Below are 288,358 nucleotides of genomic sequence, written 5' to 3' on the forward strand. Positions count from 1 at the left end.
CTTTGCAAGTATATTTTCATGACCTTATTTTTGCCACTTGGGCAAATGTAGCTATGTGTCAATCAACTGTATTCCAAATACTTTATATTATGTTAGGTTCATTTTCATTCTCAAGAAAATAATGTAAATGTATCAGTTATATTTTGTGCTGTTTCCTCAATGACTCAACAATCCAGTTTCATTTGTGTCTATATTTCTCAGTGGGCCTTCCAAAAATTCAAAAGATTCTCACGGTTGAGTTATCTAAATCCATGGCAATAGTGTTTATTTTGGCACTTAACATCAACATAGTGCCTTCAACTAGACTCACACAGGTGCTAACGTCTGTGTAGCAGATGGACCTGGACTAACAGAAGTTTCTGATCTTTGATAAAGATGGCTAGAAACCCATACTCAACTGGGTTTCTAGAAACCCATACCCTACTTGGTTTCACTGATTGTGGAGCTAGTGTTGAGTTAGAATATAGCATTCAATTCTCACTATAAAGTCAAAATTTGAAATGTGGGTTAGTCTCATAGCTATAAGTAAATAAATATAGTAATATAGTTTTTTTTTTTTTTTTGGCCAGTTCTGGGCCTTGGACTCAGGGCCTGAGCACCTTCCCTGGCTTCTTCCCGCTCAAGGCTAGCACTCTGCCACCTGAGCCACAGCTCCCTTTCTGGCTGTTTTCCATATATGTGGTGCTGGGGAATCGAACTGAGAGCTTCATGTGTAGGAGGCAAGCACTCTTGCCACTAGGCCATATTCCCAGCCCTAGTAATATAGTTTTACAGTATTGTTTATATGTGTAGTTTGCAAAGTGTAATAAAAATAGTAATGTATTGATTTAAATTACAGTTACATATGATGATTAAATAGGCAAAATAAATCCAATATTAATACAATTAATAGTGATATCTGTATCTGGACTCCAGCATATTGTAGATTATATCTTATATATTACATATTTATATTTACATGTATATTATATTATAGCACATATATTATATATTATATGTATTATAATATTTGTATTATATTTATTTTATACATATAATACATGAAATATAGGTATATTATATGTTTATATATGTACACACATATATATATAAAGTACTTATATATGTGTAAATATATTTAGTTAGTTTTTGGTCAGTGGTGTAGCCTGAACTCACGGCCTGGGTATATCTCTGAGCTTTTTTGCTCAAGGCTAGCACTCTGCCACATTGAGCCACAGTGCCATTTCTAGTTTTCTGATGGTTAGAGATAAAAGTTTCATTAACTTTCCTGAATGCGCTGGCTTTGAACCTCAGTCCTCAAGCCTCAAATTCGTGAGTAGCTAAAATTACAGGTGTGAGCCATTCATGCCCGGTTATATGCAGATTATTTTTAATAGGTTTCCCCCTTTTGGATAATTCCTTCTTCCTGTAAGGAAATATGCATTCAACATTTTGATTAATTAATGAAGTTGAAGTTGATCACCCATGTGCTCCAGGGCTTTGGGGAAGTTCTTTCAAGCTAAGCTGTCTCATGGGACTATGGTATATCTAATTGCTCAAAATCATTGCCTTGGACAATTTTCAGTGATATTCCCTTGTTTTCTGATCCCTCGAGGTCATGATGATATATATTTATGACAAGCTTTGATACCAGTATTTCCTTTTTATTTTTTTGTTATATAATCTTTTCACTAAATTCTTTGAATTGTCTCACTAGTTAGGAAAGGTATATCAAGTGAAATAGCTACTCAATTCTACTGCAGACTCCACTAGTTCAGATATATTTCTTTTAATTATACAATAAGCAGGGATAATTTTGGAGTTTATTAGTCTTAGCGAAGACTTCATCAATAGATGCCTCATTCAGCTGCCTATGTATTTCGGTGAGTTGACTCTGTTGTGGGTTTTTTTGTTATTTTCATTCTCATAGAAAAAAAAATTATTATGATCTAGTAATCTTTACCAGAAACAAACAGATTTGTATTGTATAGTATTTCCCAACAGCCTCCAAATACAGTTAGTTTCACCCAGAAATGTAGATTGCTAAGTGTTGATTCCATTACAGTTTTCTCATTTTATGTTCACCAAGTGTCATCAACAAAGTGGCAATTCCAGTTGAGGAGGAATTAAAAATTATCATTTTTAAATTTCCTATAATGTCTGAGTAAAGTAAGAAGAACAAGTATGATGGCAAATGACAGAACAAATTCTTCTAGCTGTGGTTAATATCTTTAATGTTTGCCTCTATGAAGCAAAGCAATGAGGAATGTTTAACACAGAGTTGGGTGAATGAATACTTATTGTTGTGTGATTATATGTGAAAGCAAATTTGTGCATATGGATGTGTGGGTTATACATAGAGAAATCCATCCTCACTAGAGAAGACTGTGTAAGGATACTCAATATCAAGAGTTAGAGTTGTCACAAATCAGATAGAAGAGAAAATTTCCTATTTTCAATAAGGAAATCCTTAAAGGTGCAATTATCACGTTAAAATTACAGAAAATTATTTTTACAATGATAGCTAAAAGAAATTACTTAAAATTCGTGTGTGTGTGTGTGTGTGTGTGTGTGTGTGTGTGTGTGTTTTAATGAATTTAGCCTTCCTGTATAACCAGGCTGGCCATGGACTTCATGTTTCCACTGCCAGAGGTGTGGCTTCCTTTATCACTTCCATGGCTGCTTTAGTCTTCCTTCTTTTTTGCCATCATTTCTATGTGTCCACGTGCTTAGGCTTCCCTACTACTGACCAAAATCAGGAGAAAAAAGGAGATGGTCTGTTCACCACCACTCTATACCAGAATCCAATACACACTGATTTCTTAAATTTCCCTTTCCTATGTGTAAGTCTGGATTATCCCACTATAGCAAGTGTTGTGTTTTGTCCATAGAGTCACACAAAATCAGACTGCTGGGGTGACCTTCATCCTCCTGGGCTTCTCAGAATATCCGGACCTCCAGGTGCCACTCTTCCTGGTTTTCCTCACCATCTACACTGTCAGCGTGCTGGGCAACCTGGGCATGATCGCCATCATCAAGCTCAGTCCCAAGCTCCACACTCCCATGTACTTCTTCCTCAGTCACTTGTCCTTTGTGGAATTCTGTTACTCTTCTGTCGTCACTCCCAAGCTCCTGGAGACCCTACTTGTGGAGGACAGAAGCATCTCCTTCGCAGCCTGTGTCAGTCAATTCTTCTTTGCATGTATCTGTGTGGTAACAGAAACCTTCATGTTGGCAGCCATGGCCTATGACCGATTTGTGGCCGTTTGTAACCCTCTACTCTACACAGTGGCCATGTCCCCAAAGCTGTGTGCTTTGTTGGTGGCTGCATCCTACTTTTGGGGTATCACTTGTTCTTCTGTGTTCATATACTTTTTGTTAACTTTGAATTTCTGTGGGACAAAGGTCATAAACAACTTTGTGTGTGAACATTCTGCCATTGTTGCTGTAGCCTGCTCTGACCCTTATGTAAGTCAGTTGTCTATTGTGATCTTTGCCATATTCGATGAAGTAAGCAGCCTGGGGATTGTTGTCACTTCCTATGTTTTCATCTTTGTCACTGTCATGAGAATGCCTTCCACTGCGGGGAGATACAAAGCCTTCTCAACCTGTGCTTCCCACCTCACTGCCATTGCTATTTTCCATGGCCCCATCCTTTTTCTCTACTGTGTTCCTACCACCAAAAGTTCTTGGCTACTGGTGAAGATTGCCTCTATCTTTTACACCGTGGTCATCCCCATGCTTAATCCACTGATTTACAGTCTTAGGAACAAAGATGTGAAGCAGGCAGCCAGGAGGCTAATCAACTCCCAACTATTATGCCATAAATGTTAACTCTGATTTTCTAATTTTCTAATTACAAATCAACCCAAAATTCTTGTCTATTCCTTCACTTTGCATACTCATGTATCTTCCTTCTACTATTAACAAAACTCAGCTCCAGTTTATAAATATCATTATAATTGACAACTCAGTCCATTTATGCTAAGTCTTTGATACAGCTATTTTTACAGAAAGGTCAACTCAGTCTTCTTACGTGCTGGATTTTAAAGAGGTTCTGAAATTTTGTATGCTGAAAATTCTGCTCATAATTTTAAATTTCTAGATTTTGATCTATTTAAATTTTTTCCCATGTCAAAAATAGTTACAGTTCATACTACATTGGAGAGTTTGTACACAAGATAATATAAAAATTATTTTAATCATGTAACTCTGTCTTAACGTGACAATATTTTCAGGAATAAAATGTGAGAGAACAGAATGTGCAAGTGTTTCTATATGTATTCATATGTATAAATATGTGAGTGTGTGTATACAGTTTATTCATGCAGCAGGTACAATAAAATATCATTTCCAAGGGTAGTAATACATCTATAAAACATATCATTAAGTGAAATAAGTCAGTCCAGAAGAGAAAGTGCAAATACTCTTATACATGAAAATTTCATGTATAAACATCCACCTATATATATATATACATATATATAGACTCAAATTCGTTCATAAGCAATTAAATTGAGTAAATATTGTTATTTTCCATGATGAATTTCCTTGGTCTAACTCCATAGACAAAGGAACTGACAATTCTACAAAGAGTATGAGTAATTTGAAACACATTTTTTATTCATTTATGTATGTGTATGTATGTATGTAAGTATGTTGGTGATGGGGCTTGAACACAATGACTGGATGCTGTCCCCAAGCTCTTCAACTCAAGGCTAGTGCTATACAACTTGAGCCATAGCATCACTTCTGGTTTTTTGGTGGTTAATTGGAATTTAAAGTCTATCAGACTTTCCTGCCTGGGCTGGCTTTGATCCATTACCCTCATAACCTTGCCTCTTGTGTAGCTATGATTACAGGTATGAGCCACCAGTGCCTAACTTTTGAAATATATTTTTATGAGGGAAGCTTTTTTGTTTGTTTGTTTGTTTGGGCACCAGTCCTGGGGTTTGAATTTAGCATTTGCAGGCTGTCCTTAAGCTTTTTCACTCAAAGCTAGTGCCCTATCACTTGAATCAAAGCTCTAGTTCTAGAATTTTAGTTTTTTCAACTGGGGATAAAAGTCTCCTCTCACTTTCCTTCTTAGTCTGACTTCTAACCACTATTCTTGGCTCTCAGCCTCCTGATTACTAGGATTACAAGTGTGAGACCCAGGCACCAACAAGTGTATCTTTTGAGAGAGAGAGAGAGAGAGAGAGAGAGAGAGTCAAGTGGAGAGAGAGGTGTTGGCCAAATATATTCATTTAACTCAACATAATCCTGTGATTTTTGAACCAGATATCTTGAGGCCATGGATTGTTTAGGTGGGGAGGGCAAGCACATAAAATGTTGAAAGAGGTGAGACACTGATCAAGATTCTTTGTACTAATTGACACAATGAATTGTGATCCAGAAGCTTTATTTCTTATATATTAACATCTTGAATTGCAATCCTCCTACCCAGCAACAGAGGTGGTACTTTAGGGCCTTGCTCTTGGTAGAGTGAAAGTTTACAACCCATGGCACACACCCAGCCCTTTTGTGCTCTACTCATTTTTTTTTTTTCAGATAGGGTCTCCACATTTTTCCTGGGCTTGGTCTCAGACTGCCATGCTCCTATCCTCCTACCTCTGGCCTTTCTCTGAGTCCAACTTGTTGAAATGCGAACTTTTTACCTTCTTTACATAAGATGGCCTCAAACTGTAATTTTTTCAATTACTACCTCCCGAGGAGGTAGGATTAAGGCATCTGAGCCATTATGTTGAGGAGGTTTGACTTTCTAAAGATGAAAAAAAAATTTCTTCTACATTTTTTCAAATATAAACATCATAAGATTGCCACTGTTGCCTTGGTCTGGTTGCTTGTGCCTGGCCCTTTACCAATTGAGCTTTGGCTACACTTCTAGTTTTTTGATAGATGATCTAAGACTAGTATTGAGGTTTTTGTCTGTCCAGGCTTACTCCAAATTGCAAGACTCAGACCTCAGCCACGTGAATAGGGAACATTATAGGAGTGAACAACTGGCATCCAGCTGTCTAAATTTGATTTTTCTTGCTTTTGTTGGAAATCTTTTCTATGTAACTGCACAGGTGTATTTTACATACATTGAAAGTGTACATTCAAAACCTTATATTTGTCATTTATGCCAATGTAGCTATGTATCATACAATTATATTTTATTTGAATATTTTGTCTATATACTTTAGGTTATTTTTATTCTCCAGAAAATACTGTATTCATATCAGTTATATTTTATGCCATTTCCTAAATAAAAGTACAAGATAGCTATTCCACATGGGACATCCCAGTTTTTCTCAGTGGGCCTTTGAAAAATTCAAAAGATACTCCCTGTTGAGTTGTCTAAACCCATGACAACAGTGACTAGTTTGACATCAATGGTCAAGCTAGTGTCTAGTTCTCAGGCAGTCACATGCAAGAGGGAATATCTGGGAAGCAGATGTACCTAAAAAAACAAAAGTGTTCCTGAACTCTGACAAAGATGGCTCTGTGATAAAGAACTTTTTTGCTCAAGGCCAGCACTCTACTACTTTGAGCAAAAGTACCCTTTCTGGTTTTTTTGTAGTTAATTAGAGATAAGAGATTTATGGTTTTCCTGCCTAGGCCAGCTTTGAACCTCAGTTTTCAGATCTCAGCCTCTTGAGTTGCTACAATTACAGGATTAAGCCAAAGGCAACCAGCTCTATGGAAATTATTTTAAGAGCTCATTTTTCCTTTTGGACACTTACATCACCTTGAAAAGAAATACATTCATCATTTTGATTAATGAATGAAGTTGATCACCCAAATACTCTAGGGCTATGGGGAAGTTCTGCAAAACAAAGCAGTCTCATGGGACATAAGACACCTGATGTCTCTGTCATGTCTCTCATGTCTCATGTGGTATATCTAATTGCTCAAGACCATTGCCTTGGACAATTTTCAGTGATATTCCCTGGTTGTTTGATCCCTGGAGGTCATGCTGATATATATTTATGACAAAGTTTGGTACAAGTATTTCCTTTTTCATATGTGTAACCATTTCCCTAGCTTTTCTGAATTGTTTTACTGGGTTAGAAACATATATCATATGAAATAGTCTCCCAAGTCTACCGCAGATTGCACTGGTTCTAAAATATTTCTTTTATTTATACAATAAGCGGGAGGAGCTTTGGAGTTTACTAAGCTTAACAAAAACTACTTCAGTAGATGCCTCACTCAGCTGCCTCTGTATTTCGGTGAGTTGAATGTGTTTTTCTATTATTTGTATTCTAATGAAAAAATATTATAAGATGTGCTCTTTACAAGAAACATGGAGATGTATATTTCCCAAACAACTTCTGAACATAGTTAGTTTACCAAGAAATTGGGGTGCTAAATCCTGAACCTATTACAGTTTTTTCATTTTAAATTCACTATGTAATTGTCAACAATTACAGAAGATAAGGAATTGAAAATTATCATCATTTAATTTCCTATTATCTGAACAGCTAATTGAAGGGAACAAGTATGTTGTTAAATAATAGAATGAGGTTTTCATTATGGTGGTTAAAACCTTTAATGTTTGCATCTACAGAAATATGCAATTTGGAATGGTTACCATAGAAGTTGGACGAATAGAGCATTATAATCCTGAGGTTAGTATGTGAGATCAAATTAGCCCATATGAATATTGAGTCAATGTAGAGAAATCAATCTTCTGTAGAGCAAATTATGTTAATCTAAGGATATTCAGTATCTAGATTTAGACATTTGTCCCAAATCAGACAGAAAAAAATATTTCATATTTGCATTGATTATACAAAGGAAACCCACAAAGCTGCAAGTATGAAGTTAAAAGGGCTAAAAAAGATTATTTTCACAATCATATCTGGAAAACTAACAAACATTTTTGTTTTTTTTAAGGTAGTGCTCTTGTGAAACCCAGAATGTCCAAGAATTTCCCATCTTTTAATACCTCTTCCAACGATTAAAGGCATATACCAACCAATCTCACTTTAGAGTTATTTACATAGTAGGGATATAGGAAACGACGAAACTGACATATGGATTTTCCTTGTGTTTGCTATGTTTTGTGGTTTCCTATTCCAGAGTATATAAGGGTTCTATTGTCCTTGCCTTTTCCTCAGCTCTGTTATTATTGCTTTTTTGATGCTTGTTGGGATGGTATTTAGATTGACATTTCCTTTGTGACTAATATTGCAGAATATTAATTCACATTTTTATAACCACAAAACCTGCTTAACTTTATATAATAATATTGTCACATACTTGTTTGTAAGAGGGTATGTTTTCTATCCTTTAAGTACATACTAATGAGTGTGTTCTAAGCTGTTCCCCTGAATACAATCAGAATCCTTATTTCAGAATTAAAGTAATGACTTAGAACATGTGATGGTATTATGATTTTCTGTTTTAAGACACTTGTCCTTGGCAAAGTTTTAAGCTTGTTTCAAAAATAGCAAACAAGACATAAACAAAGGTTTAAAATATGTTGCATTTTTAATATTTTGAGAGTTGCTATGGTTTTCAAGTTATATATCTTGGGAAAATATACCTATTGCTAATGTACAGATTTTACTTTATTATTCTTTATTCTTTTAGTTCTTTTTATTATTGCAGAGATAGTAATGTTGCATCTATATTTTAATATGTAATATGAGTTCCCACTGCTGTCTATGATTGTTTGAGAATGGCTACATCAAAAAAATTGCAGGATTCCATTTTAATCAGTAAACACCTCATTGTAATAGCATGTGTATATTTTTCCAGCTCCACAGAATACATATGTAGGAGGATTATAGTATAGATCAGCTCAAGTAAAAATGATCCATTTGAAAAAAGCAAAATATAACAATACTAAACAAAACAACAGAAAAGGTATGGGGTCTGGCTTACGTGTTAGAGACCCTATATACCAAGGGAATTTTCCTGAGTTTGAACCCCATTACCCTTAACAAACAACAACAGCAGAAATGAGTAACTCTATAAAATTTTGAAAATAAGTTAAACATAATTTAAAATGATCAATATATTACCCTTAAAACACCTCTAGAATGTGTCTCTCATTAACTTACAATGAGCATTAAAGACTTCCAAGACCACAATAAATAGAACCAGTGAAATACAATATTTAAAACAAGCTAGTATTTTATACTTTTTTGCAAGTCAAGAGGTTGGTATCATAATATCAGACAAAAAAACTAGGAAATTTAGTTATCTCTTTCCAGTGAATGCTTTTTTTAATATGTAAATTTTTACTAATTTACTTCATTGTTGGTTTAGACGTATATACAGTGGGGTTACATTTATATACATCAGGTTATAAGTACATTTCCTATTAGTAGCTATACTTTTTAATAGATATAGCTTGAAGGAAATAGTTACAGTTACTCTTATTATAAAGCTAAGTTTCCATAGCTGGAATCTTAGGATTAAAAATCAGAGGTGTACAATAATATCACTGTCCCTAGATAGGAATAATGAGTAAAAGAGCAGAGATTCTTCAAGAACATGCAATTCCAGTCCTTTGGGTTCCAAAGGCATTGGGGAAAATCTCAGAATCTCAAGCTCCAAGATTCTCTCTTCTTCAACTTTTGGTTCTAGTCACTTAGACTGGAGGCTTCCCATATGGGCTCTAGTCATCAATGACCCAGAACTTACCTGCTTTAATTCTTCAGTTCTCAGTTGCAGTGAATCCTGCAGTAAATAGACAACAGCAATGGGCAGGACTTGTAGAGCTATTGATCTCAGATAAACACTATGTGTTGCCAACTCCAATCTTACTGTGACAAATGTCACAGCTCTTACTCTGAGGGTGTCTGAGATCCAAACCCATTAACAGCTGTTAGCTCTCTGTAAATATTCTAGTAATCAGAGCCTGCAGTTTCTCATCTTCAGCTAATCACAGCCTTCCTTGTCTCCATCATTGTTGCTGCCATGGTTTCAGCTATGTCTTTTGTCTAGAGCTTTTCCACTGCCTTCTAATTAATACTGCTCTTGTTTCCACTTCCAAAATGATGGCTACTTTTACCTCTCCCAAGGTTGCCATAGCCTTCCTCCTTTTTTCTGCCAGTATTTCTCTGTGTTTACATACTCAGCATACTGCATTGCTAATAAAGACGAAAATCAGGAGAGAAAAGTCCACTTGCAAATAATTTTTGAGTGAACCAAATATTGCAACAACAGGGATAAGCAACCATTTTTTGGTCTAGATTTATATAGCCAGCAATGGAATGTAAGCAGAATGTCTGAATTCAGGTGAAATAAATTCATGCTTACTATATATTAAAGGCAGTATGGGAATTTCTCATGCACGTTCCTTCATGTACATGAAGGACCATATTTGTTTCAATCACAAATGTCTCCCATGCAAATGAAGGACTGGTTTTCCACCAATGGTAGGATTTCTAGTAGGCCACTAGGGCAAGGGCTGTTCCTGTAATCTGAAGATAAGTATTTTCTGCATCATTTAGAATTTATCAATGAAGTCCAGTTCTAATGTATTTTGTTTTAATACTAATGGCCTGGACAGAAGACAGCATTGTGCTCTGATTCACACACCTGTGATTACTATGTACCTTTCTTCAATTGTCCATAGAATGGTCAGTTTGGCCAGGCCTGCCTGTGGATATGCAGTTCACTACCTGTCTCATTAATTCTTTTCTGATTATAATCAGGCCATTTTAAAGGTTCTAAAAACCATTGAGTAAGGAATAAACTTACCAAGGCCTCAAATTGTTTCTAATCTACAGGAAAACAGTAATAGATTCTTACCAAAAATATCCTGATTAACTTCAGCAGTGATATTCCACTATGTAACAGTGCCTTAACCATAGATTTATATCCAATCACAGAGAAAGAGGTCAGTTATTATTTGAGATATAGTATATTACATTGTAGTATATTCTTTTTTTCTATTTTGCAAGTCCTAATTTTGCATTCAATAACTCAAACAAAATATGGCCTCTCATTTTGTAAAAGCTATCTAAGTCAGTATCAACAATTAACTATTGTAGCCACAAGGGGATGGTCTGTTCACCAGTACTCTATTCCAGGCCCAGGACTCTCTCACTTCTTCCTTATGCTTCTCTATGAATAAGGCTGGCTTTAATCTAATTATAGCAAGTGTTCTGTTTTGTCCATAGGACCACACAAAATCAGACTGCTGGGGTGACCTTCATCCTGCTAGGCTTCTCAGAATATCCCGACCTCCAGGTGCCACTCTTCCTGGTTTTCCTCACCATCTACACTGTCAGCGTGCTGGGCAACCTGGGCATGATCACCATCATCAGGCTCAGTCCCAAGCTCCACACCCCCATGTACTTTTTCCTCAGTCACTTGTCCTTTGTGGATTTCTGTTATTCTTCAGTCATCACGCCCAAGCTCTTGGAGAATCTGCTTGTGGAGGACAGAAGCTTCTCTGTTGCAGGCTGCATCACCCAATTCTTCTTTCTATGTACTTGTGCGGTAACAGAAACCTTTATGTTGGCCGCCATGGCCTATGACCGATTTGTGGCTGTTTGTAACCCCCTCCTCTATACAGTGGCCATGTCCCCAAAGCTGTGTGCTTTGTTGGTGGCTGCATGCTACTCTTGGGGTCTAGTGTGTGCCTTCACATTTATATATTTTGTGTTAACCTTGTACTTTTGTGGGACAAAGTTAATATACAATTTTGTGTGCGAGCATTCTGCCATTGCTTCTGTGTCCTGCTCAGATCCCCACATTAGTCACGTGATCCTTTCATCCTTTGCCACATTCAATGAAGTAGGCAGTCTGGTGATCGTTTTTACCTCCTATGTTTTCATTTTTGTCACAGTCATGAGAATGCCCTCCACTGCAGGTAGATACAAAGCCTTCTCAACATGTGCTTCTCATCTGACTGCTATTACTATTTTCCATGGGCCCATCCTTTTTCTCTACTGTGTTCCTTCTGACAAAAGCTCGTGGTTGTTGATAGAGATAGCTTCTGTCTTTTACACTGTGGTCATCCCTATGCTTAATCCAGTGATTTATAGTCTCAGGAACAAAGATGTGAAGCAGGCAGCCTGGAGGATAATCAATTCCCAACTCTCCTGTCATAAAAGTTGACTGTACCCACTGTCTTCCATAGGAAACTGTAACCCCTCTGTACATCACATTGACAATAAATAAATAATTATTCAGAAAAAAGTAAATAAAAAATTAAATGTAAAAGAAGTTAACTCTGATGTTGTGATTTAGTTAAAAATCGATACAAAATTATTTTTATTCCTATACTTCTCATTTTTCATTCTAATACTTCATGCATCTTTCTGAGATTAGCATTTGGAGGCTGTTGTCTGTCCAGCCTTACTACAAATTGCCATTCTCAGATCTCAGTCTCCTGAATAGCTAACATAATAAGAGGTAAAATAATAAGAGCTAACGTAAGAAGAGTCACTGGCATCCAGGGAAGTTTGATTTTTTCATGGTTTTTTGGAAAGCTTTCCTGTGTAATTGCGCAAGTACATGAAACATACTTTGCAAGTGTATATTCATCATCTTAGATTTGATATTTGTGCAGATGCAGCTGTGCTTCTATTAATTATATTTTATTTGAATATTTATCTATAAGATTTTATAATAATTTTCATCCTCCAGAAAACAGTGTATTCGTATCAATTATATTTTATGCTGTGTCTCAATGACACTACACTAAAGCAATTCAGTATGTGCAATTCAAGGTTTCTTTTGCTCACTGTGCCTTCAAAAAATTCAGTAGATTCTCACTGTTGAGTAGCCTAAACCCACGGCAACAGTTAATATTCTGGGACTAAGCTAGTATGTGGTAGTCAGCCAACCCTACACAGGTGCTAATAATATCTGGGAAGCAGCACACCTGAAAAAACAGAAATGTTTCTGAACTCTGTGATAAAGATGGCTAGAAACAGAATCTTAACTAGGGCTTATTTCTTGTGGATCTAGTGTTGTGCTAGATCATAATATCCAATTCTCAATAGAAAGTAAATATTTAAAATGTAAGTTATTTTCTAAGATATGAACAAATAAATATTGTAAGATAGTTTTACATTATTGTTTATATGTAGTTTATATATTGTGCTACACAGAGTAATGTATTGTTTTAAATTAAAGTTATATACTGTGATAAAATTGGCAAGACATACAATCTGAATACAATTATTCATTATATATTTATATATATTTATGTGTATAGTATATGTATAAAGCATATGTATAATATACGTATAATATATACTTATGTTATAGTTTATACCTACTGTATATGTTTATGTATGTATACACAAGCATAAATATGTATGTATGTACAAATACACACAAACATATATATATATATATACACACACATACATATATATGTACTTTTATTTTTCAGTCCTGGGGCCTGAACTAAGGGCTTGGGTGATGCTTTTGAGCTTTTTTGCTCAAGTCCAGCATTCTCCTAAGGTAAGCAACAGTGCCCTTGCTGGTTTTCTGATAGTTAATTAGAGATAAGAGATTTATGGTTTTCCTGCCTAGGCCAGCTTTAAACCTCAGTCCTCGGACCTCAGCCTCTTGAGTTGGTAGGATTACAGGCTTAAGCCAAAGGCAACAAGCTCTATGGAAACTATTTTAAGAGCTCATTTTCTATTTTGGACCATTACATCTCCCTGAAAAGAATTATATATTTACCATTTTGATTAATGAATGAAGTTGATCACCCAAATACTTCAGGGCTATGGGAAAGTTATGCAAAACAAAGCAGTCTCATGGGACATGGCACACCTGATGTCGGTCTCTCATGTCTCTCATGTCTTATGTGGTATATCTAATAGATCAAGGTCAATGCCTTGGACAATTTTCAGTAATATCCCCAGGATTTCTGGGTCCTGGAGGTCATGATGATATATATTTATGACAAAGTTTGATACCAATATTTCCTTTCTCATACATGTAATCTTTTCCCTAGCTTTTGTGAATTGTCCTACTAGGCTGGAAACATATATGAAATAGTTGAAATCTACTGTGGATTATACTGGTTCTGAATATTTCTTTTATTTATACAATAAGCAGGAGGAGTTTTCGAGTTTCCTACTTTTAACAAAGACTACTTCAGTAGATGCCTCACTCAGCTGCCTCTGTATTTCTGTAAGTTGACTCTGTTTTTCTGTTATTTGAATTCTAATGAAAAGAATTTTATTAGCTTTCAATCTTATATTTTCCAAACAGCTTCTGAATACAGTAAGTTTACCAAGAAATTTGGGGTGCAAATCCTTAATTCATGTAGTTTTTTTCATTTTACTTTCACTATGTATCACCAACAAAGTGGCAATTACAAAAGAAAGGGAAATAAAAATTAGCATGTTTAAATTTCCTGTAGTCTGAGTAGCTAAGAGAGGGGAACAAGTATGTTTTTTAAGTATAAAATGAAGTTTTCATTATTGTGGTTAAAATGTTTAATGATTGCCTCTACAAAGAGAAGCAACAAGGAATGTTTACCATAGAAATTTAGACAGTTAAGGCTCATAATCCTGAGCTTAGAGTGTGAGAGGAAATTAGTGTGTGAATATGAGCTCTATGTAGCGAAATCCATCCTCACTAGAGAACACTCTGTTAGGATACGGACACTCAATACCTAGAATATACACTTGTCACAAATCAGACAGAAAGCAGAAGATTTCATATTTTCATTGATGAAGCATAAGAAAATCCTTGAAGTTGTAACTAAAACATTAAAAATATTATGGAAGATTATTTTCATAATGATATCTGGGAAATTAACTTGAATAATTTTGGCGTTTTTTTAAGGTAGTGCTCCTGTATAACCTAGACTGTCTAGGAACTTCCCATCTTTAAATATCTATTCTTATTATTACAGGCATATACCAAGCAATCTCAGCTTAGAGTAATTTACATTAGTAGGGATATAGAAAGGAAACTGAGATACTGATTTCCATTGTGTTTACTATGATTTCTGGTTTCTTACCCCAGTGTATAAAGGGTTCTATTGTCCACGCCACTATTGCTTTTTTGATGCTTATTGGGCTGGTATTTAGATTGACATTTCCTTTGTGGCTAATAATGCAGAATTTTACTTCACACTTTTATAACCACAGAACTGCTCAACTTTGTATAATTATATTCTAACATATTTATTTTTATCAGGCCATGTTTTCTCTCCCTTAAGTGCACACTATGAAAAGTGTGTTCTTAGAAGTTCAATTTAATTCCATCAGCACTCTTACCTCCATATTAACATTATGACTTAGAAATTGTGAATGTGTTTTGACTTTCTATTTGAGATGATTTTCTTGGACTCCTATCTTTGGCAAAGCTTTACATGCAATCCAGAAAAGCAGAACATGTGTTAAACAATGGTTTAAAATATGTTGAAATTTTAGCTCCATCCATTTTCCAGTGAATGGTATTATTTTATCCTTTCTAAAATTACATGTAACACATTTTTTAATCCATTCACCTGTAGTGTGGCAACTGAGTTGTTTCCATATCTTGGCTATTGTGAATAGTGCAGCAGTGAACATGGACGGGCAGGTGTCCTTGTCATAACTTAGTCCCTGTTGCTAAGGATAGATGTTGAATGAGACAAGCCAAGAAGAGAGAGACAAATGGCGTATGGTCTCCCTGATTTGCAGGTGTTAGAATTAAAATGCAAAGAAATAGAACAAATTAAACAGGTCTCAAGATATCAAAAGACAGTAAAAACAAAGGAGGACACAGAATGAGTGGGAAGTGTGTAATAATAATAATAATAACAATAATAATATAGCAGAGGGGAGCATCAACTACATTGGACACTGATAAAAGTGAACTAAGCAACTCATGGGTGTTAATGGGAAGGAAGGAATGAGTGAAAGAGGGAACAGATGTTACTACACAAAAGGAAAATAATGTAGATATCACCTGAAATGGAGGAAATGATTTTATTGTTCAAGTTCATAGATTTTATAAGCTATATAGACTAGAATAATTTTCATCATTGTGAAAATTAAAATGTATACTATGAAATATATTTACTAACTTCAATCCAATAAAATATGTTCTATTTCTAATATTTTGAGAGTTGCTACTGTTACTGATTATAGATCTTCTGAATCTACACCTATTGCAAATGTAGAGATTTTACTTTATTATTCATTATTACCTTACTTTTTTATCATTGTGTGGACAGGAATTTTACAACGATGTATAATTGTTGTCTGTTGTCTATAATTCATGTTTACTATCCTCATTACTCTCAGGCTGATATATCATAAAGGTGATACCTTGAGAAAAGCTTCATCCAAAAAAAATTGCATGATTCCATTTTAATCAGTAAATACCTAATTGCAATAGTATATGTCTATATTTCCAGTTCCACAGAATACATAAAGAGGAGAATTATGATCCAGGCCAGCTGAACGAAAAGGAATCCATTCCAAGGAAAATAACAAAATGAAACAATACAAAACAACAGGAAAGGTATGGGGTCTGGCTTAAGTGTTAGACACCCTATATACCAAGGGATTTGTCTTGAGTTTGAACCCCACTACCACCAATAAACAACAGCAACAAAAGGGAATAACTTTAAATTTTTCAAAATGTGCTAAAAATGTTTGCTGTATTACCCACATAACACCTCTAGAATGTGCTCACCGTCAAATTACTAGAAGTTGCAAAGACTCTGAAGAGCAAAATAAATAGAATTCATTTTAAAAGACAGTATTTAAAACAAGTTGAAAATTTAAAGCTTTTTGAAATACTATCTAAATGGTATTATAATGTCAGTGAAGAAACAAGGAAATTTAGGTATCTGCTTCAGTGAGTAATTGTAACTAAATATAGCTTGACTCTAAATATAGCTTGACATTGACTCTTCTCATGAAGCTCGCTTTCCATAGCTGGAATCTTATGATTAAAAATCAGACGTATAGAATCATGTCACTCTCCATAGATAGGAATACTGAGTAAAAGAGCAGAGATTCTTCAAGAACCTGCTATCCCAGTCCCTTGAGTTCCAAAGGCATTGGGGATAAGCTCAGAATCTCAAGCTCCAAGGCATTAAATACTATGCTATTATTGCTCTCAGCTTCAACTTCTCATTCTAGTCACTTAGATTAGAGTTTTCCCATATGGCCTCACTCACTGATGACTCAGAACTTGTCTGCTTTGATTCTTCAGCTCTCAGTTGCAGTGAATCCTGGGATAAGCAGCCAACAGCAGTGGGCAGAACCTTGTATTGTGATTGCTCTCAGATAAGCCTCCTGTGTTACCATTGTCAACAGTGACAGTGACAATTATCACAGCTCTTACTCTGAGGGTGTTTGAGATTCAAGACCATTAACACTCTCTCTAAATCTTGTAGTAATCAGAGCCTGCATTTTCTGATCTTCAGCTATTCAAAGCCTTCATTTTCTCCATCATTGCTGCTCTCATGGTTTCAGCCATGGCCCTTCTCTGGAGCTTTTCAACTGCCTTCTCATTATTAGTGTTCTTGCTTTCACTTCAGAAATTGTGGCTACTTTTACCTCTTCCAAGCCTGCTCTACACTGCCTGCTTTTTGCTGCCATCATTTCACTGTGTTTACATACTCAACGATAAAAATCAAATGATGGAATGAAAAACCCAATAGAGAAACATTTTTAGGTGAACCTACTATCCCAACAACAGGCATCAGCAATTAAAGTTTTATCCAAATTTGCTTTCAATAAAAGGGGAATAAGCTTCTTACCTAGCCAGCAATGGATGTGGGTGGAGTATCTGAATTCAGCTGAAATAAGATCATGTTTCCTATATATGAAAGACTTTATTGACATCCATGGTTCCATGTTCCTTCATGTACATGAAGGACCATATTTGTTTCAATCACAAATGTCTATCATGAAAATGGAGGGCTGTTTTTTCACCAATGGTAGGATTTCTAGTAGGCCACTTAGGACAAGTGCTACTCTTACAATCTGAAAATAAGCACTCTCAAGGTCATTTAGAATTGATCAATGAGGTCAAATTCTAATGCATTGTGTTTTAGCAGGCAGCATTGTGCTCTGACATCAGACACCTGTGATTCATGTATAACTTCCTGCCATTGGCCATGGAGCAGTCTATGTGGCCAGGCCTGCTGTGTACAGACAGATCACTGCTTGCCTTAATAATGCTTTTCTTTTAACAGTCAGGCCACCTGAAAGTCTCTAGAAGAATGGAGTAAGAAATAAACTTACCTACTCCTCAAATTGTTGTGTATCTACAAGAAAAATAGTAAGAGGTCTTTCCATAATTATCCTGGTAAAACTTAAAAGTAATTTAAGCATATGCAAGAGTTTCTTAAAAATTGTTTTATATCCTATCACAGAGAAAGAGGTAAATTTATTCTTGAGATATAGCATAATGTATTCTATAGCGTATAATCTAGTATATTCTGTTCTTCTTTTTGGCAAGTTTTAGTTTTGATTTCAGTAAATAAAACAAAAAAATTACATTCATTTTGTAAAAGCTAAGTCAGTTTCAGTAATTAACTTGTAGCCACAAAGAGCTGGTCTGTTCACCAATACTCTTTCCCAGAGTCCAGGACTCTTTCACTTTTTCCTTTCCTTCTCTATGAAAAAGGCAGGCTTTAATCTCACTACAGCAATTGTTGTGTTTTGTCCATAGGATCACACAAAATCAGACTGCTGGGGTGACCTTCATCCTCCTGGGCTTCTCAGAATATCCCGACCTCCAGGTGCCACTCTTCCTGGTTTTCCTCACCATCTACACTGTCAGCGTGCTGGGAAACCTGGGCATGATCGCCATCATCAGGCTCAATCCCAAGCTCCACACCCCCATGTAATTTTTCCTCCGTCACTTGCCCTTTGTGGATTTCTTTTACTCTTCAATCATCATGCCCAAGCTCCTGAAGATCCTGCTTGTGGAGGACAGAAGAATCTCCTTTGCAGGCTGCATAACCCAATTCTTCTTTCTATGTACTTGTTGGCAGCCATGGTCTATGACCAATTAGTGGCCTTTTGATACCCTCTCCTCTATACAGTGGCCATGTCCCCAAAGCTGTGTGCTTTCTTGGTGGCTGCATCCTACTCTTGGGGTCTAGTGTGTTCCTTCATATTTGTATTTTTTTTGTGTTAACCTTGTACTTATGTGGGCAAAAGTTTACAAACAACTTTGTGTGTGAGCATTGTTGCTGTGTCCTGCTCAGATCCCCACATTAGTCACATGATCCTTTCATCCTTTGCCACATTCAATGAAATAAGCAGTCTAGTGATTGTTTTTACCTTCTATGTTTTTATCTTTGTCACTGTAATGTGAATGCCCCCCTCCGGGGGGCGCTACAAAGCCTTCTCAACATGTGCTTCCCACCTCACTGCCATTACTATTTTCCATGGCATGATTCTTTTCCTCTACTGTGTTCCAAAGCTCATGGCTGATGGTCAAAATAGCCTCTATCTTTTACACTGTAGTCATCCCCATGCTCAATCCTCTGATTTACAGCCTCAGGAACAAAGATGTGAAGCAGGCAGCCAGGAAGCTCATCAAGACCCAATTAAGAAGTCATAAAAGTTGATTCTAAAAACATTAAACATTATAGATTGTCGGTGCTCTGGTTCCAAAGTGAATCAATCTGAGTGTGTTTAATATCCTACCACTTTCATTCTAGAAACATATGCCCAACATCTTATTATCCTTTATGATAATATGATTGTGTGTCACTAATGCATTTTTAAACGTTTATATGGAGTTTCAAGCAATAATTTAGGAAGGTTTCTGCTATTTCTACCCAGTTTCCTTCATGACAGAACAATTGAACATCCAGAATGTTCATGTCATGTACACAAGTGTGATTTATTGATATCATTAAAGTACCATAATAGCCAGTGAAACAAGTCAAATCCAGGTGTTTAGGTTCGGCTAGTGCCATTTTCTTCCCATGGTGGATGATGGTAGGGTCTGGCTTCTTGTCTTCATGGTGGGAGAAGGAAAGTCCTGACCCAGGTGATTGGCCTGCTAGAATCCCTAGAGACAAGGACATGCACTTGGCTGATTAGTTACCACACCTGCTAATCCAGTGTCTGGGGTGGGAGTTTCTTGTGAGCAAGCCCCCTGACCTGACCCTATAAAGTTTGGAACCCCTTAGTATCCATTATGCCATGCCAGCTTTTTTTCTGTGTTCCTGCCCTGTTTCCTGGCTTTTCTCCAGACCGCATGACGTGTCAATTCAGCTCTCCATTGGAGCTGGATTGGTTTATTGGTATTGTTTTTGTTCCTTCTTTACTCTTTGTCCTTCATGCTTCAGTTTCTTAACATTATTAAGTGTATTTTCTGGCTGCTGGTCTTTGAGAAAGCAGTCCACCACGATGTCACCTGCCTTTTAATAAAGACTCCAAGATTCATCCTCTCAAAATTGACTTCTCTGTTTTCTTACCTTACAACAGAATCCATGAACATGATGAAGTTTCCATGTTGAAAACTACTTGATTATATTACTGGGTCAGCTTAGTCAATGAAACCTCAATTTCCAGACCTCATGTTTTCCATCTTCTCAAGAACATTAATTCTAGAGTTGTTTTATTGAAACCAATGTTAATTGCACAGATAATCATAATATCAAGCCTCACATTTCTTTTTGGTTACCCAGTGTTATGCTTGTGTCACTCAGAGCAAGTCAAATAAAATACAACCAAAAAAATAGGGTAAGAGGTCATGCCGAAGTGCAAATGAGAGGAAGAAGAGAGCCTGAAGCAAAATGATGAGCACATTTACCTCTTGCAACTCATTCTCCTTATAACCCTAGGTAATTTTAGCCCATATCATATAGTTTCCACTTGTCTCTGGTTTGATTGTGGTTTTCTATTTTGACTGCTGTCACCAGATTTTTAGCTGAGGTCAAAGAAAACAACTTGTGTTTTATCCTTGTATTTTTCTCATCTGGATTAAAGTTTATCTACAGATGGTGACGATAAATCCGTATGTCTGAGTTTTACTCAAGTTTATTAAATGACAACTATTTCCCTGAACATTTTCAAACAAATGTAACTGAATGTTACCATAAAACTTTTACAATTTTACAAATCATTGTTTAGGAACCTATAGGAACTTTCTTAATCTTTGTAAGATATAGTAAGTGTAAAAAGCTATTTTCCTAGAATGGTTTAAATATTCCAAATATTTTTTTAATTTGTAGGGTTTTTTCTTTTCAATTTAATTTAACTGTGAAGTGACATTCAGTGGAATTTCATTTACATACATAAGGTAGTGGATACATTTCTTGTTAAACTTGTTACCCTCTCCCTCATTTTTCTCTCACCTCCTTACTCCCCAATACCCCGTACTCAGTTATATCGTTAATTTCCAACATACTGTCTTGCAAGCATCTCTGTTGCATTGTTTGCCCTTTATCCTTTGTCTCACCATTTTAATGTTCCCTCTTTCTTCCCTAATTTGAGTAAATGTATGTACAATACCCGGGGTACCAAAATCAAATACAGTGATGACAGAGGCTAAATCATAGGGAAAAAAAAACAAGGAAAAAATAATTTCAAATGGTACATTAAAAATAGTAACAACCATGGTAAACCACTGTTTCTTTATCTCTGTATTTATTTTGCTTAGAATCATCTTATCTGAACATATATGTACATAGTCATTGAGCTATTGTGATCCTCTGCTAGGACTATCCTAAACATATACTAATGATTACCAGTGAGGAAAAACATAGAGTCTATGTTTCTTTGTGTCTGGCTCACATCTCTTAGTATGATTTTTTTCCCAGTAGCAGTAGGCACATCTTTTCTTTCTTTTAATTAAATTTACTTTCTATGAAACATTGAAAATTCTAAAATGATGTCTTTATGGAATACCAGATTATATTGGATATATGTGCGAATTATATTAATCTGATTAAACACATTCATGTTCCCAAACTTTTTTTTACTTTGTTTGTCCCTCTTTCCCCTGGTGATAATAGTTTTTGAATTCAGGGTTTTGTAGCTGCTAAGTAGGCACTCTATTAATTGTGACACTCTTCCAGATTCTTTTTTTTTTTTTTTTTTTTTATTGTTCTCAAATTTTTATTTTCAAACTGACGTACAGAGAGGTTACAGTATCATACGTTGGGCGTTGGATACATTTCTTGTACTGCTTGTGCTTAACCCACTGTTTCACATTTTGTTTCCTGTTTCTCCTTAGATGTCAGCCTCCTGAGAACCTAGAATTATAGGCTTAAGCCAAAGGCATGAAACTTTATGGAGACTATTTTAATACCTTATTTTTCCTTTGGAACAATTACATCTGACTGAAAGAAATATGCATTCATCATTTAGATTAATGAATAAAGTCTATCACCCAAATACTCCAGAGCTTTGGGGAAGTTCTGCAAAACAAAGCAGTGCCACGGGACACGAGACAGCTCATGTCTTTCTCTCATGTCTCTCATGTCTTGTGTGGCATATCTAATTGCTCAAGATCATTGCCTTTGACAATTATCAGTGATATTCCCTGGTTGTTTGATCCCTGGAGGTCATGATGATATATATTTATGACAAAGTTTGGTATCAGTATTTCCTTTTCCGTATGTGTAATCTTTTTCCTAGCTTTTCTGAATTGTCTGTCTAGGCTGGAAACATATATCCTATGAAATAGTCACTCAAGTTTACTGTGGATTGCACTGGGTTCGAAATATTTCTTTTATTTATACAATTAGCAGGAGGGAGTTTTGGAGTGTACTAATCTTAGCAAAGACTACTTCAGTAGATGCCTCACTCAGCTGCCTCTGTATTTCGGTGAGTTGACTCTGTTTTTCTGTTATTTATATTTTAATAAAATAATATTATTACCTGTGATCTTTACCCCATGAACAAGGAGATGTGTATTTGCTAAAAAAGCTTCTGAATACAGTAAACTTACCAAGAAATTTGGTGAACTAAATCCTGAATCCACTATAGTTTTTTCAGTTTTTTATTCATCATATATCCTCAACAAAATGACAATTACTGAGGATATTGAATTAAAAATGATCATCTTTAAATTTCCTATAATCCCTGACTAGGTAAATGAAAGGAACAATGATAGACTGAAGTTTTTTTAATTGTACTTAAAATCTTTCATAATTACCTCCACAAAGTGAGGAAATGTAGAATGTTTACCATAGAAGATGGAAGAATAAAGCCTCATAATCCTAAGGTTAGTGTGTGAGAGGAAATTTGTACATATGATATGGGATGTAGAGAAATCTACCCTCACTAGAGAAGACTGTGTTACTATAAGGAGACTCAATATCCAGATTTAAATAATTGTCACAAGTCAGACAAAAAAGAGAAGATTTCATATTTTTATTGATTAAACATATGAAAATTCCTAAATTTGCAACTATCATATAAAATATTATGGAAGACTATTTTCACATTGATACCTGGAAAATTAACTTAAATATTTTTAAGGTAGTCTTCCTTAGTAACCAGAATTTCCAATAACTTCCCACCTTTTAATATCTTTTTAAAATACCGGAAGTGTACACCAAGCTGTCTATGCTTGGAATAATTTACATTAGTAGGTATGTAGCTAGGAAACTGACTTACTGATTTCCCTTGTGTTGCTATGATTTTTGGTATTCAACAAATGTTTGTTCTACATGGAAAGAGGAGATTATAAGGGAGTTGTCTGAATCAGGTACTGCTCATCATATGCTGTAACTAATTTTGCTTAACCTCAAAATTTGGGTTTACCAGTTTTAATTCAACTTCAAGTTTAAATCCAAAAAAAACTGAATTAAAAAAAATAGGTTCACCAGAAGGCCAACAGTAACATGTAATAAAATGAAAAAAGAAAAAGAACAAAATCACTTCCCACTTTGTATTGTGGGCAACTAAATGAAGGAAAGAAATTTGAAAGTTAATAACTAATTAATATAATTTTCCACATTTATCCTTACAGCTTTTTTGTTCGCATATTTATATCCCTGTTAAATTTTGTAGCTAAAACATAACATATATGAATGTTTTTTCCCAGTTCCTTAGGGACATTAATGATGTTAGTAAAAAGCTGTTATAAATATAAGATTATGGTTTTATATCATGCCATGTTTCTGCACTTATTTTTTGCTAACATTTATTAATTTCATATTTAAATGATGCCATGTGGAATGAGCTAATCCTCCTACTTACTTAGAATGTTCAGTTTTGTAACAGCTTTGAAGCATGTTGCACACTTTTCATCTAGCACATGAATAAGTAACTATTATGCTGTTCAGAAAGGATATACTGACAAATTCTTAAGTTAGTGGCTTCAGCCCATCCTGTCTTAGTGGGTTACAGGACAATTGCAATGGCAAAAACATTAACAATGCAGTTCATGGTTCGGTTCTCCCATCTTACAGTACAGGTTACATCAGAAGTGGTATCCCAAAAACATGAGCTGGTTGTGTGAAAGCCATATGCGCTTTGCTGGACCACAGCACAAGTCATAATGTATTTGTATACTTTCCCCAACTTAACCAAATGAGTTAGTGATTGCTCGACTATGCTTGCAGTCCACTGGTTGATATTGTTGTAGTTGTAGTCCTCACCTCCTAAAACCCCATCTATACACTCTTTGACAATACTGTGAGCTTCATCGGCATTGAAGCCAACCTTGTCGCAGTGGCGGTGCTACTTCTCCATAGTGCCTCGGAGTCTCCCAAGGGCGGCCTTCTAAATTTTTTCAAATATACACATCATAAGATTGCCACTGTTGCCTTGGTTTGGTTGATTGTGCCTGGCCCGTTACCAATTGAGGCATAGCTACACTTCTAGTTTTCTTATATATGATCTAAGACTAGTATTTTGAGGTTTTTTGTCTGTCCAGGCTTATTCCAAATTGCAATTCTCAGATCTCAGCCACATGAATAGCTAATTGTAGTGAACACTGGCATCCAGTTGTCTAAATTTGATTTTTCTTGCCTTTGTTGGAAGTCTTTTCTATGTAACGGCACAAGTGTATTTTGCTTGTTTTGTTTTTTTGACAGTCCTGGGCTTGAACTCAGGGCCTAAGCACTATCACTGGCTTCCTTTTGCTCAAGGATAGCACTCTCCCACTTGAGCCACCATGCCACTTCTGGCTTTTTCTATAAATGTGGTGCTGAACAATCAAACCCAGGGCTTCATGTATACATGGCGAGCACTTTATGCTAGGCCATATTCCCAGACTGCACAAGTGTATTTTACATATTTTGAAAGTGTACATTCAAAACCTTATATTTGTCATTTATGCCAATGTAGCTATGTACCGTACAATTATATTTTATTTGCATATTTTGTCTATATACTTTAGGTCATTTTTATTCTCCAGAAAATACTGTGTTCATATCAGTTATATTTCATGCCATTTCCTAAATAAAAGTACAAGATAGCTATTCAGCGTGGGACATCCCAGTTTTTCTCAGTGGGCCTTTGAAAAATTCAAAAGATACTCCCTGTTGAGTTGTCTAAACCCATGGCAACAGTGACTACTCTGACATCAATGGTCAAGCTAGTGTCTGGTTCTCAGGCAGTCACATGCAAGAGCGAATATCTGGGAAGCAGATGTACCTAGAAGAACAAAAGTGTTCCTGAACTCTGACAAAGATGGCTCTGTGATAAAGAACTTTTTTGCTCAAGGCCAGCACTCTACTACTTTGAGCAACAGTACCCTTTCTGGGTTTTTTTGTAGTTAATTGGAGATAAGAGATTTATGGTTTTCCTTCCTTGGCCAGCTTTGAACTTCAATCCTCAGACCTCAGCCTCTTGAGTTGCTAGAATTACAGGATTAAGCCAGTGGCACCCAGTTCTATGAAAACTATTTCAGGAGCTCATTTTTCCTTTTGGACACTTACATCTCCTTGAAAAGAAATATATTCATCATTTTGATTAATGAATGAAGTTGATCACCCAAATACTCTAGGGCTATGGGGAAGTTCTGCAAAACAAAGCAGTCTCATGGGACATAAGACACCTGATGTCTCTGTCATGTCTCTCATGTCTCATGTGGTATATCTAATTGCTCAAGACCATTGCCTTGGACAATTTTCAGTGATATTCCCAGGCTTTCTGTTCCCTAGAGGTCATGTTGATATATATTTATGACAAAGTTTGGTACAAGTATTTCCTTTTTCATATGTGTAATCATTTCCCTAGCTTTTCTAAATTGTCTTACAGGGTTAGAAATATATATCATATGAAATAGTCTCCCAAGCCTACTGTGGATTGCACTGATTCTAAAATATTTCTTTTATTTATGCAATAAGCAGGAGGAGCTTTGGAGTGTACTAAGCTTAGCAAAAACTACTTCAGTAGATGCCTCACTCAGCTGCCTCTGTATTTCAGTGAGTTGAATCTCTTTTTCTATATTTCAGTGAGTTGAATCTCTTTTTCTATTATTTGTAATCTAATGAAAAAAATATTATAAGATGTGCTCTTTACAAGGAACAAGGAGATGTGTATTTCTCAAACAACTTCTGAATATAGTTACTTTACCAAGAAATTGGGGTGCTAAATCCTGAACCTATTACAGTTTTTTCATTTTAAATTCACTATGTATCATCAACAAAGTGAAAATTACAGAAGATAGGGAATTGAAAATTATCATCACTAAATTTCCTATTATCTGAACAGCTAATTGAGGGGAACAAGTATGTTGTTAAATAATAGAATGAAGTTTTCATTATGGTGGTTAAAACCTTTAATGTTTGCATCTACAGAAATATGCAATTTGGAATGGTTACCATAGAAGTTGGACGAATAGAGCATTATAATACTTAGGTTAGTATGTGAGATCAAATTAGTCCATATAAATATTGAATCTATGAAGAGAAATCAATCTTCTGTAGAGCAAATTATGTTAATCTAAGGACATTCAGTGTCTAGATTTAGACATTTGCCCCAAATCAGACAGAAAAAAATATTTCATATTTGCATTGATTAAATAAAGGAAACCCACAAACCTGCAAGTTAAAAAGGTTATGGAAGTTTATTTTCATAATGATATCTGGAAAACTAACAAACATTTTTTTTAAGGTAGTGTTCTTACGCAACCCAGAATGCCCAGAACTTCCCATCTTTTAATACCTCTTCCAACGATTAGAAGCATATACCAACCAATCTCACTTTAGAGTTATTTACATAGTAGGGATATAGGAAACGACGAAACTGACATATGGATTTTCCTTGTGTTTGCTATGATTTGTGGTTTCCAATTCCAAAGTATATAAGGGTTCTATTGTCCATGCCTTTTCCTCAGCTCTGTTACTATTGCTTTTTTGATGCTTGTTGGGATGGTATTTAGATTGACATTTTCTTTGTGACTAATAATGCTAAATATTACTTCACACTTTCATAACCACGGAACCTGCTAAACTTTATATAATAATATTGTCACATATTTGTTTGTAAGAGGGTATGTTTTCTATCCTTTAAGTACATACTAATGAGTGTGTTCTAAGCTGTTCCCCTGAATACAATCAGAATCCTTATTTCAGAATTAAAGTAATGACTTAGAACATGTGATGGTATTATGATTTTCTGTTTTAAGACACTTGTCCTTGGCAACATTTTAAGCTTGTTTCAAAAATAGCAAACAAGACATAAACAAAGGTTTAAAATATGTTGTATTTTTAATATTTTGAGAGTTGTTATTGTTTTTCAGTTATGTATCTTGTGAAAATATACCTATTGCTAATGTACAGATTTTACTTTATTATTCGTTATTCCTTTAGTTCTTTTTATTATTGCAGAGATAGTAATGTTGCAACCACATTTTAATATGTAATATGAGTTCCCACTGCTGTCTATGATTGTTTGAGAATGGCTACATCAAAAAAATTGCAGGATTCCATATTAATCAGTAAACACCTCGTTGCAATAGCATATGTATATTTTTCCAGCTCCATAGAATACATATGTAGGAGAATTATGGTCTAGATCAGCTCAAGTAAAAATAATCCATTTGAAAAAAGCAAAACATAACAATACTAAACAAAACGACAGAAAAGGTATGGGGTCTGGCTTACGTGTTAGAGACCCTATATACCAAGGGAATTTTCCTGAGTTTGAACCCTAGTACCCTCAACAAACAACAACAGCAGAAATGAGTAACGTTAAAATTTTGAAAATAAGTTAAACATAATTTAAAATGATCAATATATTACCCTTAAAACACCTCTAGAATGTGTCTCTCATTAACTTACAATGAGCATTACAGACTTCCAAGACCACAATAAATAGAACCAGTGAAATATAATATTTAAAACAAGTTAGTATTTTATACTTTTTTGCAAGTCAAGAGGTTGGTAATGTCAGTCAAGAAACTAGGCAATTTAGGTACCTCTTTCCATTGAATGCTTTTTTTAAATATGTGAATTTTTACTAATTTACTTCATTGTTGGTTTAGATGTATTATATACAGTGGAGTTACATTTATATACATCAGGTTATAAGTACATTTCCTATTAGTAGCTATACTTTTTAATAGATATAGCTTGAAGGAAATAGTTACAGTTACTCTTATTATAAAGCTAAGTTTCCATAGCTGGAATCTTAGGATTAAAAATCAGAGGTGTAGGGCTGCGGATATAGCCTAGTGGCAAGAGTGCCTGCCTCGGATACACGAGGCCCTAGGTTCGATTCCCCAGCACCACGTATACAGAAAACGGCCAGAAGCGGCGCTGTGGCTCAGTGGCAGAGTGCTAGCCTTGAGCGGGAAAGAAGCCAGGGACAGTGCTCAGGCCCTGAGTCCAAGGCCCAGTTCTGGCCAAAAAAAAAAAATCAGAGGTGTACAATAATATCACTGTCCCTAGATAGGAATAATGAGTAAAAGAGCAGAGATTCTTCAAGAACATGCAATTCCAGTCCTTTGGGTTCCAAAGGCATTGGGGATAATCTCAGACTCTCAAGCTCCAAGATGCTCTCTTCTTCAACTTCAACTTTTGGTTCTAGTCACTTAGACTGGAGGCTTCCCATATGGGCTCTAGTCACCAATGACCCAGAACTTACCTGCTTTAATTCTTCAGTTCTCAGTTGCAGTGAATCCTGCAGTAAGTAGACAACAGCAATGGGCAGGACTTGTAGAGCTATTGATCTCAGATAAACACTATGTGTTGCCAACTCCAATCTTACTGTGACAAGTATCACAGCTCTTACTCTGAGGGTGTCTGAGGTCCAAACCCATTAACACCTGTTAGCTCTCTGTAAATATTCTAGTAATCAGAGCCTGCAGTTTCTCATCTTCAGCTAATCACAGCCTTCCTTGTCTCCATCATTGTTGCTCCCATGGTTTCAGCTATGTCTTTTGTCTGGAGCTTTTCCACTGCCTTCTAATTAATACTGCTCTTGTTTCCACTTCCAAAATGGTGGCTACTTTTACCTCTTCCAAGGTTGCCATAGCCTTCCTCCTTTTTCTGCTAGTATTTCTCTGTGTTTACATACTCAGCATACTGCATTGCTGATAAAGACCAAAATCAGGAGAGAAAAGTCCACTTGAGAATAATTTTTGAGTGAATCTAATATTGCAACAACAGGGATAAGCAACAATTTTTTGGTCTGGATTTATGTAGCCAGCAATGGAATGTGAGCAGAATGTCTGAATTCAGGTGAAATAAATTCATGCTTACTATATATTAAAGGCAGTATTGGAATTCCTCATGCAAGTTCCTTCATGTACATGAAGTACCATATTTGTTTCAATCACAAATGTCTCCCAAGCAAATGAAGGACTGATTTTTCACCAGTGGTAGGATTTCTAGTAGGCCCCTAGGGCAAGTGCTACTCCTGCAATCTGAAGATAAGCACTTTCAGCATTACTTAGAATTTATCAATGAAGTCCAGTTCTAATGTGTTTTTATACTAATGGCCTGGGAAAAGCATGGTACAGACATTATTGTGCTCTGATAACACACACGTGATTACTATATTGCTTTCTTTTTTTAAATTTTTATTGCCAAACTGATATACAGAGTGGTTACCGTTTCATACGTTAGGCATTGGATACATTTTTTGTACTGTTTGTTACCTGTTCCCTCATTCCCCCTCCTCCTCTCCCTTTCCCTATCCCCCATGAGTTGTTCAGTAGATTTATACTAAACAGTTTTGCAAGTATTGCTTTTGTAATTGTTTGTCTTTTTTATCCTGTGTCTCTGGGATTTTGGTATTCCCTTTCAATTACCTAGTTCTAATACCTGCATATGCGGTTTCTAATGTACTCAGATAAGACAAAGAGATAGTGCAGGTACAACCACAGGAAGGGGATACAAGAGGATCATCAATAATAGAAGCTACGGTTTCACATCGCATGTTGAAAGTAATTACAACAATGATATAACAGTCGTTTCCATAACATGGAGTTCATTTCACTTAGCATCATCTTTTGTGTTCATAAGGGTATAGCTATTGGGCTCTTGTGATCCTCTGCTGTGACTAGCCTAAACCTGTGATAATTATTCCCTATGAGGAAGACCATAGCATTCAAGTTCCTAAAGAGGCAATGGCATTCATTCTGCTAGAGGCATAAAATTCCATTGTGTATATGTACCACATTTTCCTGATCCATTCGTCTACTGTGGGGCATCTGGGTTGGTTCCAAATTCTAGCTATGGGCTGGGGATATAGCCTAATGGCAAGAGTGCCTGCCTCGGATACACGAGGCCCTAGGTTCGATTCCCCAGCACCACATATACAGAAAACGGCCAGAAGCGGCGCTGTGGCTCAAGTGGCAGAGTGCTAGCCTTGAGCGGGAAGAAGCCAGGGACAGTGCTCAGGCCCTGAGTCCAAGGCCCAGGACTGGCCAAAAAAAAAAAAAAAAAAACAAATTCTAGCTATGACAAATTGTGTTGTGATGAACATTGTTTTGCTGGTGGCTTTAGTTTGTTCTTGTTTGTGGTCTTTTGGGTAGATGCCCAAAAGTGGGGCTGCTGGGTCATAGGAGAGCTCTATGTTTAGCTTTCTGAGTAATCTCCATACTGCTTGCCAGAGTGGTTGAACCAGTTTAAATTCCCACCAACAATGAAGCAGGGTTCCTTTTGGCCACATCTTCTCCAACATTTGTCATTGTTAGTTTTCTTGATATAGGACATTCTTACTGGGGTGAGATGGAATCTCAATGCTGTTTTGATTTGCATTTCTTTTATGGCCAGTGATGTTGAGCACTTTTCCATATGTCTCCTGGCCACTCTCATTTCCTCATCAGAGAAGTCTCTTTTTAAGTCTTTAGCCCACTTTTTGAGGGGACTATTGGTTCTTTGCCATTTTGTTTTGGAGGAATGTAATTTTTTTAGTTTTGCATATATTTGAGATATGAGGCCTTTGTCCATTGTATGGCTGGTAAAGATTTTTTCCCAATCTGTGGGTTTTCTGTTTATCTTGCGAGCTATGTTATTTGCCCTGCAGAAGCTCTGCAGTTTGATGCAGTCCCATTTGTCCAACCTTTCTTTGATTTGTCACATTTCTAGGTCTTTGTTAAGGAAGTTCCATCCTGTGCCAAGGAGCCCAAGTGTTTCTCCTACTCCTACCTTCAGTGTTTTCAGGGTATCTGTTTTAATTTCTAGGTCTTTGATCCATTTGGAATTGATTTTGGTGCAGGGTGATATATATGGATCTAGTTTTAGTTTGTTGCATGTGTTGAAACCAGTTTTGCCAGCACCATTTGTTAAAGGGGCTGTCTTTTTTCCATCCTATTTTTTTAGGTCCTTTATCAAAGATTAAGTAGGCATAGTTCTGTGGGTTCATTTCTGGGTTTTCAACTTTGTTCCATTGGTTTCCAGGCCTGTTCTGGTACCAATACCAAGCTGTTTTTATTACTATGGCTTTATAATACAGCTTGAAGTTGGGTATTGTAATTCCTCCAGGACTGTTTTTTCTGCTTAAGATTGTGTTTGCTATTCTAGGTCTTTTATTGTTCCATATAAGCTTCTGGATTTGCTTCCTCTATTTCATTAAAAAAAAATTTGGGATATTAATGGGTATTGCATTGAATTTGTAGATAGCCTTTGGCAATATTGCCATTTTGATTATATTAATCCTCCCAATCCAGGAGCATGGAAGGTTTTTCTGTTTCCTTAGTTCTGCTTTAATTTTGCTTTTCATGTTTTTCAAGTTCTCATCATAGAGGTCTTTCACTAAACCTCTAAGCTTAAGGTTAAGGTTATTCCTAGGTATTTTTTGTTTTTTTTTTTTGTGGCTATTGCAAAAGGAGTTGCTTTCCTGATTTCCGCCTCGACGTTTGGGTCATTAGTATATAGAAATGCCATTGATTTTTGAGAGTTTATTTTGTATCCTGCAACTTTGCCAAAGTTTTGGATCAGCTCTAGTAGTTTGGGAGTAGAGTCAATGGGGTTCTTTAGCTATAGGATCATTTCATCTGCGAAGAGAGAAAGTTTAACTTCATATTTTCCTATTTGGATCCCCTTTATATTTCTTCTTGCCTAATTGCTCTGGCTAGGAATTCTAGTACTATGTTGAAGAGAAGGGGAGAGAGTGGACATCCTTGTCTTGCTCCTGCTTTTAAAGGGAATGGCTCCTCAAAAGAGAACAACTAGCCACACCATAAGTCAATAGATGGAGAAATAATTAACATCAAATCAAAATTATATGAAGTAGAGACAAAAACAAATCGAAAGAATCAACAAAACAAAGAGTTTCTTCTTTGAAAAAATTAACAAGATAGACATACCCCTAGCAAACCTGACCAGAAAATGAAAGCAGCAAACCCAGATAAACAGGATCAGAGATGAAACAGGTAACTTCCCCACCGAAACAAACAAAATTTAGAGCACAATAAGGGACTATTTTACAAACCTTTATGCCAACAAATTCAAAAACCTGGAAGAAATGGATGATTAGTTAGTAAAAATTGATATCCCCAAACTCAACCATGAAGATTTGAACCTTCTAAACAGCCCCATATCCAGCATTGAAATAGAAACAGCAATAAGTAATCTCCCATCCATGAAAAGCCCAGGTCCAGATGGTTTCACAGCAGAATTCTACAAGGCCTTCAAAACAGAACTCACATCAATATTTCTCAAACTCTTCAATGAAATTGAAAGAGAACGTTCACTACCGGACACATTCTATGAAGCCAGTATAACCCTCATCCCAAAACCAGGCAAGCACTCATCATGGAAAGGGAACTATAGACCGATTTCCTGATGAATATAGATGCAAAAATTCTCAACAAAATTCTGGCCAATTGATTTCAACAGGTCATCAAAAAAATCATACACCATGATCAAACTGGATTCATCCCAGGGATTTAAAGTTGGTTCAATATATGCAATTCAATTAATGTAATTCACCACATCAACCGGAGCAAAGTGAAGAACCACATGGTTATATCTCTGGATGTGGAAAAGGCATTCGATAAAATCCAGCACCCATTTATGCTAAAAACCCTGGAAAAACTGGGATTGCAGGGAACACTCCTGAATATAATAAAGGCACTCTTTGAAAAATGAACAGCAAGCATAATTCTAAATGCTGAAATACTATATGCCAGAGTCATCTGGCAGTGAAAAGGGAATCCTGAATGAGGGGGGCAAGGATTAAAGAAAAGGAAAAATATAAGACAAGAGAAAAAAGACAAGAGGTGAGGATGGGGTATGGGAGGTCTGCAGCCTCAGATTGACACTCAAGACTGCAGCCATGTTTATGCTTAACTTCCAGTTTATATGCAGTTTGAAAACCAGGAAATAGCATAGGCTTAAAATTCCAGAACACAAAACGTCTTGGAGTTAGCAATACCCAACATAGCTAAGACAGGATGAGGTTGGTTAACATAAGAATGGCCTCCAGAGCAATATCTGATGGTAGCTAAGACAGGATGAGGTTGGTTAACATAAGAATGGACTCATGGCAGACATAGTAAAGCATTTCCCATTTTCCATATGTCCTTGCATGTCCTTGAAAACACAGCCAGAGGTCAGGAAGAATTTAGCTGCTGCCTCGGCTCCCAACATCTCCCCTGTCTTTGTTTAAAGAAGCGAACCCGTCTGTCTTAGGTTGGGTGGGTCGACTAGCCTGCATTACCCATCATCGGGAACATCTTCAGAGTAAAGCTGAAGGCCCTGTCATAGGTCGGTCAGGCCAGCAACCCCCTCTTACCCGTCTCTGGCTGCAGTTCCTCTCAGAGGAAATTCATTTACTTGGAGCTTGATCTTATGCAACTGGCTGGCTAAACTCATAAGAGAGTTTTCCAATAAACGTACAATACAAGGAAGGCATAGGAAAGCCATCAGCAAAAGTATCCCTGGGCCTAGCAATGTCATTAGCAGCCCTGAAGTTGTTCAAACAGTTCTTTTGCTGTTTTTGCCACTTCAGAGTCCAGAGGCTGAGCTTGTTCTAGTCCAGCTATTTGCCTATGGAGTTGAGAGAGATCTAAGGACAAATTATTATGGTGCAAAATACCATTAAGATGTGCTACAACTTGTTCCCAAGAATAGCTCGACCCATTATATTTATGAAGGGTCACACAAATAAAATCAAACCCAGCATGACAGCGCACCCGTTGCAAATTTTGTAAAGCATGAATTTGTTCTCCCAGAGACAACACAGATTCATACAGTGCTTCTAATTTTTGTTCTACCTTATCATCAATCCTGCCTTGAAAGTGCAGGGCTTGCATAGTATTATGAGCAAGCTGATTAACATAGTGAGCTGTTTGCACACTTTGTGTCAAAGCCACAGTAGCTGCTGCAGCAGAGGCAGCTAAGGAAATAAAGGCAACAATGCCTGCTATCAATAGCCCTATAAATCGTCTAGGGTGCATGAGCTCTTTTAAATGTTTTAACACTTGAATACATGTTTCTTCATACCAAGCTTCAGATATGTTCACAGGAAGCATGACAAATGGAGGATGCTTAATAACAATTACAGAATCAGTAAGACCACTATGCAATCAATTTGTAAAAGAACAGTTAGTACAAGTAACATTGAAATACATGAATCCTATAGAAATATTAAAAGGTCCATACATAATGGCATAAGGAGGTGTTACACAACTCATAATATTTTTTAAAGAAGAAGAAGTGGGCCAGGAGATATTATTTAGGGCAGCCACTAACATCCAGACATGATGTTGAGAGTGTCCATTCATCCACCACAAACCTGGGTTGTACTTGTTGGTGAAATTGGCTCCGGACCAGTCCATCAGTTGAGAATTAGTTCCTGAAATATTGATTATAAAAGGATGTTCATGTCTACACTTTATGGGGTGCAGTTCTCCCGTGGATTCTATAATTTGAGAAGAATTGATGCAGTGAAGTATCATGAAGGACGATGTAGAATTAGTATGTACAGGGAACCCAGTAGGCAATGAAGTCATTTGTATATTATATACTTGACTGTTATCAGGATTCCAAATTCTATGATTCATGGATTGCATTACAGTGCAGCCTGGAATATAACTGTTGGAGTCAGTTGTGAAACATAAAGGGGTTCCAATGCTAGAAGCTGCAAAGTCTCCCATTTTAATGTGTTGGACAAAAGGATTTGGAGCTGTACCTTATGCTGATCTATTGACATGGACGAACACTTCAACTCCTTCCCAAGTCGCAGGGGTACAATCGGTGTATCTGGCACGTAAGCCCAGTGGGTCAGCGCTTGTACCATTCTGATGAGTTTCCACAACCCAAACGCAATGCTCAGTTAGCCAGCAGGCATCGTTTTCATCCTGTGAAAAAACACAGACATGTCCTCGACCCCATGTCAATATTGGATCAGGCTCGTGCCAAGCACCTGTTAAAGGATCTTTCCACTTAACTTGGGCAAAATCTCTTTGCTCTCTCTTTTCCCAGAACCGCTGTGCTTCGCAAATACCATTACAGTCCAAATTTAAAAAATTAAGTACGAATAAAGCATGAGAAATAATATTAACAGGAGAGAGGTGTATAATTCCCCCCCTTTTAATTTAGAAATTTGTTGTTTTAGCAAACCGTTGGCCCGTTCAACAATTCCTTGACCTTGAGGATTATAGGGAATCCTGTAGAGTGAACAATTTGGTAAGATTTGCAAAAAGTTTGAAAAGCTCCTCCAACATATCCTGGACCATTATCAGTTTTAATATGTTTAGGAAGTCCCATGGTAGCAAAGCAGCATAAGGCATGGGAGATACAATGTTTGCTAGCATCCCTGATAAGAGGAGTAGCCATAATAAAATTAGAGTGTCTATGGTAACATGGACAAAGTGGAGCTGTCCAAAATAGGAAATGTGGGTAACATCCATTTGCCAAACATGGTTGGCCACTAAGCCTCGAGGGTTAATGCCATTGGAGGGCGCAAGTAGGAAGGTAGTACAGTTGGGACAAGTTTTTACAATTTGACGAGCCTCCTCAGGTGTGATATGAAAATGCTGACGTAAGTCATGACTGTTTTGATGGTAGGCAGCATGTGATTGCTTTGCTAAGTCAATTTGAGTGAGAAAAATTTGAGTAGCCTTATCTGTAATAGCATTGCCCTCACTTAATGGTCCAGGAAGCTTAGTATGAGCACGTATAAATCCAAAAAAGCACGGACAGGTGCAAGAGCAAAGAAGAAGTTGTATCTGGCGAAAAAGAGTTTCGATAGTGGAATTAGCTCTGCCAAGAAAAGGGACAGTTGCAATGATCTGAAGGGCTTGAATAACATAATGACTATCCGAATATAAATTAAAAGCTTTAATAGGTAAAAGCGTAAGGGCCTGTAAAACTGCTTGAAGTTCATCTTCCTGGGCAGAAGAAAGACCAGTGTCCCAAGATTTAGTTTCACCATCAATAGTAAGAGCTGCGGTTCGTTAGAGGATCCATCTGTAAATACCAAGGCAGCCATAGAAAGAGGTGATAGAGATACAACCTGAGGAAATATAAAAGTGTAAGAAGAGGCAAAGTGAAGTAATTTGTTGGAGGGATAATGATGTGAAATTGTGCCCATGAAATTGGCCCAAGAAATGGCCCAGGAATCACAATGAATATAAAGCCATTCTTGCTGTTGTAAAGTATAGGGGATATAAATAACCTGTGGATCACGTCTAAGATACTTACAAGATTCCACATGGCACATATGGACTAAGATGGCCACCAATTCATAATAGGGAGTTAACATTTTTGAGGGACTAGCAGGCAAAGAAAGTCATAGAAGGGGTCCCTTCTGCCAGAGGACTGCTGTTGGAGAATGTGGTGTAGTTAAAATATATGCTTCCCAAGGGGCTGAGTAATCAATATAATTTACATGTTGGGAAGAAATGGCAGAATTTACTATGCTTAAGGCTTCAGCTGCTTCATTTGTCATTTGTCTGGGAGATGTAGGGTCAGGGTCCCCCTCTAATAGATCAAATAAGGGTTTTAATCCAGCTGTGGATAATTTAAGATAAGGGCGAAGCTAATTAATATTTCCCAGAAATTTTTGAAAATCATGCAAAGTATGCAAATGAGAAGCCTTAATCTGTAATTTCTGACTAGTAAAATAATAAGGACCTAAAATATGACCAAGATAAGTATACGGAGGATGCTCTTGCACCTTTTCACTAGCTATTATTAACCCAAAAGAGGTGAGATCTTGTTTTAATTGTCCAAAAGCTTGGCATACTACTGCAGGATTTAGATGAGCTAACAAAATATCATCCATATAATGAATAATATAAACAGAAGGAAAATTTTTGCGAGTAGAAAAGAGAGCCTGCGCTACAAAGCTTTGGCACAAGGTGAGGCTATTTTCCATGCCTTGGGGCAACACTAGCCAATGGTATTGTTTCATGGGTTCTTTAAAATTAGTAGAAGGGACACTAAATGCAAAGCGTTTGCAATCTTGAGGAGCAAGGGGTATGGTATAAAAACAATCTTTTAAGTCAATTATAATTTTATATGTATTTTGAGGAATTGCCATAGGAGAGGGTAAAGCTGGTTGTAACACCCCCATAAGTTCCATTGTGGCATTTACTCATTGGAGATCCTGAGGAAGTCTCAATTTACCAGATTTCTTTTTAGTAACAAAAATAGGTGAATTCCATGGGGAAGTAGAAGGAGCAATGTGGCTCAAGTCCAGTTGTTCCTGCACCAGCTGTTGGGCGACAATAATCTTTTCCATTGATAGGGGCCACTGATCCACCCACACTGGAGTCTCTGATAACCATGTGATAGGATCTGCATGAGGGACAGGATGAGCAGCAGCCCCCATTAAAAATATCCCAGCCCTTGTCTATGGGATCGGGACTGGGGTTGACTGGGTTCTCGAATTCCTTGTTGATGAATTCCCAATCCTCCTGAAGGCAGTAGCCCTTGACTTAAGAGTTGATGAGTAATTGCGTCACTAGGGCTAAACAAATAAACTCCCATCTTTTCCATTATATCCCTCCCCGACAAATTTATGGGCAAATGATCCAATACATAAGGTTGAAAAGTCCCAGAGTGGTCCTCACCATCTCTCCAGTTAAGGATGGCACTGCTTTGTTGGGGAATCTGTGGCCTGGCCAATCTCCCGTAAGGATGTGAGAGATGCAGTAAGGGGCCAATGTCTCTTGGCTATCACGGGCACATTTGCTTCTGTTTCTAACAGGCCTTGAAAGGGCTTTTCTAGTATATAAATTGTAAGCTCAGGCCGCTCCAGTTTTATGTTTTGAGCCCAAAATATGTCTGAAGACCCAAAACTCCTTTCTCCCCTAGGGTTTGTAGTAGCTGAGGCACCGACTGAAATTAAAGGAACAAGGATGACCTGAGCAATTCTTTGTCCTGCAGGGATAGAGATAACACTAGCAGGTGCTGAAGCCATGATTTTTATTTCTCCAGTATAGTCCTGATCTATCACTCCTGGAATAATATGTAGGCCCCTCAGTGCAGAGCTACTGTGGCCTAACAGTAAGCCAACAGATTCCCTTGGAAGGGGGCCAATGACTCCTGTAGGGAGGGCCTGAACTCCCATTTCCAGAGTCAGTACTGTGCAGGTGGAGGAACAGAGGTACAGTCCTGCACTTTCTGGTGTTGCTTGGAGGAGATTGGAAACTGATTGTTGCTGTGGGTTGTTGGGGGATAGGCTTGAGGTTGGGAGAAGGAAGGAACCACCCCAGAATTTTTCCGTGGGGCCAGGGGATGGCCCCTCTGCCAGTTTCCAGAAATCAGGCGGCCAGAGTCATTCACAGTAGATATGCAATTCTTAGCCCAATGCTTCCCCTTTTTACAGTGGGGACAAATTCCAGGCATAGCTCTCCTTTTCTGATCAGGGCAGTGAGCCATTAAGTGGCCCATTTGTCCACACGAGAAACAGCAGCCAGAGACACAGCAGTATGTAGATGTCCCGTTCCCTTTCTGAGTATTCCTTAATATCTAGCCCAGTGGGTTCAGATCTTATTAATTTTCTCAGCTCCTCACGGGCAGCTGCATACGCTCCCAGGGCTGGGCAACTCTCATCAGGTCCCTGTTCAGTTTCTCTGATCGACTGATTGAATCTAGTCCATTCATGTCTAGTATCCAAACAATCTCGGACCAGATTCCAGAGAGTAATAGCGTCCACTGGAGTTTTCTCAGGGCTATTCGCATCATAATGCTCCTGAATCCTTTTTCTAACTTTCTGCCAAGTTTCTAAGTTATTGGTTCCTTCCTCCGGGAACCAGCGGCATGCTTCCTCAATAAAGTGAAAGAAACATTCTAACTGACTTTAACCAACTTTCACTCCCTGGGCATGAAGCATACCTTTAGGGGCCTGCATGTATAGCATGCAGCCTTTACTTTATCCCATAATTTCTTACTCCCGACGATACTCTTTCTCTCCTGCTCTCCTTCCCAAGTGTTCGGATGTCCTTACCTGAGAGGGGTCCTCTGCTGTCATCCCAGGTGTTCAGATCCCTGTTCAGGTGCCACTCTGCTGGAGCCAGCCGGCAGCGAAAAGAAAATCCTGAATGAGGGGGGTGAGGATTAAAGAAAAGGAAAAATACAAGACAAGAGAAAAAAGACAAGAGGCAAAGATGGGGTATGGGAGGTCTGCAGCCTCAGATTGAAACTCAAGACTGCAGCCATGTTTATTCTTAACTTCCAGCTTATATGCAGTTTGAAAACCAGGAAATAGCATAGGCTTAAAATTCCAGGACACAAAAAGGCTTGGAGTTAGCAATACCCGACATAGCTAAGACAGGATGAGGTTGGTTAACATAAGAATTGACTCATGTAAAGACACAGTAAAGCATTTCCGATTTTCCATTAAGCCATGTCCTTGCATGTCCTTGAAAACACAGCCAAAGGTCAGGAAGAATTTAGTTGCTGCCTTGGCTCCCAACAACTATATAGCTTCCTTACATTGTCCATTGAGTGGTCAATTTGGCCAGACATGCCTGTGGATATACAGGTCACTGCTTGGCTAAATTATTCTTTTATGATTATAATCAGGCCACCTGAAAGGTTCTAAAAACCATTGAGTAAGAAATAAACTTATCTAGTCCTCAAATTGTTGCTAATCTACAGGAAAACAGTAAGAGATTCTTACCCAAAATATCCTGATTAACTTCAGCAGTGGTTACACTATGCAACAGTGCCTTAACCATAGTTTTATATCCAATCACAGAGAAAGAGGTCAGTTATTATTTGACATATAGTATATTACACTGTAATATATTCTTTCTTCTATTTTGCAAGTCTTAATTTTGCCTTCAATAATTCAAAGAAATTGTGGCAATTCATCTTTTTTTTGTTTTTATTTTTTCATTTTTTCAAATTTTTATTATCAAACTGATGTACAGAGAAGTTACAGTTTCATACGTTAGGCAATGGATACATTTCTTGTACTGTTTGTGACCTTGTCCCTCATACCTCCCTCCCCCCCTTTTCCCCCCCTGAGGTGTTCAGTTCACTTACACCAAACAGTTTTGCAAGTATTGATTTTGTAGTTGTTTGTCTTTTTTTACCCTGTGTCTCTCAATTTTGGTATTCCCTTTCAATTTCCTACTTCTAATACAAGTATACACGGTTTCCAATATACTCAGATAAGATTACAGAGATAGTGTAGGTACAATGACTGGAAGGTGATACAAGAACATCATCAATAATAGAAGCTACAGATACAGATGGGACGTTGAAAGTAGTTACAACTGTGATATAACAATCATTTCCATAACATGGAGTTCATTTTACTTAGCATCATCTTATGTGTTCATAAGGGTATAGCTATTGGGCTCTTGTGATGCTCTGCTATAACTTGCCTAAAATGGCCATTCATCTTGTAAAAGCTATCTAAGTCAGTGTCAACATTTAACTATTGTAGCCACAGGGGATGGTCTTTTCACCAATACTCTATCCCAGGCCCAAGACTCTCTCTCTTCGTCCTTTTCCTTCTCTGTGAATAAGGCAGGCTTTAATCTAATTATGGCAAATGCTCTGTTTTGTCCATAGGATCACACAAAATCAGACTGCTCGGGTGACCTTCATCCTCCTGGGCTTCTCAGAATATCAGGACCTCCAGGTGCCACTCTTCCTGGTTTTCCTCACCATCTACACCATCACCGTGCTGGGCAACCTGGGCATGATCACCATCATCAGGCTCAGTCCCAAGCTCCACACCCCCATGTACTTTTTCCTCAGTCACTTGTCCTTTGTGGATTTCTGTTATTCTTCAGACATCACGCCCAAGCTCTTGGAGAATCTGCTTGTAGAGGACAGAAGCTTCTCTGTTGCAGGCTGCATCACCCAATTCTTCTTTCTATGTACTTGTGCGGTAACAGAAACCTTCATGTTGGCCGCCATGGCCTATGACCGATTTGTGGCTGTTTGTAACCCCCTCCTCTATACAGTGGCCATGTCCCCAAAGCTGTGTGTTTTGTTGGTAGCTGCATGCTACTCTTGGGGTCTAGCGTGTGCCTTCATATGTATATATTTTGTGTCAACCTTATACTTTTGTGGGACAAAGTTAATATACAACTTTGTGTGCGAGTATTCTGCCATTGCTTCTGTGTCCTGCTCAGATCCCCACATTAGTCAAGTGATCCTTTCATCCTTTGCCACATTCAATGAAGTAGGCAGTCTGGTGATCGTTTTTACCTCCTATGTTTTCATTTTTGTCACAGTCATGAGAATGCCCTCCACTGCAGGGAGATACAAAGCCTTCTCTACATGTGCTTCTCATCTGACTGCTATTACTATTTTCCATGGGCCCATCCTTTTTCTCTACTGTGTTCCTTCTGACAAAAGCTCGTGGTTGTTGATAGAGATAGCTTCTGTCTTTTACACTGTGGTCATCCCTATGCTTAATCCAGTGATTTATAGTCTCAGGAACAAAGATGTGAAGCAGGCAGCCAGGAGGCTAATCAATTCCCAACTCTCCTGTCATAAAAGTTGACTGTACCCACTGTCTTCCATAGGAAACTGTAACCCCTCTGTACATCACATTGACAATAAATAAGTAATTATTCAGAAAAAAAGTAAATAAAAATTAAATGTAAAAGAAGTTAACTCTGATGCTCTGATTTAGTTAAAAATCAATACAAAATTATTTTTATTCTTTTACTTATCATTCTTCCTTCTAATACTTCATGCATCCTTCTACTAATATTAACTAAATCCAGCTCCTAATTTATAAGTGACAACTCAGGCCATTTAATTTAAGTCTTTGATTCAGCTATTTTTATACAAAGACCAACTCAATCTTCCTAAGTGTTGGATTTTAAGGAGGCTCTGAAAATTTGTTCTCTGGAAATTTAGCTCATAATTTTAAATTTCTAAATGGTGAGGTATTCTAAAATTTTTCCTTGTCAAAACTATTTATAGTTCATTCAACTTTGGAAATTATATATATATGTCAATATAAAGATAATGTAAATCATATAAATCATCCCCTACATGACTGTAATCCAGCATGATTAATTTATTTTGGAAAAGAAAATATGTGAGAAAATGATGTGGAGGTATTTATATATGTATTCACATGCATGAATATATGGTAGGTTTATAAATTTTAATAATCTATCAAGAAGAATAAAATATCATTTTAAAGGAAATTGTTAACTGAAATAAGTCAAACCTAAAGAGACAAACTGCAATTACTTTTCTCATAAATAAAAATTTCATCTGAAATATAAACATACATACATAATATACATGTCCTGGGTCCAATTCATATGTAAACAGTGAAACTAAGTGAATCGTAGCATTTTAAGGGATGAATTCAGATGGTGTAACTCCATTTTTAAAAGAATTGACAGTTGAACAAAAGTGTGTGAAGAATTTAAAACATATTTTTATCATGGAATAATTTTTCTTTTGTTTATTTGGTTTATTTTGGCACCAGTACTGGGGCTTGACACTGTCCCTATGTTTTTTCACTCAAGCTTAGTGCTCTATTACTTCAGTCACATCTCTAGCTCTAGCTTTTTAGTGTTTTCACATGGAGATAAAAGTCTCCTCTCACTTTCCTGTCCAGTCTGACTTCCAACCACTATTCTTAGATCTCATCCTCTTCAGTACCTAGAATTACAGGTTTGAGACTCAGGAACCCAGCAAGTACATTATTTTCTGGAGAGAGAGGTGGTAAAATGAAAGAGATGTGTTGGGCAAATACATTCATTTTACTCAAATTAATCATGGAACCAGATATCTTGAGGTTATGGGTTGTTTGGGAAAGAGTAGCAGGCTGGGAAAATGTTGGAAGAGGTCAGGAACTGATCAAGGTTCTTTGTACTAACTGACACAATGAATTGTGATAGAGATGCATTGTACTGTTTCATCAGCATGTTGAATTGAAATCCCTTTGTATGATTACTTGAAGTTAATAAAGTTATTTTTGCATTACAAGTCACATATTTCTTTATGCACTTGAAAAAAAATCAATATGTTGTTTTAAATTTATGCCTCTATCCTATTGTCATCTCTAATAATGTGATTGTATGTCTCTAATTTATTCTTGAAAATTTATTTGTATTTATAAGATGTGTTATTCCCCACAACAACACAGTTTAATATTCATGACCCTTATATTGCTGTAACAAACAAATATGTAATTTAAGGAAAATAAGTAAGTAACCTCAATCTCCAGTGATATACTCTTCAGAGTGAATCCATATATAATGAGCTTGAAGTTTCTGTGCTTAGAACCATAGAACTACCTGTATGACTGGGCCATTGGATCAATGAACCTTCAGTTGCCAGACCTAATATTTGACATCTTTTATGGAATATATGGATACCAGGCTTTCCTTGGAGCAAAGTCATAATTGAGTATACTAAGTATAAAATCATGTCACAAATTCCTGTTTGTTTAGCCATGTGCTATTATCTTATCAAAATAAGCCATGTGACCAGGTCCAAAATAAAGGGGTAAGAGAGCTGCTATCTCTCCCCAAGCTGTGCATTTATAATTCAGAAATAATGAGGACACACAGATGAGAACATTTATTTGAACACATTCTGTTTTTCATTGATAGTGAGAAATAATTTTAAAGCATATAACAAGCACTCCATAATTGTTTGTGATATAGTGTAGTTTACTAAAATGACAGCTCATTTGTCTTCAATAACCAGACTTTGGTGTCTCTTCTTACATGGACATATCTACTGTTATGTTAATGAAGATGACTAAGAAATTTTCTCTCTCTGTGGATTTGATTATATCTGCAAAGTAATTTTAATAGATTATTTTCCCCTTGGACAATTAAATCTCCTTGTCAAGGAAATATGCATCCATTATCATTCTGATTAATGAGTGGAGCTGATCACCCAAATTCTCCAGTGCTTAGGAGAACATTCTGCAAAACTAAGCTATCTCATGAGACTGCAGTGTATTTAATTGCTCAAAACCATTGCCTTGGACAATTTTCAGTGTTATCCCCTGATTTTCTGATTCCCCAAGGTTATGACGATATATATTTATGGCAAGGTTTAGTAACAGTATTACCTTTTATTGTGTATAATATTTTGACTAGCTTCTCTCAATTGTTTTGAAACATATATCATACAAAATAGTGACCCAAGTCTTCTGTGGACTCCACTGGTTCAGAGATATTTCTTTTAATTATACAATAAGCAGGAGTTTTGGAGTTTACTAATCTTAGCAAAGACACTTGAATAGATGCCTCATTCAGCTGACTCTGTATTTTGGTGAGTTGACTCCATTTTTCTTTTATTTCTATTCTAATAAAAATGTTCTAGTTATATTTACCAGGAACAAGCCTATATGCATTTCACAACAGTCTCAGAATACAATTACTGTGAGGCTGATATATCATGAAGGTCATAGTTTGAGAACAGACTGGTAAAAAATATTGTGAGATTCCATTTTTATCAGGTGGTAATAGCTTGTAGCCACCTTTCCTGCTCCACAGAAAATATGAGTAGGAAAATCATTGTCTACACCAGATCAAATAAAAAGCAAGACCCCATTTGAACAAAAACTACAAAACCAAACAAACAAAATTACAAAAAAGGTGAGGTATGGCTCAAATGGTAGAGATCTTACATACAAAGTACACTGTCCTGAGTTCAAATAGTACCATCAACAAACAAAGAATAACAACAAGCAAAAGTAATAACCTTTTGAAATGTTCAAAGTAAGTTAAACATAAATGAAAATATTCTATAGCCCATATAATAACTCCAGATTGGATTCACCATTAAATTCTTTGTGGAGTTTCAAAGAATATTTTAAGAGCAAAATAAATATAACCAATTAAAAATAGTATTTAAAACAAGTTACCATCTTATAGTTTTGGGAAGGTCTAACTAACTGGTATCATAATGTCAGTGAAGAATCTAGGAAACTTAGGTATCTCCTCCAAAACAATACTTTTTCATAAATATAGAATGAAGGAAGTAGTTACAAGTGATTCTTTACATGAAGGTGGGCTTCCATGGTTGTAGAGAATCTTACAGCTGCTAATCAGAGGTCTACAATCCTGTCACTCTCCATAGATAGGAATAATGAGTAAAACAGTAGATATTCTTCAAGAACTTTCGATCCTAGTAATTTGTATTCCAAAGGCATTGGGGATAATTATCTCAGAATCTCAAACTCAAAGACATTGAATACTAGTCTATTATTGCTATCGACTTCACCTCCTGATTCTATCACTTAGATTGGAGGCTCCTCTTATGGGCTCTAGTTACCAATAACCCAGAACTTGCCTGCTTTAATTCTTCATCTCTCAGTATCAGTGAATCTTGCAATAAGCAGCCAACAGCAATGGCAGAACCTTGTAGTGTCATTGCTCTCAGATAAGCCTCTTGTGCTGCCATCTCAAATCCAACAGTGACAAATATCACAGCTTTTACTCTGAGGGTGTCTGAGATCCAACACCATTAACACAAAGAAGCTCCCTCTCTACATAAGTCTTCTAGTAATCGGAACCTGCAGTTTCTCATCTTCAGCTATTAACAGCCTTCCGTGTCTCCATTATTGCTACTCCCATGGTTTCAGCCATGGCCCTTCTCTGGAGTTCTTCAACTGTCTTCTCATGAATACCGCTCTTGTTTACACTGCCAGAATGGTGGCTTCGTTTACCTCTTCCAATGCGGTTATAGACTTCCTGCTTTTTCTAACCATCATTCTATGTGCAGCCTCTCCTACTACTGATAAAGACCAAAATCAGGAGAGCAAAGGCTAATCAAAAATAAGTTTTGAGTGAACCTATTGTCACCACAACAGGCATCAGGCAAGGAAAGATCTGACCAAATTTGTTGTCAACATAAGCTGAATAGGCTACTGATGTAGTAATCAATGGAATGTAGGAAGGATGTCAACATTTAGGTGAAATAGGGTCTTGCTTCATATATAATAAGGACAGTATTGTCATCCAACATGACATAGTAACTGAAGTACACCAAGGTCTAGTTCAAATCATAATTGTGTCCCATGAAAACCAGTGATAGTTTTTCCACCAATCATAGGATTTTTACTGGGAAACCAGGGGAATTGCTACCCCTCCAGTTTGAATATAAACAATTTCTGAGTCATGGGGAATTTATCAAATAAGTCAAATACTATGGCAATTGATCTTACTGTAGTGGCCTGAACAATGCCTCAAGAACCAGAATTATGCTCTAACATCAGACTCCTGTGATTAGAGTATAGCTTTTTATATTGTTTATGGAATGGTAAATGTGGCCAGGCTGGTGTAGGGATAAACAGTTTATGCTCGGTTTTATAGTTCTTTTCTTATTACCTTCAGGCCATGAGGAAAGGTTCTAAAACCATGAATTACAGAATAAACTCAACTTGTCCTCAAAACTGTAGCTAATATACAAGGAAAAACAGTAAGGGGTTCTTGTCATAAATGTCAAGATTAACATTAAACAGTGATTTAACAGCAGGTAACCATGCATGCCCTAACAATAGTTTTTCTCCTCAACTATCTCCTATAAAAGGGAGAGAGGTAGGATTATTACTGGAGATAGAGTACAGTATATTCTGTAGATTATAGTGCAATATATTCAGTTGTGTTGTGCAATTTTGGTTTGGCTTTCAGAAACTAAAGCAAAGAGTTGCCACTCATTCTGTAAAAACTGTGACAGTCAATGTCAACTACTACCTAATGTAGTCAAAGGAGCTAGTCTGTTAATTAGCACGGTAAGCATCCAATACTGTCTCATTTCTTCCTTTCTCTTCTCTATGAATGTGACTGGTTTTGATCTCATTAGATCAAATGTTTTATGTTGTCCATAGGATCACAAAAAATCAGACTGCTGCAGTGACCTTCATCCTCCTGGGATTCTCAGAATATCCGGACCTCCAGGTGCCACTCTTCCTGGTTTTCCTCACCATCTACACTGTCAGTGTGCTGGGAAACCTGGGCATGATCACCATCATCAGGCTCAGTCCCAAGCTCCACACACCCATGTACTTTTTCCTCAGTCACTTGTCCTTTGTGGATTTCTGTTACTCTTCTGCCGTCACTCCCAAGCTCCTGGAGACCCTACTTGTGGAGGACAGAAGCATCTCCTTTGCAGCCTGTGTCAGTCAATTCTTCTTTGCATGTATCTGTGTGGTAACAGAAACCTGCATGTTGGCAGCCATGGCCTATGACCGATTTGTGGCTGTTTGTAACCCTCTCCTCTATACAGTGGCCATGTCTCCAAAGCTGTGTGCTTTGCTGGTGGCTGCATCCTACTTTTGGGGTATTCTGTGGTCTTTTGTATTTATATACTTTTTGTTAACTTTAAATTTCTGTGGGACAAAAGTTATCAACAACTTTATGTGTGAGCATTCTGCCATTGTTGCTGTAGCCTGCTCTGACCCTTATGTAAGTCAGTTGTCTATTGTGATCTTTGCCATATTCAATGAAATAAGCAGCCTAGGGATTGTTGTCACTTCCTATGTTTTCATCTTTGTCACTGTCATGAGAATGCCTTCCACTGCAGGGAGATACAAAGCCTTCTCAACATGTGCTTCCCACCTCACTGCCATTGCTGTTTTCCATGGTCCCATCCTTTTCCTCTACTGTGTTCCTACCACCAAAAGTTCTTGGTTGCTGGTGAAGATTGCCTCTATCTTTTACACCGTGGTCATCCCCATGCTTAATCCACTGATTTACAGTCTCAGGAACAAAGACGTGAAGCAGGCAACCAGGAGGCTAATAAATTCCCAACTATTATGTCATAAGAATTAACTCTGACACTCTAATTACAAATCAATACAAAATTATTTTCTATTCCTTCACTTGGCGTACTCATGTATCTTTCTTCTAGTATCAACAAAATCTAGCTCCTAATTTATAAATATTATTATGACAGTTCAGGCCATTCAAACTGTCTTTGATTCAGCTATTTTTATAAAAAATTCAACTCAGTCTTCCTAAGTATTGGATTTTAAAGAGGCCTGAAAATTTGTTCTCTAGAAATTAAACTCATAACTTCAAATTTCTCGATTTTGAAGTATTCAAAAAAATTTCCATGTCAAAACTATTTGTAGTTTATTCTACATTGGAAAGTATGTGCACATGTAACAATAAAGATAAAGGAAGTCATAAAACTCTTCTTTTAAATGATTGTAATCCAGCATGGTTAATTTACTTTTGGGAAGACCATGTATGAGCCAACACTGTGAAAATGTTTATATATGTATTTACATGCATAAATAAGTGGGTGGTTTTATAAATTGTATTAATCCATCAGGAAGGATGAAATATCATTTGCAAGTAAATCGATACATCTGGAAAATATTTATTCACTGATTTAAGTCAGACCTAAATAGATAAAATGCAAGCATTTTCTCTCATATGTGAAAATTATATCTTAAATATAAATATCCATGAATATATGTACAGAGTCATGTTAATATGAAAAAAGTAAAATTGAGTGAATCCTGCCATTTTAAGGGATGAATTCAGATGGTGTATCTGCATTTAAAAAGGAATTGACAGTAGAACAAAAGAGTGTAAGGAATTTAAGACATGTTTTTATGATGGAACTGGTTTTTTAATTTGATTTGCTAGGTTTGTTTTTGGTTTGTTTGTTTTGGCACCAGTTCTAGGGCTTGAATTCCAGGTCAAGACACTGTCCTTCTGCTTTTTCACTCAAAGTTTGTGCTCTATTACTTGAGTCACATCTCTATTTCTAGCTTATTGTTGTTTTCAACTGGAGATAAAAGTTTTACTTACTTTCCTGTCCAGTCTGACTTCCAACCACTATACTTAGACCTCTCCCTCCTGACTACCTAGGATGACAGGTGTAAGACTCAGGAACCCAGCAAGTAGATTGTTTTTTTGGAGAGATAGTGAAATGAAGAAAGTGTGGGCAGGCAAGTGAATTCATTTTCATCAGTGTAATCATGTGATTATGGAACCATATATCTTGAGGTTATGGGTTGTTTGGGAGAGAGGGACAGGTTGAGAAAATGTTGGAAGGGGTCAGGCACTGATCAAGTTTCTTTGCACTAATTGACAGGTTGAATTGTCATGAAGATGCATACAGATATATTGACATGTTGAATTCAAATCCCTTTGTACAATTATTTAAAGTTAATACAATTATTTTCATATTAGGAGTCCCATTTTTCTTTATGCACCTGTAAAAGGAATGAATATACTTTATAAGTTTATGCCTCTAGCCTATCGTCATCTCTAAATGTCATTGTGTATCACTAATTTATTATTGAAAATTTATTTGTATTTGTAAGAAACAATGCGAAGGAGATGAATTATTTTTACATTGTGTTCCCCTTTTATTACAGTTTAACAGTCGTGAAACTTACATTGTGATAACACACAGATTAGAAATTTAATTAAAATAAGTAAGTAACCTAAAATCTCCAGTGATATACTATACAGAGTGAATCCCTGTGTCAATGAGCTTGAAGTTTCTATGGTGAGACTCATAGAACATACTGAGCTATATTACTGGGCCCAATGTATCAATAGACCTCCAGTTGGCAGACCTATTATTTCCCTAGTATTTACTGGAATATTTGGATACCAGTCTTACCTTGGAGCAAAGTCACAATTGAATATACTAAGCATAAAATTCATGCCACAAATTTCTGTTTGTTTAGAGAAGTGCTATGATCTTATAATTCAGAATAAGTCATGTGATCAGGTCCAAAATAAAGGGATAAGAGAGTTTCCTATCTCCCAAGAAACCATGCATTTATAACATAGGTGTAATGAGGGCACATTGATGAGAACATTTAATTTTTTGAACTCATTCTTTTTTGTTTTTGATAAACAGAGACAACTGTATACAACAACTGTGTACAACAAGCACTCCATGGTGGTTTCTCTTTTAGTGGAGTTTTCTTTAATGACAGCTCATTTTTTTTTTCTGCAGCCAGATTTTGCATCTGAGAATGAGAGCTTACTCAGAAATCATGAAGAAATAGTCAGAGCTTTGAGCTTAAACCCAAAATAGTAAATGTTACTTGTTTGTACCCAAGATGGAATTTTAACTCTAAAGGTTTAAATTAAATTACATGTACTTTACAACTTATAGTTTTCTGAACAATCCACATTCTTACTAGTCATGTAAGTAGCAAGACTAACCAATGGTTTACCATAAACTTTTTAAAATGCTAGAAATAAGTTTTCTTTTTTCTGATAAATTTACTATAAAAAGTTAAATTAAAACTCAAAACACAGTACATATTCATGGGGTACCAGCTGATGTTTATACATGTTTATACATCTTAATCTGCCTAAACATGTTCATTTCCTCAAATATTTTTCATGTTTTGTGTGTGTGGTTCCCCCACACATTTACATAGGTACTTCAGGGCCTTGCATATGCTAGACAAGAAGTTTACCACCAAGGCACACACCCAGAGGTTTTGTGCTCTACTCATTTTCTTCAGATATGGTCTCCACACAATTACATGTCTTGGTTTCAGACTGCCATCCTCCTATCTTTCTCTATGACCTTTCTCTCTATGGCCTTTCTCTATGACCAACTTTCTGAAATGGGATCTTGTTACATTTTTTGTTTTGACAGGCCTTGTACTATAATTCTTTCAATCTCTGTCTTCTTAGTGGCTGGGATTAAGAAATCTGAGCCATTTTGTTGGGCAGTTTTGACTTCACAAAGATGAAAAACATATATTCCCCTCTAGATTTTTCAAATACACATGTCCTGAAGTTGCCACTCTAGCCTTGGCTTTGTGATTATGCCAGGATCTGTAGCACTTGAGCTATGCCTCCACTTCTAGTTTTTTTGCTCAGTGATCTGAGATTAGCATTTGGAGGCTTTTGTCTGTCCAGCCTTACTAAAAATTGCCATTCTCAGATCTCAGTCTCCTGAATAGCTAACATAATAAGAGGTAAAATAATAAGAACTAACATAAGAAGAGTCACTGGCATCCAGGTAAGTTTGATTTTTTTCATGGTTCTTTTTGGAAAGCTTTCCTATGTAATTGCACAAGTACATGAAACATAATTTGCAAGTGTATATTCATCATCTTAGGTTTGATATTTGTGCAGATGAAGGTATGCTTCTATTAATTATATTTTATTTGAATATTTATCTATAAGATTTTATAATCATTTTCATTCTCCAGAAAATAGTGTATTCGTATCAATTATATTTCATGCTGTGTCTCAATGACACTACACCAAAGCAATTCAGTATGGGCAGTCACAGGTTTGTTTTTCTAACTAGGCCTTCAAGAAACTCAGAAGATACTCACTGTTGAGTTGTCTAAACCCATGGCAACAGTTACTATTCTGGGCCTACACTAGTATGTGGTGGTCAGCCAGCCCTACACAGGTGCTAATAATATCTGGGAAGCAGACACATCTGAAAAAACAGAAATGCTTCTGAACTCTGTGATAAAGATGGCTAGAAACAGAATCTTAACTAGGGCTTATTTCTTGTGGATCTAGTGTTGTGCTAGATCATAATATCCAATTCTCAATAGAAAGTAAATATTTAAAATGTAAGTTATTTTCTAAGATATGAACAAATAATATTGTAACAATATTGTATAATATTGTAATAATAATATTGTAACAAATAAATATTGTAAGATAGTTTTACATTATTGTTTATATGTAGTTTATATATTGTGCTATACAGAGTAATGTATTGTTTTAAATTAAAGTCATATACTGTGATAAAACTGGAAAAATAAATGCAATCTGAATACAATTATTAGTTATATCTTTATATAAATTTATATGTATAATATATGTTATATAACATATGTACTATATGTATAATATATATTAATTATAGTGTACATATACTATATATGTTTATGCATGTATACACACATATGTATGTGTGTACATATGTATATGTATATATGAGTGTTTGTGTATATATGTGTGTGTGTGTGTGTGTGTGTGTGTGTACTTTTATTTTTCAGTCCTGGTGCTTGAAATAAGGGCTTGGGTGATGCTTTTGAGCTTTTTTGCTCAAGTCCAGCATTCTCATACTGTGAGCAACAGTGCCCTTGCTGGTTTTCTGATAGTTAATTAGAGATAAGAGATTTATGGCTTTCCTGCCTAGGCCAGCTTTGAACCTCAGTCCTCAGACCTCAGCCTCTTGAGTTGCTAGGATTACAGGCTTAAGCCAAAGGCACCCAACTCTATAGAAACTATTTTAAGAGCTCATTTTTCCTTTTGGACAATTACATCTCCTTGAAAAGAATTATATATTCATCATTTTGATTAATGAATGAAGTTGATCACCCAAATACTTCAGGGCTATGGGAAAGTTATGCAAAACAAAGCAGTCTCATGGGACATGGCACACCTGATGTCTCGCTCTCACTTCTCTCATGTCTCATGTGGTATACCTAATTGCTCAAGACCTATGCCTGAGACAATTTTCAGTCCCCAGGCTTTTTGGTCCCTGAAGGTCATGATGATATATATTTATGACAAAGTTTGATACCAATATTTCCTTTCTCATACATGTAATCTTTTCCCTAGATTTTCTGAATTGTCTTAGTAGGCTGGAAACATATATGAAATAGTTGACGTCTACTGTGGATTATACTGGTTCTGAATATTTCTTTCATTTATACAATAAGCAGGAGGAATTTTGGAGTTTCCTACTTTTAACAAAGACTACTGCAGTGGATGAATCACTCAGCTGCCTCTGTATTTCGGTAAGTTGACTCTGTTTTTCTGTTATTTGAATTCTAATGAAAAGAATTTTATTCGCTTGCAATCTCATCAGGGATCAAGGAGATTTATATTTTCCAAACAGCTTCTAAATACAGTAAGTTTACCAAGAAACATGGGGTGCTAAATCCTGAATTCATTATAGTTTTTTCATTTAATTTTCACTATGTATCAACAACAAAGTGGCAATTACAGAAGATAGGGATATAAAAATTATCATCTTTAAATTTCCTGTAATCTGAGCAGCTAAGTGAGCGTAACAAGTATGTTTTGTAAGTAATAAAATGAAGTTTTCATTATGGTGGTTAAAATGTTTAATGTTTACCTCTACAAAGAGAAGGAACAAGGAATGTTTACCATAGAAGTTGGCACAGTAAAGCCTCATAATCCTGAGTTTAGTGTGTGAGAGGAAATTAGTGTGTGAATATGAGCTCTATGTAGAGAAATCCATCCTCACTAGAGAAGACCCTATTAGGATACGGACACTCAATACCTAGATTATACACTTGTCAGAAATCAGACAGAAAGCAGAAGATTAAATCATTATGTTTAATCACTGATTAAACGTAAGAAAATCCTTGAAGTTGTAACTAAAACATTAAAACTATTATGGACGATTCTTTTCATAATGATATCTGGAAAATTAACTTGAATAATTTTGGGATTTTTAAAGGTAGTGTTTGTATAACCTAGACTGTCTAAGAATTTCCCATCTTTATCTATTCTAATTATTACAGCATATAGCAAGCAATCTCAGCTTAGAGTAATTTACATTAGTAGGAATATAGAAAGGAAGCTTACATATTGATTTCCTTTGTGTTTACTATGATATTTTATTTCTTACCTCAGAGAATGAAGGGTTCTATTGACCATGCCACTATTGATTTTTGGATGCTTGTTGGGCTGGTATTTAGATTGACATTTCCTTTGTGGCTAATAACAAAGAATTTTACTTCACATTTTTATGACCACAGAACCTGCTCAAATTTACATAATTATATTCTCACATATTTATTTTTAACAGGCCATGTTTTCTCTCCCTTAAGTGCACACTATGAAAAGTGTGTTCTAAGAAGTTCAACTTAATTCCATCAGCACTCTTACCTCCATATTAACATTATGACTTAGAAATTGTGAATGTGATTTGACTTTCTGTTTGAGATAATTTTCTTGGACATCTATCTTTGGCAAAGCTTTGCATGTAATCCAGAAAAGCAGAACATGTTTTAAACAATGGTTTAAAATATGTTGTATTTTTAGCTCCATCCATTTTCCAATGAATGGTATTATTTTATCCTTTCTAAAATTACATGTAACACATTTTTAAATCCATTAACCTGTAGTGTGGCAACTGAGTTGCTTCCATATCTTGGCTATTGTGAATAGGGTAGCAGTGAACATGGAAGAGCAGGTGTCCTTGTCATACCTTAGTTCCTGTTGCTAAGGATAGATGTTGAATGAGACAAGCCAACAAGAAAGAGACAAATGGCATATGGTCTCCCTGATATGCTGGTGTTAGAACTAAAATGCAAAGAGAAAGAACAAATTAAACAGGTCTCAAGATATCAAAAGACAGTAAAAAGAAAAGAGGACACAGAATGAGTGGGAAGTGTGTAATAATAATAATAATAATAATATAGCAGAGGGGAGCATCAACTACATTGGACACTGATGAAAGTGAACTAAACAACTCATGGGTGTTAATGGGAAGGAAGGAATGAGTGAAAGAGGGAACAGATGTTACTAAACAAGAGGAAAATAATGTACATATCACCTGAAATGGAGAAAATTATTTTATTTTTCAAGTTCATAGAATTTGTGAGCTATATAGAGTAGAATAATTTTCATCATTGTAAAAGTTAAAATGTATACTGTGAAATATATTTACTAACTTCAATCCAATAAAATATGTTCAATTTCTAATATTTTGAGAGTTGCTACTGTTACTCAATTATAGATCTTCTGAAACTATACCTATTGCAAATGTAGAGATTTTACTTTATTATTCATTATTACCTTACTTTTTTATCATTGCGCTGATAGAAATGTTACAACGATGTATAATTGTTCACTGTTGTCTATAATTCATGTTTACTATTCTCATTATTCTCAGGCTGAAGCTTGATCAAAAAAAATTCCAGGATTCCATTTTAATCAGTAAATACCTAATTGCATTAGTATGTGTCTATATTTCCAGCTCCACAGAATACATAAAGAGGAGAATTATGATCCAGGCCAGCTCAACGAAAAGGAATCCATTCCAAGGAAAATAACAAAATGAAACAATACAAAACAACAGGAAAGGTATGGGGTCTGGCTTAAATGTTAGACACCCTATATACCAAAGGATTTGTCTTGAGTTTGAACCCCACTACCACCAATAAACAACAGCAACAAAAGGGAATAACTTTAAAAATTCAAAATATGCTAAACATGAATAAAAATGTTTGCTGTATTACCCACATAACACCTCTAGAATGTGCTCACCATCAAATTACTAGAAGTTGCAAAGACTCTGAAGAGCAAAATAAATAGAATTCATTTTAAAAGACAGTATTTAAAACAAGTTGAAAATTTAAAGCTTTTTGAAATACTATCTAAATGGTATCATAATGTCAGTGAAGAAACCAGGAAATTTAGGTATCTGCTTCAGTGAGTAATTGTAACTAAATATAGCTTGAAGAAAATAGTAACATTGACTCTTCTCATGAACATCGGTTTCCATAGCTAGAATCTTAAGATTAAAAATCAGAGGTATAGAATCATGTCACTCTCCATAGATAGGAATACTGAGTAAAAGAGCAGAGATTCTTCAAGAACCTGTAATCCCAGTCCATTGAGTTCCAAAGGCATTGGGGATAAACTCAGAATCTCAAGCTCCAAGGCATTAAATACTATGCTATTATTGCTCTCAGCTTCAACTTCTCATTCTAGTCACTTAGATTAGAGTTTTCCCATATGGCCTCACTCACTGATGACTCAGAACTTGTCTGCTTTGATTCTTCAGCTCTCAGTTGCAGTGAATCCTGGGATAAGCAGTGGGCAGAAACTTGTATTGTGATTGCTCTCAGATGAGCCTCCTGTGCTGCAATTGTCAACAGTGACAGTGACAAATATCACAGCTCTTACTCTGAGGATGTTTGAGATTCAAGACCATTAACACTCTCTCTAAATCTTGTAGTAATCAGAGCCTACAGTTTCTGATCTTCAGCTATTCAAAGCCTTCATTTTCTCCATCATTGCTGCTCCCATGGTTTCAGGCATGTCCTTTCTCTGGAGCTTTTCAACTGCCTTCTCATTATTAGTGTTCTTGCTTTCACTTTAGAAATTGTGGCTACTTTACCTCTTCCAAGCCTGCTCTACACTGCCTGCTTTTTGCTGCCATCATTTCTCTATGTTTACATACTCAACGATAAAAATCAAGGGAAGGAATAAAAAGCCCAATAGAGAAACATTTTTAGGTGAACCTACTATCCCAACAACAGGCATCAGCAATTAAAGTTTTATCCAAATTTGCTTTCAATAAAAGGGGAATAAGCTTCTTACCTAGCCAGCAATGGATGTGGGTGGAGTGTCTGAATTCAGCTGAAATAAGATCATGTTTCCTATATATGAAAGACTTTATTTGTTTTTTTTTGTTTTTTTTTTTCTTTTGGCCAGTCCTGGGCCTTGGACTCAGGGCCTGAGCACTGTCCCTGGCTTCTTCCCGCTCAAGGCTAGCCTAACACTCTGCCACTTGAGCCACAGCGCCGCTTCTGGCCGTTTTCTGTATATGTGGTGCTGGGGAATCGAACCTAGGGCCTCGTGTATCCGAGGCAGGCACTCTTGCCACTAGGCTATATCCCCAGCCCATGAAAGACTTTATTGACATCCATGGTTCCATGTTCCTTCATGTACATGAAGGACCATATTTGTTTCAATCACAAATGTCAGTCATGAAAATGGAGGGCTGTTTTTTCACCAATGGTAGGATTTCTAGTAGGACACTTAGGGCAAGTGCTACTCTTACAATCTGAAAATATGCACTCTCAAGGTCATTTAGAATTGATCAATGAAGTCAAATTCTAATGCATTGTGTTTTAGCAAGCAGCATTGTGCTCTGACATCAGACACCTGGATTCATGTATAACTTCCTGCCATTGGCCATTGAGCAGTCTATGTGGCTAGGCCACCTGTGCCTTGACACATCTCTACTTGCCTTGATACTTTTCTTTTAACAGTCAGGCCACCTGAAAGTCTCTAGAAGAATGGAGTAAGAAATAAACTTACCTACTCCTCAAATTGTTATTTATCTACAAGAAAAACAGTAAGAGGTCTTACCATAATTATCCTTGTAAAACTTAAAAGTAATTTAAGCATATATAAGATTTTCTTAAAAATTGTTTTATTTCCTATCACAGAGAAAGAGGTAAATTTATTTTTGAGATATAGTATAATGTATTCTATAGAGGATACTCTAGTATATTCTGTTCTTCTCTTTGGCAAGTTTTAGTTTTGATTTCAGTAAATAAAACAAAACAATGCCAATTCATTTTGTAAAAGCTAAGTTAGTTTCAGTAATTAACTTGTAGCCACAAAGAGCTTGTTTGTTCACCAATACTCTTTCCCAGAGTCCAGGACTCTCTCACTTTTTCCTTTCCTTCTCTATAAAAAAGGCAGGCTTTAATCTCACTACAGCAATTGTTGTGTTTTGTCCATAGGATCACACAAAATCAGACTGCTGGGGTGACCTTCATCCTCCTGGGCTTCTCAGAATATCCAGACCTCCAGGTGCCACTCTTCCTGGTTTTCCTCACCATCTACACTGTCAGCGTGCTGGGAAACCTGGGCATGATCGCCATCATCAGGCTCAATCCCAAGTTCCACACCCCCATGTACTTTTTCCTCAGTCACTTGTCCTTTGTGGATTTCTTTTACTCTTCAATCATCACGCCCAAGCTCCTGGAGAACCTACTTGTGGAGGATCGAAGAATCTCCTTTGCAGGCTGCATCACCCAGTTTTTCTTTCTATGTACTTGTGCGGTAACAGAAACCTTTATGTTGGCAGCCATGGCCTATGACCGATTTGTGGCCGTTTGCAATCCTCTCCTTTACACAGTGGCCATGTCCCCAAAGCTGTGTGCTTTCTTGGTGGCTGCATCGTACTCCTGGGGTCTAGTATGTTCGTTCATATTCGTATATTTTGTATTAACCTTGTACTTTTGTGGGACAAAGGTCATAAACAACTTTGTGTGTGAGCATTCTGCCATTGCTGCTGTGTCCTGCTCAGATCCCCACATTAGTCACATAATCCTTTCATCCTTTGCCACATTCAATGAAATAAGCAGTCTAGTGATTGTTTTTACCTCCTATGTTTTTATCTTTGTCACTGTAATGAGAATGCCCTCCCCTGGGGGGCGCTACAAAGCCTTCTCAACATGTGCTTCCCACCTCACTGCCATTACTATTTTCCATGGCATGATTCTTTTCCTCTACTGTGTTCCAACCACTAAAAGCTCATGGCTGATGGTCAAAATAGCCTCTATCTTTTACACTGTAGTCATCCCCATGCTCAATCCTCTGATATACAGCCTCAGGAACAAAGATGTGAAGCAGGCAGCCAGGAAGCTCATCAAGACCCAATTAAGAAGTCATAAAAGTTGATTCTAAAAATATTGAACATTATAGATTGTCGGTGCTCTGGTTCCAAAGTGAATCAATCTGAGTGTGTTTAATATCCTACCACTTTCATTCTAGAAACATATGCCCAACATCTTATTATCCTTTATGATAATATGATTGTGTGTCACTAATGCATTTTTAAACGTTTATATGGAGTTTCAAGCAATAATTTGAAAGGTTTCTGCTATTTCTACCCAGTTTCCTTCACGACAGAACAATTGAACATCCAGAATGGTCATGTCATGTACAGAAGTGTGAATTATTGATATCATTAAAGTACCATAATAGCCAGTGAAACAAGTCGAATCCAGGTGTTTAGGTTCAACTAGTGTCACCTTCTTTCCATGGTGGATGGTAGGGTCCGGCTTCTTGTCTTCTTGGTGGGAGAAGGAAAGTCCCGACCCAGGTGATTGGCCTGCTTGAATCCCTAGAGGCAAGGACATGCACTTGGCTGATAGGTTACTACACCTGCTAGTCCAGTGTCTGGGATGGGAGTTTCCTGTGAGCAAGCCCCCTGACCTGACCCTATATAGTTTGGAACCCCTTAGTATCCATTATGCGATGCCAGGTGTTTTTCTGTGTTCCTGCCCTGTTTCCTAGCTTTTCTCCAGACAGCATGACGTCTTAATTCAGCTCTCCATTGGAGCTGAATTGGTTTATTGGAATTGTTTTTGTTCCTTCTTTACTCTTTGGCCTTCATGCTTCAGTTTCTTAACAATATTAAGTGTATTTTCTGGCTGCTGGTCTTTGAGAAAGCAGTCCACCATGATGTCACCTGCTTTTAATAAAGACTCCAAGATTCATCGTCTCAAAATTGACTTCTCTGTTTTCTCACCTTACAACAGAATCCATGAACATGATGAAGTTTCCTTGGTAAAACTACTTGATTATATTACTGGGTCAGCCTAGTCAATGAAACCTCAATTTCTGGACCTCATATTTTCTATCTTCCCAAGAACATTAATTCTAGAGTTATTGTATTGAAACCCATGTTATTTGCACAGATAACCATAATATCAAGCCTCATATTTCTTTTTGGTTATCCAGTGTTATGCTTGCATCACTCAGAGCAAGTCAAATAAGTACAACCAAAAAAATAGGGTAAGAGCATTGCCAGGGTCATGCCGAAGTGCAATTCTACAAGCCAAGAGAAATGAGAGGAAGAAGAGAGCCTGAAGCAAAATGATGAGCACATTTACCTCTTGCAACTCATTCTCCTTATAACCCTAGGTAATTTTAGCCCATATCATACAGTTTCCACTTGTCTCTGGTTTGATTGTGGTTTTCTATTTTGACTGCTGTCACCAGATTTTTAGCTGAGGTCAAAGAAAACAACTTGTGTTTTATCCTTGTATTTTTCTCATCTGGATTAAAGTTTATCTACAGATGGTGACGATAAATCCGTATGTCTTTGTTTTACTCAAGTTTATTAAATGACAACTATTTCCCTGAACATTTTCAAACAAATGTAACTGAATGTTGCCATAAAACTTTTACAATTTTACAAATCATTGTTTAGGAACCTATAGGAACTTTCTTAATCTTTGTAAGATATAGTAAGTGTAAAAAGCTATTTTCCTAGAATGGTTTAAATATTCCAAATATTTTTTAATTTGTAGGGTTTTTTCTTTTCAATTTAATTTAACTGTGAAGTGACATTCAGTGGAATTTCATTTACATACATAAGGTAGTGGATACATTTCTTATTAAACTGTTACCCTCTCCCTCATTTTTCTCTCACCTTCTTACTCCCCAATTCCCCGTACTCAGTTATATCATTAATTTCCTACATAATGTCTTGCAAACATCTCTGTTGTATTGTTTTCCCTTTATCCTTTTTCTCACCATTTTCATATCCCCTCCTTCTTCCCTAATTCGAGTAAATGTATATACAGTACCCAGGGTACCAAAATCAAATACAGTGCTGACAGAGTCTAAACCACAGGGGGGAAAATACAAGGAAAAATTATTTCATATGGTACATTAAAAATAGTAACAACCATGAAAAACCGTTGTTTCTTTATCTTTGCATGTATTTTTCTTATTATCATCTTATCTGAACATATGTACATAGTCATTGAGCTACTGTGATCCTCTGCTAGGACTATCCTAAACATATAGTAATTATTACCCATGAGGAAAAACATAGAGTCTATGTTTCTTTGTGTCTGGCTCACATCATTTAGTATGATTTTTTTTCCAGTAACAGTAGATATATCTTCTCTTTCTTTTACTTAAATTTACTTTCTATGAAACATTGAAAATTCTAAAATGATGTCTTTATGGAATACCAGATGATATTTGCAAATTATATTAATCTGATTAAACACATTCATGTTCCCAAACATTTTTACTTTGTTTGTCCCTCTTCTCCCCCCCCTCCCCCCGGTGATAGTAGTTTTTGAATTCAGGGTTTTGTAGCTGCTAAGTAGGCACTCTATTAATTGTGACACTCTTCCAGATTCTTAATGCTTAACCCACTGCTTCACATTTTGTTTCCTATTTCTCCTTAGATGTCAGCCTCCTGAGCAGCTAGAATTATATAGGCTTAAGCCAAAGGCATGAAACTTTATGGAGACAATTTTAATACCTTATTTTTCCTTTGGAACAATTACATCTCCCTGAAAGAAATATGCATTCATCATTCAGATTAATGAATAAGTCGATCACGCAAATGCTCCAGAGCTTTGGGGAAGTTCTGCAAAACAAAGCAGTACCCCGGGACACGAGACAGCTCATGTCTTTCTCTCATGTCTCTCATGTCTTGTGTGGTATATCTAATTGATCAAGTTCCTTGCCTTTGACAATTATCAGTGATATTCCCTGGTTGTTTGATCCCTGGAGGTCATGATGATATATGTTTATGACAAAGTTTGGTATCAGTATTTCCTTTTCCTTATGTGTAATCTTTTTCCTAGCTTTTCTGATTTGTCTGACTAGGCTGGAAACATATATCCTATGAAATAGTCACTCAAGTTTACTGTGAATTTCACTGGGTTCAAAATATTTCTTTTATTTATACAATTAGCAGGAGGGAGTTTTGGAGTTTACTAATCTTAGCAAAGACTACTTCAGTAGATGCCTCACTCAGCTGCCTCTGTATTTCGGTGAGTTGACTCTATTTTTCTGTTATTTATATTCTAATAAAAAATATTATCACCTATGATCTTTACCCCATGAACAAGGAGATGTGTATTTGCTAAAAAAGCTTCTGAATACAGTAAGCTTACCAAGAAATTTGGTGAACTAAATCCTGAATCCACTATAGGTTTTTCAGTTTTTTATTCACCATGTATCCTCAACAAAATGACAAATACTGAGGATATTGAATTAAAAATGATCATCTTTAAATTTTCTATAATCCCTGACTAGGTAAATGAAAGGAACAATGATAGACTGAAGTTTTTTTTTTTAATTGGGCTTAAAATCTTTAATAATTACTTGCACAATTACAGGAAATGTAGAATGTTTACCATAGAAGATGGAAGAATAAAGCCTCATAATCCTAAGGTTAGTGTGTGAGAGGAAATTTGTACATATGATATGGGATGTAGAGAAATCTACCCTCACTAGAGAAGACTGTGTTACTATAAGGACACTCAATATCTAGATTTAAACAGTTGTCACAAGTCAGACAAAAAAGAGAAGATTTCATATTTTTATTGATTAAACATAAGAAAATTCCTAAATTGCAACTATCATATTAAAATATTATGGAAGATTATTTTCCCAATGATACCTGAAAAATGACTGAAATATTTTTATGGTAATCTTCCTTAGTAACCAGAATTTCCAGTAACTTCCCAACTTTTAATACCTCTTTAAAAAATCAGAAGCGTACACCAAGCTGTCTATGCTTGGGATAATTTACATTAGTAGGTATGTAGCTAGGAAACTGACATACTGATTTCCTTTGTGTTGCTGTGATTTTTGGTTGCTTACCTACTCCAGAGTATTTAAAGATTCTACTTTCCCTGCCTCAGAGCTGTTAATATTGTCATTTTAGTGATTGCTGGAGTGGTGTTTCTATTGGCATTTCCTTTATGGCCAAGAATACTGAATATGTTTTGCACTTGTATAACCACAGATTCTGCTCAACTTTAAATAATTATAACCTCACATATTTAGTTGTGATGGGTTCTGTTTTCTATCCTTTAAGTACATACTAACAAGTGCATTCTAAGAGGTTCACCTTAATACCATCAGTATCCTTATTTCAATAATAAGGAATGACTTAGAGCATGTGAAGGTGTTATGATTTTGTTTGAGATGATTGTCTTGAACACTTACCTTTCCCAAAGCCTTAAACATGATGCAAAAAAGCAGAGCATGTCTTAAATATGTTTTAAGTTTGTTTTCAGTAATTGAAACAAGACATTGTCATTCAATTTATAAAAGCAGTCAGTGTCAATGACTGACTAATGTAGCCACAAGGAGCTGATACGTTGACAAACATTCTATTCATGAGTCCAGTATAATCTCAGTTCTTCCTTTCCTTCTCTATGATACTGTGGTTTTGATCTCACTAGTTCTATGTTGTCCACAGGATCACACAAAATCAGAGTGCTGGGGTGACCTTCATCCTCCTGGGATTCTCAGAATATCCGGACCTCCAGGTGCCACTCTTCCTGGTTTTCCTCACCATCTACACTGTCAGCGTGCTGGGAAACCTGGGCATGATCGCCATCATCAGGCTCAGTCCCAAGCTCCACACACCCATGTACTTCTTCCTCAGTCACTTGTCTTTTGTGGATTTCTGTTACTCTTCTGTTGTCACACCCAAGCTCCTGGAGACCCTACTTGTGGAGGACAGAAGCATCTCCTTTGCAGCCTGCGTCAGCCAATTCTTCTTTGTATGTATCTGTGTGGTAACAGAAACCTTCATGTTGGCAGCCATGGCCTATGACCGATTTGTGGCCGTTTGTAACCCTCTACTCTACACAGTGGCCATGTCCCAAAAGCTGTGCGCTTTGTTGGTGGCTGCATCTTACTTTTGGGCTATGCTGTGTTCTTTTGTATTCATATACTTTTTGTTAACTTTAAATTTCTGTGGGACAAAGGTCATAAACAACTTTGTGTGTGAGCATTCTGCTATTGTTGCTGTAGCCTGCTCTGACCCTTATGTAAGTCAGTTGTCTATTGTGATATTTGCCATATTCGATGAAGTAAGCAGCCTGGGGATTGTTGTCACTTCCTATATTTTTATCTTTGTCACTGTTATGAGAATGCCCTCCTCTGGGGGTCGTTACAAAGCCTTCTCAACATGTGCTTCCCACCTCACCGCCATTACTATTTTCCATGGCCCCATCCTTTTCCTCTATTGTGTTCCTACAACCAAAAGTGCATGGTTGCTGGTGAAGATTGCCTCTATCTTTTACTCTGTGGTCGTCCCTATGCTGAATCCTCTGATTTACAGTCTCAGGAACAAAGATGTGAAGCTGGCAGCCAGGAGGCTAATCACCTCCCAACTATCCTGTCATAAAAGCTGACCCTAATGCTCTGATTTAATTACAATTCAATACAAACTTGTATTCCCTTCCTTCACTTGGTATACTCATGTATCTTCCTTTTAATATTAACAACATTGTGTACCTAATTTGTAAGTATAAATTGCAAGTGACAAGTCAGTCCATTTAAAGTAAGTCTTTGACTCAGCTATTTTTATACAAAGGTCAATTCATTCATCCTAAGTGTTGGATTTTTTTTTTTTTTTTTTTTTTGGCCAGTCCTGGGCCTTGGACTCAAGGCTTGAGCACTGTCCCTGGCTTCTTTTTGCTCAAAGCTAGCACTCTGCCACTTGAGCCACAGCGCCACTTCTGGCCGTTTTCTGTATATGTGGTGCTGGGGAATCGAACCCAGGCCCTCATGTATATGAGGCAAGCGCTCTTACCACTAGGCCATATCCCCAGCCCCCTAAGTGTTGGATTTTAAAGAGGTTCTGAAGATTTGTACTCTGAAAATTGTACTCATAATTTAAAATTTCTAAATTTTGATCTATTGAAATTTTTCCCCATTTGAAAACTATTTTAGTTCATTCTTCATTGTAAAATATGTACACATGTCAATAAAAGATAGTGTAAGTGATATAAATCTTATTTAAAATGACTGCAATCCTGCATAGTTAATTTATTTTGAGGAAGAAAATATAGGGGAAAGTTGTAGGGGTGTTTATTTATGTATTCATATGTATAAATATGTGCATGTGTGTATAAATGTTGTTCATCTGTGAGGAAGAATAAAATATCATCTTGAAGAATATTGATAGATCTGGAAAATTTTTTTTTTTTTTTTTTTTTTTTTTTTGCCAGTCCTGGGCCTTGGACTCAGGGCCTGAGCACTGTCCCTGGCTTCTTCCAGCTCAAGGCTAGCACTCTGCCACTTGAGCCACAGCGCCGCTTCTGGCCGTTTTCTGTATATGTGGTGCTGGGGAATCGAACCTAGGGCCTCATGTATCCGAGGCTGGCACTCTTGCTGCTAGGCTATATCCCCAGCCCTGGAAAAAAATTTTTAACTGAAATAAGTCACGCCCAAAGACACAAAGTACAAATATTTTTTCTTAGAAATGAAAATTACATCTTAAGTCTAAACATCCATGCATATATGCACTGGGTCATATTCATATGTAAACAGTAAAACTGAGTGAATTCTGGCATTTTGAGGGATGAGTTCAGATGGTGTATCTCCATTTAAAAAGGAATTGACCATTCAACACAGAGTATGAAAAATTCAAAACATGTTTTTATGAAGGAACAGATTTTTTTTATTTGTGTTTTTTTTTGTTGTTGTTTGTTTTGTTTTGTTTTGGCACCAGTCCTGGGGCTTGAGTTTAGGGTCTTGATGCTGTCCCTAAGCTTTTTCACTCAAGATTAGTGCTCTATCACTTCAGCCACAGCTCCAGCTCCAGCTTTTTGTTGTTTTCACCTGGAGATAAAAGTCTCATTTCCTTTCCTCCCTGGTCTGACTCCCAACCACTAGTCTCAGATTTCTGCCTCCTGAGTACCTATGATTAGAGGTGAGAGACCCAGGTACCAGTAAATACATTGATTTTGGAGGGGGAGATTATTAAATGGAGAGAGTGTTCGTAGGCAAGTACATTCATGTTTTTCAATGTAATCACGTGATTACGGAACCAGATATCTTGAGGATAAGGATGGTTCAGGAGAGAGGGGAGGGCTGAGAAAATGTTGGAAGGGGTCAAGCACTCACTGATCAAGATTCTTTGTACTAATTGACAGGTTGAATTTTGATCAAAATATGTTGTGCTGTTATATAGCCATGTTGAATTTAAATCACTTTGGATGATTAATTAAAGTTAGTAAAGTTATTTTGTATTACAAGTCACATTTTGCTTTATGCACCTGCAAAAGACTCTATAAGTTTATGGCTGTATCCTATTGCCATCCTGGTAATGTGATTGTGTTTCACTAATTTATTGGTATTTGCAAGAAATAATAAGAAAGGAAATCCATTATTTTTACGTTGTATTCCCCCTGACAGTACACTATAAGGGTCATGACACTTATATTGCTGTAACACACAGATAGGTAATTTAAGGAAAATAAATAAGCAACCTTCATCTTCAATGATACACTGTATCAATGAAACCATGTATCAATGAGCTTGAAGTTTCTGTACTGAGATTCAAAGAATTGCCTGGGCTGTATGACTGGGCCCAGTGGATCAATGGAGCTTCAGTCACCAGGCCTAATATTTGCCATCTTCCTGGAATATTTGGCTACCAGTCTTTCAAAGCCACAATTCAGTATACTCACTATAATATCATGCCTCAAATTTGTTTGTTTAGCCATGTGTTATGATCTTATAACTCAGAATAAGCCACATGACCATGTCCAAAATTAAAGGCTAAGATATTTTCTCATCTCTCAGGAAACTGTGCATTAGTAAGGCACACGTTCAGCTTTTCATTGAGAGTGAAATACAACTTTATTGTGTATAAGAAATAGCTGGTAATTTTTTTCTGATTTAACCCATTTTCTACAAAACAGCTCATTTGACTTCTGCAAACAGATATTTTTGTCAGAGTTTGCATGCAAATATTTACCTGTCCTGCTCATCAAGACTAGAATTTATCCACAGATAGTGAAGTAACAATCATAGGTCTGAGATTTAATCCAATCTATTAAATTATTTTGATTTTTCCCCAAGATGGAATTTTAATTCTAAGAAATGTTTTAAATTAAATTACATGTACTTTATAACTTACATTCTTAGAAACAATCAACATTCTTACTTGTTATGGAAAATAGAAAGAATAACCAAGGGTTTACCAAGAAATTTTTACAATGTAAAACATGACTTTTCTTCCTTTTAATTAAATTTATTTTAAAATGTTACATTAAAACTAAAAACACAGTACATATTCATGGGATACAAGATGATGTTTGTACATGTGAGTAACATCTTAATCTGACTAAACATATTCATCTCCTCAAACCATTTTCATATAGTTGATTTATGGTTCCCCCACCAAGCAGCACAAGTGGTACCTCAAGGCCTCGACAGGAAGTTTACAACCAGAGGCACACACCCAGACCATTTGTTCTCTAGTCATTTTTTTCAGATACACTCTCCACATTTTTTGTGGGCTTGGTCACAGATTTCCATCCCCCTACCTGTGGCCTTTCTCTATGTCTAACTTCTTGAAATTGGATCTGCTACCTTCTTTGTTCAGGCTGACCTCAAACTGTGATTCTTTTAATCTTTGCTACCTGAGCAGCAGAGATTAAGCCATCTGAGTCATTATGTTGGTCAGGTTTGACTTCCTAAAGATGAAAAAAAATGTAAATCCTTCTAGATGTTTCAAATATACATATCATGTGACTGCCACTCTAGACTTGGTTTTGTTGATTATGCCTGGCCCTTTACCAATTGAGCTATGCCTCCAACTCCAGTTTTTTGCTGGATAATCTAAGATTAGCATTTTGAGGTTTTGGTCTGTCTAGGGTTTCTCCAAATTGCAATTCTCAGATCTCACCCTCCTGAATATGTGCGAGCCACTGGCATCCAGCTTTTTTGTTTTTTAGAGTTTGTCGGAAATCTTTATTATGTAATTGAGCAAGTGTATGTTATATACTTTGCAAGTATATGTTCATGGCCTTAGCTTTGCCACTTGTGCCAATGTAGCTATGTTGTCAGTCAACTATATTTTCTTTGAATATTTTATCCATATAATTTTAGGTTTGTTTTCATTCTCCAGAAAATAGTATAGATGTATCAGTTATAGTTTATGCAGTTTTTCTCAATGACATTACAATATAGCAATTCAGGCTGGGCAATTGGGTGTGTTTTTGGGACTGGTATATATATCTTTGGTTTTGCCAGTTCTGGGGCTTGGACTTAGGGCCTGAGCACTGTCCCTGACTTCTTTTTTTGCTCAAGGCTAGCACTCTACCACTTGAGCCACAGCACCACTTCTGGATTTTTCCATATATGTGGTGCTGAGGAATTAAACCCAGGGCTTCATGCTTATGAGGTGAGCACTCTACCACTAGGCCACATTCCCAGCCCCGGGGTGTGTTTTTGTTTAATCTTTCTTCCTTGGGTCTACTAAAAATTCAGAAGATACTGTTGAGTTTTCTAAACCCATGACAACAGTGACTATTTTGGCACTGAATGTCAACTTAATGTCTTATTTTCAGCAAGTCTTACAAAGGTCCTAATAACTGTGTGTAAGATGGATCAGGAAAGATCGAAATCTTCCTGAACTGTGTGATAATGATGCCTAGAAGCTCAAATTCAACTGGATTTCACTGGAGGTTGATCTAGAGTTGAGTTAGAAGATAACAAAAATGTTGGTTGTTCTCTTAAATGCAAATAAATTAATTAGTATAGTTTTAAAACATTTTATATATAGTTTATGTATTGTGATAAATAGCAATGTCTGTTTAATTTTTAAATTTTTATTTTTTTCTGATGTAATCACACAAGAATCTTTATTGCTAGCTCGAGTCTGGGCTCACAAACGTCACCGATGCAGCGGGTCTGAATCGAGAGCCATAATGTCTGTTTTAAATTATAATTATCAATTCTAATAAAATAGGGAACAATGACTCAGTATGAATACAGTTAATAGTGATCTCTCTCTCTCGACTCAAAGCTGCAAACTAGTTTAAATAGCTTGTTTTCCCTTTTAGATAATTACATATCCCTATAAAGGAAATATGCACTCATCATTTTAATTAATGAGTAAAGTTAATCATCCAAATTCTCCAGGGCTATGGGAAATATTCTGCAGAACTAAGCAATCTCATGAGACTGTGATATATTTAATTGCTCGAAACCATTGCCTTGGACAATTTTTAGTGATATTCCCTAGTTTTCTGATTCCCCAAGGTCATGATGATATATATTTGTGACAAGGTTTAGTAGTAACAGTATTTCCTTTCATTGTGTATAATCTTTTGACTCGCTGCTCTCAATTGTCTGGAAATATATATCATATGAAATAGTCGTCCAAGTCCACTGTGGACTCCACAGGTTCAGAAATATTAATTTTAACTATACAATATTCAGGAGGAGTTTTGGAGTTTATTAATCTTAGCAAAGACTTCTTAAACAGATGCCTCATTCAGTTGACTCTGTATTTTGGTGAGTTGACTCTATTTTTCTATTATTTTTATTCCAATAGAAAAAAACATTATGATTTACTGATCTGTACCAGGGACAAAGAAATGTGTATTTTCCAACAGCATTGAATACAATTAGTTTCATCGAGGACCTTTGGGTGCAAATTCCTGATTCCATTATATTTTTCTCATTTTATATTCACCAGGTTTTATCAAAAAAGTATCAAATATAGCTGATAGGGAATTAAAATTACCATCTGTAAATTTCCTATAATCTGAGTAGGTGAGAGGAATAAGTATGTTGGTAATTGATAGAACGAAATTTTTTAAATTGTGGTTAAAAACTTTAATGATTGCCTCCACACAGAGAGGCAATGTGGAATGATAACTATAGAAGATGGAAGAATAAAGCATTATAATTGTGAGGTCAGTATATGACCTCACAATATGGGTTCTATTTAGAGAAATTTATCCTCACTAGAGAAGACTATGTTACTACAAGGACATTCAATATCTAGATTCAGACATTTGTTACAGTTTAGACAGAAAAGAGAAGATTCCATATGTTCATTAATTAAACATAAGGAAATCCTTAAAGTTTCAAGTGCTACATCAAAAATTATGGAAATTTATTTATTTATTTATTTATTTTTACTGCTAAAGTTTTATTTTTTTTTAAGTTTTTATTATAAAACTGATGTACAGATAGGTTACAGTTTCATATGTTGGCATTGGATACATTTCTTGTACTGTTTGTTAACTTGTCCCTCATACCCCCCTCCCCCCTCCCCCTTACCCTTTCCCCCCCTGAGGTGTTCAGTTCACTTACACCAAACAGAGTTGCAAGTATTGCTTTTGTAGTTGTTTCTCTTTTTTTTACCCTGTGTTTCTCAATTTTGGTATTCCCTTTCAATTTCCTAGTTCTAATACCAGTATACACGGTTTCCAATATACTCAGATAAGATTACAGAGACAGTGTAGATACAATCACAAGAAGGTGATACAAGAACATCATCAATAGTAGAAGCTACAGATACACATGGGATGTTGAAAGTAGATACAACTGTGATATAACAATCATTTCCATAAAATGGAGTTCATTTCACTTAGCATCATCTTATGTGATCATAAGGGCATAGCTATTGGGCTCTTGTGATCCTCTGCTGTGACTTGCCTAAACATGTGCTAATTATTCCCAATAAGGGAGACCATAGAGTCCATGTTTCTTTGGGTCTGGCTCACTTCACTTACTATAATTTTTTCCAAGTCTTTAAATTATGGAAATTTATTCTTCACAATAATACCTACAATACTAACTTAAATTTTTGTGTTTTCAGTATTTAGTTAGGTTTTTTTTTTCAAGATTTATTCTTCCTGTGTAACCGAGGCTGGCCATGAACTTCTCATCTTCTTATAGATATCTAATGCTATTAATTACAAGCATACATTGGCCAACCTTAGCTTAGAATAATTTATGTAGCTAGGAAACGAACACAAGGATTTCTTTTGTGTTTGCTCTGACTTTTAGTTCCTTACACAACCGTGTATAAGGGTGCTTTTTTCCCTGTTTCCTCCCTAACATTTGTTATTTTGATGCTTATTGGGTTAATGTTTTGATTGGCATGTCCTTTGTGGCTAAGAATGCTGCATACTTCTTTGCACTGTTATAACTTCAGAAACTGCTCAGCTTTAAGTAAGTATAATCCTGCATATTTTTTAGTAATAGGCTATGTTTTCTATTCTGTAAGTGCATACTGATAAGTGCATTCTAAGAAGTTGAACTTAATACCATAGCATTCTTGTTTTAGTATTAAAGTAATGACTTAGAGCGCACTGATGTGTTGTGGTTTCCTGTTTGAAATGGTTCCTTTGAACCTTCAGCAAAGCTTTAAAATTGATCCAAAATAACAGAACATGTTCTAAATAAGATTTAAAGTATGTTGCATTTCTAACCTTTTGAGAGTAGCTACTGTTTTTCAGTTGCATATCTACTGATACTATACTTATTGCAAAATGTGGAGATTTTCACTCATTATTACTTTATTGTTCATTATTACTTTGCATGTTTTATTACTTCAGAGGCACTAATGTTATAATCACTTTAATAAGTAATATAACTTGATACTACTTTCATTTTTCCAATCTTCATTACTATGAGGCTGATGTATTATGAAGGTCATAGTTTGAGAATAGCTTGGTCAAAAAATATTGCAAGATTTCATTTTTATCAGTAAATAGCTGGTTGTAACAGCATGTGTGTCTGTCTTTTCTGCTTCATGGGAAACAAATAGCAGAATCCTGGTTCAGGCCAGCTCAAGTGAAAAGCAAGACTCCACCTGAATAAAAACCACAAAATAAGACAATAAAAGTCAAAATAACAAAAAGGTTTTGGGGTGTGACTCAAATGGTAGAGATCCAACATACCAAGAACTTTGTCCTGAGTTCAAATGCCAGTGCCCTCAATGAACAAACAACAACTACAAGTAAAAAGGAATAATCTTTTAAAAATTTCAAAGTAAGTTAAACACAAATGAAAATATTCACTGCATTACCCATATAATGACTTCAGATTGTGTTGACCATTAACTCACTAGCAGTTTCAAAGACTCTTTGAAGAGCAAATATATGGAACCATATTTTTAAATAACAGCACTTAAAACAAGTTACCATTTTATAGTTTTTAGCAGGTCTAACTAAATGATATCATAATGTCAGCAAAGAAACTAGGAAACTTAGGTATCTCCTCGAAGTGAATACTTTTTTGTAAATATAGTTTGAAGGAAATAGTTTTAGTGATTGTTTTCATGAAGCCAGGTTTCTGTGGTTGTAGTTAATCTTGCAACTGCTAATCAGAAATTCAGAATCCTGTCACTCTCCCTAGATGGGAATAATAAGTAAAAGAGCAGAAGTTCCTCAAGGGCTTGTATTCTCAGTCCTTTGAGTGACAAAGGCATTGGGGATAAGCCCAGTAACTCAAACTTCAAGAAATTGAGTATGAGGATAATATTTCTCTGGGCTTCAACTTCTGTTTCTAGTCACTTAGCTTAGAGTGTCCTCCTGTGGGCTCTACTTGTTGATGACCCAGAACTTGCCTGCTTTAATTCTTCAGCTCTAAGTTGCAGTGAACCCTGCAATAAGCAGCCAGCAGCAATGGAAAGAACATTGTAGTGTCATTGCTGTCAGATAAGCCTCCTGTGCTGCCATTTCCAATCCAACAGTGACAAATATCACAGCTCTTACTCTGAGGGTGTCTGAGATCCAACACCTTTAAAACACAGAAGCTCTCTCTACATAAGTCTTCTAGTAATCACAACCTGAAGTTTCTCATCTTCAGCTATTAACAGCCTTCCGTGTCTCCATCATTGCTGTTCCCATGGTTTCGGCCATGGCCCTTCTCTGGATCTTTTCAACTGCCTTCTCATTAGTAATGCTCTTGTTTCTTCTTCCAAAATGGTGGCTAGTTTTACCTCTTTCAAGGCTTCCATAGGCTTCCTGCTTTTTTGCCATCATTTTTCTGTGTTTGCATACTCATACTTTTGATAAAGACAAAAAGCGTGAGAGAAAAGGCAACTTTAGGAATTATTTTTGAGTGACCCTAATATTGTAACAACAGGGGTCAGCATTGAAAATTTTGTCCAAAGTTGCTGTGAAAATAAGATGAATAGGCTTCTTACATAGCCAGCAATGGAATGTGGACAGGAAGTCTGTATTTAAGTGAAATGAAGGAGGGCTTCATGTACATTAAAAACAGTATTGGCAACCATCATGACACATTCCTTCATGTACCATATTTGTTTCAATCACAAATGCAAATGAAGGGCTATTTTTCTATTCATAATAGGATTTCAATTGGGCCACCAGGGTAAGTGATACCCCTGCAATGTGAAGATAAGGAGTGTCAGGGTTACTTACAGTTTATCAAGGAGGTCAAATTATGATGCATTGTACTTTAATAGTAATGGCCTGGCCAAAGCCTACAACAGCCAGAGTTGTGCTCTGACATCAGACACATATGATTACACTGTAGCTTTCTTATGTTACCCATGGAGTGATCAGTGGGGCCAAGCCTATCTATGCTTAGACAGTAGGCTGCTTGGCATCATAATTCTTTGCTTATTATAGTCAGGCCATCTGAAAGTTTCTGAAAACTATTGAGACAGAAATAAACCTATTTGGTCCTCAAACTGTGGCTAACCCACAGAAAAACTGTAAGAGGGTCTTACCATAAACATCACGATTAACATTAACAGGGATTTAACAATATGCAACGGTGCTGTCAAAATCGTCTCATCCCATCAGTTATCTCATAGAAAGAGGTAAGTTTACTATTTGAGATAGAGTACAGTATATGCTGCACAGTATAGTGTAGCTTACTCTGATCTTCTGTTTTGCAACTTTTAGTTTTGCTTTTAATAATTGAAACCATACACTGGCATTCATTTTGTAAAAATGATCAAAGTCAGTGTCAACGACTGACTAATACCACAGCCACAAGGAGCTGATCTATTGACCAACACTCTATCTACAAGTCCAGTACAATCTCAGTTCTTTCTTTCCTTCTCTATGAATAACAGTGGTTTTGATCTCACAAGTTTTATGTTGTCCATAGGATCACACAAAATCAGAGTGCTGGGGTGACCTTCATCCTCCTGGGATTCTCAGAATATCCAGACCTCCAGGTGCCACTCTTCCTGATTTTCCTCACCATCTACACTGTCAGCGTGCTGGGAAACCTGGGCATGATCGCCATCATCAGGCTCAATCCCAAACTTCACACCCCCATGTACTTCTTCCTCAGTCACTTGTCCTTTGTGGATTTCTTTTACTCTTCAATCATCACGCCCAAGCTCCTGGAGAACCTGCTTGTGGAGGACAGAAGAATCTCCTTTGCAGGCTGCATCACCCAATTCTTCTTTGCATGTATCTGTGTGGTAACAGAAACCTTCATGTTGGCAGCCATGGCCTATGACCGATTTGTGGCCGTTTGCAACCCTCTCCTCTATACAGTGACCATGTCCCAAAAGTTGTGCCATTTGTTGGTGGCTGCACCCTACTCGTGGGCTCTAGTGTGTTCCTTCATATTTATATACTTTTTGTTGACCTTGTACTTTTGTGGGACAAAGGTCATAAACAACTTTGTGTGTGAGCATTCTGCCATTGTTGCTGTGTCCTGCTCAGATCCCTACAGTAGTCAGATGATCATTTTAGTCTTTGCCACGTTCAATGAAATTAGCAGTCTGCTAATAATTTTTACCTCCTATGTTTTTATCTTTGTCACTGTAATGAGAATGCCCTCCCCTGGGGGTCGTTACAAAGCCTTCTCAACATGTGCTTCCCATCTCACTGCCATTACTATTTTCCATGGCACGATTCTTTTCCTCTACTGTGTTCCTACCACCAAAAGTTCATGGCTGATGGTCAAAATAGCCTCTATCTTTTACACCGTGGTCATCCCCATGCTCAATCCTCTGATTTACAGCCTCAGGAACAAAGATGTGAAGGAGACTGTCAGGAAACTCATGAATACCCATTTCACATGTCGTAAAAGTTGGTTCTAAAAATCTTAACCAAGATTGTTGTTGCTCTATAAGCAAATCAACCTAAACCTTTTTGATATCACTCCACTTCCATTTTAGAAACATATGCCCTACATCTGATTGTCTTTGATGGTTGTGTGTCACTAATGTATTTTGAAATGCTTATGTGGACTTTCAAGCAATAATTTGGAAGAGTCTCTGCTATTTTCACCCAGGTTCCTTCATGACAAAATAATATGGCATCTAAGATATTGTGATTGATCGAATATACAGAAGTGTGACTTTTTTTTTTTTTTTTTTTTTGCCAGTCCTGGGCTTGGACTCAGGGCCTGAGCACTGTCCCTGGCTTCTTTTTGCTCAAGGCTAGCACTCTGCCACTTGAGCCACAGTGCCACTTCTGGCCATTTTCTATATATGTGGTGCTGGGGAATTGAACCCAGGGCTTCATGTATACAAGGCAAGCACTCTACCACTAGGCCATATTCCCAGCCCCAGAAGTGTGACTTTTTGCTAACATTAAAGAACCACAATATCCAGTGAATCACAACTTGAATCCACATGTTTAGGTCTGGCTAGCCACATGGTGGATTGTAGGGTCTGACTTCTTATCTTCATGGTGGGGGAAGGTGAAGTCCCGCCTCACAAGTGATGGGCATACTTAAATCCCTGGAGGCATGGGCGGTGACTTGGCTGATAGGTTACAAATCTGTCAGTCCAATGCCTGGGACTTGAGTTTCCTGTGACCCAATCCCTTGATTTGACTCTATGTAGTCCCAGAGTACTTCAAGCACCATTATGCCAAGTCACATGTCTCCATGTTGGTGTACTGTCTCCAGTCCCCTGGTTCTTCTCCAGTCAACATGCATCCCTCCCTACTCAGCTGTCGATTGGAGATGAATTGGTTTGTTGGTATTATTTTGCTTCTTTCTTTCCCCTCAGGCTTTCATGTTTCAGTTTTCTAACAATATTAAGTGTATTTTCTGACTACAGGTCTTTTAAGACAGCAGTCCACCATGCTCTTTCCAATCTTTTAATAAAGACTCCAAGATTTGACCTCTCAAAGTTGGCTTCTGTGTTTCCTCACCTTACAACAGAATCCATGAACAGGCTGATGTTTCCTTGTTGGATACTGTTTAGCTACTACTTGATTACATGACTGGGTCAGCATGGTCAAAGAAACCTCCATTTCCAAACCTAATGTTGAAGTGCCAGACTTTGAAGTCAGGCCCCACTTTACCACATGAACCCCACTTTACCACGTGAACCTGAGATAAGCAGGCCCTGTGAGCAGACCCAGGACAAGCTTATTAGGGCCCAGCTGGTCAAGAACTGTAACCGCTGGGAATGCTTAACTCTAACCACCCCTAGAATGCCTCTAGCCCTGTGCCTCGAGCCCTGAGCCAATCAGATTTGTACTCGTGTCCAGGTCTTGCTTGCTTGAACACCTGATTGCTGTAACTTTGTTTTTTTGTCTTGCTTGAACACTGGATGACTGTAACTTTGTTTTTTGCCTTTATAAGCCCTGTGTAATCGCAGCTCGAGGCTTCCTCCTAACCTCCACTGTATCGGTGGGTAGGACGAGGCCCAAGTTGCAGCTCGCTTGAATAAAGCCTTGCCTTGCTTTTGCATTTCGGAACGTCTGAGTCTCGGTGGTCTTCTTGGTGGTCTTCTCGTGACTTGGCATAACACCTTACGTATGAAATTGTAACGCCTCTGTACATCACTTTGACAATAAACAAATGGGAAAAAAAGTTAACTTGTGTTTCTTCTTTTTATTTTTCTAATCTGGATTAAAGTTTATCTACCAATGGTGAAGATAAATCCACATTTTTTAGTTTTCCTCAACTTTGTTAAATGGCAATTATTTCCCTGAGCAAACAAATTTAACTGAATGGGATAATAAAACTTTTACAAGATCACAAGTAATTGTTGAGGAACATATATAAATATCCTTAATCTTTGTACTGTACAGTAAGGGTAACTGTTATGCCAAGTCGCGAAATGACCACCAAGAAGGCCACCGAGACTCAGACGTTCCGAAATGCAAAAGCAAGGCAAGGCTTTATTCAGGTGAGCTGCAACTTGGGCCTCGTCCTACCCACCAACACAGCAGAGGTTAGGAGGAAGCCCCGAGCTGCGATTGACAGGGCTTATAAAGGCAAAAAACAAAGTTACAGCCATCAGGTGTTCAAGTAAGACAAAAAACAAAGTTACAGCAATCAAGTGTTCAAACAAGCAAGATTAGGACACGGGTACAAATCTGATTGGCTCAGGGCTCGAGGCATTTTGGGGGCAGTTAGAGTTAAGCATTCCCAGAAGTTAGAGTTCTTGACCGGCTGGGTCCTAATAAGCTTGTCCTGGGTCTGCTCACAGGGCCTGCTTATCTCAGATTCGTGTGGTAAAGTGGGATTCACGTGTAAAGTGGGGTTTGCGTGGTAAAGTGGGGCCTGACTTCAAAGTCTGGCTCTTCAGTAACAACTTACTTTCCAAGAATTGTTTAAATATTAGACATATGTTTTCTTTCTTTGAATTAAATGTACTTTAGTATGACATACTGAAAACTCAAAAGTGATGTCTTTATGGTGTTGGGAGCCAACAACGAAGTTCATCCTGACTTCTGGCTATACTCTCAAGGGCGTACAAGGTCATGGCTTAGGGTTCCAACAACAAAGTCCATCCTAACCTCTGGCTATGTTGTTATCTCAAGGACATGCAAGAACATGGTTTACCTGAAGGACAGTTCTAATCCCGAGATGTTTTAGTGTGTCCACAAGGGTCTGTTTTATGTAAACCATTCAACCTTATCTTGTTTTACTGCCTGTTGTTATTTACCAATTTCAGGGCCTTCCTGTTTTCTTAAACCTTAGTTAATCCTATGCTATTCCCTGGTTCCTAAACTGCATATAATCTGGAAGTAAAGAATAAAATATGGCTGCAGTCTTGAGTTACAGTCTTAAGCTGCAGACCTCCTGAACCCCATCTTTTGTCTCTTGCCTTTTTTCTCTTGTCTTGCATTTTTCCTTTTCTTTAATCCTCACCCCCCTCATTCAGGATTCCCTTTTCGCTGCCGGCTGGCTCCGGCATTATGGGATACTGGATAATATTTGATACATCTATTAATGTATTAATCTGATTAAAACAATTTATATTCCCATACATTTTACTTTTTTCAAATATATATTTAATATTCATATATATGTATTTACAATCATTTATATTTAAAATCATGCACATAAAATACAACCACTGTGTTGGTATCTTAATATGTTGTGTTTTTTTGCCACCATATTTACTCACTGATTTGGAACCCACAGGAGTCATGCATGAATCAGAAGACATGGATTTAAACTATCAGTGGTATGATTTGTGTGTGTGTTTTGAACAACATGTTTCTACAGCAAAATATAGATTGCTTATCTATACCCATCACATGACCATTCTAACCTCCATGGTTGAGTGCAAAAAGAGCTATAGTTCTGCACACAGGATGCACCTGTCTTAATATGTGTGCTATTAGATATGTTAAGCAAATGTGTAATAATGTTGTTGATATTGGATTATGGGTGATTACTCATAGTTTTTATTGTGGTTTGTTATATGGTTTTCAGTAGTATAATTTCTCTAACAAAGTAAGCACTTTTCTTACAATATATGGATGACCATAATATCTAGAATAAATCATGTCTGCAGCAACATACAATGAAGTTTTCTCTAATTTCTTTGTTTGTAGTTCATTACACCAAATTATCAGGCATCTCCTGGGTCCATGTCCCCTAAGGCAAGCAGCTGGAGATAAAACACACAATGGAATCATGGAACTTATGACTGAAGCCTTTACTTCAAGACATCTCTACATTGCCAAAATGTTTTGAAAGTGATGGAGATCCCATCTCTCCCTTCCACTACTGAATTATATTTCACAAGAGTCATTTACTGCCTTTATTAAATAAAGTGAGACTCTTTTAATTTGGGGGCGGATTGTGCATGCAGATATTACCTTTTTATGGGGAGGAATTGTTTTGTTTTCATTAAAATCCAGTCCTCTAAGCTGGCTTGAGCCACATGCCAGCACTATCCATGCAGTTTTTAAATAAAGGTAGGGAAATATCCATTGAAATGCACTTCAGGAAAATCTGTTGTTGGTAAGTTCCTCCAATGAGGGGAATATTTTCAATGCTATGTGAGAGCTATCAAAATCCTGAGGTAGGAGATAACAGTAAACATGTCAGTGGAGGGGTAATTGTTTCTACTTGTTTTAAAGAATTCTACATATTACAGTGCTAAATTGGATGTTCATTTTTCCATAGGTTCATTTTTACTGAGTTTGAAACTATGTCCTTAATTGTTGTATTACATGTATTATTTTTAAATGAAACATTAAGGGTAAACTTTGTTTTTATGATATGTAATAAATTCAGATACATGGAGTGCCACACAGAGTAGAATATACATATAAAATAGTAACATAGCCTGTGCATTTAAAATACATTGTGATAATATAGGTGCAATGAAAAACAGATCAGGAGAAAACTAAAGAGATTTGAGAGCCAGAATGCTTACTTGGAAGGATTGGGTGGCCAACTTGTCAATGAAACAGGATACATTAGAAAGCATTAAAGAAGAACTGAGTCATTTCATTGAATAAGAAGAAATGAAACAGTGCTTTCATGGAATAACTCTTCCATACTAATGCAAATTGTCAACACGACGTTTTTATGTACTTCTTAGGAGAGTCAGTAAAAATTCACATGGAACAGTTTCAATTTAACTTATTAATAAAGTGCTGTTGAAACCACTTTAATTATTGCCTTCAAGTTTCAGTAATCACTGGTCTGTGGTTTCACACACTAGCAAGGAGTGACCTAGTACCTGATCATAATAGCAAAGAAGAGTGAGGAATATTTTTATATTTTTCTTTGTTTTTACATTAGTTCTTGGTCATATTGTGATGACTACCACTTAATATTATGGGAAGACAGGAATAGAAAAGCAATAGGAAAAGGAAGATTACATAGCAAATAGCATTAGAGACAGAAACAAATGGAATTCAGATTTGAGAACTTTCACAAAATTAGCAGGATATTCCTAACACAATCTGTGTAGTGTCGTTGATCTCAGTGATTTTTGAGACAGGATCTGGGAATGTAGCTCACGGTTGCCTTGAAATTATGACCCAGTTTTCTCAATTTACCAAGTGTCTGGATTACAGGTGCTACCATATTGACTAGCTTCTATCTTATTTTTTAAACTAATGAACATAATATGCAGAGTTTATGCTTCTAGAATTGAGAAGAGAAAAAATTTAAGAAACATTTAACAAATTACCCCAGATGTAATCAGAAATTTTAGGGGAAAATTGAAATTTTAGGGACGTTGCCTAGGTAGAGGGCTGAATTGAAAGGCAAGAGGTGTGCCAGCAGTTCAATTAATCAGGAGGACAGAATACCCAGCTGCAGTGGTGAGTAAGAGAAGAATGAAGTTTGGAGTAAAATTTAATACTAAATGTGCGATATCTAATTTTGTTCCTCAATTCTAAATTTATAAAAATGTGGTTTGTGCTTGGTCAGTAACCCCTCTACAAATATTGGTGTAGGAAAAATTGAGCAAACTCAGTCCAAAGATTAGCTACAAATTCTAAGTTAGTTCATACGAGGCAAGTAAAACCCTTTTTTGGCTTTGAAGAGTGTTCTGTAACAGAGGGCAGAATCCTTAGTAGTTTTTTTTAAAAAAAAATCTTCTCAGGATAGCTAATGTTATATCAAGCATATTACCTAGGCAAGCAGATAGAGAAAATATTGCAGAGAAAATGATGGAAAATTGCATAAAATGATAGAAAATATGACAGAAGAAAGAGGCAAAGGTATAAAGATATTTTATAAAAGTCCCTCTTCTTGGAAAGAATAAAATTAGAGTTCTTATTTGACTTCTACACTCAGAATGAGAATTATATCTATCAGCCTCAAAAATCATAAATTCCCTTTCCCCAATTTTTAAGAGTTTCTTTTTTCTTACTGTATAGATTTGCTTACGGTGTAAGCAATGTGCTTAATCTTCCTAATCACTACCTGGCATAAATGTTACTGGTGCAATCTACTCAATATTTATATGATTCTCTCTCTCTGTATATATATATATATATGTAAATATATGTATATATACATATATATCCTTTATTTTCATATTATATTTTACTGTATTCCAAGTAATAGATACTCTTCCAAAGAGTTTGCTTAAAAGCTGTTGAGAGTACTATGATTTTATTTCAGGTAAAGAAATGACAGTAATTAACAATGAAGCTAATTGCCCACAAACAGCAGCCCTGAAGTGATCAACAAAGAACAGAGTGAAGCAAAATAATCATGGACTCAAGTTGACCCTGCTTGTCTTCAATTGTATTTTTTGAGATTCTGCTGAGTTATTGCTTTCTACCCTTTCAGCTCATCCTGCTTAGTTTTCTTTTCTTTCTCCTTGTATCTGGTTGAATGGAGGATCATGGTCCATGATATGGTAAATCAGAGTTGTGTGAACACATTCATCTTGATTGGCTTCTCTGAATACCCACACATCCAGGTCCTGCTTTTCCTTATATTTTTAACCATATACACTGTCACTGTGGTTGGAAATTTGGGGATCATAGTGGTAATCAGGATCAACCCCAGGCTTCATACCCCCATGTACTTTTTCCTCACCCACCTTGCATTTTTGGATATGTGTTATTCCAGTGTGTTTACACCCAAACTCCTAGAAATCTTAGTTGTGGAAGAACGAATTATCTCCTTAGAAGGATGTATGATTCAGTATTTCTTTGGATGCACATTCGTGATTACAGAAATGTTTATGCTGGCCGTGATGGCCTATGACAGGTTGGTGGCTGTGTGTAATCCTCTGCTCTACAAAGTCGTGATGTCCCACAAGCTCTGTGCTCTCCTCGTAGCTGGGACTTACCTATACGGTGGCCTCTGCTCAGTAATACTCACTTACTCTCTTTGGCAACTATCTTACTGTGAACCGGGCATCATAAATCACTTTGGCTGTGAGTATTCTGCAGTCCTCTCTGCGTCTTGTTCTGATCCCTCCTTCAGCCAGATGGCATGCCTATTTATCTCGATATTTAGTGAATCTTGCAGCCTCCTGATCACCCTGGCTTCCTATGTGGTCATAGTTGTCACCATCCTGAGGATGCCCTCTAAGGGGGGCCTGAGGAGAGCCTTCTCCACCTGTACCTCTCACCTGACGGCCATCAGCATTTTCCATGGGGTCATTCTACTGCTCTACTGTGTCCCCAGCTCCAAAAGTTCTTGGCTCCTGGTCAAAGTAGCCACCGCCCTTTACACAGTCATGATCCCCATGCTGAACCCCCTCATCTACAGCCTGAGGAACAAAGATGTGAAGGAGACAGTCAGGAGGCTCATGCACTCCAAACTGCATCCTCAATTGATATAACTCAAATAACTGTTTACATAAGTCCTAAATACACAGAAGTTTTTTCATATATATATTATATATATATATATATATAATTGGTCACATTTGAGACTTAAGTGAATATTATTTTGTTCTTATTACAAGTACCAGCTTTATAAATTCACACTCCACTCCACATATGTGACAGTTTTGACTCACCAATCTATATAACATACAACCTCCAGTTTCTCCTTATTTGTTAGATAACTAGACATCTTTTTTTTTTTTTTTGGCCAGTTCTGTGCCTTGGACTCAGGGCCTGAGCACTGTCCCTGGATTCCTTTTTTTTTGCTCAAGGCTAGCACTCTGCCACTTGAGCCACAACGCCACTTCTGGCCGTTTTGTTTTCTTCTATATATGTGGTGCTGGGGAATTCAACCCAGGGCTTCATGTATACGGGGCAAGCACTCTTGCCACTAGGCCATATCCCCAGCCCCGATAACTAGACATCTTAAGCATTTAACTAATATACCACCAAAAGCTCTGAAAATTAAATAAAATATTTTTTCTTTGTTTCCCATAGTTCAAACGCAAGTTACAAATTTATGTGTCCATGTAAACCTCCAGTGCTTCCTATTCAGTCACCACTCCCACCATGCTCCCCTCTCGAATCCATTTTACATTTCCCACCTTCTTTATCATGTGGTCCATTGAGCACTCTGGCTGTATTTGTTCTCTTTTGCTTTCCTTCTCGCTACCTCTCTACCACCTTGTAAAGTCATTTTCGTTTTCTGATACTCATTTTGCTAAATGACTCTTAATTTGTTGGAAAGACTTACTTCATGCAGTTTCATTGCTGCATATACTGTTCTTCAGTAAACTAGGATCTTAGACTCCCAAACAGAATACTTTTTAAGAGAGAAAAATGTATTTAATGAGAATGGCCAAGAGACATATGAAAAAGTGCTCTACATAACTGGCCATAAAAGAAATGCAAATCAACACAACATTGAGATTCCATCTCACCCCAGTAAGAATGTCATATATCAAGAAAACTAACAATAACAACTGTTGCAGGGGATGTGGCCAAAAGGGAACCCTACTTCATTGTTGGTGGGAATGTAAACTGGTTCAGCCACTCTGGCAAGTAGTATGGAGATTCCTCAGGAGGCTAAATATAGAACTCCCCTATGACCCAGCAGCCCCACTTTTGGGTATCTATCCAAAAGACCACAAACAAAATCACAGTAATGCCACCAGCACAATAATGTTCATCACAGCACAATTTGTCATAGCTAGAATCTGGAACCAACCCAGATGCCCCTCAGTAGACTAATGGATCAGGAAAATGTGGTACATATACACAATGGAATTTTATGGCTCTATCAGAAAGAATGACATTGCCCCATTTGTAAGGAAATGGAAGGACTTGGAAAAAATTATACTAAGTGAAGTGAGCCAGACCCAAAGAAACATGGACTCTATGGTCTCCCTTATTGGGAATAATTAGTACAGGTTTAGGCAAGTCATAGCAGAGCATCACAAGAGCCCAATAGCTATACCCTTATGAACACATAAGATGATGCTAAGTGAAATTAACTCCATGTTATGGAAACGATTGTTATCTCACAGTTGTAACTACTTTCACCGTCCCATGTGTATCTGTAGCTTCTATTATTGATGATGTTCTTGTATCACCTTCCAGTGGTTGTAACTACACTATCTCTGTAATCTTATCTGAGTATATTGGAAACCATGTACACTGGTTTTAGAAGTAGGAATTTGAAAGGGAATACCAAAATTGAGAGACACAGGGTAAAAAAAAAGACAAACAACTACAAAAGCAATACTTGCAAAACTGTTTGGTGTAAGTGAACTGAACACCTCAGGGGGGGAAAGGGAAAGGGGGAGGCGAGAGGGGGGTATGAGGGACAAGGTAACAAACAGTACAAGAAATGTATCCAATGCCTAACATATGAAACTGTAACCTCTGTACATCAGTTTGATAATAAAAATTTGAAAAAAAAGAAAAATATTTAAATTATGAAAAGCCAGAATAAAAGATTATATTTGGCACAAACTGTGAGCATTTATATATAAATTCATGTTAAATGAAGATCATCTCTTTGTTTTCTGAAAATAGTCTGACTATAAGCTGGCTAATGTTTATTCATCAGTTATTTTTGAGTATCAATGAAATATTCTACATTTTAATAATGCAAGCCCACGCCTGCATATTAGTGTCATATTTTTATAACATTTCACTGATCAATTGCCATTGTATACATGAGCCCAAAGTAAACATTAAGGAATTATTTCTGACTCAAAGAACCGAAAAGTCACATGGCCAAGTGCTGTATAAGTACAAAATATTTTTCTATATTTCCATATATATTACTCATAAACAATAGTGTAGAAATAGCCTATTATATTCCTGAAAAAGCATAATTGATAGTTGACCAAAGTTTTCCATCAATGACTGGCTTAGAATTTTCTACACCCTCTTGCTGATCCTGGGTGATGTAAGAGGAAGAAAATATCTTTGGAAATGACCACGTAAAAAGGTTTCAGTTCAGGGCTGGGGATATGGCCTAGTGGCAAGAGTGCTTGCCTCGTATACATGAGGCCCTGGGTTCGATTCCCCAGCACCACATATACAGAAAAAGGCCAGAAGTGGCGCTGTGGCTCAAGTGGCAGAGTGCTAGCCTTGAGCAAAAAAGGAAGCCAGGGACAGTGCTCAGGCCCTGAGTCCAAGGCCCAGGACTGGCCAAAAAAAAAAAAAAAAAAGGTTTCAGTTCAAAAGTACGTGCCATTAACTATGTTTCTGGCTTCATTTGTGAGCCTGTGATTTTGAAGTAAAAGCATAATTTTCTTTATTACAAAACTTTACAATTAAGGTATTAAGTCTAAACTATTTTTTGCAATTGCTAAACAATATAGAAAATATTTCAGCAAATCATTTTTAATTATAGATGCACATACATGTTATTTAACATTTAATAGTTTGTCATCCAGTAACATACATGATTACCTAAATAGTCCATCAATTACTATGTAAAATTTGAAAACATATTTTTTTCAAGTTTTGGAACTACAATTAGCACTATGAATTACAGAAAGTAATAAACTAAAGATAAATCTGTGTATCTACCTGGAATCTTAAACTCTGTGTATAAATTGTATGATGTGAATTGCTTAACATTTTGGCAGCCCGGAGTAGTGCAGTTTTTGCATTGTTTTTCATGGCTCATAATAAGACTTTTAGTGAAGATATATAAGATTAACAGGATAATATCCAGAAATAGTAGTGTCTTAGTGGCAGAATTATTTTATGTTGTATGCTAACCACATTGTATAAATATATTTTCATAGCCTGTTGAATTTATAATAGTAACTTTCTAGTTTTATTTAATGTTTATTTCCTTCCTCCTATTAATGAAAATCCATGAAGGCCTAATGAAATCATAGCCTTTTCTCTAATTTGATAATACATCACAGAAGATATCATCTCAATGTTACATAAATGTATATCAATAACAAGGGAGTATATTTTAGAGATTTTGAAATTGGCACGATGAAGGTAAGAAAATTACAGAAATTAAGAAAGTTCTTATAACTGAATGGTGACACATCAGTTCTTTACAAAAGAATTATTTTGTAACAGGAGAGGAAGTTTCTTCTAATTATAGTTTACACAACAAATGCTCAGGATTCCCTAGAGTCCATGTCCCCAGAGTAGAGCAGATAGACATGAAACAAACAGCATTGTCATAGAGAAATAAAAGATCTAAGTGTGGAGCTGGGAATGTGGCCTAGTGGTAGAGTGCTTGCCTAGCATGCTTGAAGCCCTGGGTTTGACTCTTCAGCACCACATATACAGAATAGGCCTGAAGTGGCACTGTGGGTGAAGTGGTAGAGTGATAGCCTGAACTAAAAGAAGCCAGGGACAGAGCTCAGACCCTGTTTCCAGCCCCAGGACTGGCAAAAACAAAACAAAACAAAAAAAACCCTAAAACAAAAAATCTCTAAGTGTATCGTTTCCCTGAGACACTTCTAAATGTTTTGGCAGTTGAAGATTGCCTCTTCTATATCATTCTACGTATTAAGAATCACTGCATTTATTTGAAATCATTTATGAGAATGTACGAATATTTGAATTTGGAGGAAGACTGTGCATGTTGTTTCTTGAAACATAATCCATTTAAAAGGAACCTCAGGTAAGTTGCTCTGATATTGACATTTCTTTCAATTCTATATGAAATACTTAGGGAAAGGAAAATTCTAATTTTCCTTGAGTGCAAAGAAATCATAATATCTCTTTATTTTAATTATGTATGTGTGTTTGTTTGTTTGTGTGCATGCATGTGTATGGTGCTAATGTATTTTTGTTAGGGTCATTTTACCATGTTGAAAACTATGACCTTCATTTCTGTGCTTCAAAGCTTAAACTGTTAATGAAATGTTAAATGTATGTTTTTTCTTAGGAAAATAATACGTTCAGGAACAGGGGCTGCAATAAACATACATTGCAACATAAACATAATATAGCAAAGTATCCTAGGCATTATAGATCTACTGTAATTATAAAGGTACAAATAAATAGAGTTGAAAAAATGCTAATACTAGAGCTCCAGACTATTTCCCTGGAAGAACTATATGAAAACATAATTAAAACAAGGTGTACCATAAAACCGTAGAGGAGAAATGGATCAATGTGACAAATTAGAAGAACCCAATTAGAGTCTTTATAGCCAACATTTAAAAATCTATGCAAGTTGATAAATCAACTTGTTCATGTTATGCTTGGGAGATATTGTAGAAGGCATGTTGCATAATCATATCCAAAATACATGTGTATGAAAGTGGGGCTTGTGAAAGAGTCAATTGGTACTTTTATTTTTCTTGTATGTTCAGGAAGAAAATGATGTCTTTAAGAAACCAAAAGTTATAAAGAAGTCCAGTTCCATAAAGATATCCTACAACAAGGTGCTCCTGGTGGCTCACACCTTTAATCAGGAGGCTGAAATCTGATGGTAAAGGTTCCAAGCCAGCCCTGGTAGAAAAGTCTATGATATTTTTGTCTTCACTAAACTACTAAAAAAGCCAGAAGTGGAGCCATGGCTCAAGCGGTAGAATACTGCTAGCCTTAAGAAAAATGCTGGGATGGTGCCCAGACCCAGAGTTCAAGCCCCACTGGTAGTAGAAAGTTGGTAGCAGAAAAATTGCTAAGGAAGACTAAACACAAAAAATGGTAAAGATGTCAGTAATGGTTTGTTTAAAATTCTAGCAAGTATCCTGCCATTAATATTACTAAGTTACACTTGGGCAAATTATATAGGTTTTATTTTTTCCTCATGGCAAGGTGGAGAATAATTAGAGGTATACTGGTTTCATCAGGAGTCATTGCTGTAGTAGGAGAGTACTGTAGATTTCTCACCCTGTGTGATCATAGACTAAGGAAATTAATCAAAGTTCCTAAATAAAAAGAAACATTTTTCACACCTGATTAACAGAATGCTCTTCACAATACCCAGTAGTAGTGAAAGGATAGTGTTACAGCTGGGGTTCTCTGCCTACATTCAGAAGCAGAAGATTTTGTGGACATTTCCATGTGTACAGATCAAGGTAAAAGTTATGCCACATCTTAGATGTAAGCGAAATAGTCAATCATCTATCAAATATACTCATCAACTTCCAGAGTCAGTCACTTATCCTAGACAAATTGTGTGAATTTATTAAAACTAGAATCGTTATGGATTAAAAATACCAAGTGCTCATATTAATCTTATATATGTTTTCTCCTAGACCATCACTCCTAAATTTAAATGACTAGTAATTAACTAGTTGACCATGTTTCCAACAATATGTACAACAGACAGATTGTGTATCAAGTAGAACTTCTAATAATATTTTCAAAACTATTTTACAGTATTCCATTTATTTTGAATTTTTGACCTTCACCCATGACCATTGGGTGAGTAAATGGCCACAAAACTGCTCTCAGAAATTTTTTTTTCATAAGACAACGAAAATAACCCACAAATCAGTGCAGTAAATATTTATGAGTACTTGATACTGTGATATTGATGGGAAAGACAAAAGCTCATTACAAAGAATAATGGGCTTTGGACAGGATTAATTCTGTTCCACAATTTTTACCACTTGTAAATTGCATATTAAAAGAATGTAATCTTTCCCAAGTCATGTATTGACATCATTACAATATTCTCAATGTTTTTCTGATTTGATGTTTTCTTTCATAACATATGAGTGTTTTGTTACCATGAAGCATTTTAAGGATCTGGTAACTTTACAAAAAATTAAAGAAAATAATGAGTCTGATAAGTACTATAATGTATTTTCAGGTAATAAAGATTCACTCCAGAGGAAAAAGCTAACAACCAGTGACCAATAATCTTTGAGTGGTTAGGGAAGAATTAACAGTGAACCACGAGATTCTGGAACCAATTTGTCAAGTTCTGGTGCTCAGATTTTCTTCCTCTCTTCTTGATTTTCTTCTTAAATGAAGGAATATGTCACATAATACTGTAAACCAGAGCTTTGTGACCACATTCATCCTCATAGGCTTCTCAGATTACCCATACCTCCAGGCACCCCTCTTCCTCATATTCTTGACCATCTACACAATCACTCTTATTGGAAATTTGGGAATTATTGTGGTCATCAGGGTTAATCCTAAACTTCATACCCCCATGTACTTTTTCCTCACCCACCTTGCGTTTTTGGACATCTGTTATTCCAGTGTGTTTACACCCAAACTCCTAGAGATTTTGGTTGTGGAAGACAGAAGTATCTCCTTCCAAGAATGCATGACACAATTTTTCTTCATTTGCACATTTGTGATTACAGAAATGTTTATGCTGGCTGTGATGGCTTATGACAGGTTTGTGGCCGTGTGTAATCCTCTGCTCTACACAGTTGTGATGTCCCGCAAGCTCTGTGTTCTCCTCGTAGCTGGGACTTACCTATGGGGTGGCCTCTGCTCTGTCATACTCACTTATTCCCTAGGGCAACTATCTTACTGTGGACCTGCAATTATAAATCACTTTGGTTGTGAGTACTCTGCAGTCATCTCTGTGTCTTGTTCTGACTCATCGTTCAGCCAGATTGCCTGTTTCATCATTTCCATACTTAGTGAGTCCTGCAGCCTCCTGATCACCCTGGCTTCCTATGTGGTGATAGTTGTCACCATCATGAAGATGCCCTCCAAAGGTGGCCTGAGGAGAGCCTTCTCCACCTGTACCTCCCACCTTACGGCCATCACTATCTTCCATGGGATCATTCTCCTACTCTACTGTGTGCCCAACTCCAACAGCTCAATGCTCCTGATCAAAGTGGCCACCGCCCTTTACACAGTCATGATCCCCATGTTGAACCCCCTTATCTACAGCCTGAGGAACAAGGATGTGAAGGAGACAGTCAGGAGGCTCATCCACTCCAAACTGCATCCTCACTTGGTGTAATTCAAGTAACTTTATACATAAATCCTGGATAGACATAAATATCTCACTTGCCATATCCATGAAAATTGAACCTTAAGTGAATGCTAGTTATTCTTAATGTAAGTGCTTCCATGACTAATGGTAATTGTCCATATGTGTCCACACTCAGGTCCTATATCTTATAGTTTTGATTCAGCAAGATATAAAATATTATCATAAATTTATCTTTTACATTCTGTCAACCAGACATCTTATGCTCTAAACTAAATTTTCAATCAAATATTATGTTACTTTTAATCATATATTTTTAAATAGAAAAAAATTAGCATATATAAACTTGGTTATAGAAAAATTTTAGCTTACCTTCACTAGGTATATAAAACCTGGCATATTCTGTGAGTAATTATATTTAAACAGGATCTTCTGTTTGTGCTATGCAGTAGTTTTGAATTTAAGCAGACATATGTTTGAAGTAGGTTAAGATTTATATTCATTATTCATTTTATTATTATTGTAATGTACTACCAAACTAATAAAATTGGCTCAAGTTTGCAAAATAATATCATGTTTGTCTTTAATGAAAAGCAGAGTTCTTTTTTTTAAGTTTATTTTAAATTAATTTTTATTTGTTTATTTTTTTATTGTCAAAGTGATGTACAGAGGGATTACAGTTTCATATGTTAGGCCTTGGGTACATTTCTTGTACTGTTTGTTACCTCCTCTCTCATTCCCTCCTCTTCCTCCCCCCTTCCCCACTCCCATGAGTTGTTCAGTTGGTTTACACCATATGGTTTTGCAAGTATTGCTTTTGGGTTGTTTGTCTTTTTATACTTTGTCTCTCGATTTTGATATTCCCTTTCACTTTCCTAGTTCTAATACCAGTGTATACAGTACCCAGTGTATTCAGATGAGATAGAGTGATAGCATGAGGACAACCACAGGAAGGGATACAAGAGGATCATTGACCAAAGAAGCTACAGTTTCACATGGCATGTTGAAAGTAATTACAACAATGATATAACACTCGTTTCCATAACATGGAGTTTATTTCACTTAGCATCATCTTATGCGTTCATACAGGCATAGCTATTAAGCTGTTGTGATCCTCTGCTGTGACTAGCCTAAACGTGTGCTAATTATTCCCTATGAGAAAAACCATGGAATCCATGTTTCTTTGGGTCTGGCTCACTTCACTTAGTATAATTATTTCCAAGTCCTTCCATTTCCTTATGAATGGGGCAATGTCATTCTTTCTGATAGAGGCATAAAATTCCATTGTGTATATGTACCACATTTTCCTGATCCATTCGTCTACTGCAGGGCATCTGGGTTGGTTCCATATTTTAGCTATGACAAATTGTGCTGTGATGAACATTGTTGTGCTGGTGGCTTTAGTGTGTTCTTGTTTGTGGTCTTTTGGGTAGATGCCCAAAAGTGGGGCTGCTGGGTCATAGGGGAGCTCTAGGTTTAGCCTTCTCTCTTTTTTTTTTTTTTTGGCCAGTCCTGGGGCTTGGACTCAGGGCCTGAGCACTGTCCCTGGCTTCTTTTTGCTCAAGGCTAGCACTCTGCCACTTGAGCCACAGCGCCACTTCTGGCCATTTTCTGTATATATGGTGCTGGGGAATTGAACCCAGGGCCTCATATATATGAGGCAAGCACTCTTGCCACTAGGCCATATCCCCAGCCCCAATGTTTAACCTTCTGAGGAATCTCCACATTATTTTCCAGAGTGGCTAAACCAGTTTACATTCCCACCAACAATTAAGTAGGGATCCCTTTTGGCCACATCCCCTCCAACATGTGTTATTGTTAGTTTTCTTGATAAAGGACATTCTTACTGGAGTGAGATGGAGTCTCAATGTTGTTTTGATTTGCATTTCTTTTATGGCCAGTGACAGAGCACTATCTCATATGTCTCTGGGCCATTCTCATTTCCTCATCAGAGAAGTCCCTTTTGAAGTCTTTAGCCCACTTGTTAAGGGGGCTGTTGGTTCTTTGTGGTTTTGTTTTGGAGGAATGTAGTTTTTTTAGTTCTGCATATATTTTAGATATGAGGCCCTTGTCCATTCTATGGCCAGTAAAGATCTTTTTCCAACCTGTGGGCTTTCTGTTTATCTTGGGAGCTATGTCCTTTGCCCTGAAGAAGCTCTGCAGTCTGATGCAGTCCCACTTGTCCAACCTTTCTTTGATTTGTTGCATTTCTGGGCCTTTATTAAGGAAGTTTTGTCCTGTGCCAAGGAGCCCAAGTGTTTCTCCTACTCCTTCTTGTAGTGTTTCCAGGTTATTTTATTATTATTGTAATGTACTACCAAGCTAATAAAATTGGCTAAAGCTTGCAAAATCATATCATGTTTGTCTTTAATGAAAAGCAGAGTTCTATTTTTAACTATCTTTTCTTTTCTTTTCTTTCTTATCAAACAACTACACAATTCATGGGTGCTTATGGGAGGGATTCAGATTGAGTGAGAGAAAAGAAGAAAGTGGATGAAAGAAAATGTACTCATTTCTTGATTTGTAATTGTAATTCCTCTCTACATCACTATTATAACAACAAGAAATTATGTTTTAGAAAATCATGTTTTTGTAAGATTTTACTAACCAGTAAGAACCATATAAGTCACCACAATGTAAATATTGAGAAAGTACTTTCTCATTGTTGTCAAATTGAAAATTACATGCAAACCACTATGTAATACACTTCGAAATAGCAATACCATTCCTCAGAGAGATACAGAAAACATTAAAATATTCATGTGGACCACAAAAGGCTCCAAAGAGCAAAACAATCATGAACCAAAATAGTAATGCTGGAGACATCACAATATCAGATCTTAAACTTTACTATACAGCTGAAGTAACAAAATCAGCTTGGTAGTGATATAAGAAACAGACCCGAGGACCAACAGAAAAGCCTAGAAACACAGAAATAAACCCATGTACATACAGCCATTCTGTATTTGACAATGGACTCACCAACACATTATGGAAAAAAGACAATCTTTCCACAAATGGTGCTGGAAAAAACAGAATTGTGTATGCAGAAGATAGAATCTAGACTCCAGTCTTGTAACATTCTAGTAATATCAATTAAATATAGATTAAATACCTCAATGTAAGACCTGAAACTTTGAAACTACTACAAGAAGGAGTAGGGAAAAACATTAGAACTTATTGGTATAGACAGTAACTTTCTAAGTAGAGTCCCAGAGGCTCAGCAAATATAAAGAGACTTTATAAATGGGGTTGCATCTAGCTAATACCATTCTACACAAGAAGGTCATAGTTACTAAGCTAAAGCCAACCTACAGAATGTGAGGAGATCTGTTCCAGCTTGTAGTTAGGCAATAGTCTAATGTCTAGACTATACAAGGAACTCAAGGAACTAACCCCCTTCCCCAAACAAAAAATGAAAAATAAATGGACAAAGGATCTAAATAGGAACTTCTCAGAAGAAGTAAAAATGGCCAACAAACACATAAATGATGAACATTTCTCTCAATAAAGGAAGTGTAAATCACAAAACTGACTTTCCATCCCAATCCAGTAAGCATAGCCCTCATGAAGAATAGGAAAAAGAGCAAATGTTGATCAGAATGTGGGGGAAAAGGATCTGGTACATTGTTGGTGAGAGCATAAACTAGTATAAGCACTATGAAAAGTCTGACGGTTCCTCAAAAAAACGAAACCTAGAACTACCCTGTGATACAGGAATACCACCCACTCTTGGGCGTTACATGGAAAGGCTACAACTCAATATACAGCAAAGACACAGGGCTCTACAAAGACCCATGTTCATACTGCATTAGTCACCACAGCCCAGCTGTGGAAATAGCCCAAATGCTCAAAAATAGATTAGTGGGTCACAAATATATATTTATGTATACATACATTCATATATACATGTACATTATATATGTACATATAGGTATATATGAAATGCAACTACATACACACATATATGCATATGCTTTCATATGCAGAACAATATCTCTGACTGCCTGTTATCAATCTTATTCACTCTCTCCTGTGTCCCTGGAAGTGGCTGGACAGTGAGATTTGCATGGTCATTTGACCATGTGTAGCGATACTGATGGAAAATCCATGCACCTAAACAATCCCAATCATAGGAAGCCCCATTTGGAGGAACATGTAGGATAGGATTCTTAGTCCTGATGTCTAAATATAAAGGAGTGTATAGAATATGTAAGGTTTTTTCCTGTCGGAAACTATGAGGAAAAGCTTCATGCAAAAAAGACATGAAAAAAGACTCAGATCAAAATTACTTATGTTGATGATACTGGAACACTTGTGGCTATTTATTCACATAGTTAATTTTTCACAATTTTATACAGAGATAATTTTGTTTGTTAATTGGGGGTAGAAGCCTCACAGACTAATTTGCCTAGGCTGGTTTTGAACCACAATCTACAGATGTTAGCCTCCTGAAAAGCGAAGATTACAGTGGCGAAACACTGTTGCCTAGCACATATTGATTGTTCACACAAAAAAAAATATTCTGTAAGTATCAGGAGAAAAAGCTTCCTCTAATTACTTTGTAGGTCACACAAGAAACTATCAGGATTCCCAAGGGTCTGTGTCCCCAAAGTCAAGCAGATAGACACAAAACAAACATCATGATCCTTGACAAATAAATGTTCAGAGTCACTCTTTTACTTGAGACATCTCTACCACCTCTCTAAAATAGTTTGGCTGTCAAAAATATTATTATTTGCCTCTTTCTTGCCATTCTATTTTTAAAGAATAATTGTATTTATTTAGAATAATTTTAAGAACATTCGAGTTTCACAGAAAGCTGTATAATTGCAATCAATAATGTAGTTCAGGAAAACTGGCTCATGGTAAGTTGCTTTAATACTGACTTTCTTCAATATTATATGATGTATACTCAGCACTAGAAACAAATTGGGGCAGAAAAATTCTATTATTTTAGTATCTATTTTAACTAATTGTATATACTAAGATGCTAATCCCTATGCTCATTATTCCTAGAATCTTTTCACTGACTTTAAAGCTTTGATCTTAATTTCTTTGTTATACAGACTAGGAATTTTCCAAGAAAGGTTAATGTATGATTTGTTCTCAGAAATGTAATGAATTTAGATAAATGGAGTAATATATGTCTACATACACATGTGTATATTAATATCTATGGATATATTCCTATATATGTATATGAATAAAATAGCAAAATATGCTGGGCATTTTAGATAACTGGTGAGGGAAAAGATGCATGGAAAAAAAACAACTGGAAAAATATAGTGATATTGTGACATCCTCTCTTAGAAGAAATGTTTATGAGAAAATTTAAGATCCTGTTAAGTAGTTCTTTATGTATTCTTGGTGCTAAAACTCATAGAAAAAGTAATAGCATTACAAAAGATGACTGATGTTTGTTAAGACAAGTTTCTTTCCACAAACATTTACAACATTTTTATTGCATATCAAATATCTGTAATCTTATCAAAGACCCCCCCCCTGTCATTCTTATCCAGTGTTTGTCATCCTTTAATCATCACTCCAATCTTTTCAATGCTTTTCCCACTTGGCTATATTTAATCCAAAATGGTTTAAGGATCTGATACTTCTACATATAATTTATTAAAAGTGATTATTTATTTTTGGATATTCTATTTCACTTCAAGATAATATGCCTGCATTGCTGAAGTACAAACTGAGGACCCATAATCAACCACAACAGAGTGGGTAAAGCAAGAATCAACAACAAAGTAGAAGACACACGAAGCCATGGCGACACTATTTATCGTCACTGTTTCCACTGAGACTTGAATGTATTTCTCTACTCAGATATACTGCCTTTCTGCTCGTTTCTCTTGTTACATGAGGGAATATGGTAAACCAGAGCTTTGTGACCACATTCATCCTCATAGGCTTCTCAGACTACCCACAACTGCAGGCGCCCCTCTTCCTCGCATTCCTGAGCGTCTACACAGTCACTCTCCTTGGAAACTTGGGAATCATTGTGGTCATCAGGATCAATCCCAAACTTCATACGCCCATGTACTTTTTCCTCACCCACCTTGCGTTTTTGGACATCTGTTATTCCAGTGTGTTTACACCCAAACTCCTAGAGATCTTGGTTGTGGAAGACAGAAGTATCTCCTTCCGAGAATGCATGACCCAATTTTTCTTTATTTGTGCCTGTGTGGTTATAGAAATGTTTATGCTGGCCGTGATGGCCTATGACAGGTTGGTGGCCGTGTGCAACCCTCTGCTCTACACAGTCGCCATGTCCCCTAAGCTCTGTGCTCTCCTCATAGCTGGGACTTACCTATGGGGTGGCCTGTGCTCAGCCATACTCACTTATTCCCTGGGGCAGCTGTCCTACTGTGGAGCCGGCATCATCAATCACTTTGGCTGTGAGTACTCAGCAGTCCTCTCTGCAGCTTGCTCAGACACAACTTTCAGCCAGATAGCATGCTTAGTCATTTCACTGTTCAACGAGTCCTGCAGCCTCCTGATCACCCTGGCTTCTTATGTGGTCATAGTTGTCACCATCCTGAGGATGCCCTCCAAAGGGGGCCTGAGGACAGCCTTCTCCACCTGTACCTCCCACCTGACAGCTATCAGCATTTTCCATGGTGTTGTCCTTCTTCTCTACTGTGTGCCCAACTCCAAAAGCTCCTGGCTCCTGGTCAAAGTGTCTACTCTACTCTTTACAGTCATGATCCCCATGCTGAATCCCCTCATCTACAGCCTGAGGAACAAGGACGTGAAGGAGACAGTCAGGAGGCTCATCCACTCCAAGCTCTTGCTGTAGTTCAAATTATGAAAGTACATCCACATGCAGGCAAAGGCACACAAACGTATCCTATTTCACATTTTGATACATTTTTAATACATGATCGAAGGATACTATACATGATTGTGTTTTATCCCTAACATGCTTCTATGCATAGGAAAGAATTTAAACTTTTGGAATGACATTATTATTATTTTTTTATTTTATTGCATCTGCTATTTATTCTGATTCACTTTGCCTGACAAGATTTAGATAATGAAATGTGCTTCATTATCTTGACACTGGGCCTCATGGAAGTAAGAAATTCATATTCAGCACTGTTAATTCTCTTCAAATTCCTTTTATTAAATATACTGCAATCGTATGGGCTAACTATCTCAATTCATCAATGTTGTTGTACAGTTTTTTTCAATTTTGTTAAAGTAGTGTAGTTTATCTAAGTGTGATACCTCAGGTTTTTATTATGAAATTATTGATGAAAATTTAGCTACTCTGTTAATGTTGAAAATATTACCTATTCTGTTAATTTATTATTTTGAACAGCAGTATAATGTATTTCAGTTCAATAAAAGCTACAGAAAATAATGCTGATGTCTTTAAATGCTTCATTCCCTCCTAACAATACTTATGTTTTGAGCAACACAACCCCAATTATTAAATTATTTTTTGTAGAATTGCAATAAAGTTCCCTTTGTATCAGTCTGCTTCTTCTCAGTAAAAGACATTATATTGTTAGCTAAGAAAGGATACCATTTAGGGCTGGGAATATGGCTTAGTGGTAGAGTGCTTGTCCATCATGACACAAAGTCCTGGATTCATTCCCATCATCACTTCAACAGAAATGTCCCTTTGGTTCAAGAGGTAGAGTGCTAGCCTTGAGCAAAAAGAAGCCAGGGATAGTGCTCAGGCCCAGAGTCCAAGCCCCAGGACTGGAAAGAGAGAGAGAGAGAGAGAGAGAGAGAGAGAGAGAGAGAGAGAGCCATTTTCCTCTTCTCCCTCCTAAACCTATCACTATTTCATATAATCTATATCTCCAAAATAGAATATAATAGTTTTGAAATATTATGTCGACTTACTTTCTTTTCAAAATTATTTATCAAATTCAGATAACATATTCCCTTTTCTGAAATTGTAAAATGCATGATCTTCCTTTTATAGATGAGAATTATGTAGTTTTTTTTATCTCTAAAGAAAGTTAAACCATTTGAAGAAGGTAGAACTTAACTCTATTATCTTTGAACATTTAAGTATAAATTATTTGTAGCAATTATATTTTGATGGCTCCTTTCTATAATCTTATATATTCAGAAGGCTAAGACCTGGAGAGTTATAGTTCAATTCAAGCCTAGGTAGAAAAATTCACAAACCTTTATCTCCTAACTAAACAACACAAAGCTAGGCTCAGGGTCTGGCTCAAATGATAGATTGTGAACTCAACAAGAAAACTGAATGAACAAAGATTCTAAATTCAAAGACAGTACCAGCAAAAAAATCTACGTATGTTTGCATTCATGCATGCATGTTTGTATGTATGCATGTATGCACATGTGTATTTATGTATGTGTGTATATATGTACGGATGTATGTATGTATGATTATTTTTATCTATATTTTCTATAGTTGAAGTCCAAAAGAGAATCTTCTGTATTAAATTTATGAATGTTTTTATAGGGGCTGGGGATATGGCCTAGTGGCGAGAGAGCTTGCCTTGTATACATGAGGCCCTGGGTTTGATTCCCCAGCACCACATATACAGAAAACGGCCAGAAGTGGCGCTGTGGCTCAAGTGGCAGAGTGCCAGCCTTGAGCAAAAAGGAAGCCAGGGACAGTGCTCAGGCCCTGAGTCCAAGGCCCAGGACTGGCCAAAAAAAAAGAATGTTTTTGTATTTTACTCTCTGACTGCTTAAACTTCATTTTTTAAGAAGGCATCAGGGTTGGGTTTATGAGAGAATGCTTCTTTGGCTGAGTCTATCTGTTTTTCTGTCTATCTATCTATCTATCTATCTGTCTCTCTACCTACTTGTCTATCTACCTACCTACCGGCCTACTTAGCTACCTATCATCTACCTATCTACCTACATATCTATATTTCTATCTGTGTATCTAGCTATTCATCCATTCTTTACCAATCAGTATTTTCAGAAATAATTATTTCCCATTCAGTCAATATATTATGTTTCATTCTATGTTGATTTTGAATATGCACAATTTTAATGAAAATTAAGCTAATTTTATTCAAGTCAATTTGAAGGCATTGACTTTAGCAAAATAATAATGAAAATATATTTAAATTAAAATTAAGTTTTAATAATTTTCTGTATTTTTCCATTTAAAACATTCTTGTATTTAGTTTTATCAACTTTTTCAATTATTCTTTTTGTTGTTGTTTGTTTTTTGCCTGTCCTGGGCCTTGAACTCAGGTCCTGAGCACTGTCCCTGGATTCTTTTTGCTCAAGGCTAGCTAGCACTCTACCACTTGAGGCACAGCACCACTTCTGGCTGCTTTCTATATATGTGGTGCTGAGGAATCGAACCCAGGGCTTTATGTATATGAGGCAAGCACTCTTGCCATTGGGCCATATTCCCAGCCCTCTTTTTTTTAACTTTAGAAAATATATTAGGAATATTTTCACATTGGGAAATGTATTAGGAATGTTATCCTTTGCCATTTTTTAGTACTGTTGCCTGAACGCAAGGTGCCCCGCTCTGGCTCAGTTTTTTTCATCCATGGCTGGTGCTTTACTACTTGAACCACAATTCCAATTTCAGTACTTTGTTAGTTTATTTGAGGTAAGAGTCTCTTAGAAAAGACTGTGTTGCCTGACTTTCAAATGAGTTTACAAATCTCATCTTGAATAGCTAGGATCATAGATATGAGCCACTGACACTCAGCTGTTCTTTCTTACCTTTATGCCATAAACTGCATTTATTGGTTTGTGTGTATTGAATTATCCTTGAATTCCTGGAATAAAACCCAACAGGTTGTTGTTTATTAACTTTTTGTACTGACACATTTGATTACTTGTATTTTACTGACAAATTTTTGCAAATGTTTTCATCAGGAATGAATATTAATCTGATGTGTGTGTGGGGGGGGGGTTGGTCAGTCTTGGACTTGAACTCAGAGATAAGTGCTGTCCTAGAACAGTTTTACTCAAGGCTAGCACTCTACCACTTGAGCCACAGCTCTATTTCCAGCTTTTTGGTGACTAATTGGAGCTAAGAGTCTCAGGAACTTTCCTATTGAGCCTGGCTTCAAACCTAGATCTTTGATCATCAGATCTCCTTTTCCTGAGTAGCTAGGATTACAGGTGTGAGCCACCAGTACCTGGTTAGTGAATCTTTTAATAGCTGAAAATCACAGTTAAGGAGAAACATAATGTAATACAAGATTTATCTGAGGCAATGATGTAACACCAACAAAGAAAAATACAAAAGGCAAAATGAATTGATGACTCAAAGAAATGTATATTTCTTTAAAGGCAAATGATAAACATATATAGAATCAAGAAAAAAAAGAATGACAACAGAAAATGACTGACATTTTTCTGAAATAAAGGAAGTCATTAGTGAGAATTTTACAGGTACGTGATTGCTAAACAATGCCAAATGAAAATTATACTAAATTTTGAAGTAAACAAATTATTCGGAGTTATTCTTTGAAGAAGGGATAATTTGACAAAAGGCTGATTTTTTTCATTTAAAATGTTGAAGATTAGCTATTGAAAAAGTATATTCAGTAGTGTGCTGGTTTTAAGTGTTAAAATTTATATCCAGTATAAATTAAAATCAAGACATAAAGTATGATAGAAAATTCGATATTTAAAACTTTTAATCTTAAGTAATTGTACAAAGGAGTTTCAAATTTACAAGTCAAAATATGAGTATAATGCCTTTTGATCTATGTCATTCTATCATTCTCTCTAGCCCTCTTTCCCAGTTCCATTCATTTCCTCATTACAGAGTTCAATTTTTATACCATGTACATTAAATATAATGACTTATTGCTCTGCCAAACCCATTAGATTTGGAATTTTTGTGAGAACTTTGGTGGAACATTTTAATTTATGAGGAAATAGATGAATAAATCTTAAACCTGAGTCAAGACTATAGACAATTGGTACTTTCTTATCTGCACACAAAAACAGACAATACTTAACGATGAACAGAAAAGCCAGGATACTTTTATTAATTTTGAAGTTTCCTTATTTCAGCAATGTACTAATTAGACACAGATCACAATTTTCTAATACAGAATAAGCATGTTCTAATTTCCCATGGGACAGTGTTATTAACTAATCATAATTTTAATTAGGAAGAAGAGATTTTCTTCAGATTGTCTTGCTTGTAGTTCAAGCTCATGGTAAACACCTTGTGAAGGCTCTCTGGGATTTTTATTCCCTAAAGTCATGCAATGTAGATTTAATATACACTACATGGTGCCTAAATTTTATCTCTCAGTCTGACTCAGACTAAGACTGTCTATACTGAACATGACCTTTTTTTTTTCCATCAGTCTTTTTTGGTACTTGAACTCTGGGCCTGGGCACTGTCCCTGAGCTCTTCAACTCAGAGCTAGCACTCTACCACGTTGAGCCACAGTGCCACTTCTGGTTATCTGGTGGTTAATTGGAGATAAGAGTCTCACAGACTTTTCTGCCTGGGCTGGCTTTGAACTGCGGTCTTCAGATCTCTGCATCTTGAGTAGCTAAGATAAAAGGTGTGAGTCACTAATGTTAGCTATATGAAAATTTTTAACTCTTAAAAAATAGAAATGTTCTTAATGGCCTATGGTAAATGAAATTCTCATTGCTTAATTTCAAGCTAAGATAACTTTTATAGTTACAGTTTTTGAGAAATAAATTGATACTTAATTGAACTTTTCAAAGAAACCATGGAAAATTAAATCTGTCCGGCTGCTGGCAAATAATTAATCAGTCATCCAACAGTAATTTCGATTCAGAAAACTCTGATTCAAAAGTTGAATAGTTTTTTGGCAAACAGCACCTCTGCCAGTCTACTAGCTGTGGTACCCGTCTCATTCAGCTAAGAATAAAAGTACAAGGTATTGAAACCTCTTCCCCACATTGTTAAGAATCTTGTCTTGTTTTCTTTTTTGAATCTGTATTCCTTAAAGATGCTTCATGTTCTTAGATATTAAAATAATGTTCATTAACCATTCTCAATTTTTACACATCTTTTAGAGGACTGTACTTTTCGACATTTTATTTATTTTTTAAGTAGTTGTCTAAAGGAGTTTCAATTCCACAAGTCAGATTATGACTTCAATGCATTTTATTGATGTCATTCCTTCTATTGCTCTCCCCAATCTTTGCTCATCTCAGCCATACTCTCAACATTTCTTACATAATGCACATTAAATGCAATGACTGTATTTACTCACTCTACCTCTCTCCATATTTGTGTATAAATGCAATGACTGTATTTACTATTTACTCATTCTACCTCTCTCCATATTTGTGTCCCACCCCCCCCCCCCCCGCCATTCCTCTTCAAAACACATTTCAGCTACTTGGTTTTATTTCAACTAGTTCCTTAATTTTTCAGCAAAATTACAAGATTGGATACCTTTAGATGAATATATATTTTAAAATATGTATAAAACTGTTAAGAAATATAATAGACTTGATATAATTTTATTTTTATTTGTAGGCAAGATCAAATCAGTGCAGTTTAACTGAACAATGCTCTCTGCACCAGAGTTTTCAGGCAGTATGCTCCCTCGCATTTGACATTAAGCGAAAGCATGAGTGAGTACGGTCATAATATTCACTGTGCATGTGTGAAAATGGACCCATAGATAGGATGTGGAGAGGTACAGAAGAATCATGATAGGGGTGACAATAACCAAGATGGTTTTTATTCACAAACACATGCTGAATTGAAATCTTTTTGTAAAACTACTTAAAGATGTTTTCTCTTTTAAAAAGGTACCCGTGCTTATACTCTGAGGGGAAATTGTCATTCCAGTGGGAACAGACAAAAGTATTGAATGTTTATGTGCATGAAACTACAGGCCTCTTGTAAAGTTGTCATCGTTTGAGTGCCACAATAGATTAAAATTGAAAGGATGATTTCAGCATACTTGGAGAGACAGGTCAGCTGAATAGTTGTTATTTAGAAAGAGGAATATATTGTGGAGTAAGAGTGCAAATGAGACTTGATCTTGAATTATTTTATTTTTTACTTTAACTGTATTCGTCAAAGCCTTAAGAGGAAAAGGAGGCCAGGAGAAGCCAGAAAAGAAAAGGAAGAATAAAAAGAGACAGGCTCACATGCTGACAGTTTGGGATATTGGAAGGAAATTGAGTACATAAGCTAAGGAATAGTTAGAATTAAATCAAAGAACAACATTGCATTTTACTATATGTCAACCAAAATGTTTCTTGTTTCTTATTGCACCAACTATGATTTCTAAATAAACAACAGGTGCTTATGCTAGAATTTTGTGTATGCTAGGAATCCTATGCAAATTCTGAAAGGAGAAAAAAAAAAGAAAATGTTTTGCTCAATCCACTGTAATGAAGAATACAGTCCCAGGTGCCCTAAGGTTGGTATCTTATTGGGATACTCTCTATACATAGCAAAATCATAAGAGTAATGGTAGTTACACCATGAATATTTAATATATACTGGGTCATATACAAGCAGTTGAAGGATTGAGACACAGAGCTTGAACATCTCATCAGAGCTGTCTTTGCTATTTGATTCTGGTAGAGTTTCAGTTCACATTACTTGATCCAACTATTAAGATCTTTCTAATACCAGCCACATTCTCAAGACTCAGGACAAATCTTTATGATGACCGATCAGAGACTGCGGGTTAAAAAGCCACCTTCATAATGTGAGACATGTTTGTCTGACAGAAGGACATTAGACCAGATTGAGTCAAAGGAAACAAATGAAATTGATGTGAAGATTCCATCAGTTCTACAAATGCAATGAGGAAGTATGTAAAATGCTAAATTGTTACAAAAATGAGATTGGATTCTGTCAAAAATGCAAATCACGGTTGTTGGAGGTTGTTTTATTTTTCCTATTACAGGCAAGAGAAGAAAAAGAGTTTTGGTATTTTTGGAAACTAGTAAACTCAACACTCTATAATAATATATCAATTAGCTTAAATTTGATGACAAGTGTGTTTTTTGGAGAAAGAATACATTTGATTCTGAATGTCACACTTTAGTGCAAACAGGCCAGTGTACACACAGATATTAAGATTTTAAAATCAATCCAAAAGGGTTGGTAATCTCTTCTTGGAGTTCTGTCCTTCTGAGAAAATACTAAGTGATTTAGGTATTCTAGGACTGCAAGATGAGAGCAATAAATATTTAGTGGCAGGCAATAAAATGTTGGATGTGTTATCATGTATATTGTTAGGAATCATTTCCCCCTGTGGGTAGATAGCATCAAAACCAGATAAAATGCTGTGTCTAAGATCTTTCAATTTCATAAATGAGAAAAACAAAAAAGCCCTGCTCAGTACTCAAGACATACAAAATGCACACTAGGGTCAGTATGAATTTTCACTTAATTTGGTATTTTTCTTACCTTTGTCTCAGACAATCTAATTCTGTGTGGAACCATTTAAATTTTGGCATGACCATATTTCTTTTCATGAAATGCAAGTACTGCAGCTTACCTTTGTCTAACTGAATTGGCTAGCTTTCGTATTAAAAAAATGGTGGATTTTATGTCAGCTTTCCTCATCTGCAAAGGTTCAATGAAACAAATTACACAAATAAGTTTCTGTTCCTAAAGAAAATATTTTCTTTTTCATCCATGGTAGACAACACAGAACACTGGAAATGTGGCAACCAATGACTCTATGCCCTTCAATTTCCAGCCTAGGACGGATACTTATAATAGATGTGAAATTGGAACATATCGAGAAGATTTTGATCATGTAAAATTTCCTTAAATGTGAGCAGTCACTGAAATGATATTGATTTAAAAAAGGAGTGGTTAAAATTAGTCCTAGTTGACCAAGTACTGGTGGCTCATCCCTGTATTTCTAGCTACTCAGGAGGATGAGATCTGATGATAGAAGTTCAAAGCCAGCCCTGATAAGAAAGTCTGTGAGACTGTTATCTCCCATTAAGCTTGAGAAAGCCCGAAGTGGAGCTGTGGCTCAAAGAAGTAGAGTGGTAGCCTTGAGCCAACAGATCTCAGGGACAGTGACGGGGCCCTGAGTTCAATCAAGCTCCATGTCATAAATAAATAAATAAATAAATAAATAAATAAATAAATGAATGAAAGAATAAGTCCTAGTTTTCATGTGTGAAAATGCTCTAAGCATAGTTGTTTGTGACCATAAGTTAGCTTTAAAGCTTAATACATGTCACATTTGTTTTATAGCATCTAGCTTTGTATCCAATATAGAAGGTTGATTTTATTATTATGTGTTCCTTCCCATATTCTTTCCCATATCTGCATGTGGAAGAAAGTACATAATTTCTATTTTCTTGTATTCTGCCATTTAATACTCATGATGCTGCTGAACACAATGTGTTTTCTTTTTTTAAAGATATAGGCATAGTGATATAGGCAGCTAGACAAATGGATGCCTAGATATGAACACTGAAATCCAACGATACTACCATCCCTGTGAGATAAAAACACTTTAAACACTTCAAGAAAAATTTTGAAACATTTTTATGCGAGAGAATTATTTGAGATCTCAAAGCATTCACACATGGTTCTATGTTAGGAGCATAACCCAGAATTTCCCAAGGGGTTAAGCTATTAACTGGAAATCATATTGACCGGATAGATAGATTCTAGATAATCATTTGCAGGCTTGAGTAGAAGACACTTCTAGAGTAACAACAATGAAATGATCATACATACTTGGAAATTCCTTCCCAGTATCCTTTGAACAGAGGGAATGATCTGCTGATATTTTTTTTCCCCCTGACTGGTGTCATAGACACCATGGTAAAACCAGCAACTCTTCCCTAGGGCAGGCTCTTTGGAGCCACCAGTCTTGGTATGCCCTTCAAGAGAAGATTTGTACCTTATTGCTTTCCTAGCACCTGCTCCCTTAACGTTCTGGATGAAATTTCTCCTTTTCCTTCACAGGAACCAAATGCAAGTTGAAAGAAACCAGAGCGCTGGATTCATCTTTGTCTTTTTGGGATTCTCAGAATTTCCCACCCTCCAGGTGCCTCTCTTCCTGGTGTTCCTGACCATCTACACTGCTTGTGTGTTGGAAAACCTAGGTCTGATTTTGATCATCAAGATGAATCCCAAACTCCACACACCCATGTACTTTTTTCTCAGCCATCTGTCCTTCATTGACTTTTGCTATTCCACTGTCATTGCACCAAAGTTGTTAGACTTCATGATAACCGAAGACAGGTCCATGTCTTTTAAAGGATGCATAGTACAGTTTTTCTTTGGCTGTACCTGCGTCATTACCCAAACATTTATGTTGGCGGTGATGGCTTATGACAGGTTTGTGGCTGTCTGTAACCCTCTGCTCTACACAGTTACCATGTCTCGTAAGCTCTGTGCAATCCTGGTAGCTGGAAGTTATGCGTGGGCTGGAATATGTTCCTCCACACTCACCTATTTCCTATTGGTGCTGTCTTACTGTGGGTCTGGTGTTGTCAATCACTTTTGCTGTGAGTACTCTGCCATCCTTTCTGCAGCCTGCTCTGATTCCTCCCTCAGCCAGCTGGCATGCTTGCTTATCTGTACCTTCAATGAGGCCTGCAGCCTTCTGATCATCATTATTTCCTACACGGTCATATTTGTAACTGTCATCAAGATCCCTACTAAGGGGGCCTTCAAGAAAGCTTTATCTACTTGCGCCTCCCATCTCACAGCCATCTGCTTCTGTCACGGCATCATCCTCTTGCTCTATTGTGTGCTTAAGTCCAGAAGCTCATTGCTTTTGGTCAAAGTGGCCACTGTGTTTTACAGCATGGTGGTTCCCATGCTCAACCCCATCATCTACAGTCTCAGAAATAAGGAGGTGAAAGAAAGCATCAGCAAGTTAACCCGCCTCAGAATCCTTTCTCACTCATTATAGACCTCTGTTCACCTCATTCGATGATGCTGTGAATATTCTTTATTTTTTTTTATTTTTATTTTTTGCCAGTCCTGGGCTTGAACTCAGGGCCTGAGCACTGTCCCTGGCTTCTTTTCGCTCAAGGCTAGTACTCTACCACTTGAGCCATAGTGCCACTTCTGGCCATTTTCTAAATATGTGGTGCTGGGGAATCGAACCCAGAGCTTTACGTATACAAGGCAAGCACTCTTGCCACTGGGCCATATTTCCAGCCCGCTGTGAATATTCTTTATGAATATCCTTCATGGCTTCTAAGTTTCTCTTCATATGATGACATAAATGTATTCAGAGAACGAATGCAGTCATATATGATTTACTAAATCATCCTGTGCCTTAACAATAGCTTGTGAGTAAAAAGCAAAAGAAGAGAAAGAAAACCCTGTTTCTGTCTCTCCCAGGATAGAGTGGTCTGAATAATCTGGGAAGAATACTCACATTCTGTGTCCCTCAGAAAGGGGAGTCTCTAAAACCATCTCTTCCTCTATTTTCTTTCTTTCCACTCTACTACTTAATTTCTTTTCACCATTTTTAATGTTCTCTCTTTCTGTCTCCTATTCTGTCTCAATATGACAACCATTCAAATGTATGTTTGAATAATCCTCTATTTTTTCAACAAAGAAAAGGGTTCGCATTAAATTGAAAACAGTATAAATATTACACATCAGCACTTTGGGGCTTCCTTTGTCTTCTCAATTTCCCCAGAGTAAAACGGCATCAAGGATCTTGTGAGATTCACATTTCTTTGTCCAATTTCTCTGTATATGTCTTTAGAGAAGCACCTTTGATTTTTCTTGCATAAGCAATTTATCTCTACTGGAGCTTGGAGGTTACATTCCATTATTCCTGACTCATTTCCAATATTTTGGTTAAATGATACTTAAATTATCAGTTAAAGCAGTGATTTACTTTATATTGCTCTTGGTTGTTCCAGGAAATGAATGTATCTTATTGTGTATGTTGATACTACGAATGTCCAGTTGGATTGCTTCCTTTCTTGCATAATAACATTTGTGAAAATGTCTTCTCTTGGTTTCTGTTCATCTACACTAGTGGTTCCAGTTAGATAACTTGATTGTGAAGACAGAACGATCAGCTTCAATTATTTCTTTTTGTGTATGCATTAGTTTGGCACAGTCCAGGTGGGGTCAGTTGATTTGCAATCTCCCGAATCTTTGTTTTTTTAGTGCCTGCACCATATTCCTGAAATTTTAATGATTATTTGTTAGATAATATTTGTTGGTCTTACATTTGCACAGGGTTAAATTTAATAATAAGTTCATGAGCATACTGCCACCACTACTGCACCCTATTTTGACCCCTATGTTATTCACATCACTTTGTCTCTAATATCATTAATAAAATGTGCAGCCTGAAAATTGTTCTAACTAGTTCAGTTTTCATTTCAGCATTGTCATTAAAGGAGTGCTTTACTTGGGGTAGGCTAAGGGATTCCTTATGTGTTTGCCTCTGTCTCTGCTATGTCCCTGGCACTATACTTATTTTATGCTGACTCTCTAATTCTAAAATTTCATGGCTCCTTGTCAAAGTACACTCTGTTTCTCTGAGTGCTGATTTCTATGCTACCCTGATCTGCAGTCTTTTGAACAAAGATATGAATGAAATCATCACTGGGTTATGCAGTAAACGATTGTGCCGCAGATGTTAACTATTTATACTTTTAGATGAATGGTTTTGGCATTCAGCATCAAATCACCTCATGAATCTAAGACCATCCTCCAATTTGTAGTCCACAAGTATTTGTTCTGGCTGGGGATCTGGCTCAGCGGAAGAGTGCCTGCTTGGCAAGAGCAAGGCCCCGGGTTGGGTCCACAGTTACAGAAAAAAAAAAAAAAAAAGGCAATGGCACATGTATTTGTTCTATCGATTACTAAAATAGATTTTTAAGAATTCAGGCATAAAATCACAGAAAACTCTAAATTTTTTATTTTGTTATTGTTACAACAAATTCTCTCAGTATGCTTTACTGTAGTATTGCCCCAGGTTAACCTTTAGTTCAAAGTAACATTAAGTCTTGTGAAATGTTAAACTCTCCTTTTCATATGGGTCTTTTCCTCATGAAATAAAATTTGCCTACGAAGTGGTATTCATTATAACAATACAAGTTATGGCTATATCTCAATTTGCTAAAGTCTTCTAATAAATTAATGATTGCACTCTATTGTATTAGATGGTAAGAGTGGTGTGTATATTATCATTGTTTAATAAATATTTCTAGAATTTTCTTTTTTTGAAATAGTTTAGAAGTTTTATGTTAAAACTTCATTGCAACTACTAATTATAAATTTCTAGGACACATGTACATTGAAAGATACTCTTATTATTAAGAGTCCACCTCCTCAAAAACATAACTGTCATTTATCAGTACAGCATTGTTCGTGCTATCTATAAAGTGCCAAATCTTCTGAAATAAATGATAAAAGTTACTTTATCTTTCTCTCTGTTTATATGTCTATCATTTGTGCATATGTGTATATATGCATGTGTTTTAAGCTATGCCTTTTAAAACTTACAGTGCAATAATTGACTAAGTGAAAAAATAATGGATATTCTTTTTTCATTTTTTAAAAATTGTTATTGTCAGACTGATATACAGAGTGGTTACAGTTTCATATGTTAGGCTTTGGATACATTTCTTGTACTGTTTGTTACCTCCTCCCTCATTCCCCCCTCCCCCCTCCCCCTTTCCATTTCCCCCCATGAGTTGTTCTGTAGATTTACACTAAACAGTTTTTCAAGTATTGATTTTGTAATTCTGTTGCCATAATTTTACATTCTTTTTTTGCCTTATTCTTGACTACATCACAAATATGCATGATCTACTTGCTGGACAATTTTTACATAATGTAATGCTGAATTGAAAATTTAAACACTGATATCATATTTTCTTATAGCATATCTTTTCTCTTGTAATCTGTTGCTGAGTTTTCAGTGCAGGAATATTGTTGGCTAATTGTTGTTTTAGTAGAAATTTTATATAATTGTTCAAGAAACTTGGCTTCTTATATTTCCTGAATCTCTCTCCTGAGTTTGTCACTCCCATTTGCACTGTTTCCTCCTTACTTTTTGTATGTCCATTACGAATCTTTGTGTTCCAAACAAATAAAATACTTTCTCCCTTTTGAAAAAAAATCATTTTGCTTTATTTTTTTCTTTTATGTTTATTGTCAAGGTGAACTACAGAGGGACTACAGTTGTATATGTTAGGTAGTGAGTACATTTCTTGTCCAAATTCCTATCTCCTCCATTTTCTACCACCTTCCCTCCTCCCCAACTCTACCCCCCATGTTGTACAGTTAGTTTACAGCATATTGCCTTGTATTGCTGTTGCACTGGATTGCATTTTATTCTTTGTCTTACATTTGAATGCTCCCCTTCCATTCCCTAATTCAGCCACACATATTTAAAATACCCAGGGTACTGTTGTAGGGAGCACAGCTGACTCCATCTTGACTAGGGAAACATGGTAGGAAATATTGGGGGAAGTAGATTAGTAGAGCAACCTGAGCCCAAAATTCTGGTCCAAAATTCTGGTTCTGTAAATGGCTTGCTTAACTTGTTTGTTGCTTGCTTTACCCCCTGCGTCAACCTCCTACATCTGTGCTTACCTTTATAAACCCCAATTTGAGGACTGCTCGGGGTCAGTGTGGCAGCTCCCACGTCTGCACTGTGTCCCTGGTTGGTCAGTCCACTTTTCATTGTTGCGGTTCAGCTCCCAAGTCTGTGCTGTGTCCCTCGACTGTCAGTTTGCTTTATGCTTCCCCAATAAACCTATCTTTTTGCTCGAGACTGTCTCTCAGTGGTGGACTCTTGAAGGGACAGGAGCCCCCTCCCTTGAACCCTGTAACAGTACTAGAATCGAATACAGTGACAACAGGGTCTAAATCATAGAGAAGGTGAACACCCAAAAAAAGAAAATAATTTGACATAGTAAGTGGAAACTAACATCAATGATAAATCAATTGTTCCATATCTTATGAGATGATATGTACATAGCTATTGCACTACTGTAATCAACTGCTAGGGCTATCCTAGACATATATTAATTATTACCAATAAGGGAGACCATAGAGTTTATGTTTCTTTGGGTCTGATGCACTTCACTTAGTATGATTTTTTTCCAAGTCTTTCCATTTTCTTATGAATGGATCAATGTCATTGTTTCTGATAAAAGCATAGAATTCTATTGCGTATATCTACCACAATTTCTTGATCCATTCCTCTACTGAGGGGCATCTGGGTTGGTTTCACATTTTAGCTATGGTAAATAATGCTCCTGTGAACATGGTTGTGCTGATAGCTTTAGTATGGTCTTGCTTGTGCTCCTTTGAGTAAATGCCCAGAAGTGGGATTGTTGGGTCATAGAGGAGCTCTATGTTTAGGCTTTTGAAGAACCTCTAAACTGCTTTCCAGAGTGGTTGAACAAGTTCACAGTTCCATCAGCAGTGTAGAAGGGTTCCCTTTTGGCCACATCCCCACCAGCACATGTTGTTATTTATTTTCTTGATAATGGCCATTCTTACTGGGGTGAGGTGGAATCTCAATGTTGTTTAGATTTGCATTTCTTTTATGGCCAGTGATGTTGAGCACTTCCTCACGTGCCTTTTGGCCATTACCATTTCCTCTTCAGAGAAGTCTCACTTTAAGTCTTTAGACCATTTATTAAGGGGACAATTGTTTCTTTGAGGTTTAGTTATGAGGTAACTTAATTTTTTGAGTTCTAATGGTCCTTGTCTCTTATATGGCCAATGAAGATATTCTCCCAGTCTGTGGGCTTTCTGTTTATCTTGCAAGCTATGTCTTTTGTCATGCAGAAGCTCTGCAGTTTGATGCAAACCCATTTGTCCAACCTTTCTTTGTGTTTCTAGGTCTTTATTAAGAAAGTTTCAACCTGTGCCAAGGAGCTCTAGTTTTTCTCCTATTCCTTCTTGAAGTGTTTTCAGGGTATCTGATTTTACTTTGAGGTCCTTCATCTATTTGGAATTGATTCTGGTTCAGGGTGATATATGAGTCAAAGCTTTAGTTTGTTACAGCAGTTGAGCCAATTTTGCTATCACCATTTGTCGAAGAGGCTTTCTTCCATCCTAAAATTCAGGCTCCCTTATCAAAGATTAGGTGGCCATAGGTCTGCAGGTTCATTTCTGTGTCTTCAATTCTATTCCATTGGTCCTCAGACCAATATGTATGTATATGTATGTACCCATACCAAGCTGTTTTTGTTACTATTGCTTTGTTGCTTTATTTTTAAAAACCATATTGTATCTATATTTTTGTCTTTAATATGTTTCTAGGCTTGTCTCCTGGATCAGTGCCCATGGCTCACACCTGTGATTTTAGGTATTCAGGAGGCTGAGACCTAGAAGATAATGGTTTGAAGCTAGGCTAGACAGAAAAGTCCTTGAGGCTCTCTCTGAAGTTGCCAAAAATAAATGAGGGCCATAAGAAGGCTTTAAGTGGTAAAGTGCCACATGAGCAAGCAAGTCAAGTCAGCACCAGACCCTGAGATTAAACCTAGTACTGCCAAAATAAAAATAATAAAATAAAATCAGATAGGTTAAAAGGTCATTTCTTATTTCTTTCTTACTATTCTAGCTATGATAGTAAAAGTTACCTATTATGTAACTAAATCCATTTGCTGATTGGTTACAAGACAGAATTCATCTTTCTATTAAAGATATTCAACCTGAAATATGAAGAACTCTACTTAAATGTTTCTATGTGTTAACAAAATAAAATGACATGACATTCCTACATCAGATCTGCTTTCCTTTTGACTGGCCATGTAACACAAATTACTTTCTTCTTTGATTTAGAACAGCATAACTGGATCTATCAGTTTAAAGGAAAAAAACAGTTACCATGTGGAGTGAAAATACCTGAGCTCAAAAAGCCAAATAATCATATCTTTACACTCTTTGTAGAATATAACTAAAGTTGTAATACTAATGATTACAGTAATGGTAATAGAAAATGAATATAGAGTAGGAAATTACATGTATACATATAAACATGGTGAAAGCCACCAAATGCTATTTGAGAGAAAAATCAAGGGTGAGGGATGAACATGAATGTGTTTGTGTGTGTGTGTGTGTGTGTGTGTGTGTGTGTGCGCGCGCGCGGGGGGGGGTCATTTTGTTACTAGTGCATTGTTTACATTTGTGGAGTTGTCACAGTGAAGCCTCCTCAAATTACAAATGTTTTGTAATTAAAAACTTAAAATGTAAAAAGAAGTATATCTGCACAACAGTCTTGACACTGAACTTACTCAATTATCTGATGCTCCGGGTTGAAGGCCTATTCAAGATAAACTATTGAATAATAAAATACAATAGCAAGTATACTTCTATACAAATATATGCAAAGACATATAACTGCAATTATATTGAAATCAAAGTAGTATGGCTATATTTTTTGGATCATTTTTCATGATTTCCAAATCACAAGCTCCATATAAAGGCAAAATTGATTTCTGTTTATGGTATGAAGATCAATGTATTACAGACATAGAGGAAATTGCAGTCTCTAAAGGGAAGAAATCTTCCTATAATTATTTTATTTGTACCTCATCACAACAAACATAGAATTCTCCAGAGTTTGTATCCCCATGCTCATTTAGTTTCAGACAAAACAAACACCATGATTACAGAATTAAATATATCAAAATCTGAATCTTCCTGTGCCATGTATACCCATTAGAAAAATGCTGACACAACTCTCAGATATTGGTTCCCTTACTGAAAGGTATTTTTCTAGAGTCATTCAAGGCTTTTGTAAAACAAATGGGAACGCTTTGTAAGGATGTTTGAATTGTGAGGGGGAGTTTACATAGATCAGGAAAGTCTAGCTTTTGGTGAGTTGCTGCTTGATTAACTATTCATTTATATTTCTTTGGTGTTTGTACTTTGGTCTTTGGACTCAGCCTTATGCTTGCTAGACAGATCCCTTACCACTTGAGCTATAAGCCCAGATCTTTTGCTTTAATTATTGTTCAGATGTCTCAGTCATTTCTCTGGGTAACTCTGGAAAGCTGATCCTTTTGATTGTGTCTCTCTGCTAGAGGAGATGAACTTTTTTTCATTGTTACAGGTGATGTATTTAAATCCAGAAACCTTTTTTGAGGACAAACCCATATGAAAATATTCATGTGACCCAAAGAATAATAATAACTGCATCTTTTAGCTAATGGCATATATTCTGAACTCTGCTTTGTTCTTGGGACCATTTAATGGGGTTTGAAACTATATTCCTGAATGCTATGTAAGACGTAATATAGGTATTATGCATGTGTATCTATGTGTATCTGGATAATAATACATAGCCTAGGCTGACTTGGAACTGATGATTCTCTGTTTTTAATCCATCTTAGTACTGAGATTGAAGTGAGAAAAACTAAGTTAGATCCTACAACAAGAATATTATAAATGAAAATCTCAATGAAAATTTTACCCTTTTGAAATGCAGTGAATTTGGGCAATTAAAACTCAACACATTCATGCCTGCACATACACAGAAAATAACAAACTATGTCAGTCTTCTTAAGATGTGTAAGAGTAAAGAAGGTAAATAAGAAGAAAAATGGTAATATTAAGATTCACAAGAAAAGTTTTCTTAGGAAAGCTATGTAGGTACAATATAAATATAATGCTTTATATATGCATATTAAAACAATATGTACACATAAAATAATGGTTTATATATACATATACATGTCTATACTATATTTATTGCTATAGAGTATTATTTATATTGGTTTACCTTGTATATATACACTAAATATATATGTACACAGAATGACATATGTACTGGCACTGGACTTAGTTTGAATGTCTCATACATTTACAGATTCATTTGAATAAAAATAACATTAATATGTACTACTATTTATTATTCCAGAGAAGAAAACTTCAGTGCTAGAGAAATAAACTAATATTGCATAAATATGTGTGGATGCAAGCAACACTTCCAAATAGAGAAAAACAGCCAAGAATTCGACTGACCACATTTGCCTATGCTGTTGTTTTTCAGCCTGGGTTGATTTCCTTCCTGTCTACATTCTCACTTTAGCCTTCCATTAACATTTGTGTCATGATTGGCTATGGTGCACAACGAAGTGAACCAGAGCCAGGTGACCACCTTTATCCTCTTGGGTTTCTCGGAATACCCACATCTACAGGTACCTCTCTTCTGTGTGTTTTTGATGGGTTACACAGTGGCTCTGATGGGAAACTTGGGCCTGATTGTGGTTAGAATGATCAATCGTAAACTTCGTACACCCATGTACTTTTTCCTCAGTCATCTTTCCTTCCTGGATATTTGTTATTCCAGTGTATTAACGCCACAACTTCTAGAGCTCTTAGTTGTGGAACGCAAAATGATCTCCTTTGAAGGATGTATGATGCAATTTTTCATTGGCTGTGCCTGTGTGGTTATAGAAATGTTTATGCTGGCCGTGATGGCCTATGACAGGTTGGTGGCCGTGTGCAACCCTCTGCTCTACACAGTCACCATGTCCCCCAAGCTCTGTGCTTCCCTCGTAGCTGGGACTTACCTATGGGGTGGCCTCTGCTCAGCCATACTCACTTATTCCCTGGGGCAGCTGTCCTACTGTGGAGCCGGCATCATCAATCACTTTGGCTGTGAATTCTCAGCAGTCCTCTCTGTAGCTTGCTCAGACACGACTTTCAGCCAAATGTCATGCTTAGGCATTTCACTATTCAATGAGTCCTGCAGCCTCCTGATCACCCTGGCTTCCTATGTGGTCATAGTAGTCACCATCCTGAGAATGCCCTCCAAGGGGGGCCTGAGGAGAGCCTTCTCCACCTGTACCTCCCACTTGACAGCCATCAGCATCTTCCATGGAGTTATACTCTTGCTCTACTGTGTGCCCAGCTCCACAAGGTCATGGCTCCTGGTCAAAATATCTACTGTGCTTTATGCGATCATCATCCCCATGCTGAACCCCCTCATTTACAGCCTGAGGAACAAAGATGTGAAGGAGACGGTCAGGAGGCTCATAAAATTCCAACTGCAGACACACTCACTATAATTCAATTGTATATGTGTTCATGTGTTAAGCCTGTCAAATTGCGCTACATATTGTCGCCAACACGTGCCTTCCTGTGATGATATGATTATACATCAGTATTGAGTATTGACTATCCTGTATGGTTCATGTGTCAGTAATTCTTGCTTAATAAAAACCTGTATTCTGTTTTCTCATCTGAGGTGTTTCTGATATAACTATATTTCAACCTTTCCCCCATGGAATTAGGAAAATGAGGAGTTTGACTCAAGACCTCTGCCATGGCTGATATAACTCTGTCCCTGATATCACCTACACTGAAATGGAGCTGAAGTACTTTTGTTCAAAGTACTTCATGACAAAATCCATTCATACTGAAACTCTTCAATCTACAGCTCAATTCAACATTTCAGTTTATGAGTACATTACATCTTGGTTAATGTCACCTTTTCTATTGTCCTTAATCCTCTCTCTCCCAATCCCATCCATATCCTAAGGTTACTTGGTTTTATTTTCACATGTGAACATTCAATTCTGTGAGTTTGTTTGGTCACCTTTTCTCTCTCTGTTCCTGTGTGTTCCTTCTCCATACATGCTTAAGACCATATTGACCTAACCTGGAAGCAAAGGATACATCCTCCTCTGTTTTATTTAAACATGTAGTTTGTTCATTGTAATTTTATTCATTTTCATAGACTGTGAGTTAGAGTCCATAGTGTCATGAAAACTGTATTTTGTTTTGATTTGTTAATGTTTTTAGAACCACAAGTAGAAGAATTTACTAGGGCAGAAGAGGAGGAGAAGCAATGGTTTATGTAAGATGCTGGCACTACAGAGACAGAAAGGACAGCTAGGAGCAGTGTCCCTAGAATGGTTGGGTTGGTTAGACTGCTTTTGATAGGCTATCTCCATTCAGTGGACCCTATTGGCCATTCTTTCTTTGACTATAGTTCAAAGTTCACACAGGCAGGGCCATCTGATAATCAGTTTATACATTTGCATCACATTTGGTTATTTTGTTGGCGTGACTTATTTCTGCATATCTAGACTGCATATTCCACACCAACTTTTATGGGTCCCCATTGGCCATGTCTTTGAGAAATGTGATTTTCTCCATATTGTAGAGAGGTATTTTTCACCATTTTACACTGTTGACTTAACTCTCTATAGGCAGAAAGGAGATATTTTTGGTCAATTCAGAGTCACAGAAGAAACCGCCAATGCTTCTGCATGGTTTGACTCAGTTTTTCCCCTAGTCATTCTGTGTTTCACATAGGAAAAGCATAAGTGGTGAGTATCATTTCAACCTGAATCCTGGAAAAATACATTTTTGAGAAATTGCATCCAGCTCAACTAATTCAAGCATAGTAGAATTGCAGTGTATTTCAAAATTCATGAAGTTCTTTATAAGTCAATTCCATTGTTGCATCATGTTCATCAAAAAAAGAAATCGTTTCTCTCTGTGTTGCTCTGACTGGCAATATTTTTCATAAAAAGTACTCATAAGTGTTACTATAAGCTACTGACAAAATGACTTGTCAAAACCAATTTCATACTCTATGTGATATTTGTATACATTCATACAATGTATTTTAATCAGTTTCATCCCCTTCTGTTTATTATTTAAGCCTCCTTTTTTAATGGTTTTAATGAGTTAATGCTATTTTCTTATATAATGAACTGCACTCATATTCAACCCACATCACCTTCTTTTCCTATCCACTCTTCTGATAGTCCCATTGACCCCCAAACCCCTTTTAAACCATTCCATGCTATGGATTTATGGAGCTGTTGCTTGGTAAAAAGAAATTACCAGACAGGAAAATAGAAACATAGGCTTATTGTGATTTCATTAAAAATCCCTAGTGGCTAACACTGTCCTCCTAGCTACTAGGGAGGCTGTAGTCTGAGATTCTACTATATTTTGGCTTGTGTTCTTTAAGATCTATGCCCTACAGTGGTAGGAAAAGATCATATGACAGTTGTTCCATTTTAATTTCTCAAGGAACATTCATATTTATTTCCATTCCCACCAACACTGTACATAACCCTTTAAGAGTATTTTTCTTTTGAGTTTCAACAATAATAGTAACAATAACAAAGGACATTATTTAATAACTACTAACTCCTTCTTTGAAAATTAATAATCCCCTTAAGTTTAATCTATAAAAGCATAAGGATATTTTTAAAATATATTAAATATTTATTTTAAATTATTATGTTAATAAACAGCTCTAACATTTATTGTAATATCTGCACACAAGCAGACTGTTTAAACTAATTCATCTACCTCTAAATGTAAAGGACGCAATATCAGATTCATTTGTGGCATGATGCTAAATAAATGACAAAATCCCACCAAAACAAGTGTAGAAAAATAGCGAGCGAATTATTCTGCATACGTTTTGGAACTTTCCTATTTTCAGAATGTACAAGGCATTGACTTATAGAGGCTTATAATATTTTTCTTTTAAAATTGTATTTCATTTATTGTAAAGGTGATGTACAGAGGGGTTAACAGTTATAGAAGTAAATACATATTCAAATATTGTGAATTTACATGTTCAGCTTTCCCCTGTAGTTAAAAGATATAAAGGATATAAAATTGATTATACTCAGAGTCAGGATAAAGGGTTCTTTTTCAAATTGTCATGTCTATGTGATAACTCGTGGTAAATAAACATGGGCCAATTTTCTCTAGGGTATGCTTTCCCAAGGCTAGGCAATTAGGTGTAAAATACACAACAGGATACATAAGTTTGTTTTTCAAGCCTGAGTTACCCTAGAGATATTCACTGTGCTACTCATGATGAGCTCTCATAATTAGAAAACAATAATTTTCTTGGCATCATTAGTAGTATCTACTGTCAATGAAACTCATTGTTTAACCACAAATTTGAAGAGCCTATAGTTATAGTCAAACTTATAGTTTTAGAAGTTAATTGCTAATGCTTTTGCTGATGAATGCCTTTAATGAACAAATCTATATATGTTTCTGTTCCCTTGTTAATGTAAGTATATTCTCATATTTCTGATGTGGACAGCTCTTATGTTCTTCGAAGAACAGCTCTGTGAAATCAGTGGCATGGTGCCAGTCTCATTTAGCTGAGAATAATAACAGAAAAACATATTGAACTCTCCCCTACATCATTAAAAACTTACCTCGTTTTCATACTAAGATGATATTGATTATGTGTTCTCATTAAAATAATTCTTGGAACTTATTGCAGATATTTATTTCATAATAATCTTTTCTAGAAGCCATGTAGATTGAAACAGATGAAAGATATCAGTTTAGACTGGGTTAATGGTCATAGATTGCTGGAAGGAAGTGGCCTGGGATTCAATATTATGATGTCATAGTACTAAGAATTTCAAGTGAAATGGAGTTATATTTGGACGAGATATATTAATAAAGATAAAAAATGTATTGCTTCTGTATGAAAGGTCAAAAATGCTTCATGTAGAAAAGGAAAAATTAGTAGCACAGTGTTGGGGACAGCTGTGCCTTTAAGAGGCCACAGCTGGCTTTAGCTTGTCTTCTCCCCTTCCACTTTTAACAGGAAGAGAAGCCCCCAGCCCCTGGGGCGAACACATGGGTGCCATCATGGTGGGGACTTCTACAGAGACCCAGCTCTTGGGGGACTGTAGCCCCCGCCCACAGAGGAAGTTTCATTACATCACCTGATGGGCAGCCCAGCTCAGCCAATTAGCTAGTCACCCCAAGTCCCTCCCCTTCTGCCTTTGTCACTGTAATAAATTCTTCTGCCTGCCCCCAGGGTGGGCGAGACCCATTCAACCATCAGGCTGTCTCTCCGGAATTTTCTTCCTGCATGGGACACGTGAGGGGCACTGATGGGCAAGGGGATTTTGGCATTTCTCCTCAACTCAGCAAAGTCCACAAAGATACGCCTTACTCCTTCTGCTGGTGGGAGGGGTAGGGCTGAGTCTCTTTCACAGTTTGGAATTTAGGCATCTCCTCTGGAGAAGTGGGGAGAGGGGTCCCAGAGATCCCAACAGCACAGTGTAGCTGGCTAGTGACATTATATACAGTAAACCAAGAAAGAAATCAATTCAGGTGTTCTATAGTTGAAAAAAAATCACTTAGAACATATGTAAGGATTGGAGCTACATACTAAAAGAAAGGAAGGATGGAAGAAAATGAAACAAGGAGAGTAGAAGGTAAGAAGGTAGAAAAAAGGAGGGAAGAAGGGAAGGAAAGCAAGATGGTGGGAAGGAAGGAAGATAGGATGCTAGGAAGGAAGGAAGGGAGGGAGGAAGGAAGGAAGGAAGGAAGGAAGGAAGGAAGGAAGGAAGGAAGGAAGGAAGGGGAGAGGAAGGGAGGAAGGGAGGGATGTAGAGGGTAGAAGGAGAGACACATCTTAAATGACCTACTAGCATTAAGCAGCTGTTAGTAAAATCACTATCAATACATGAAACAAGGCTTCTTTTGTATGTGACACAATGAAACAATTAAGGGAGGTGTTTATGCAGAGAGTGAAGATATATGAGGAGATTCAAACAGGGCTCCAAAGCTAATCAGAAAACATAAGATATGCTAAAATATTACTAAAACAAGTTACATTTTGTCCAAAATGCAATTTATAGCTCTGAAATTGTGGGTTATATTGATCTTCAAATGAGTTGGGGGATGTCAGTCAACTAAATTCAACGTAAATCTCATGCTTAATAATCAAATGCTTATCACATTCTACAACACAGGGTTCACAGTTATTAAGAGTATAAAGACAGTCCAAAATTTCTAATAACTGTGTTTGGAGAGTTATACTGTGACAACCTGTAAGAATTAGAGGAATACATAGGTGAATGAGGACAATGAAATATGTTCTTAGATTTAAATGATGAAGGAAATACAAGATGCAGTGGTGGGCCTTTCTCTAAATAAAAATCAGTGGGTAATATTAAGACCAGATGGAACTGGTTTTCTTTCAAGATCTGAAAAGGAGAAATCTTGCTGCTGAAGACTCAAGATGAGCCACATAGAAACCCAAAGATCAGTATGCTTATTCCTGGTTGTTGTTTGTACCAACTCTTCTAGAGACCTCCATTACTTGAATTGTTTAAATTATACTGCTCTAACATTTTTTTGTGTGTGTGTGAAACTGAAGTTCTGCCTCCAATGTTAATTCTTACACATCCATCGAGCTGTGGGATAATCATAGTAGTTTATTCCTTAGTTTTCTTAATGTGGAATGATTCCTCAAATAGATCAAAGTAAGTTTGTTTTGTCTTTAAAACTGAGCTTTGGAAAAGTGAGGAAAGAGGTGGGGTGAGAGGGTTGAATGAGAATTTTGAAAGGGATGACATCGGTCAAGATGAATTGTATTAATCAAGTGCTTTGTTGCAGGGTGGCTACTTTGTGCAACTACTTAAAGATAATGGTAGAAAAAAAAGGAAATTAAAAGAAGCCTTGGGCTGAGGATGTCACAATATTAGAGTTGAAATTTGAAATTCGTAGGTTTAATCCCTAGCACCAAAATAAATAGAAAGTAACAAATAAATAAATACCTGAGGTTCAATCAGGTTTAACATATAAAAGGTGAAAACTTAAATTTCCTTGTCATTGGCTCACTGATTAATACTCAAAAATTTCATGTGTGTGTGCGCGTGTGTGTATGTGTAATAAAGTTAGTGTTGGGGAATAAAATATGGCTACTTGCAGGTGAAGTTATACCATATAGTAGTTTACAATATATAAATAGGATTGTATGTATTTGCCAGTTCCAACTGATTTATATAGTTCAGAACTTATATGCTTGCTTTGTTTCTGTAAGTGTATTATATATTCTACCTCAGGGAGAATTATTCCAACTCATGGAAATTTTCATGTTATTCTCTACTTCTAGTGCTTCTTATATTTTATATATGTATGTGAATGCATAGATGTTCCTGGTTTGGAATTCTTTTTTTTTTTTTTTTTGCCAGTCCTGGGCCTTGGACTCAGGGCCTGAGCACTGTCCCTGGCTTCTTCCCGCTCAAGGCTAGCACTCTGCCACTTGAGCCACAGCGCCGCTTCTGGCCGTTTTCTGTATATGTGGTGCTGGGGAATCGAACCTAGGGCCTCGTGTATCCGAGGCAGGCACTCTTGCTGCTAGGCTATATCCCCAGCCCCAATGGTTTGGAATTCTTGATAAATATATTTTGATAAATATAATTTATCAAATCATATAATTTATCAAATCATATTTGGTAAATTTTCATATAATTTACCAAATCTTACGACACACATACACATATGAGTATGTCATCTAATGTATATATGTATATTGTATGTGTATATATCATATCATGTATATGTTTATGTCTTATAATATATATGTGTATGTTTACATATATTTACATGTATATATATATAACATATATAAGAGATAGAAATAGAGACTTTTAAGACTTGTGCACACGGTAGATAACAAGGTCTATGCCATGACAGATGTTGAAATAAAACAGTAGACAATGGGATGCTCTGGTAGATGAGATTACAACACACTCTCCAACAAAATGTTAATAACATTTCTTGAGTCTCAGGAGTACCTCCCAAAGAGGAAATGAAATGACTTTTGTTAGAGTTTGCAGATCACTGTACGGTTATTCTAATCACCTATAACTACCAACTTTACTGGATTAGACATCTTTAAGTTGAAGCTTCCCAAGCACACTATTCCATGTAGCTTTGACTATAAATACCCCTTGGAAATCTGACACAAAGATCTTCATTTGGAATCAGGAATGAGCACTCAGCACCACTTTAACTTAGGAGTGTACAACAGCTTGTTGTTCCTATCTGATTTAATAATAAATATGCAGGTGGAAACACAATGGTTACTCTCCCCTAATGGCAGGCCCTGTGGAGTCATCTGTGATAACAGCTTCTACTGCTATAAATAATAGGTGCGCCCTGTTCTCCAGGCATTTCTCTCATTCTCCCTTCTCATGCAATGGCATCTAAGTTGATTTTATACAATAATTCATAGTTACTCAATAATGTTAAGAACACCCACACACACACACTCAGCCCACATGTATATGGATACCCTTGTAGAGAAACTTCCCAAGATAACAACTGCTTTTCTTGTTCTCTAGATGAGAAACCTGCGTCAGTGATATGGGTTGGGCAGTATTCCATGTTCAAACAGTCATGAAGTGGACAATAGTTTAAGTGAGGTAGAAGATGCAAGCCAAGGAAATCATTAATACACAATGGTACTTGATAAGTGAATAGTTCACCACTAGAAGCCTGCTCAGCCCCCTCATACCCACTCGTCTGCTGTAAAAAAACTACTCAGAATGAGCTCTTGGATGTCGTCCAACAACAGCCAAATGCAGAATGAGAGAAAGCAGAGTAGCGTTGTCACATTTGTTCCCCTGGGATTCTCAGAATATCCACATCTTCAGGCACTGCTTTTTCTGGTGTTCTTGATCATCTATACAGTTTCCATTCTGGAAAATCTTGGTATGATTCTGATCATCGGGACGAACCCTAAACTCCACACTCTCATGTATTTTTTCCTCAGCCATTTATCCTTTGTCGACTTTTGCTACACATCTGTCATCAAGCCCAAGCTGTTAGACCTTCTGCTGGCAGAAGATAAGAGCATCTCCTTCAACAGATGCATGGCACAATATTTCCTTGGATGCATGTTTGTGATTATAGAAATGTTTATGCTAGCAGTGATGGCCTATGACAGGTTTGTGTCTGTAATCTTCTGCTCTATACAGTGACTATGTCTCACAATCTCTGTTCTCTTCTGGTAGCTTCCACTTATATTTGGGGTGGAATCTTTTCCTCAACACTCACATATATTCTTTTGCAGCTGTCTTACTGTGGTGGACATAGCATCATAAATCACTTCTGCTGCGAGTTCTCAGCCCTCCTCTCTGTGTCTTGTTCAGATACCTCCTTCAGACAGCTGGCCTGCTTAGTCCTCCTCTCTGTGTCTTGTTCAGATACCTCCTTCAGACAGCTGGCCTGCTTAGTCCTCCTCTCTGTGTCTTGTTCAGATACCTGCTTCAGACAGCTGGCCTGCTTAGTCATTTCCATGTTTAATGAAGCCTGTTGCCTGCTGATCATCATTACTTCCTATGTGGTCATATTTGTCACCGTCATCAGGACTCCTTCCAAAGGAGCCCTGGGCAAAGCCTTATCCACCTGTGCCTCCCACCTCACTGCCATTGGCATCTGCCGTGGGATTGTCCTGGTCCTCTACTGTGTGCTAAAGTCGAAAAGCTCATTGTTCATCGTCAAGATCGCCACCGTGTTTCACAGCCTGGTGATGCCCATGCTCAACCCTCTATCTACAGCCTCAGGAATAAAGATGTGAAAGAGTCTATCAGGAAGTTGATCTACATCAAACTGATTTGTCACCCAGTATAAGTAACCACCTTTACACAGATGTATAGGTTCGCGGTGACTTTTTGCAAATCCGGTTTCTTTACACATCATTTTTGAAAAATTCTTTGGATGATGTTAAGCTTTTCTCTCAATTATAGAATATTATTTCTTCAGAAAATGTGGTAGGTAATTCATATGTATCTGTGATAACTAAATCTCACAATGCTTTAGTAATCTCCAGTGTTTATAAAATGGCAAATAAGGGGAAAAATAGCTATGCACAAATGACCATATTAACAGATACTAATTGAAATATGGAAACAAAAGTTTTGTTTTTTTCAATTTTCTGTGTGAAATATTTTTCCCTTTGGATTATCTCATTGTTGTTGATTTCGGTACCCTGTATCTTGTATATACATTTGTCTGATTTGGGCAAAAGAAGGAGAATAACAAAAGGGTGAGACAAAGGACAAAGGATAAAATGATGCAATGGCAATACTCACAAGACATTATGTTGGAAATGAACTTTACAATCGAGAGAGAAGGGTAGGGGAGAGGAAAGTTGGAGAAAAATGAGGGAGAGGGTAACAATATTTGACAAGAAATGTAATAATTACCTTACTTATGTAACTGTAATGCTTCTGTACATTACCTTTGCAATAAACTTTTTAAAAAAACATGGTAAAGAGTTCAAAACATCAGTCATATCCTAAAATCAAATACAAAGATAACAAAATAAAAGAAAATAATTTCTTTATGTCCTACCCAGAAGTTTCTATAGTAGTTAGCATGTGAATTTTAGATGACCTTAAGATTATATATTAAAATTAATAGCATGTTTGGGTAACAAATTTGTACATGAAGTGATGTTTTGCAAAAACCCTAAATTACCTTAAAACTATATTTATATCCAATTTCAAATGGACCACTGTGCATTAGGAAGTTTACAGGAAAATAAAAAACAAAGATATAGATCTAACTTTCAAGGTATATTAAAGTGGTGTGTTTATCTTGCATACATTGTGAATCAGTTTTTCCTTTAGGATATTAAAATATGTCTTGATTGAAAACCAAGTGTCCACTTATCTGCTATTGGGACAGTGTGATTATGGGCTAATTATTTATTGAAAAACCTGAAAAATGATGAAATATGAATTAAACAGGAATTTTCTTGGCAGAGTTACATAATGAAATATTTATTTTCAATGTGCTTGGTGAAATTAGGCCTTTTTCTTTTGTTTTTCTTCCCTACGGTTTTACCCCTGATGTCACTGTAACTGATTTTGGTATCCTGGGTATTATATATACATTTATTGGAACTAGGGAAGGGAACAGGAACATCAAAATGGAAAGACAAATGGAGGTAACCAATGCAACAATACTTACAAGACAATATCCTGTAAACCAACTGTACAAGTGAGGAGGGGGAAACTGAGGAGGAGGGAAGTTGGGAGAAAGTGAGGGAGGAGGTAAAAAGTTTGTCAAGAAATGTACTTACTGCCCTCCATGTGAAGTTGTAACCCCTTGTACATCACCTTGACAATAAATAAATTTTAAAAAAGAAAGTAGCTTAATGAACTAAAAAGCACATGATCATTTTCACAAAATTAACGCTATATCATTATTATCTATTGTTAGCAACATTAGTTATTGTGTGCCTTCATTAGTAAAAGTTTTATTTAAAAATTGATAAATATTCAATGCAGCTCAAAGTATTATGAGATGATAAGATTGAAACTCCATATTCATGTCCTCATTACCCACCCCAGGAAATTTTATTAAAATGAAAAAACAAAACAAAATAAAAATCATAGTTGCATGCTGGTGGCTTACACTTGTAACCCTAGATACTCAGAAGGCTGAGATCTGAGGATCACTGATCAAAACCAGTTCAGGACCCGGGGAAGATGGTGGCCTGTGATTGGGCCTCCGCTTATCACTGTATCTCATCTGAGTACCCTGGATACTATATATAGTTGTATTATAACTAGGAAAGGGAAAGGGAATATCAAAATTGAGAGGCAAAGGATAAAAAGACTAAAGACACCAAAAGGAATACTTGCAAAACCATTTGGTATAAACCAACTGAACACCTCATGAGGGGGGAGAGGAAAAGGGGGAGGGGGAGGGGGAATGAAAGAGGAAGTAACAAGTTGAACAAGAAATATACCCACTGCCTTACATATGAAACTGTAACCCCTCTGTTCATCACTTTGGCAATAAATAAATAATTATTCAGAAAATAAAACAGTTCATGCAGAAAAGTCCATGTGACTCTTATGTCCAATTAACCACCAGAAAACCACAAGTGGGACAGTTTTATTCCATCCTTTATTCTGTTCCTGCACTTTTGTTCTATCTGTTGCCTTAGTGGTGTTATAAGCTAGATGTAATTAAATCTTGCTTTTTAAAAATCTTGTTGTGTCTTAATTTTTTGTACCTTAAGCTTCCCAGTCAGTTAATTAGAAAAATTTAAGCCATTTAAATTGCAAGTATTATTAATAAATAATATCTTGTGAAAAACATTATGTAAATTCTTTACTAAAGTAGTCCTTGTCTTTCTTCTCTTAAAAGAGATTCTTTCTTAGGCAAACAATTATCTTGTGCTCCAAATCTTTAATTTTCCCTTCTAATAAAATAGGTATATATTTTTGGCCTTGAGTTAACCATATGGATTATAAAATTATATTTGATTATAATAATTTATTTTGAAGTGACAGAAAGTTGACATATTACAAACAATAACAGAAACAAATGAATCAAAGAAAAAATTCATTCATAAGAATACTTCCTAAAAAAATACTCAAAGCTGTTAGGGCAAAGAAAACAATCACATATAAAGGAAAAGCAATCAGAATTACCCCAGACTTCTCAGGAGACCATGAAAGCAAGGAGAGCCTGGAATGAAGTATACCAAACTCTAAATAAAAATAACTACCAACCAAGAATTCTGTACCCAGCCAAACTCTCCTTCATAGCCGAAGGTCAAATAAAAGTCTTCCACAATAAGGAAAAACTGAAACAATATATCTCCACCAAACCAGCTTTACACAAAATCCTTAAAGATGTACTATACAGGGAAAATAATCAAGATCCCAACACAGACAGAGAAATGAACCCTAATTAGTAAACACTAGATCAAGAAATGGGAAGACACAGCTTTAAACAAGATAGTGATAATGAAAGGAACAAACGATCACCTCTCAATCCTAACTGTCAACATTAATGGACTTAATTCTCCAATCAAACGACATAGACTCATAAGTTGGATCAAAAATCAAGATCCAACTTTCTGCTGCCTCCAAGAGACACATCTATCCAGCAAAAGTAAACATCTTCTAAAAGTGAAAGGCTGGAACCAAATCTATCAAGCAAATGGCCCCCATAAGCAGGCTGGAGTTGCAATCCTAGTATCAGACAAAATTGACTTCAAATTAAAAAAGGTAAGAAGAGACAAAGAAGGTTACTACATACTAGTAAAAGGATCTCTCCAACAGGAAGAAATAACCATCCTAAATATCTACACACCAAATGCAGGAGCACCCAACTTCATCAAACAAACACTACTGGCTCTAAAAACATTCATAGACCCAAACACAATGATAGTGGGGGACTTTAACACTCCACTATCACCTCTGGACAGATCAACACGCCAAAAACTGAACAAAGAAACCACAGAACTAAACAATTGCATAGACGAACTAGACTTAACCAACATCTACAGAATATTCCACCCAGCAAGGACAGAATACACATTCTTTTCGGCAGCACATGGAACATTCTCCAAAATAGATCACATCTTAGGGCACAAAGAAAATCTGTACAAATTCAGAAGTATCAAAATCATTCCCTGCATTCTCTCAGACCACAATGGAATAAAATTAGAGCTCAACTCATTTACCCACCACAGAAAATCCCACAATTCATGGAGACTAAAGAACACACTGCTGAACCATCAGTGGATCATTGAAGAAATTAAAACGGAAATTCAAATGTTTATGGACTTCAACCAAGTTGAGGACACAAAGTACCAGCTCCTTTGGGACACAGCAAAGGCAGTACTCAGAGGAAAATTTATATCTCTGAGTACATACATCAACAAACTGGAGAAACAGCAACTCAGTAATTTAAGGAAGCACCTTAATTTTCTGGAGAGAGAACAGCAAGCCAAACCCCAAGTCAATAGACGGAAGCAAATAATTAAAATCAAATCAGAATTAAATCAATTAGAGACGAAAAAAACCATCGAAAGAATCAACAAAACAAAGAGTTGGTTCTTTTAAAAAATCAACAAGATAGACAGACCCCTGGCAAACCTGACCAAAAAACGAAGGCAGCACACTCAAATAAACAAGATAAGAGATGAAACAGGTAGCATCACCACAGAAATAACCGAAATTCAGAAAATAATAAGGGACTATTTTGCAAACCTTTATGCCAACAAATTCGAGAACTTGGAAGAAATGGATGATTTCCTAGAAAAAATTGATACCCCCAAACTCAACCATGAAGACTTAAACCTTGTAAACAGACCCATATCCTGTATTGAAATAGAAACAGCAATAAATGATCTCCCATCCAAGAAAAGCCCAGGTCCAGACGGATTCACTGCAGAATTCTACAAGGCCTTCAAAACAGAACTCACTCCAATATTTCTCAAACTCTTCAATGAAATTGAAAGAGAATGTTCACTACCAGACTCATTTTATGAAGCCAGTATAACCCTCATCCCAAAACCAGGCAGAGACTCATCACGGAAAGAGGACTACAGACCAATCTCCCTGATGAACATAGATGCAAAAATTCTCAACAAAATTCTGGCCAATCGACTTCAACAGGTCATCAAAAAAATCATACACCACGATCAAACTGGATTCATCCCAGGGATGCAAAGCTGGTTTAATATACGCAAGTCAATTAATGTAATCCACCACATCAACCGGAGCAAGGTAAAGAACCACATGGTTTTATCGCTGGATGCGGAAAAAGCATTTGATAAAATCCAGCACCCATTTATGCTAAAAGCCCTGGAAAAACTGGGATTCCAGGGAACATTCCTGAATATAATCAAGGCAGTTTATGACAAACCAACAGCAAGCATAACTCTAAATGGTGAAAAACTAAAGCCATTCCCTTTAAAATCAGGAACAAGGCAGGGATGTCCACTCTCTCCTCTGCTCTTCAACATAGTACTAGAATTCCTAGCCAGAGCAATTAGGCAAGAAGAGAATATAAAGGGGATCCAAATAGGAAAAGATGAAGTTAAACTTTCTCTCTTCGCAGATGACATAATCCTATACCTAAAGAATCCCATAGACTCTACCCCCAAGCTACTAGAGCTGATCCAAAACTTTGGCAAAGTTGCAGGATATAAAATAAACCTTCAAAAATCAATGGCCTTCAATAGACATATGAAAAAATGCTCTACATCACTGGCCATAAAGGAAATGCAAATCAAAACAACATTGAGATTCCATCTCACCCCAGCAAGAATGTCATATATCAAGAAAACTAATAATAACAATTGTTGGAGGGGATGTGGCCAAAAGGGAACCCTACTTCATTGTTGGTGGGAATGTAAACTGGTTCAGCCACTCTGGCAAGCAGTATGGAGATTCCTCAGAAGGCTCAATATAGAACTCCCCTATGACCCAGCAGCCCCACTGTTGGGTATCTACCCAAAAGCCCACAAACAAAATCACAGTAATGCCACCAGCACAACAATGTTCATCGCAGCACAATTTGTCATAGCGGGAAGCTGGAACCAACCCAGATGCCCCTCCATAGATGAATGGATCAGGAAAATGTGGTACATTTACACAATGGAATTTTATGCCTCTATCAGAAAGAATGATATTGTTCCATTTGTAAGGAAATGGAAGGACTTAGAAAAAGTTATACTAAGTGAAGTGAGCCAGACCCAAAGAAACATGGACTCTATGGCCTCCCTTATTGGGAATAATTAGTACAGGTTTAGGCAAGCCATAGCAGAGCATCACAAGTCCAATAGCTATACACTTAGAAACAAATAAGATGATGCTAAGTGAAATGAACTCCATGTTATGGAAACAAGTGATATATCACAGTTGTAACTACTTTCAACGTCCTATGTGTATGTGTAGTTTCTATTATTGATGATGTTTTGTATCACCTTCCTATGTTTGTACCTACACTATCTCTGTAATCTTATCTGAGTATATTGGAAACCGTGTTTACTGGTATTGGAAGTAGGAAATTCAAAGGGAATATCAAATTCGAGAGACACAGGGTAAAAAAAGAGAAATAACTACAAAAGCAATACTTGCAAAACTGTTTCGTGTAAGTGAACTGAACAACTGGGGGGGGAGGGAAAGGGGGGGGAGGGAGGGGGGCATGAGGGACAAGGCCACAAACAGTACAAGAAATGTATCCAATGCCCAACGTATGATACTGTAACCTCTCTGTACGTCAGTTTGATAATAAAAATTTGAGAAAAAAAATCAATGGCCTTTCTCTATGCTAACAACCCGAAGACCGACGCTGAAATCAGGAAAGCAACTCCTTTTGCAATAGCCCCCAAAAACATAAAATACCTAGGAATAACCTTAACCAAAGAAGTGAAAGACCTCTATGATGAGAACTTTAAAAGCTTGAAAAATGAAATTAAGTCAGAACTAAGAAAATGGAAAAACCTCCCATGCTCCTGGATTGGGAGGATTAATATAATCAAAATGGCAATATTGCCAAAGGCTATCTACAAATTCAATGCAATACCCATTAATATCCCAACACCATTCTTTAATGAAATAGAGGAAGCAATCCAGAAATTCATATGGAACAATAAAAGACCTAGAATAGCAAAAACACTCCTAAGCAGAAAGAACAGTGCTGGAGGAATTACAATACCCAACTTCAAGCTGTATTATAAAGCTATAGTAATAAAAACAGCTTGGTATTGGCACCGGAACAGGCCTGAAGACCAATGGAACAGAATTGAAGACCCAGAATTGAACCCACAGAACTACGCCTACTTAATCTTTGAAAAAGGAGCTAAAACAATAGTATGGAAGAAAGATAGCCTCTTTAACAAGTGGTGCTGGCAAAACTGGCTCAACACATGCAACAAACTAAAACTAGATCCTTATATATCACCTTGCACCAAAATCAATTCCAAATGGATTAAAGACCTTGAAATCAAAACAGGCACCCTGAAAACACTAAAGGAAGGAGTAGGAGAAACACTTGGGCTCCTTGGCACAGGACAGAACTTCCTTAACAAAGACCCAGAAAGGCTACAAATCAAAGAAAGGTTGGACAAATGGGACTGCATCAAACTGCAGAGCTTCTGAAGGGCAAAGGACATAGCTCGCATGATAAACAGAAAGCCCACAGACTGGGAGAAGATCTTTACCGGACATTCAACAGACAAAGGCCTCATCTCTAAAATATATGCAGAACTAAAAAAATTACCTTCTTCCAAAACAAAACCGCAAAGAACCAATAGCCCCCTCATCAAGTGGGCTAAAGACTTACAAAGAAACTTCTCTGATGAGGAAATGAGAATGGCCAATAGGCATATGAAAAAATGCTCTACATCACTGGCCATAAAGGAAATGCAAATCAAAACAACATTGAGATTCCATCTCACCCCAGCAAGAATGTCATATATCAAGAAAACTAATAATAACAATTGTTGGAGGGGATGTGGCCAAAAGGGAACCCTACTTCATTGTTGGTGGGAATGTAAACTGGTTCAGCCACTCTGGCAAGCAGTATGGAGATTCCTCAGAAGGCTCAATATAGAACTCCCCTATGACCCAGCAGCCCCACTGTTGGGTATCTATCCAAAAGCCCGCAAACAAAATCACAGTAATGCCACCAGCACAACAATGTTCATCGCAGCACAATTTGTCATAGCGAGAAGCTGGAACCAACCCAGATGCCCCTCCATAGATGAATGGATCAGGAAAATGTGGTACATATACACAATGGAATTTTATGCCTCTATCAGAAAGAATGACATTGTTCCATTTGTAAGGAAATGGAAGGACTTGGAAAATGTTATACTAAGTGAAGTGAGCCAGACCCAAAGAAACATGGACTCTATGGCCTCCCTTATTGGGAATAATTAGTACAGGTTTAGGCAAGCCATAGCAGAGCATCACAAGGCCCAATAGCTATACCCTTATGAACACATAAGATGATGCTAAGTGAAATGAACTCCATGTTATGGAAACAATTGTTATATCACAGTTGTAACTACTTTCAACGTCCTATATGTATGTGTAGTTTCTATTATTGATGATGTTCTTGTATCACCTTCCTATGGTTGTATCTACACTACCTCTGTAATCTTATCTGAGTATATTGGAAACCGTGTTTACTGGTATTGGAAGTAGGAAATTCAAAGGGAATACCAAATTTGAGAGACACAGGGTAAAAAAGGAGAAATAACTACAAAAGCAATACTTGCAAAACTGTTTGGTGTAAGTGAACTGAACACTTCGAGGGGGGGGGAGGGAAAGGGGGGGAGGAAGGGGGCATGAGGGACAAGGTAACAAACAGTACAAGAAATGTATCCAATGCCTAACGTAACCTGTAACCTCTCTGTACATCAGTTTGATAATAAAAATTTGAAAAAAAAAAAGAATACTTCCTAAGTACATTCAATTTTGCCTCACATTTTAATTTTTTGATAACTAATTTATATCCTTTTATGCTGCCTATAATATAGGCATTATAATATATAACATGGTTTTTTTTTTTTTACTAATCTACATTTTACAATTGTGAATGGTTGATGTGCCACATACAATACTGCAACATTATGAACCATATAATCTTTCAAATAAGTTTTATAACTCACTACATTTTCTTCTTACTAAAATAATCTCTTTATTTTAATTAGAGAAAATAATTTAGCTTTTTTGGTATAAAATTTCTGGTAGAAATATGTTCTTTTTTTGAATAATTATTTATTGTCAAAATGATGTACAGAGGGTTACATCTTCATACGTAAGGCAGTGGGTACATTTCTTGTACTATTTGTTACCTCCTCCCTCATTTTCCCCCTCCCTACCTTAGAAATATGTTCTTTTACCGTATCATGGCTGAGAAATTATTATAACTCCGTTATCTCTAAAGTATAGTTTTGGTAGCATTGTGGGCTAATGTTTTCTCTCTCATTATTGTTTAATGTCAGTCGTGGAGCTTGAACTCCGGGCCTGGGTTCTGTCCCTGAGCTCTTCATCTCAAGACTAGTGCTCTACCAGTTAAGCCACAGAGTCACTTACAGTTTTCTGGTAGTTAATTGGAGATAACAATTTCAGGGCCTTTCTTGCCTAGGCTTGTTTTGAATTGTGATACTCAGATCTCAACCTCCTGAATAGTTAGGATTAAAAGAGTTAGCTTATGATTGTTTCTATTTAATGTTACTCTTTCCCAACCTGCAAATTTTTTTTTCTGAGAAGTTAACTTTTGGGTGACTAGATATAGACTATAGTTTATTTGTTCCTTTTCTGGTTAAGCTTTAAAATATTCTGTGCCTTTCACCTATGAGAGATGGAATATAGATTATATTATATCCTCCTGCTTTTTAAGATCTATTCCAAATCACACTCATCTACTAGACATAGGTTTCCAGGCTTCCCTGGTCCATGATATTTTTTCCCTCTGCTTTTGTCATGACTTAGATAACCATAAGGAATTTGGGGAGATATCCTATCCAACTTTTCTTGATGTTACCTTTTTTTCTAAACATATGTATGTATGTATTTATTTAATTGTCAATGTGATTGGTATCCCATAAAACTTCTACAAATCTGAATGTGTCAGATGCTTTTCTTATGAGAAGCTGGGATATGAGTGTTCAGGGAAGAATATAAAGGAAATGGAGTACATTTTCATTTATTGCATCATACCAGAAAATATGAGATAATCTATCATGGTATTGTTGGTATTGTTTGTACACACTTTATTAGAAATTTGAACTTGGTACCTGAAACATGCTTAAAACAATCCATCTGTGAATTCTCTAGCACATTTTTGTTCTTATTTTCAAACTCTAAGCTTCATGTTTTCTTCAGTGAGTAAGAATGTATTATTTCAGTATTTCAGGAACTCAGCAATTATTTGCAATAAATATGTTGACAAAATTATCCTTAATGCTACAGAAAAAAAAAAAAAACACTTCATTGTAATGACACAGAAGACTTGCTCTGTAATTGCTTATTGTGCTGCTCACCGAAGAAACCCTAATTGCAATTCTCGGATGTTTTACTCCATCATCATGGGGACATAAATAAAATGAAGACTTTGGTAAAGTTTAAACTATGGATTCAGCTGTCAGGATTCTCTTTGTACTCTCTGGGATTTCTCATGTTTTGTCAATAAGTCCCCTTTGGTGTATGGCTGAAATTGAGTTTCATTTTTGCTATAAATTTCAGACATATTGCTCTTTTAAATAGTGTTTTATTGCTGTGAATCAAAGAGCCAAGGGCTCAGTAGTCTGAAGAAAGATATTATATTAATTGAATCAACATCTTCTGGTTTCAGGTCAGGTAATTTTTTTCAGGTCAGGTAATTGTCTCTCTTGTGGTAACAACCTAAAGATTATTCAACAAATTACAACAATCATAAAAATTATCAGGATAATCATAAAGGTTTACTAAAGATTAAATATGTCACCTGATAGTCATGAGCATCTTGATTTTCATGAAAAGGCCATGAAGTGTCACTCAAAGTTAAATTTTCTTTTGCACTATAGAAGCTAGCAACAGTGGTAGACCAGATAACAATGATGAAAAACACAGTAGGCTGCATATGCTTTAACCATTTCTAAAACCTAAAATTTTGTGAGCATTTAATTCTGCATTATGCAGAGAAAAGGTGAAAATGTAGAATATTTAATACTAACCTTTATGCCTGAACACATTCAGTACCAAGCCATATCTATGATCCCTAGTGTAAGTTTTCAAGCAAACATCAAACTCTTGTTTTCGTTTTGCCTTGATCTTATTTTGAGAAATACTGGTCTATACCACTTAATATACTTTATGGTGTCTCTTTTCCCTTTTTCTTAATTTTTAATTCTTATTATCTTTAAGTAACTTATGAAGTTGTCATTCCACAAAGCAGTTTATAAAGGCAGGGCCTGTAAGACAAAGAAGAATTATGATGTTATCCAAAGGAAATCAAAGCAATGCGTCCACTTTTATTCTCATGGGTTTTTCAAAATATCCAGGGCCCCAGGTTCCTCTTTTCCCGTCCTGTCCATCTGTACCGTTACTGTGGTAGGAAATCTGGGGATGATCATCATCACCAAGATCAATGCCAGTCTCCACACAGTCATGTATTTTTTCCTCAGCCACTTGTCCTTTATGGATTTATGCTATTCTACTGTGGTGACAACAAAAGTGTTGGAGAACTTGGCTGTGGAAGACAGCACCATCTAATTCTTTGGTTGTATCATACAGTTTTCTGGTGCTTGCATTTGTGGAGTGATCAAAACGTTCATGCTAGCAGCGATGGTTTATGATCGTTTTGTGGCCGTTTGTAACCCACTGGTCTACAGCACTGTTATCTCTCAGGAGCTCTAATGCTAGTTTGGTGACTGGACGTTATATATGGGGCATATTATGTTCCCTGACATTGACATATTTTCTGCTTTCCCTGTCCTATTATGAAACCGGCATCATAGATAATTTTATCTGAGAGTTCTCTGTCATTGTTTCTGTCTCCTATTTAGATCCCTCTATCATCCAGATGCTCTGTTTTATTATTACTATATTCAATGATGTGAGCAGCCTGATGATCATTATCACATTATATTTGTTCATCATCATCACTGTTGTGAAGATGTCTTCTGCAGGTGGGCGTGGAAAGACCTCCACCTGCACCTCCCATCCGTCTGCCATCACCAAATTCCATGGAACCATCCTTTTCCTGTACTGTGTTCCTAGCCTCTAAACTTCATGGCTCACAACTACAATGGCTTCAGTGTTTTACACAGTAGTGATCCCCATGCTGAATCCACTCATTCACTACTGCCTTAGGAACAAGGATGTAAAGGACACTCAGAAAATTTGTTGTCACAACCAGGTCTCATTGCCACTCTATCTCATTCTGATTTTCTTAGATTTAGTACTTTATTTCTGAAAACAACTAATTTAGTAAGGTACAGCTGGCTAGCTCTAACAGCGCAACTTATGATTCAAAGTGCAAATGAATATATCAGTGGAAGCATGGCAATAAATCATCATTGCTTTTGCATATATCAGATTTTACGGAAATATGTAATTCCTATGTAGACAGAAATCACAACTCACAGATAAACAAAAATAAAAGAATCTTGACTAAACTGTTGTGGTATATTTAAATCATGTGTAGTTGTTTATCTTATAAGCAATAACTTTATATGTATGCTCCCAAGCCAAATCAAATTTCCAGATTATCAAATAAGAATGATACCCTAAAATTGTAATAAAAAAAGCCCAGACATATGGAAAGACTGGGTTAATTGTACTTTGTTTATCCATATCTTTGCTGTGTGTGCTGTGTGTGTGTGTGTGTGTGTGTGTGTGCGTGTGTGTGTGTGTTTTGAATAGCAGAAGTATATCTTTGGAAAATTATAGTTTATTAAGCGTTTATATACATATATCTTAAGACATGAGATAAGGACAATACAGCAAATGTTAACAAACAGTTCTCTTTAACCTCATTTAACTTTTCTTTAGAAATTTATTCTAGCAACCCTGTTTTCTAAGTCAGTTTGTTTATTTGCTATAGTTAAGAGTTCTAAATAATTAATAAGTATGCCTGCTGAGGCTTGCACTCAAATGCTTCAGAAAACTTTGAAGATCTTTCAACTCTTCTAGTAGAGATGATAGTTCGACTGAAATAAGACATCAGTCAGATCTTTTAATCTCTTGTAATGAACCAGGTGTTGCTCGTTAACTTTCCAACCATTTCAATGCCAAGCAAGTGCATGTGTGAAGCAAGTGCAGCTGTTAGAAACTGAATAGTGTCCTCCACCACCATTCAGAACAACATCTTTTCAGAGTAACTGAGGTAATGATCACAATGAGACCATACAGGATTTAGCTACAGTTCAGGTGTCTTTGTAATACTTGGTAAATGACATATGCATATACATGAATAATTGAAAGTAGAGTAGATGCCCAGGTAATTTATCCATCAAGTCAGCTTCTCGAAATTTGGAATCATGTACTTTTTTCTAAGATAGTATTTCTTTTCAAAGTATGTCAAAAGAAATTTAATAAACAAAAGCATAAATAAACATTGACCAATGCCTGGGCTTAAGTGAGGACAGAAATGGTGGAACAAAGGAGGAACAAATGTAGCAGTGACACTTCCTACATACTATGTTGAAAATGAGCAATAAAACTTGTGGGCCAAGAGAGTAGGGAGAGAAAAAAAACTATGAAAAAAAAAAAAAAACAAGAAGAGGTGACACTGTTCAAAAAGAAATGTGCTCAATACATGACTTATAACTCTTCATTATGATATCTTTCTATGTCTCTGTTTATAGGTATCATTGTGTATCATGCATTTGAGGTCAACCATTACTTAGTTCTGAGCCGGTGAGGTTCACATCCCAAGAATAATAGTGCATTGTCATGCCATAATTGTACATATACATTATTAATCAAATCCATCCAAGTTGCAACTTCAAATATAGTTTAGTTGCTTTTGGTGAGCGATAAACACACTCAGTAACTAAAACAATTTACTTCTCAGCATCCTCTGTATTGATAAACTGTATGAATGGATGATTTTCTTCCCATCTCCATAGACTTCCTTCTATAGCAATTAACATGGCAACTAAAACTAAACCTCCCTTGATGGTTTGATTCCTGCCACTGGTTGTGAGTGCTTGTCAGTTCTATTGCTTTCCCCTATGCATACTCTTGGAGCAGTGACTGAAAAGAGAAAAGTTAGTATGATAGATAAGACATCCATTCCCGTTTTGGCTAGTACATTCTACAGCTCATAAATTCTACAGCCCATACATTAGTAGTAGAGAAAAAAAAACTAGTAAAGAAAATTAGTAAAAAAAATAGTAGAGAAACAACAATGCACATTGGTTGTATATCGAAATATACAATATATTTTAAGGACATTACCTGATTCTTCTAAAATATTGCTATTGAATTATTCCTCAGAACTTTTTTTTATAAAAAGTGATTCCAGTATTCATAGTACACTTCTTTTAAATTTGAGGGCAGCACTGTTCTGTGCTGCCTTTCAGGGTTCATCTGTATTATGTTACTACAACTAACCACTTTTGTGTGGGGATAGCATATAATAGCAGATCTTCTGAAAGGAAGTCCCAATGCTGTCTTCCACATTTCCAGGGATGAATTCAGGAGGAGAAGGTGGAAGACATAATGCAAGCCTACACATGGACTATAGACATTTGTACTATAGTCTTCTGTAATTGTGTTAAAGAAGAAGAAAACTTGGCATTGATTTTATAGCTTGGTTGGGTAGAAAAAAAACCTTATTCATGATGTGGTAACCTATTGCCAGTCACCCAGTAGATTCTGTTTAACATCCAGGTATGATTTTGCAAAATAATCTATAATTACTGACAGAGGAAGAAATTCTATTGCTTTTAAATCCTGGTGGGTTTGTCTATAATTGCTCTGAACAAATTCTACCTGCCAAATACATCTCCAAGGCAATCAGATATGCTGGGTTATGTGTTCCAAATGATCATTTATAAATGGTGGGCTGCATCTGACACAGAATTCTCTTTCATTTGGGGATTCACTCCAAATGAGGAATATTTGGTTCATTTGTAAGTAGGTAGGAGTAAAAAATAGTGCATGGCCAGGCACCAGTGGCTCCTGCTTTCAATCACAGCTACTAAGGAAGCTGAGATATGAAGATCGCAGTTCAAAGCTAGCCTGGATAGGAATGTCAATGAAACTCTTATCTCCAATTACTCACCCTAAAGCCAGAAATGGCACTGTGGTTCAAGTGGTACAGGGCTAGCATTGAGCTGATGGGCTCAGTGACAGCCCTCAGGCCCAGAGTTCAAGTCCCATGACTGACCAAAAAAGGTGCATGCTGCCTTCAAAATCCCAAGAGAGTCCCTAAGTTTTAGAGTAGATGAGACAGCATTTCAGTTTCATTTTAACACTCAATACAGAGAACATTTTAATTGTGTATTAAGAAAGTCTAATAATTGATAGTCAACTTCATTCCTCAGCATTTTGTGTAATTTGAAAGACATTTAAATGAAAGATGGTCTCAAAGACATAACAGTCATCTTAATTGCTTGTTTTGATGCTGTCAAGGAATAATTTGCTGGTATTCTCTAGAGTTAGTACCCCTGGGACATTAGACCCAGGTCTATGAAAGCCTTCGAATCTTGCTCACATTCAACCTCCAGAGAAACAGGGTGATGGCCTGCTTCTCTGCAGCAGGTAAGTTTATTCAAACTGCCTACAAAACAGTGATAATATTTTTTCTTTTGCTATTACAAGTAGGATTTTCTTTTATATTTCTATGTAAAGTCGCTGCAGATGTTGCCCAATTCTGAGGTAAATGATATTAAGTATTAAAGTTTAATTTGTACAATATTTTGCCATAAGCTCATTGACAACCAGATTATACAAAAGCCAATTAATTTGCTCTCAGTGCAATGAGAGGTCAAAAGAAAGTGGCAGTCCCAATTCTCATAAGGAATCCATTGGCTGCATTAGACATTATGAGATAAAACTTGGCAGAATGGGATTGCTGAGCCCTTTTCTTAAATTACACAAGTTTTCTTACATTTTTACTTCTCTGAATAGAAAAAATTATTCTTATTACATTTTCACTTTATAAGTAAATGAACTACAGTAATAATAGATATTATGTGAAGCAAATACATCACATTATTTTATTTTTTTATGCCAGTCCTAGTGCTTGAACTCAGTGCCTGAGCCCTGTCCTTGGCTTCTTTTTTGCTCAAGACTAGCAGTCTATCTCTTGAGCCACAGCGCCACTTCTGGCTTTTTCTGTTTATGTGGTGCTGAGGAATGCTTCATGCATGCAAGGAAAGTACTCTACTACAATGCCATATCCCCAGCCCTAGATACTACCTCTTAACATTCTTAACAATACACATGGTGGAGACCAAATATTTAGCTCATTGCTTTCATGTGACCATTCAGATCCAAGCCATAAATTTATGGAACAGTAAATAATTCCAATCTATTAACAAGTAGATTGTCTTGTCCAGGTAATTAATATTGTCCAATGTCATAGTATATCTATGAGGCTTGAACTCAGGGCCTGGGCACAGTCTCTGAGCTTCTTTTGCTCAAGCCTAGCCCTCTACCACTTGAGCTATAGGGCCATTTCTGGCTTTTTCTGTTTATATGGTACTGAGGAACTGAACCCAGGGCTTCATGTATGCTAGGCAAGCACTCTACTGCTTATCCACATTCCCAGTCCCCACACTTTTTTTCAAGTATGTTTATTTCTCTGTGTATTTATGTAACAATAGTGCAAATAATTTTTAAAGCACCTAGGTGCCTGTTGTGATTGTAGAAATTTAAGGCCTAATTGTTTCTCAGTCTTATCAACGTTATATTTGACAGGTACAATTCTCTTCCCACTAAAAGCAATCATGGTGATTACTCCAAGGAATCTCAGTGTGGAGACAACCTTCATCCTCTTAGGTTTTGCAGATTCTCCAGAGCTGCAGATTCCTCTCTTCCTGCTGTTCCTGGTCATGTACATTATTACCGTGGTAGGAAACCTTGGGATGATCATACTCATCAAGACCAACCCCAAATTTCACACCCCCATGTACCTGTTCCTTAGTCACCTTTCATTTATTGACTTCTATTATTCCTCCATCATCATACCCAAGCTGCTTGAGAACCTGGTGATGACGGATAAGAGCATCTTCTATGGGAGCTGCATGCTGCAATTCTTCTTGTCCTGCATGGCCGTGGTGACAGAGTCTTACTTGCTGGCCGTGATGGCCTATGACCGCTTTGTGGCCATTTGCAATCCCCTACTGTATACAGTGTCCATGTCACAGAGGCTCTGCTCCCTGTTAGTGGCAGGTTCTTACATCTGGGGTGTCTTTTGCCCCTTGGTACTCCTTTGCCACGCACTGCAGCTCAACTTCTCCGGGCTTCATGTGATCAACCACTTTTTCTGCGAGTACACTTCGGTCATCACCGTCTCCAGCTCTGACATACACCTCCCCCATCTGCTCCTTTTTTGCTTTGCAACCTTCAATGAAGTGAGTACGTTGCTGATCATCCTCACCTCCTATGTGTTTATTTTTGTGACTGTGCTGAAAATACGTTCTGCCAGTGGGCGCCGCAAAGCCTTCTCCACCTGCGCCTCCCACCTGACCGCCATCACCATCTTCCATGGCACCATCCTTTCCTTGTACTGCGTGCCCAACTCTAAAAACTCTCGGCATGTGATCAAAGTGGCCTCTGTCTTCTACACGGTGGTCAACCCCATGCTGAACCCTCTGATCTACAGCTTGAGAAACAAGGACGTAAAGGATGTATTCTGGAAATTAGTGGGGACCAAAGTCCCATTGCACTGAGCCACTCTCGAGATACTTTTCAATCCTATTGAATAGTAAAAACAGAGACTGAAAGGTTGTAAAACCCATAGCCTATATTTGCATTCGCGTTTTGGCAGGTGATTGTGATGTACACACTGAAAATTTCAACTTTCCTAAAGAAGGTAAAGACTTTAACATGGAAATTATTTATACAAGGTTTTCATCCATCACACATCTGCTTGTGCTCTAGCAGCAAACACATTAAAACAACAACAAGGGGGTGGGGAGAATTAGGGAGGAGGTAACAAACTACAAAAATGTACCCAAGGCATAACTTATGAAACTGTAACCTCTCTGTACATCACTTTGACAATAAATAAGAAAACAACAACAACAACAGAAAGAAACCCTTCAAAACTCAATAGATTGTATTCACTGAAAGAATAGTGCTTATTTTCTTAACACAGAATACTTTTCTAATTACTCATGTGAATGGTAGTGAGACCCAGGCCATTATGTGACAATGGATATTATGCAATGCAGTTATCTTTCTTGTCACCTTTGGACTTGTGTTCTGTGAATTCTATGAGTAGAAAGCCTTGAACTGTAGGCAGTAATTTCATATTGAGGAACATACAGGGTAAGGACAGTTGTATGTATCAGAAAGATAATGATACACATGCTTAAGGTACTATTTGCGCAAAGACTGGTATTACTTAAAACAAATTTAACTCTGTTGACTACAGATGTGATACTTTTCTATAAAGTAATTTTGATAATTTTTTACATCTAACAATATGTATTTTTATCATAAATCATAGTCTTATTAGGCAAGAAGTGGCAGCATATAAAATAATCTATGTGGGACAATTATACTATATAAATATATAATATTATAATATAGCAGTCACCAGAGACTTCTGAATGAATGAGAGAGCACAGAAATTAATTTTGAGTTTGGTCGAAGGTAATCAATTGAGTCATTTCAGTATTTTCAGACAGCATTTTGATATTGTAGTCCTAGAATTGTTAGATCAGAAAATTTCTGTGAGTTTCACTTAATATAGTTTATAAGGAATAAAGATGAACTATTTTATCGGGGATATTGAGGAATCATATTTCAAATTTTATATTCTAACATTTGTGTATCAATGAAACAAAACCAAATACCTTATAACAAACATCCTTAATCCTAAAGCAAATTTGAGCAAGCAGTAAATTATAAAAAAAATTCTGTTGCTTAAACAGTGTCATAGTGATACAAATTGTTCTATGGGGAAAACCACACCTATTTCTTTTTAATTTAACACACCAAGACAGAGTTTTAGAATAAAGATTAAAATTTATTTACTATAGATAAAAATATATTTGTGTACTATACTAAACAATAGAAAATAACTGAACATGACAAATTAAAAACTGGAGAAGTTCATTTGTCATGTTTCACTGAATAGTATAAGATGACTCTCCTATAGACAGACATATGTATGAAACACAGGTAGCTATGACTCATACTAGCAGAAACAAGTAAAGGCAGAATGACAGACATCCAGAGTTTAATGGCATATCCTTAAGTGAAGTGTTCAAAAACCACCTTTTCACACATTTATGTCAGAAAGGGAGAAAGCATTAGGCTCTTGGAAGTTCTAGTACCGTTACTTATGCATTTATCACCTTCCAGAGAACTCAAAGTCCTGGGAATCTGTCTCAAAGGCGAGTTAACAAATATATTCACAAGCATCATTTATAACAGCAATAGTCTGGAAGAAATTCAGTAAGTAGGTAGCCAAACAAAGAAGCAATGAATTGTGAAATGCATAGAGGAAGGTTCCTACAAATTGCTATTGTATCCTTCCATGTCATAGTCTTAACTAAATTAAGACAAAAATCTAGAATCATTTTTACAGTAGGTCCAAATGTGTGAAACTAGATAGACTGAAAAAGCACAAACTTAATCAGGAAATCGTGCAACAGGAACTGGGGTGTGGCTCAAATGGTAGAGCACTAGCTTAGAATGAAAGAGCCAACCAAGAGATTAAAATCCTGGGTTCAAGAATCAGTATCAATCAGCATGTGAAAATGTTGACTATAACTTAATAAAAGATATGTCAAAAATATATCAATAATTGTGTTAAGACCCAATTTCTCATGAGTTAGCTGCAATGGTAAAATGGTAAGTACAAACATTTTCATCTTAATGCTTCCATATCTCAAGTAGCAGGATTTACAGGCCAGAAAGACTATATCTGGCTTCATGTCTTCTCCCCTCTCCTTGCCTCCCATCCCCTGCGTCTTCTCCCTTCTCCTCCCCTCTTTCTTTCCTTTTTTGTTGCTTCTGTTATTTGAACTCAGGGCTTTGTTTGTGCTAGATATGCAGTACCACTTCTTCTATGTCCCAGTCTTTTGGGTCATTTTTTAGGTAAGGTCTTATTTGTTTGTTTGTATTTATTTTTTTTTTGGCCTTGGCCAGTTTGGATATTGATTCTCCTACTTATACTTCCCACCTACCCAAGATGACAGGTATGTGCATTTCTCTTTTGATTGAGTGACATGTGGTCTCTCTCTCTCTCTCTCTCTCACACACACACAAACACACATACTCACACACACACACACACACAAGTTCTACAACAAATGAAGTAAAGCTTAATTATAACACCACAAAATTTTTTTGGCTCTTGATTTGGACAAGCTAAAAAAAGGTTATCTTTGGAACAGTTACAGAGATTTAAACATGGATTGAGTATTTAATAACATACTGTTTTGTTTGGTATAATATTTTCTGAAATACATAATTCATTTTTACAAAAAAGTAGCACTTTTTATAAACTATGACAACACAAGTAGCACATGGACTGATAGAGGAATAGAATAGTCAGCATAAGTGGTTTTGTTTGAAGTGGTCAACGTTCAGTGGAGTGGCTGTCAGGGCTTCACTATTCCTACCCATGTTCTCTGGGTTCCTGATAAACATGTTCCCCATTCACTTCTTTACCAGGTGGCACACAGGATTGTGTAAAACAGGGAAAACGTGGGTCCTGGAAGAGCATTTGCGTTTACTTGTTTTGAGGCTTGCAATATTGGCAGAAGTATGTTATCATTGTTTCCTGGAGAACTTCAAAAGGCATACCACCAATGTTGTTACCTTCTTCTGGAGTGATATTTCCAGAATCTTTATACAAAGCTGAAATTACTTATCTATAATTTCCCAATGAATGTGTGGTATGAAAGCAGATTTCATTTCAAATATGCTCATGTATATCTATATTTATATGTTTATATATGTTTATTTTGTCTGAGTCTGGTATTTGAACTCTTTTTTTTTTTTTTTTTTTTTTTGGCCAGTCGTGGGCCTTGGACTCAGGGCCAGAGCACTGTCCCTGGCTTCTTCCCGCTCAAGGCTAGCACTCTGCCACTTGAGCCACAGCGCCGCTTCTGGCCGTTTTCTGTATATGTGGTGCTGGGGAATCGAACCTAGGGCCTCGTGTATTCGAGGCAGGCACTCTTGCCACTAGGCTATATCTCCAGCCCTGGTATTTGAACTCATTGGCTGATGCTCTGTCACATGAACCATGCTTCCAACCCCCTCCAAATTTATACTTTATGCTGTTTCTTTTTTGCAGTATTGGGCGTTAAATTCAGGGCCTTGAGCTTCCAAAACAGAATATCTTAGATTAAATGTGCACTACCAAGCCTAATTTGAGTATTGAGGTGGAGTCTTCTTAACTGTTTTGTCAGAGTGTTTTCAAACTGTGGTCCCCCTCCTCATCTCTGCCTTCAAAGAACCTGTGACTACAGACATGTACCACCATACCTGTCTCCACATTTCATTATTGTAGTAAGGAATAACACTGTAGTGGCCTGAGTGCATCACTGCAGGACATTTACATGGAATTCATTTTGTTTTTTATCTACTTGATGTTATTCCACAGTATCCCTCTTATATTATCCCAAATTGATTTAGAAACATGCCCCCATAAACTGAAGGCTGGCTCAGATATACTAAAAAGTGAATTTATATTTGAAAACATGTGTCTTCTTTGTTGTGCACCAAACTCCTAATGGATTTGTTTCAATTACTTGTGTAACTCACTCCTTATATCACAAAGCACCTTACTCTGGCCTCAATTGACTTCTCTACTTAAAAAAGGGCAATTCCTTTTATGTTCTTTTAACATGACTACAAAATGATTGCCTATTTCCTTTTGTGTTTACTTTAAATGCTACTTGGATCAACAAATGAATCCCCTCTGTCCTGTGTCACACTAATGCTAGTACCAGGTTTAAAGTTAGCCTGGCATAAAAATTCATATTACAAATAAATAAATAAATAAATAAATGAGTTAACTATCTCCCTTGTTCATTCAATTTATTTTCCTGGATTATGGCACAATAGAGTAATATTTATGAAAAAATAACTTGTAAAATTCTGATTACAGATGCATGCTTTCCATACAGCTCTAGTCAGTGCTATTTTGATTAATACTGTGCATCCTTTGAGAGTAACAGTTTGATGCAACTCACTTCTACATGGTCAAATTAGTGACTCTGGCTGTAATTGGCACTTAAACATTTTTGCACAATGAGTACTCATGATGAAAACTTTTTGTTTAAGATTGTCCTGAAAGAACTGAGCATGGTGGCTCCTGTCTGTAAGCCCAGAAGAATATGGTTCAAGTCAGACTAAGCAAAAATTTAGCCAGACCTTGGCACATCCAAGAAGCCATGAGCTCACTTGTATATGCCTGAAATTCCAGATACAGTAATGATGTAAGTAGGAAGAAGATGATCAGAGGGCAATTCTAGTAATTAAAAAAAAACAACTAAAACTTCAAAGCAGAAAAGGGCTTCTGGTGTGGTTCAAATGGTATAGAACCTGAAAAGAAAGCATGATAAGAATGATATACTGATATCAACTTCTAATACCAGAAAAACTTCTAACAGAGATTAATTGAGGTATTGGTTTTCTATTGTACACAATCTCATCATGCTATATTTCGAAAAATAATTTCCTTTATAATGAACTTGCCTAGATATAGGAAAATCACCAATGTCCATGATCTTTTGAATTGACTAGACTTTCAAAATTTTGCAATTTTAAGGGGGTGTAAGAGGCTGGGGAAGTTAGTTTTTATATAGAAAATATTTTATATGGAGAGTTCCCAATGCTGCTAATACTTTGTTCCCAGGTCTTCTTGTATATAGAGGCACTGCATAAGATTGAGGTGATTAATTTTAATTGTTTATTTTCTGACCCCTAGAGAATGGGGCAATAGAGAGTCTCTGGGGCCTCTGTGTTCATGCTTGAAACTACAGATATAAAAATTAAGATGTCACTACTAGCCAGAAGAGAAAGGTCCTGCCTTCGCCATCAGCAGGTTTGTTGCATATTATAAACTGATATTTATTTCAATCTAGAAAACAACTTTTGAAGAAGGAAATACACCCTTTACAGCTGCATTGTTCTGGTAGAAGACTGTCATGAGCAAGTGGACTCTTTCTATGGGAAGTGGACTCTTCCTGTTAAGAGGACTGGCTCAGCTAAGCAACTCAAAATGAAAAGCAGGTACCGAGGGTAATACAATAAAGAAAGTCCAAGAACATGCAGATTTTTTAGTAATCCAGCTTTACACATTGTTGAAAAAGAAGTAAAAGCAGAATTCGTGGATATTTAAATGAAGTAAAATAAACAGATTGAATAGGCTAAAAAGAGAAAAGGGGCCAGCTTAAACAAAGAGTAGAAAACACATGAAAGTGACCCTAATTGCAAAGATAACAATCACAGTGGATTAACAGTGCTGTAGGAAAATAACCTATGTATTTTTTCTCTGCATGCAAAAAATATGAAGAAACTTTTACTGGGAAATTAATACTAGCCTTTGGGTTGCATAAGTCATTACATGAAACATAATATTAGTAAAAATAAAAATGCCTAGATAGGTGATAGGTGATAGTAAGTAAAAGCATAGTAAGTACAGTTTTTCACTTTGAGAAAGATTATTAAGGTTGTCTTTAGTAGGAAAACATTTACTGGGTTTGGGAACAAAAAGGACCCTTCAATGACTTATTCTTCACTATCTCCAGGTGTATTTATTGAGTAATTTGGAAAGTGTTTCTGGCATTATCTGACTAGCAATAATTTACTGGAAATAATTGAGAAAGATATTCTGTCACAATAGAATGCAAATGGAGTTGGTCACCAATGAGAGAAAATTTAATGATTTTTATATCCTAATTTTTTCATGTAATAATTTCATGGTTCAGTCTTACCTAAAACTTGTCATCTTTCTCTCACAGGTAACATTGGGGGAAATTGGGTATACTAGGTAAAGGAGAAAGGAAGATAGAGATGGAGATGAGACAGAGTGAGGAAGAACAAGAGATAGCCAAAGAAAGAGGACTAAGGAAGGGATATTTTTATGTAGGAAAACATAATCAGTTCTTACTAGTAGAGAAGATTTTCTTAAATCTGATAGATACAGCTTTCTCATATTTCACTACACAATATATTTTGTCACTGGCTAATTTTCCATAGGATGGACAGTATTAAAATTTGCTCATAAATAGAAATATAATATAATATCTCTCCTCCTTCCCTTTCATAAAAAAAATTCAAAGGGTTTCATTATTCTGTTTTCATACAGCATTTGAGAAACAAGTAAATTAATACAATTCAACATCTTTCTTCATTAAAAATGTAAATGAGTAAGCTTTAAGCAATTTGGACATCCAGCCTTTCTTGCCTATGAAAGGTGCATATTTGAAAAGAAAATATTCATCATTGAATTTCTGTAAGGAGAACAAATCACAGAGCTCCCATTCTGCTCCTTCTCCTTGCTTTCCAGGATATTCAGATACTGATTAATGGAAGCATGCTACTCCCAGAGAGAAATGACAGCGAGGCCACCTTCACCCTCCTGGGTTTCTCGGATTATCCAGAACTTCAAATCCCACTCTTCTTGATTTTTCTGGCCATTTACAGTGTCACGGTGGTAGGGAATATTGGAATGATTGTCCTTATCAGAATTAACCCCAAGCTGCACACCCCCATGTACTTTTTCCTCAGCCACCTCTCCTTCGTGGATTTCTGCTATTCTTCCACCGTGGCTCCCAAGATGCTGGTGAATTTAGTTGCCCAAGACAGAAGCATTTCATTTGTAGGATGTACGATACAGTTCTTTTTCTTCTGCACATTTGTGGTGACTGAGTCTTTCGTGTTAGCAGTGATGGCCTATGATCGCTTTGTGGCCATCTGTAATCCTCTGCTCTATACGGTTGCCATGTCACAGAAGCTCTGCACTATGCTAGTGCTGGGGTCATATGCGTGGGGTGTCACTTGCTCGTTGATATTGACATGTTCTGCTTTGAAGTTATGTTTCTACGGCTTCAACACCATTAATCACTTTTTTTGCGAGTTCTCTTCACTGCTCTCGCTTTCTTGCTCTAATACGTCTCTCAACTATTTGCTGCTTTTCATTTTTGCCACTTTCAATGAAGTCAGCACACTGTTCATCATTCTCCTGTCTTACATGTTTATCCTTGTCACCATCCTCAAGATGCGTTCAGCCAGCGGGCGTCGCAAAGCCTTCTCCACCTGCGCTTCGCACCTGACTGCCATCACCATCTTCCACGGCACTATCTTGTTCCTGTACTGTGTGCCCAACTCCAAAAACTCCAGACACACTGTCAAAGTGGCCTCTGTGTTTTACACGGTGGTGATCCCCATGCTGAACCCCCTGATCTACAGCCTTAGAAACAAGGACGTCAAGAACACAGTCAGCAAAATAGTAGATGCTAAAATCTTTTCTTCTTAAGTGTATTATTTTTGTTCAATGAGTTATTTACATGCAGCTTGAATTCAGGAATGCTAGTAAAATTAATAGAATTGATGTGTATTGGAATAGAAATGGATTATTATTTTAAGAGAATGCATAGGATTTTGTTGGTAGATATCTTTTGTGATCTTTGCCATTTCTAAGATTCCATCTATACTTTTGAAATAATGCAAGACAATTTATCATTTGGGAAGACCCCCTAGTATTACATAAATATCCTATGGCATATGTTATATAAATCAAGTCATAGTTTATCCATGCCTCTTTTTGTTTTTTTAAACAGGATGATAGAAATAGGGTAAGCTCTCATCAACCCCATATGTAAATGTCTATTTTATAAAGCAGGACATAAAAAGTACTGCAGTAAATGTGAGGGAAGAATACATTCCAATCTATTATGGAACCTGAAGATTGTTTTCTAAAACTGGTATTATTTGAATTTGTTGAGGGAAAAGGACATGGACACAGTGTTTCAGAGATACATATAATCAAAGAAGGTATTTCATCCAGGACAAAGCAACATAAATAAAACCAAGTAGGCAAAAAATATAATGTGGAGTAAAAAATCCAGCTAATAGCTTCTTTAAATAATGTGATGTAAATGTTGAATATGCTAATAATTTAAATATCTGTATGATATTCACAAAATTTGATAAAGTCAGCTTCACACCAAATTACTCCAGAAACATTTATTCCAAATAATTTGTATACCTTCCACAACAGAAACACCCACACATATATGTACAACATTTGCAGCTATACTATTATATCATTATTAATATATATTAATTGCTAATGATAATGGATTTTATTTTTTCTTGATAATGGATTTTAAATATTATTAAATGTATACATTATTTTGCCTGCTATTTTCATTTATCTTTGTCAATATAGTATTTTATTAAGCTGGTATGAATTTTTAAAAAAATTACTGAAAGTGAATCCTTTCATTCTTACTATATATATGTGTGAATATTTGTGTGTAGAATTGCCTATGTATAAGACTATATAGATAACATTTTTAAAATTTTATTAGAAATAGTTTTGGCACTAGTCAGTTCATGATAATATACCACAATCCTCCAGCAATCCTGTAATAACATAATCCAATTGTATTATTCTCTTATTAAATTCAACATTAATATACATTTTAACTGACTGAGCATGCTTTTCTTTTTTAGGAATAATAATATCAATACGTGATTTATTCTAATAGTAATACATGGCATATCCTATGTCTAGCTGGACATTACAATATTCAGTGAGAGGAGAAAATCATAAATTTTAAAAGATTCATTATAGTTTTATTAGGAACAAAGGAAATACTTCCTTCAAAATATTTTTGCATAGCTCCTCATCACTTTCATGCACATGCCAAGAATAAATTAATTCATCCATAGAATAGAATGTATCTATTCCAGATTAATTGATTATATTACAACAGTAAAAAGTCAATAATCAGCCAAAATGAAGGATCAGCTTAAACTAATGAATTGAATACTGCAAAAAAACGTTGTACTTAGAACTGCAGTAAAAATTCTAGGTAAAGATCAAAAGTTTTCTTTTAATGCACCAAATAGCATAAATATTTACATTTTATGAGAGTATTTCCAATCTAAGCAGAACCATCTTTGAAAATGTGAGACACATCTATTTCAGAATATTTCTGGGCCTATGTGAAATAGCCATTGTATATTTCAGATGAAAATAACAATTATGGCAATGGTAAAGTTGAGGTCTTTCTACACACAAACATGAAATGAATAGTATAGAATACTCAAAACAAAACCCAGATAAACCTAAGACAACACTATAGATTCTGTCACATACTGGGTTAACATCAGTAATTGGAGAAACGAAAACACACACACGCACACACACACTCTCTGGCTTTGATTTTTTTTTTATTTCTTTAATGTTTATCTGGAAACAGTATATTTACAGCCATCAAACATCTTCAGTTTCAAATTAGGCTTTCACATACACATGATGGAGAATATAAATATGAGAAACAAATTTCAGGTCCACAAGTGTGTTGTCCATGACAAATTTCACACTTCATGTCAAATACTATTTCATAGTTCATGTATTTTAAAGATTCCTCATCAGTAACTGCCTCCACAGAAAGTAAATTTTGTATGTTAAAGTATTTCATATAATGTAATCTTAGGGATGGTTCATCTGATGAAAATATATCTCAGATGAGACTTGATATGGTAAAAATTAAATTACATTGTCCTATAGAATTCTCTTTAGAATTAATCGAGTCTTTGTTATATATGCTTCTGAAATTTCATTTTAATACTTCAATTCTTCCAACTTGTAAATATTTGATTTTTATACCAAAAGCTAGAGATGTATGTATAGTAAACAATTTTTTCTGAGAATAATATATCATCAGTAAGTACTTTGGATATTTATAGAAAATAATTGTTTATCTCTCTGAGATCCAATTATATTGGAAATTTGTTTTTCATCTAACAGTCCTTTCTGAGTAGAAATCGGATAAGTCCAAACCATGTCTTTTCATTAACAACTCCTTTCCTATAGATGAAATGTTCAACGGTCGAAGACAAATGAATATTCTTGTGTATTTCATTGCCAATTAATACAAATATTCTACGTGTTTCAGATGGAGAAGAGAGAAGGGATTAGAAAAAGTATACTTGTCAATATTTAAATATTTTTTCATAGTTATTTACCAATAAGGTTTTTTCTGTAACTTCATTCTGCATGATTTAACATACTGTGGGAATTTAGCACATATCTACAATCTTAAACAATTGATTTAATTCCAGCAATCATTTCTTTTATAGCATTGTACTTGGTCTGAAGTGTGTGGTCCTTGGTTTTATTAAATAAAAAGGTCAAGGGGTTGTATCATTTGTAAGACAAAATATGGTCATCCTCTCTTTAAAATTCACAGAAGTGAATACAATTCAATTACACAATTAATTTTGGAGCAAATTAACTCCTAAAAATTCAAAGAAAATTAAAAGATGTACCAGTTTTTCACAAGAAATAACCTAAGAAAATACAAAATCAGTTCTTTGAATATGGATTGCATAAAACATTTTATTATTGCACATTTCATATGGATAATTATTTAATATACTCATGCTTTTATGTATGTCATAGATTTTATTTATCTTAATATCTACTGAAGGAGTCGATAAGATGTTACAATAAGTTGTAAAGGATAATTGAAAATCCTATATATGTTTTAGGCAATCAAGAATATTGAAATACATTCACGAACATATCCAAATATTGAAGCAAAGGCAATCCATATCTGTAGACACAAATCAACTGAAGCTCTTTAGACATACATTTTCTTTTATTTGAATCATTAGACACATGAATTCCCTTTTCTCTGAATAAGAATCACTAGTACCACAAATTTTCTGCCATTTATAGAATTGGGAAAGAAGTCAAAGACAACAGAAAATACAGATAACCCAGAAAATGACACTATGACACAAGAAAGCTGCATAGTTCTTCATTTGCTTCAGTCTTCCAGAATTTTCTCTCATGAAATAATGAAGATTAAATGAATGCATAACTTTTATAACAGTAATAATGGAACCGAATAGCTGTGGCAAATGTTTCTTTCTTATCTAACATGCTTATGAAATATCCATTTTAATAAAGATCACTTATTTATTCCTCCATATTAATGACCATTGAACATTTCATCTTGACACGTTGCATAATGGAAAGGAAAGTGTCAGATAAGATATTTCAACAAAACCAGTAAAAGCCAGAAATAAAGGTGTGGTTCAAATGGTAGGGTGTCAGCTGTGAGCAAAAACAGCCAAATGAGAAATCAATGCTCTGAGTTCGAGACCAACTACAGGCATGTGCATGCTCACACACATGTAAATAACTGAGGTAAAATTTAGTATTTTAAATCTGGTACAGAAGGGAGGACATGATATCTGGCTTTTTTTATTTTTCATTTTGAAGCAACTTCTGTAGGTACTCAGCTTTCGGCATTTAAGACAATTACTAAACCCTTATTTGCAAGATATGGAGAGATGGGGGGGGTTGTTGTTTTTGTTGTGTTGTTTTTTTTTTTAGATAAACTCAGAGCTTGTGCTCACATTTAGCAATGAAGATATTAAAGGATTAATAGCGTTTCCAATATCTTAATAAATAATCACATGACATATAAAACAGTTAAGCACAATGTCACACATGATACATAATCTCATTTAATCTTCACAATCAGATTCCAAACTATAGTCAATTCAGCTTTGTAGATGAAATATTAAAGATAAGAAAGAGGCTAACATACACCTGCTAGTCATAGAGACAATGTTAGTATCTCAAAAATCCATTATGATTATTTGTAAAACATTAACTCTATTACTTTAATTGTCAAACGTTATGGAATGCTGTATTTATACTTCGGGAGCCACGGCAAATATCATGTGATGTTCAAGAAACTTTTAACGGCAAATATTTTTTTTCAGAGTATCCTTGACGTCCTTATTTCTTAGGCTGTAGATCAGGGGGTTCAGCATGGGGATCACCACTGTGTAAAACACAGAGGCCACTTTGACAGTGGCTCTGGAGTTTTGGGAGTTGGGCACACAGTACAGGGACAGGATGGTGCCATAAAAGATGGTGATGGCAGTCAGGTGCGCAGAGCAAGTGGAGAAGGCTTTGCGACACCCGCTGGCTGAACGCATCTTGAGGATGGTAAAAGCAATGAACATGTAGGAGAAAAGAATGATTAACAGAGTGCTGAGAGCATCGACTGTGGAAAGAGTGAACAAGAGTAGTTGGTGGACAGAGGTATCAGAGCAAGAGCTGGAGAGCAGGGAGGAGAACTCACAGAAAAAGTGATCGATGGTGCTGAAATCCGGAAAAGAGAGTTGCAGCACGGAGCACGTGAGAATCAAAGAGCAGGCCTCCCCCCAGGCGTATGACCCCACCACCAGCACGGTGCAGAGTTTCTGGGACATGACGACCTTGTAGAGCAGAGGGTGGCAGATGGCCACCAGGCGGTCAAAGGCCATGGCTGCTAAGAGAAAGGCTTCAGTGACCACAAAGGTGGCAAAGAAATAGTACTGCACTATACATCCAGAAAATGAAATGGTTTTGACTTCTTCAAGTAGGTTCACTAGCATCTCGGGAGCAATGGTGGAGGAATAGCAGAAATCCACGAAGGAGAGGTGGCTGAGGAAAAAGTACATGGGGGCGTGCAGCTTGGGGTTCATTCTGATGATGAGAATCATTCCAATATTCCCTACCACTGTGACACTGTAGATGGCCAGAAACATCAGGAAGAGTGGGATTTGAAGTTCTGGGTATTCTGAGAAACCCAACAGGGTGAAAACAGGCTCACTGATATTTCTGTCTGACATTAACTTGGTTCCATTCCTGGGTATATTTAACATTGTCCTAAAAAGGTTAAATGGCGAAAAGAGTCAGGGTACCAGATCCTCTGTTTATCCCATTCATAACATCTGCAGGGTGACATTAAACATGTCTTTCAGAATCCTGGAAATATTATCTTACTTGAAATGCCCACCAAAGGTTGAGAATATCAAACTAGATTCAAATTTTCATAACATCAGTAAAATTCTTAGATCATAATGTTTATATTAATTTAAGAAAGTAATTTCACTTAAATTTCAGATCCTGACATTTCATAGAATAGTATACAAAAATTATATCTGGTTATAACTGCATAATCAAAAAGCATTAATTTCTATGAAAATTAATGTTTATAACACATATTCACTCAGTTACTATGAAGCTAAATATTTGTTTGCATTGTTAATTCCATATTATTTCTCTGTTTTACTCAGTAAATCTGATTTAAAATATATTTTGATTTAAAATATATTTTTTTCAGTAGAAACTCAGGAATTCCTAATTGTTAGTCTTTTCACATTGACAAAAAGAATAATAACATTAGGAAAGACAATATAGATACAGCTTACTTTTTCTAGGTGAGAAAATGAGTGTCAGAGAAATCTTAAGTTTTCAAATGATTTGTAGATGCAGATAAATAAGTACGTGTACATCTAAAACCCAGGTCATCTGGTTCCCAATCTTATATCCATCTCTCAATTACCACAGTAATCCTTTACCTATGAATAAATATTGTCTTTGCTATTTACTATATTTTCAATTAGTGATAAAACTCGACACTTCAAATTTATCACAGGACAGTCACTGTCTTAGCACTATATAAAATCAATATCAAATCAAAATGTATAGAATCAAGAGAAAGTGGGAGAAAAATGAGGGGGGATAACAAGTTTGACAAGAAATGCACTCACTACCTTATGTATATAACTGTAATCCTCTGTACATCACCTTGACAATAAAAATTTAAATTAAAAAAAGAAATACTTTGTAGGGAAGATTTCCCACTCAAAAATATTAAAACAAAAACCATATCATTATAATTACATAGCAATCTGGCCCTAAAGAGGTAAGTTACCTTTCTTCCAACTTTTATTTTCTGATTAATGTGAATGTCAATCCTTCTTTTGAATCTTGAAACAGAGTTTCTGGTAATAAAGTTAGGATCTTTTTCAGTGGAAGAGACACCTGTATTCTTATAACCATGATGACAGCAACCCTAAAGAATATTAATGGCTCTATTCTCTAAAGATAACCAAATAAGCAATTAAAATTAATCACCTCGGTTTGATGAAACACTATTTCACAAAATTTTCTAGGTAGATATTTTAATTAATACATAGTAATTATACACTCTAGAGTATTTTGTTATATTTCAATTCATGTATTCAAAATTCAGTGACAAGGTAACAGCTACTAGTGTAGGTATTTATCATCAAATATTTATCATCATTTTTTCCTTTTGGGTATGCTAAAAAAATCCATTCACTAATTAGTATGAAATATTCATGGTGATTGCCAATAATTGTTATCCAGAGAACCTCAAAAATGATTTCTCCTAGCTGGTTGTTTCTCTTTACTCTGTCCAATCCTCACTTCCTTATATCTTCCCCAAGTTCTTATCCTATAAAAGGTATTGGGATTCTGGGGATGAAGGGAGCATGGATAGCAGGAACAACATGGAGTTAGTTAAGAAAAATAAATTTTCATTCCTAGCAGTTTAAAACAACTACCATTGATAAAAGTTTATTTGCTGTTTTGTGCCAGTTCTGGGGCTTGAACTGAGGGCCTGGGCATTGTCCCTGTATTTTTTGCCTCAAAGCTAGCACTCTACTACTTGAGCCACTCTTCATTTCCAGCATTTCTGTGATTAATTAAAGATAAGATTCCCAGGAACTTTTCTCTCCAGGATGGTTTTAAGCTGAGATCCTAAGATCTCTGCCTTCTTGGTAGCTAGGATTATAGGCATAGGCCACTGTCTTTCATTTAAGTAAAAGCAGTAAACATTACTTAGAGGTGGCAGTGACAAATCACACAATCAACAAAATAATATAGTACAAATGACTTTGCCAACAGACAATAGTGAACTTTTCATATGGCAACTGTATTTCACACTTATTGTAATACATCCCTCACTCTAAGAATATATGAGGCAACATGTTGGCACAGAGGTGGTTCTTGGTCTTAAATCTTCTTTCAATTATAAGGGCGACTTAATGCATATTATTTTAGTGACTTTGCAGGCACAACCTCTGCCACTAAGAATCAAGTGCAACTTAAATTCTTCTCATCATTGGGATCTGCTTGCAAAACATGAACCATGTCATATTTATACAAAATGATTGTGTTATATCTCCAGTCTTTTTAGACTGATAGCAATAGCACAGGGTACCACTTCTTACCACAAGGGGAAAGGTTAAAATTCCAACCTTTGCTAAAATTATTGCAGTATTCTCAGGGGAAAATCCTGAGCCAAGTATCTAATTAGTTATGGTTGAATGACACAAAACAGTGAAGGTAAAGGTTTAAAAGCTTTAAATCCCAACACTCACTAGGAGAAATTAAAATATGATCTACACATTGCTGAGATACAGGCATATGAATAGAGCTACTTCTTTACCTCAGGTACATTTCTGAAAGCCTATGTTTAAATAAACTTAAAAAGTAAAATTCTGCCTTCACTGAAAAAGCAAAGAAGATTAAAATGTTGAAAGATGAATAAATGAATGATTCTTATGTGTTTTGTTTCAGTTCAATATAGCTTGTAATCTAATGGCCAGTTATAATTTCTTATTAGATGTGAGTGAATAGACATTCATTATCATTTATATAAAGGCTATAAATGTTTTGCATATTCACATTTCAGTTATAAACAAGTTTCCATGTTTGAATATCAATCTGATGTGGTATTTGTTAAATTTTGTTCTAGTTTATTTGAATAACAATAGAATTTAGAAAGAACAGACATAGAATATAGGTTCATTCAAATCCTTCAGGACCACAAACAGGAAGTATTAAGCTTAGATCACACATCAGACTACCAACCATATAGGAATTTTATATAGCAACAGGTAGATATGCTTGTGAATATGCTTCAAAAGCTACATATTAAATTCCAATATGAAGACACAGCAACAAAAACCTAGGTATTTAAAAAATATTTATCACATTCACATTTTAATTAAACAGTCAACTCATAAGTCAATGATATTCAAATATATTTGCTATAAAATTTCATTCTTATTTTTTATGATGATATCTGTTTGGTTTTTCAAAGGAGTTGTCTATTGGCATTAGGTGGGGCAAACAAAAGGAATTGTAAATGTGTTAGGAAAACACTGGTAAGTGATATAATAGGGGTTTTCCTTTAGTAACTTACATGGAATGTCACTTCCAGTGCTAACATGTGTTATATTTTTGATAACATAATAAATGTGTTCCAATTTGTCAAGCATACAAAATAGTAAGTCTCCAGGCTTCTCTTTGGTATATTGATATTGCTTTCCTATCATTGTTTGGACTTGGATCTAGCCTTTTATTTATTCAACTGTACTTCCAGAGAATGGGTGAAAATGACCAAAAAAAGTCATCTCAGGAACTATATACACTTGCATTTAGAGCTAAAACTGATTAATTTGCATTAGATATTTTTAGTTTTATTCTCATTTTTAATGATTATGAGAGTTTTAAAGAGCTATATCCTTGCACACTTTACTGTGAATGAGAAAAACAATGTACTGCCTGCTACTAACCTAACCTATCACTCTCTTGATCATTCTGTGACAGTGTTTGAAAAAATAAAGCAGAATGGACACTGGAAATTGCTCCTCGACAAATGAATTCATTCTTTTGGGAATTACCAAAGACCCTGCAATAAAAGTAGTTCTATTCTCTTCATTTCTAGCTTTGTATCTCGCTACTCTCATGGCAAATGTTGGCATGATCACGTTAATCAGAATGGACGCCCAGCTGCACACACCTATGTACATTTTTCTCAGCCACCTTTCCTTCTCTGACCTCTGCTATTCCACTGCAGTTGGGCCCAAGATGCTGCTGGACTTAATCAGCAAGAATAAATCAATCCCCTTCGCGGGCTGTGCTCTGCAGCTATTCATCTTCTGCATGTTTACAGATGCAGAGTGCATGCTGCTGGCAGTGATGGCCCTTGACCGGTACAAGGCCATCAGCAACCCCCTGCTCTATGCCGTGGACATGTCCAGCAAGCTGCGCTCCCAGCTCTTGGCTGCAGTTTACCTGGTGGGAATAACAGATGCTTTGGTGCACACTTCCCTGACATTCCGCTTATGTTTCTGTGGGTCCAATGAGATTAATCATTTCTTTTGTGATATCCCCCCTCTCCTGTTAATATCTTGCTCTGATATACAAGTCAACGAGTTAGCCATATTTATTGTGTTTGGTTTCATTGAACTGAGCACCATCTCAGGAGTCCTCATCTCTTACTGTTACATCATCTCATCAGTCTTGAAGATCCGCTCTGCTGAGGGCAGGTTCAAAGCTTTCTCCACCTGCGCCTCCCACTTAACCGCAGTGGCAATTTTCCAGGGAACCATGCTCTTCATGTATTTCCGACCGAGTTCTTCTTACTCCCTAGATCAGGACAAAATGACTTCTCTGTTTTACACCCTTGTGATCCCCATGCTCAACCCTCTTATCTATAGCCAAAGGAACAAAGATGTGAAAGCAAGCATAAAAAAATTAAAAAGTAAAAGTCTAATTTAAGTAAATGGTTGTATACTCTGAATACATGCAATTATTCACACACACAACATACATTGTTGTGCCTTTAATATTATATGTTAACACGGCACAAAGTTGTGTAAATACTCTAATAATATATAGACATTTTAGTAAAACTTCAACACACAAATAACATTCATTCTTTAAAATATGCTATACTTCACTATGTCTTCTACGTAAATAAGGTCCTCTATACTTTTCAAATCTCTCCTTTTGCTTCACAGTGCACGAAAGTGTTATATTACGGTGAATATGAATTTTGTTAGTTCAATACTGAGGAAGTAACCGAGCTGCATGCCCTACCCTTTGAAACTGTACCTCTAGCTAATAAGGTGATTCCAATTTGCATTTACACAGAATTGTTGGTATTGAGCACTTTTCTCACATGCTTTGACAGTTTCTATGTCTTGAATTCACAAATACCTATTTGACTGTTATGGAGGGCTTTTATGTAAAATTGCTTCTTTTTTTTCCTTCTGCTCGTTCTTTTTTGCATTTTATTTTTGAATTTATACAAATTATATTATGAATGTGTTTTATTGTGACATTTCCTTGCAAGTACCTAGTACACTTGAAACCAAAACACGTCCTCTTACATTGATTTTTTTAAAATAATAATTACTTATTTATTGTCAATGTACAGAGGGGTTACAGTTTCATACATTAGGCCATGGGTACATTTCTTGTACTGTTTGTTACTTCCTGCCTCATTCCCCCCTCCCCCTTCTCCTTTCCCTCTCCCCCATGCGTTGTTCAGTTGGTTTACACCAAATGGTTTTGCAAGTATTGCTTTTGGAGTCGTTTGTCTTTTAATCCTTTGTCTCTCAATTTTGATATTCCCTTTCACTTCCTAGTTCTTATACCAGTATATACAGTATCCAGGGTACTCAGATGAGATACAGTGATAACACGGGGACAACCATAGGAAGGGGATACAGAGGATCATCAACAAAAGATCTGCTTATTGTTTTTGAATACTGTGAGAGAAATAAGTTCTTGTTTGCTGCTTAAAGTATAGTGACTTTAGTCAATAATGCTATTCACATAAATAAGTGGAAGAAATAGTGTTTAATATTGGATCAGCAAGGAATAATAAGGCCATGGAAATGATAATTGTTCTGATTTGATCATTGAAAGAATATATGTATCACTCTTACCTTCCCATTACAATCTCATAAGTTTTATACTCATATCAAATTCAAATAAAATAAATAAAACAGAATTGCAAATAAATACAAATAAGACAAAATAAATAAAAATGAAACAAAACAGAAGATGGAAGTAGAGTTTGATCTTATGACAGATATAATTTGGAAAGGTAATTTGTTGTGCCTGTTGGCACCTTTAGTCACAGTCAATAAGAGGAAGCTAAACAAACAAACAACAACAACAAATAACATGACCACAAGGAATGTAGGTCTTAAGCTCAAAGATGTTCTTGTGAAAATGGAAGAAAACTATATATCAGCTATAGTCTTTATCTTGAATGTGTTTCATGAAGCTTGAAAAATCACTTAGAATGTTGTTTGAAAGTTCGATGACTTTCATAGTAATTTGGGCAGATAGACTGAACCCATCTTCTTTCCTGAGACTATGTAAAAGAACAGTAAATACCTATCACAAGTTTCTGATTCATTTTGTCTTGCCTTCCTGAACAAACACTGCTCCTCTTTACTTGTTATCTCTTTAATTCACTTTTTTTACACATTGAGCATTGACTGAAGAAAATTAATATTGCCCAAATGGATAATGGATACCTGTGTGTATATTATCAATTACATTCTTCCAATTCAAACAATCACTGCATAATCTAAACCTAACAAGAATGTGTGATGGTAGATCTGAATAACGAGTACTGCAGTGATCAGAGAAAACACAAGATGGATGTGCTATCTGACTGCCCTTGTTAGAGAAAAGCAATAGTGATGCTTAATGACACAGCAACTGGGAGGCTCTGTGTTAAAAACAAACAAACAAACAAACAAAAAACAGCCAGTTTACTCCATAGACATTATTCTCTGTGTAAAAGAGAGGATCGTAATTAACTCCCTCTGAGGTCCTTTCCAGTAGCCACTTTTGGTGTCAATATAACTTTGACTATATTGCCCTACTACTGGAGATGTTAAAAAATGCAAAAATGACAAAACAGCTTCATTTTTAAATATATAAAAAGTTTGCATTCTGTTTCTAGAGCAATTTAACCTGAAATCACAAAGGCAATGGAACCAGATAAACTGTGTTATTTGTGAAAGGTGAGATAGTTTAAACACTACTTCCTTAACTCACCTCCCATTTTACCTTCAGTCTTGAATAGAAATCGATGCCTCTCACAGACAAGTCCTCACATCAGTAAATATTGTTAATGTTCAAATAAAACTCGCTGTGATCCATTTGGAATTGATTTTGGTGCAGGGTGATAAATAGGGATGTAGTTTTCGTTTGTTACAGGGGTTGACCCAGTTTTGCCAGCACCATTTGTTGAAGAGGCTGTCTTTGTTCCAACCTATATTTTTAGCTCCTTTGTCAAAGGATAGGTAGCCGTAAGTGTACGGGTTCATTTCTGGGTCTTCAGTCTGTTCCATTGGTCCACAGGTCTGTTCTTGGGCCAGTACCAAGCTGTTTTTATTACTATAGCTTTGTAAAACAAATTAAAGTTTGGAATTGATATTCTTCCTGCACTGTTCTTTCTACTTAGGATTGTTTCTGCTATTCAGGTTTTTTTTATTGTTCCATATGAATTTCTGAATTGCTTCCTCTATTTCCTTGAAGAATGGTGTTGGGATATTGATGGGTATTGCATTGAATTTGTAGATAGCTTTTGGACAGAGAAATAAAAATCAGATACCCTGAAAACACTACAAGAAGGAATAGGAGAAACTCTAGGACTTTTTGGTACTGAAAGAAACTTCCTCAACAAAGGATCAGAAATGCAACAAAGCAAAGAAAAGTTGGACAAGTAGGACTGTATCAAACTGCAGAGCTTCTGCAGGGCAAAGGACATAGCTTCCAAGATAAACAGAAAGCGCACAGATTGGGAAAGACCTTTATCAGCCATACAATGGACAATGACCTGATATCTGAAATATACCCAAAAATAAAAAAAATTAAATTCCTCCAAAACATATAATCAAAGAACCAATAGCTCTCTCAACGAATGGGTTAAAGACCTAAAAAGACACTTCTCTGAAGAGGAAATGAGAAATGGCCAAGAGTCACATGAAAAAGTGCTCTACATCACTGGCCATGAAAGAAGTGCAAATCAAAACAACATTGAGATTCCACTAGTAAGAATATCCATTATCAGCAAATCTAATAATATTGGAGAGGATGTAGACAAAAGGGAGCCCTACTCCATTGTTGGTGGGAATGCAAACTTGTTTAACCCCTCTGGAAAGCAGTGTGAAGGTTCCTAAGAAGGCTAAACATAGAGCTCCCCTAGCACCCAGCACCCCCACTTTTGGGCATTTACCTAAAAGACTACAAGCAAGACCACACTAAATCCACCAGCACAACTATGTTCATGGCAGCACAACTTGTCATTGCTAAAACATTGAACCAATCTAGATGCCCCTCAGTAGATGACTGGATCAGGAAAATGTGGTACATATACACAATGTAATGCTATGCCACCAACAGAAGGAATGAAACTGCCTCATTTGTAAGGAAATGGAAGGACTTGGAAAAAATCATATTAAGTGAAGTGACCCAGACCCAAAGAAACATAAACGCTATGGTGTCCCTCATAGGTAATAGCTAGTAAACTATTAGGCTAGTCAAGATCAAAATACCTCAGTAGATACACACATATGATCACATTAGATGATGCCAAGTGAGATGACTCCATGTTACAGAAACAAGAGTTATACAACTATTGTATTTATTATCAACTGTTGGGACCTCAAGGATCCCTTTTCCCCTATCTCCCGGGGAAAATTCCTGAGCCCCAAAACTATGAAATAGCCTTGTCTTCCGCCAGCAGAAGGCAAAAGCGTGCTCTTGTGGACCGCATTTAGCCAAGGAGAGTGAGTTACCGAAGCCTCCCTCCCTGCCCCTTCTCACGTGTCGGAGATTGGAGCAGAAAAGAAAAGGACTCCGGGGAGGCAGCTTGGGGTTTGAACTGAACTCCTCGCCCAGGGGGCGGGGGGAAGGATTTATTATGGTGGCGAAGGTGGGAAGGCGGGAAGGGAAGGACTTGGCTAATTGGCTGAGCCGGGCTGTCTCGGCAAGAGTGGCATCCTGGGACTCCCCCCACAGGCTGACGTCATGCCCCAATAGGACCACCCCTGGGCTCCGGTGGCGCCATCTTGAAGGCATCCACGTGGACCTGAGATTGAGATAGGAGGAGGCCAAGCCAGAACTACTCCTTCCCGTTCCTGACCCGGAAGGCATAGGAGTGGCTTCCGGCCATACGGCCCCAGGGTGGGATGAGGGGAGGGTCAATCAGGGACTGACCCTTTACGTATACAGCCAGCATCCCCACATCTCCCCGTCTTTTATTTTTTAAATAGCAGGAGGCGCCTTACTTGAGGGCGCGCCTGTCTTAGGTTGCCTCCCCCGTGGGAGATCATACCCGTCATTGGCAAAAGAACGCACTGGCACTTCAGGCTAACCTACCTGCCAGGCGGCCAGCTGGATGAGAGAATTCGGGGAGAGCGGGATTGGCATTCAGAAGAAAGCCCTGATGTTTCTGCTCCATGCCTGTGGGCCCCGGCCAGTAGCGGGTCCTAATGGGCATTATGACTAACCTCGTGGGGTTCCCAACTGGTCAAAAACAAAATCCACTGTTGACCCGAACAGCCCTAGCCCATTGCCACGAATGGAGACCTGTTTTGACTAACAGAGGGTAAGGTAAGCAGGGTGCAAATGTGAACATAAGGCACTTATAATGTGAACAACTATAACATAGAGCAGATGCAAACATGAACAGTTGTAGCACAAGAGCAATTATAACACAGACACAATGCAATGGAGTGTCTCTTATCTGGCTCAGTCCATAAGAGATAGAGAAGTCCTGATCCGATCTGGTGCCACCCGAGATGACGCAGACAATATTCCCTCTCTCTGAGAGTGAGGTAGGAACAAGTCCAAGCTTTGGCTCTGGCGACTTTCATTGGCCCATAGCAGCCAAGGTGCTGGTAGCTTAAAGCACTGGTTAGTAAACATTTTTAACGTAAACATTTGGAGCAAGGTGCCAATTTCCTTGCTTATTGTAAACATTTATCATAAAACATTAAGGTGTCAAAACCCTTTAGCTCCTATTTCCCCCCAATGGGGCCCCTAAGGTAAGCAGCAAGGGGAGGAGCAAAGGAACGAAGAATGGTGTGCAAAATTCTCCTTTAGTCCTTGTGCAACACTGCAGATGGTGCCACAGCAAAACATTGTGCCATGGGATGCCAGGCGAAGCCCCGGAAGCAAGCAGAGCTGGCACTGGTCCATCGCCAATGTACATAGGCAGGCTTTCTGTCTCCCCATTGAGGATCCACCAGGGTCTCTGTTTTTCCTAGGAAGAGAGTAAGGGGAGACATCCCTCAAAGGCAGGTGCCCTTGGGTGATCATTCAGATGAGCAATATTTTAAGTCTCTAGCTGGTATCCAGATTATATTTGGTTCCCCAATTGGGAAGACACATGCAAAGCCCCTTCCCGCACTGATAAGTGGGTCCGGGCCTCGCCTTGCTCCTGTGAGGGGGGGTCCTGACAACAGACTTCCACCTTTACATAAGGTGTTTGGCTTGACCAATGTCTCTGGAAAGCCAACAGAGGTTGATCCTTGGAAAAATTTAAAATATTTAATGTAAACATCACTGTCCTCAGCTGGTAATGGGGGCTTCCCCCCCTTTCTATTTTAATAATTGATCCTTCAGGGTCTTATTATGCCTCTCAATTATGGCCTGACCCTGTGGGTTGTATGGTATTCCAGTGGTATGTTTAATATTCCACGTTTGGAAAAAGGCCTGTAAAGGCTTGTTGGTGAAACAAGGTCCATTATCTGTCTTTACTTGTAGGGGAAGCCCTAGGATAGCAAAACATTGTAGGAAGTGGCTCTCAGCATGCCGGGCTCTTTCCCCCACATGTGCCAAGGCCCAGCAGGCACAAGAATGGATATCTATGGACATAAATATATATATTTTAACCTTCCAAAAGGAGCATAGTGTGTTACATCAGTCTGCCAGATAACATTAGGCTTTAAGCCTCTGGGGTTGACTCCAGGAGATTGCAGAGGAGGGACTTTCAGAAAAGGCATGCATGCCTTGCAAGTCCTAACAATCTTTTGTAAATCCTTTATAGGAACTGAAGGAAATCTCTGATGTAACCCTCTCGAGTTTAAATGCATACGCTCGTGGAGTCCTTGGGCCATTTGAAGTTTTTGAGGCTGTAAGATGGCCATAGCTGTAATAATCCCATTAGTGGCCAGATGATCGGCTATTTGATTACCTTGTGCCAGGTTCCCAAGCAGTCCTTGGTGTTCGTGAAGGTGCTGTAAGAATATAGGCTCAGCCCGCTCTTTTAACAGAGACCTGACTTGGATCATTAGAGGAGTGATTGGGTTCTCATCTAACTTAATATATGAGGATACTAGGTTTGGTAACAAATTAACCACATACAAACTGTCAGAAAACAAATTCATTGGCTGCTTGACATGGGTCAATGCCAGGGCGACTTCGTATAGCTCCTTAAACTGTGCAGACCCGGTAACTGCTTCAAAATAATGGGTGTTTCCTTTCCCACAGGCAGGGGAGGAGGCAGGGCATACCACCATGGCAGACCCCTCCCTTCCCCCATCTGTAAAAACATTTGCAGCCTTGACAAGAGGCCTGGTAGAAAAAAGCACAGGAGGAGTCCATTGTAGCTTGGAGAATGAGGTCACCCATCTCGAAGTTCCATAATGGCTATCTAACTTCCCCATAAAACTCTCTAAGGCACTAGACACCCGGTTATGATTCCTTTTGACCCATTCAATATCTACCAGCCTGTAAGGGATGGTTATCACATTGGGATCTTGCCCATAATGTCTCAGGGCAGTATCCCTGCCCTTAATTATTAAATCAGCTAGCTGATCCAGCTGGGAATAAACTCTGGGAGCTCCTCCCACCGATGCATGCACCCACTGAAGAGGCTCGCTGGACTAGATAATAGCAGCTGAGAAAAGCTCAGATTCAGGGAGGACCCAAAGACAAAGTGGGCACTCAGGCTTATAGAGAGCTAACTGTGCCACATCTAGGGCCCTTTGGATTTTCTGGAATATTGCTTGGAGTGATGGAGTTAATGTAATAACATCAGTGGGCGCTTTGCCCTTTAAGGAGTCATGGAGTGGAAGCAGCTCCTCTGTAGGCAGGTGAAGCCAAGACCTTAGACAATTAATCTCGCCTAACAGCTTTTGCATCTCTACCGTAGTATAAGATGACTTGAAGGATAACTGGGGTTTAAGGGGGCACACAGAGTCTAGTTTAAGTTCTGTCCCCATGATCTTAAAGGGGTATACTTTCTGAACCTTGTCCCTAGCTATATGCAGTCCTCCTCCTTGCAGGAGTGTTTGTAATCCCTATAGGCCAAATTCAATACTCAGACGTCGGCTGCCCCAATAATGATGTCATCCATATACACATATAGAGTAATATCTGGCTGACTGAAGAGGTTGAAGGACTTGTGACACATAATGCTGACAAAAGGCTGGACTATTAGCCATGCCCTGGGGCAGAACCACCCACTCATACCTTTGGTTTGGCTCCTGGTGGTTAACTGAGGGCATGGAAAAGGCAAACTTTTCACAGTCTTGGGGGTCAAGGAGAATGGAAAAGAAACAGTCCTTGATGTCAATTACAATCAAATGTCTATCCTGAGGAATGGAGGGAATCCATGGCAGCCCCCTTAAGGGGGTGCCTACGGGGACTATCCGCTCATTAATTTTCCTTAGGTCCTGTACCGTCCTCCATTTACCTGAGGCCTTTTGTATAACAAATACCGGGCTGTTCTAAGGGCTCAGCGAGGGTCTAATATGCCCTAGGGCCAGTTGTTCTCACATTATTTCCTTTAATATCTCTAATTTGTTTGAGGGGAACGGCCAGTGTTCCATGCACACTGGGGGTCCCAGAAGCCATTGAATGGCAGGGCAGTAGGAACAGTGGCCTTTAGAATTGGGGGTGAGGCCCTGTACAAGAAGCAGGAGCCTCCTGACTTGAGGTCTCACTCCCTGATGGTTAGTTTAAAGGCTTCCCCGCAGCTTCAAACTTGGACTTGCACTCGCTCTGCCAATGATATCCCTTCTTGCACTGGGGGCAAGGTGTCTTAGGCAGCACCTTCGTTTGGCCGGAGTTTCATCCTGATGAGGCACTAGGTCTTACAGAGCCTGAAGGACATTCTCTCTTGAAATCGCCACGGCCACCACACCCATATCGCCCTCTGCTTACCTCATTGGCTGTGGCAGGAGCGGGCTCCTCATCAAGTGAGGCAGTCAGCACCTGTGTCCAGCGGGTCTGAGTATTGAGATCCTGACAGGCATATATCCAGCTTTCTAGAGATTTCTCTTTCATTCCTGCACAAGCTAGTTTGTGGTCTGGGGCTATTCCATCCTACACCAAGGACCTGACAAGTTCGTCCATCTGAGACCAAGGAGCCTTCGCCTGAATACTTTCCTCTACCCTCTTGATAAGGGAGGCGAGGTCCTCTGTCGCCCCTGAGTAACTTCTAATGTTGGGGTCTTTGGGGGCCCCTTCCCTAAGGATCTCCATGCCCACATCCCCAGGGCCCACACCCACTTCCGACAGGATGCAGGAAGAGGGACCTGTTGAAAGTCAGTAACACGTGGATTGGTGGGCCCATACAACATTTTGAAGGTGATGGGGATTGGGGGATTGTTTGCTCAAAACTTCTCAGCCTGAGCAGAGCATGCATCCCTAAAGGATGCACACCATTTCATGTAATCTTTCTTAACAAGCACAGTCTGACCTACGTGTCTCCACGTTTGTGCATCGGTAAACCGGTTGTTCAGGCCACGGAGTAGGGTGTGAGCCCAAGAAGAGTTTGGTCCCCTCTCAGTGACCGTTTTCCTAAGATCTCGAAACTCCTTGACTTTCCCAGGTTCCCACCCAGCTGTGATGCTTGCTACATCAAAGTCTACCATCTCCTCTATACCTGGAAGAAAGTCCGGCAGCGGCTGTTCGAGCTGCAAGGGCTGTGGCGGAAACGGCAACGATGGCAGTGATCATGGCGAAAGCGTGGCGGGCCATCGCAGGTCCAGGGCGGAGTGTCTGGTGGGGGAGGGGGAGAGCGACAGCAGAGGCTGCAGGCTGCCCCCCTCCCTGGCCGTGTGTCTCAGGAGCGCGGCATCTAGTCCGGGATTCTGGAAGCTAGGCCCATGATCGAGATCGGCCCACTGCCCATCCACGGGCCGGTCAGGATGGGGCATCGGGCCCTTCTCCTGCAGGTCCATGGTGGGGGGGGTTGCCTCCTTCTCCCCCAGGGCTCTTCTTTGCAGCTCCCACCTGACCCAATGGATTCTCTCCTGTAGAAAAGCAATCTTTGAGAGAGGCGATGATTGGGAAGATTACAAGTGGTAGATCATCTCCTATCTCCTCTTCCTTGCCTTCCAGCTCACTCTCCAGCTGATCCCAGGTTTCCCAGGAAAGTGGGTTAGTTTTAACCAACCATGGGAAGGCCTGGGTCAACTTTTCCCAAATCCTCTTGGTGGCAGAATCTGAGATAGTCTGTCCGGTATTTTTGAGCATGAACAGTAATATCTTAACCGCTGGTTCACTCCACTGGCTATGTGCTTGGCCCATCTTAGTGGGTCCCTCTCCTCTTAAACACAATCACTAAATGCGATCTGTGGGGTCGCTGAACCCTGAAATTCCCGGCCGTGTGTTCTCACCTGTGCCCCGCATTCGGGCGCCAGATGTTGGGACCTCAAGGATCCCTTTTCCCCTATCTCTTGGGGAAAATGCCTGAACCCCAAAACTATGAAAGAGCACTCGGCCTTGTCTTCGGCCAGCAGAAGGCAAAAGCGTGCTCTTGTGGACCGCATTTAGCCAAGGAGAGTGAGTTACCGAAGCCTCCCTCCCTGCCCCTTCTCACATGTCAGAGATCGGCACAGAAAAGAAAAGGACTCAGGGGAGGCAGCTTGGGGTTTGAACTGAACTCCTCGCCCAGGTGGCGGGGGGGAAGGATTTATTACGGTGATGAAGGTGGGAAGGGAAGGACTTGGCTAATTGGCTGAGCCGGGCTGTCTCGGCAAGAGTGGCATCCTGGGACTCCCCCCACAGGCTGACGTCATGCCCCAATAGGACCGCCCCTGGGCTCCAGTGGCGCCATCTTGAAGGCATCCACATGGACCCGAGATCGAGACCGGAGGTGGTCCGAGCCAGAACTACTCCTTCTGGTTCCGGACCCGGAAGATGTAAGAGTGGCTTCCGGCCATATGGCCCCAGGGCGGGATGAGGGGAGGGTCACTCGGAGACCACCCCTCTATGTATACAGCCAGCATCCCCACAATCAACATGCCATGTGAAACCATACCTTTTGTATTTTTTTCTTGTCTGTTTGTTTGATTGTTTTGTTTAGTTTTGTTTCTCTTATATTCCTTTCCTGTGGTTGTATCCCCGCTACCACTTTATCTCATCTGAATACTCTGGATACTGTTTATATGGGTATTAGAATGAGGGAAGGGAAGGGGAATATCAAAATTGAGAGACAAATGACAAAAAGACAAACCATTCCAAAAGCAATACTTACTTTAAATCTAATCTAAAGATACATATTTCTCCTCTGCTGTATTTTGTGAGCATGTATCTATTATACTTACATAGGTGGGATGGTAGAATGGGATGCATTCACCTGTTTTATAATCATTATAGTGGGGAGGTGATCATTAACTTGAGCTGATCTTTAACTGTGTACTTCATACCAATTGGCATGTTGAAGGTAACAGAAATCCCCCGACTTCAATAAAATTCTCACCTCTCAATTTTCAATGACAGATATTTTTTTTCTAGTTTAAGAATTGGATTGTTTGCAACTCTTAAAAAAACATTTATTTAAATAAAACTACTAAAACAAAAATAATCATGATGTAATATTTCTAATGTACACATATCATTTTTTACTTTCTTTTTACCTTTAAGTAGTTTCTTAATGATCAAGAAATAAAAATGGAAGGGTATCTGAGCATTCACACAAGCAATAGTAGGAACATCATTTTTAGTGTTGTTTAGTTGTTGGTTTCTATTTATTATACTCAGTTGTTGTGGGTGACAGACAGAAGAGCTCAGCTCAGTTAGAAAATGACCTGGAATAGGAGTTGGTCCCTAGGGTAGAAAATGTTTAGTACTTAAAAGACATTGTTAGCTTTGACAGTGCAATGCATTTTGGAAATAGTTATCTTCTGTTTCAAATTAAGTAGAATATCTAATCTTTATTAGGAAACTTTACTGACTTTCCTTTCTCATTTTTTTAGGCAGTCATTTTTAGCCTCCACCCAAATAGGTAAGCATGAACTAATTTTGCCTAATATAAAATGATTTTTATAAGTACCTATGTAATTGGTATCAAGACTAATATCAAACTACCAACAATTAAAAATAAAATATTTAATATCTCACTACCAACTGCTTTAAAATGTACTGATCTTTCTTAAAAATTGAAAAAGTAAGTCAGGTTTTATACTTGATTTGATTTAATCATTATTAGTATACATGAAATCAAAATACTATTACATAGTGAGGCTATATATTAGAGAACATCAACCTTTAATTGTTAACATGAATTAGATTATTAGATGCTAAGCATATATATGTATATATATATGTAATATCATGTGTGTGGGTAGTTTCTCATAAAAGAACTGCATACAATAAATGAGCAAGCTGATGAACAAATGGTATTGTGGTACTGAAATGGTTTACATACTATCCTACTAGTATCGAAGATATTCCTCACTTCAGAATCATTTTCCCAATTTATTGTCTAGAATAAATTAAATTGGATTGGTAGTTAAATAAAATACTGTGAAAGTATTACCAGATAATACAATGAAAAATGCATGGAGTGTAGTCTGACATAGTATCTTAATCATGTAATTTATTAGCTACTTAGTGACACTCTTAGAAAAATAAACAGTTACAGCATGTTTCTTCTTTATTGTCAAAGTGAAGTACAGATGGGTTACAGTTTCATATGTGAGGCAGTGAGTACATTTCTTATCCAACTTGTTACCTCCTCCCTCATTTTTCCTCTTTCTCTCCCCTCCCCCCATGAGTTGTACAGTTGTTTACACCAAATGGTATTGTAAATATTGCTTTTGGAACGGTTTTCCTTTTTATCCTGTCACTATATTTTGGTTTTCCCTTTCCCTTCCCTAGTTCTAATATACATATATACAGCATGGTTGTTGTTGTTTTTTTCACTAGAGGTTTTGTCTTTCATTTTATTCATACTTGATACATAATTCTCTGCATAATGATGGGCCACTCTGGAATGTTTTTATATATGTTATTGGACCTGCATTTTCAAAGCCAAAGAACCCTCCACTTTTCCATCACTCACCGATAATTTATGGGAAATATGTCCATGATCTTTCCTTGTTACTGCTGGGTTTAAATCTAGCATAGTATTGCTGCTTGATTGTCACAGACCAGAATGTGTTTCTTCTAAGATATGATTTACTTCTACAGGAGTGAATGATATGCCCACCATCCCTACGCACCCCCCTTCACAGCCACTCACCTGATGAGCTTGCTTACAGACACACAGGTAAGATGTACTTAGTACAAAACTTTATGTGGGGACAGCCTTTGGGGTGTGAAAGATCACTATGGCTAGGGAAGTGTTCCAATGAAAAAAACAGTTCGACTTATTAGTATTTATCCACTAAATGTAAGTGAGTAAGTCAAGTTATGTGATACATTGCACATACGCTATAGAGACAATCAGAAGAAACCATGTAGGTTTAAAGAGAAGGAAAGAATGTAGTAACAAGAGATAATCAAACTCTTGAACTCACAAGTGTGAAGAAAAAGCAATTGAATGTCCGAGTGAGGTGGATGAAAACAGTATAAACAGTGACTATGAACAACTGAGTGAGTTAAGGTGAGTGAGTTAAGTGAGTTAAGATAATCAGGGGGATCAGGTGTGGTTAATACTCATATAACAAACACAGAATTCAAAGGTACACAATCTGGACAGAACTGCAAACACAAAGCATCTTATAATTCCTGCTCTCCCTTCTAAAAATCTAAAGAACACTCATGCTTGCTGATTTCCTTGATATTGCATTGAAATGGAAACAACTGCAAATGAAATAATACTATTGGCGAAGACCATTTGTGAATAATAGTTACCTGATTATGAATTAAATCAAAACTCAACAAAACATTAAAAACAAAATCAGAGATAAAATATTAAAAGCATCCATCTCAACAAAGTTTCACTTAGCATGTACAATATTTCTTTGAACATTAGGATAAAATTTGACTTGGTAATGTCAGAATGGAATGATATAAGAGGTGAGGATAAGTTACTTAACAAACTGTCATAAAGAAAGGAATCATTGTTATATTGAAAATAGATTTCTATTTTGAAATGTGGGAGTTGCCAAAGTAAGCAAACAATAAAGCTATTTATCATAAACAAGCATACATTGCTTATCTCAGAATAAATATGACTAATATTTTTGTGTGTATATATTTAATAATGATGAAGATTACACTTAATGATATTTTCAGAGCACCTACAAATTGTTTTCTGTACATATAAGGAAGTTAAAAAATACAATGTGCTGAATTCCTCTACTAAACAAAACATAAACTGAGGCAAGTGAAATGACTTGGGTATCTGAAAAAAACATCCTTAAAGATGAAAGCTGAAGGCAATGTTTCCACAGTGAAGCAATTTATCCTCCTGGGATTCTCTGACCTTCCAAATCTCCAAGGGTTCCTTTCTGGGATGTTCTCCATAGTTTACACAATTATTATAATTGGAAACAGCCTCATCATCATAATCACAACAGTAGACCCTGCGCTGCAAAAACCGATGTATTTTTTTCTAGCCAATTTTTCTTCCCTGGAAATGTGTTATGTGTCAGTCATTCTCCCTAGGATTCTGTTCAACATTTGGACACAGGATAGGTCCATCTCTCTGCTACATTGTGCCACCCAAATGTGCTTCTTCCTTGTACTGGCAACTACTGAAAGTTTCCTCCTGGCAGTGATGTCCTATGACCGCTACGTAGCCATCTGCCAGCTTCTCCACTATATACTAATCATGAACCCAAAGAATTGCATTCAGCTGGCAGCTGGAGCCTGGCTCATTGGCATGCCAGTCCAGATCGGACAAACATGGCAATTATTCTCTCTGCATTTTTGCAGTTCTAACCAAATTGACCACTTCTTCTGTGACATACCTCCCATTATCAAGCTGGCTTGTGAGGACACTTCGGTACATGAGTTGTCTGTGTTTCTAGTATCCATGCTGTTTGCTGCGGTCCCTTTTTCATTGATTCTTGCTTCTTACAGCAAAATCATTTCCACCATTGTGAAATTGCCAGCAGCCCAAGGACGGGGTAAGGCCTTCTCCACCTGCTCTTCCCACCTGCTGGTGGTAGTTTTATTTTATGGAACTGCGATCATTACCTACTTAAGGCCCAAATCAAGTCATTCTCCAGGAATTGACAGATCACTCTCTCTTTTCTACACCATTGTGACTCCCATGTTCAACCCACTGATATACAGCCTGAGGAACAAGGACATGATTGCTGCACTGAGAAAAGTATTCATTAAAACACAGTGCCATGGGTAACTTGACCTTGTTTGGAATTATTAATGATATATTTCAACTTTTCTCATTACCACTTTGAGATCCACATTACCTCAAACTAGGATGCATTTTAATTCAATTAAATACTGTCCTGATATTTACTCTGCATGCATATATAGTAGACAGATCCATTTACCCATAATTATGCATGGCTAAGAAACTTACTTTCTCATAAGTAAAACTTCTGCATGTTTCACTTTTTCTTTTGGCAGTCCTGGGGCTTAAAATCAGGCCTGAGCACTGTTCCTAGCTTCTTTTTGTCCATCCGGTATTAGGTTCTCAATTCAGCAACTTTAAAGGGTATATAGTAGTTCAGCTGGCAATGACTCCATTCTGTAGTTTTAGGTATAAATTTAAATTATTATGAAAGACAATGTTATCTAATATTCTGTTCACAGTTATATTTCTCATCAACCTGCTTAACTCATCTGCCATTTATCTTGATATATTCCCAGGCATACATGTATCTGTAAGTACATATATGCATATGTATGCATACATGTACATCCTATTCATGAGTAAACACATATATAATTATCATTTAGTGGTCATGTTTCACAAACTTGACATATGCTATGTAAAAGACATGACTTTGGTGGAAAAGGTGATGATATGATTTATTATTTGAAATTTAGTAAAAGCACTAATAGTAATTTCATGGGTATACTGGTCTCTTCTCGCAGGAGTTCTGAGAATTGAATGTTAATTTTCAGAAAGTAATTAGTTGTTAATTGCTCTTTAACTCCACTTCCACAAACACTGACATTTCATAGACTATAGATATTATACTATGGCACTTGACAATATTAATTACCCAGACAAGATGATGTACTTGTTAATAGATTGGAATTATTTACAGTTCCATAAATTTATGACTTGGAACTGAATGGTCACACAAAGGCAATGAGCTAGATTTTTGGTCCCCAGCATATGCTATTACTAAGAATGTTAAGAGGTCCTTCCATTTCCTTACAAATGGGGCAATGTCATTCTTTCTGACAGAGGCATAAAATTCCATTGTGTATATGTACCACATTTTCTTGATCCATTCTTCTACTGAGGGGCATCTGGGTTGCTTCCAGATTCTAGCTGTGACAAATTTGCTGCGATTAACATTGTTGTGCTGGTGGCTTTAGTGTGATTATGTTCGTGGTCTTTTGGATAGATACCCAAAAGTGAGGCTGTTGGGTCATAGGGGAGATCTATGTTTAGCCTTCTGAGGAATCTCCATACTGCTTGCCAGAGTGGCTGAACCAGTTTACATTCCCACCAACAATGAAGTAGGGTTCCCTTTTGGCCACATCTCCTCCAATATTTGTTATTCTTAGTTTTCTTGATATAGGACATTCTTACTGGGGTGAGATGGAATTTCAATGTTGTTTTGATTTGCATTTCTTTTATGGCCAGTGATGTAGATAGAGCACTTTTTCATATGTTTCTAGGCCATTCTCATTTCCTCATCAGAGAAGTCTCTTTTTAAGTCTTTAGCCCACTTGATGAGAGGGCTATTGGTTCTTTTTGGTTTTGTTTTGGAGGAAGGTTATTTTTTTAGTTCTGCATATATTTTAGATATGAGGCCTTTGTCCGTTGAATGGCCAGTAAAGATCTTCTCCCAATCTGTGGGCTTTCTGTTTATCATGCAAGCTGTGTCCTTTGCCCTTCAGAAGCTCTGCAGTTTGATGCAGTCCCATTTGTCTAACCTTTCTTTGATTTGTAGCCTTTCTGGGTCTTTGTTAAGAAAGTTCTGTCCTGTGCCAAGGAGCCCAAGTGTTTCTCCTACTCCTTGGAAAAAGTTATACTAAGTGAAGTGAGCCAGACCCAAAGAAACATGGACTCTCTGGTCTCCTTTATAGGGAATAATTAGCACAGATTTAGGCAAGTCACAGCAGAGGATCACAGGAGCCCATTAGATATACCCTTATGAACACATAAGATGATGCTAAGTGAAATGAACTCCATGTTATGGAAATGTCACAGTTATGTCACAGTTGTAACTACTTTCAACGTGCCATATGTAACTGTAGCCTCTATTATTGATGATCTTCTTGTATCACCTTCCTGTGGTTGTACTTACACTTTCTCTGTATCTTATCTGAGTATATTGGAAACCACGTATACTGGTATTAGAACTAGGAAATTGGAAACGAATACCAAAATCGAGAGACACAGGGTAAATAAGACAAACAACTACAAAAGCAATACTTGCAAGACTCTTTGGTGTAAATGAACTGAGCAACTCATGGGGGGGGAGGGAAAGGGGGAGGGGGGGAAGGGGGAATGAGGGACGAGGTAACAAACAGTACAAGAATGTATCCAGTGCCTAATGTATGAAACTGTAACCTCTCTGTAACCTCTCTGTAATTCAGTTTGATATATATATATATATATATATATATATATATATATATATATATATATAATGTTAAGAGGTACTATCTAGTGAAAATATGATGTAGTGGATATGACCCTAATAGGGATGCTTGAAACTCCACCTTATTTCCTTATTTGTTGTTGTTGTTGCTATTTGTTTTCTGGGCATGGTAGGTAAGCAGTCTTCTAGGCCTCATCCTTCCACCCTCATAGTATTCTGCCCCATCTCAGTCATAAAAGGAGCAACTATGTTGACCATGAGTTGGAATGGTTGATGGTATGAGACAACATAAACATTTCTATATTTTTAAGCTATTTCTCTGACGCATTTTGACATCTCCATGTAGGAGTATGCCACTGATGGCAATCACTTTAAGTTTTTTTCTCCCTTGTTAGATATTATTTTGAAATTTGTATGGAAAAACCCATCTACAAACATGCTCACAGTAGAATCAGATCAGTGGAATCTATCCTGCATTCCATGGAATTTAATGCCACAGGAAGCATGAATCAATAATCCACCAAGTGAAGATCCAAAGAGAAAAATAATCATTTTGTTTCATCAGAACCTGTAACAAATATAGTTTAGCCATGCATGCCCACATCCAAACCCCAGAATTTATGAATAGGACAGCTCCTATGACAAAGAGAGTGTGCAGGTACAAACTCACTTAGTAGAAGTTAAGAAGATGAGGATGCTGGCACAAGTCCAGCTCAGGAACCATACTTTAAAAACCTCATCTCAATCAAAAAACTGAGCATGGTGGAGCATGATTTTGGTTCTATGCATTCCAGGGATAGTATATGCAAAAGAACTGTGGTCTGAGGCTAGCCTTGGGGGGAAAAGGAGATAAATAACCTGAAAAACAGTGAAAACAAAAACTGGTACAACACCTGCAAAGTAAGCAAAAGGATCCGTTAACACCTCTCTCTCTCTCTCTCTCTCTATATATATATATATATACATATATGTGTGTGTGTGTGTGTGTGTGTGTGTGTGTGTGTGTGTGTGTATGTATATAAAGTTAGAGATAGGAAAAACATTCTGTTAGACCCAATGGCATCACCTGTGCCATTCAATGAGGCAGTGTATGAGAGGAGGGTTGTCTGGAGGTGTTAAGCCAAAGGAAGCATGAAAAAAACCTAGCTCCCATTTCCAGCTTCATTTGTAATTTGTATATGGCAAACGCGTTTCTAGGGCTTACCCAGATACTTTTTTTAATATTTAATTTTATTGTCAAGTTGATGTACAAAGGGGTTACAATTACATGTGTAAGGTACTGAGTACATTTTTTGTCAAAGTTATTTCCCCTCCCTCATTTTTCTCCCACTTTCACTCTACCCCAATCCCCCCACCCCAAGTTGTACAGTGAATTTCCAACATATTGTTTTGTGAATATTGCTGCTGCATTGGTTTGCCCTTTGTCCTTTGCCTCATCATTATGATGTTCCCCTTCCCTTCCCTAATTCAGATAAATGTATATACAATATCAGAGAACCAAAATCGGCCCAGTCACTTTGTCTCACATTACTGTGCTATTCCTGTGAGGATGGCTAGGAAGACACTAATATTCACTTTAGGAAACTGGGTAACACACCTTGATTTCATTGATTTGGAAGCGTTATATCCAGGCAGTTGAAAGACTGCATAGAGCAAAGGGTTTAAATCTATCTTGAGAAGAAAAGGATCTGTAGACTGGACTAGCTGCCGACTAGAATGTCAGCTTTGTGTTGTCCTTGCTATTTGAATTGACGATTTAGCTTTTACAGCCTGTTGAACTTAAAAACAAAACTGTATCATGAATTCTGTTTCAGTTGGAATGATTTTATTATTCTTAAGTAATTGTAAATAAGAGTTACCATTCAATAAAGCCGTTTATTAATATGAAGTGTGTCTTGATCAATGTTACCCTTTCAACATTTGTGACTACTACGCCTAGCCATCTCTTCCCTCCCTTGTCTTAATTTGTAGGTTATGTGTTGATTTTTCCACCATTCAAAGAAGCTTTTGTATACAATTCATCTTAATCTATGTCATTTATTCAACATTTTCTCCCCCCTTTAACCCACCTGTTCCCTTATTTTTCTTAATTTTGTGTATTTGCAATTAATTCTTGACTGCATTCTCCACTCTTTCCTCCTTCACTCATATACCCTGTCTCTTTTTGTCCCCTGCCCCCTGCCCTCCTGACAAGTATGATTTCCTGGTACCTATTTTGTTTGGCTTTGACTTAGTACCATCAATTCTTTTGCTTTGAGAATTTGGGATTTATATTGGAAATTGTTTTGTTATTCATCTTCCCCAGTTACTAATCAAATATACAATCTTTTTATTTTTTTCCAGCATCTATAACCTGGAGAAAATGCCTTATGAATAGATCTTATTTATGAAATTAATGTTATTGGCATAGCAATTTTATATGTAATAAACTCATTATATAGATGCACAGATTTTTGTATATGCTATATTCCAGAATGGATGTTGATGTATCTGCTAGATGTTTCTGCTACTGACCTTGTCAGTATCTTATTGATCTTTGATGTAAAGTATTATGTTTACAAAACCCTTTTTCACAACCTTTGCAAAAGTCACCACGTTTTATAGAAAATTCCATTGAGTTCATCCTTCAGTTACTCAAAGAATCCTGACCATAATCAGTATTAAGGAAAATAAATACAAGCTTTCATATGATAGTTTAAAAGTTTAAAGGTTAGCAGTACAGTATCTGAAATCTTTTCAATGAAATCTCACAGTAAAGGGGAATTTTGTGTCATGCAAAGTAGCTATAAAGCCAAATTAGTCACTATATATATAGAGAGAGATATATTACATATTCAAATTTAGACTAATAGTATTTCCTTGACAACAATGTTTTAAGGGAAAAAATGACAAATGGTAATAGCCCTATTGACTAGTGTTCCAGGGTCCCTGGGAAATGAGAATGTTCAATAAGCTTGTATTTTTTGATGGACACTTTTTAGAAAACTTTGAAAAAGAGAATTTACACTTTTAGGTCTATGTAAATGTGTGCGTGGATGTGCAGTGGTTATGAACTTTGCATCATTGAAGTAAAATGCTTATGGAAAGACTGGAGAATTGCAATTAAAGCTATAGCACTAGGAGTAGGGGGAGGGCAAGCCATCAATCTGTAGTAGAAGTTAATAATGAATGGTCACAGGTACTAGGCCCATCAGGACTAATACATAGTTTTTAAAGCAATGAAAAAGAAACAGGAAATTGGATGAGCAGCAAGAATACCCTAAGGTGACAGGACTCTGGGCATCTGAAGCTTGTATTAGATGTGGTAAAGATGCACTCTTGTTAAAAATCATGTGGATTCTTGTTCATTAGAGGGACTCATTTGGTAGACAGGAAACATATTAAACATATATTCAACTCATAAAAAGGTCATCTGGAAACACACCAGGTAAGATATTATAAGAGGGAGGCAAGATAAGTAAATGATAAGTAAGAATTTATGAATAATAACATAGAAGACTAGCATATAGCTACAAATGACTACAGTTTTAATATTTGATATTTAAATTTTAATATTTAATGAAGTATAATATTACACATGATTTTGATCAGAGGCAGTCAAAATGTGAACAATTTTTTAAATCAATAAAATGTGTAAAATTTTTTAAATCGCCAGACACATGGTATAGCTCAGTTAGTAAAGAGAATCTGTCTGTCAGTGCTGTATAATTTTCACTTGCGTTTAACTCATTGTGATCATTAAACCAAGTTTTCTTGCCCTTAATGCTAGGAAAATATGTGTCTTATGCAGCAAATGGTAAGGAAAACTTACTAACATCCCAAGACCTTAATGACATAAAGTGTAATTAATTTAATTGGTCAAGTGACAAACTTCTGATTAGTGAAAGAAGGCATGTTTTGGGTGGAAGCTGGGTGGCATTCTGGGGAAAATGAATGAATTCTCTGCAGTACAGAACGGAACTTAAACTGCAGCCTGTGTAGACAGGAACTTAAACTGCAGCCTGTGTAGACATAGTTTTCCAACAACAGCAGTCTCCATGGATGCCTATGTCCCAGCCACATATAAAGTCTTCCGTGCAAAGGAAGAGAGGAAATTATGGGAGCTTTCACAACATTGAATGCAGGTTTTATTTCCACCCAGGATGTTAAAATATGCACAAATTGCAAGGAAATAAAACAAACAAAACATCTTTGAGAATCATAGTAATTTTCTTCTAACAGAAGAGGATAGTAATACATCAATGAACTGCCCACTAAGGAAAGAAACAGTGGGAAAATATCCATGGTAAATTAGATTTCTTAGTAACTAATAAGAAGAAAAAGAAGTAAAAGAATAAAGATTGAAATTTCCAGCCTCAATTCATCCTCTCCTAAGACATCAATTTCCTGCTAATGATTTTCTTAAAGGCATTTTTAACATCTTTGTTTCTCAGGCTGTAAATGAGAGGGTTCAGCATAGGGATGATCAATGTGTAGAACACAGAGGTCGCCTTGTCAACATCTAGAGAATGTCCTGTGCTGGGACGTAAATATATGAAAATGAGAGTGCCATGGTAAATAGTCACCACCATCAAGTGGGAAGAACAGGTGGAAAACCCTTTCCTTCTCCCCTCTGCAGAGCCTGTTTTCAGGATGGCAGCTAGAATACAGGCATAGGAGAGGAGAACTGTCAGAAGACAGATGGCTTCCACCAGACTGGCAAAGAAAACCAGAATGATGTCATGCATGTAAGTGTCATTGCAGGACAGAGAGAAGAGAGGGGAGATGTCACAAAAGAAGTGGTTGATTTCCTTGGAGCAGAAAGACAGAAGGAAAGTGTTAGTTGTGTGAATAATGGAGCTCATGGTTCCCCCCAAGAAAGCTCCCAGTGCAAGCTGGCAGCAGATGTTCCAAGACATAATCACAGTGTAAAGCAGTGGTTTGCAGATGGCAATGTACCTGTCATAAGCCATAGCAGCCAAGAGGAAAGACTCCATGTCAACCAAAGAGCAAAAAAAATAGAATTGTGCAGCACAGCCATTGTAAGAGATGCTCTTCTTCTCAGCGATCAAGTTCACAAGTAATTTGGGGGCAATGACAGAGGAATAACATGCATCTGTGAAGGATAGTATGCAAAGGAAAAAGTACATGGGAGTGTGCAACTGTGAGCTGTGTGTGATTAGTAAAACCATCCCAAGATTCCCCATGAGAGTTACAGAGTAGATAGTGAAAAACACCAGGAAAAGAAAAGTCTGGAGTTCGGGATGGTCACTGAACCCCAACAGGAAGAACTCAGTCTTCACAGTACCATTCTCCAACTTCATCCTCTGTGCTGCTTCCGTCATCCTGGAGTTGTAGTGGAATCCAGACTGTGAGACCAGGAAAGATGAGCGGAGGTCACAATAAGTAGGATAGTGGTTTGAAACCCACTGCAACATCCTCATACCCACTTGGGATGGCCATAATTGACACAGTGCAATGCAGGGTTTCAGTTTTCTGTATGCAATGGAACTTAGCATCTGTCTTCTTAATGCTCTTCCTTTATACATGAATGTGTTTCTATGGTAACCGTGTTACAGAACTTTGAACTGGACTTTTTACCTTTCATTTTGATTAACCATCTTATCTACCATTTGTGTCAAAGGCTTATCCATCAACTTGTGTTTGCAAATTTTGAATAAACTATCTATATTCCCCTTTCTGTTAAAAATACTTTTATTTTGTTTGGTGTGGAGTTTGAACACAGGTCTGGGCACTGTCCCTGAACTATTTTTGCTCAAGGCTTGCACGCTACCGTTTTTGAGCTACAGTGGTACCTCCATGTTTACGGTGGTTAAGTGGAAGTAAGAATCTCAAGGACTTTCCTGAGGAGGGTGGCTTTGATTCTCAGATTTCAGACTTCTGAGTATCTAGGATTACAAGTGTGAGCCACTAGCTCCCTTCCGTTACCTTACATTTTATAATGTACATTTATAATGGTGCTGAGTTTCCAAGTGAAACTGCTGGGTGGAGAAATCGCAAGTCTATTTCTGGCTTCATTGTGACAATTTTTATACCTCCATAAAATCATTTTCACCATATTTATCACCTCTGATAATGACTCTCTCTTGCTAATTTCCTTCTTTGCCTGGTCCCCTTATGCATCTCTAGTACTTTTTCTTATTCCATGGCTGTTATTATAATCTAAATATTACAAAGAAGAAAAAATACAGAATTATTTCCTTTCTGATTTGGTTTTATTTGGCTTAACATGATGGTTCCCTGTTCTAGTAACTTCTCTGCAAGCAACATGATTCCCATGTTGTGCAAATATGATTCATTTCTTTGTCTAATTATTCATTGGTAGGCAACTTTTCTGCTACTATAGCTTGAATATTGTGATAAGTGCATTAAAAGACAAGGACATGCAGGTGTCTTTATTCTATACTGCATTTTCTGTACTTGTTTGCACACCCAGGAATGTTGGGCTAGACTTTTTAGTTTCTCAAGGACCCTTTGTAGCTGCCTCTCATAACAGGTGGACTAACTCACATTCTCATACACAAAATATTTGTGTCCTTTTTTCATTTTCCTGTGTCCTAACCCATTTTTGATGCATTTTGTTGTTGTTGTTCTTTGTTATCTTCTTCTTGCTAATCTCCCTTAATTAGTCCCTGAATATGTTTTTAATTTATCAATCACATACATTTTTCCTTTGAGAATTTGTCTTTTTAGTTTATATTCTCATGATTTGGTATTCTGATGTTTAATTTTTTAGTATTTTTTGATTTCTGGATATTAATATCCTCTCAGAAGAATAATAGGAAACTCTTTCTGGCAATTGACTAGGTTAGTGTCTTCTTTAAAAACATGAAGGGTGATAGTGGGTATATGTGTGTGATGGTGCTGGAGCTTGAACTCAGCATCTGAATTCTGCTCCTGGTAGGTTTTGCTCAAGACTAGTGTTCTACCACTCACCCATAACTCCACTTATATTTCTTTTTTTTCCTCTGTAGTTAATTGTAGACAAGAGTGTCACAGACTTTCCTGCCAGGTTTGGCTTTCAACCATGATTCATAGAGCTCAGCTTCCTGATTAGCCACAATTACAAGCATGAGCCACTACAGCCCAGCTGAAGGGTGATATTTTTTTATGGACTGAAGGTAGTTGCTTCTCTTCCTAGACAACTCATTAGCTTCCTTCTCAACTCACGTTGGTCAAAGTCTACAGTGTCTGTTGTGTTTACACATGAGAATCAATCACTCTGTTACTGAACAGCAAGAAAGTCTAGTCTTTGTTTGTCCTGTAAATGGAGCTGCTACAAGGAAATAATATTGTTAAGGAGAATCCATTTGAACTGGAGCTGTGGCTCAAGGGTAGTAGAGCTCCTACATAGCAACATGAGGCCCTTGGGTAAAACCCAGTACTGCAACTAAAGGCATTCTAATAAATAAAAAAATAAGTAACAATAATATTGTTGAGAGCCTGTACATAGGGTCAGTTTTCCTAGCACTCTTAGAAGCCCTGGGATTTCATCATCAGCCCTGGGGAAAACACACACACACACACACACACACACACACACACACCACAAAAAAACAAAAGCTTGCTGATACTTGCATGCTATGTTTTCCAGAAAAACTTTTTTTGCACTTGTTGCTCTCTACAGCTGAAATCAATTCTGTAAAAAATACCTTTCAGCACAAATAAAATATGTAATTTTCTCTCTACTCTGTTCATTTAAGCATATAAAGAAAAAGTGTTTTGTGATACCATGTACTCAGCTCCTTTGCTTCATTAAGAATCTGTGGGCTTTACTGGGAACACATGAAGTTTCAGGGTAGAGTGTGTCCTCAGCATGTTAGGTGGGCATTGGTAGCATCTCCTGTACCACACATGAAGAAAGAATCTTCTTTTCTACTAGGATATCAGAAGAAAGCTTGTGTCCACGAATGGACATGTTGTGCAGGACTACTATCCCAGTTCCTTGAGAAGTGGAGTTTTGGAGGTTTATCTTATCTCAGTTCAACTCCAGACGAATAGTAAAGACTATTTTACAAACAATAATTGAAAATATATTTTCAAAGGTGTAGGGGCTGGCTTAAGTGGTAAGAACACCTGCCTACCAAGATCGATGCTACAAGTTCAAACTCCAGTGGGTAAAAGAAAGATAAAAAGTGAAACCAAATAAAATAAAAATAGGAAAAAAGAAACAAAGAATAAAAGCACGTGTTCAATGTTGTTGTTATGTTTTTCTCACATTTACTGGCAACATATTGATTTCCTGGCATAAAACTAGTGCCTAAAATTCCATTCAACACTAATATCCTATGGTTGTGAGAATACTTACCACATCAAGATCTTTTGCTTCCTGGTCTTCCTTCTCCTCTATGTTCAGTGCCAGTTTAACCTCAATCAGAAAAATGGAATGTGAAACTTAATGAAAAACAGCAAGAAATGATCAATTGAAATCTATATAAAAATCCATTATAGGAAGGCCTTTGGGTTCATAGAAGAAATGATCCCTCCTTTCATGGAAAGCTGATTTTTTTTTCTAAGCAGAAGAGAAATCTTTTATGGTTTGCCTTGAAGATTTTGATCTCATGTCAGATCTCAGGATCCCAAACTTCAGTACCCCCAGTTCCCATGGGAGCTATACACCTTCTCCGAGGAACTGATTAAATTCAAAATGAAATGATGTAATGTGTTTTTGCACAACTTTGGGATGCCTCAGAGGAACCGAGTTGGGCTTACAAAGATGGTAGAAGAGCTAGAAAAGTGGACTGTTAATTTTTTCTCACTTGACCTAACTCAAATAAAATGCTGAAACAACTATTAGAATATTCTGTTTAAATTTAATAAATGTATTTATTTTTGAATATTTTATTGTTTTTAAGTAGCTATACAGACAAGTTACTATTCAACAAAGCAGTTTATGAATACTGCATGTATGTGTCTTGATCAATGTCACCCCTTTCATCATTCTCACTCACCTGTCCCCATATATTCTTTCCATCATTTTTCTTGATTTTTTAGGCTATATTCTGAATGTTTTCCACTTATGAAAGCAGTTTATACAATGCATCTTGATCTGTGTCATCCCTTCAATACTTCAATCTGCAGGACCAGAAAAATTAAAATCAAAGCAAAACAATCTGTGAAATATAAATATAACAAATGTAAATGTATATCATCATAATATACATTAGCTTGGAAACATATAAGGAAGTGAGAAGCAAGATTTTTTTTTAATGAGGACAGAAGACTCAGAACACAGAGACAGGCTCCAACCCTTCTAACAAGCATTAGAAGGAAATGTTTCCCACCTCCTTCAATGGCACATGGATCATGATGATAGGAAGTAAAAGAAAGAATAAATGAAAGACTGTAATAAGGTCAGAAATTCAGCTTCTCCCAACATGGATAATGTGTTATTAACATGATGCTTTATTTAAATGGTGACTTGAGACAAGCACATAGACCAGGAGAAAAAAGGTTTATTCTGAGATTTCCTACATGAAACATTCTGGATTTATTTGAAATAATAATTATTAGTGATTGTGTATTTCAAAGGAGATGGCAGATGAAGTCCCAAAAGTATACTTTACATTGCACCATCTGTCAAAGTAATAAAAGAAACAGTAATAAAAGCAATGAAAAGTTGTCCACAAATATGAATTTCTGTTGATGTGCTTAAATTATATAGAAAAGATTATTCTTTACTGTCAAATATTATTAACTCAATTTCTAAAGAAAATGTGCTGAAAACTGTGATTTAGATGAATTCCTCATTAAACTTATGAGAATGTAAAATGACCTAAACATAGTCCATGTGCCCAAATCAATTGAAAACAGTAAACAGTTTTGAAGAACATTCAAGGAAATACACATTTTAAAACACTCAGTGCTCTTGCAGTCAATCAAAGACAAATTCAAAGTAAGGAAATATAAAGAGCTACTCTTACGTATCTTATATCCAACTCCTCCTTTTAATTCCCAAATTTCAGCCAGTTTCTTAATCCTATACTCCTATCCGGTTAGGAGTCTGAAGTTCTGCTAGTAAAATCTTCTCTAAGAAAATATCTTGGATCCCACAACTTTTCTGAGAGCTTCTTTCACGTCTTTGTTTCTCAAGCTATAGATAAGGGGATTCAGCATGGGTATCACCACAGTGTAGAACACTGTAGTCGCTTTAATAGAACCTTGGTTACTGTTGGAACTGTGCTGACAATAAATGGAGAGGATTGTGCCATGGAATACGACGATGGCTGTGAGGTGGGAGACACAGGTGGAGAAGGCCTTGCGCCTCCCCTCTGCTGAGTGCAACCTCAGGACAGTGACCAGAATTAACCAGTAGGAGGTGAGGAGCATGACGATGGTAACAAACTCATTCACATTGACCAAAACGAACACTAACAGCTCATTGATAGTGACATCAGAGCAAGCCAGACTCAAGAGAGGAGGCAGGTCACAGAAGAAGTGGTCAATCACGTTGGACTGGTAGGATGGGATTTGAAGAGCTAAGCACAAATGAATCAGTGCACACACAGAAGCATAGAGGTAACAGCCAGAAACCAGTACAACGCAGAGTCTGGGGGACATAATAGCCATGTACAACAGAGGGTTACAGACAGCCACGAAGCGGTCATAAGCCATCACAGCCAGCAGGAAGACCTCCGTGATTGCATAAGTACAGAATAAATAAAATTGCACCATACACCCCAGGAAGGAAATGGCTTTGTCTTCACTGGAGATATTCACCAGCATTTTGGGCACGATGGTGGAGGAGTAGCAGAAATCCACGAGGGACAATTGGCTAAGGAAAAAGTACATGGGGGTGTGAAGCTCAGAACTGACACGGATGAGAGCAGTCATGCCCAGGTTAGCCAGAACGGTGACTCCGTAGACAAGCAGGAAGAACAAGAAGAGGAAAAACTTCATCTCAGGGGAGTCTGATAATCCCAGGAGTATGAACTCTGTCACGGTGGTGCAGTTTTCCCCACCCATTGCCAATACATGTCAAGTCAGTGGAAATGATGCATTCTTAAGTGATACTTCTGTGAAGACAACAAGATAAAAAAGATGAAGCAGGAAAATGTGATGCTATCATCCTGCACACATATGCTTGGAGTGTGAGAAACAATGACCAAAATTTCAAAATACCCAGTAATTGATAGGATGCCAAATGCGTTCTTGTGGGTCCTGCTAACAAAAATTAATGTAATGACTGAAGTCATTTTCTAGTGAAATGCTCTTCAGTTCATCCCAGAAGGCGATAAGCCTTGGATCTGATTTGATGAGATACTTTCATCTACATGGAAATTAACATTTACTCATTGCAAACAATTAGAAATGAGTGCAAGTACTATAGTAGCTTCTGTGGGTGTGTTTAATACTGTCTAGTTGTTAGTCAATCTATCAATAACACAACTTTAAGGAGAATTTTCTACACGTCCATTTTAGGAAGTATGAAGATTTTCTTTACAGTTGGGAGGTTATGAAGACACTGAAAATTTGGAAAGGTTAAGAATGAAAAAGGATGGGGCTGGGGATATAGCCTAGTGGCAAGAGTGCCTGCCTCGGATACACGAGGCCCTAGGTTCGATTCCCCAGCACCACATATACAGAAAACGGCCAGAAGCGGCGCTGTGGCTCAAGTGGCAGAGTGCTAGCCTTGAGCGGGAAGAAGCCAGGGACAGTGCTCAGGCCCTGAGTCCAAGGCCCAGGACTGGCCAAAAAAAAAAAAAAAAAAGAATGAAAAAGGAGAATTAAAATTTAAAGATGCTTTTTAGTATTGTATGTGACAACAATAGAAAAATAGGTAAGAAGGGCAACCATTGCTTATTGTGTATCTCTATGTAGGGTAGACAATCGCCATGATTTTTGAAATTATATTTTGGAAGTGACTAATTTAAACAAGCAAACCATTTAAACAATCAACCCCAGAAGTAATGCATACACCCATGTGAAAACAAGAATGTGTATGTGCAATGTGAATGCACACATATGTATATATGATATTTCATCAACTCAATTCTCAGCCTAAAATATAAATACTTCACATTAAAAAAAGAGCTAAGTGCAGACTTTCCAAGACTTCTCAAAGTGATGATTGAGGAAAATTTATCTAATAGAAAATCCTGTCTAGGAATGACCTTACAGCAAAGGCCTATGGAAGTGGAGTAGGTGTTTTGTGCTTTCCTTAGCAGATTGCAGAAGTAAATATGTGACTCCATTAATGTTAGAATGAAAGTACAGTGAAGATATTCTCAGGAAAAAAAGATAGCTTAGTATTTCCTCAATATGCTGAAATACATATAAAGATGTACAAAGAAATTAAATTATCCCCTAGATGAGAAAAAGAGAAAGAGAAAGAAAAGCAAAAAGTAAAATAAATCTCTTTGAAATTTTTGTTCCCAATTTTTTCTTTATTGTCAAAGTTGCAGTTTAATATGTAAGGCAATGAGTACATTTCTTATCCAACTTGTTACCTCCTCTCTCATTCACCCCTCCCCCTCCCCCCTTTCTCTCTTCCCTCCATGAGTTGTACACCAAATGGTTTTGTAAGTATTGCTTTTGGAATGGTTTGTCTTTTTATCCTTTGTCTCTAGATTATGGTATTCCCTTTCCCTTTTCTTGTTCCTAATTTTCTAAGCTAAAAGGAGGAACAGAGTCTAGAAAACTCAAATAAAATCTCAACTTATTGATCAGAATTAGATCACATGCCTTGACTCTATAATAAGGTGCAGAACTACGATAACAGTGAATATAAGAAATTGTTTCGGCAGTAATTAAAGATGTCATGAAGAATTTTTTATGTACAAGAGAGAGAGACAGACAGACAGACAGACAGAGGTAGACAGAGAGAGAAAGACAGAGAAACAGAGACAGAAAGAAAGACAGAGACAGAGACAGAAATACACAGAAAGAGAGAGGGGTGACAAGAGTGAAAATTAATCATTTTAGTGTATTTTTTATGCAGATATACATGCCAGTGTTTGGAATAAGAGAGAAATTGTTCTAATTTCTCAATTGTTTCCCAGTAAAAGACAAATTAATTCTTAATAGCAAATATACTAGATAAAAGTTCTCACAAACATTTCTTAATTATTGGACTGATGACTTAGTTATATTTTGATATAATTTTTTCCTACAAAAATTAATTTCTTTGCTTTTTAGGTGGTTCTAGTGAACAAACCTGAGGTGTAGACTTTTCTTCCTGGAACTGAAGATGTTAGTTCTGTGCCCCACACATTTAAGAGACTTTATAATGTTAATGACACCCTTGGGGAATCAATCCCTTATGTAAAATGATTACTAATCTCTAGCAGCACATGAATAAACTAAAAATTGAACTAAAAAACATGTTAGGGAAAAATCAACAATAACCTCTCCAAAATATGATTCAAGTGATTTTCCCTTTTGATATGTTATTGAATGCTTTCCTTTTGAATTAGTGCTGATCATTAGAATTCAAAGGACATGGAAGGAAAAAGTAGGTTGCATAGTTTCCCTCATATGTAAGAACTAGAATATGTCTATGATATTCTTAACAGGGGATCTCAACAATCCAACTGCTTAATGCATAGGACCATATGTAATGAAGTGTACTAACATGAACTCCAAGATATGGAAACAAGAGGTTCTTATTAGGCACTATACATAGTTTTTTTAATTTAATTTAATTTTAGGCTATTTATCTTTCATCTCTCTCAATTTTTTCTGTACCTTGTGACTTGTGCATAAGATTTTTCGACCAGGGAAAGGGAAAGGGAATCAAAAAATTTCAGGTCAAAGGATGAACGAATACAACAATGATACTCACCTAACAATAGGTTGGGTATCAACCTCACAACTTGAGGGGGAGGGAAGTAGGGAGCCTTAAGCAGGAGAAAATAAAGGACAGGGTAATGTTGTCTAAAAACAAATGTAATCATTACCTTACTTACATAATTATAACCCTCCTTTCATCATCTTTTCAAGAAAGACATTTTTTTTTAATTAAAATAAAAGAAATCCACTTGGTGGTGGTAGCAGCCATTTCCTCTGCTACAGGTGAACGTGTTAGTTAGCATGGACACAGAAGAATAGAAAAGAAAAATGAGAGAAGAGTCAAATCAGAAATGCTTCTATCTACCATAATCTTTTCTAAAATTTCATTTATAGAAAACATTAAGGCATCTAAAAGAGCAAGTTATCATCAAGAGATTGTTGTAAGATTCTTATCTATGTTTTCATTTGTGAAATTCTTTTCTTTTCCTTTTTTTTTTTTTTTTTTTTGGCCAGTCCTGGGGCTTGAACTCAGGGTGTGAGCACTGTCCCTGGCTTCTTTTTGCTCAGGGCTAGCACTTGGCCAACTTGAGCCACGGTGCCACTTCTGGCCTTTTTATTTTTTTCTATATATGTGGTGCTGAGGAATCGGACCTAAGGCTCCATGTATATGGGGCAAGCACTCTTGCCTCTAGGCCATATTCTCAGCCCTTCATTTCTGAAATTCAAAGTTTCTAAAGTACCAATGTGATAATTGCAACAATTTTCCTTATGAGAAAATTTTTATGAGATGAAACAATATCCAAGGTTCAATCAACACTGGACACTTAACCAAGAGTCAAAAGGAGAAAAGAAAGTAAACAATAAACAAGATCCAGGAAAAGGGGGAAACATCTATATTATTTATTAATTTATTTTGTGGTGCAGGTCTTGAGGCTTTAACTCAGGCCCTGAGCTTAGTGGTCTACCAATTGATCCAGACTGCTACTTCTGTCTTTTTGGTGATCAATTAGATAGAAATGTGTCATGAATTTTTCTACTCAGGTTGGCTTTGTACCATGACCCTCAGATCTCAACTTCCAGAAGAGCTCGGATTATAGGCATCAGCATGGAGCTCACAGAAATGGTGGCACAAAGGGTAAACTATTTCAGACACTATGTTGAAAATAAACTATACAACTTGTGGGAGTCAGTAGGGAAAAAGAAAAAACAAGGGGAAAATGAAGGAAGAGGTGACACTGTTCAAAAAGCAATGTACTCATTACCGGACCCACATAACTGTAACCCCTCTGCATATCATCTTTAAAATAAAAATGTCAAAGAATTGCAAAAATTAAATAACTCTTTCATAGATCTCAAAATAAAGTGAAAATTTTTAATCTTCCTTTCAAACTTGTGAAATACTTGCACCATATAAATATATCTGTCTTTTACTTTCTTCATTCATTTCTTTTTATCCAGTTCAACCTGTAACAATATTAATGAACGCTGTATGAAAGAAGATTATCATCTAGATTTTGGGGGAGAGGCTAATACTAGGCTTTGAATTCAAGGCTTTGTGGTTGTGTTGCTTAGCTTGCTTATTATGCTGGAACTCTACCAGATGAAGCACTCCTTCAGACCAGTATTTTGCTTGTAAATTTTTTTATTTTACTTTTTTTTATCTTTGAACAGTTACAAAAGGAAATTTCAACATGTCAACTTATGAATACAGTGCATCTTAGTCAATACCACTCTTTCCTAAAAGGGCCATTAAACATATATATATATATATATATACACATATATATATACATATATATATACAACGTTACATATTTAAGGGGGGAAGTTACACATTTAAGAAACAAAACCTTGAGCTATAAATTTAGAAATACATTTCATCCTAAGCTTGCCATGTGAAATGACTAGAAAAATAGAAACATTAACATATAACTACTTTGCTCCTCGTTGCTCATTCTTTTCCTCCACTCCCACATTACCTTCCTCAGAGGTCTTAGTCCTGGCTATATCCTACGCATTCATTTTAGCGCTCAGAACTTTCCTGAGAGCTTCTTTCACATCCTTATTCCTTAGGCTATAGATCAGGGGGTTCAGCATGGGGATCACCACAGTATAGAATACCGTGGCCACTTTGTCAGCATCACCAGTGTTTTCTGACGTGGGTGCACAATAAATGGACAGGATTGTCCCATGGAAGACCACGATGGCGGTGAGGTGAGAGGCACAGGTGGAAAACGCTTTGTACCTCCCCTCCGCAGAGCGCATCCTCAGGATAGTCACCAGAATGAACAGGTAGGAAGTGAGGATGACCACGAGGCTAAAGGTCTCATTGAGGGTGGCCACCACAAAGAGCACTATCTCATTAACAGTGACATCGGAGCAAGCCAGACTTAAGAGAGGGGGTAGATCACAGAAGAAGTGGTTGATCACATTGGACCTGTAGGATGCGATCTGTAGGGCAAGGCACAGGTGAATCAGAGCGCATGCGGATGCACAGAGGTAGCAGCCACAAACCAGCACCACACGGAGTTTCTGGGACATGATAACCATATAGAGCAGAGGGTTACAGATGGCCACAAAGCGGTCATAGGCCATTGCTGCCAACAGGAAGACCTCCGTGACCACGCAGGTACAAAACAAATAGAACTGTACATGGCATGCCCCAAAGGAGATGGCTTTGTCCTTGTTGAGGATGTTAGGCAGCATGTTTGGCACGATGATTGAAGAGTAACAGAAATCTACAAAGGACAAGTGACTGAGGAAAAAGTACATGGGGGTTTGAAGTGGAATGCTGATCTGGATCAAGGCAACCATGCCCAGGTTGGCCAGCACTGTGACTCCATAGATGAGAAGGAAAACCAGAGTGAGAAGGCCCCTAAAGTCAGGTGCATCTGATAATCCAAGAAGAACAAACTCTGCCACAGCAGTGCAGTTTTCCTTTCCCATTTATCCCCTTCAAATGTTTTTGGATAAATAATGCAATTATCTCTTTATTTTATTTTCTGAAATTTAATTTTGGACATCTTCCTGAAAAGGTATCAAAAGCAAGAAAATGGTTAACATTACCTGCAGAGAAATTGCAAGTGTTTCAAGTGAGATTTATCATAAAGTGTGGAATTGTGCATTAGAAAGGCTTAAATTCCTAGATTGATTCCAAGATCACACAAAAATCACTATTTACATGTGAAATTTGTATGACTTTGGTCATTCTTTTCATGATTGCAATGTTAGCATTGGGTTTATAATGGACAAGCTCCAATAGCTATTAAATTTGCTCTGTTGCTCTATGAAATACATTTAAGAAAATAGGCTGGCATTAAGTAAGGAGATGGCTGCTGAAAACTCTACAATGCCCCTGCCAGTCCTCTTCCACTACCCTCTACCTGCAACACACCAAATAACACACCACCTGTGTGAAAAGGTCACTAATGCCACAGGGAGAAATATGCTTTAGACAGCCATATAAAAGATTTTTCAAGAAGCCAAATCAATTCCTTTCTTTTGTGATTCAGAGATGGTTTATATGTTTGCCTTCTTACCTAAGCAGTCCTGGAGGCCATTCATGGCCACCAGACCCGGAAGGTTGCTGTCAGGAGAATCTCTATACAAGCTTCATGAGGTTGGATATAGGGAGTGTTGTGAAAGGGGAAATAAGAGAAAGCACTTAGGCATCTCTATTGGTTCACGCTGTTTTTCCTGTCACACTAATGGCTCTTAGGAGATTTGTGATTCTGCAGACGAAATTACTAATCATTCCAATCATCCCTTTCTACATAAGAGGTATTATCTTGACTAAAAGGTTTCAGAGTGGCATTTCTGAATGCATTCTCCAGTTAGCAAGGATAGAACACAATTTAAAAAACTCATATGATTACCTCTTTTACAAATTCTTTATCTGTATACGAATGTAGTAAATGTTAAGAATAAGAACAACAATGCATGCTTCTAGCTCTGTGGAAATCTTGTTCATAGAAGTTCTGCAAAGATAAACATTAGGGTAACATTAAACCACAAACCTGTGTATGAAACATCACGTTGTTTCTTAGCTCCTGAAGATGGTATTGTGGCAAATGTTATTGTTTTCTATGTTTGAAAGGTGACTTTGGGGACCGTGGCATTTAAGCATTTCAAAACAATCCTGATCTCTGTGGAATATCAAGAGGATATCAAGAAAACCAATCTCTCCTGGGATGCCAACAATTATTTCTACTGTAGAATTAAAACTGAGGAAAACTAAACCTTATGGTGAATATTACCATAAGCCAGTGCAATTTAAACCCGATCTCACAGTCAATTGCAGAACACTGCATTCGGTGTGTGAACACTGCTTTGAGAATATGTTTACTTTGTTACAGTGAAAAAGGAATTTATAAATTTTGTCCTATAGTCAAGAACTCCTTTCTGAAAGTCAGAATGTCTGAGTCCACACCCAAAATCAACCCTAGAAAGCATGGAATTCATTAAAATTCCTTGTTGAGAGTGACAGGCCTTCTTCACACTTACTGAGCTATAGCAGTAAGTGTGAGATACATCCTTGTGCCAAGTACTTTTCTCAGTACCACTGTAAACACAGTCCATTGTTGTGAAGCTAAACTGAGATTAGTCATTTTAAATCTCTTAACAGATGAGGTGATTGAGAAAAAGACAGGTGTCTCTTATCCATTCACATTCAGAATCTCCCATAGAAAGAAGCTATGTACGTCTTTTTCAGCTTGCAGCAAAACATGACTGGAGAACATAACTACAAAGAGTACTGAAAAGGGCCAATTTCTAATACTAGAGGGGATTACATGGGGAAAACCCAACGTGTCCATAACTTCCTTAGCTAGACAGTATACACCTGAATATAGTGCTCAAACCCAGTCTGTGTGTTTCTCATTACATCAAATACAGAAAATTTCATGAACATAAATAACAGTGACGTGCTACAAGTAATAAGTCCCCCAATTCTCAACAATTGACAAGCCATCTTCCCAAGATGGATCTATGTGAGAACTTGCTCAACTTGAGAAAATGTCAAGGAATTTTTTGTTACCTACTGTCAAAACATTCTTCCAGGGGACTGGGAATATGGCCTAGTGGCAAGAGTGCTTGCCTCATATACATGAATCCCTGGGTTCGATTCCTCAGCACCAAAAATGGTCGGAAGTGGTGCTGTGGCTCACCTGGCAGAGTGCGAGCATTGAGCAAAATGAAGCCAGGGACATTGTTCAGGCCCTGAGTCCAAGCTCCAGGTCTGGTGCTCGAGCCAGTGGCAGCGAAAGGAAACCCTGATTGAGGGGGAGAGGATTAAAGAAAAAGAAGATACAAGACAAGAGACAAAAGACAAAAGATGGGGTTTCAGAGGTCTGCAGCTCAAGACTGCAGCCCCCGTTTATTCTTAACTTCCAGCTTATATGCAGGTTAGGAACCAGGGAATAGCATAGGGATACTAAAGTTCAAGAACACAAAAAGGCTTTGAAGTCTGCAATATCTGATGGCAGTAAAGACAGGATGAGTTTGGTTAACATAAGAATGGACTCCTGTGGACATAGTAAAGCATTTCCAATTAGTGCTGTCTTTCCAAAACCCATGTCCTCCCAAGTCCTTGGGATAACAACATAGCCAGAGGTCAGGATGAACTTTGCTGCGGGCTAGGCTCCCAACAGACTGGCAAAAACAAAACAACAACAACAAAAAAAACCAACAACAAAACAAACAAACAAACAAAAAACATTCCTCCAAATTTAAAGTATTTCTGTTATCCAGTTACATCTTCTTATGTGAAATGTACGTACCGCCTTATGTATGAAACTATAACCCCTCTGTACATCACTCTGACAATATAAAGAAACAAATTTTTTAAAGATTAAGGTACAAAAATATAGGCATAAGTAATCAATTCCTGACAAAGATTCTTTTTAAAAAAAATTATTTTAATTTAATTTATTCTTTTTTATTATCACACTGAATTACAGGGAGGTTACAGTTTCATACCTTAGGCATTGGATACATTTCTTGTACTGTTTGTTACCTCATCCCTCATTTCCCCTCCCCCCTTCCCCTTTCTCTTCCCCCCCAAAAGATTCTAATAGCTTGGAAGTAAGAGGAAAGATTGTCAAATGAGACAGTATCAAATTAAAATGTTTTCTGCATTTAAAAAAAAATATATATATAGCCACTGACTAGAAAATGGGTAAAAATATTTGCCAGATATTCATCCAATTAGAAATTAACATAAATAATATAAAGAAATCCATAAATTAGCACAACACAAAAGCAAACTATACGATCAAAAATTTGCAATGGGACTGACAAGAAGCTTTTGTAAGGAAAAAGTACAAATAGCTAATAAATAGATGAAAAATGTTCAATATCCTTCGCCACATGGAAATTGCAAATAAAATCTATATTGAGCTTCCACTTAATTTCACTCAGAACAGCTATTGTTACATAACTGCACAATGACAACAAAGGTGGGTGGCTCTTGAAGATGACAAATTATAATGGGGAAGTCCTTTTTATATATGCTTTCCTTCCAGCTGAAAACTTGCTTTCTTGTGTCTAAGTTTATCTGTTTTGTTGATCACATGCAAATTTGAAACGTACATATTTTCACTTAGAACCCTTCATTGATTGCTATTAACATTCTCTTACTTTATCTTTAATAGTACACTTCATGGGTGAATAAGAGATATATCAAAATCAACTTTGCATGCTACACGTTTGATAGGCAACGTGAAAGGAAGCTACCATGTTTATACCTTCAAAGTTATAAGCAATCGCAAGAACCCTTACATTCACCTGAAGCTTTATAGTATTTCAAATAATGCTTTCTTACATCTCTCTGCTCATAAGACAGGTTAACAGAAGAATGTGGGTACATTGATTGCACACAGAAACAACAGGAAGCCTAAATCTAGGATTCCCAAAGGAGCCTTCTTTCCCACAGAATCTTTTCCATCTCTCTGCTTTATTATGCCAGCCTGTGACAGTCTCCAATAAATGCTTCTCTAGAAAGCATGGACTCTATCTCCATCCTGAAATATGTTTACACGAGCACATTTTATAGTAGAACTTGAAAATCTCAGACAGTGTGTCCGATTGATACAACTGCAGTAAAAGTGAACAATTTCAGAGCATGGTGAAATCCCTCAAATTGATGGGAACATACACATTTTCTCTAAATGTTTCTTGCAGTGTTTTGACATCATGAATTGAGACAGAGCAAGAAGATAGAGCAAGTGCTCAAAATCACCTGGATGATTGTTATATCCCTTCTGTGTAATTTAATCACATTCTATACAAATACATTCATAGCCTTCACATACACATCCATTTTGCTTGTATACTTAATCTACAAAATGTATATTCACAGTGCATGTAATCATTGGTGGTTAATCATGATGTGATGGGTAATAAAGTAACATATACATAGACATAGATTTGTTATTTTTGTGTTATTCTATTTTGTGTCTTAGTGGCAATATAAGTGCTAAGATTATAGGAATAAAATCCACTGTCCTTGTATGAGAAATGCCGAAAATATTATATTAGGAGTGATGCTTTAATAAGCAGAGAACTGTAGAGAGTGATACCATAGTCATTTTATTTATAATTCACAAAGATGGTCATTTAAACAGAGCTGAGAAAGAGGAGAAGGGAAGAGAGGCTTAATCCAATTGATGGCGTGGAAAATTTCATGGATTTAAATTTCTCTCGGGTCTCCCCTTTGTAACCATTAAAAAAACATTTTAATTAGTACAAACTCAGACTAATTTATGAGGTAAAATGTGCAGTTCGGAGTAATATAAACATTTTTCAATGATCATTTTAGAGTGACAATGATATTGTTTCTTCAAATATTTACAATTTGGGTAATGGTATTAATATGATTAAAGCACATCATAGGCATGTATGAAAATAACATAATAATGTCCATTAAATTGTAAATATGAAAAGACAGATTGGGACAAAAAATAATAGAAGTGGAGCGATATAGGAATAATAGAAATGAAGAAGAGATTGACCTATATCATGTGAATATTTGGAAATACTGAAATTGTAATAAAACAAGAAAAAGTATCTCTGTGTACCTTCTGATATAACATATAATATTACCCACTATATTTCAACCTAACTGACAGTAAAAAAAAATGAACTTTTTTCTATGAATTTTCTGTCTGTTTTCTTCTTTAACTATGAACTCATTTTAAAAAGCATTGAATAAAACACTATTTGACTAAGAACTGGAAAATACTTTAATAGATATTTCTGAAAACAAGACAAATTTTGAAAAAAAGAACATGAATAAAACATTCTACCTTACTAAGCACCAAAAATAGGAAAATCAAAACCACTTTCTCTTTATTCCTTGCCTTTGTGCATTCGAATTTGTGGGTACAGTCTTAGAATTATTTCCCCCCTTACCTTCTTTCAATTGTATGTCTGCTCATTGATTGATTAGGTGGGTCATTTCCAAGAATCTCCTTTTTTTTTTCCAGTATAGGTGCTGTATGACATGGTCTATGATTACCTTATCTTTTCACTTCATGGTATTGTCTCATCGATTTAAATTTTATAGTATCAAATATTATAGATTAAATGTAGGAACTATTTCACAATGAAATACAAAGTTCAGCAAACGTACAGTGATTTGCTAATGGCAACACTTTACTAATTTGCTGATGGTAATATTTAATAATGGTAACTCAAAATAATGGAATCACAAAGGACACCATGGCCAGCTAACAAAGCTGCCAAGGCTTATAGAGAGTGAAGATATAATGAGGTCTGGAATATTTAGAGTACTACAAACTACTTGCTGTGGGTGAGCAAAGTATGAAATATATTAAATTAAGGTATTTTAGATAACAACAATGAAATATATATCTGAAGGAAATAAAACGTTTAAATTTAGATATATATGTGCAAAGAATACATAAATATTTTCTTAAACTAACAGCTTTTTCTTCAGTCTTTTTATACCTGCTTTCACCTCCTTGTTCCTGAGGCTATAAATCAAAGGGTTTATCATGGGGATCACAAGGGCGTAAAACAGAGAGGTCATTTTGTCCTGATCTAGGGAATAAGAAGAACTCGGCCTGAAATACATGAAGAGTATGGTTCCTTGGAAAATCGCCACTGTGGTTAAGTGGGAGGCGCAGGTGGAGAAAGCTTTGAACCTGCCCTCAGCAGAGCGGATCTTTAAGACTGATAAAATGATGTAACAGTAAGAGACAAGGACTCCAGAGATGGTGCTCACTTCAATGAAACCAAAGACAATGAATATGGCTAATTCGTTGACTTGTATATCAGAGCAAGATATTAACAGGAGAGGGGGGATATCACAAAAGAAATGATTAATCTCATTGGACCCACAGAAACATAAGCGGAATGTCAGGGAAGTGTGCACCAAAGCATCTGTTATTCCCACCAGGTAAACTGCAGCCAAGAGCTGGGAGCGCAGCTTGCTGGACATGTCCACGGCATAGAGCAGGGGGTTGCTGATGGCCATGTACCGGTCAAAGGCCATCACTGCCAGCAGCATGCACTCTGCATCTGTAAAGATGTAGAAGATGAATAGCTGCAGAGCACAGCCAGCGAAGGGGATTGATTTACTCTTGCTGAGTAAGTCCAGCAGCATCTTGGGCCCAACTGCAGTGGAATAGCAGAGGTCAGAGAAGGAGAGGTGGCTGAGGAAAATGTACATGGGTGTGTGCAGCTGGGCGTCCATTCTGATTAAGGTGATCATGCCGAGATTTGCAGTGATAATGATGAGGTACACAATGAGAAATGTAGCAAACAGAACCTCTTTGGTAGCAGGGTTATTGGTAATCCCCACCAGAATGAATTCAGTTGTTGAGGAGCAATTCCCAATGTCCATTCTCCTTTATTCTTTGCTAATGCTGTCACAGAAAGATCAGGAAAGTGATAAATTAGACATATGCTTGTACATGTTCAAAAGTGTTTTTATGAGATAAATTCTATGGATAGTTTCATTCATTCTCAGAAAATAGCTTGAGCATATCACTCTTGAAGGGACATTAGTGTTAGGTTATTAAAAATGAAAACAAAATGACTGATTTATGTCAATCTGCTTTGCTTCTAAATTTGCATGCATGTATTTCTGAGATGACTTACTTACCCTAATCATTCTCATTCGTTCTCAGCAGTATATTTAAGTAAACTAAATCTGACTCCAGATCCAAAATGATGTAACAGAAATACCAAGGTTATGAAGGAAAACCATAAAATGTAGTAATAAAACTGTTATTTTCTTGACAAAGGATCAAAGTTATTACAGAAATCAAGACACACCCTGGATTTTGACAGTATGAATAATATACATAATTTAATAATGGAAAATCATTCTAATATGTTTGGAATTTAATGAAAAATCAAATGTGTCTTATTGCTTGGTTTTACTTTATTTTTATTTTATTTTTTGCCACACCTGGAGCTTGAACTCAGGGCCTGCACTGTCCCTGGCTTCTTTTTGCTCAAGGCTAGCACTCTACCACTTGAGCCATAGAGCCACTTCTGGCCATTTTCTTTATATTTGGTGCTGGGGAATTGAACCCAGGGCTTCCTGTATGCAAGGCAAGCACTCTTGCCACTAGGCCACATCTCCAGCCCTGGATTTACTTCGTAACTGTATGTTTTTCTTTTCTTCTTTCAGACTGGGGATGGAGCCTAGGATGCTGCACTGTTGCTACAGTTTTAGATTTGACATGTGCCTTGTCACTGCCCTCAAGAATGTCAAATTGATAATCATTTCAACACAAAGATGACCAATTTAAATTTATTTTCACTATCTCATTTGCAGAGTGACTGTAAAAAGGATTAGTTTACTTATAAATTCTCAATAAGCTATGATAATCCATACTGACAAACATTTTTTAAAATGTATCAAAGTCACACTGTTTAACTTGGTAAGCAGATGCAAAGTCATTCAATTACACATTACTCAATATATGATTTCTCATCTTTCCACTCAAAATAAAATTTTATTTTTCACATCCTTTTCCTCACAGTCTTTCAGAAACCTACCTTCAACCAGAATGCCTTTCTGTTCTTATCTCTAGTTCCCGCATAATATATATATCCTTTTTTTTTTAAGAAAAAAACACATTTTTCCTGGTGACTCTTGGGATTTACTTTCCAGAGACCTTGGCCTTCACTGTTTTGTGTTATTAAACTATGATTAATTAAATTCCTGGCTTGGAATTCTCCTTTGAGACTACTGCAATAATTTTGGCAAATGCTGAAATTTTAATTAGTTCCTAATGTATAACTTACTACCGGGCAATACTACTACTTCTATTAGATCAAAAAAGCTACAGATGTGTCTCAATTTTTTGTACAAATTTGATTCATGTATTTCAAACTTATGTAAATACTGATTGATTTTTATGATAATAAAATAATTTTTTTGTTGGTGGCAGTCTTGGGACTTGAACTCAGGACCTGTGTGCTGTTCTTGACCTCTTCTGCTTAAGGCTAGTACTCTACCACTTGGAGCCACAGCTCCACTTCTGGTTTTCTGATGGTCAATTGGAAATTCAAGTCTCGTGGACTTTCCTGCCTGGGCTGGCTTTGAACCGTGATCCTTATATGTCAGTCCCCTAAGCAGCTAGGATTACAGGCATGAGCCTCTGGTGCCTGGAGAGAACCATAATTTTTTAAGGTAAAATGTTGCTATTTGGACAGTCATAAATGTTCTGCATAACAATCTCTTTTATATAAAAATTAGGTTGAAAAAGACTATGTGTTAACAGAATCATGACATCTCTTTCATTCATATATTTAGATGACACAGTAACAAGAATAGTGGACTGAGTTAAATTATGTAAAGCTCATTATATAATTAACTTTGGTTTTAAAGTGACTTGTAGTTTGGGGGTGATAACAATTTCCATCAAGTAACTGGTTTACATGGAAAGGACGTAAACAATATGGACAGGGGAAGTAAAACACGAAGATTGAATTACACACTCTAGGGTCACATTGCTAATACATAGGCAGATTCCATATCTTACACAACATTGATGTTGCTGTAATAAACATCAGTGTTCTGGGATATCTAGTGTGGTGTGCTGACTTGTGTTCCTTCTCATCTATGCCCCCAAAGAGCAAATATTTCAATTAATGAATGAACAAGTAAGTTTTAAATGTCATGTAAAAAGTGAACATATGAGTGGGAAATGAGTTAATTGGGTGGAAAATATGTTCACCTTAAAGGATGCACAATCCACTGCCAGTCTTCCTTGTCTCCATGATATTATGTTTCAAACAATGCTTTCTGTCATGTTCCTTTTCTTTGTCTATGTGAGCTGGTATAACAAAATGCTCTAGACCCATTGGTTTATAAGCAATGGCAAGAAGAAAATATATTTTACAGCTCAAGAGACTACAGTCCCAAATCCCAGAAATGACAGATTCAGTATCTGGTGAGATCCTAAGTTCCTTTTCACAGGCACCCTGATTTAAGAGATAGAGCCAGGGATACCTCTTGGCCTGTGTAACAGGGGCAGTATCTCCATCCTCAAAGGCTCTGTTCTTGTGAATTTGTCACTACCCTCCTACTATGCCATCATGTTCAAGGTTCAGGCATCAGTGTATGGCACAAGATGTCATAGCACTTTGCTGATGGTACAATTTAGGAAGATAAATTACTAATTGAGGAGACAGTATTTAGTTAGAATCCTACAGAATGTTTTATCTTAGACAGTAATTCCTTATAGATGTTTTCCCCCTGACTTCTTCAGATGTGAGTACATGACCCATGAAAAAAGCAGTGCTACTTGGGTTCGACTTGGATTCAAAATACTGTGGAAGAGGATATTTGCCACCCATAGCCAGAAACCCAAAGATAACACAGGGTTAATTTATTTTATTGTAATGCAAACAGCATAGCTGTTTTAATATTTTCTCAAGAAGCAGAGTAATTTCTTAAGAAAGAAAGAGAAAAATCCAAGCAGAAAACATCAACAGAGACAAACACCAAACACACACTCAGAGTTGTATATTCTATAATTTTAATAAAATCAATATCAATCTCTTTAATAATTCAATAGAGAGTGTCCATGTTATCTCCTCTGTTAGAAATTTTAGTGTATGGGTGAACATGTTTGCGTGTGTGTGATTGTATATGTATGTGTGATATGTATGTGTGTGTGTGTGTGTAGAACATGCCATATCCTAGTTAGTTGTGACTTTACCAGGACCTAAAAACACTAAAATTATATCTGAACATTATATTTTGTGTTACTATATTTTTCTTACCATGTTTTTGTCCAAACATTATACCTTCATTTTGGATTAGCACTGAATTTATGAGAAAAAAATTAAAGAAAACAGAATTCTTTTACTGGAGGTACTGATGTGAAGCAACAGGGTAACATTTTAAATAATGATTTAACTGAGTGACTGAATGCCAAGACTATTTCACCAGGACTGAGCACTAGGTGATTCAAAAAAATACATTTTCCTGGAAGAGGTAATGGTCAACAATTTAATCACACAGAAGTATTTTGTCAGAATCTTTTCGATTGTTCTTTAGATCTTAACTTGATTTGCACTCTCCCCCCCTCTTTCTCTCTACATATGTGTGTGTGTATATATATATATATATACATATATAGTGTGTGTGTGTGTCTGTGTATACAGACTTAAGTACTACAAGAATTTTCTATTTCTCATACATCTGACTATAACATATTCCTCTCTCAAATATGTACCTTTTGGTTCAGAAAATTCACACTCTATCAAAAAAAAAACAAAAACTTTTCTCTACCACCCAGAGTTAGAAGTTATGGCCTGGTATATATCCTGCAGTCTTTTGTATTTCAACAGTGTTTAAGGCTTATTTTGACATTGTTTAAGTAATCACTTAAAGCTTATGACTTTTCACTAAAACAAAAATTTCAGTAGTAAATAAATCACTGAACTAGTCACAGAATACTAGGCAAATGAATCAGAAAACATTCTCTAAATTTGATCATGATTGAAACTAAATGAAAGAATGAATAAAAACATGGACCAATTAGATCAGGAAAATGTTGCACAGTAAAGGAACAACAGAAATTAATAAAACATAATGTGGAAGGACATGTTTCAAAATCTGCAATAGTTTCTTCTAGTAAAAATATGCCTTCCATTAAATCAAACAATGAGGTAAAACTATGTTTCTTCTATATTGTGCAAAATAAGTTTTTAAAAACACAACTACCAGAAGAATGGGTACCAGTAAATGTGACACAATGATTTAAAAGCACATTTTATTTTTTAGTTTTTCTAGGGCCTCTTTCACGTCCTTGTTCCTTAGGCTATAGATGAGAGGGTTGAGCATGGGGATCACAAGAGTGTAAAACAGAGAGGTCATTTTGTCCTGATCTAGGGAGTAGGAAGAACTTGGCCGGAAATACATGAAAAGCATGGTTCCTTGAAAAATCGCCACTGCAGTTAAGTGGGAGGCGCAGGTGGAGAAAGCTTTGAACCTGCCCTCAGCAGAGCGGATCTTGATCACTGATAAGATGATGTAACAATAAGAGATGAGGACTCCTGAGATGGTGCTCAGTTCAATGAAACCAAAAATTGTGAAGATTGCTAACTCATTGGCCCGCGTGTCAGAGCAAGAGATCAACAGAAGAGGAGGCTCATCGCAGAAGAAATGATTGATTTCATTAGACTCACAGAAACATAGGCGGAATGTCAATGAAGTGTGTATCCAAGCATCTGTTATTCCCACAAGGTAAACTGCAGCCAAGAGCTGGGAGCGCAGCTTGCTGGACATGTCCACAGCATATAGCAGGGGGTTGCTGATGGCCTTGTACCGGTCAAAAGCCATCACTGCTAGCAGTAAGCACTCAGCATCTGCAAAGATACAGAAGATGAAGAACTGCAGAGCACAGCCAACAAATGGAATAGGTTTATTTTTGGTGAGTAGATCCACCAGCATCTTGGGTCCTATTGCTGTGGAATAACAGAGGTCACAGAAAGAAAGGTGGCTGAGGAAAATGTACATAGGAGTGTGAAGCTGGGAGTCCATTTTGATTAAAGTGATCATTCCAAGATTTGTAATAACAATGATGACATACACACAGAGAAATATAGTGAATAGTGCCACTTCAGTTGCAGGGTTATTGGTAATTCCCAAAAGAAGGAATTCAGTTGTTGAGGAGCAGTTTCCAGTCTCCATCCTTTCTTGTTCTGTGCAGATGAAAGGAAGAGAAAAGTGATAGATTAGGTATTGATAATTCTGCATAGTTAAACTTGTTCATAGGAGCCAAATTGCCTTTCCTACTTACTCCCACTCATTTACAATATACTTTAGTAAACTAAATCTGCCCCTAAATCCAAAATGATGTCACAGAAATACCAAAGTTAAAGAGAAAAGCCATAAAATGTAGTAATGAACCTTCAAGAAAGGTTCAGAGTTATTACACTCAATTAGGTGTTCCATGGGTTTTAACACTGAGATAATATTGTACATAATTTAATAGTGGATAGCTATTCTAATATTATTTTCAATGTTTGGAATTTATTGAGAAATCATGCCTGTCTTATTGGTTTATTATACCATGTCCTGCCATACTGATTTTCTAGCATATTTATATCCTCTCTGTATAACTCATCCAATTCCAGTGGAGAGATTTTCAAATCAATGTCATAAGAAGAAATAGGTTATAGTAAATACTCTTTTATATCATTGGAGTTTTAGTTTATTTTAAGCTAAGGAATCAAACAACAGATATTTTGGGGGCTAATTTATTCTCCTGTCTCTGGTGTATCTATTTGCATTAATGTGTGTATTTCAGGCATTGTAGATGTTTGTCCATTGGTTTTATGAAAATTTTAAAATAGTCATTTTTAACTGTTCATTCTCAGATTTAAAAATGGTATATGACCCATATGCACTTGAATTTATATTTATTGATGTTACTATTTTGTTAACTATAATCATTTAAGTGCTAATTGAACAAATTTAAATATACTTTCATTGTATCATTTGCACTGTGAGTTTTAAAAAGGTGCTATTCAATTATAAATCCTCAAAAAACTAGTAGCACAGTCATCCCTGACAAACACACAAAAAAGTTGTGAGTAAAATTCAAACAGTGGACATTAGATTACAGAGTGCTTGAGTTAGTGAGAAGAATGAAACTACTCATTTACACATTACTCAACATCTGATTCCTCATTTTTTCAAAAAAATAAAATTTTATTTTTTATGTCCAGTTAATCATAAGGCTTGAGAAACCTACCTGAGATGAGATGTTCTTTCTGTTTTTAATCTCTGTTACCTGAACAATATTTCAGTCTCATTTTATTTTTCTACAGGTGACTCTTGAGACTTGCAGCTCTGAGAAGTCTGCCTTCACTGTGATGTGTTATTCATCCATGATTAATTAGATTCCTGGCTCAGAATTTTCCTTTGAGAATACTACAGCAATTTTAGTAAAGGCTGAAATTTTAATTCTTTACCCTTGTGATAATAACTGCTACTCTTCTTAGGTAAAAAAGACTAGAGATGTAGTCTGATCTTTTTGTGTAAATATGGGGTTACAGTTTCATATGTAAGGCAGTGAGTACATTTCTTGTTCAACTTGTTACCTCCTCCCTCATTTCCCCCCTTCCCCTCCCCTTTTCCCTCTCCTCCCATGAATTGTACAGTTGGTTTACACCAAATGGTTTTGTAAGCATTGCTTTTAGAATGGTTTTTTTTATCCTTTGTCTCTTGATTTTGATATTCCCTTTACCTTCCCTAGTTCTAATACACGTATATACAGTATCCAGGATACTCAGATGAGCTACAGTGATAGCAGGGGTACAACCACAGGAAGGAAACTCTCTAAGATGAAAATTAGATTGGAGCGGCCCGGCTCGTTCAAGATGGCGGAGCTCGACCAGTTGCCTGACAAGAGTCACAAAAGAACTTGCTTGGTGAAGTGATGGTGTTTCTGTGGTGTTTCTCACGGCTCTTCAGCAAAAGCCCTTGTCAGTTTAAAAGAGGGAAGCTTATCTAACACTTGGAATGAAAAGCACAGTTCTTTAGAGAAAACTCCTGTTTGGAAAGGCAGGAATACAGGCTCTGCTGTAGAAATGCCTTTCAGAAATTCAAAACGAAGTCGACTCTTCTCTGATGAAGATGACAGATAAATAAATAACAAGTCACCTAAAAGAAACCAAAGAGTTGCAATGGTTCCACAGAAATTTACAGCAACCTCGTCAACACCAGATAAGAAAGTATCACAGAAGATTGGTTTTCGATTACGTAACTTACTGAAGCTTCCCAAAGCACATAAATGGTGCATATACGAATGGTTCTATTCAAATATAGATAAACCACTCTTTGAAGGTGATAATGACATCTGTGTATGTCTAAAGGAATCCTTTCCTAATTTGAAAACAAGAAAGTTGACAAGGGTAGAATGGGGAAAAATCAGGCGGCTAATGGGAAAACCACGGAGATGTTCTTCTGCATTTTTTGAGGAAGAGAGATCAGCATTGAAACAGAAGCAGCAAAAAATAAGACTCTTACAACAACGGAAAGTTGCAGATGTTTCACAGTTCAAAGACCTCCCAGATGAAATTCCTTTGCCTCTGGTTATTGGAACCAAAGTTACAGCACGGCTGCACGGTGTTCATGGTGGTCTTTTCATTGGACAGATAGATGCTGTGGACACACAATGCTACTTACAGAGTAACTTTTGACAGGACAGGGCTAGGTACTCATACCATCCCTGACTATGAAGTTCTTAGTAATGAGTGTCATGAGACGATGCCAATTGCTGCCTTTGGACAAAAACAACGGCCTTCTCGATTTTTTATGACCCCACCACGATTACATTATACACCTCCTCTCCAGTCTCCAATCACAGATAATGACCCTTGATTAGGGCAGTCACCTTGGAGAAGTAAAATTTCTGGCTCTGACACTGAAACATTAGGAGGTTTTCCAGTAGAATTCCTTATTCAAGTGACTAGACTATCAAAAATTCTCATGATTAAAAAGGAACATATCAAGAAATTAAGGGAAATGAACACAGAAGCTGAAAAACTGAAATCATATTCCATGCCAATCGGCATTGAATTTCAGCGGAGATATGCAACACTTGTTTTAGAGCTTGAACAGCTGAACAAGGACCTAAACAAAGTTTTGCATAAAGTTCAACAGTACTGCTATGAGCTTGCCCCAGACTAAGGGCTCCAGCCAGCTCACCAGCCGACAGACATGAGGCGCCGCTGTGAGGAAGATGCCCAGGAGATGGTTCGGCACGCAAACTCCTCCGCTGGACAGCCCTGCGTTGAAAGCCAACACCTCACAGGCTTAATCTCCAGGTTTACTGCTATTTTATTACAAATTAAGTGTCTAGCAGAGGGAGAAAACCTGAATTCTTTTGAATTCAAGTCACTTACAGATTCATTAAATGACATCAAGAGTACAATAGATGCTTCTAATATCAGCTGCTTCCAGAATAATGTAGAGATCCACGTGGCACACATTCAGAGTGGCCTGAGCCAGATGGGGAATTTGCACGCCTTTGCCACCAACAATACCAACAGAGACTGAGGCTGAGCAGCTGCTCCCAGCCCGCCGGCTTCTAGGCACATCCCTCAACTCAGCTGCACAAGCCCAGTGGCCTGACTGCTGGGGGAGAGGGGTGCAAGTCCCCACACGGGCATTTTAGTATCAACCTTCCTGCCACATATTACCTGGCACGTGTTACCTTCCTTTATTAGCACACGCAGTAGCATTGCTTATTACCTATGTTTACTAGAAAGTGTTTTAAACTTCCAGTGTCTAAACAGAGCGTTTCATGGAAGAATGCGTTGACATATGATTATTTTTTTTAATGCATGAATTGAGTTGAGAAGGTGCTGGCAGCTACTGCCGTGAAGAGGAGGGAGCGCGGTGTGTGTGCATGGCAGCGGCTGAGGGGCACGTACATGGGGAGCGTGTCCTCCTGGGCAGCACCCCAGCCTCCGCAGAGGCAGCCCGGGGCCGTGGGGCGCGCAGGTGCCAGTGCACAGGCGGACCTCACAAGTGTGTGTCTCGTATACGTGTGATGCAATGGGGTTCTACAGACCCGTCTATAGTAGTAAATATTGTAATTTATGAAAGGAAATGAAGGAGCAGGGGGAGTGGAACTGCGACTGGGAAGTGAGTGCTAGCGTCAGCAGGTGGGTTGGGCGCGCCTCTGCCATCCATTCAGGGCAAAAGTGCTTTGTTAGGAGATTTATTTAAAAAAAAAAAAGACCTAACACACTATTTTCATATTTTTTGTTTATTTGCACAATTTTTAAACCAGATTACTGGTTAAAATCCAACAGTACAAGTTTGTAAGTAAAAATATTTTATAAGGAAAACAAAGATAACCAGTGTTGTAAAATGCAGGAGAAAGGTTTGATTTTATTTTGTTGTTTTTTTTTTCTTTTTTAAGAAAAACTCTCCTAAAATGTTGATCTTGTAAAAAGTATATATTTCGAATTTTCTTCATTTTAATATAGAATATTATAAAGCCAAAATATAATAAATTTTTTTCAGATTTGGAGTTTAAGATAGGTGAATGGGTGGTTCTGATTCTTTTAGAGGTCTCATAAAATGAGGCTTTTTATATGCTAATGTATAATAAAACAAGATTACTTTTCAGTTGAGGCCTTTGTATAGTTTAAAAGTGCTTCTGTGTTCGTTGTTGGGCTTGTGCCACCGCAAAGCTTTAGTGCGGAGTTTATATTTAGCTAAACTAAATATTTAGTGCAGAAATGCAAAATCTTTTAATATTTGTAATTCCAAATAAATTCATCTATAAAAAAATTAGATTGAAGAAGACTGTATGATATAGTCAAATATGACATCTCTTTCATTCATATTTAGATGAAACCATAGCATGTGCAATGTATTAGATTACATAAAGTGTATTACTTATACCCTCTTCATGACAATTACTTGTTGGCAACTATTATTACCCCCAAACTATACTACAAGCCACTTTAAAACCAAAGTTAATAATGTAGCTTACTTTACATAATTTAGCACTGTAAGTAATACACAGAGGGGAAGAAAATGATGAAATTTGAATTATACACTCCTGGCTAATATAATTGGCTCGTGCTATAATAAACATGACTGTTCTGGGATATCTTGTGTGAGCAACTTTGTATTCCTTCTAATATGCATTCTCCATTCAAAGCTAATAATTTAATTATGAACTGGTCAAATAAGCCATAATGTGCCAGTGTTAAATGTGAATATATCAGTGGGAGATAAACCAATTGGGTGGAAAACTTGCTCACCTGAAATTATGGACAGTCCACTGCCATTCCATTTTGTTTCCATGTTAACATGTTTCAATCAATGCTCTCTGTCATGCTCCTGGTCTTAGTCTAGTTGAGCAGTTACAACAAAATGCTATTAATTAATTCACTTATAAGCAATAGCAACAAAAAAAATGTTTTCCACAGTTCGAGAGACTAAATTCCCAAATGCCAAAATGATAGATTCAGTCTCTGGTGGAAATCAACATTCCTTTACAGAGGTCTCCTGACAGTCTGTCCACATATAACAGAAGCAGGGTCACCTTGGGCCTGCTTTATATGAGAAGTAATTAAATTCTTAAAGGCTCTGCTCTTCTGCATTGCTTACTTGCCTCAGTTCTTCCTAAAATACCATCAGGTTCAAGATTAGGACCTCAATATATGGAACAAGATATCATAGTTATGGTTCTAAGGTACAATTTAGGAAGACTGGATGTTACGTAATTAGGATCTTATAGAGACTGTCATCTAGAGCCAGAAATCATAGATGTCTTTATCTGACATCTTCTTCTGACAGAACCACAAGACCCTTGAAACAGTGATGTTTGGACATTAATTGTATTTCAACAAACTGTAGAAGAGGATATTTGACACAGGCAGTCAGAAACACTGAGTAACCCGGTGACTGGTGACTTTCTCACTGTAATGCATAAGACATGGCAGTTTCCATGTTTTCTCAACAAGCTGAATCATCACTGAAGCCAGCAGAGAAATTCAAGGAGAAAAAATTGACAGAAGGAAATATCTAAGACAAACACAGATGCACACTCTTTAAGTTTAATGAAATTGATATCCGTGTCTTTGACGATCCATTACTAAGTGCTCATTTTATGTTCCATTAGAAGTGTTAGTGTATGCAGGGGTATGCCTGTGTGAAAATGTTGTATGTGTGCATAAATGTGTGTATATGTGTGTGTGTGTGTGTGTGTGTAGAGTACATGTTCCCCTTAGTCAATTTTGTTTATATTAGTACCTGAAAAATACTAAAAATAATTATGTTAAAGGGCACTGTAGTTTGTTGTACTATTTTGTGTTCCAGACTTTATAACAATATTTTGGATTAGCATTGAAATCATAGGAAGTAAATTTAAAAAATTAATAATTCTCTTCCTGGAGATACTGATATAAAACAATAGGGTGAGATTAAGTGATGATTTAACTGAGTGACTGTGAACTCTTTCACCAGGGCTGAGCACTATGAGACAAAAGGAAAATTTGCAAGAGCAAGTGATGATCAAGCAATTCATAGCACAAAAAATATTTTATTATTTTTTACATATTAAGCTGATTTGCTTTATAAATATATAGACATGTCTACTTAAAGAATTTTTCTATTTGCTATACATCTCACTAATATCCATTGCTCCCTCCAATATGAATCACTTGGTTTTAAGAAATCACACAATATCCTAGGAGGCTTTTCTTTGTCACAATGAAGTTGACTACTATGCCCTAGACTATATTTTATGCTCATTTCTTATTTCAACAATTCCTTGAGGCTCATTTAAAATTATTTAAGTAGTCACTTACAACCTATTAATTTCACTGAAATATTAATTTCAGTAGGAAATAAATCATTGAATTATCATGGAATATGAGGCAAAACATTAGAAAACACTAAATTTTATCATCATTGAAATTAAACAAAATAATAAATAAAAATTTAAACCATTAAATCAGGAAATTTTGTACAACAAAGGAATAAATATATTAATAAATAATGAGGCATGGAATGTTTGAAGAGCGGCACTATATTATTATAGTTTCACCAGCACAATCACACATTTTATGAGGTAAAATTGTATTTCTATTTTATTGTCATTATAAATGTGAGGTACAGAAGGGTTACAGTTACATAAGTCCATTAATGAGTATAGTCCTTTTTGAACAATGTCACTCCTTCCTTGTCCCTCCTGTCCTCATTCACAAGCTGACTAGCTCATTTTCTACATAGTGTCCAAGGAGTACCACTCTTGCATTGTAAACCCTTGCCCCTCCATTTTTGTGCTTTCTCTTATCATCCCAAAGACAGAGAAACAAACCATCCAAACAGACAAAAAGAAAAGAAATAATAAACAACAAGGAAGGAAAACCCAATTTCCATTTCCTGGAGATCATTTCAATATATATTATTTTATATGATCAGGGCCACATAGACACTGTCTGTGTCTTTGTGTTCTGCCCCTAAGAGTATCTCCAATTATCTCACTAGGTGTGAGTGGAGAGAGTCCTTTGTAATTTATCATGTACAAAGGTATTTTAGATATAGCTTAGATAAATGAAAGAAAAGAGATATTAGGTTCTCTGAGCTTGGCATACCTCAAGCAACATAATTTATTATAACTATATTTCTTATATGGCATATGATATAATTTACATAAACAACAACCATGAGGAAAATGTATACCAGTAAACATAATGCAATTATTTACAAGCACATTTTATTTTTTAATTTTTCTATTGCCTGCTTCACGTCCTTGTTCCTTAGGCTATAGATGAGAGGGTTGAGCATGGGGATCACAAGGGTGTAAAACAGAGAGGTCATTTTGTCCTGATCTAGGGAGTAGGAAGAACTCGGCCTGAAATACATGAAAAGCATGGTTCCTTGAAAAATTGCCACTGCGGTTAAGTGGGAGGCGCAGGTGGAGAAAGCTTTGAACCTGCCCTCAGCAGAGCGGATCTTGATCACTGATAAGATGATATAACAGTAAGAGATGAGGACTCCTGAGATGGTGCCCAGTTCAATTAAACCAAAAATTATGAAGATTGCTAATTCGTTGACCCGTGTGTCAGAGCAAGATATTAACAGAAGAGGAGGCACATCGCAGAAGAAATGGTTAATCTCATTGGACCCACAGAAACATAAGCGGAATGTCAGGGAAGTGTGCACCAAAGCATCTGTTATTCCCACAAGGTAAACTGCAGCCAAGAGCTGGGAGCGCAGCTTGCTGGACATGTCCACAGCATAGAGCAGGGGGTTGCTGATGGCCTTGTACCGGTCAAAAGCCATCACTGCCAGCAGCATGCACTCCGCATCTGTAAACATGCAGAAGATGAGGAACTGCAGAGCACAGCCAGCGAAGGGGATTGATTTATTCTTGCTGAGTAAGTCCAGCAGCATCTTGGGTCCAACTGCAGTGGAATAGCAGAGGTCAGAGAAAGAGAGGTGGCTGAGGAAAATGTACATAGGTGTGTGCAGCTGGGCGTCCATTCTGATTAAGGTGATCATGCTGAGATTTGCCACGAGGCTGATGAGATACACAATGAGAAATGTAGTGAAGAGAATCGCTTTGATTACAGGGTTATTGGTAATGCCCAAAAGAATGAATTCAGTTGTTGAGGAGCAATTCCCAGTGCTCATTCTCCTTTGTTCTTTTCAAACACTGTCACAAAAAGGATTAAGAATGTGATAGATTAAGTATTCACGCTTCTCCATATTAAACATATTTAGTATGAGACAAATTGTATACATTATGTTATGCAGTCTCAAAAAACAGTTCAGAGATACGTATGTATTTATGACTAATTTATGATTAATGTATTTTGATCAAACTTTTTCCTATATTTAAATATATATTTATATGTATATGTATGCACATATATGGAGGAGCCTCCCATTACCTTCATCCGCTTGACATGGATGGGGGAGGAAAAGCCTAGTAGGCAAGGCCCAGGGCTGAGACTGCATTTGCTTCTCCTACTTCTCTCATTGCTAAAGACATGCTTTATATTTGTATTTGTAACATATTTTCTGTAAGATAAGGGCATTGTAGAGAAGAAAGTCCATGACTATGTGACTGACACAAAAATAACTACTTTCTCACCAGTGGGGAAATGGCAGCTGTTAAAGCCCAGGATTGCTGCAAGGGGAAAAACCTGCAAGAGAGCTGTATGAACAACTTAGAAAGAAATCTACTAGTGATGAAGAGAAAGACCAGAGTCCAATAAGCCTCCCATGCCCCTAGCTTTAAGAGCTAGAAAACCCATTTTAAATCCCAAAATTTGGATTTGGTATTTGGGGCCCTACAACCCCATCCACAAAAGAGAAACCGCTAATTTCCACCATAGGGGGACCTTTCTATGAGGCATATATGATAGGAAGTGAGATTTGGAAGGCCCCCACAGGAGCAGCAGTTAATGGGAAAAGGTTCTTGACCACACTTAGCCTGGAAAGATTTTGAACAGGATATTATGACCATGAGGGAAAAAGGGAAGTTAGGATTCATGGCAAAACAGTGAGATGCACAAATCTTTCTATTTGGGAGAAAATAAGGCGGTTTGGAAAGCCATGGTGCACAAATGACTTAACATAAAAAGGAATAATGGGTAAACAGTTACAATAGTGTTTAAAGAAGGAAATATGTGCAGGAGAATATCCACACAAAAAAGTGTATTTATACCTATCTTGAACCAGACTGTTAAGTAAAAGATAATGGATTTTAAAGCACAATTACAAAAAGAGAGACTCCCTTTGAGATTTTACAAATACTAACCATGTTAAATATTTGGTTAATTTACTTGGCATTTGGTAGGATAAATAAAAAATAATGCAGAAACTGCAAGCTTTAAGATAAACACATATTTCACACCTCTGACCAAAGCTTTATTGTGATTAGAAACAGAATGTCTAGTTGAACAGGATATGTTAAAATAACTATAGACAGCTGAGCAATATGCAAACAATTGGTTAGAGTTTACTGGAAAAGAAAAATCCTGGAGTCATGTGTGAAAGATACTTGCTGTAAAAAAAAAAATAGATGCTTTTACGTAACCATTTTGCTGCTTAAAAATAGTATAACTAAAGACCTCTGAGCTATTTGGGCCAGAGACTAACTCATCACTTTTGACTCTGTGTCTCTCACTCCTGCGCCCGACTCCACACTCTTTCTTGGTACTCTGTCCACTGCTGCGGCTGGCCCGCGGCACATATATATTTGTTTATATATGTATTTATGAAATGGCTTGCCTTATTCACTTTCATTTATTCTTGTATAGTATATTTCTGTAAACTTAACCTGTGTTGAGACCCAAAATATTGTAACAGAAATTCCAAAGTTAAAGAGAAAAGTCAGAAAATGTAATGCTTAAATGATCACATTATTGACAAACAAATCACAGTTATTACACTGATCAAGTTATATCATGAATTTTGATGGTGGGAATAATATTGTGCATAGTTTAGTAATAGAAAATTATACCCTGGATACTGTTTATACGGGCATTAGAACTGGGGAAGGGAGAGGGAATACCAAAATCGAGAGACAAAGAACAAAAGACAAACCATTCAAAAAGCAACACTTACAAAACCATTTGGTGTAAACTAACTGAACAGCTCTTGGGGAATGAGGGTAAGGGGGATGGGGAGGGGGGAAATGAGGGAGGAGGTAACAAGTAGAACAAGAAATGTACTCACTGCCTTTCATATGAATCTGTAACCCCTCTGTACCACACTTTGACTATAAAGAAAAAAGTAAAAACAGAAAAATATTCCAGAATTGTTTTCAGTGTTTGCAATTTATTGAAAACACAAATCATATTGCTTATCATATCACTTCCTGTCACTTGTTTTATAGCACAGTTACAACCTCTTTGTATAACTCATCCAATTCCAATGGACAAATTTCTTCCAGAAATAAAACCAATGTCATAGAAAGAAATAGGTTATAACAATCATCCTTGCTTTTTTATTTATTCATGGGTTTTTAATAAGCTAATGAAACAACTAACAGATATTTAGGGGAAATCTATGTATCTGTTTCTTGTGTTTCTGTTTGCATGTATGGGTATATGTAGGGCAATATAGATGTTTGTTCACTTGTTTTACTAAAATTGGGTGCCAATCAGCTTTTTGTCTTTCTTCCTAGACTTAAATACTAAAGGAGACTTATATGAACTAGAATATGAATACATTGATACTTGTATTTTGTTAATTATATTCACTTAAATGTACATAGAACCTATTTAAATTTATAATCACAATATCTTTTGTGGAGTGATTTTTTTTGTGTGTGTGCCAGTCCTGTGCCTTGGACTCAGGGCCTGAGTACTGTCTGTGGCTTCGTTGTTTTGCTCAAGGCTAACACTCTACCACTTGAGCCACAGTGCCACTTCTGGCCATTTTCTATATATGTGATGCTGGGGAATTGAACCCAGGGCTTCATATATACGAGGCAAGCACTCTTGCCACTAGGCTATATTCTCAGCCCCTGGAGTGATTTTAAACAAAATTGGTTTATTTATAAATCCTCATTGAAATCTGAAAATAGTTAATCTTGATAAACAATAAAAAAGTATCAGTCAACCTCATGCAGATGTAACAAGAAAATACCATTGTAATTTAGTATGTAGATTCAGTACAAGAAATGTACCCAAGGCCTAACGTATGAAACTGTAACCTTGCTGTACATCACTTTGACAATAAGAAAAAGAAAAAATAAGTGTGAAAAAAAATTGTGCAATTACTCATTACTCAATTGGATTCCTTTTTCTTCCAATAAAAATAAAATTTTATTTTTCATATCCATTTAATTAATAGTTTCAGAAACCTACCTGAGATGAGTAATTCTTTCTGGTCTTATGCCTGGTCCTTGAACAACATGGAATTCACATTTTATTTTCTCTAGGTCACTCTTGGGATTTACAACTCTGAAACCTCTCCCTTTACTGTTTTCTTTTATTCAACTGTGCTTAATTAGATTCCTGGCTCAGAATTTGCCTTGGAGAATACTGCTGCAATTTCAGGAAAGCCTGAGCATCTAGTTCTTTATCTTTATGATACTTACCTGCTTTACAACACGGATATTCCTACTAGACCAAAAAGACCATAAATATTGTCCAAATTTTTTGTATGAATAGGAAATAACTCATGTATTTCTCAATACTGTGAGGGGTTTTCAGACAGTAGATTCTTAATTTGAGAGGTAGAATGTTGCTACTTGGAAAGCCAAGAAATATTCTGCATTAAAACTCAGATAAGATTAGATTGAAAAATATGGTGTATTACATAATCAAACCTGGCAACACTTTCTTTCACACATTTTAACCAGTAGCAAGAACAGTGGAGGGGCTTAAATTATATAAAGTTGACTTCACTATTAAAGTTTGTTTTAAGTGATTTATAGTATAGTTGTTGGTAACACTAGTTTCCATCAAGTTACTGGTTGGCATGAAGAGAGTATAGGTAACACAAACAGGGAAAGAAAAAACTAAGTATGGAATTAGACATTCAAAGATTCATAGGCTAATTCCATATCTTGGCTATAATGAATAGACTTGTAATATACATGAATGCTCTGGAGTATCTACTGTTTGCTGACTGGTATTTCTCTAGTACATGCCACCAAAGAGCAAAAAATTCAATTAATAAATGGTAAAAAGTCATTAAATGCCATGTTAAAAGTGAACATGAACATGGGACTGTGAAATGAATTAATTGGATGGAAAACTTGCTCACCTTAAGTGATGGACTTATTGTCAGTCTACTTTGTTTCCATGTTTCAAACAATGCTTTCTGTCCTGCTCCTTGTCTTAGTCTATTTGAGCAGTTACAACAAAATGCTATAGATCATTCACTTATAAGCAACAGCAATAAGAAAATGCTTTCCACAGCTCTAGAGACTGGAGTCCCAAATCTCAGCAATGACAGATTCAATATCTGGTGGGAACCTAAATTCCTATCCCTAGGCATCCTGGTGCTTGGGTTTTACTTGTGTGCAAAAAACACAGTGGAAGAGGATATTTGACACAGGCATCCAGAAACTCTTAGATAACCCAGTGGATTTTAAGTCTCTGTAATTATGATGCATAAGATATGTCTGCTTTCATGATTTCTCTAGAAGTGGTGTCATAACTCAAGCCATTTGCAAAATTCAAGCAGAAAAATTATCAACAGAAACAAATATCAAAAGCACACCCAGATGTGTACTCTTTAAGTTTAATGAAATGGATGTCTAGGTCTTTGACAATTCATTAAAGAATATCCATTTTGTCTACCTTGTCAAAAGTGTTAGTGTATGGAGAACAATGAGTGTGTATGTACACACATGTAAATTTGTGTGTCTGTGTGTATTTGTGTAGAATGTACGATGCCCTCCGTTAACTTTGTTTTTACTAACATCTGACAAAAACTCAAAATTGTTATGTGATTGGGCATTGTATTTTGCTTTATTCTTTTGTGGTCAAGACTTTATATACATGTTTTGGATTAGCATTGAAATTTATAAACAACGACAACAAAAAAGCAAGTTCAATAATTTTCTTATTGGAGAAAATAATGCAAAATAAAGGGTATCTATCTATATATTATTGTAAATTTCATGTACAGAAGAGTTATAGTAACATAAGTAAGCTGGCGAGTACATTTCTGTCAATCAGTGTTACCCCTTCCCTCTTATCCTCCCATTTTCCCTCCCCCACTGTCTCCCCTTCCCCCCAAGATGTAAAGTTAATTTCCAACGTATTGTCTAGTGGGTATCACAGTTGCCTTGATTCCCCCTTTGTCTCACCATTTCTGTGATTCTCCTTCCCTCTCCAAAATCAGGAAAACTTATAAACAAGACAAAGATTACCAAAATCAGAAGCAGGGACCACAAGGAGTACACCAGAGGGGGGGGGAAAAAAAGACAAAAGAAAGAATGGAAAGAATGGATAATGGCACACTAAAAACAAAACAAAACAACAACCATAAAAATCCTCTTGTTTCCATATTGGTAAAGATCATTTTGATTAGCATCATTATATATATATATATATATATACACAATGGAATTCTATGCTTCTATCAGAAGTAATGACATCACCCCATTCATAAGGAAAGGTAAAGACTTGGAAAAAAATCTATTAAGTGAAGTAAACCAGACCCAGAAAAAGAGAGTCCCTGGTTTCCCTCACTGGTAATAATTAGTATACAACTATGACAGTCCAATAGCTATGCACATATGACCATATAAAATGATGCTAATCAGAATGATCACAATTTGGAAAAAAGGATAACTTTAAATAATTATGTAATTGGGTGTCTGAACAATGATGAGACTATTTCACCAGAGCTGAGCTCTAGGACAGAAAAGGGGAAAGTAGTGCTGTTCAAGTATTTCACCACAGAAGTATACAAATATATATATGAATAATATATATTATATATATATATATATATATATATATATATATATATATAGCCAGTCCTGGGGCTTGTACTTAGGGCCTGAGCACTGTCCCTGTCTTCTTTTTGCTCAAGGTAAGCATTCTACCACTTAAGCCACATTGGCTTTTTCTGTTTACATGGTTATGAGGAACCGAACCCAGGCTTCATGCATGCTAGGCCAACACTCTACTACTAAGCCACATTCCCAGCCCATCGCACAGAAGTATTTCGTCAGAATCTTTTATATTCTTCTATAGATCTTAACTTGATTTGCTTTATAAATATACAGACCTGTTTACTGCAAGAATTTTCTATTTGCCATACACCTGCCTAAAATCCATTCCTCTTTCACACATCCATCTTTTGCTTATGAGAATCTATACTGTATTAAAAAACAAACAAACAAACCTTGCTTTGTCCCACTGGAATTCGATGATATGCCTTGATATATATCTTTCAGTCTTTTATTTTAAGAGTGTTTTGAGGCTCATTTGAAATATTTAAGTAGTCACTTAGCTATTATTTTAACTAAAATGTAAATTTCAGTAGGAAACAAATCAGCGAATTTTTCACAGAATATGAGGCAGAAGTATTAGTAAACACTCACTAAACTTCATAATAATTCAGATTAAATGAAAAAATAAATGAAACTGGCACAATAGGAATACGAAAAATCTTCACACTAAAAAATAAATATATTAATACAAATATAATAACAAGACATGACATGTTTGAGGATCTGCAATATTTTCTTCTTGTTTGTCTAGTACAAATGCACATTTTATTAAATTAACTGTTACAACTGTATTTCGTATATTCCATTCAATAAAATTTCACAAAAACAACCACCACTAGAAGAATTTATATCTGTACCCATAGTACAATTATTTAATAACACACTTTGTTTTTTAGTTTTTCTAGGGCCTCTTTCACGTCCTTGTTCCTTAGGCTATAGATGAGAGGGTTGAGCATGGGGATCACAAGAGTGTAAAACAGAGAGGTCATTTTGTCCTGATCTAGGGAGTAGGAAGAACTCGGCCGGAAATACATGAAGAGCATGGTTCCTTGAAAAATCGCCACTGCGGTTAAGTGGGAGGCGCAGGTGGAGAAAGCTTTGAACCTGCCCTCAGCAGAGCGGATCTTCAAGACTGATGAGATGATATAACAGTAAGAGATGAGGACTCCTGAGATGGTGCTCAGTTCAATGAAACCAAAAATAGTGAATAAAACCAATTCATTAATTTTTGTGTCAGAACAGGAAAGGAGAAAAAGTGGAGGCATATCACAGAAGAAATGGTTAATTTCATTAGACCCACAGAAGCATAATTGGAACGTCAGTGTGGTATGTATCAATGAATCTGTCAGGCCTACTAGATAAACCCCAGCCACGAGCAGGGTGCACACCCTACTGGACATTTCCACGGGATAGAGCAGGGGGTTGCTGATGGCCTTGTACCGATCAAAGGCCATCACTGCCAGCAATAAACACTCAGCATCTGCAAAGATGCAGAAGATTAAGAACTGCAGAGCACAGCCAAAGAAAGGAATTGATTTCTTTTTAGCTAATAAGTCAACAAGCATCTTGGGACCAATTGCTGTGGAGTAGCAGATATCACAGAAAGAGAGATGACTGAGGAAGAAGTACATTGGTGTATGAAGCTGGTTTTCGGCTCTTATTAAAAGGATCATTCCAAGGTTTGCCAAAAGATTAATGAGATAGACCAGTAGAAACGTGGTGAAAAGCATCACTTTCATGTCACTGTTATTGGTAATTCCCAATAAAATGAATTCATTTAAGGAAGAGCAATTTCCTCTGTCCATTCTTCTCTATTGTAGCTACCATCAAAAGAAGTTATGTTCATCTTTGATTGTGCAACATCTGTGAAGCAAAACATAATTCATTTCTATAATTTTCTTTCCCTCCTCAGTGAAATATGTGATTTTTGTGTCAGTCTTCAGAGTAATTATATTCTCTTAAGTATAGTAATTAATAATAATAATGACACAAAGCAAAAACTGAGATAGTATACAAGATTTTTTAAGTGATATATATGTAATTCATAATTACATATGCAATATATTATTATTTAATAATTCAGGCAGCTTTCTGTATGTTTTGCTTCTCTTTTCTTCCAAGTGATATAGATGAAACTTGAATTCTAGAGATATTAGTTAGTCTGTGAGGTAAAGTATTAAAATTTTCTAGGCCTAAAATACCTTACTTCCCCTCTAAATTCTTGACATGTTTAAAAAAAAAATTGTGTCAGTCTTATAAACATGAGCACTCAACTAACTGATTACAATTTGTATCATTACTGTTCTTAGACTAAATAGTCTTCAATATTTGATCAGACATGAGAGTTTTATTATATTTTCCCCTTTTTGTTATCATATATTTTTATTTAGTTAGTTGTATAAAATAGTTGACATACAGTAATGCTGTTCATGAATACACTGCCTCTTGATCAATGTCACCTCTGTTAATGTTCTTACACAGCAATGTATGTATACGGTGCATCTTGATTTGTGTCATCCCTTCATCATCTTCACCTCCCTCTTCCCTTCCATCCACCACTTCCCATACTTTTCTTTGTTCTGTGGCATTCTTGCTTGCATTCTACTCATTTCTTCAGTTCATTTTTCCACCCCTTTCCTCTTGAGCCCCCACCCTTTGAAAGTATCCATTTCCTAGTACTCATTTTGTTAGGCTTTTTCTTGGTCTTTCTAAAGAATTACATGGCTTGTGTTCTCCATAGATTCTATTATCTTCAGTTAGTTCATTTATAATCACTTGGGTCCCATACAGTGTGCTAAATTCCAGATTTATAGTTACTTTTTATTTCCCACAAAGGAGGGAAACCATACAACCTGTGTTTCTCTAGGTCTGGCTTACTTCACTTAACATAATCCTCCGTAAGTCTCTCTATTTCCTTAGGAATGGTTCAATGTGATTCTTTTTAATGGTTGATTAGAATTCTACTGTGCATATACCACTTTATTTTGATCCATTCACTCATTGAGGGGTATTGGGCTAATTCTGTATTTTGACTATGGTAAATAATTCTGAAATAAACATGGTTGTGGTGGTGGCTTCAGTGTATCCTTGCTTGTGCTCTGTTAAATAAATACTCAGAAGTGGCTTTCTGGGTCATAAAGGAGTTCTATGTTTATTTTTCTTGAGGAACTTCCATACTGCTTTCCTGATTGAACAAGTTTACATTCCCACCAACAATATAGTAGTGTTCCCTTGTGGCCACAACCCCGCCAAGCATCTGTTATTGTTAGAAATGGCTATTCTAGCAGGAGTGAGGTAGAATCTCAGTGTTGTTTTGATTTGCATTTTCTTTATGATCAGAAATGTTGAACATTTTTATATGTCTATTGGCCATATGTATTTCTTATTCTAAGAAGTCTCTCTTTAAAACATTAGCCAATTCATTAATTGTGCTGTTCTTTCTTTGAGGGTTTATGTTTTGAGAGTTCAAGTTTTGAACTTTAAGGGTATTTTGGATATTAGGCCTTTGTCTGATGGGGAACTGGTAAAAAAAAATTCTCCCATTCTGCAATCTTTGCATTTGACTGGCCTCTAACAAACTGAACTAAGACAAAAAAGGAAAACCACCCAAATAAACAAAATTAGAGATAAAGAAGGAAGCATCACCACAGATTCAAATGAAATTTAGACTATGATAAGGGGACATTTGATATGGCTCTATAGAAACAAATATGAGAATCTGACAGAAATGGATATATTCTTCCCTTTAAGTACTATTCACATGATCATTCATAGAAAAGTTAAGAAAGCCGAAAACCCCATATTTCAAAATAAATGTTTATCATATAGAATTCTTGAAATGGACAATTAATAAATGTGGATAAGATTGAAGTACTTTATATGAATTCACATAGAGTAATTCATATAGAGTATGAATTCATATAGAGTAATAAATCTGTTCAAATTATGTTAAGAAGAGGGAAAGGGGACAGAGAGGGTGAATTCGATCTAGGTACTTAGTATGCTCAAATGAATACAAATGTATTTCTCCATGCACAACTAACAACTGTTAGTAAAGATTTTAAAGAAAAAAACTGAAACAGAATGAAAGACAATTAAACATTCAGTGACATTCTGGATTTGGTGTTTGATTATATGTATATCTATAAATATGTAATATGCTTTCACTTATATGTTATTTATTGAAATATGGGAAATCCCATGTGCAGGATGGAGATGGGTAAATTGTTGTTGTTGTTTTTGCCTAAACATGTGTAGCATGTGATTCATGTAGTATTAGTTTAGTCATATAGCTATTTGTAATGTGACACCAGTTATATGTTAATTGAATAAAGAAAATAAAAACCAGTACATATTTATGTGTATACCTACACAATGATTAAATGAAGAAAGAACTGCTTATGGAACTAGATAGGAAGAAAGTGAGTAAAAAAGTATCTTCTTCTCCCAGGCATTGGTGGCTCATGCCTGTAATCTCAGCTACTCAGAAGGCTGAGACCTGAAGATTGTGGTTCAAAGTCAGCCTGGGCAGAAATGTTCCTGTGAGACTTTTATCTCTAATCAACCACTCAAAACCTGAAGTGGAGCTGTGGCTCAAAATGGTAGATCTTTATCCCTGAGCAAAAATAAGTTGAAGGACAGTGCCCTGGCGCTGAGTTCAAGCCCCATGATGGGCAAAAATATATAAATAGTTTTCCCTCAATATTTGCTAGTATATATTAATTGCACAAAGGGGCTTCATTATATTTTTATCCATTCCTACATAATGTATTGTGATCAAACTCACCTCCCTCTCTCATATTTCCGTTTCTTATCTCCTTTCTCCGATTGCTAAACAAATTTTTAACATTTTTATGGATACAAATAAATTCACTCATTGACTTCCAGTTCTGATGTAGAAATCTTCCAAATATGAGATGAGATCATCTGATATTAATCATTAGACTACAGAATTCATCAAACTAAGTATATAAACAGATCATTCATATTCTTCAAAAATGTAAGATATCCAAGTTTAATTTTAAGCTCTAGAACTTACCGAGATGAACAGTTCTTTGATAACTGAATGCTAGGCAGATGGTATTGTCTTATACTAAGTAGTCTCTGGGACTTAATTCTCTGTATAGATTTCCCTTAGGCTTTGTGTTATGCAAACAGGTGATTACTTACTGTTATAATTCTTATATTCCCATCAGAACATCTTAAGAAACATGGGAATTTAAATCTTGGATATACTCTCAAAATGTATCACAAAGAAAACTACAGATTAGTAAAATATGTAGAACATATGCATATATAAGATTTTACCTGTATCAACTCTCCCATCTGTCACAAAAACGTATTGACCTTAAATAGCCCTAGTGTTTCTCCTGTCCCTTCTTGTAATTTGTTCAGGGTATTTGGTCTTATAGGGATGACTTTGATCCATTTGGAATTGATTCTGGTGCAGGGGGACATACAGGGATCTGACTTGTGTGTTCTGCATATGTACAGCAAATTTTTCCAGCACTTTTGTTGAAGAGGCTATGTTTCTTCCATTCTGTGTTTCTGGCTTCTGTAGCAAATATTGGGTGGCTATAGGTTTGTTGGTTCATTCCTGGGTCTTCTATTCTATCCCATTAGTCCTCAGGCCTATTCTTGTGCCAGTACCAAGCTCTCTCTCTCTCTCTCTCTCTCTCTCTCTCTCTCTCCCACGCCCTCTGTCTGTGTGTGTGATTTTTTTACTGTGGCTTTGTATTAGTGTTTGAAGTCTGGTATTGATATTCCTCCAGCACTCTTCTTCCTGCTGAGAATGTTTCTGCTATTTGGGGGTCTTCTGTTATTTCATATGAAGTTTTGGATTGTTTTCTCTATATCATTGATCTATAGCATTGCTTCTTCTATATCATTTCCACCCTAAGTGACTGTTGCTACTTTATAATAATCCTGTGACAATAATGATTTCTCCCCCCCCATTTCTTTATTGTTAAAGTGATGTACAGAGGGGCTACAGTTTCATACGTAAGGCAATGAGTACATTTCTTATCCAACTTGTTACCTCCTCCCCCATTTTACCCCAGCCTCCCCCCTGCCCATTTACCTCTCTCCCCATCAGTTGTACAGTTGGTTTACACCATATACCTTTGTAAGTATTGCTATTGCATTGGTTTGTCTATGCTCCTTGCCAGCAGGAAGTAGCCAGAGAGAGTTGGTGTCCTTTTTCATAATTATTAAAAGGCCACAATGTAAGGTCCACACTGGGAGGGCTCCATGCAGATGCCCCCTACCTGTTTAAGTCTGTGACCAGTACCTGAGTTACCTAGGTAACCGACACACCTGGAGGCAGTTACCTCCTCCTTCTCTGAGGTCACATCAAATCCATCTGGCCATACCTCCCACCTTTTCCTATATAATCTGGCTCAACACAGTCCCCACTCTTTCCTTTATTCTCTTGCTCTTTTCTCTCTTTTTCCCTTCTTCCTTCCCCACTGTCTCACCATGCTTCCATCTTATGTGGGCTGGAAGTTTACTTTTCCCTCAATAAACTCCTTATTTTTTAATAATAAACTCCTTAAAATGAAAATAAAAAAGGATTTCTTTTTTATATTTCTTATACATTTTCATTGTTATTATAAAGGTGATGTACAGAGGCATTACAGGTACACAATGATAAAGAGTAAATTTCTTTTTAAACAATGTCACCTATTCTCTCAATCTTTCTCTGTCTTCCCCTCCAACATCTGCCCACAGTTGTATAGTTCATGTTCAACACAGTGTCTAGTGAATATCACTGCTGCAGTTGTTCACCCTTTGTCCTTCCATTTCTGTGCCATGCTTACATTCCCCAAAACAGATAATCCATTAAACAAGGCAAAAGGAGAATAAAACAAAAGCAGCAATAAAATAACCTCTCGTCTACATTTGTTGGAGTTGATTTTGATAAATATCAGATGATCAGATGCATATAGGTATTACACCTATCTTAAGTGAAGTTAGCCAGACACAGAGAAACATGTTTCATTGTTTCCCTCATTTGTGGTTAATCAGAATGTGCCTATAAATCCGCAAGTAAACTCACTGGATATTAAAAAAAAATAGACCAGGACATGATAACTTACTACATGTCTTTAGGCAAGACCAAAGGAGGATATTCTTAGGAGTGGAACACAGTGCGTAAGGATTTCAATTGTAAATGTTAGGGAAAAAGTGACATTTAACTACTTAATAGGTTACATATGGGAAGGCAAAATTTATGTGAACTCTTAGGGAAGCATAGTAGGATTCAGAAGAACTTGGGAAAGTGAGAAGAAGGGAAGGGGACCTGACTAAAGGGCAGTATGAATGTTTGGAAATATCATGAAGAAACCTCTGAACAATTAGCATAGACTAAAGCAAGAGAAATAAAAGGCAGGAATAAAAATGGGAGTAGGAATATGTGTGGGTGGAGATAAGCTGAACAGAAAGCTTGAAGGAGGGCAAGTATGATCAATATACTTTTAGTACATGTGGAAAACTGGAACCGTGAAGCATGTGACTGGTTGGGGAAGGGTGGAGAAGCAATGAGGGAGCATAGCAAAGAGGATGAGTACAGCAAGCTCTCATCTATGCACATATGGGTGTGGCAAAATGAACTTCTTTTCCCATAGAATTGAGTCACAGCTCTTTCATAGCCAAAGAAACCCTTGGCAGTGAAGAGGAGCTCACAGAGTGGAGAAAATTATTTGCCAGCTAGTTAGTTTTTAAGCAGGGTATATATAATTGATAACTCAAGAGAGTAATCAAAAAAATTAATACACTGAACAAACTGAATAGACTTTTTTGACGTTCATAAATAAATTTAAAATGTGCAATGTCTTTATTCAGAAAGAAATGGATGGGTTATTTTCAAATGCTCATTTCCAAGTTACACTTCAGGAATATTTCACATTGTCATTGGCCTTTAGAGACTTTTTTTCTAAAAGTATATTAATGATTAAAATAAAACTATTGTTGTGTTCATTTAAGTAGGGACATTTTGATTTCTGTTCCATGAGTGTTTTTTTGTTGAAAGAAAAAAATCTCAGAGAGAACTAAAATGTATTCTGGAGGTTCTTAAAAATAATTCACTTGCTCTTCTTTATGTTCTCATTTTATTTAGTTTACATTAATTGTATGAGGCAATTTTACCATGGTGTTTCACACAATGCTATATTATAATTTTAGTCATATTGACCTACTCCATTGCTCCATGCCCCCATGTGCATCATTGCTCAGCAACAACCAGTGATATTTCCTATGCTATCTACATACACAGACAGATTGTATCCCAATTTTGTCCATTCTTTATCATGCTCTTTCCCCCTCTACCCACCACCTTACTTTCCAAATTGTCCCTCAACTAAGTAATGATATATATGAATATATCTGCATAATAAACATCTATAAATGTTATAATCCATAGTTCTTTGGAAGAATAAAATATATGCCCAATGAGAACATGAAAATATTCATAGAAATATCATCTTAGATCCCAAATCATTAAAACGAGGTCACTGTGCCATATGTTGTTACGTACAAATTTCCCAAATAAATGTAATTACTCTAAAATACATTACACAAACAAAATAATTTATAAGTCAGTTTCCATTACATTTAAAACACAAATAGCATTTTCAATCAGTCTACGTATTTACAGGAGAAATATGACACTTTTAGATATCTGATCCATGAGAAAATATTTTTCCCCTAAACATGTATGATAAAAAATACTGAGCATTCCTACAACAAAAGGTAACTTTCAGGCCATAGGGAATGAAACAAAAAATACAGCATGACTTAGAATTTTCTCATAATGAGGGTGCCAAAAGTTAACATGTTTCTTGGATAACTGAATTACAAAAAAGAAACAAATCGAGGCAAGCACTCTTGCCTCTAGGCCAGATTCCCAGCCCTATTCATAAGGAAATTGAAGGACTTGGAAAAAATTATACTAAGTGAAGTGAGCCAGACCCAGAGAAATATGGACTCTATGGTCTCCCTCGTAGGGAATAATTAGCACAGGTTTAGGCTAGTCACAGCAGAAGATCACAAGAGCCCAATAGTTATACCCTTATGAACACATAAGATGATGCTAAGTGAAATGAACTCCATGTTATGGAAACGACTGTTATATCACTGTTGTAATTACTTTCAACATGCGATGTGAAACCATAGGTTCTACTATTGATGATCCGCTTGTATCCCCTTCCTGTGTTTGTACCTGCACTATCTCTGTATCTTATCTGAGCACATTGGAAACTGTGTATACTGGTATTAGAACTAGGAAACTGAAAGGGAATACCAAAATCAAGAGACACAGGGTAAAAAGACAAACTATTACAAAAGCAATACTTTCAAAACTGTTTGGTGTAAATCAACTGCACAACTCATGGGGGGAAAGGGAAAGGGGAAGGGGGAAGAGGGAATGAGGGAGGAGGTATCAAACAGTACGAGAAATGTATCCAATGCCTAATGTATGAAACTGTAACCTCTCTGTACATCAGTTTGACAATAAAAATTTTTTTTTAAAAATGAAACAAATCAAAGTAATCCATGGCACTTAGGGTAATAATTTCCTCAGTGCTTCAATCACTTCTCTGTTCCTAAGGCTGTATATCATTGGGTTGAGCATGGGAGTTACCACGATGTAAAACAGAGAGAGCCACTTGTCAAGTTCTGCAGAGTGACTGGACTTGGGTCTCAAGTAGGTGATGCTAGCCGATCCATAAAATAAGAGCACAGCCATCAGGTGTGAGGAGCAGGTGGAGAAGGCCTTACCCCGTCCTTGGGCTGTGGGGAATCTCAAAATGCTGGAAAGGATTTTGCTGTAAGAAGCAAGGATCAGCATAAAGGGGACATCTGCAAACACCATAAAGGCTGCGTAGATGGAGAGTTCAGGCACGGAAGTGTCGCCACAGGCTAGTGTCAGCACTGGACGTACATCGCAGAAGTAGTGGTTGATGTGGTTTGATTTACAGAAATTCAGAGAGAATATCGTACATGTTAGCCCGGTGGGAACCGGGAGTCCACTGAGCAGAGCTCCAGCGGCCAGCCAAACGCACTTGGTTGTGTTCATGAGCATTGGGTAGCGCAGAGGGTGGCAGATGGCCACGTAGCGGTCATAGGACATCACAGCCAGGAGGAGACTTTCATTCCCTGCCAGGATCAGAAAGAAGTACATTTGGGTGGCACAGCCCAGAAGAGAAATGCGCCTATCCTGAGTCCAAATATTGGCCAGAATCTTAGGGAGAGTGACTGACACGTAACAGATTTCCAGGGAAGAAAGGTTTGCCAGGAAAAAATACATGGGCTTCTGCAGGACAGGATCAAACATGGTTATTATGATTAGGAGGCTGTTTCCTACCAGAATCGTTATGTACATGGTGACAAGTACTACAGAGAGGAGCCCTTGGAGTTCGGGAAGGTCAGAGAATCCTAGCAGGATGAATTCCTCCACCATGGAACCGTTGCCTTCTGCATCTGACTCTTCACGTTTCATCTGTGGGATTGACTGGAACAGCCATAAGTCATTCAACTCCTTTCATGCACCATCCTAGGATGTCACATGCTCCTATTGTAACCATTTCCTAAACCAAAAATTCTGCAACTTTCAGGAGCTGTTAAAGTGTAATTAACTGTTCTTTTCATTGTTGCTAAATATCTAAAGAGAATTTTCTACATATGATCCAAGGGATACTATATTTGCTTATTTGTGGTGAAGACATATGTTAATGTTTGCTACTTCCTTACTCTATAGGACTATGTCATTATCATAAAAATATTAATAAATGGGGTAATGTTGGTCAAAGTAAATTATATACATATATAGAAATGCAACAATGAACTTCATTGTCTAATTAGTGTACACTAATAAAAATAAATATTTTAAAGTACCAGATGTTTTTGGATTTGTTTGTTGTTTACATTTTGTTTATATTTGAATGCAAGGTTAAGTCAGAAGATATATTACTTTCTGATATTCCAGTAGAAAGCAGGGGTTTTATTTTTTTGTCTAGGAAATTTCAAAATACAGTTTGGGTCAGAATAGCCACATACAAAATAAAGATTTATTATATAAACGGAGCACCAACCACAACTTAATCTCTGTGATTGACCTAAATCACTAACATCTATTCACAGCTTTTTGCTGAATTAATTTATTTCCTTTTTATGTATGCATGTTCATGTGAAGGTATATAGGATTGTGTTTATTGTTTTTAATCATTACCTTTACTAGTCTTTAGAAATAGATTATAAATTTCTTCTGAGAGGCTCTACAGCTTTGTGCAAACTGTACCATATCGGACTATAAAACTGGATGAACTAACTTAAGGGATAGATTACTAGTAAGAAGTCAAATTTGTTCTTTCGTTGGCATTGTGCAAAACATATGAAAAACCTGTTCAGATCCCGAGCTCTACTTTTGGATTAAATTTGCCTCACCTGTTTATTGTTGTGCAGGTTCATCACTGCAAGCAGGTTAGCATTGGGAATTTGCAACAGCTATGGAAGTTTCCTCAACTTTTTCTGAGTTTCAACTGTTTTCGATATGAGCTAGATCACTGTCCCTTTCTGTGGTGTGTCACTTCAGTAAGAGGATAAAAATTATAACCACATGCAAAGAACCAGTAACTCTGTATATTAACCAAGATGTTGGCTATTAAAGTGCTATTAAATAGAGAGGTAGTTACAATGTATGCAGAGCTTTAGGATATTTTAATTTAAATTTTATTGTCAAGGTGATATACAGAGGGATTACAGTTACATATGTAAGATAGTGAGTACATTTCTTTTCATACTTGTTGCCTCCTCCCTCATTTTTGTCCCACCTTTCCTACCCTTAACCTACCCCCACATTTTCAATTGTGCAGTTAATTTCCAACATATTGTCTGTGAGTATCACTATTTTCCAGGACTGCCAAAATACTTTGACCCTTATAATATTCTATATAAAAATAAATATTTTAAAATATTTAAAATCAGTCATCATTCGTAATCCAATAATTGGAATTTGCTTCACAGAGTGTAGAGATGAAGTAGCATGATATCACAGTACTGAGATTTGAGTGGTTCTGAATAAAAGCTGGGGAGTCTCGAGGACTGAGAGTGATAGGGTAGTGGCTACTAAGTTTTGGTTAGTTACAAGGAAGAAGCATTTGTCCATCATTTCACTGTAGAGTGACTATATGTAATTAGACTTTACTGTCCTTTTCAAAAAACAACTTGGAACCTATCACCATAAAGAAATAAATGTTTGAGGAGAAACTTTACCCTGATTTTAGCATTGTGCAAATGTATGTGGGTACCAACACAGTCCAGGATTTTCTCATCATATGCACATGTACTTTGTAACAGGAAAATATAAATTATATGAGAAAATGAGAAATAAACTCCCTGTCTTAAACAAATGTATCTGACATAATAAGATACCACAGATAAGTATCTAAAAATTGTATTGTATTAGTAAAATAGAATTTCATATGAAGATTATAGAAAAATTTCTCTTCCAATTTACTACCCTCAATACTTTAATCCTAATTCAGTTCATTCACACATTCATTCCAATTTAAGTTTAGAGACTAATGCAATAGAAATAGGAAGTAACCCTTTTAATATTAGGAGGTTAGAATTAAAGCCACTTTCAGTAACACCCATTTTTATGGTGATTAGGATCTATGTAAAAATTCTGCTCTTACAACATGTTATTCTTAGATATGATATACATATACAGAATGCATAAATATGTGCTCAAGACTTAATAATCACTTAATAAATTGTAATAATAAAATGAAGATAATGACAACAATGAAAATCTTTCCTAAACAGCCTTCTGCAATAAAATACATTGTGTGGTGATCTCATAAGATTTTTAAATTATTAAATTCCAATTGTAAAAATCTCTATATGAACCACAGTATTATCCATTGTAAAGAATTGATTATGCTTACTATTCTGGATCAAAAAGTATTTATTGATGCTAAATATAAAGGTATTTGAAAAATATGCACTAGAGAAGTAAATTTATTAATTGCAAATTTACAAGTTATATCTTATACTCACCATTATCAGACGAATAAAAATTAGAAGAAAATGAGGCTTAAGATTTGATTATTTTATTTATTTGGAAAAGAAGCTAACTAACTTCTCAAATATATTCTGATGTTAGAACTATAAATGTCCTTTTAAGTACTACCTATTGTCTACCCTAGGGATAAACCATTTTCCCACATAACTTTCTAATTGAACTAAACCATTCTACCTGCCACTCAAGGAGTTTGCTGAAAAACAAAAAACAAAAAACAAAAAAAAGCCATACTATTTCAACCACAAAATTTCAGCATCTGTTCTACTTTTTTGTGTGATTATTAAAATATGGGCCTTGAAAACATTACAAGTACATATGACTTAACAAAAAAACTAAGTAATCTAAATATTAATGTACTTAAGTAAAGAGAATTTTATTTTCCTCTCATTGAAAATCTAAACAGAGTTCTCAGGCTGCTAAATTGGTTCTGGTCCCCTCAGTTAAGTCTTCCTTCTCTTACCCTCACTAGCCCATGGGCCTCATCAACCTCCAGACTGTGTATGGGAATGTGTGTACAGTAATGGACTGGGCCCGGCACCTTGTTTTTTGCAAGTGTGCAACTAGAGGCAACATGCAGAATTTCATGTGAAATCAGTCATGAGCACTTAGTATTCTGGGACAATGTCATTTCTAGCTGAATCGCCAAGTGAATCATTAGCAATTTCTATTTCTATTAGCAATCTTCACTTGCAATAATTTTCACTCCAAATGCTAATTGAACGAAATCTAAAGCCAGAGACCAGTACAGGTTAATGATGACATCTCATGTTAATAAAATTTAAATTGCCTGGCACTGGTGTCTCTTGTCTATAGTCCTACTTAGGAGGCTGATATCTGAGCATTACAATCCAAACACAGATGGGCACTGAATCTCTACTCATCTACCAAAACACTGAAAGGAGAGCTGTGGCTCAAGTGTTAGAGGGCCAGCTTTGAAAAATAAAGAACGGCATTCAGCCCTAGCTCCAGCACATAACACATGCAAATTTTAAAGTAACATAATACATATCTGTAACAGCTACATAACAAACAAAGGTACAAAGTTTTTCACAACATACAATGAATAAGAATATTGAGTCTGCACTATCAGGGGTAAAACCACGTGAAGGGAATATGAAAAAAAAAAGAACAAAACTAAATAACAAAAAACGAAGTACATAGTTTCACATGGTGTGTTGGAAGTAACTACAACAGTAATATACCACTTGTTTTTATAACTTGACATTCATTTCACTTATGATCATCTTATGTGTTCGTATTGCCCATAGCTCTTGAGCTATGGTAATCTCTTCCTAGGACTATCCTAGACGTGTACTAGTTATTCCCTAAGAGGGGAATGATAGAGTCCAAGTTTCTATGAGTCTGGCTTACTTCACTTAGTATGATTTTTTTCCAAGTCCTTTCATTTCCTTATGAATGGGGTGGTGTCATTCTCTCTGAGAGAGGCATAGAATTTCATTGTGTATAGGTACCTCATTTTCTTGATCCACTCATCTACTGAGGGGCATCCACCTCTGATAGCACTGTAACCGGTTTTAATAACCTGGATATTGTATATATGTGTATTGGAATTAGAAAAGGGAAAAGGAATACCAAAATCGGGAGATAAAAGACAAAAAGACAAACCAATGCAACAGAAATACTTATAAAACTTCATGATGTAAACCAACTGTACAATTCATGGGGGGAGAGGGAAGGAAGGAAGGAGGACGTGGGGGGAAATGAGGGAGGAGGTAACAAATTGGATAAGAAATGTACTCACTGTATTGCAGATGAAACTGTAACCCCTCTGTAGCTCACTTTGACAAAAAAAATAAATGTTAAAAAAGAACATTGATGCCATGTGAAACCGTAGCTTCTTTTGTTGATGATCCTTTTGTATCCCCTTCCTGTGATTGTCACCGTGCTATCGCTGTATCTCACCTGAGTAACCTGGATACTGTATATACTGGTATTAGAACTAGGGAAGTAAAAGGGAATATCAAAATCGAGAGAAAAAGGACAAAAAGACAAATGACTCCAAAAGCAATACTTGCAAAACCATTTGGTGTAAAGCAACTAAACAAGTCATGTCATGGGGGGAGAAGGAAAGGGGGAGGGGGGAGGGGGGAGTGAGGGAGGAGGTAACAAATAGTACAAAAAATGTACCACGGCCTTACGTATGAAACTGTAACCAATCTGTACCTCACTTTAAAAATAAATAATAATTATTTTTTAAAGAAAATGATTTTAAAATTAAAAAAACAAAAACAAACAAAAAAAGAATGTTAAGTCTGGCATGGGTTTAGAAACAAATTTATCCAAGTTAAATGATTATGGAATGAATAAAGTATACGGATTTGATAAAGAGTCAAGATCATAGATATGAGTACTTATATCTGAATATTAGATATTAAAAATTACTTGGAGAAGTAAAATTTCTGTTCACTTAGGATAAGGAAAATAAAGATCTAGCAAGTTAAAATGTTCTCATTTATTTAAGTTAATTTACATCATATGGTGGGAAGTATAGTGTTTGTCACTAAAATTGATTATGAAATATTGTGCACATCATAATGCGTACCTGGAAATATGTTTCTCTGATATCAATTTTTATCAAAGTACATTAAAGGATGCTAAAATAAATCGCAAACTACATAGAAGTAAATGCATCTTTCTTTTTTTTTCTTTCTTTTATTTATTATCAAACTGAATTACAGGGAGGTTACAGTTTCATACATTAGTAATTGGATACAATTCTTGTACTGTTTGTTACGTCGTCCACTGTTCCCCTTTCCCCCTCGCCCTTTCTCTCCCGCCCCCTCCAAGTTGTTCAGTTCATTTACACCAACCAGTTTTGCAATTTTTGCTTTTGTAGTTGTTTTTCTTTTTTTTACCCCGTGTCTCTCAATTTGGGATTCCCTTTCAATTTCCTAGTTCTAAAACCAGTATACACGGTTTCCAATATACTCAGATAAGATACGAAAATAGTGTAGGTAAAACCACAGGATACAAGAAGATCATCAATAATTGAAGCTGCAGTTACACATGGCACATTGAAAGTATTTACAACTGTGATATAACAATCGTTTCCATACGATGGAGTTCATTTCACTAAGCATCATCTTATGTGTTCATAAGGGTATAGCTATTGGGCTCTTGTGATCCTCTGCTGTGACTTGCCTAAACCTGTGCTAATTATTCCCAATAAGGGAGACCATAGAGTCCATGATTCTTTGGGTCTGGCTCACTTCACTTGGTATAAGTTTTTCCAAGTCCTTCCATTTCCTTACAAATGGGGCAATGTCATTCTTTCTGATAGAGGCATAAAATTCCATTGTGTATATGTACCACATTTTCCTGATCCATTCGTCTACTGAGGGGCATCTGGGTTGGTTCCAGATTCTAGCTATGACAAATTGTGCTGAGATGAACATTGTTGTGCTGGTGGCTTTAGTGTGATTTTGTTTGTGGTCTTTTGGATAGATACCCAAAAGGGGGGCTGCTGGGTCATAGGGGAGTTCTATATTTAGCCTTCTGAGGAATCTCCATACCTCTTGCCAGAGTGGCTGAACCAGTTTATATTCCCACCAGCAATGAAATAGGGTTCCCTTTTGGCCACATCCCCTCCAACATTTGTCATTGTTAGTTTTCTTGATATAGGACATTCTTACTAAGGTGAGATGGAATCTCAATGTTGTTTTGATTTGCATTTGTTTTATACCCAGTGATGTAGAGCACTTTTTCATATGTCTTTTGGCCATTCTCATTTCCTCATCAGAGAAGTCTCTTTTTCAGTCTTTAGCCCACTTGATGAGGGGGCTATTGGTTCTTTGCGGTTTTGTTTTGGATGAAGGTAATTTTTTTAGTTCTGCATATATGTTAGATATGAGGCCTTTATCCGTTGAATGGTCGGTAAAGATCTTCTCCCAATCTGTGGTCTTTTTGTTTATCTTGCGAGCTATGTCCTTTGCCCTACAGAAGCTCTGCAGTTTGATGCAGTCCCATTTGTCCAAACTTTCTTTGATTTGTAGCCATTCTGGGTCTTTGTTAAGGAAGTTCCATCGTGCGCCAAGGAGGCCAAGTGTTTCTCCTACTCCCTCCATTAGTGTTTCCAGGGTGTCTGTTTTGATTTCGAGGTCTTTGATCCATTTGGAATTGATTTTGGTGCAGGGTGATATATAAGGATCTAGTTTCAGTTTGTTGCATGTGTTGAACCAGTTTTGCCAACACCATTTGTTAAAGAAGCTATCTTTCTTCCAAACTATTGTTTTAGCTCCTTAATCAAAGATTAAGTAGGCATAGTTCTGTGGGTTCATTTCTGGGTCTTCAGTTCTGTTCCATTGGTCTTCAGGCCTGTTCCGGTGCCAATATCAAGCTATTTTTATTACTATACCTTTATAATACAGCTTGAAGTTGGGTATTGTAATTCCTCCAGCACCGTTCTTTCTGCTTAGGATTGTTTTTGCTATTCTAGGTCTCTTATTGTTCCATATGAATTTCTGGATTGCTTCCTCTATTTCATTAAAAAATGAAATGGTGTTGGAATATTAATGGGTATTGCATTGAGTTTGTAGATAGCCTTTGGCAATATTGCCATTTTGATTATATTAATTCTCCCAATCCAGGAGCATGGAAGGTTTTTCCATTTCCTTAGTTCTGCCTTAATTTCGTTTTTCATGTTTTTAAAGTTCTCATCAAAGAGGTCTCTCACTTCTTTGGTTAAGGTTATTCCTAGTTATTTTATGTTATTTGAGGCTATTGCAAAAGGAGTTACTTTCCTGATTTCAGCCTTGGTCATTGGGTCATTAGCATAGTGAACGGCCATTGATCTTTGAGGGTTTATTTTATCTCCTGCGACTTTGCCAAAGTTTTAGATCAGCTCTAGTAGCTTGGGGGTAGAGTCTATGGGTTTCTTCAGGTATAGGATCAGGTCATCTGTGAAGAGAGAAAGTTTAACTTCATCTTTTCCTATTTGGATCCCCTTTAGATTTTCTTCTTGCCTAATTGCTCTGGCTAGGAATTCTAGTACTATGTTGAAGAGCAGAGGAGAGAGTGGACATCCCTGTCTTGTTCCTTTTTTTTAAAGTGAATGGCTTTAGTTTTTCACCATTTAGAGTTATGCTTGCTGTTGATTTGTCATAAACTGGCTTGATTATATTCAGGAATATTCCCTGGAATCGCAGTTTTTCCAAGGCTTTTAGCATAAATGGGTGCTGGATTTTATCAAACACCTTTTCTGCATCCAGTGATAAAACCATGTGGTGCTTTACCTTGCTCTGGTTGATGTGGTGGATTACATTAATTGACTTGCATATATTAAACCAGCTTTGCATCCCTGGGATGAATCCAGTTTGATCGTGGTGTATGATTACTTTGATGACCTGTTGAAGTCGATTGGCCAGAATTTTGTTGAGAATTTTTGCATCTATGTTCATCAAGAAATCGGTCTATAGTCCTCTTTCCATGATGAGTCCCTGCCTAGTTTTGGGATGAGGGTTATACTGCCTTCATAGAAGGTGTCTGGTAGTGAATGTTCTCTTTCAATTTTATTGAAGAGTTTGAGAAATATTGGTATGAGTTTTGTTTTGAAGGCTTTATAGAATTCTGCTAAGAATTCGTCTGGACCTGGGCTTTTCTTGGATGGGAGATCACTTATTGCCATTTCTATTTCAGTACTAAATATGATCTGTTTAGAAGGTTTAAATCTTCATGGTTGAGTTTGGGGATATGAATTTTTTCTAGGAAATCACCCACTTCTTCCAAGTTCTCTAATTTGCTGGCATAAAGGTTTGCAAAATAGTCCCTTAGTATTGTCTAAATTTCGGTTGTTTCAGTGGTGATGCTACCTGTTTCATCTCTTATGTTGTTTATTTGAGTGTGCTGCCTTCATTTTTTGGTCAGGTTTGCTAGGGATTTGTCTATCTTGTTGATTTTTTTCAAAGAACAAACTCTTTGTTTTGTTGATTCTTTCAATGGTTTCTTTCGTCTCCGATTGATTTAATTCTGATTTGATTTTAATTATTTGCTTGCATCTATTGACTTGGGGTTTGTTTGGCTTGTTGTTCTCTCTCAAGGAAAGTAAGGTGCTTTCTTAAATGATTGAGTTGCTGTTTCTCCAGTTTGTTGGTGCATGCACTCAGAGATATAAATTTTCCTCTGAGTACTGCCTTTCTGTGTGCCAAAGGAGCTGGTACTTTTTGTCCTCATCTTGGTTGAGTTTCATAAACATTTGAATTTCCATTTTAATTTCTTCAATGACCCACTGATGGTTAAGCAGTGTGTTGTTTAGTCTCCATGAACTGTAGGATTTTCTGTGGTGGCTGTTTGAGTTGAGTTCTAATTTTATTACATTGTGGTCTGAGAGAATGCAGGGAATGGTTTTGATACTTCTGAATTTGTACAGTTTTCTTTGTGCCCTAAGATGTGATGTATTTTGAAGAATGTTTTTTTTGCCGCTGAGAAGAGTGTGTATTCTGTTGTTGCAGGGTGGAATATTCCGTAGATGTCGATTAAGTCTAGTTGGTCTATGCAATTGTTTAGTTCTGTGGTTTCTTTGTTCAGTTTTTGGCGTGTTGATCTGTCCCGAGGTGATAGTGGAGTGTTAAAGTCCCCAACTATCAATGTGTTTGGGTCTATGAGTGTTTTTAGAGTCAGTAGTGTTTGTTTGATGAAGTGGGGTGCTCCTGTATTTGGTGTGTAGATATTTATAATGGTTACATCTTCCTGTAGGAGAGATCCCTTTACTAGTATGTAGTAACCTTCTTTATCTCTTCTTACCTTTTTTAATTTGAAGTCAATTTTGTCTTATCCTAGGATTGCAACTCCAGCCTGCTTATGGGGGCCATTTGCTTGATAGATTTGATTCCAGCCTTTCACTTTTAGAAGATATTTACTTTTGCTGGATAGATGTGTCTCTTGGAGGCAGCAGAAAGATGGGTCTTGATTTTTGATCCAACTTATGAGCCTATGTCATTTGATTGGCGAATTAAGTCCATTAAAGTTGAGAGTTAGGATTGAGAGCTGATCATTTGTTCCTTTCATTATCCCTATCTTGTTAAAGGCTGAGTCTTCCCATTTGTTGATCTGATATTCTGGTTTACTATTTAGGGTTCATTTCTCTGTCTGCATTGGGATCTTGATTATTTTCCCTGTATAGTACATCTTTGAGGATATTTTGTAAATCTGGTTTGGTGGAGATATATTGTTTCAGTTTTTCCTTACTATGGAAGACTGTTATTTGACCTTCAGCTATGAATGAGAGTTTAGCTGGGTACACTATTCCTGCTTGGTAGTTAATTTTATTTAGGGATTGGCATACCTCATTCCAGGTTCTCTTTGCTTTCATGGTCTCTGCTGAGAAGTCTGGGGTAATTCTGATTGATTTTCCTTTATATGTGATTGTTTTCTTCTCCCTAACAGCTTTAAGGATTCTTTCCTTGAACTCTACTGATCCTGTTTTGATCACAATGTGTCGGTGGCATGTCCTATTCTGGTCTGGTCGGTTTGGGGTTGTAAATGCTTCTTGTATCTCTATAGGCCTACCCTTCTGGATATTTGGGAAGTTCTCAGCTAATATTCTGTTAAATAGGTTGCCTATTCCATTAACTTCCTTCTCCAGGTTTTCCTCAACATCTATTATCCTTAAATTGGGCTGCCTGATTGTATCATGAATCACCTGTGGCGATCTGTTTTGTCGATTGGGTTAGTTTTGTATTGATTTTTTTAATTTTTCTCCATAGATTCTAGGGTATCTTCAGCTCCTGAGATTCGATCCTCTGCTTCAGTTAGCCGGGACTGTAGGCTAGCTACTTGATTTTGAATCTCTTTTCCTTCTGACTGGACTTTCCTGATAATCTCCATGTCCTTGCTATAGTTATCTGTTAGGTCCTTCATGGACTTCTTTACTTCATTTACTTCACTGATTTGGTTTTGAGTGTTGTCTCTCAAATCTTTTAGCTGGGTAACTATCTTTTTGTTTGACTCTTGAAGTTCAATTATTTTTCTATTTGTGGAGGCCGTGATATTCTCCATTAATTTTTGCTTTGCCTCCTCACACTCTAGAATAGTTGACTGAAGAGATTTAAAGTTTTCATTTATCATATTTATCAGTAGACTTTGTAGAACACTTTTAGGGTTCTCTTTTATGCCTTTGATTGACTGCTCTGCTTCCTGCTTGTTTTGAGTGGGAGATGAGCCTTTATTGTTTGCCATCTTTCTTGTGTTTCTTCTGCCCATTTGGATTGGGAATACCAATCTACAAGCACTTGTGAGCACCATTTAAGACCCAAAGCAGACCATACCAAGTACTGTTGTGTAAATCTTAGAAGTTCACGATTATATATAGATAACTTGTATACCTGTATATAAAGTTACACTTGGTGTTCCTAAAGAATACAATTTTGATAGAACAACCACTCCTGAGCCCTGTATTCAGTAGTTATTTATTTACTGTTACCCCCCTATGCGCATTTTTTGTCCTTATATTAAGTTCTTTTTGGATTGAATGGCTTTGTTTTTGAACCCCTTTGATTCACTCTGTTTGAGCAGAGATACCCTCTATGCAATAACCAGGCATCAATGGAATCTGGAGGTCCTGGACATAAATCAGGAGGGTAAGTTAGAGATAGTAAAGAGAATAGAGGAAAGTGTATGGTGGGGGTGATGATTTGGTTTAGTTTCAGTGACATGGAAATGTGGAGAAGAGTAGAATCAGTAGAAAGAACAAGGTTACAATGATAGTCAACAGAGTGTTAGCAGAAAAGAGTAGTAGAGTTATTCATAGGAATGTAAATTTTTAAAGAAAAAGAATGAGAAGAGAGAAATAAAGAAAAAATACTGGAAGACAAATTCACAAAACAGGGAAAAGTAATTTTAAAAAAAGATTAAAAAAACAGTAAAATGAACAACAACAAAAAAAAAACTTGATAAAACGAACAAGTAAAAATGGAGAACCAAAAAAACAATGATGTTTCAGAAATGAAAAGAAAAAAAGCTTCAAAAATGTTTTGAAAAAAAAAAAAAAGGAGTCTTCCTTGTTTGGGCAGGCTTTCTACAGACTCTGGTTTCCTTGCGATGGTCTGCAGTCTATTTTGCTGCTTGGCTGGTTTGACTTGGTTTCAGTTTGTAGGGGGTGGATCTGTTCTGACCCTCCTCCCCTGTTAGTGAAATCCTGGGGCTCTGTGGTTTGTACAGCTTGCAGGTAGGCCTTGGGCGTCCTCTGTAGATGGGGACGTGAACAGAGTTGGGAACCGTGGCTCCTTCTGTCTGCTGTGGGGCCACTGCCTTTAATGCCTGGCTATGAATAGGCTGTGGACTCATCAGGGCGGGGCACCTCTGGCCTTGTTTACCTGGCTAAGAGACACTTGCCTGGGGGAGGTTCCTCCCTGCTGGACGGGGTGGCCGCCTGGGTGGAGCTGGCTATGGAATTCAGCTCCATTTCGGGCTGGGAGTTGGGCTTCCACTGTGACGGGACAGATTATCTGTCTCTGGAACTGTTTGTTCTCTCATCTGGTTGCTCTGTGCCACTGGTAGCTGCTCGCCACTTTCAGTTTTAATTTAGAAATTCTGGACGGGAGGGCCGGCAACTCTGAGTGTGTGAGCTGCAGCCCAGAACAAGCCTTCAACTAGGGCAGGTGGCGTTCTCCTGGGGGGAGCTGGCTCTCACTGATTGGTCCCTCTTGCCCTTTTCAAAGATGGCCACTTTGTCCTTGCTTTCCCCAGACCCACTTTAGTTCCATCTGGTCTGTCCCTATGCCAGTGTCATAGATGGCACTTTGCTCTGGCGGTGGGGGAAGGAGCTGCTCTGTGGGCACGAGTGAGAATGTCTTTTGTGGGGTACTCACGCTTTCTCTGCAATTTTGGTCTGTCCGTGCTCAGCCTGCGATCCGCGTGTGTCTGCCGCCGTCTGGAGGATTTTTCCCTGGTCGCCAGTGGTGTGGTTTAGGTGCATGAAGTGTGGGGCGCTGTGCCGGCGCTGTGCACTGGAGTGCCGGTGGGTCACTGCCCTGAGCTCAAATCTGTGTTTTCAGGCCAGCAAAGTCGATTTTTCCTTCCTGGCCAGAATCCCTGTACTTTCTAGGCGTAAAAGTTTCTCTGGGATGGGAAAACTGCGATGTTTGAGGGAGCTCAGCTAGGGCTCTGCTGCTCCTCCACTGTCTTCCCCTCAACTCGCATCTTTCTTTTTGAATTTATTTTATTGTAAAGGTGATGTACAAAGGGTTAGATTACATACATCAGATAATGAGTACATTTGTTTTTGAAGTGTCACCTCTTCCCTCATTTTCTCCCAATGTTTTCCCTCCCGACCCCACTGTACCACAAGTTGGAGAGTTTATTATCAACATGGTGTCTAGTGAGTATCACTGCTGAAAAGTTTACCCTTTGTCCCACTGTTTCTGTGCTACCTCTAACCTTCCCCCAAACTGATAAACTTACATAGAAGACAAAAAGAATGAAAAAAAAATAAAAAACACTGACAAAGGGGGAAAAACAACAACAATATCAAATAACACAAAAATAAAATGAAAAATCTCTTGTTTCCACTTCTTGGAGTTCACTTCAACCAATGTCATTTCTTATATGATCATATGCAAACAGCTCTTGAAGCTTTGTGATCCTCTTCTAAGAATATCCTCCTTTGTTGTCACTGTAGGAATGTTTAGACTCTGAATTATAACACATTCACTAGGGAACAGCAATTTGTATCTGACATGATTAAGTTAAATATATCAATGATATTTTTAGTGACATTCTTTATATTACAGAAATATGGGGTCCTATATTTCCTAAGATAAAATTTGAATGTATTATGTCATTTATTCAAAAATGTGAACATAAAATTCTACTAACTTCATAGAAATAAATGTAAAATGTTTAGCATAGAGAGCTGATCATGGGTTAAATTTAAGATTAAGTTCAATGATTTTGCGATTTTGAAGAAAATTAGAAGTTGAATGTGTACAATTTACCTGTAAGTTATAAAATGTAAAGTTGCAAATGCCTAGAGAAGCAAAATTGATAAAGTAAAAAAAATCATTACCTCAGATATCTACATGTGAGGAATTTGCTACTATTTTATATTTTCTATATGGACCAATTATTTATTGATCCATCATCTAAAATATACTTGAAATAAGCATTTAATTATGACCACAAGTCCAAGATAATATGATCTTGCAAAAAATTAATTGAGGCCTAATATAATTATTCATTAGTTTATATTCTTTCTGGTTTTATAACAATATAGGTAACCTTACCATACACTGATGGCTCACACCTGAGATCCTAGTTACACAGAAGGCTACATTCTAAGGATTGAGTTTCAAAGTCATCCTGGGCAGGAAAGGTCTTGAGACTCTTATCTTCAGTTAACCAGAAAAAGTTGAAAGTAGTGGTATGGCTCAAGTGTTAACATGCCATAATTCAGTAGAAAAGCTAAGAAAAATGCCCATATCTTGAGTTCAAGCTCCAGTACCAGAACAAAGCAAAATATATATAGGAAACATTATTTACTTACTATTGCATATTGATAATCATTTACATTTTTACATGGGAATATTCTGTGATGAAAAGGAAACTGTACACAAGATCTTCCAGCATAACTGAGTTATTGAACTAAAGACTGGTATATTTAATTGGTCATGATGAATAGAATTCATTTTGAATATGTTTCTGTAGGTAATGGATTATCTTGCAACTTTTATGGCAATTCAAATCATTATTATTTTAAGTTGAATGGGATGTTTTAGAGCTTATAACAAAGTTCTGCAAAAATGTTATCAGTAATATTTCTGATATCATCGTAGATAGTAATGTAAAAGACAGGAGAGGTTCACAAAATTGCTTGAATCAATCATTGGTTATCAATGGCCATCTGGTGGTCCTTTAAAAATACATTCCAGGTTTAGTCTGTATCTTATTCAGATTGACACCCATGCCAAGTAATGCACACACACACATACATACACACACACACACACACACACACACAATCATGCTTTATTTGAAGAGATATTTGTTTTCTTCTAACAAAAATTCATAGCTGTTGAAAGCTTCAATATATTTAGACACATTACATTATGACACCTAGATAGTTGAAATTTATTGTGTTATACAGGTATTGCACATTATTTGCATGTTCAACCTTTATAAACATATCCTAAATTGTAGTCATCTCAGTTTTATAGATGAATTACTATAAATGTAAGTTATTTATAATAAAAGCCTTCAAAGACACTGACTTTGCTCTGGCCTATAATAGTAGCTACTCAGGAGGTGGAAGTCAGAGGATAGTGGTTTGAAGCCAGCGCACACAAGAAAGTCAATGGGATTCCTCCTTTTAAATTTAATTTTGTTGTCAAGGTGATATACAGAGGGGTTACTGCCATATGACCCTGAATGTGTCTGATCTCATCACTGAGAGTCTTATCTCCAATTGTCCACCAGTAAACTAATATTGGAGCTGTGGCTCAAGTGTTATCATCAAGCAGAAAAGTCTCAGGGCAGTACCCAAGCCACTGAGTACAAGTCCCAAGACTGCTATCACATATTTTAAAAAGCCTTAATTTAAAACAATATTAAGTTTCATATATGTTGAAAGCTATCCACTAGTGTTTCATTTGAAAACATTAGTTCCATTACTTTATTTTTTATTGTTATTGTAAAAGTGATTTACAGAGGGGTTACAGCTACATAAGTCAGGTAATGAGTACAGTTTATTTTCAACATTCTGTCTAGTGAGTATCACTTCTGCATTTATTCAACTTTTGTCCCACCACTTCTGTGCTCACTCTTACCATCCTCAAACAGATAAACTTACATACTAGACAGAAAGTGCAGAAAACAAAAACAGTGACAAAGGAAAACAACCCCAAAAAGCAAAAAAACAAAAAATTCATTTCCATTTCTTGAAGTTCATTTTAACAAACATCATTTTATATGATCATATGAATGTATTGAGCCTTTGTGATCCTCTCCTAAGAATATCCTTCTTTTTATCCTTCTTTTTATTGTGTTGATGTCTAGAGACCAGTATAATTTATCATGCCCAAGTCTTTTGCCATTTAATGTGTTTACTTGCAGATTTATAGGCGTATTCTGGTGACAACAAATGAGAGAACCTAGGTTTCTTTGGGTTTGGCTTATTTCTCTCGTTATAATTGTTTCTCAGTATTTTCATTTCATTACCAGTGGTTCAATATCATTCTTTCTGATGAAGCACAGAATTCCAATGTATGTATACCACATTTCTTGATCCATTGATCTGCTGAGGGGCTATTGTTCAACCATTCTAGAAAGCAGAATGAAGATTCCTCAAAAGACTAAACATAGAGCTTCCTTATGACCCAGCAATTCTACTTCTGGGTATTTATCCAACAGAACACAAACAAGGACCCATTAGAACTACCAGTCGACCATGTTCATTGTGGCATTGTTTATCATAGCTAAGGTATAGAATTAACTCAGTCCTAGTACATTAATGCCCAACTTTATGAAATGTCTTAATTATGTATATTGGAGACAAACACACCTCTCATATGATGTTCAAGAAAATGTTTCACAGCCAGCATTTTCTTCACGGTGTATTTCACATCCTTGTTTCTAAGAATGTAGATCAGGGGTTCAGCATGGGGATCACCACCGTGTAACACACAGAGGCCACTTTGACAGTGAGTCTGGAGTTCTGAGAGTTGGGGACACAGTACAGGAACAAGATGGTGCCATGGAAGATGGTGATGGCAGTCAAGTGTGAAGCGCAGGTGGAGAAAACTTTGAGACGCATGCTGGCCGAATGCATATTGAGCATGGTGACAAGAATAAACAGGTAAGACAAAAGAATGATGAGCAGCGTGCTGACAGCATTAAAGGTGGCAAAAACTTAAATCAGCAATCGACTGACAGCAGTATCAGAGCAAGAGAGGGAGAGCAGGGAGGAGAACGCACAGAATAAGTGATGGATGGTGCTGAAATCAGGAAAAGAGAGTTGTAGAGCAGAGCACGTAAAAATCAAAGAGTAGGCCTCCCCCCAGGCATACAACCCTACCACCAGCACAGTGCAGAGTTTCTGAGACATGACGACTGTGTAGAGCAGAGGGTGGCAGATGGCCACCAGATGGTCATAGGCCATGGCTGCTAAGAGAAAGACTTCAGTGACCACCAAGGTACAAAAGAAAACGTATTGCACTATGCATCTTGAGAAAGAAATGCTAATGTCTCTTGCATAAGAGTTCACTATTATCTTGGGAGCAATAGTGGAGGAATAGGAGAAGTCCACGAAGGTGGCTGAGGAAAAAATACATGGGGTGTGCAGCTTGGGGTTCATTCTGATGATGAGAATCATTCCAATATTCCCTACCACCGTGATGCTGTAGATGGCCAGAAACATCAGGAAGAGTGGGATTTGAAGTTCTGGGTATTCTGAGAAACCCAAAAGAGTAAAAATAGCCTCACTATTATTTCTCAGTGATAGTCGCATGTTTTTTTCTTGTCAGAATATAAAACGTACTTCTAAAATGAAAACAAGAATGAAGACAGCAAGAACCTTGGCTCATGCTCTGTTGTCTAGCCTACAGGATCACTTTCAGCAGCAAGAAGGGTTTTTTGTTGTTGTATCATGAAATATCTGCCTAAAATTTCAAAATTTTGTGTTTAAAAGTTTTCATGAGAATACTACAATTTCCAACCTACATTTTCTGTTGTCCAGTATTATTTTTAATATTTACAAGCATAAGAATGAGATTATTGTCTCGCATTGGGTTGCAAGCTAATTCTCCTCATATAATTCTAGCTCTTATTTACAGTATTCATTTATACACAGCCAGGGTGCTCACTATGGCTCTGCTGTCATTACATTTGACTACATAAAAGGGAGTGACTCGGGGAAGAGCTTTCAATCATCGGAGGTACTTCTTTAAAATGTATCCCAGGTCTGCGACGTAAAAGGCATCCTTATCATCAGAAGAAGACACTTCATTAATTTTCTGGTCCAGGATGTCCTTGGCGGTGAAGCCTTCATCAAGGATATGACAGTCAACATCTTCCTTATTAAAGTGGCTCATGGTTGTGGCTCTGGATGTGCCTCTGGAACGCAACAAGCTCCAACTAGTTGAAGTTCACTCTGAGGCTTTAGCAAGAACTCTTCTTAACAAATGAACCTCAGAGCGCCCTTCCGCCGCGCCCCCGCCCCATGGAGACGCCGCCACCGCAGCCGCTGCCGCTGCCGGAGCCGGAGCCGGAGCCCGAGGAGCCCGAGGAGCCCGGGCCGCCCGCCGCCGCGCCCGTCAGCAGCCTCGCTTCCGCCCGCCGGAGTCGCCGGCCCGAAGTGGCGCTGAGCTGCTGGCTGAGGGCGGCCGGCGGCGGCGGTATTCATTTATACAATTCTACCCTAATGTGATAATGGTATGAAAACCCAATAAATAGTTAAACAAGTAAAAATTTCTAGCCAAATTAATAGGTTTTTATCATATTCACTCTGGGACCTTGTCAACAATCATAAAACAATATTTGCCTATATTAGCAATTTGCATATGAAATAGTTAATGTGCTTTTTTGTCTTATGTCTTACTACTCTGTCAATCTTATTCCGAAATGAGACAGTTTCAGTTTCTAGAGATCTTGCTCTTTAACTCAGATTTTTTTCTTTGATCTATTTTTCCTGAACTTGAACAATAAAACTAGAAGCAAGTACAAAAAAATACATTATAGATTTCTTCCTAAGTAAATGATGAAAATTTTAAACTAGAGAAATATTGAGTGTCGATTGCAGAGCAACTTATACTTCTGTGTATAGACCACTGATTTTCAGACCACAAGTCATTCATTGATTTCTCCAGCCACTGATTTCTGGTCTTCTAACTTGGCCTGCATAGTTACCTGCTTCCTTTCTTTTGTTCACATTTTTTTTCAATTGGAAAATATTGCTAGAGACTTATATGTAAATGAAATAATCTAACAGCATTGGATATTTCACAGAGAGATACAAGAATGTAGCATGAAGAGAAAACAAAGAAGAAATGCATTTAGAGAAACTTTTTAAATGAGGAATAATTAAAAACTGGAAAGATGGGAAGAGAAACATTTTCTGTTATATAGCAATAGTTTAGGTCTAAAGAAGTTAGCTATCCCCTCCACAGATAGTTCTCCTGATTGATAATAAGAGCAATCATTCTTTTAAATCTCACAGCAAACCTGGTGTTCAAGTCACTGTCTTCCCTGGTTGGGAGTGATACATGCTCTTTTCTTTCTAATGCTCACAGCCTTGGAAACAAGAACCCCAAGGAATATTGCCACTTCATTCTCTAGAGATGACAAAATTAAGCCATTAAAGTTAATCATGTTTATCTGATGTGTCACTAGGTTAAAATTATGTCTCTGCTTTAATAGACATCTAGCAATTGTACATTATTATATGGTAATTTTAATAATTCAAACATAACTGTGTGCTAAGTTCTGATCAGGGAAGCTGCCATAAGCTTTTTTTTTTCAGAATATTAAAAAACTTTTTACTCTAACTTCTGCAAAATTATTATTATTCCAAACCACAGTTACTCTACTCTAGGACATAATAGGTGTTTTTTTTTTTTTTTTTCCTCAGAGCAACTCTCTAGAAAGTATAAAACCAGGTGGTCAATGTTTATTACCACAAAAATATTCTCTGTTTCCACCCCTTGAATGTTGGGAGAATACGTGTGCACTATACTGTACAGCTATTTTTCTGTTTGTGGAGAAAGTTATGTAATCTTTTACATGATGGTTGTTTGAAAAGTATTCACACCAACAGTACACAGACTTACTCCTCTTCTGAAATAAACAATACTATACACCATATTGATTCAATAAAAATTTACAGAAATTTTATCCACGTGCCTAAATAATATACCTTCTTCTCATCAGCACAAGCATGATTCACCAGCATAGATCATACATAATTCAACGAAGCAAGAAAGGTTCTATCACCTTTCCTAAAAGTAATTCTGAAAACAGGACTGGGAACTAGTGACTAACGTGAATAATTGGGCTATAGATTTTTTATTTTTTTTTTGCCAGTCCTGGGGCTTGGACTCTGGGCCTGAGCACTGTCCCTGGCTTCTTTTTGCTCAAGGCTAGCACTCTGCCACTTGAGCCACAGCGCCACTTCTGGCCATTTTCTGTATATGTGGTGCTAGGGGAATCGAACCCAGGGCCTCATGCATATGAGGCAGGCACTCTCGCCACTAGGCCATATCCCCAGCCCCAATATAGACATTTATTGACACTAAATAAGCACCTAATAAAATGTACTTAAGAAAATTGTGATTTTATTAGTAATTATATTGTTCAGATAATCTTATATTTTACTAATGATTCCTGAACTAATGGGAGGAGAAGGTTCTATGTGAAGTATTCATTCAAAACTACTCACACAGAAAAGGCCAGAAGTGGCACTGTGGCTCAAGTGGTAGAGTGCTAGCTTTCCCAAAGGGGCTTAGAAAGTCAGCTCAGAGGCCCAGAGTTGGAGCCCCGGGCCTAGCACAAAGGGTGAAGCAGGACACAGAGTGAAACAATGCAACAGTGATACTCACTAGACACTATGCTGGAAATGAACTTTACAACTTCTGGGGAGGGGAGGCAGGGGGAAGGGAAAGCAGGAGAAAACGAGGGAGGGGGTAACACTGCTTGAAAAGAATACTATATGCTGTACAATTGTGGGGGAGATGGGAGATAAATGAGGGAGGAGGTAACAAATTTAATAAGAAATGTACTCACTGCCTTGCATATGATACTGTAACCCCTCTGTATATCACTTTGGTAATGAATAAATCAATTTTAAAAATAAAAAAAGAAATGTACTCATTACCTTACTTATGTGATTGTAACCCTTCTGTACATCACCTTTACAATATTTTTTAAATGATAGTGTCTGGTATGTATATGACTAAGAGAAGGAACATGGTACAAGTTGTTTGAAAATAAAATCGAAACAATGAATTTTACTCATCTAGAAAGTAATGTCATTGTTAAGTCTTGAACCACTGTGAATGTTGGTAATGCAGATATTTGCTTTCTATCATATTTTAAATGGTCAGTTACATTAAAACAAAAACAGGATAAGGGAAAAGTAACATTTCAGAGATATGTCAGTGTCTTTTCCTCAAGTACATGCATATTTTGCATTCTCATGGAGTTGAATTTGCAAGTAATATCATTTATACATGTTCAGTTACCTCTTATGGGTTCAATATCACATATATTCTTGCATATATCTATACAATGATAATGAGTGAGGGTTTGCTTGTGAAGCTAGAGTAAGGAAAGAAAATTATTTTGGGAATAGTACCTCAATTGTACCACTATCTTCTGCTGCCTGAGCACAGAGCATCGTTGATTGAAAAGCTTGAAGTTTCTTGTGGTACCTTTTCAATGAGCATATTACTTTATAACCTAAATCATATACAACTTTAATGTGACACTTCGAAGGCTCCTATTTCCTAGTGATCATACAAGAGAAGAGAATTTGAGGACTTTCAGAAAAATGTATTGTGGCCAATGAGTTTTTTTTCATGTGGATGGACACATACACTTAAAGTGGCTGGCAGAATGGTTTAATGAGAATGCTACCAGGGAAAGCAGTTGGTCCCTGAGGAGAGAGGCCCTAGTATTTAAAGAGCAGTGTTAGTTTTGAGAATGGAATGCCATTGAGAAGGAGGTACCTTCTCTCTCTAACAAAGCAAATTGCACATCTATCCACAGTCTTCCTCCTTTCTCTCTCCATTCATACGGAGGAAGCAAAGGTAAATATTGCCTGTAATCTGAATTCACAGAAGTATGGATTAGTGTAGAATAGAAATGTGTATTTTAGAAGTGTCTCCCTCTGCAATATCAACAACATTATCTCATTATGGAAAATTAAGAAATCATTGTGTAGCTTTCGGCAAGAAAACCTTGATCCGGATAGCCTTTGTAATTCTCTAAATTTAAATTGACAAGAACAAATGTAAAATCCTTTATTCCTTCTGACATGGCTTAAAGATTATCAACATTATATTAATCTCATTCTAAATGTTAGCATCAATGAACTAATTATATTCTTAGCAGATAGTTACATGCCAGACAGGTAGTATGGTGACTATCTCTTTAAAGCAAAACTGAGTGTGAATAATGAACAAACCAGTGAAGGGATGTTACTGAAATAGTTTGGCATTCTATAGAAGGGATTTGGCGGTCTTGATCATTGTTCCTGTTTAGTCTTGAGATTATGTTATGTTGGAAAAAAATGAGACTGAAATGGCATGGATGTAGTCAGCATAATGTAGCTAAATAACTTTTGTAGTATTAATTTGAACTCATATTTTACAGACATCACTAATAGCTGATTCCTGGTTATATTATAAACTTGAGCACAACATATTCTTTTTTTACAGTGTCTCCTCTTATTTTTTTGCATTGTTGTTTTTACCTAGTATATAAATATTTTGTTTGTTTATGGGGTACCTGTGATTATTTTATAAATGTTTGGATACTCTGATGCTAAAATCAAGGCAAACTTCCCTGCAATTAATTCATCATTTGAGTAGGGAATAGGTCAGTAATCCATGTTTGGAGTTTTTTGTATTCTTCTAATCAACAGTATAATATCATTTTACATTCAACCCAAACGTATGGTGAACCAGACCCTATTTTTAACAAACTCACAGTTAGAATGCACTAACTTGCTTGAATCCAATCCTCCTCAGCCCTGACTCCCCAGGGCTCATCTCCAATTTCTTTTCACTTGGACAGATCATCATACTGCATTTGACTGTTTCTAACATTCAATAATAATGAACAGATTTTCAAAATCTTAAGAAAGACCATGAATACCTAAGAAATTGTTTTTCTTAGATTTAAAGAGGACCAATAAATTTAGATTTATCTTTCCCATTTATTTGAAGGAAATGTATAGGATGACTGTATTCGGAGTTCAGTGTTGCTTCTCCCTGTGTTTTTGTGTCAATGTGGTTTAGAAGCCCACCTGTGGCTCACTGGCTAGATTTGCCAGTTTTAGCATGTGGTTATAGATGACTCTCTTCCTTCTACTGAGTTATTCCCTTTTGGATCTCACATATCATCCTGCATAAAAGGGATGTGCTCTAGCCCACACCAAAAACCGAGAATAGAGGTGGTTGCTGCAGAAGAAGCTGTAATAGTTCTCACTCTTCTCACTCCATATCATCTACTTAGGAACAGGTACAGTCACCCAGGTATAACATCATTAACCTGAGGCTGGCCTGAGGTCTGCCTTTTGATTCAGAAACAGTCACAGAGTTGGGATAATCAAAATGAAACAAATAATTTGATTTGTTAGGACTTTACCTAGATGCTTACAGGAATAAAGGTATGTGAAGCATGTCACATAAGGTACACAAAATATTCTTTAGAAAACTCCAAAGAAATGCACAGTCTGCTTTAACGGTTAAGTATGCAATATAAAAATAGAATTGCCCTCAGCACAGTGATCTGCATGAAGCACACAGTGAAAATAACTGGCTGAGAAAAGTGAGGTTAGTAAAAATAGATAACTAATGAGGAATGCATGATTTAGGACCCTTAGGAGAGATAAGTTCTGTGTGATGCCTCATTTACATAACAACATAAAATTCAATACCATTCACATTCTATGCAGAATGGCTTATGGAACTTCTTAGATGGAAAACATCATAGATATTTTTACCTCCTCTGAAAAATCTAAATAACCTCTTTACTGATTTCATAGGGTCTAACAGTAACATTAAAACACATTTCATTAAATTGAAAAACATTTCATAATATTTGGTAGCTTAATAATAGAACAATATTTGAATATAATACAATTAGCAAATTATATTAAACAATATAACAGAATTAAATTTTGCAAATATAATAACCAGAACATAAATAAAAAATTAAAATTTAACTCATTCATACACACACACACACACACACACACACACACACATATATGCCCACATCTTAATTTGAGCAGGGAAATACACTTTTCACTAATAAATGAGAAAAATAATTGGTAGTAGAGGTTAAGATCATGCCATGATACACTGAAAGTACTGAATGTAGATTCAGTCTTAGATAGATGTTAGGACAAATAACAAAAGTTAAAATAATGTTGATCATTCTCATTGGCCAATGTGTATAATTACAGGGAGAGGCATACACAAATAGCATATAGTTACTTATTCTGAAAGTTATATATAAGATTGTATTTGAAGTGTATCTGAAGTTTCTAATTCTTCTTACAGGAATTGGGAAATACAGACATGTGTGCCATTCTCAGATATTACACGGGAAAATAAACATTGAGGACTCTACAATGACTTGTGTATCCATGAAACCACCCCCACAGAAGCAAGATGAAGATATACATACAGAAAACAATGTCTCCACAGTGAAACAATTTGTCCTGCTGGGATTCTCTGACCTTGCAAACCTCCAGGGATTCCTCTCTGGCACATTCTCCATGGTCTACACAATTATCCTAATTGGAAACAGCCTCATTATCATTCTAACTATGGTGGACCCCGGATTGCAGAAACCCATGTATTTTTTCCTGGCCAATTTTTCGACTCTGGAAATCTGTTATGTGTCAGTCACTTTGCCTAGGCTTCTGGTCAGCATGTGGACTCAGGATGGAACAATTTCTCTCCTGCAATGTGCCATCCAGTTGGGTTTCTTCCTGATTCTGGGAGCCACTGAATGTCTCCTCCTAGCTGTGATGTCCTATGACCGCTACATGGCAATCTGCCACCCTCTCCACTATCCTCTAGTCATGAACCCAAAGAAGTGCGTCCAGCTGGCAGCTGGAGCCTGGCTCAGTGGAATCCCAATCCAGATAGGACAGACCTGCCAAATATTCTCTCTGCATTTCTGTGGTTCTAACCACATTGACCACTTCTTCTGTGACATGCCACCCATTATCAAGCTGGCTTGTGGGGACACGTTTATTCATGAGCTCTCTGTCTATGTAGTGATCATGTTGTTTGCTGTGGTCCCATTTGTGTTGATACTTGTTTCCTATAGCAAAATCATTTCCACCGTACTGAAGGTGCCCACAGCACAAGGAAGGGGTAAGGCCTTCTCCACCTGCTCATCCCACCTGCTGGTTGTGGTTTTATTTTATGGATCTGCTAGCATTACCTACTTCAGGCCCAAATCCTGTCATTCTGCTGGAATTGATAGATTGCTTTCTCTTTTCTACACCATTGTAACCCCCATGTTCAATCCACTGATATACAGCCTTAGGAACAAGGAGGTGATTGCAGCACTGAGAAAATTATTACTTCGAATATGATGCCCTAAACTGCTTGACATTGTTTGTGTCTTACACTGAGCAGGGAAATAACTGATTCATGCTTAGGATGTACATTTATTTCATGTGAATATTAGCTTTAACTTTACTGACTGTATACAGAGTGAGCAAATTTTATCTACCCTCTGTGAGCTCTGCCTGAAGAAACTAACTTCTAAGAAATAAAATTTAACCTGTTAGGTTTTCAATTTCAATAAGCAAAACAGAATTTAAAATGTTAGATGATTTGGCTTAAATATAAAGAAATAGCCATTGATGTTTTCATTTATTAATTAGTTAATTAAGCTTCTCCTGGAAATGGAATTCACAGCTGTTTTGCATGTCACTAAAGGGTCCTATCTTATCAACTATGAAGTCTTTTTATGGTTTTATTTTACTTTTTATTGTTGTTGTTGGTTGTGGGACTTGAACTCTGGTCCTGGGCGCTGTCTCTGGGCTTTTCAACTCAAGGCTAGCACTCTATCCCTTTAAGCCACAGTGCCACTTCTTGTTTTCTGGTGCTTAATTGGAGAGAAGCGTCTCATAAACATTCCTACCCAGGCTGTTTGACCCATGATCCTCAGATCTCAGTTTCCTGAGTAACTAGAATTACAGGTATGAATCACCACCGCCTGGCATCGTTTACTTTTGATATGGTCTTGCCAGTAAAACTGGAACCCCTTCCATCTTGTCATCCTCTTGTCCTCATCAGCCTATTATTAGGATATTTTGCTGATCTTCCACTTCCTGAGAGTGGGTAGTCCTTTTATCTATTAGAGAATGGAAACTTTTATCTGTTTTCATGACTTCACAATAGTTATTTTATCAAATTTTAATAAATACAGTTCGCAATTCAGATCTTTTACTCCTGAAGTCATACATCCATGACTAAATAGAAGGTGCCTTCTTAATCTGGCACATTCACTTTCCTGTGCATCAAAGCTTTTAAAAACGAACAAATTAAACAAAGAAAAGAAAAAAATGACAGCTGGGAGATGACACTGGGGATTGTAATCCTGACTAATCAGGAGGCTGAGATTGGAAAATTGACATTGCAAGTCAGCTTGGGTAGACTAACCCATGTGATTCTTATCTCCAGTTAACTAACCAAAAGCAGGAAGTGGAGGCATGGTTCAGGTGGAAGAGTACAAGTCTTGAGGGATAAAGCTAAGCAAGAAATAGAGGTCCTGATTTCAAGCCTTGAAAAAATTGATTCTGGGGCTGGGAATGTTGCATAGTCATCAAGTGCTTTAATCAGCATTCATGAGGCCCTAGATTCAATTCCTCAGTATCACATAAACAGAAAGAGCCAGAAGTGGTGTTGTGGCTCAAATGGTAGAGTACTAGACTTGAGCAAAAGAAGTTGAGGGACAACATCCAGACCACTAGTTCAAGCCCCAGGACTGGCAAAAAAAAATCTATATTCATGCATGTAGTAGCAAATGCACAAACAAATAGTAATCTAAAGATGAAGCCTTACCCCAAAAGTGTCTCAAAATTAAAAATGTATTTTAAGTTTAGTAGTGTTTGATGGAAATATTTAGGGAAAATATATAGGTAACTCTTTGTGACTTACCAAGGTATGTAAGGTATTTTACCCAATGACCTATCCAAAGAAAATATATATTGGACTGAATTTTGCAAAGAATATGGGATATTTGTGTTAAGAGGGACTAGCTTAACCAAGTAAGAAAACTAGTATGTTCTTTTTCATTATTAAAATTTAAATATTTAAAAAATGAATGAAAAGAATGTAACACAGGAGATTTTTTTTTTCTTTTTTCTGTTTATGGGGTGCTGAGGAATTGAACCCAGGGCCTCATGCATGCAAGGTAAGCACTAAGCCATATTCCCAGTGTGGGAGGTTTTGAGAGGAGTGAACTAGAACAAGAAGAGGATAAAAGGATTGGGTAAGAGATAGGCATGGATATGTCTGAAGTAGTGAATAAACAGGTGAAAATAAAACAATCAATTCCATTAAAACTGCTTTTAAAAGGAACCGAAGGAGAAAATGGGGGGGGGGGGGGGAGAGGAGTAACACCATTCAAAAAGAAAGGTACCCATTACCTTGCTTATATAACTGTAACCCCTCTATACATTAGCTTTACAATAAAATTTTTTAAAAAGGAACAGAGGGTAAATGACAGTGGAGTAAATGAAAAGAATTTCATCAAAGTATATATTATATGTAATGTAATAAAAAAAAACCTTCTTTTCAATTAATACATGGAATGGAATGTCCTAATAATGACATTTGGAAAAGAATGGAAATGCAGACTGTTGAAATCGTAGCAAGTCCATTGTCTGGTTAAGGTCTTGTGTAAAACATTTCCAAAGAAGTTCTTGAACATTACAAAAAGAGAAGAAATAGTTCCAAATCATTTAATCAAATTTTAATGAAAGTACTGGAAATATTCTAGCTCAAAGATGTATAAAAGCAGAGTAATCAAACGAAAATTGCATCACCTAATTGAAATTAAATCCAAAATGGGATTAAACTCCACAATAATTTTCAGTGCTACAAATGTGATTAAATAAATGCATCACAAATGCACCTCACTCAAAATTGCTAAATCAATATATTACTTTGAGTGTTGATAGTGCATAATGTGTAGGCATGATGCTTTAAATATGTCTGTGTGTTTATTAATCTTTGAACTTTTACATCTCTACTATAGACCAAATATTGTCCTATAATATTCTTACATCTCTAAGCAAAACCTAAGCTGTCCTAACATTGTATAACCAAACATTTTTCTATAGGATTTTTAAAAACCTACCCCCATGTGTTTATATATAAGGTGTTATGGGTACTTTTTTATTATTAATTTATAGCCATTACAAGGAAAGACATCACTAACTTGAATGGATCCTTTGTTCTGAGCTTGTTACAATGAGTATTTTGCATTTTTGATTTGGATAATGGACAGAGGTTAATGACAGAAATATAGTCTTCGCTGGGTGTCATGGAAGTTGATCTGGAAATGGATGTTTTACTTGTGTTCCTGGTTGGTGAGCTAAACTTAACACAAGAAGCTGCATGTAGAAATTCTGCATGCAGTTCCACTTGGGAGAGCCCCTGTGCATTGTTCAGTCCCCTCCTCTACAGGCCTGGGGAAGAGGTAACCTGCCTGACAAGCCATGAATGCAGAAAATAAAGACAGATCTCTCTCAAACAGTCCTAGGAAAAGTGGCACTTTTTCTAGCTCAAGCCCTCTCCCCCCCCTTTTTTGTGGGGGGGGGGGTTAATTTCATCATCACAACTTTGAAAGGAACATTGCAGTTTATATAATAAATAGTAGGCAAATATAATGTTATGACTTCTTTACGGCAAATAGTTCTCAATGATCATGGAAAAGGAAGAGACTGAGAAGTTACAGAACGAAGTATGGTAGGATGAGTTCTTTGCTGTGGAAGCACACTCCTTGAGTGACAGGCAGAAAGAGACATAGTTCAGTTAGGTTGCAAGGGAACAGAGACGATCCCTAAAGCACAGAAGTGTTAGTACTTAAAGAACATTTTTATTTCTGACAGTAAAATGCAGTGGAGAGTCAGGGATCGTCTCATTATATAATTTAGATTAAATTATGTTTCTTCTGACTCTCTCCATTTTATGTAGGCCTTAAAGGTAAGAGTTATACATAACCTATGCCCAACTAGGTAAGCAGAGACTACATTTGTCTAATTGAAATATATTTTAGAATTCTCTCTATCTATAAGCAAAACAAAAGCCAATGTACAGAAAATGATCTAAATTTAATTTTTATAAGTTGATCACAATAAAATGTGAAGTATTTATTACATAGAGCTCCTTCTTGATGTAGTTTTATTATTATTATCAAGGTGATGTACAGAGGGGCTACAGTTACATAAGTCAGGTAATGAGTATATTAGTATGTTTCTTTTTTAACAGTGTCATTTCTCCCTTCTAAATATATTTTGATAGTATCATTTGACCCTCTTTTATATAACTAATAAACAAATGAGTGAATAGCTAGTTTTTAAATGGTCATATAGAGGGAAAGGGGAAGAAAAATGAGGGAATGGGCAACAAGTTTGACAAGAAATGTTCTCACTACTTTATGTATGTAACTGTAACCCCTCTGTACATCACCTTGACAATAAAGTTAAATTTAAAAATAAAATACAAATGAATATGTAGTTATCCTACTAGTATCTGAAGAGTCCCTTCATGTTTGAATTATTGTCCCTCTATTAACATATAGATTGGATCGAATTGGAATGAATATGTGTATGTAGTATTAAAGTACCATAGGATATTATGTTTATAAATTAATCATTGTATACTCTTAACATGGCTTAAGCCCGTATCTTTGTAATGTTGTTTCAAGCTATTGATTTTTGACATTACAAACTCAGGTATAGTATTCTATTTCAATCTCTCTTTTCTTCACTCTGTACTTTAATGAAAGTTGCCAATGCATAAAATATATGTTTACTTATGAGGTATTATGACACATCTTTCTTTCTGTGTGCATCACATGATATTATAAAAGAATCACTGGAATCTTATCTCTTCCTCAACTGTATATCATTTTTTATGCTGAATGTGTTCAAACTCCTTTCATAGACCTTTCCATTGTGAATTAAATGAAAAGGTCAGCAGAGAGTGTAAATGTCCAGACTTTCTGACTCCTACCTAGAAAATGGTCATCTAAGGAGCCATGCCTGATTCGTCCATTTCCCTGGACACCATCCACAACACTGTGCTATTGTACCTTAACAAATCCTAAATCCAAACGTTCATCAGCTGAGTTACAAAATTATGGAAGACTTTGAATGCTGAAGTTGTTGTTATTTTCTCTAGTAAATATACTAGATGACAAAATAAACAAAATAATTTTTATAGTTAGTTGTCTTCCACTTTGTCACAGAAAATCCTTAGGGGTACCCTCGTGGATGTTCAGTACCATATTGCTGCCTTTCCCATCTGTGTCCATATGCTTTGGAAGCTCAGGTGCAGATCACTGGCCAGACTTCCCAGTTGCAGTGTATGTTTAGATGTATGGTCTCCCCTTGCTTTGAGTTACTGTCCTTTGGTCTTCAAATTTCCTTACTAAGTAGTATGGATATGATCTAGCTACATCTAAAGCAAGGAGATAAAAGGCCGCTACTAAAAATAGTAGAAAAGACAAGTTCCCATCCACTCTGACTGTTTATTTCCCACCTTATGAGCATTCACACAGATGCACAGGTTAGAAATTTGAGATGAATCAATCTGAAACTGGGTTTGGGACCTACACTTTGGCTCAGAACAATTTTCACATCACTGAAGCAATCAATTTGACTTGTTACTAATTCAACCAAGAGTTTAGTAGATTGAGTTTTATTAGGACATATACTATGCTTTTTCCTAAAATAAAATATCAAAATAATCATTTTAAAATAGACCTGGAGATGTACAAAGCACATAAAGACAGTAACAATTCTTCAGTGCACTCAAATTCATAAAAGAAAGAATTAACGTGCACACTGAAAATGATCTCTAGAAATGGATGTGGTCAGCAACAGCTTCAATTAAAGAGGAAAGGAGTGATTTAGGAAATTCACAAAGATGAGTTGTGCTCAATAAACCTCTTATGTAATAAACATGTAGTTGAAATGTCTATGATTTAATGAGAATTGTTTTCTGAGCTTTGCCTGACAGAAAACATCTTAGCCTTTTCTGTCCACTCTAAAATTGGAAAAAAATTTATACATGCCAATGCATTGATCACATATTGATAATCAAACATTTTTGAGCTTTATAATATTCTTAATGAGTAGTTCAAAAATTTTATCATTTTTATATATTTAATTGTGTTACATAGTAATATGTCATATGTGCTATTTATTTTTTAAGATAAATCATTACTATTCAAAAAATAGATTCAGATTTTTGAGGTTCTTGGTGATTTAATGAATAATAAACTGAAAATTGCATTGGTCATAAAACTAAAATTATACTAACAATATTCTAATATATATTTTACATGAATCTTTTTCAAATGTACACTTTTTATCAAGAAAAATAGACATAATTTACCTTTAATGCACCTGAAAGTTAAATTTTTATTCTTATTGAGAATGAGTAAGATATCAAAATATTTGCTGTTCCTGGATTATTCCTAGAGAAGCAAATACTGAGATAGTTAAATGACTTAATTTCAATTAAATAATATCCACAGATGAGAGATGGAGAGAGAAGAGCAGAAGGCAACGTTTCCACAGTGAAGGAATTTGTCCTGCTGGGATTCTCTGACCATCCAAACCTCCAGGGGTTCCTATCTGGAATTTTTTCCATTATTTATATAATTATCCTTACTGGAAACATCCTCATCCTCACAATCACCGTGGTTGACCCCACCCTACAGAAACCCATGTATTTTTTCCTGGGAAATTTTTCCTTCCTGGAAATCTGTTACGTGTCAGTCACTCTGCCTAGAATTCTTTTCAACATTTGGACTCAGATTAGGACCATGTCTCTGCCTGTTTGTGCCACTCAGCTATGCTTCTTCCTCATTCTTGGGACCAATGAAAGCTTCCTCCTGGCTGTGATGTCCTATGACCGCTATGTGGCCATCTGCAACCCTCTCCACTATCCTCTAGTCATGAACACAAAGAAGTGTATTCAACTGGCAGCTGCAGCCTGGCTCAGTGCGATGCCAGTCCATATAGGACTAACCTGTTATATATTCTCTCTTCATTTCTGTCATTCTAACCAAATTGACCACTTCTTCTGTGATATACCCCCCATTATCAAGCTAGCCTGTGGGGACACATTTCTGTACGAATTGTCTGTCTACCTAGTAGCAATGCTGTGTGCTATAGTTCCTTTTTGGTTGATCCTTGCTTCTTACAGCAAAATCATTTCCACCGTTCTGAAGTTGTCAACAGCTCAAGGACGGGGTAAGGCCTTCTCCACTTGTGCCTCCCACCTGCTGGTTGTGGTTTTGTTTTATGGATCTGCTAGCATTACCTATTTCAGGCCCAAATCCAATCATTCTTCAGGGCTTGATAAACTCTACTCTCTTTTCTATATCATTTTTACTCCCATGATGAATCCATTGATATACAGCCTTAGAAACAAGGAGGTGATAATGGCACTGAGGACATTACTACTTAAATCCTAGTACCAGAGGGTTACAGGAAATTGTTTTATTTTGCATCATATAATTGAGAAATCTTTTGAATTTCTTCATTTTCTTTTTACTTTGCTGTTCTCTTCTTCTAATGTTGTTACTTTTAACTATTAGCCTGGTATTTATTCTATTTCATAGTGTGTTGGAAAATCTGTCTATCCACTATTAACTATGCTTTTGGAAGTAATTCTTTTTTTTTTTTTTTTTTTTTTGGCCAGTCCTGGGCCTTGGACTCAGGGACTGAGCACTGTCCCTGGCTTCTTCCCGCTCAAGGCTAGCACTCTGCCACTTGAGCCACAGCGCCGCTTCTGGCAGTTTTCTGTATATGTGGTGCTGGGGAATTGAACCTAGGGCCTCGTGTATCCGAGGCAGGCACTCTTGCCACTAGGCTATATCCCCAGTCCCTGGACGTAATTCTTAATAAGTACAACAGTAATGTGTCACTCTTTTCCTGTCAATAGGAAAGAAGAATTCAAAACGTGTTATCATGTGGCTTGAAAGGGTTTTTAATGATTAAATTTAAAATATAATCTGTATTAGGTCAGCTAATTTTTTCTCTAACTTGTTAATAATTTAAATGGTTAAAGTTTAAAAAATCTTGCAGTAGAATTACAGACTATAAAATTCACATTTACATAATACACACGTGACACTGAGAAAATATTGAATATGCTTGATCCTTTTTGAACTGAAAAATAGAAAAATTATATTTACTGTCCCATATTATAGAAATTAGATTTTTATATAATACAATGATGTCCATTGCTTTTATATTTAGGCTGCTATTATTTTCTTTTTAAAATTGTTAACATTCTTATTGTTATTATAAAGGTGCTGTATAGAGTAGTTATAGTTACACAAGTCAGGTAATTAGTGCATTTCTTTTTGCCCAAATATCACCTTTTCCTTCACTCTCTCCAAGTTTTTCCCTCCCATCCCCACCCACTAGTTACATAGTTCATTGTCAAAACAGTGTTCAGTGAGTGTCACTGCTGCATTTGTTCACACTTTGTTTCCACTTCCATGCCTACTTTTTAGCCTCCCAAAGATGGACAAATGAAAAATGAGACAAAGGAATAGAAAACCTAAACAGCAACAACAAATAAGAATCTCTTGCTTACATTCTTGGAGCTCATTTCAATAAATATTATTTTATATGGTCAGGTACACATTGCTATTGTGCCTTTATATTCCTCTCCTAAGAATCCTCCTTTGGTCTCATTCTGTGTGAATGCCTAGATACCTATTTAATTTATGATGTACCAATGCATTTATTTATCTTTTTTTTTTTTTTTTTTTTTTTTTTTTTTTGCCAGTCCTGGGCCTTGGACTCAGGGCCTGAGCACTGTCCCTGGCTTCTTCCCGCTCAAGGCTAGCACTCTGCCACTTGATCTACAGCACCCCTTCTAGCCGTTTTCTATATATGTGGTGCTGGGGAATTGAACCCAGAGCTTCATGTATACAAGGCAAGCACTCTTGCCACCTGGCCATATCCTCAGCCCTTTATTTATCTTTTGACCATCCAAGTGTGTTTACTTGTAGCTGTATAGGAACATTATAGTTACCACAAATGAGGGAAACCATGCCACCTATGGCTTACTTCACTTAATGTAATTTCAATTTCCTTAAATTTTCCCAGAGTAACAATTAACTCCCCAGCATCTATTTTCCAGTAGAGTACCTGGGTTTAACAAAAGTCCAAGATTTGACTAATGGAATATTATTTAGTCAAATATGTGTACCTAGACACAGAATGAAAAAATAAAAAATAAATACATATGTGATTCCCTTTTAACTGTACGTTATGTGTTTTGAATTCATATCTTCAACTGAAGAGGGGACACAAGATGTAGGAAACCTTCTTGATGCCTCCCTGATATTTCCCTACTTCCAAAGTCTCTGCTCAGTTTAGGATGGAAAACCTTGGAAAGAAGCTTTATGAGATAATGCTCATGTGGCCACAGAGTTAATGAAATTTACCACTCTCTAAAATTTACCATTGCAATGCATAATCTGAAAGACAACTGAGTTGAATGTCTGCAATGTATCCATGGATGTTATAGAATGCCCTGTGACACAAATTTCAGGATGAAAATAAAGCCCCAAAGCCTAATCTGTTTTCAATGGTATTCTCTTGGTAAGGTTACAGACTAGAGTAAAAGTGTGGTTATCAAATGTGAAAGTAGGTTTTTGGGTTTCTATTTCTGCCATACATACATATATACATACATACATACATACATACATACATACATATATTAATGTGCTCCCATTTTTCATGAATATATGTACAGGCAGTGGCATGACAGAAAAATATTATTTGATATTCTCTTAACTTTCAAACTACTTTGAGGCCTCACGGGCTGCTGATATTTCCGATCATATATTCCTATCACTGGACAGTTATGTAACAGAAATATGAAACTTATGTGATTTTGGGTTCCCTTTAAAGGAAGGAAAATTTTAAACTATCAAATTTTAAACAAATGAAAATGTATATCTAAAATTATAAGATAACTAGAAGAAGACATCTGATTTATTGTAGTACTATTTTTCTAAATGTGTTCATTGAAAGCTTTAAAAAAAAGTGGTATTAAGTCAATAATTCTTTCACATTGTTTACCATAGCATCTACCCAGATGCCCCTCAGTGGATGAATGGATCAAGAAAATGTATATATACACAATCCAATAAACACAATAGATAGTAAAAGACAAAAAATATATACTTGGACATGATCAATTAAATAGGACTCTAAACATTCCCATAGAGTGACCAAAGAAGGACGTTCTTTGGCAAAGATCACAAGGGCTCAAAGGATGTATACATATGATCATATAAAGTGATGCTTATCAAAATGAACTCCAAGAAATGGAAATGAGAGGTTTTATAGAAATCGTGAGACAATGGTGAACTAATTCAGCAGTGATACTGACTAGACATTATGTTAAAAATAAACTATGCAACTTATGGGAGAGAAGGGTCGGAAGGGAACAAAAACTGGGAAGTGCTGACGCTGTTCCAAAAGAAATGTACTCACTACTTGCCTTATGTAACTGCAATCCTTCTGTACATCATCCTAACAACAAAAAAAATTTTTACAAAAGAAACTAGTCCCATCTATATGAAAAGAGAGTCTCATGGATTAATATTTATTTGGTCCTTTCCATTTTTACTATATCTGTGACTCTATGCCATAGAAACCTATACCCATTGTTAAAGACCAGGAGAAAATGAAACAATTGCAAAGATAACATGGGGTTTTCTCTTTAAATAAAGTACTCCCCTGTGGTTCTAGACTTGTTTGTCCTTGAATGACAGTGACAGTGGTTTTAGTGACAGCATGCAAATTAGGTTTTGTTTTTTTTTTCCTGTGCCTGTGTATTGGTATCACAGCTTGTTCTCAGAGCCTCACACACTCTCAGATATTTTCCTCAACGCTGGCACTCTTGCACTTCAGCCATTTCTGCTGTCCAGCTTTCTGGCTTGTTAATTGGATATATAATGTTGCACAGACATTTCCCCAGGGATTGGCTTCAAAACAAGGTCTTCCAACCTCATTTTTCTGAGTAATTAGGATTATGTGTATGGGCATCTAGTACCTGTCTGAAAGTTGGATATGGTACACAGAGCCTGTTTCAAAGGTCTCCTATCCTGCAATTTTGTCTTTAATAAACAAGTCACAGAAGTGGTTTATAAAAGTAGAGTGCTCAAGTAAACCATTTGACAGTATGTATTGCAACTGGACATATCTGTATCTATCACACAATTAGTCAATTTTTTATTACATAACCAATAGAAATGAATGTACGCATTCTTGTGCATGCATCCAGCCAATGCAACATTAGTGCTTGATTCATTGACAATATATGTTGTATTTATTTATTCGGATAGACAGTGTTGTTGAAAAATAATCAATCACAGCATACAACAGTGTAGGAGAATCTCAAAATTAATTCTGAAAATTTTCTGAGAAATACTGGCTTCACTTCTAAATTAAAAAAATACATACACTCTATTATATCACATGACAACTCACAAAATAATCACTGAAATGGTGGTTTTGTCAGGGCTATGGTGCAGTTTCTAGGTGTAGGGACATTTATTGTTTAAGGATACCTGTATTAATTATGATATGCATATGTTATAAAGATTTACATATATCTTATTAAACTATTCATTGCTTTTAGAGCCTAGCAGTTTGTTATTACTTGTTAAACTCTAGTAGATTTTTGTACACAAAATATAATGTATGTTTATGAATTAGTAATATTTAAAACTGTGATTTAAAATTCTCTGATGTATCTTTCATGCTACTGAAAATGTGCCCCTTGCCTAAAGCATCCACATTCGCAACCACAGATTGTTCTTGCTGTCAATCTAGTTTTCTTTGATCCTAGTATCATATTTGACCTCATATATTAACTCCTGACTCTGGGTCAGACAATGATCTTCTTGCAGGAAGAAATGTCCAAGTAGAGAGTTCCTGATTTTTAGCAGCTCAGATGACACTAGGAAATCCCTTTAGATAAGCTCTTATTTTAACTGGGTCTTGTGGCCCACAGTTGTAATCCAAGTACTCAAGAGCCTGAGAAAGCAGAGTAGTGAGTTAGTGGCCAGTCAGAGATATGTAGCAAGACCTTGTTCCACATTTAAATAAATAAGAAAAATGTCATTGTAGCATGTGTTTTCCTTAACTTCTGTGTTTTTGATGTCTGAAAATTTACCGCAACTCTGTCACCTCTACAATTATGAAAACAGTCATCTCTATAATGACACAAATTTCTCTTAGAGGTAAAGTGTTTCAATCACACTTGGGTTTTAATGGAATATGATGTTTCAGCCACTTGAGGTGGAGGGATAAGCTATGTCTATGGAATTTACAGGGTATGTACTGAAGAAATTAGCATCTCTGGATGCTGTAAAGCACAGGAAAAGTGAATATAAAAAGAATTCAATGAGGTTTCCCAACAATGATGTGAGGTCCCTCAGTGGCGCCTATAGAGAATGAAGACAACTCACGGAAAACATAAATATGACTTTATTTTACATGGTGGAAAATTGTTCACAATACTCACTATGAACTTGGTCTCTACATTTCTTAGAGGGATTCATTTAGTATTTTACAACTGGATTCTTCATACAAAGATGAAGACAAAAAGGTATTAAAATTTTCCCAACAATCTGTCTTTGTGAGGCAGTGATGGAAAGTTTCTCTGATATGTGTAGGAAAACGTAAGGAGCACTAAAGTAATCAATGGGGATATGTTTTATATAATAAATTTCTCAGTGCATTAATCACTTCCTTGTTTCTAAGGCTGTAAATCATTGGATTGAACATAGGAGTCAAAATGGTGTAGAAAAGGGAGAGCAATCTATCAATTCCAGCTGAATGACTGGACTTTGGCCTGAAGTAGGTAATGCTAGCAGATCCATAAAATAAAACCACAACCAGCAGGTGGGAAGAGCAGGTCGAGAAGGCCTTACCCCGTCCTTGGGCTGTTGGCAATTTGAGAACAGTGGAAATGATTTTGCTGTAAGAAACAAGGATCAACGAAAAAGGAAGAACAGCAAACAACATTGCTACTACATAGACAGACAATTCATGCATAGAGGTGTCCCCACAAGCTAAATTGATCATGGGGGGTATGTCACAGAAGAAGTGGCCAATTTCATTAGAACCACAGAAATGCAAAGAAAATATTTGACAGGTTTGTCCTATTTGGACTGGAATGCCACTGAGCCAGGAGCAAGCTGCCAGCTGAATGCACTTCTTTGGGTTCATGATTAGTATATAGTGGAGAGGGTGGCAGATGGCCACGTATCGGTCATAGGACATCACAGCCAGGAGGAAGCACTCAGTGATCCCTAGGATCAAGAAGAAACACAGCTGGGTGGCACATTCCAGCAGAGAAATGTTCCTATACTGACTCCAAATGCTCACCACAATCCTAGGCAAAGTGACTGACACATAACAGATTTCAAGGCAAGAAAAATTTGCAAGGAAAAAATACATTGGTTTCTGCAGGGCAGGGTCTAGCCTGGTTAATCCAATTAGGAGGCTGTTTCCAACTAGGATAATTATGTAAATGATGGAAAAAACTCCGGATAGAAATCCCTGGAGGTTTGGAAGGTCAGAGAATCCCAGCAGGACAAATTCTTTCACCATGGAAGCATTGCCTTCTGCATTTATATCTCCATCTCTCATCTGTGGAATGATTTAACCAGAAGCATAAGCCATTTTATAGCTTTTTGATTTTTTTAAATACTTATGGCCCAATGATGGCACAAAGTGTTCTATTACATAAAAACAACTGTATAACTGCAGTTATTCTAAATATAGAATTCATATAACTTTACTTATTAATGAAAGTGCATATAGACGGCTGGGAATATGGCTTAGTGGCAAGAGTGCTTGCCTCATATACATGAAGCCCTAGGTTCAATTCCTCAGCACCACATATATAGAAAACGTCCAGAAATGGCGCTGTGGCTCAAGTGGCAGAGTGCTAGCTAGCCTTGAGCAAAAAGAAGCCAGGGACAGTGCTCAGGCCCTGAGTCCAAGCCCCAGAACTGGCAAAAAAAAAAAAAAAAAAAAAGTGCATATAGAAATCTTTATTTTCATATATAAAGAATTTTAAATATTTTTACATTAATGAGGTGATCATTTTATATTTTGCTATTCATGTTACACTCATAATCTCATAAATCGGAATCTAGTTATTAGCACGTCTTGGGGCATGAACTCAGGGACCATGCACTGTCCTGGAGCAATTTTGTTCAAGGCTAGTTCTCTAACAGTTGAGCCACATCTCCATCTCCAGGATTTTTGGTGATTAATTGAAGATAATAATTTCATGCACCTTACCGCCCAGGTGGCTTTAAACATCAATCCTTAGATCTCAGCATCCTGAGTAGCTAGGCATGTAGGTGTGATGGAACCTATTTTCAGTGTAGCAATGGTTCATTTCTTAGATTGCCATGGTTTAGCCTTCAGTAACCAAGTGTCCTTTCTATTAATCTTAGTGGAAATTTCATTTCATAGAACTACCCTATAATCTATCAATTCCATTCTGAGAATTTACCCCAAATATTACAAACCATGAATCAGTAAATCCACCAGCTAAACCATGCTTATTGCAGCACTATTCATCATACCCAAAGTATAGAATCAGTACAGCTGGATGAATTAATCAAAAAATGAAGTAAATATACACAATGGAATTCGCTTATCCATTAGAAAGAATGATATTTTACCTTTTATAGGAATGAAAGATGTGAAAAAATTATGTTAAGTGCTGGAAGTCAGTCCCAGAGAGACAAAGGATGCATGCTCTCCTTATATGTGATTTTTTAAAATTTTGAAATCTATTGGATTAACCAATACATTTTATTTATATTTACCAGAAGAAAGTTAAATAGCTATATTATTCTCTGTCTAGAAAGCTTTGAAAACGATTGTGAATGGAATCTGTAGATTTAAACTGCATTCTATTACCAGAAAGAGGCATAAAGCACAATTCATCTCTGTCAAGGTCCCAAATCACTCATTAGGTTCATTTTTTGTAATTGATTTCATTTGTTCTACTGAGTCACTGTAATGTATGTTCTTTCTTAATGCATGCTAATGTAGCAGGTTTAACAGTTGAATTTTATGTCACTTTCTTACAACTAGAAATAGACTATAGGCTTCTTTGGCAACATTTTATGTACCTTGAAAGCTGTACCAGTATTTGGTTCCTAAGTACTTTGACAAAACACTAAGAAATGAAATCTTTAGTTTTGTTGGGAAATTTCAAACTGTATGAATGGTTTAGACTTGGAATAAACATGCCAGCCTAGGTTCAGATTAATCATGCTTCACCTGGCTATCTGTGCATGTTCATAAGTAGGGAATGGTAAAGGGTAGGAAAGACTGTATATTGCTATTATCTTGCAGCAATCATTTCTTCCCTTTGCTTTTGGTTTGGGCTAGAGCAGTTATGCAGTAATTACAGTCAAATGCAAAATGAAAGTATTTAGTAGTAGAAGGAAACCCATCTAAAATCACATACTAAAACTAATAAATCTGGCCAGCGATCAAATTATGACTTCAGAGGAAAATTGACACAAATGGGGAGTAGCAACACTGAACAACCAAAAATCATCTTAAAGGATCTTCTGTAAATGAAAAAGAAAGTTAAACACCAATTTATTTGCTCACCTAGAAAGACAGTACTGGCTTAATCATTTCTGGTCTTGCTTAGTATTGCAAATCTTCTGATTAGTGTTTCTTTTAGAGACAGGAAAAATCCAGGACTATGGTGTCACCACGTGAGAGTGTAAAGGAGGTTGGCACCACTTGGGTTTTCTGCAGGCCCAGAGCCCTGGATTCTTGGAGAGTGATTACTAAATCCTAGTTAGAAGTGGTAGTCTGTAATCGTTTTGTTAGTGAGTGTAGAAAACGATGTACTATTATTTCGAAAATGAGCAACCTCAAATAAGGACTTTTACCACCAAAATGGGAAAATTTTCAGAGACATTTACCCTGGTCTTAGCATAACATAATGCACACCTGTAAAAACTTGTCACAATTTTGTTTGTGTGTCAGTGTAAAGGAACAACAAAGAAAATGAAAAGGAGAAATAAATACATGTAAGAAGTCATAGTGTAAAAGAGTGTATAAGATCACCACAAATGGTAGCTAATAATATTTGCAAGCTATGCTCTCAAATCAAGAGTATAAAACTATTTTAAATATCCAATTCTACAGTACTTTAATATGGTTTCATTCACATACTCACTCCAGTATTATTTAAACTAGAGAGTAACACAGTGTCTATGATCAAAAGTAAGTATAAATCCCCTGGATAGAATGTAATCACATTTCACTTGCATTCTTTTACCAATTTGTGCATAATTTACATAAAATTGTGCTTTAATAAGATATGCTCAACAGTCTATGCATGTAAATACATATTGACCATAATTAGATAATTAAATAAATTAAAGTGAGTTAAACTTGAATGAATTAAATTTTAACTTTAAGTATGACTCATGAAAATACTGACATCTTTAATACATGTCTTCACTATGTACAAATTAGTCTTATTGAATTTATGCAAATTAAATGTAGAGTAGTGAAAAAAATTTACCTGAATCAGGGCTTAAAATTACACTCACAAGCTGACATGCTTAATATAAAGATAATTCTAAAAAAGAAAGATGTAAATAAAGGAAGAGGAGCAAAACAATTATTTTATGATTTTTATGCTACTATAAAGTATTTCTACATACACAGATGCTTCTAAAAATGCATTTGTATTAGACATACGTTGTCATTGAAGTTAAAGGTAATACTGACCTTGGCTATCTGCATAAGAATTGAGAGAAAAGCAAGGAAGACTGTGAAGGGTTATGTATTTAGAGACAGATGGTGCCTAACTCTCAACAACATTCTATACTCAGAACTAATGTTTTTCTTTAAATACTGACACTTCTCTTCCCCAGGGACCACTGTGTTTTCCAATATTCTAATTGATCTAAAGCATTTTGCCTATAACTGAAGGAATCTGTGTCCACCACAAAAAAAAAAAAAACATATCTGGCTATCATATTTTTTTCTTTCAAAAAAACTCCAACTCTCTTTCTTTTAGTAATTATTAAAAAATATGAGGCCACAGGTGTTACACTATAGTTACATATTATTTTTGGTATAAGAGTGTATGTAGAAGTGTGTATGTAAAGGATGTATATGCAAGGCTTTAAGCTGGAAATAATTTCATTTTTCTGTCATTGAACATTGAGCTTTCAGAGTTGTAGGATAGTTCCATGATCTATAGCTTCAGTCTTCCTTCTCCATAGGGAAATTGGCCTGCAGTATATGATGGGCAGAGCCATGCAAAGGAGCCCTTACCTACTCCTCGGTAGGTATGAGTACTAGTATGGAAACACAGATGTTCTCTGCATATAAAATGTACTCACAAGAGTATGCTAAGCTGGAATACAAGCTAGAAAAGTAATTTTGGGCTCAACTGCCCTGAGCCCAACTAAGTATATCTTTGCCATTAATGACAGATAATGGTGAAAACCTACTATTCCAAGCAGTGACTAATTCAGTCAATAACCAGTGTAGTTGAGTGGTGTCCTTTCTTATTGTAATAATTTTAATGTAAGAAAATAAATTCCAGTCACCCTCCTATATAGACACATATAGACATGCTCAAAAATATAATGGATGGGGCTGGGGATATGGCCTAGTGGCAAGAGAGCTTGCCTCCTATACATGAGGCCCTGGGTTCAATTCCCCAGCACCACATATACAGAAAGCGGCCAGAAGTGGCGCTGTGGCTCAAGTGGCAGAGTGCTAGCCTTGAGCAAAAGGAAGCCAGGAACAGTGCTCAGGCCCTGAGTTCAAGGCCCAGGACTGGCCAAAAAAAATATATATATATATAATGGAGGAAGATCTTTAACGAAGCTACAGATGGATGAACAGATTTATACAAGTAAAATCTTAACAAATATACAGACATTCACATTCCAGAAATATAATATCTATACATTAAAAGCTCTCAATATTCTTAATTAATATATTTACCAATTTACTTACACTATTTTCTGATAGATCCTGTTTCATCAGAGATGAAGTTATTTAATTATTTGTTTAACACTATTTCAATTCAGGTTTAACTTGAAATTCAATAACCCTTAATGATATATGGAAACTTTTTTTTTTTTTTGAGGGGGGATGCTAACATTCCCCCATTTTTTTTTTTTAATTAATAACTAGGGAGTGGTACCAGGCCGGGGAGTATGGGCAGAGGTTGTTTGTTCTGGAGCTACTTCCTGCAGTAAAGGGGCGAAGTAGTTCAGGGTCCCTGATTTGTCATTGGGTCGGGTACCATCCAAGAAGTATTTGCTTGACAGTTTGGTTGGGAGGGGTCCATTATAGCTCTTGGGCAGGAAGTTTAGGTATGGGTGGATCTGGGGGCTAATGGGAGGAGCCTGAGGACCTCAGGGAGGGGGAATGCTAACAGTAAAGACACACAGGTGAGACTCACACTCCCACCCGAGAGTTTTAAAATGCACGTTTTGAGGGCCAAGGTGCAAGATCCCTTTTGAGGAAGGAAAGACCCCTCCAGGGTGGGGAGGGAGTGAGTGGGAGGGTGGGGTAGGCCCCCACCGAGCAGCACTTCTCAGCCTTCCGCTGTCTCGCCGCAGCCCCGGGGCCTGGGCAGCTTCCAGAAGGGCTGGGGAGCGACGGGTTGAGAAGACAAGGCTGGGCAGAGCCCCCGCGAGGCCCTGGGCTCTGACCCCTTGGGCTCCGGAAGCCCCGCGCGAGCCCCGCTGCCGGGCCCTCCTCCGGCCGGCAGGGGGCGCCGAGGAGAGGGCGGGTGAGAAGCAGCGATCTGCCACGGCTCCTGGAGTCCGGTTTCGGAGTGGAGGCCGGGGCGGCCGCCTGTAGGTACACCACCGGGAGTCGTGGAAGACCCCGGAACATCTTCACGGTAAGGAGGGGGACCAGACCAGACACCGAACTCTCGACTCGCTCCTGCCCGGAAGCCTGGAAACTTTTATAATGCCTTTGAATAGATTATCAGTTATCTAGCAACTTGACTTCTTTCTTTTTTCATTTTAATTAATTAATTAATTTTTTGTTGGGGCTTGAACTCGGGACCTTGATGCTGTCATTGAGCTCTTTTGCTCAAGGCTAGAGTACTCTGCCACTTTGAGCCACAGTTCCACTTCCAGTTTTTTTGGTGGTTAATTGGAGATAAGAGTCTCATGGAGACTTTCCTCCTCATGCTGGATTTGAACCACAGTCCTCAGATCTCAACTTACTGAAGCAGCTAGAATTACAATCGAAAGCCACCAGTCCCTAGTTAATTTGATCTATCTATCTATCAATCTATCTATCTATCTATCTATCTATCTATCTATCTATCTATCTATCTATCTATCTATCTTTCTAGCTACCTAACTTCCTGACATCTATGTTGCGTGTATTTGTTCACATGTGTGTCTGAGTGTGTTCATTTGGGACCGGGTTAGCTTACACCTGTGTTCTTTTTACCTTAGTCTTCTGAGTGCTCAGATTATAGACATTTGCCAATATACCTACCTACATCTATTTTTTTCTCTACACTCATTTATCATATGTTCCCTTTCTTGCTGTTAAGTTTTAAGAATCCTGTGAATATTCTGTACATACTAATTCTTAGATAAGATTTTTGGTGGTTTTTAAACAGTCTGTATTTCCATCTTCTTAAAATGTCAGAGGATTCATTTTATTAGTGTACATTGTTAATTATACAAAGGAATTTCTTTGTTGTGTTTCCATTTATGCATATACTACACAATACACAAGCATGCACATTTGTTATAAGCTTGGTAGTAGACTCTTGTAAACATAGCTACTGTATAAGGGAAGAAATGACAATAAAATCACAAGTCCCCAAACATCACAAACACATATAGCAAGACACTACTGCAAAATAAAACTTTGGAAAGGAATATGGCACAGTAAACTGGTAGAAAATATTTCCTAATATGCTCAGTGCCCATGTTCAAACATCAGCACTCAAAAATAAATAGATTCACTTCCATGTTCACAGCAGCATTATTTCACAATTGCTAAGCTATGTAAGGAACCCAGACACCCTATATTATGAATGGATCGAGAAAAAATAATATATATATATATTTACATACAATGGAATTTTACTCATCTATCAGAAAAAATTTATGTCTTTTGCATGGAGATGGACAGATCTAGAAATGATTACATTAAGTGTAGTCAGGCTCTTAGAGATAAAAGTTACATGTTTTCTCTCATCTGTGGAAGTTATATTTTAAATACAAACATACATGAAAATACATATAGGGTTATATGCATCATGATACAAACAAATTGACTGAAGGATGGTATGCTCAGGGGAGGATGCCAGATTGAAATGTTTTGTTGGTGGAAGAGGAAAAGAGGAGAGGAGAGAAGATAGAGGAAATTCAGGCAAATGCAGTAATTTCAATGTACATATATGAAAATGGAACCATGCAACTTGATGGCATGGATAGGTTTGGGAAAGATGGAGAATAATGGAAAGGGTGACATTGAATAAGATGAAATATACCCATATCCTGATTTTCACACTGTTTTTTGTATGACTATATGAAATACAAAAATTTAAAAGTAGACAAACAATGATAGACACATAGAAAGGTAAATAGGTAGGTAGCTAGGTAGATGATACATAGATAGATAGATAAACAGAAAGATAAAGAAATAACTGTACTTTCCATAACAGTTATATTATAACATATAACATTTTGAATTTTATTTATCAACTTATGCAGAGAAAGCTTCACACATGGATTTTTTTTGCCTGTCCTGGGACTTGACGTCAGGACTTGAGCATTGTCCCTGGCTTCTTTTTGCTCAAAGCTAGCATTCTGCCACTTGAGCCACAGAGCCACTTCTGGCTTTTTCTATATCTGTGGTGCTGAGGAATCGAACACAGGGCTTCATGTATGAAAGGAAAGCCCTCTACCACTAGGCCGTATTTCCAGCCCATACACAGTAGAATTTTATTCAGGAGAAAATATTTTTCTTGGGTGTATATTACTGGAGAGAGATGCATTTATCTTCTAAACATGGAAATATTAAATTTCAAGCTAAAATTAAAATACTACAAAACAACATGACAAATGGAAAGCAATTGCATTCTTAAAATCTGACTTGCTGGCATGAGTAGGAAATACTATTTTGAGCAAGAGCCATTCAGTTATTTATAAAATCACTCATGTACTTAGATCTACTGAATTTTGCTTTGAGATATGCTCCTACATTTATTGACTTTTAAGTCAGATTGAGTTTGCTTTTTTAATTTTTGGCAGGGTCACACCAAATGATTGCACACCCTCATACCAGCTACCAACCACCCCATAGCTGTCCCCCAATTCTGCTAGAATTGAAATGTTTCTCAAATAAACAGGACAAAAACGAAAGCATGTTAAGAACACCATGGCACTAGGTTTTAAAGAACAGTTTTCTCAGTGCTGCAATCACCTTTTTGTTCCTAAGGCTGTATATCAGTGGGTTGAACATGGGCGTCACAATGGTGTAGAAAAGAGAGAACAGTTTGTCAATTCCTGCGGAATGCTTGGATTTTGGTCTAAAGTACATGATGCTCGCAGATCCAAAAAACAGAAGCACAACCAGCAGGTGGGAAGAACATGTGGAGAAAGCCTTACTACGTCCACTGGCTGTTGGAAGACTCAGAATGGTGGAAACGATTTTGCTGTAAGAAACAATGATCAATATGAAGGGGATGGCACCGACCAAAATAACTACTACATAGACAGACAGCTCGTGCATGAAAGTGTCCCCACAGGCTAGCTTGATAATGGGAGGTAAGTCACAGAAAAAGTGGTCAATTTCATTAGCACCACAGAAATCCAAAGAGAATATTTGACATGTCTGTTCTATCTGGATTGGCATTCCACTGAACCAGGAGCCAATGACCAGCTGAACGCATTTCTTTGGGTTCATGACCAGAGGATATTGGAGTGGGTTGCAGATGGCCACGTAGCGGTCATAGGACATCGCAGACAGGAGAAGACTTTCTGAAGTTCCCAGAATAAAAAAAAAGCACATTTGGGTAGCACAATCCAGCAGGGAGATGCTTCTCTTCTGTGTCCAAATATTGACCATAATCTTGGGGACAGTGACAGATACATAACAGATTTCCAAAGAAGAAAAATGTGCCAGGAAAAAATACATGGGTTTCTTGAGCTCAGCGTCAGATACGGTGATCAGGATGATGAGGCTATTTCCAAATACAATAATTAAGTAAACAACGAAGAACACTCCGGATAGGAATCCTTGGAGGGTTGGGAGCTCATAGAATCCCAGTAGGAGAAATTGCTTCACTGTGGAAATGTTGTCTTCTACATTTATCTCTTCAGGTTTCATCTGTGAGAATGATTGTGTAAGTACAACTATTTCATCCTCCTCAATTTTTTTTCATACACAAGAACCAAAGGATTGTATACATTCTTGCTTTTACCAAGTAGCATAATTTTTCATCTTTAATAAATATGCCTATGAAAATGTCTGGCTTTTCTAGCATTCTACAGTATATAAAAATTATTCATTTTTTAGAATTGTATATGGAAATATGTATTTATCTATTGCCATTCATTGAATAGTCTGCAAATCTGAATTTATGTTCAATAAATACAATAATCCCTTTATTTTCTATTCCTCACTTCTCATTTCTATTTTCTATTGTCAATTTAAAACTGAAATGATCAAGGAAATATTTTATGTAACTTTTAGATTTTTAAAGAAATATTCATTAGAATATTCTTAATATATTAGCTGTAGTTTCTAATGGCTTTTCCAAAGTTACATTCATTCGTGGTGCCGTGCATCAGTAAATGATTTTATTATTAACAAATAATTGAATGCCAAAATGTTATTTATTTATATAAATATCACTTTCATATTATTTAAATTCATGTGTGCATCACATGTGTGATGTTTGTTCTATTATTCAGAGTTTATGGTGGAAGTAAATGGTAACTATAAGATAATTCCTGTCTAGAAAAAGTCAGAAAACAATTCATACTTGCTCACAAAGAATTGCATGCTCATTATACCAAAAGAACATGAAAAAAAATCCTATCTCCTTGATTTTCTTATGTCATTTATTTTCTCATTAATTAATTACTCTTTTGTATGTTCTCATTTAATTTATTCATTGTTTGTATTTATGTGTCCATCTTTGTATTGATTATTTTTAATATTTTTTCATTTTCTCTCAACTTCTAGTATAAATATCTCTACAGATTTATCATTCTATACACAGTGTAAAACATATTATTTCACAGAATTTGGTTCACTTACGTACTCAATGAATGTCTAACTAATCAAGTGTTTACCTTCATCACAGTCCCCAAGGCTTAAGCAATGGGTTCTAATGTATGTCAAGTCCTGTATTTCAGACTAACAATGTCTTACCTGTGTGTGTGTGTGTGTGTGTGTGTGTGTGTGTGTGTGTGTATCTATTATGTAGACAATTGAGAGTGTGGACATATAAATATTAATGTGGTTTTCTTTGCTCTTGAAAAGACAGCCATTTATCTCACTGCTCTTGGGTAAGTTTGATAACATCCACATTATTTGTAAATAATTTGAAAACCAAGCCTAAAGAACCTACTACAAAGAGAAGACATATCTTGTCATATGCTAAGATATAACTCTGGACAGAAAGAGAGAGAAAAAAGACGGACACAAACAGATAGGTAGCAAAAGTGAACAGAAAATATGGGCATCTCATGCTTTTTCTGTGATCAAGAAAAGGAAAGTTGAGCTGGGGATATGGCATAGTGGCAAGAGTGCTTGCCTCATATACACACGAAGCCCTGGGTTCATTTCCCCAGCACCATATATACAGAAAATGGCCAGAAGTGGTGCTGTGGCTCAAGTGTCAGAGTGCTAGCCTTGAGCAAAAAGATGCCTGGGACAGTGCTCAGGCCCTGATTCCAAGGTCCAGGACTAGCCAAAAAAAAAAAAAAAATCTGAAAAAAGAAAAGGAAAGTACATTACAATTTATTTTACTATCTTACACATTCCAGATGAAACAATAAATCATCTCATATATTTTTCCATGATTTTCTGTTACTTTTGATTACTATTTGATTTAGAGGTTTTTAAAAAATGCTATAGCATGAGATCATATAGGTAAACACAGAACAAAGTTAGGGAAACTAGAAGAAAGAAGGAAAGGGACAGTGTTGGTTAATGTATATTTAGTTCTAGTCAGTTAGAAAAAGTTCTGTTCTGCATTTGCATAGTTGGCAATACTATAGGCGATGATATTTTACATTTTTAAATATAAAATTATTTTGCATATATTTACCAAATTAATGGTAAACTTTTAAGTGAGAGACTTTACTTTTAGTATTTCACAATACATCTATGTATCAAATCATCACATGGTACTACATAAATATGCAGTTCTTATATAGCATAAAATACAAAACAAAAATAAAGTATGAAACAGAATCTGCCCCAAAATAGGATGACAAATAATAACATATTAAGTATGATTTCTCATTAAGAAAACACATCAATGACTTTTCATACTGCTATCTTTGAACATAATATGCAAATTTCATTCAGATATCCATTATAGTTTTATTAAATCCAGAGACTAAGAGAGAGACAAAGGGCAAACAAACCAACCAGGAACCCCTTTGACATAAGCAGCACATACTCCACACCCATTCCAAGGACACTCATTTACTACCATACTCATAGTCAGACCAAACTGGGTTCTTCTCTGATACTAACCTCAGTTGTATACCCACCCATGCATGCACACATGTATGTCGATATGTATATACATATATGTAAAATATAGACATATAAAAACATAAATATATCCTCTGTACATAATAATCACATAAAAATGAGAACATTTAAATTATGATGCAATGAACTTATTAATACATGGGCTCATTATACTAAAAAAACCAACTTTGCATTTTGAGCTCATGTGATCTTATATATTTGAAACATTAAATGGCTCTTTGAATAGTATTTTGTAGATAACAAAATTAGTTTATGTTTTCTGTAATTGAATATTATTTGAAAAGGACATTGATAAGGTGGTACTTGCTTACCTACTTGCAGGGAAGTTGTATATCTATATCTGTATCTGTATCTATATCTATATATATATCTTTTATAGCTGCATAGAGCACAAGGAGATAAAGGAGAATGTAGAATGTTTGAATAGTAGGTAATATTATTTATAATGGTGTAAAAAGATGTATCATTGCTGTAAAAAGCAAGCATCAGTGAAAAAGTAGCCATAGAAAAGAACATTGCTACTGCATAGACAGACAATTCAGGCATAGAAGTTTACCCACAGGCCAAATTGATAATAGGGGGTATGTCACAGGAGAAGTAGCCAATTTCATCAGAACTACAGAAATGCAGAGAATATTCGACAGGTTTGTCCTATTTGGACTGGAATTCCACTGAGCCAGGAGCAAGCTGCCAGCTGAATGCACTTCTTTGGGTTCATGATTAGTATGTAAAGGAGAGGGTGGCAGATGGCCACGTGGTGGTCATAGTACATCACACAAGGAGTGGCTACCAGCTTCAGGAAGAAACACAGCTGGGTGGAACATTCCAGCAGAGAAATGTTCCTATACTGACTCCAAATGCTCATCACAATCCTAGACATAGTGACTGACACATAACAGATTTCAAGGCAAGAAAAATTTGCAAGGAAAAAATACATTGGTTTCTGCAGGGCAGGGTCTAGCCTGGTTAATCCAATTAGGAGGCTGTTTCCAACTAGGATAATTATGTAAATGATGGAAAAAACTCCGGATAGGAATCCCTGGAGGTTTGGAAGGTCAGAGAATCCCAGCAGGACAAATTCTTTCACCATGGAAACATTATCTTCTACAGTTATACCCCCAACTCTCATCTGTGGGATGATTTAATCAGAAGCATAAGCCAATTCTACTCTTCTCTGAATTTTTTTTAATACTTTTGGTCCAACGATGGAAAAACCTTGCATTACATAAAACCAACTATATAAATTCACTTAATCTAAAGATAGAATTAATGCAAGTTTATTTATTGATGAAAGTCCATACTGAAATCATCATTTTCATTTATTTAGAATTTTAAATATTTTTATATTGATGAGCTGTAATCATTTTATATTTGCTATTCATGTTACACTCATAATCTCATAAATCTGAACCTAGTTTTTAGCACGTCTTGGGTCATGAACTCAGGGACCATGCACTGTCCTGGAGCAATTTTGTTCAAGGCTAGTGCTTTAACAGTTGAGCCACATCTTCATCTCCAGGACGTTTGCTGATTACTTGAAGATAAAAATTTCATGGACCTAGCTTCCCAGGTTGGCTTTAAACATAAATCCTTAGATCTCAGCATCCTGAGTAGCTAGATTTTCTGCCTGAACCTATTATCAATGTAAGAATGATTTATTTCTCAGATTGCCATGGTTTCCCCCTCAATAATCAAGTTTCTTTTCTATTAATATTAATGAAAACTTCATTTCATAGAACTAGCCTATAATTCATCAATTCTATTCAGTGCATTTACCAAAAATGTTTCAAACCAGGATTCAGTAAAGCCACCAGCACAACCATGTTTCTTGAGGAACTATTCACCATAGCCAAAGTATGGAATCAGCCCATGAATTAATCAAGAAAATGTAGTAAATACACACAATGTAATTTACTCATCCATTAGAAAGAATGATATTGTACAATTGTAAAGAAATGGAAAGACCGAAAAAATATGATAAGTGAAAGAAGTCAGGCCCAGGGTGCATGCTTTCCTTTTACGTGATTTAAAATTATTTTTTTAGCTACATGATCAACCAAGAAAGTTTATTTGTATTTTACAGGAGAAGGAAAGCTATCTGTGGCATTCTTTGTCTAGAAATCTTAGAAAACAATTGTGAATGCAATCTGTAGATTTCAAGTGCATGCTATTACCCCAAATAAGGCATAAAGCAAAATTCATCCCTGTCAACGTCCTAAATTACAAATTCTTCATTAATGGCCTATTTATACTGACTTCCTTTATTCTAATCAGTCATTTCTAGTGTGTAGTATTTTTATGTCACTTTCTTACACCTAGAAATAGACTAGGTTTCGCTGTACATTTTATGTACCTTGCAAGCTATATCATTATTTGATTCCTAAGTACTTTGAAAACTGATAACAAATTAAATCTTAGTGTCATTGGGAAATTCAAAACTGTATGAGTAGTTCAGAATCAAAATACAGACACTAGCCTAGGCTAAACAAGTAGAATGATATAATTTTGTAGCAGTTACTTTCTTCCCATTGCTTTTGGTCTGGGCTAGAGCCTACTTCTGTTATGAAATAATTACTGTCATATCCCAAATGAGAGCATGCAGTACTGTAAGAAGACCCATCCACAGTTGCATACTAAAACTAGTAAATCTGGCCAGTGATCAAAATATGACTTCAAACGCAAATTGACACAAATGGGGAGTAGCAACATTGATCAATAAATACCTTAAATATTTTCCTGTGAATAAAACAGAAAGCTAAATATAAATTTATGTGTTATTTACAACATTCTGGAAAGATATTATTTAATTACTTAAAGTCCTCATTAATTTTTTCAAATTTGCTGATTAATATTTCTTTTAAAGTCCAGTACTATCGTGTCAATGAGTGAGAGTATAATGGAAGTTGTCACCACTTGGGTTTTCAGCAGGACTGGTGTACTGGATTCTTGTAGGGAGTGATTACTAAATTCTAGTTAGAAGAAAGGGTAGCTTATGATCATTTTGTTAGTGAGTTTACAAAATGATGTACTATTATTTCAAATAGGAACAACACTAAATAGGGACTTTTGACATACTTACCACCAAAATGGGAAATTATTCAGAGAGATGTTAACCTTGGGTTTAGCATAACATAGTGCACACCTGTGAAAACCAGTCACAAATATTTTTATGTGTCAGGGAAAATGAATAACAAAGAAAATAAAAAGGAGAAATTAATACATGTAAGAAATCATATTGTAAAAGTGTAAACGATATCCACAAATTGTAGCTAATAATAACAGTTGCAAGCTATGATCTCAGATCAAGAGTACAATATTATTTGTAATATCCCATTATAAAGGACTTTAATGTGGGTTCATTCACATACTCATTTCAGATAGAGACTAGTAAAAGAACTATGGTCAAAGTTAACATATATTCTTTTTGAATTTAAATTAAATCCAGAGTAGTACAAAATCTACCTGAGTCAGGGCTTAAATTTGTACTCACAAACTGACTTGTTGCATTGAAACTCCTTTAGACAATATACTGAGATAATTTTAAAAAATAAAGGAAGAGTAGAGAAACAATTGTTTTGTGATTTCATATTACTAAAAACTATTTCTACATACACAGATATTTCTAAGAATGCATTTGTATTGCACATAAGTAGTCATTAAAGTTAAGCGGTAATACTGACCTTTGGCTGTCTGCATAAGAACTGAGAGAAAAGCAAGGAAGACTGTGGAGGGTTATGTATTTAGAGACAGATGGTGCCTAACTCTCAACAACATTCTATCCTCAGAACTAATGTTTTTCTTTAAGTACTGACACTTCTCTTCCCCAGGGACCACTGTGTTTTCCAATATTCTAATTGATCTAAACCATTTTGCCTGTCACTGAAGGAATCTGTGTCCACCACAAAAACATGCCTGACTATCATATTTTTTTCTTTCTAAAAACTCCAACTTTCTTTCCTTTAGTAATTATTAAAAAATATGAGGCCTCAAAATGTCACATTAGAGATACATATTATTTGTGGTATAGGAGTGTATGTAGAAGGGTGTATGTAAGGATGCAAATAATCATGACTTTAATCTTGAAATAATAGTATTTTTCTGTCGTTGCACATTGAGATATCATAGTTCTAAGAAAGTTCTGTGACCTACAGCCTCAGTCTTCCTTCTCCTTAGGCAAATTGGCCTGCAGACCTCATCATCCTCTAACCCTCTGTGGTATGTGATGGGCGGGGCCATGCAAATGAGCCCTCACCTACTCCTCTGTAGGTATGAGTACTAGTATGGAAACACAGAAGTTCTCTGCATATAAAATGTACTCCTAAGAACTTGCTAAGCCGGAACATAAGATAGAAAAGCAATTTCTGACTCAACTGCCCTGAGACCTAAGTATATCAACTAAGTATATCTGTGCCATTAATGACAGGTAATGGTGAAAACCTACAATTCCAAGCAGTGACTAGATCATACATGTAGTCAATAACCAGTGCAGTTTAGTGGTATCTTTTCTTATTGTAATAATCTTAATGTAATAGAATAAATACCTATGTCACCTTTCTATATAATTGTATATACACATGTTCAGAAATATAATGGAGGAAGGTCTTCAATGTAGCTAGAGATGGATGAACAGATTTATACAAGTAAAATCTAGAATTACCATATCTATATATTAAAAACTATCAATATTCTAAAGTAATATATTTATTTATCAATTTACTTATGCCATTTTATGATAGATTTTATTTCATCATAGTTGAAATTATTTAAACATTTGTGTAACACTGGCAACTTTTATATGACATTGGAATATCTTCTTAGTTATCTAGTAACTAAACGTATGCATTTATTTTTAATTAAATAATTAGTTTTTGCTGTTGTTCACAGGGTTTGAATTTAGGCTTTGTTATCTCCTTTGCTCAAGGCTAGGGCTCTACCACTTTGTACCTCAGTTACACTTTCAGTTTTCAGATAGCCAAAAGATAATGTAGGAGTTTCAGGGACTTTCTTGTCTGGGCTGTCTTTGGAGCAAATTCCTCAGTTCTCAGCCTCTACAGTAGCTAGGATTATAAGCATCAGTCATAGGCTCCTGGACTTGACTCTATCTATCTATCTATCTATCTATCTATCTATCTATCTATCTATCTATCTATCTATCTTTCTTTCTATCTATCTATCTATCTATCTATCTATCTATCTATCTATCTATCTATCTACTTACCTACCTACCTATCTATGTTTTGTTTGTGTTTTAAGGTTTGAAGAAAAAGAAACCCACCATACAGTTCAGGCAGAACAGAGTTTATTGGGAGAGAATAAATTGAGTGCCACCATGATGTGGAGGTGTGAAGAGACAGAGAGGAAGAAGGACGAAAAAGGGAAAAAAGAGAAGGGGACTCATATTGACACGGATTATATAGGGAAAGGTAGGAGGCGGGACTACAGTGGTTGTAGAAGTCATCTCAGAGTATGGAGAACCTCTCACTATCAGAGGGAGGCATGACCAGGGCAGCTCAGGAAATGACCTCAGCAGATGAGGAAGTGATGTCAGAGCCTGTGATTCTTTGCTCACCACAGAAATCATGAGAAAATATTTCACATTTGTCCTATCTGGATAAACAGTCCAGTGAACCAGGCTGTGGCTGCCAGCTTAGTGCCCTTCTTTGGGTTCATGAGGACAGGATAGTGGAGAGGGTTGCAGATGGCCACATAGCAGTCATAGGACATCACAGCCAGGAGGAGACTTTCTGTGGTACCCAGTATAAGAAAAATATATATATATTGTATATATATACACATATATGTTCATATATATGTATATATGAACATATATACACATATATATGTGTATATATGTATATATGTATGTATATATATATGGATGGCACAATCCAGCAGAGAGATGCTTCTATTCTGTGTCAAAATCTGGGCCAGAATCTTAGGGAGAGTGATAGATACATAACAGACTACCAGGGAAGAAAAATGTGCCAGAAACATGGGTTTCTTGAGCCCAGGGTTGGATGTAGTAATTATGATGATGAAGCTGTTTCCAAATAAGATAATTATGTAAACAACAGAGAACACTCCAGATAGGAACCCTTGGAGGTTTGCAAACTCAGAGATTCCCAGCAGGAGAAATTGCTTCACTGTGGAAATGTTGAATTTTACATTTATCTCTGCAAGTTCCATCTGTGAGAATGATTTCATTCGTGCAAGGCATTTTTTTCCTAGACAAACACCAAAGGATTGCATATATTCTTGCTTTTACTAATTCATCATCATTAATAAGTATCTCAGTGGAAATTTCTGGCTTTTCTATCAAAGGTATATTAAAATTATTAGCTTTTCAGGATGTTATATGGAAATATGAACATATGTATATGTATATACATGCATATATATATACATATATTTAATAGTCATTTATTGAACAACCAGTGTCCATATCTGGATTTGTATTCAATAAATTCTGTGACCCCTTTTTTTCCTACTACTCATCTCTCAATTCTATTTTCTCTTGTCAATTTAAAACTCTTGTAAATTACCAAGAATATATTTTATATGACTTTAAAAGTTTTTAAGAAATAAATGTTTCTTCAAATATTGTTAATATCTTAGCTCTAGTTTCCTATGACATTTCCAAAGTTTTGTTCATTTGTGGGGTTCTGCATCAATTATTTTATTATTAACAATTTCATGCCAAAAATGTTACTGTTAACATATCCTCCTCCACCATAGGTCCTCAGACTCTACCCTGAAACCAGTTAACCTGGCCAGGCCTAACCACAACAGACTAATCCACCCACTTTCCAGAATTGCACATTATCTCCAGCCTGCCGCTGCAACCCCCCTACAATGGATTTCCTACTTTCACAGATCTCCCTGACTCCACAAAGGAGACCACAGAGAGATGGAATACTGCATGCCCCAGGCCCCTGGTCCTAGAAGGGAACCCCTTACAAACAGACAGGAAATATGTCTTGAAAGAAAACATTTTTGACACAGAAAGGCCTAGGGAAAAGGAGGCATGGTAAATGGCTGCCAGGAATTCAAAAACTCAAGCTTAAAGCTTGTCCATCCACTTCCCTTCAGATTAAGAGAAGAAAAAGTCATTTAAGGGAGAATGAACCCAGGGATTAGAGGAAAATGAGGTATGGTATACAGGAGATATTCCTTTTTGTACTTCCCTTAAGATTAAGGGAAGGGAGTCATTTCAGGGAAAATAAAAAAGGGTAACTTAAGGAAACAGAGGCCAGGTGAAGGCAACTCAGAAAACACGGTATTTAGAAACATAGAAGTGTCATATTTGCTTCAAGGAGAGACAGCAGGAGGCATTCCCTCATGAGGGATACATTTCTCACCCCCCAAATTAATGCTTGTCTGACAAGATGTATACTTTCCTCAGGAAAAATGCTTTCCCCAAAGTGAAGCCTCAACTGGGACTCCCAGATCTTTGACAATCCCTTTTGGGGACCAATTACCACCTGGCTTTTGCCTTTCTTGGCTCATCTAGCAACAATTGTTTTTGTCTTTTATTAATTATGCCTTGCCTTCTTAGGTATGTACAAAGTATTCTCACAGAAAGGATGAAGACCTTTCCCAACTGTCAACCAGAAACTTCTTGGGCAGTACCTGGCAGAAAGAAAACTCAGGGAAACCTCATATTTTGTTGCTTCCCCCCTTTCAACAAGAAGTAGTTTCAGAAGAAGCATGTTACCTGGACCCTGCAGATGCACCCTCCACTATTATGGAATTCCAGCTTTCATGTATCTCATGTAAGACCCCAGACCCCTAGGCCTAGAAGAAAACCCCTTACACACAGGTTGCTGCACCCTACCCACAGGGACAGCCTGTCAGCTCTCTGGCAATAAACTTTGTTGTACATGACTTGGTGTCTCTGTGGTTTTCTGGGCAGGATTTTCAGTTATAGAATATTATTTTAATATATTTAAATTTATATGTGCAATACATGTGTGAGGTCTTTGTTATAATTCATAGTTGATGGTGGAAGTAAATGGTAAATATAATTCCTGTCTAGAAAAACTTAGAAAGCAAGTCAGATTTGCTCACACTGAACTATAAGTTCTCTGTACAAAAAGATCATGAAGAAAATCCTGTCTCCTTGATTATCCAACATCGTTTAATTTCTCATTAATTGTTGCTTTGTCTGCTTTTATTTATCTATTATTTGTATTTATGTGCCCATACATGTGTGTATGGTTGTGTGATGGTTTGTTTTTTAACTTTTTTTTCATTTTATCTCAACTTCAAGTATAAGTGTATCTGTGGTTTTATCATTCTATGCACAATGTA

At 36.7% G+C, this 288,358-nt stretch overlaps 29 protein-coding genes and 7 pseudogenes across 29 annotated transcripts; 22 read left to right on the forward strand and 14 right to left on the reverse strand.

Moving 5' to 3' along the window:
- Window positions 1–1,833: 1,833 nt before the first annotated feature.
- On the forward strand, window positions 1,834–3,813 carry LOC125362517 (olfactory receptor 5D13-like). The gene is made up of 2 exons (XM_048361346.1): window positions 1,834–1,862; window positions 2,871–3,813. Exons 1-2 carry the CDS (start codon window positions 1,834–1,836, stop codon window positions 3,811–3,813), a joined length of 972 nt encoding a protein of 323 aa, XP_048217303.1.
- A 3,686-nt stretch (window positions 3,814–7,499) lies between these two features.
- On the forward strand, window positions 7,500–12,048 carry LOC125362518 (olfactory receptor 5D13-like). The gene is made up of 2 exons (XM_048361347.1): window positions 7,500–7,595; window positions 11,083–12,048. Exons 1-2 carry the CDS (start codon window positions 7,500–7,502, stop codon window positions 12,046–12,048), a joined length of 1,062 nt encoding a protein of 353 aa, XP_048217304.1.
- A 5,018-nt stretch (window positions 12,049–17,066) lies between these two features.
- On the forward strand, window positions 17,067–19,489 carry LOC125362519 (annotated as a pseudogene).
- Window positions 19,490–24,088: 4,599 nt separating this feature from the next.
- LOC125362167 lies at window positions 24,089–24,578 on the reverse strand (annotated as a pseudogene).
- A 14,396-nt stretch (window positions 24,579–38,974) lies between these two features.
- On the forward strand, window positions 38,975–42,206 carry LOC125361712 (olfactory receptor 5D13-like). The gene is made up of 2 exons (XM_048360292.1): window positions 38,975–39,004; window positions 41,280–42,206. The coding sequence occupies exons 1-2, from the start codon at window positions 38,975–38,977 to the stop codon at window positions 42,204–42,206; spliced, it is 957 nt and encodes a 318-aa protein (XP_048216249.1).
- A 5,293-nt stretch (window positions 42,207–47,499) lies between these two features.
- On the forward strand, window positions 47,500–48,462 carry LOC125362520 (olfactory receptor 5D13-like). Its single transcript, XM_048361348.1, has one exon. The coding sequence runs from the start codon at window positions 47,500–47,502 to the stop codon at window positions 48,460–48,462; it is 963 nt and encodes a 320-aa protein (XP_048217305.1).
- Window positions 48,463–53,364: 4,902 nt separating this feature from the next.
- Window positions 53,365–59,052, forward strand: LOC125361737 (olfactory receptor 5D13-like). The gene is made up of 2 exons (XM_048360315.1): window positions 53,365–53,393; window positions 58,110–59,052. Exons 1-2 carry the CDS (start codon window positions 53,365–53,367, stop codon window positions 59,050–59,052), a joined length of 972 nt encoding a protein of 323 aa, XP_048216272.1.
- A 3,096-nt stretch (window positions 59,053–62,148) lies between these two features.
- Window positions 62,149–64,559, forward strand: LOC125362521 (olfactory receptor 5D13-like). The gene is made up of 2 exons (XM_048361349.1): window positions 62,149–62,177; window positions 63,617–64,559. The coding sequence occupies exons 1-2, from the start codon at window positions 62,149–62,151 to the stop codon at window positions 64,557–64,559; spliced, it is 972 nt and encodes a 323-aa protein (XP_048217306.1).
- Window positions 64,560–73,041: 8,482 nt separating this feature from the next.
- LOC125362522 (olfactory receptor 5D13-like) lies at window positions 73,042–75,214 on the forward strand. The gene is made up of 2 exons (XM_048361350.1): window positions 73,042–73,080; window positions 74,249–75,214. The coding sequence occupies exons 1-2, from the start codon at window positions 73,042–73,044 to the stop codon at window positions 75,212–75,214; spliced, it is 1,005 nt and encodes a 334-aa protein (XP_048217307.1).
- A 6,471-nt stretch (window positions 75,215–81,685) lies between these two features.
- On the forward strand, window positions 81,686–82,636 carry LOC125361897 (olfactory receptor 5D13-like). Its single transcript, XM_048360509.1, has one exon. It carries the CDS (start codon window positions 81,686–81,688, stop codon window positions 82,634–82,636), a length of 951 nt encoding a protein of 316 aa, XP_048216466.1.
- A 6,494-nt stretch (window positions 82,637–89,130) lies between these two features.
- On the forward strand, window positions 89,131–90,081 carry LOC125361786 (olfactory receptor 5D18-like). The gene has a single exon (XM_048360389.1). The coding sequence runs from the start codon at window positions 89,131–89,133 to the stop codon at window positions 90,079–90,081; it is 951 nt and encodes a 316-aa protein (XP_048216346.1).
- A 5,848-nt stretch (window positions 90,082–95,929) lies between these two features.
- LOC125362524 (olfactory receptor 5D18-like) lies at window positions 95,930–96,859 on the forward strand. Its single transcript, XM_048361351.1, has one exon. It carries the CDS (start codon window positions 95,930–95,932, stop codon window positions 96,857–96,859), a length of 930 nt encoding a protein of 309 aa, XP_048217308.1.
- Window positions 96,860–105,917: 9,058 nt separating this feature from the next.
- LOC125361898 (olfactory receptor 5D18-like) lies at window positions 105,918–106,898 on the forward strand. The gene has a single exon (XM_048360510.1). It carries the CDS (start codon window positions 105,918–105,920, stop codon window positions 106,896–106,898), a length of 981 nt encoding a protein of 326 aa, XP_048216467.1.
- An 8,152-nt stretch (window positions 106,899–115,050) lies between these two features.
- Window positions 115,051–116,001, forward strand: LOC125361971 (olfactory receptor 5D18-like). Its single transcript, XM_048360619.1, has one exon. The coding sequence runs from the start codon at window positions 115,051–115,053 to the stop codon at window positions 115,999–116,001; it is 951 nt and encodes a 316-aa protein (XP_048216576.1).
- Window positions 116,002–123,282: 7,281 nt separating this feature from the next.
- On the forward strand, window positions 123,283–124,369 carry LOC125362015 (annotated as a pseudogene).
- Window positions 124,370–135,478: 11,109 nt separating this feature from the next.
- LOC125362525 lies at window positions 135,479–136,682 on the forward strand (annotated as a pseudogene).
- A 4,266-nt stretch (window positions 136,683–140,948) lies between these two features.
- LOC125361681 (olfactory receptor 5D14-like) lies at window positions 140,949–141,893 on the forward strand. Its single transcript, XM_048360261.1, has one exon. The coding sequence runs from the start codon at window positions 140,949–140,951 to the stop codon at window positions 141,891–141,893; it is 945 nt and encodes a 314-aa protein (XP_048216218.1).
- Window positions 141,894–147,983: 6,090 nt separating this feature from the next.
- Window positions 147,984–155,061, reverse strand: LOC125362526 (olfactory receptor 5D18-like). Its single transcript, XM_048361352.1, has 2 exons — window positions 154,156–155,061; window positions 147,984–148,061 (listed from the first exon to the last, which is right to left on the reverse strand). Exons 1-2 carry the CDS (start codon window positions 155,059–155,061, stop codon window positions 147,984–147,986), a joined length of 984 nt encoding a protein of 327 aa, XP_048217309.1.
- On the forward strand, window positions 148,727–149,668 carry LOC125361367 (olfactory receptor 5D18). Its single transcript, XM_048359796.1, has one exon. It carries the CDS (start codon window positions 148,727–148,729, stop codon window positions 149,666–149,668), a length of 942 nt encoding a protein of 313 aa, XP_048215753.1.
- A 3,817-nt stretch (window positions 155,062–158,878) lies between the features above and the next one.
- LOC125361702 (olfactory receptor 5W2-like) lies at window positions 158,879–159,811 on the forward strand. The gene has a single exon (XM_048360281.1). It carries the CDS (start codon window positions 158,879–158,881, stop codon window positions 159,809–159,811), a length of 933 nt encoding a protein of 310 aa, XP_048216238.1.
- A 13,846-nt stretch (window positions 159,812–173,657) lies between these two features.
- LOC125362527 (olfactory receptor 10AG1-like) lies at window positions 173,658–174,614 on the forward strand (the record flags this gene model as incomplete). Its single annotated transcript, XM_048361354.1, has 1 exon — window positions 173,658–174,614. A coding segment is annotated over one exon (957 nt), but the record flags the coding sequence as incomplete, so codon positions are not given.
- A 6,759-nt stretch (window positions 174,615–181,373) lies between these two features.
- Window positions 181,374–182,306, reverse strand: LOC125362230 (olfactory receptor 5I1-like). Its single transcript, XM_048360955.1, has one exon. It carries the CDS (start codon window positions 182,304–182,306, stop codon window positions 181,374–181,376), a length of 933 nt encoding a protein of 310 aa, XP_048216912.1.
- Window positions 182,307–187,032: 4,726 nt separating this feature from the next.
- On the reverse strand, window positions 187,033–187,968 carry LOC125361805 (olfactory receptor 5L1-like). The gene has a single exon (XM_048360409.1). The coding sequence runs from the start codon at window positions 187,966–187,968 to the stop codon at window positions 187,033–187,035; it is 936 nt and encodes a 311-aa protein (XP_048216366.1).
- A 4,776-nt stretch (window positions 187,969–192,744) lies between these two features.
- On the reverse strand, window positions 192,745–193,680 carry LOC125361687 (olfactory receptor 5L1-like). Its single transcript, XM_048360266.1, has one exon. It carries the CDS (start codon window positions 193,678–193,680, stop codon window positions 192,745–192,747), a length of 936 nt encoding a protein of 311 aa, XP_048216223.1.
- A 5,986-nt stretch (window positions 193,681–199,666) lies between these two features.
- LOC125362165 (olfactory receptor 5W2-like) lies at window positions 199,667–200,599 on the reverse strand. The gene has a single exon (XM_048360851.1). It carries the CDS (start codon window positions 200,597–200,599, stop codon window positions 199,667–199,669), a length of 933 nt encoding a protein of 310 aa, XP_048216808.1.
- Window positions 200,600–204,982: 4,383 nt separating this feature from the next.
- On the reverse strand, window positions 204,983–205,939 carry LOC125362166 (olfactory receptor 5W2-like). Its single transcript, XM_048360852.1, has one exon. The coding sequence runs from the start codon at window positions 205,913–205,915 to the stop codon at window positions 204,983–204,985; it is 933 nt and encodes a 310-aa protein (XP_048216809.1). The 5' UTR covers window positions 205,916–205,939.
- A 1,863-nt stretch (window positions 205,940–207,802) lies between these two features.
- On the forward strand, window positions 207,803–209,290 carry LOC125362164 (annotated as a pseudogene).
- A 4,173-nt stretch (window positions 209,291–213,463) lies between these two features.
- LOC125361686 (olfactory receptor 5W2-like) lies at window positions 213,464–214,399 on the reverse strand. Its single transcript, XM_048360265.1, has one exon. It carries the CDS (start codon window positions 214,394–214,396, stop codon window positions 213,464–213,466), a length of 933 nt encoding a protein of 310 aa, XP_048216222.1. The 5' UTR covers window positions 214,397–214,399.
- A 6,666-nt stretch (window positions 214,400–221,065) lies between these two features.
- On the reverse strand, window positions 221,066–222,007 carry LOC125361634 (olfactory receptor 5W2-like). Its single transcript, XM_048360205.1, has one exon. It carries the CDS (start codon window positions 221,996–221,998, stop codon window positions 221,066–221,068), a length of 933 nt encoding a protein of 310 aa, XP_048216162.1. The 5' UTR covers window positions 221,999–222,007.
- Window positions 222,008–229,749: 7,742 nt separating this feature from the next.
- On the reverse strand, window positions 229,750–230,688 carry LOC125361975 (olfactory receptor 10AG1-like). Its single transcript, XM_048360626.1, has one exon. It carries the CDS (start codon window positions 230,686–230,688, stop codon window positions 229,750–229,752), a length of 939 nt encoding a protein of 312 aa, XP_048216583.1.
- Window positions 230,689–246,755: 16,067 nt separating this feature from the next.
- Window positions 246,756–247,729, reverse strand: LOC125362528 (annotated as a pseudogene).
- A 711-nt stretch (window positions 247,730–248,440) lies between these two features.
- Window positions 248,441–255,553, forward strand: LOC125362529 (olfactory receptor 10AG1-like). Its single transcript, XM_048361355.1, has 3 exons — window positions 248,441–248,575; window positions 253,098–253,141; window positions 254,629–255,553. The coding sequence occupies exons 1-3, from the start codon at window positions 248,441–248,443 to the stop codon at window positions 255,551–255,553; spliced, it is 1,104 nt and encodes a 367-aa protein (XP_048217312.1).
- Window positions 255,554–261,738: 6,185 nt separating this feature from the next.
- On the forward strand, window positions 261,739–262,683 carry LOC125361820 (olfactory receptor 10AG1-like). Its single transcript, XM_048360421.1, has one exon. It carries the CDS (start codon window positions 261,739–261,741, stop codon window positions 262,681–262,683), a length of 945 nt encoding a protein of 314 aa, XP_048216378.1.
- A 5,263-nt stretch (window positions 262,684–267,946) lies between these two features.
- Window positions 267,947–268,900, reverse strand: LOC125362530 (olfactory receptor 10AG1-like). The gene has a single exon (XM_048361356.1). The coding sequence runs from the start codon at window positions 268,898–268,900 to the stop codon at window positions 267,947–267,949; it is 954 nt and encodes a 317-aa protein (XP_048217313.1).
- A 7,797-nt stretch (window positions 268,901–276,697) lies between these two features.
- On the reverse strand, window positions 276,698–277,654 carry LOC125361902 (olfactory receptor 10AG1-like). Its single transcript, XM_048360515.1, has one exon. The coding sequence runs from the start codon at window positions 277,640–277,642 to the stop codon at window positions 276,698–276,700; it is 945 nt and encodes a 314-aa protein (XP_048216472.1). The 5' UTR covers window positions 277,643–277,654.
- Window positions 277,655–278,816: 1,162 nt separating this feature from the next.
- On the reverse strand, window positions 278,817–281,177 carry LOC125362531 (annotated as a pseudogene).
- Between the last annotated feature and the right edge of the window lie 7,181 nt (window positions 281,178–288,358).

The sequence above is a fragment of the Perognathus longimembris genome, chromosome 13 (genome assembly GCF_023159225.1).
Source record: "Perognathus longimembris pacificus isolate PPM17 chromosome 13, ASM2315922v1, whole genome shotgun sequence".
NCBI classification, from domain to species: Eukaryota; Metazoa; Chordata; class Mammalia; order Rodentia; family Heteromyidae; genus Perognathus; species Perognathus longimembris.

What these genes read in the sequence shown, in the direction of transcription:
- LOC125362230 (XM_048360955.1), bottom strand. Translation starts at nt 182,306, where the DNA reads ATGAAGTTGGAGAATGGTACTGTGAAGACTGAGTTCTTCCTGTTGGGG.
- LOC125362521 (XM_048361349.1), top strand. Translation starts at nt 62,149, where the DNA reads ATGCCTCACTCAGCTGCCTCTGTATTTCG. An exon ending in TCAGCTGCCTCTGTATTTCG is followed by an intron (nt 62,178 to 63,616) that starts GTGAGTTGACTC and finishes TGTTGTCCACAG; the next exon opens with GATCACACAAAATCAGAGTG.
- LOC125361712 (XM_048360292.1), top strand. Translation starts at nt 38,975, where the DNA reads ATGGCCCCTCTGCCAGTTTCCAGAAATCAG. An exon ending in TGCCAGTTTCCAGAAATCAG is followed by an intron (nt 39,005 to 41,279) that starts GCGGCCAGAGTC and finishes ACACAAAATCAG; the next exon opens with ACTGCTCGGGTGACCTTCAT.
- LOC125362520 (XM_048361348.1), top strand. Translation starts at nt 47,500, where the DNA reads ATGTTTTATGTTGTCCATAGGATCACAAAAAATCAGACTGCTGCAGTG.
- LOC125361634 (XM_048360205.1), bottom strand. Translation starts at nt 221,998, where the DNA reads ATGGACAGAGGAAATTGCTCTTCCTTAAATGAATTCATTTTATTGGGA.
- LOC125361681 (XM_048360261.1), top strand. Translation starts at nt 140,949, where the DNA reads ATGGTGATTACTCCAAGGAATCTCAGTGTGGAGACAACCTTCATCCTC.
- LOC125361367 (XM_048359796.1), top strand. Translation starts at nt 148,727, where the DNA reads ATGCTACTCCCAGAGAGAAATGACAGCGAGGCCACCTTCACCCTCCTG.
- LOC125361737 (XM_048360315.1), top strand. Translation starts at nt 53,365, where the DNA reads ATGAATCACTCAGCTGCCTCTGTATTTCG. An exon ending in TCAGCTGCCTCTGTATTTCG is followed by an intron (nt 53,394 to 58,109) that starts GTAAGTTGACTC and finishes TTTTGTCCATAG; the next exon opens with GATCACACAAAATCAGACTG.
- LOC125362166 (XM_048360852.1), bottom strand. Translation starts at nt 205,915, where the DNA reads ATGGAGACTGGAAACTGCTCCTCAACAACTGAATTCCTTCTTTTGGGA.
- LOC125361820 (XM_048360421.1), top strand. Translation starts at nt 261,739, where the DNA reads ATGAGAGATGGAGAGAGAAGAGCAGAAGGCAACGTTTCCACAGTGAAG.
- LOC125362526 (XM_048361352.1), bottom strand. Translation starts at nt 155,061, where the DNA reads ATGTCAGACAGAAATATCAGTGAGCCTGTTTTCACCCTGTTGGGTTTC. An exon ending in TCAAGGATACTCTGAAAAAA is followed by an intron (nt 148,062 to 154,155) that starts AATATTTGCCGT and finishes ATTAAATTTTCT; the next exon opens with CTCATTGGTGACCAACTCCA.
- LOC125361902 (XM_048360515.1), bottom strand. Translation starts at nt 277,642, where the DNA reads ATGAAACCTGAAGAGATAAATGTAGAAGACAACATTTCCACAGTGAAG.
- LOC125362529 (XM_048361355.1), top strand. Translation starts at nt 248,441, where the DNA reads ATGGAGACGCCGCCACCGCAGCCGCTGCCGCTGCCGGAGCCGGAGCCG. An exon ending in GCCGGAGTCGCCGGCCCGAA is followed by an intron (nt 248,576 to 253,097) that starts GTGGCGCTGAGC and finishes TGAATACCTAAG; the next exon opens with AAATTGTTTTTCTTAGATTT. An exon ending in AGGACCAATAAATTTAGATT is followed by an intron (nt 253,142 to 254,628) that starts TATCTTTCCCAT and finishes TGAAGATATACA; the next exon opens with TACAGAAAACAATGTCTCCA.
- LOC125361898 (XM_048360510.1), top strand. Translation starts at nt 105,918, where the DNA reads ATGAAATTTCTCCTTTTCCTTCACAGGAACCAAATGCAAGTTGAAAGA.
- LOC125362524 (XM_048361351.1), top strand. Translation starts at nt 95,930, where the DNA reads ATGGTAAACCAGAGCTTTGTGACCACATTCATCCTCATAGGCTTCTCA.
- LOC125362165 (XM_048360851.1), bottom strand. Translation starts at nt 200,599, where the DNA reads ATGGACATTGGGAATTGCTCCTCAACAACTGAATTCATTCTGGTGGGG.
- LOC125362522 (XM_048361350.1), top strand. Translation starts at nt 73,042, where the DNA reads ATGGCCCTTCTCTGGATCTTTTCAACTGCCTTCTCATTA. An exon ending in TTTCAACTGCCTTCTCATTA is followed by an intron (nt 73,081 to 74,248) that starts GTAATGCTCTTG and finishes TGATCTCACAAG; the next exon opens with TTTTATGTTGTCCATAGGAT.
- LOC125361786 (XM_048360389.1), top strand. Translation starts at nt 89,131, where the DNA reads ATGTCACATAATACTGTAAACCAGAGCTTTGTGACCACATTCATCCTC.
- LOC125361975 (XM_048360626.1), bottom strand. Translation starts at nt 230,688, where the DNA reads ATGAAACGTGAAGAGTCAGATGCAGAAGGCAACGGTTCCATGGTGGAG.
- LOC125361687 (XM_048360266.1), bottom strand. Translation starts at nt 193,680, where the DNA reads ATGGGAAAGGAAAACTGCACTGCTGTGGCAGAGTTTGTTCTTCTTGGA.
- LOC125361686 (XM_048360265.1), bottom strand. Translation starts at nt 214,396, where the DNA reads ATGAGCACTGGGAATTGCTCCTCAACAACTGAATTCATTCTTTTGGGC.
- LOC125361702 (XM_048360281.1), top strand. Translation starts at nt 158,879, where the DNA reads ATGGACACTGGAAATTGCTCCTCGACAAATGAATTCATTCTTTTGGGA.
- LOC125361805 (XM_048360409.1), bottom strand. Translation starts at nt 187,968, where the DNA reads ATGGGTGGGGAAAACTGCACCACCGTGACAGAGTTCATACTCCTGGGA.
- LOC125361971 (XM_048360619.1), top strand. Translation starts at nt 115,051, where the DNA reads ATGGTGCACAACGAAGTGAACCAGAGCCAGGTGACCACCTTTATCCTC.
- LOC125362517 (XM_048361346.1), top strand. Translation starts at nt 1,834, where the DNA reads ATGCCTCATTCAGCTGCCTATGTATTTCG. An exon ending in TCAGCTGCCTATGTATTTCG is followed by an intron (nt 1,863 to 2,870) that starts GTGAGTTGACTC and finishes TTTTGTCCATAG; the next exon opens with AGTCACACAAAATCAGACTG.
- LOC125362530 (XM_048361356.1), bottom strand. Translation starts at nt 268,900, where the DNA reads ATGAGAGATGGAGATATAAATGCAGAAGGCAATGCTTCCATGGTGAAA.
- LOC125362518 (XM_048361347.1), top strand. Translation starts at nt 7,500, where the DNA reads ATGGTGGTTAAAACCTTTAATGTTTGCATCTACAGAAATATGCAATTT. An exon ending in TAGAGCATTATAATCCTGAG is followed by an intron (nt 7,596 to 11,082) that starts GTTAGTATGTGA and finishes ATCTAATTATAG; the next exon opens with CAAGTGTTCTGTTTTGTCCA.
- LOC125361897 (XM_048360509.1), top strand. Translation starts at nt 81,686, where the DNA reads ATGGTCCATGATATGGTAAATCAGAGTTGTGTGAACACATTCATCTTG.